General features: G+C 41.0%; 2 protein-coding genes across 14 annotated transcripts; one reads left to right on the top strand and one right to left on the bottom strand.

Annotated features, from left to right (window-relative positions):
• The first annotated feature begins 136,441 nt into the window (after window positions 1–136,441).
• Window positions 136,442–260,786, top strand: NR5A2 (nuclear receptor subfamily 5 group A member 2). Of its 8 annotated transcripts, none has more exons than XM_087424325.1 (7): window positions 136,442–136,705; window positions 151,425–151,543; window positions 153,079–153,220; window positions 155,577–156,223; window positions 202,209–202,328; window positions 211,612–211,759; window positions 257,162–260,786. In XM_087424325.1, exons 1-7 carry the CDS (start codon window positions 136,642–136,644, stop codon window positions 257,407–257,409), a joined length of 1,488 nt encoding a protein of 495 aa, XP_087280451.1. In that variant the 5' UTR covers window positions 136,442–136,641; the 3' UTR covers window positions 257,410–260,786. The 8 variants fall into 8 exon arrangements, with proteins under 8 accessions (XP_087280451.1, XP_087280456.1, XP_087280455.1 ...); XM_087424330.1 differs by lacking the exon at window positions 136,442–136,705 and adding an exon at window positions 143,264–143,375; XM_087424329.1 differs by lacking the exon at window positions 136,442–136,705 and adding an exon at window positions 144,064–144,169.
• LOC147912334 (uncharacterized) lies at window positions 140,730–147,650 on the bottom strand. Of its 6 annotated transcripts, none has more exons than XM_087424333.1 (4): window positions 146,851–147,650; window positions 145,875–146,407; window positions 143,466–144,999; window positions 141,905–142,385 (listed from the first exon to the last, which is right to left on the bottom strand). In XM_087424333.1, the coding sequence occupies exons 1-2, from the start codon at window positions 147,530–147,532 to the stop codon at window positions 146,064–146,066; spliced, it is 1,026 nt and encodes a 341-aa protein (XP_087280459.1). In that variant the 5' UTR covers window positions 147,533–147,650; the 3' UTR covers window positions 141,905–142,385; window positions 143,466–144,999; window positions 145,875–146,063. The 6 variants fall into 6 exon arrangements, 5 of the variants coding, with proteins under 5 accessions (XP_087280460.1, XP_087280462.1, XP_087280459.1 ...); XM_087424335.1 differs by having other exon boundaries at window positions 141,905–144,999; window positions 145,875–146,120; window positions 146,253–146,407; XR_015550011.1 differs by lacking the exon at window positions 146,851–147,650 and adding an exon at window positions 140,730–141,633 and having other exon boundaries at window positions 141,905–144,999; window positions 145,875–146,223.
• Window positions 260,787–288,358: the final 27,572 nt, after the last annotated feature.

Below are 288,358 nucleotides of genomic sequence, written 5' to 3'. Positions count from 1 at the left end.
AAGGAACAAAAAGGATCCATGCCAGGTGGGGACCTGAGTCAGGTCCAGTGCTTGTAGGCTGGACTGCGGTGGAGCTCCTCACGGCAGCCTTGTACCAGGAATCGGCTTAGTGCGTAGACCCAGATCGGCCCCGGATCTCCCAGGGGCAGGACTCCGGATTACCAGAACAAAACGTGGTTTTGCACTGGTCCTGCAGGGGTGGGTGGAGGCAGCTGCAGCGTCCCTTGCCAGACGGAGGTGAGCAAAAAGAGGGAAAGTATGAAGGATCACAAACGCCAATAGTCATCTCAGACTGAAAAACCAGATGCAGACACCATTTGGGCAAATTAAAGAAGGTTTTCTAATCAGGAAGATTTAGAAGGAAGTCGCTGCAGTGGAAACTCAACATTTTAGACAGAGGCGTAAGTTTCTAAGTCCTCCAAAGAGACCTTATCAGAAGACCACAGATACAAATAAATCTAAAGGATCCCATCAGACATTCTGGAAGCTTGGCTGTCCCTCCTCTGAGCTCAGCCTTCCATATGAGGTTACAGTGCATGGAGTTGCTGACATCTGACCATGTTTTACTAGCGCTGTCATGAAACAATGTATCAGGCAAGAGCAGATCAGCGTGTGGGCAAATCTGGATGAATGCTAGAGACCACGCACCTGAGTCAGAGGGCCCTCTGATCAGTGTCATTCAATGCACGCCATCACTAGTGTGTTACATATACTACAATACTGCTAGGCACGGACACAAACCTCATTCATCACATTCAGTCCTTCTCAGCCAGAAGAGTCTGACCCATGTGTTTTCCTGCACAATTAGAACAAGATTCCAATACACAGATATCTCTGAATGTATTCAATAATATCTATGCTTTGAGAATTTTTGACAAAAGTGAAAAAGGAATTATATATATTATATATAATATATATTATATATAATATTACGTACATATTTCCAATTTAGTGTAAGAATATGGAATATTTGTATAGAAAAAGGAACGAAAAGAAATGTACTATGTTGTAGCAAGATAACAAATTATATTTTCCTCTTTATTGTTTTTGGTATTTCCAAATTGTTAAAATGATTGCACATTAATCTGATAATCGTGAAAAAGTAACACCTTTAAAAAAACTGTTCTTGTAGTAATGCAGAGGGGAATTCGGAGTGTCAAGGAGACCAATTAGGAGACCTTGCAGCTGTCAAGACAAGTGTGATAAGGGCCTAGACAGAATAGAAGGATTTAGGAGTTACTAAAAGGGCTTATTTCATGTAGAAAGTGGATTTAAGTCTTCTGGCTTGGGCAGCTGGGTAGATGGCAAGAGCATTTTAAAAGAGGATACATGTAGTTGAGAAGAAATGTCCTAGGAAAATGATAAATTTTATTTTCGATATGTGTTCGAGGTGTCTTGAGTCATGCAGGTAGAGATGCTGAGTAAACATGATTGGAAAGAGAGAGAAAGAAACAAAAAAGGAAGGGAGGGAGGAAGGAAGAGAGAGAGGGAGTGGAAAGAAGGTATAGGTCAGGAGTTTGGGACGCAGATTTGGGCTGGAGATATGGTTTGGCAGTAGCAGTATGTAAACAGTCATTGACACTCTGAGATTGATGTGGTCTCAGCGGTAAGTATGATTGTATAGGCTTCTTTTCTTGTAGAACAGGGTTTTTCAATCTTGGCACTATTGATATTTTGGGCAGGATATTTCTTTGTTGTGGGCAGCTGTCCTGTGCATTGTAGGATGTTTAGCAACATCCCTGGCCTCCACCCACTAGAAGCCAACAGCACCACCTCTCCCCCTGTGTCGTGACCACTGAAAATGTCTGTAGCCATAGCCAAATATCCCCTGGGGGACAAAATCCTTTCCAGTTGAGAACCACACCATTCTAGGGTAGTATAGCAATGAGACCTGATGTCACTCAACAGAAATCTACAAATTCAGATAAAGATGTCTTCAGACAAAGGTTTTTATTGCATAAATATGTGCCAGGTACTGTGCTAAGTTCTGGAGATACAAAGGTAAACATGATTTGCACCAGGTCCTCAAGGAGTTCATAATCCAGTGAGGGATGGAGACCCAGAGAGAACTAGTTGCAATGTATTGTGCAAAATGCCACAGTCTTAGCAAGCACAAAATCCTCTGGTAGGAAAATGAGAAAGCTATTCTGAGAGGAGAGACAAGAGCCACAGAGAAAGTGACGTTTGAGCTGGATCTTGAAAGATAAGGATGAAGTCAGTAAGGGAAAATGAGGGGGAAGGCATCCTAAGAGGAATAGATGCAAAGAGAATAGCAGGTTTAGGAGAAAAAAACAAGAGCTACAACACAGCTCCATTTACAACACTTGAAAATTGACATCGCTTCCCTGTTCCATTCAGGAGGATGTTGACATAGTCTCCAAAGCACTCATAATGGCCCAGGATCTACGTTGAGACATCGTTTGTTTTGCTCATTGATGATTCCCGTCTTTTTGGGCAACAACATCCCACTTATGGAAAACCAGCACCCAAAGTGAAACGCAGAGTTTACCAAAATTAAACAACATGGTACTAACTGTGCTGGTTGTCCTTATAGCCACTTCAGGTCCCCTGTATTGCCCAGAGCACTCCAACTGACCTCATGGGGGCCATTAGAAAGGGCTCCATCCCAGTCAATACCTCAGGAGCAGTGGGGCTTTTCCCCTGTGCTGCAAGGTGACCCCTCAGTGAGACTCATTAGAATTTTTTCCCAAAAGCATCCAGGCTATTGATTTGAGAAATGAAAATATTATTCTTGTTAGACTTGAGTAAGAATTAACTACAGAATTTTTTAAACTAAAAAAGATATGAAATGTCTACAATTTTTACTGCTCTAATATTTCAATTTAAAAAAATTCATTTGTTGTAAATCCTCTTACAAAATCTGGCTTCCTAAGTCAAAGAAATCACGTAATAATTTTGCCAAATGCCTTAAAATGTAACTTGAGTGTCTTGTTATCTTGAAATCTTTTCTGTTTGTCCCTGAGACTACACTATTCTTCCCATAACATTTGTTTATGAGAAGGCTTATCATTATAATCTCCTAATGGCATTGAGATTTGCTCTGCCTTTACTACGTATATACTTACTCATTTGACAAACATTTACTAACTACCGATGATGCACAAGGCCATTTGCAAATACATAGATGCTTGTCAAAGATGTGGAAATGAAAAGAACTAAGAACAGATGAGCCCTGCCCATGTGACCGTCACAGCGCTTATGTTTTACTGCCTTATCTCATTTAATTCCCACAATCCTAGGTCAAAGTTATTATAATTATCTCCATTTTACAAAAAAGCAACTAGGGAATTTAAGTAACTTGCCCAAGAACCCACAGCTAAAATGGAAGACTTAGAAATAGGCCTACCCATCCCCTTTCCCTCTCCTTCTAGATCCTAAAAAGTAGAGATACCGATTCAACACTTCAGCCCATTTCCTTTTTGCTTCCACAACCCCAAACCACTCTCTCTGGTCCCCAGAGCTAAACCCACATCCTACGTTCCTCCAAGTTCTCAGCCTTCATTCTTCCTCCCGAAGGTACTGACTGCCCCGGAGGGTTGTCAGGGCTCAGAGGAGGCAGCTAATATTCTCCCTGACATGATGGTGGGTGTTAGTCCACATCCAATCCTACTTCTGTCTCCTATGGATTTACTCTTTTACAGCACTTGGCCATAAATGTCGGTCATCACTTGATCCTAGACCTTGTCTACCTAAGAGTTTCTCCCTGTCTCATACTTTTAAATATTATCTATGCCATGTTTCTAGAATTTAGATCTCCAGTGCAGACCTCCCCAAGCTCTAGACTCATACTCCAACTGCCGACTTCAAGTCTCCAATTGGACGTGGTGACTTCCAGTGCTCGTCAAATCTGTATTGGCCTTTTCGTGTGTGGGCATAAGACTAGACCACATTTCCCGGGAAGGTGTGGCCATACGGCTGTGTTGTATTGAATGGAATGCAGGCAGAAGCGATGTGGGTATAATTTCTAGTCCTGGCCCATAAAAACCTCCGTGCCCATTGCTTCATGCTGTTTGTTCTCTCCCTCCTGGTGGAATGCAGAGGATCCCAAGGTGACAGTTAAAGCCACATGTAGAAAGTGGCAGAGTTTCTGTTAGCCTGCATCTCTGAACAACTGCATAGAACAGAGTTGCCTTGCTAATCTAGTCACCTTTATGTTACAGAAGTAAAAAATTAGTCTTTAAACTAATATATATTTTTTGATCTATTTGCTAGTTAGAAAGGCAGTTATCCTTCCAAACTAGCATAGTTTTCTCAGAGGCATCTCAAGCTTAACGTGATTTCCATCCAAACCTGTCCTCCTGAACTTTCCTTAATTTAGAAAATGAAACTGCCTTCCGTTCCGTCTCGAAGATCAGAAATCTGGGAGTTATTCTTGATTCCTTCTTTTTCTTCGTTCTTCACATGCAATCCATCAGCAAACCATGTAAATTCTATCTCAAATACGCATCGCAAATCTATCCGTTCTTTCTATCTCCTCTACCAACTCCCTAATCCAAACCACCGTCTTTTTTGCTGAAATGTGACAATAGTTTCTAATTTTTTCCCTATCTTCTTCTATTTGGGATTGTAAGAGAAATATTTTAAGGACTGAAAAGAGACATAGTACACATTGCCACCAGTTGAGAGGTCCAAGAAAACCTCATGAAGGAGATTTGAATGATGGATGGGATAGGACTATAACAGTGGCATTTCGGGAGAAGGTGAGCAGAATAAGACAATACATATTGTCTTATATGTACAAGAACAGCAGGAAATAGAATGAAGCAGGTCTGTTGGCTGCCGCTGAAGACCACAACACTGTATCCCTCCTCCCTACGTAAAGAGTTTGGCTGATATAATTGGCTGTTATTAGAAAAGATTTCTTTGAGTTAACATGTTTATACATGAGTTACCCTGTCTTAAAAGTAGCAACATTCAGGGGCTGGCCAGTGGTGTAGTGGTTAAACTTTCACCCTCCACTTCAGCAGCCCAGAGTTCATGGGTTCAGATCCCAGACATGGACCTACACACTGCTCATCAAGCCTTGCTGTGGCAGTATCCCACATACAAAATAGAGGACGATGGGCACAGATGTTAGTTCAGGGCCAATCTTCCTCACCCAAAAAAATAAATAAATAAATAAGTAGCAATGTTTAACTCCAAACCAATCAATCCACAAGAATAATTTTGTTTAGCTCAATTATTGCGTAGGTAAGTTCCTGTTTATACCAAGTAGCACTTAGTAATTGTTACTCTTGCTATTAGTGAGATATTTGCTGGTGAGAAAGAAGTAACCTTATTAGTTTAATGCCTGATGTGAGACAACAGTGGACTCATCAATGAAGGATACTTTAGCAAAAAAAAAAAAGTGTGCTTTCTTTGTAACATGGTTTTTCAAGTAAATTGTATTGCATGTGATAAATTTATAACTGGCTATTCTGGCTTATTTTTTAAAATTGAAAAATAAATTTTGCAAAATAAAGTAGATTCAGTTATGGTTCAAATTTTAAAACTGATCATTATAAAATAAGATAGAAATAATGTTCTGTCTTCCTTCTCATCACCAAAGACAGTTCCCTATTGTCCTAATTTTCTGGAAGTGAAACATGCTATCTAAGGAAAATCACCATTTTCATCACTTTAGGCTCTCCCTTCCTGTAAGATCTGTGAATGAAAAACAAGAGGGAGAAACTCTCGTGACTTTGATGCTCAGACTCAAGCAAGTGTTGATTTTTCTCTGCCGAGTATTCGATGCCCCTCTTCACTGAGGCACTTTAAGTGTGTGTGGGGGAGGGGGGAGTGTGTTGAGAGGCATATAATTGTCAATATAGTAACCATGGAAGGGTGGCAGTGGGGGGATTTGTGCATAAGTTATAGAGGTTCAGAGTAATTAAATATATGTTATACCTCCACACGCCTATTGTTTACAGATATGAAGACATCTAGAAAACCAAGTATTTTCTAGGATATGGCTAACTCCACAAAGCCAGGTAGGAAATATGTTTATATAACCAAAAAGCAAGCAGCAAAGGACATGGTTTCCATCCGAGTTGAGGTAGGACTCCTCCGAGTTCTTCTCATGAAGAAATCCATGCACCAGGTAACTGCATGACCCCTGGGCTCCAGACGATGTAGTGGAGATTAGAAAAATAGAATGTGGGATGTATTTTAAGCTCCTGAAAAAAAAGATATGTAAATATATTGTCATAGAATTGATTATATTAGTCAAGCAAAATTGAGACCACCTTTAGCGAGACCACCTTTTTTTTTTTGTGAGGGAGATGAGCCCTGAGCTAACATCCATGCTAATCCTCCTCTTTTTGCTGAGGAAGATCGGCTCTGAGCTAACATCTATTGCCAATCCTCCTCCTTTTTTCTCCCTAAAACCCCAGTAGATAGTTGTATGTCATAGTTGCACATCCTTCTAGTTGCTGTATGTGGGACGCGGCCTCAGCATGGCCGGAGAAGCGGTGCGTTGGTGCGCGCCCGGGATCCGAACCCGGGCCGCCAGCAGCGGAGCGCGCGCACTTAACTGCTAAGCCACGGGGCCGGCCCCTTTAGCGAGTTTTAAAGGAAAACTCCCAACTGAGTATTTCAGGACAAAGTATGTTTCTCCTGAATTATATAGATGTTATTTCAACCCTCCTTGCTGGCTTTTGAGTGCTCTGTGAGATTGTTAACAATAAGCGTCCCACTTCCTAATTCACTGACTGGAGACCTAAGCGATCCGTTGCGAATCTGTGACAGCAGCTTTTTTGTGGGTGTATAGAGAAGCAACAGATTTCTGTTCCTCTGGTGTTAGCACAGCCAGTGGTAAAGTTGATGCACGTGGCTTTCGAGGATATACCGTGTAAAGCCAGGAGAGATGAACCTATACCTCAACAACAACACCAACTTCATTGCTGAAAATAGCAGTACTGCGAAAGTCTACCTTCAGTGTTCAACACACTCATGGCCACTAATAATTCAATCACAAATAAATTTGCCAACATTCTTAGACCAGAAAAATGACTTGGTAATTTTCATAAATTTACTGACATGTCCAGTTCCAGGTGGACTGTCTTCTTAGGGAATTCTAAGCAGCTGCAGAATATTTGGCCTTAATCTAGAATTCCAAGAGCTAAAGCTGAATTTAGTAAAATTTCAAAAATCTTGCTTACTTTGTATTATAAAACTGATATTTGAGAGACTATGGAAGTACTCGTATGATTTGATCATACTTCAGCTGAGATTTTATTAAAATTCTGTTATGGTGAAGAGAACACAGGAGAATCAGATAACTTGGTTCTAGAACTGCCCAAGTGCTAACTAGCCATATGTCCTGGTTAGTTAACCCCTCTATAAAATAAGGGGAATGGAGTAGTGAAAGCTTCATGCTGTAGTGGAAAGAGAACAGATTTTGAAGCAAATAAAACTGAGTTTGAATTCTGACACCATTACCTACGGTGAAACCCTGAGCAATTTACCTGCTGATGGGACTTATGCTCCTCATCCGTAAAATGTTTCCAGCTTCCTAACTATTTACATACTACATCAGCTCTTTGATGGCCTCTCTTTTCCTTGGTTTGATGGCCAATCCAGCCTGGACGCATTCAGCTAGTTCAATGGGACCTTCACTCTCACCCTTGGCCCCCTCCTCTGTTCCTTCCCTTGATAAGTTTATCACTGACATGCCTTCACCTCACCTCTCATCTTCCTTCTCTCTCCAGTTCCGGGCCTATATGCTCACAGTTTTGTATAGATGTCTCCAACTATAAGTCCAACTTAAAACATCCCAAACCAAACTCACCACCCTCCTTCCTGGATTCTCTTTCTCTGTTGAGGCATCAACATTCTCTACATCTAGCAAACGACAGCCTTGCTGTTAACTGGTCCTCTTCTCTTTGCATCTACCTGTGCTCTCTTGGTTTGCACTTGTCCAATCCAATGGCTATAAAATATCACCTTAATAGTGATAGAACTTCTATAGAAATTTTTCTTTTTAATCCTTTCTTTATCAAATTCCACAGCACTTCTCTGACATAATCTTTAATTTTGAAATGGAAGGCTGAGAACAGTTGCAGGTCTGACACAGAACATTGGTTACCTTAGGCAAGCAGCTTAACTCTTTGAGCCTGCTTCCTCATCTGTAAAATGGAGATGATAATAATAATATCTACTTCACTTCCTGTATAGCTTAGATTTTTGCTTCTAATCCAAGTAAATGTGATTCTTCTCCTTTTGAATCCCAAACCTGTCTTGCACACCACCCTTTCATGCCTAGTCCCGTTTCAGGTGAAGACAGGGTGTAAGGGCTTTTCTTAAAGCTTCATTCTGGTGTCGATTTCCTCTATGGATATCCTTCTCCTAAAATCCAGGGAAACTTTATCTGGTATTGAGGGAGGAGAAAAATTGGCTCTGAATTATCTTATCCTTCCAAATTTTCTTTTTCCTGATATACTTCAGATTTGGAATCTCGAATGTGAAGAACTAGACTCTTGTGTTCTACCGTAGCCTCTCTCCACTGAGGTCCCAAGTGCCGTTGACTGAATGCGGGGAGGGTTAAGTAGCAAAAGGGGTGCCAGGAGAAATGAATAATGGAAACGAAGATATAGATGTGTTGTCTGATTCCAAAGGTACATTCTGAAACTGAGTCCTCGGTTCTTGATCCTCTGCCACTACTGCAGAGATATTTTTCTAGCTATTTAGCAATACCATAGTAGACTTACCTTGGTTTCTTTGCTGATGAGAAGAGTCTTAACCTTTTCTCCCCACTAAATCAGGAATGTGTCCTTGGTTCACCTACACTGATTCCCCCCAATCTGACTATGAGTTTTGCTGACTGGTGGAAGACACATTCTTGATAGAAGACAGGGAGGTGAGTAGACAGAACTCAGATACGCTATTAAAATAATGGGTTTGAGAGTTAAATATTGCTTAAATTACTCGAGTCTGAACCACTTCCCGTGTTCCCAGCCTTCTTGTTAGAATGCCTACATAACCACACCTCACACAAATACACAAGAAAAAGAGAGAGAGCAATATTTCCCTCAAGTGAAGCCCAAATGTCTACAGTCAATGTTTGGTCTTCAACAGCTAAAAATAATAGATGCAAAAGTTTTCAGGAGACTTAGGAAGTTTACATTTGTTTTAGATAGCCTGTGTCCTTTAGTTTTCATGAACTGATTGAGGCCCACTTTTCCCACATCATGCCTAAGACCTCCATCAGAGCTGACCAATGCAACACATACAAAATCTAACGTATTCCGGAGTCAATACTTGAATCAGATTTGAATATGTCATAAGCAATCGCATTTAGAAGAAAGCTATCACAGAAGACCAGTTCTTCCACCAAAACAAGATAAAACAAAACCTAAGCTAAAAGCTCTTAAGAGAATCTATCCACCCCTCCATGTTCTATGAGGAAAAGGAAGCCGATCAATTGAGCAATTTGTGCACATCATTCCCCAATTCGGTACTGGAGACAAGACCCCAGATTTCTGCTTGCTTGGCCTCTCTCATTCCACAGAACTTTTCCAAAGTAGGCAACCTCAACATGGCCGGGCCTACAGAAGATCATGTGGACAAAAATTAACTAGAACCATTCAGCTTCATTCATCTGTTTTTGTTTTTGTTTCTGTTTGTACATATAGAGTAAGAAAAATCTCTAAAAGTAATGTAGAAAATTAGATTTAGATGAATAGTCCACAGGCTGTATTATATATATATAATTTGCCTGGCCTAAATTTAACTCTTTTCTTGGAAACAGTTACTTTTCAAAATAGCCAATGGTTTTACTGAATTAAATATCTTTTCACAAACATCCTAGAGAATAAGAACTTAATAAAAATGATGACTGGGTTTCCATTCCATTCTCACACAGCCCAGTTCTACATCCAATTCATCCCAATGTAGCTTCAGGTCTCCGAGGAAAGATACTCTACAAACGGCCTCAGTTCATTTTGTCCGTGCTTATTATTAAATCATTTTTTCCTTGGCCTAGCTTATGTTTGTCCAGCTTTCATATTTACTTCTTGGAACCTTCAAGACCCAAAACCTAACATAGTCAATTTGTGCCCTTTCAATCTGTACTTAAAATTGGGGGTTAATAAATAAATTGCTAAAAATATTTAATTATAGCAGTATATATGTGCATATGTGTGTGTTTGCATACACATCTACACATATACGTATGTGTGTGTGTGCGTAACATAGATACATTTCTTATTTATAAATATTTATGACCTTGTTATTTGGGGAAGAGCTCCATATTTATTTCAGAAATAAACTTTAGTGCCGTCTTGATTCTTTATATGCAAACCAAGAGAAGTAGACTCATGTTCTCTACAGATTTCAGCTCTTCTTTTATTTCTGAGAATTCTACATTCCATTTTCCGGTTACAGTTGTAAAGACTTGCACTTTTTCTAAGGACATAGAATAGTCTCACTTGAAAAGAGATTGAAACAAAAATAACCAATTTTTTAATCATTAACTAGTTTCATCATTTACATCTAGGGTTCCTAGTTCCTTTGATTTTATACCATACTTCCCCAAAGGTTCTCCATTAATATTAACAGCTTTATGAATCTCATTACTCCAATTTATGCCTTTTCAATTTATTTAAGGTTGTGTCAATATTAAGTTATCTGTCCCTTGTGAGCAACTTCAATAATGTTTAGATGCAAAATAGTCTTAAACATTACCTAGCAGGCAAAAATCCATGTTATTACTTATAATGCCATCCTCCTTGACAGAATTAACTAATAATTAATAAGTATTATATTGAAGAATTCAGAGCCAATCTAAAATACTACAATAAAAATACCATAAGCTGCACTGCAACTTTTGCCTTTAGTTAACCTCAGATGTACTTGTTCTTAAAAAAAGGTGGGGTGTCAAAAGACGAGTTGCAGTTTTTGAAACTATTGCCTAGACATCTAGAGGAAGCTCTAAACAAAATTAAGTGAATATTTGTACTAAAATTTCTATTTCAGGAGACTTCCACTTCTAGGAAGATAGACTAGACCTATTTTTCCCTATTCCTCCTCCTAAATTCAACTACAAGTCCTGGACATTATATACAAAACAAACATAAGACTGAAAAATGGAGAGCAGAGTCAGGCAAACCGGCGAGGGGTCTTAGGACCCAGGGAACAACACGGTGGTGAATTTCCTGGATTGTGTTTTTGCCTCAAATATCCCAGACTTGCCGAAGAGGCCAGCAACCAGGAAATGCCAATGCAGACCTCCTCATCCCCTAAAAGAAAGACAATCCTGTTCCCTCTAGCCAAAGGACCAAGAGAGGGTCAGTCTAGCAAGATGAAAAATTTTTAGACAATAACCACTCTACTCCAATCAACCACCAAAAAAACTGTGGTCCTGACCCTAGCCACACCAGCAAAGGCCAAGTAAGGAGCCCAGAGCCCACCCTCACAAGACTGTACTGTGGTGCCCCAACATGCCCTCAAGAATGGTATCAGAGAAGACCAAGTAGGGAGCTGAGACATTCAGCCTCACCTGTCAAAAAAGAGCCCCCTCCCACTGCGTCAGTGGAGACAACATAGGAGCCTAGACTTCCACCTCTACCTGGCCGTAATGAAGCATCCTCCCCCTTTCCACTGGGGTGGTGCTAGAGGAGACCTAGTGAGAGTCAGGACTCCTATCATCACCCAGAGGTAAGGAGGTCAAGCCTCTCCCACGCTGTCAATGGAGGCAGAGTGCGGAATGGAGCAGTAATGAGGCCTCCTACTCCTCTCAGCCAAGGATGTATCAGTGAAGGTCTAGTGGGGAGCCAGAATTTCCACCCCAATCAGCAATAATGAGGAGTCCCCCCCGCCCCGCCACCTCTATTGTCAACAAAGGCCAAGTGGGGAAGCTGGACTTCCACTTTACCCTAGCAGCAATGAGGCAGTGCCCCCTTTCCCATGCGTGAGTGTTACCAGAGAAAGCCAATCAAAAGAGAAAGTTTAAATAAGATCCAGAATCCCAGGACTTAAAATCCAAAATGTCTAGGTGTTAATAAAAAAGAACCAAGAATGAAGAAGCCTAAAACTGAATGAAACAAAGGACAAACATACACTAGAAAAGAGAAAAAGTCTCAAATCAGTCCTCTAAGCTTCCATCTCAAGAACCTAGAAAAAGAAGAGCAAAATAAGCCCAAAACAAACAGATGGAAGAAAATAATAAAGGTAAGAGCAGAAATCAATGAAATGGAAAACAGAAAAGCAATGGAGAAAATCAATGGAACAAAGAGCTGGTTCTTTGAAAAGATCAATAAAATTGACAAACCTCTAGCAAAACTGGAAAAACAAAAGAGACAATGATACTAGGAATGAAACAGGAGAGGGGATATCACTGTAGATCCTGTAGACATCCAAATAATAAGTGAATACCATGAGCAATGTTACACACATTAATTTAACAACTCAGATGAAATAGACCCATTCTTCAAAAAACACAAACTATGACAACTCATCCAATATGAAGTAAATCATTTGAATAGTTCTACAACTATTAGGGAAATTGAATTTGTAACTTAAAAACTCCCCCAAAAGAAATCTGTAGGCCCAGAGGGTTTCACTGGAGAATTCTACCAAACATTTAAAGAAAGATTAACACCAATCTTACACAATCTTTTGAGAAAATAGAAGAGGAGAGAACACGTCTCAAATCATTTTATAAAGCTGGTATTACCCTGATACTGAAACTAGACAAAGAGAGTACAATATAGATGTAAAATTCCTTAAGAAAATATTAACAAACAGAATTCAGCAATATACAAAAAGAATTATATATTATGACCAAGTGGGATTTATCCCAGGGATGCAAGGCTGGTTTGATATCCAAAAATCAATTAATATGATCCACCATATTAACTGGCTAAATAAGAAAAATCACATGGTCATATCAATTGATAATGAAAAAGAATCTGACACAATTCCATATTTACTCATGATAAAAATTCTCAGAAAAACAAGACAGTGGAACTTACTCAACTTAATAAAGAATATCTGTAAAAAAAAAAAACCTACAGTCAGTGTTATACTTAATGGTAAAGATTAAATGCTTTCCCCCTAAGATTGGGAACCAGACAAGAATGTACACCCTCACTACTCTTATTCAACATAGTGCTGGGAGTTCTGGCCACTGTAATATGACAAGAAAGGGAAATAAAAGGCAAACAGATCAGAAAGGAAGAAATGGAACCATCTGTACTGGAAGAAAATGATTGTTTATGTAGAAAATCTCAAGGATTCTACAATAAAACTCCTAGAACTAATCAGTGAGTTTGACAAAGTTTCAGAATACAAGATAAACATACAAAATCAAAGGTGTTTCTGTATACTGGCAATGAACACATGGGCATCAACATTAAAAATTCAATACCATTTCCATCACTCAAAAAAAAAAAATACTTGTATGTAAACCTGACAAAATACATACAGGACTTATATTCTTTTTTTTAACTTTATTGAAGAATAATTGACAAATATAATCATATATATTTAAGTATACAGTGTAATGATTTGACTTACATATATATTGTAGAATGATTACCAAGATCATTCTGAATGATGTATTTTGAAAACTACAAAACACTAATGAAAGAAATTTAAAAAGACCTAAATAAATGGAGAGACACACCGTGTTAACTGATTGGAAGACTAAATGTAGTAAAGATGTCAATTCTCTCAAAATTGATTTACAGGTTTAATGCAATCTCCATCAAAATCCTTGAAAAATTTTTATTGATATAGATAATTTATTCTAAAATTTATATGGAAAAGCAAAGGAACTAGAATAGTCAAAACAATTTTGAAAAAGAAGAATAAAGTGGGAAGAATCAGTCTACCTGATTTCAAGACTTATTGTATAGCTACAGTGATCATATAGCTACATCACGTGCTTAGGGGAGATGCAAATTAAAGCCACAGGAGATATCACTACACTTCTACCAGAATGGCTAAAAGAAAAAAATAGTGACATCACCAAATGCTAGATGTAGCCCCTCTACAAAACACTTTGGCAGTTTCTTAAAAAACTAAACATGAGTGGGCCGGCCCGGTGGCGCAAGTGGTTAAGTGCACGTGCTCCGCTGTGGTGGCCTGGGGTTCGCTGGTTCGGATCCCGGGTGCGCACCGACGCACTGCTTATCAAGCCGTGCTGTGGCAGTGTCCCATATAAAGTGGAGGAAGATGGGCACAGATGTTAGCCCAGGGCCAGTCTTCCTCAGCAAAAAGAGAGGAGGATTGGTGGATATTAACACAGGGCTGATCTCCTCAAAAAAAAAAAACTAAACATGAAACTACAATATGACCTAGGAATTACACTCTTGGTCATTTATCACACAGAAATGAAAATTTATGTTCACACAAAAACACTACTGTTTATAGCAATTTTATGCATGATACCAAAAAGTAGGGGAAAAAAATCCAGATGTCCTACAATGGATGAATGGTTTAACAACTGTGGTACAGTCATCGGAACACTACTTAACAATCAAAGGGAATGAACTATTGACACACTCAATAACCTGGATGAATCTCTAGAGAATTATGGTGGGTGAAAAAAGCTAATCCCAAAAGGTTACATACTGTATGATTCCATTTATATAATATTCTTGGAATTACAAAATTGTAGAAATGGAGAAGAGATCAGTGGTTTGCCAGGGGTTAAGCAGGAGTGGGAATGGAAGGGAAATGAGTGGCTATAAAAGGACAACATGAGAGACTCTTGTGGTGATGAAAATGTTGTACATCTTGACTCTATCAATGTCAATATCCTGGTTGGATATTGTACTAGAGTTGTGCAAGATGCTGTAATTTATGGAAACTGAGTAAAGGGTACATGGGCTCTATCTGTATTCTCTCTTACAATCGCATGTGAATCTCCAATTATCTCAAAATAGAAATTAAAAGTTTAATTTTTAAAAAATCCATTTTAGATACATATGATAAGTCCATGCCTGGATCATACTAATTGCACTGTAGTTTTTAAACAGAACTGGACAATAATTCGATATGAAACAGTATTTTATTTGTAGAATGTTACCAAATTTCTAGAATGTTAACCATATATTACCAAGCCTAATTTTTATTACTAATAGAAAAACATGAAACAAAACCAAAATTGAAATGCCAAGCGTGTTAATAATGAAAAGCTCTCTCCTTTTAATTCTTCTTCTCTCTCTCTTTTCCTCCCTCTGTGCCTTCCTTCCACCAATCATTCCACAAAACGAGTCACTACTATTCATTTTGACCAAGACAAACCCGTGGTCATAAATTTAAATTGAGAAAAAGAATATCCTTCAAGAATAATGGATTTAAGACTTAGAAGTAGGGAAGAATGAAAAAAGGAAATAAAAAAATAAGCAAAGAAACAAGAGAGGAAGGAAGGAGGAAAAAACTTTGACTTGGAAACTGCTCTATTCCGAGCACTGCCACAAGTTATCTCATTCTGTGCTCACAATGTCCCTGGAGGGAGATACTGGGCTATCTGTCATACAGATGAGCAAACTGATGCCCACAGAGAATGAGTCAACTCCCTCCAAGAAGAAATTCAAGATAACAAATATGAAATAAAAATAAGGTGCAGAAAAATTCCACTGTATTGGTATTTCAGAATATTATAAAAAACATTTTTAAATTAAATATTAAAAGGCAACTATTTTAACAAACCCAAAAGACATGAAAAGATGTCAGAAAATATGTTATTACTTGAGATCTTTCCATGTAAACAGGGAGTGAATGACCAAAGAAGCGGACATGGCATATGTAACTGGCTCTGTCAATCTTCTGTCTTAAAATTCTTGGCATTAGTAGCATCATTACTAGTAGCAAGCATTTACTGAGCACAACTTTTGTTTTTAAACATTCTTCCTATCTCAGACATTTTTGACTTCATATTTTCTTGAACTCTGAATATTTGGGGCAAAGAGGACATTCCAGGAAAAGTCTTCTGTTCTCTTCCTTCTAAACAGCCAAATAAGTACAAGAATAATCGCGCAGCAAGTGTACAGGGGAAATAAATCTGAATCAGCTCTTGACCCGCTGCCTTGCCCCTTCGTGAATGCTATCTCAGTAACATATGTTCTGCTCTTCTATTTTATGTAGTAATAAACACCAGAAGTGCACGTCAGTCAACAACGCACTTGAGGTGAGGAGACAGTGCGTCTCAAATCCTTTTATCCACACAGAAATTGTAAAATAATCTGCATTAATCATTTGTTCTACTCCAAATGAAGTGTGTGTCCAAAGAGACTATTGGAAGCACTTATTGTCACTGAACATATGGCTTGTTTTCAGTATCTCCCTGATTGTTTTCAACACAAACATAAATGAGAAAGTAAGGGAAGTTTATTCTACCAGATTTTAAAACAGATGTCAATTATGTTGAAGTGTTCCATAAGGGGCACTAACTTTGTTATTGACATTGTAATGGAGACAGCCAACTACTGTAATTAGTGATTGATCTTAGTGGTATGTAGATTTGCAGTCAAATGAAGAGAACTCTCCATTCATGCGGCACATAACATCAGTACTAATCTGTACCTGTTCAAAGTGCCATGTGCTATAAAAAATTAAATGTGAACTATCATCATAACAATCCTGGTAATGAATTAAGAAAGCTATCACTCAAAAAGGGTAGAGAGCTAGGTTGGATGGTCAAAGGAAGAAGAATTTAAAAAAATATGTTTGCTATCACCCTAGTATCTCAGGGGATAAAAAAAAATCTTTGTTTCCATGAGACACATCATCATTTCTGAATCTTGTCTTTAAAAATAAGTAAATTTAATGAGAATGAGATTTTTAAGTATACAAATCCAGAGAAAATGGTATTGTGGAACCATATACTCATTTATACAATTGGGGTGAGATGAGCGTATATTTGGTACACGTCCTACATTGATGAATGCCATCAACCTTTATCCAGTGAACCAAGCTAGAAACTCACATTGTCCCCACCTCACAGCCACACACATACAAAGCCCTCTAAACTCCGCCTCTGCCATGTTTCCTCTCTCTGTGCCTCTTTTCATTTCTGACTGCCCTTCCCCGGAAGAGACCCCATCATCTCTTACCTAAGCTGCTGTGAGATACTTCTATGTCTGCTTCAACTCACTCACCCGTCTCTCTAATCACAGATCTCACTGTGTTAACCTGCATAGCTGGGTTCTAGTTACGCTCTTCAGAGCAACAGATGGCAAATGCAGTTTTATGGATAAGAGCCCTCCAAACTGTTGAAGATTTCTACCAGGTGTCCTTATAGTCTCTCCCTCTGAGGCAAAGTATGCCCTTTTCCTCATTCATTCCTTGTAATAGCTATCAACTAACAAGCAACAGGGAGGCATGGCATCTAATAGGATGCTGCCATTTTCTGTATGGACTCAGGTATATCGTGAACTATTTTGGAATCACTTGCCTCATTTATTGATAATAATAATTCCTTTCTGAGTTTTTTTTTTTCAGTTTTGTTAAAAGGACTGAATAGGATAACATAGAAGTAACTTTTATTTTTAATTAGAGGAGCAATACAATTATTTCTTCAAATACTTAAACTTAAGAGTTTTACCTTCAGGAGAAACCCCACAGAAGCAAGACCTTAACTACACCTAATCATCAGAGGAGAGAGAGAGGGAGAATGGGAAAGAGAGCGAGAGAGAGCGAGGAGGAGACAAAGAGAGAGGGAGAGAGATTTTATTTCCCGTGGGAGTAAAGACAGGCCCTGGTGGTCCAACTATAACCCCACCCTTTTGAACCACCTCTCCCCCTCATTTCCATCCTCCACTCATACTTCTTCTTGTACTTCCTCAAAGATGCTATGCCCCTTCCCATCATGACTTGACCCTGCCCCAGTCTTCTATTCTCCATAAAAGGCAATATCACCTCCTAGTTGTCAAGCCAAAGACCCAGGAGGCCTCTTTAAGTCTACTCCTTCTCTTGCTCCCTACATCCACTCAACCCAACAGTGAATCCTGCCAGCTCCAGCTCCAAAATAGATCCTGAATCCATTCACTCTCCTCTCTCTGTAGTATCACTCTTTTTGGTTCAAACCACCATCGTGGATCCTCCTAATTGTCTTCCTGTTTTCACTCCTTCTGCCCAACTCTATCTAAGCAGTCAAGTTAACTTTTGAAAGTATTATGTCTATAGTGAAGGGGCCAATGTATGCTCACTATAACTTAGGTGTGAGGAAGGGGAACTTTCTTCATCTTCAATAACTGAACTCAGCTCAGCTCTCAAGCCCCAATCTACCTATAGAGCAGACAGCTTGCTGCATCTCCCCCTGATATAAAGAATGATGAAATGACTTTTCAGTCAAATCCAAGTATCATTATCTCCATCACTTTCCATGTTGAAGCTTTCTTTGGGGCTTTCTTTGCCCTGCCCTTCTCTTTCCCCTTCCCTTAGGAGTGTTATGGGGTCCCTAGCAACTTAGGTGGCATATATGAATATGTGACCATGGTTTCCCAGCAAAATACCTGGCACATGCTCTATAAATAATTTTGAGTGAATGGAAGAAGAATTGAATGCAAATAACTAACATTCATTTGAAATTCCTCATAAGTTTGGGGAGCCCTCAACTTCAAGTCTAGCAGCCTCCCCAGGTTCATTCAACACAAGCCCATGAATGCCAGTTATTTGAGGGTATTGTACTGAGGGCTGGGAAATCTAGGAAGAGTCAGATGCTGCTGCTGTCAGGGAGGATATTGACTCAAGAAGGCACTCTGCCTTAAAAAAAACCTCTACGCAACAATTTCATTTATGTATGTGCATTTTACAACTTGAATAAAAGAAAAGATAGAGTGAAAGAGGTAACAGATTGAACTGTTGACTTTAAGCTGTAAATAAGCTATCATAAATCCTTGGCAGAGAGGAGATCGAAAAAAGAACCACTTTCCAGAGTACACCGGAAGGAGAGGGAGCAGGCAGGAGTCTGTGGCTCCTCCATCTGCAATTCTGCCTAAAGACAACTTTGACCAATCATTGGGAAAACGAATGCTCACTACACAGAAAGGAGACTCTGTTTAGAATAACCTTGGTTTGAGAAAGTGTTTTGTTCATGTTAATTAATTAGTATTGCTGTTATGCAATTGTAATGAAAATATATTCTTATTAAGTTATGGAATGGTTTGCCCTATTAGGATGTGAAGCCAGTTCCAGGTGGGGAAAAGGTCAAGATTCTGTTCTCTTAGAAGGATTGTGGGCTAAAATGGCTATATGACCTCAACCTTTTTTCCTTCCCAACACAGTAAAGGGGTTTACCAGATTTCTGTGACTAGTGGTGGCTCCATATGACAACATGTGATTCTCAGGGTAACCACCTAGGAGGAGGAGGAGCTAGGCATGAATCTCCTTGGTGAGCAGGGCATCCCCGGCCTGCTACGCTCTTTATAAGGACTCCCCTTCTCCACCTTCTTCTCCTCTCTCCAGCCTAAGAGAGAAGCACTTCTTAGAGGCAAGAGCAAGTGTATTTATTCATATTTTTTCATTTTCCTACTTACAGAACAATAGACCTATTCCTGGCACTCACTGAATGATGATTTTAAAAAATGAGATGCTTAAATCTTTAGCCAAGAAGAAATAGCAGAAAGCTTTTGTTAGTTATAAATAGATCCCATACAGAAAATACTCCATACTTCTTGGACAGACTTTTAATATTGGAAATTGTTAGGCACTATTTGTGTTTCCTTTAGCAGTTATGCACACAGCCGATTAGTTTGTAGAACAAACAGACTCCTCTCCAGTTCCGTCATGCAGCTGCACCATCTAGCTATGCTCTGAAAGGAACTTCCTGTAAGCATTTGAAAACTTTTGCAGATTGATTGGACAGAATGTGGAGAGAAGCCAATGGCCAAGCCCCAGAGGGAGGGGGAGACCCTTGGTGGGAATAAACCCATAACCTCACAAAACTGTTAGCTCTACTGATGTTTCCATTGCAGCTCCATTTTCTCTCCTTTGACATGAGTGATGCATTCACTGCACAGGCCACTAAGTATCAATAGGGAAGCCATCAGAGACCCAACCTCTTGGGTTCCTAGGTTCCTGAAATATAACATGAAAGAAAATTTCCTTACAGAAAGAAAAATCCTATTGCCTTGCTCCAACCCAATTTGTTTTATATGGGTTGTTCCTGTTTGCAGAATTTTTGAATTAAGTTGTTCCCTGCCACTGCGAACTCTTTCTAAGAAGCTGGAAACAGCACACCTGCTATTTCTTAATGCGACTCTTCTTCCTCAGCTGGGACAGTGGATCCTATATCTTTCAGCCTGACAAGGCATGTTGCAGCATTATAAATTTTCCCCAAGTGTGTCATGAGTGCCCTATAGGGCATTTTGTACAGATTTTTTTTTAGTGACCCTCAAAAAATCAAAGTTCTGTGCAGGACGATTAAAAATCCCTCAGGGAATTTCCTTCCTTTAACAGATTTTCCAGAAGGAATGTGCTGCGGGCTCTTGATTTGATTTCCTGCCCCAGTTAAAAGCACAGTGATGCAAGACAGGTCGTATCCCCATTTTTCTCCTTATAAATGATGTTTACCTAAAATAAATGCCTGTATTGGCTCAAAAGCAAAATAACTAGTGGTATTAGCCAGATATCAGCTATTGTCACATCCATACACATGTCCACACAGAAAGAAATTCTCCTGTGGTGCAAACCAAATTGCTGAATTTGAATCACAGAAATGCTGTGTCTTTTGACGTTGTTTTTCACAGGCTGTGTGAAGTGGGTCAAAGGTATTGTAGCGGAGATAACTGGGGAGAATCCTAACAATATAGATGGTTTCCTTCCTTTCCAGAGATGGGACGTTGACTATTGTTTCTCTTACTACTCCCCCAAACCAGCAAGTGGCCACCAATACTTTCCATGTGGACAGAGAGACATATTTTCTAAGATAAGGCCACAGCCAATAGATCCTTATTGCCTCAAGGTTGGCACAAGAGTTTTTTTTTTTTTTACTATTTTCCTAAAGAAAACAGTGACAGCCACTGTGAGTTGAATTGTGTCCCTCAAAAAGATATATTCAAGTCCCAAACCCCAGTACCTCTGAATGTGACCTTACTTAGAAATGGGGTCTTTGCAGACGTAATTGAGTCAAGACGAGGTCATATTAGATTAGGATGGGCCCTAATCCAATGACTGGTGTCTTTATAAGAGAAAAGACACAGAGAGAGGGATGCCGAAGATTGCCAGCAAGAAACCAGAAGCTAGAATAGACACATGGGACAGTTTCTCCCGCAGAGCCTTCAGAGGGAGCACGGCCCTGCCATCATGTTGAATTTAAACTTCTAGCCTTGAGAACTGTGAGAGAATAAATTTTTGTTGTTTTAAGCCACCAGTTTGTGGTCTCTTGTTGCAACAGTCCTAGGAAACGAATACAAGCTATTAGGAAATTTTTGTAAATAGACAGGTGCCATTTTGCAAGATGTGCATATCCTTCTGGGTCTCCATAATGCCTTCGTAAGCTAATTAATAAGCTCATTCCTCTGTCTTCAGTCCATCATCTCTAAATTAGAAACAATGTTCTTTGACATTCTCATGCTCCTCTGATTGCACCAGTTTATTCTGATTTCAACAGTTTTATATGCACTCATTTATGTGTGTACATGTGTGTGTAGTTACATGCAATTTTATGACATGTATAAACTCATGTAATCACTACCAGAATCAAGATGCAGAGCTTCCATCAGCACAAGTTTCCTGATCCTACCTCTTTATAACCACAGCAATCCCTCGCCTCCCTCCCCATCCCTAACTGCTGGCAACCACTAATCTGTTCTCCATCTCTACGATTTTGTTGTTTCAATACTGTTGAATAAAACAGAATCATACAGTATGTAATCTTTTTTTATTCAGGAAAATTCCCTTGAGATCCTTCAAGTTATTGCGTGGATCAGCAGTTTATTCCTTTTCATCACTGAGTAGTATTCCATGGTATGGATGTACCATAGTTGGTTTAACCACTCATCCATTAAAGGACATTTTGGTTAGTTTCAATTTGGGGCTATTATAAGTAAAGGCTGCTATGAATATTCACATGCAGATTTTGCTTAAACATAATTTTTCATTTCTCTGGGATAAAGCCCAAGAGTGAAATCTCTGGGTTGTATGATAGGTGCACATTTAGTTTTTTTAAAAACTGCTAAGCTATTTTCCAGAGTGGAAGTACCATTTGACATTCCAACCAGCAATGGATGAGTGATCCAGCTGCTCCTCATCCTCGTCAGCATTTGGTGTAGTCATTATATTTTATTTTAGCTATTTTGATAGTTAGGTAATGGTGTTTCATTGTGATTTTAATTTGTATTTCCCTAATGACTAATGATGTTAAACACCTTTTTATGTGCTTATATGCCATCTGTACATATTCTTCAGTGAAGTGTCTGTTTTCATCTTTTGTCAATTTTTAATTGGATTGTTTGAGTTTTTTACTGCTGAGTTTTGAGAGTTCTTTACATATCTAGATAAAAGACCTTGTCAGATATGTGATTTGCAAATATTTTCTCCCAATCTGTAGCTTATCTTTTCATCCTTTTTATGAGGTCTTTTACAGAGCAAAAGTTTTTCATTTTGATGAGGTCCAATTTCTCCATTTTTCCTTTTATTGATCATTCTTTTGGTGTCAAGTCTATAAACTCTTTGCCTAGCCTTGGATTCCAAAGATTTTCTCCTATGTTTTTTCTGAAAGTTTAATAGATTCGCATTTTCTATTTTGCTTGATACATTTTGAGTTAATTTGGGGCCTTAGTTTGAGGTTCCTTTCTTTGCCTACGGATGTTCATTTACTCCAAAGCCATTTGTTGAAAACTCTAGTCTTCTTCCACTGAATTGTTTTTACACTTCTATCAAAAATCATTGGATATATTTGTGGAATAAGAGTTCTTTAATGGGATTTTTAATGAGAAATACTGAAGTTTCTATTTCTATGATTTTTATTCTACAATAAAAAATTCCTTCACTTTAATTCTAGTGACCTAGAGCTTTTCCATCCTTGAGAGTGCTATCAGATCCTATAATACATTCATAAGTTCAGAATAATAGTTACAGCTACAAAAAGAATGTTAAGCCAAAAATAGATGACTCAGCTACAAAGCAAATTGTTAACTCAGGCAGCTTAGTATGTTGGTGGGTTCACATATATCAAATCAGGCTGCAATTGTTATCCCGTAATCTTCATTTTTCTTCTAAAAGAAAATTGTTTCTTTTGTACACCAGTGTAAACTCTCAGCACATCTAAGCTATCCTGCCAGTTCTCAGACCTCGATAGTGCAGACAAGTTCACCAAACATTCAACAAATATTTATTTACAAGCTACCCTAAACCACACACGTGCTGGGTGCTGGTGATAGGGCAATGAATAAAACAAAGTCCATGTCCTTGAGGAGTTGATAGTCTAGGAGAGGATACCAACAAGAAATACATAAGTAAAGAAACTCGTATTATGATGTCAAGTAGTGTTACATGTTCTGAACAAATATAAATCAGGATAGAGTGATGGAGTTGAAAAGTTTGCTGTTTTAAATAGGGTGGTCTTTGAGGATGTGAGACATAACGAAGTGCTGGATTGAGCTACGCAAATAGCTAGAGGAAAATTATTCCAGACAGAGGAAAACAAAGAGAAAAGGGCTCTGTGATAGGAATGTGCTCCAATAGGTTAATGTTCTAGAAATTTGGTAACATTCTACAAATAAAATACGTTTCATATCGAATTATTGTCCAGTTCTGTTTAAAAACTACAGTGCAATTAGTATGATCCAGGCATGGACTTTTCATATGTATCTAATATGGATTTTTTTTTAATTAAACTTTTTATTTCTATTTTGAGATAATTGGAGATTCACATGCGATTGTAAGAGATAATACAGATAGAGCCCATGTACCCTTTACGCAGTTTCCATAAATTACAGCATCTTGCACAACTCTAGTACAATATCCAACCAGGATATTGACATTGATAGGAATAGGACACTGGCCCTTACGGTTTGAGGGGGGTGAACTAACGCAAAAATGGATGACAAGAAAAACAGGGCCTTGTAAATTTCATTGTGTTTGTGGATTTTGATCAAGATAGCCAAAGAAAGACAGCATAATACAACTCATCATTATAATTGGTTTTATTGGCTTTGTCAGTGACTTGCAACAAAATTTTGGAACACCATTCATTCACTTGATAAAATTTGTTGTGTATCTATTATGAGCAATGGATTGTGATAAGTCCCTGAAATGCAAAGCAAAATGGAATATGGTCCCTATGCTTGAGGAGTTCCCGGGGTAGTGGGGGTGGGGGACATTCAATGACAGTATAAAGCCTGTATGCAATAATTAAACATTTGTGAACATAAAATAAGCACGCTGTGAAAGCACTGAGGAGAAAATCTTAGGGTGTGCAGAGTTAGGCTAGGAGCGTCAGTAAGTGTTTTAAAGAATATTTGAAATGAATCTTGAAGGATGAGTAAGGGTTTGTTAGGAGAAGGAGACAAAGAATGCTTTAGAGAGAGGAACAGTAATGGCAAAAGCATGTGATCTCAGGGATTGTTCCTGTCTCCACCACTTAAAAAAGAGTATTATTCATCTTCCACTCATGGAAGTGCCTCTGATGACCAGGATTATCTGTTTGGCTGGATATGGTTCAAGAGAAAAGAATTCCATGCAATTAAAAATACTGACAACATTATGACTCTGAGGTACATTATCTCAAAATTTACTAAATGTACTCAAAATGTTCTAACGCCTGACATAAGCCTAACTCTTTGCTGCACATCACCCAAACTCTCTTTCATCAGGCAAATTTGCTTGATGTCTCTCCTCTAGCCAACCCTCTGTGTGACTTCTGCGCTGCTAGTAGTATGAGAAACATCTCTTCATTGCTGAGACTGACGCCATTCCATGATCTCATGCTTAGTGTCCTATCTGATCACGTCAATTAAGTAAACTGCTTTTTAAATTATTACTATTATTATTATTTGCTTGCAACATGCCAAGAATTGCACTAAGCTTTGAGCAGGAACAAGCGAAGTTTTCCTCCCTGAAACTCGATGAAAGGTACTGACAAGATCACTGGGGAGACAGGTACCAAAATTATGAAATAATTGGGAAGCAATTACAGTCCTCAGCAGAACTGGCCACAGAGTTGTGTATGTTGACAGAGTAGTGAATCTCCTGCAGAGGATGCCACACATGCTGAGGATGCACTAAATAAAAATCTGTGAGAAATCTGCTTCTCTACATTTTCAGTATCCTCTTTGAAATGCAAATGTCTAGGAAAGAGTTGAGTTTCTGAGGATACCCGTAAAATAAAAGCCTCAATGAGTTCAAGAGAAAGGCTTGATTTTCAAGTGTCAGATTGTTCTGTTAGAAGTGAGTCTGAACAGACCACCACCAGGAAGGTAATGGATGTGCTGTATGCCAGGACAAGATGAGGCATCAGAATGAAGGGGGGGTGTAAATACCAGACACAAAGTGTGCCCTTCTCACAATTTTGCATTATTTCATAATAAAGTTTGTAGCTGTTTTTAAAAGTAGAATGAATTTACCCTTTGCACAAATAACCAAAGTTATTTGCACATGGAATATATATGCAGCTATTATCAATCAGAATTTAAAATATTTAATAACATGGAAAACCATTCATAAGTAGGGAAAAAACAGCTAGAAAACCATGTACAGAACAATCATAACCTAAAGGAAGGAAAATGAGAGGGAAAAGGAAATACCCCACAACATTACCGCTGGTGATCTACAGGGTGTGTTTCTCCCCTCTTGCTTTTTAAAAATTTCTGCAATGATCATGCTTCAGTATTAAGAGAAATAACAAAATTTATTGTTTAAATGGGGAACAAAGATTCTCTGTAATATTAATTCTCGTGCCAGCTTCCATGGATTTTAGAGATAAGACATCGCCCCCAGTGACCACTGCTGTGCTGAACGGCCAGCGTGGTTTAGGCTGGTTTACCCAAGTCAATGAGTTACTGCTCCTGGCTGCTCCCCTCACGTGCTGGTGCCACTCTGGCCGCGGGAAATGGGGGCTTGCGCTCTGTGGCCTCACTATCTTGCCTGGAATGCGCACCATGGTCAAGACGGAAAGGGACTTTTAAGACTTGTGGTTTACAATGATGTGATGAAATATTCCAAGAGGAATGAGGAAAGATGAACTGAATGTTCCTGATCCCTCAAAACAAAATGTAGTTCGAAAAATAAGTTCCTTTTTTTTTTTTTTTTTATTTTATTTTTTTTTAATTTTTTGTTTATTGCAGTAACATTGGTTTGTAACATTGGTTTATAACATTGTAAAAATTTCAGGTGTACATCATTGTACTTCTATTTCTGCATAGATTACATCATGTTCACCACCAAAATACTAATAAGTTCCTTTTTACTTGAAACTATTATCTATTTTTCCTGAGTATGATGTGACTCAGAGGACAAAGACTCTTTCAAGCACAAGATTGAAAAAGAAGATCTGGGGAGCTGATGAAATGTATAGTATTATAACTCTTTAAACACATTTTTAAATATTTTCAATATCTAGTTGAAAAGAGTTGTTTTATCTAATTTTTTTTTAAAACCACAGGTAGAATAAAGATGAACTGTAAGGTAGTATTTGATGCACAGGTTGAAGGAGTGAGCTAAAATTGTTTTAAGTGGTTTTATAACCTTTAATATCTACTTCCTCCCACATATATATATGTGTATATACATACACATATACACATACATAGATGCATATATGCACACACACACATATACACACGCATATACACATATATGCATATATACATATATATATATGAACTTAACATATCCACATTACCAATCTTTCATATGCTCTTCTTTTCTATATGACCAAAGAACATCAGCACTTGTCTAGCAAATAATTTCAGAATCCTCCTAGGAACACAGATAGTCACGAACAATCCACACTGAAGTCACAAACACGGCCTTGTCTCATTGCTCTCCACTGGCTCATCCTGACATTACCGCTGCCTAAGTCTGTGATTCACTTGGTTCTGGCTCACACATATAACACAGCCAGAGCATTCAACGGGGACGTATGGTGTTGTAGCAATACCGACAGGGTTCTGCGAGTAACAAGAGACCACAGTAACCTCAAATGAGTAGTGCGATGAACCTCCAGTCCCTCCACGGGATTACTTAGCTTCCCTTGTGGTCAAGATCCAAATGATAATTCCCAGTGTTCTGAGTATCTAGATAGAGAGTGTGGTAGGGGACCTGGCCACAATTATCATCTGTCCTGATAACCATCAGAGTATGCTGTTAGGACCTCCCTCAGGCAAGAGGCCAACACAAATGCAGCAAAGTCAGGCATGGGAAACAATGACGATGGGAGTAAAGTGCATCCCCCCAGCCAGTGCAGAGGGAAACTTACAACGGCTCCACAGAGAATATTTGACTGAGAAACCAGTGTCCCAGAAAATAAGACCAACCTACCCACCTTTAAAGAGAACATTTCGCAGAATTTCAAAAAAATTTAAGGTATCTGAAACTTTTTGTTGAATTTACTGTAACCGTAGAGCATCATAATTCTGTGTATTTTAGATTTTGTTTCAAATCGTGCAATGCTGCAGCACTTTCATTTTTTAAATTAAGAAAAATAACACTAATGTGAATCACATGTGTTCCCTGAATTTTCAAATACATGCATGCTTTTCCACTTGACATTAGATTTTCCTTTAGAAGTTGGAATTTGAAATCAGTAAAGAGCAAGGAGTGATGAATATGTTTTCCCAACCCCTCCAAGTTCGATGTTACCACCTCCCCCATTCCACTTCCACTGCTTTCTTAGTTGGGTCAACTTTAGTCTAATTATTTGAGATTCACGACTGCTAGGAAGAAGAAAAATGGTATAAATTAAGGAGGCATGAAATGAGTTTTGAAAGAATCCATAAGTGAGTCTAATTTCCTAGTGCTTAAACAAAAGAGAGAGAACCCGAACATGACGCACGGTCTTTAAAAAGATGTTCTTTTGTTTCTGTTTTTTGAGAGTTTTTTCTCTTTAAATTCTGAACTTCCTCTTTTCCAAATGCAATTTTCATGTCCTCTGCTTGCCTCTTATTTTGTAAGAATGTCAAATTTATTATCCTCTTTCTCAAGCCCAGAAATGAGAAAAAAGTTGCTTTGAGGTTTTTTGGTTGGTTGGTTTTAATTTTTATTTTTTTACATTCTAGTATCTGTTGGGAAACAGCACCATGATAAAAAGGACAAACAGGAACCCCACACCTGCCCACAATACAAAAATCTTGGTTTCCAACATCACACAATTGGCTGACCCATTTTTTCCCCCAGGGGCCAACAGCTGCATGACTCACTGCTGTCTGTTTTGCCTGCCTTCGCACTGAATGGGCTGATGTAAATAGGAAGTGATGAGGAAAATCAATTTGGGGCAAACACATTTTTTCAAGGCTGTAACAGGAAGAGATAGGAAGCCCAGGAAGATACTTGATAGATATTCAACTCTGTCGAAAGGAGGAAGTAGCATGTTGAAGCACTCGGCTAGTTATTTTGAGTTGTTGATCGGAAACGGGACACAACAGAGAGAGAAGGCAGATAGGATGCATTCTGTTGCATAGCAACACAGAGGGTAGAAGCCACTGTACACAACGGAGACCATCTGTCTGTATGAAAGACAGAGGAGAAACCGTAGTTGAAAACAAAGAAAAAGAACAAGGTGAAAAAATAAGTTAACAAAGAATATATGAGGTTCCACCTTCCTTTCGAAAAGCACATCTTGTGTTAATAGAAAAATACTTCTACGATTATTTGAATGTTATTTAGAAGAGTTGATTTCAATACATGAAATGTGATGCCTTGAACTACTCCCCGACTCTGTGCTACACTCTTTGTTTTGGATCAAGCACTTGCCTCAAAACTTTCCAGAAGGGCTTGGAAGGGGTTGGGTTGGTGCAGTGGGTAGGGTTTACGAACTTTGGGAGAGCAATTCAGCCCTAAAAGTCAGTGTCCAATAAATATTAGTGGTCAGTGGAATCTCCCAGTGAGTTATACCCTAATGGAGCAAGACCGTACTTAGGACGGGGGCTTTGCTGCATTTCAGATGGGGAAAGGGGGTCTGAGCAGAAGGGACCAGAGCACAGAGTCAAGGAGGCAGAAAATGTAAGATCTGGTTCCCGAGGAACAGGCACTCGTAGTATCTGCCTGCGAGTTCACCCAGCCTTAACCATGCGGGGGTCCCAGTCACTGGTAATCCCTTTACAATGTCCCTCAAGGGTCCCTCGGCCAGGAGGGATAAGCTGAGGCTGAGTGGACTGGCTAGGACTGGCCAGAGCTTTCTGTTATAGCACCCCAGGCCACATAGGGACCTTCTGAATTCCATATGGCTAAAACTTAGGGAATTTCAGTAAATCACAGTTTAAAAAAAAAAAAATTAGTGGTCAATTAGACAAATCAGTGGGGTGGGGGTGAGAAATGAGGAGGAGAGTGAGTATGTTCAGTACCATTGAAGGTAAACCCCTCTCTCCTGTCCTGTGAGCTCCCCCAGAGAACTTCCTGGGGAGTAGCCTCTATCATCGCAGACCCCTGGCTGAGCAGAGAGATGTGGAGCCACACGCACCAGTATATCTTTCTTAGGAAGCCCCTAGTACAAGTAGGGAAATGTGCAATGTGGACAAGTTCTTCCTTTTGGGAGAGGAAGTGCTCTCCAGAAATAATGTCCAATTTCCTGCTGCCAAAGACTATCAGCCCTCGGCTGATTCTGCTTCTATAGAAATATAATGGCCTGCTTCCTTCCCTCTACCCCTGATCTGCCCCAAACTCACCCCTGTCTCCATCCCACAGAACTCGCACACCACTTGTCCACAGACTGGGCCTCTGTTGCCCTCCTCTTACACTGGTTGGCAGCCTCGTCCTTGCTTCTCTCCCACAGAGGGGCACAGCTGAAGGAACAAAACATCCGTGTTCGCCTGCCAGCAGCACCACAGGCATTATTTAAGGAGAAATCATGATCCCTTCCAAAAAAGAGAGTAGCTACTTCATAGGAAACTTGACTTTGGTGGTACCCAAAGCAGAACCTCATCTCCAGCAATATCCTACTTTGGAGGAGGTTGTTCTATGATATCCAGTGGGGAAGAAAACCTCAGGGAAAATACCAAAGAATTAAAAAGAGGATGAGCCAAGCCAGCATTGACCTAAACAAGGATGAGAAGCAGGAGTAAATGTTCGTCTGTTTCCCATTTTTATCTTTACTTGGGTAATGTTTTTGTTGTGTAATATTTTTTGAGTACTAACTTTTTTCTCAATGACATTATAGATAAACAGTGTGGTTAAGAGCATGGACCCTGGATTGAGAATTCTGGGTTCAATTCCAGATCCCCTCTCTACCAGGCTGACGGCCTCTGGTTTTCTTATCTGTAAAATGGGAGTAATTACACCAAGTACCTCATGGGGTGGTGAGGATTCAGAAAGACAATTCACATGAAACATGCACATGGTAATCATATACATACATAGTAAGCACTCATTAAATATTAGCGATGAGCATTTTGGCAAACCAATATTGGCAGATAAAGTTAAGAACCTTAAAAGATGAGGGGCTGACCCAGTGGGGTAGTGGTTAAGTTCGCTGCTCTGCTTCAGTCCCCAGGGTTCGTGGGTTCAAATCCCAGACGTGGACCTGCACACCACTCATCAAGCCATGCTGTGGCGGCACCCCGTGTATAAAGTAGAGGAAGGTTGGCACAAATGTTAGCTCAGGGCCACTCTTCCTCAAGCAAAAAAGGAGCAGGATGGGCAACAGATGTTAGCTCAGGGCCAATCTTCCTCTCCAAAAAAAAAAAAAAAAGATTTTAGTCCATATAACTGAATCTAAGGTAGTGCATAATATATGTAGACCTCTGGGGGGAAAAAAAGTGGAAAATAATTTTCCTCATTGAAATATCTGGAAATCGAGACTACAGGACTTGTGAATTTTTTTAAGTGTATATATATTTATATTGATTAGTAACTGGGTATACATATTGAAAACTGAACATCAATTTTTGCAATATTTATTCTTAATCAAAAGTTGATTTATTATAATGCAAGCATTTCTCTTGATGTGGATGCTTACCCAGAAGAACTTGGATCAAGATTTCTTATACTGTATTAAATTTTTAAGCAATGGAATAATTTTAAAGTTTTAGTCATATGTTTCCTAATCTAAGTATATCATCAATTTCTTAAACTCCTGTGTGTAGCCTCTTATTTTTGCCCTATATTGTTCACATTTATATATTAAAAACTCTCATGAAACAGGAAAGGCAACTGAGATACATTTCCTTCAGGGGTAATCAAGAAAGTGTGTCCAGGCCCCAGCACCTAGACTTGCTGTGAAACAGGCCATGGTGTGGTTTATCAGCACAAGCACTTCTGTCTCCTCTGGGTGTGATGCTATAAAGAGCCTGGTACTGGAGGTGCAAAGATCAAGTTCAAATACCAGCTTGACCAACTGTGGCTGAGAAACACTGAACCCTCTGCTCAACCTCTCAAAGCCCTGTTTCCCAATTTTTAAAATGGTGTAAGAATACAACTTCAATGTGTTATATATATACAATGGAATACTACTCAGTAAAAAACAATGAAATCCAGCCATTACTGACAACATGGATGGACCTTGAGGGTATTATGCTAAGCAAAATAAGTCAGAGGGAAAAAGTCAAATACTGTATGATCTCCCTCATAAGTAGAAGATAAAAACAACAAACAATCACATAGAGACAGAGATTGGATTGGTGGTTACCAGATGGGGAGGGAGGAGTGCGAAAGGGGTGATTAGGCGTGTGTGTGGTGATGGATTGTAATTAGTATTTGGGTGGTGAACATGATGTAATCTACACAGAAATTGAAATATAATGATGTACACCTGAAATTTATATAACGCTATAAACCAATTTTACCGCAATTAAAAAAAAAGAATACAGCTTCATAAACTTATTAAGACTTGTTTTGTGTCCAAACATATCATCTATCCTGGAGAACGTTCCATGTGTGCTTGAAAAGAATGTATTCTGCTACTATTGGATGGAAAGTTCTGTAAAAGTCTATTAAGTCCAATGTTTTCTTACTGATTTTCTGTCTGGATGATCTATCCATTGTTGAAAGTAGGGTATTGAAGTCCCCTAGTATTATTGTATTATTGTCTATTTCTCCCTTCATATCTGTTAATATTTGCTTTATATATTTATGTACATCTATGTTGGGTGCATAAATATTTACAAATGTTAAACCTCCTTTCGTATCATTATATAATGACCTTTTTTGTCTCTTGTTACAATCTTTGGCTTAAAGTCTATTTTTTCTGATACAAGTATAGCTATTCTTGCTTTCTTTTAGTTTCCATTTGCATGGAATATCATTTTTGATCATATCAAGCATCTTTTCCAATCACAATAGTATGAAACTAGAAATTAATTTTTTTTAAAACTGGAAAGTTTACAAATATGTAAAGGTTAAAGAAAAGACTCCTGAACAACCAATAGATCAAAAAAGAAATCAAAAGAGAAATAAAAAATTATCTTTAAGTGAAAATAGAAACACAACATACCAAAACTTATGGGATATAGCAAAAGCAGTTCTAAGAGGGAAGTTTATAACAATAAATGCCTACATTAAGAAAAAAAGAAAGATCTCAAATAAACATCCTAACTTTACATCTCAAGAAACTAGTAAAAGAAGAACAAACTAAGCCCAAAGTTTGTAGAAGGAAGGAAATAATAAAGATAAGAATGAAAATAAATGAAATAGAGATTAAAAAGACAATAGAAAAAATCAATAAAATTAAGAGCTGGTTTTTTGAATAGATTAAAAAAATACACAAATCTTTAGCTAGAGAAATCCAGAAAAAAAGAAAAACACTCAAAGAAATAAAATTATAAATGAAAGAGGAGACATTACAACTGATACCATACAAATACAAATTATCATAAGAGACTAGTATGAACAATTGTATGCCAATAAATTGGACAACCTAGAAGACATGAATAAATTCCTACAAACATACAACCTACCAAGACTCAATCATGAGAAAGAGAAAATCTGAACAGACCAATCACTAATAGGAGATTGAGTCCGTAATCTAAAACCTCCCAACAAAGAAAAGTCCAGGACCAGAAGGTTTCACTGGTGAACTCTGCCAAACATTTAAGGAAGAATTAATACCTGTCCTTCCCAAACTCATCCAAAAAATAGAAGAGAAGGTAACATTTCCAAACTCATTTTACAAGGCCTGCATTACGATACCAAAACCAGACAAGTACATTACAAGAGAAGAAAATTACAGGCCAATATCCCTGATGAACATAGATGCAAAAATCCTCAACAAAATATTAGCAAACCAAATTCAACATTACATTAAAATGATCACACACCATGATCAAGTGGGATTTATTCCAGAGATGTAAGAATGGTAAAACATCCACAAATCAACCAATGTGATACATCACATTAACAAAATGAAGGAAAAAATCACATGACCATCTCAATAAATGCAGAAAAGCATTTGATAAAATTCAACATCGTTACATGATAAAAACTCTCAACAAACTGGATATCGAGGGACTGTATCTCAATATAATAAAAGCCACATATGACAAGGCCACAGCTAACATCATACCCAACAGTGAAAAGCTGAAAGCTATTCCTCTAAGATCAGGAACAAGACAAGAATGCTCACTCTTGCCAGTTTTATTCCACGTAGTACTAAAAGTCCTAGCCAGAGCAATTAGGCAAGAAAAAGAAATAAAAGGCATCCAAATCAGAAAGGAAGATGTAAAACTGTCTCTACTTGGAGATGATATGATATTATACATAGAAAACTCTTCTTCAAGATTTCACCAAAAAGCTGTTAGAACTAGTAAACAAATTCAGTAAAGTCGCAGGATACAAAAATCAATATACAAAAATCTGTTGCATTTCTATATACTAATAATGTATTTTTAGAAAGAAAAATGAAGAAAGCAATCCCATTTACAAGTGCATCAAGAAGAATAAAATACCTAGAAACAAATTTAACCAAGGAAGTGAAAGACCTGTACACTGAAAACTATAAGACATTGATGACAGAAATTGAAAAAGACACAAATAAATGTAAAGATATTTTATGTTGGATTTATATTTGATGTTGGAAGAATTATTATTGTTAAAATAGCTATACTACCCAAAGCAATCTACAGATTCAATGCAATCCCTGCCAAAATTCCAATGGTATTTTTCACAGAAATAGAACAAGAAATTCTAAAATTTGTATGGGACCACAAAAGACCCCAAATAGCCAAAACAATCTTGAGAAAGAGGAAGCACCACACCCCTTGATTTCTTTTTTTTTTTTTCTCTAAGGAAGACGGGCTCCGAGCTAACATCTATTGCCAATCCTCCTCCTTTTTTTCCCCAAAGCCCCAGTAGATAGTTGTATGTCATAGTTGCACATCCTTCTAGTTGCTATATCTGGGACGTGGCCTCAGCATGGCCGGAGAAGCAGTGTGTTGGTGTGTGCCCGGGATCCGAACCCGGGCCGCTGGCTGCGGAGCGTACGCACTTAACCGCTAAGCCACCCCTTGATTTCAAACTACAGTCGTGCCCCACATAATGACGTTTCAGTCAGTGATGGACCGCAGATGGCAGTCCCATAAAATTGGTACTATAGAGCCTAGGCTATACCATCTAGGTTTGTGTAAGTACACTCTACAATGTTCACACAATGACAAAATCTCCTAACGATGCATTTCTCAGAACGTATCCCAGTCACTCAGCAAATCGCAGCTGTATATATTTTTATTCATGAGAAAGTCCAAAGAATGATTTGAAAAGATTTCTTTTTTATGCGTATTTGAAACTTGTTCATGACAAGCTGTCCACCACATATGTGATAGTTCTAGGTACATAATTTGCAGCCCAATTTATGTCAACGTAAACGAGTTCCTCATAGGGAAATCTAGAAGATTCATATTTGGCATTTGCTAAAAATTCTCGCCTTTACCATGTGCCTTATTCCCCACGCCAAGTTATAAAATAATCTAGGAAAGCTGAAGCTGTTACACCATATTGGATAAGTATAAAGCTGCGATTGAATTTACCAGCTAACAGAGAATATCTGTGTTAAAACACAGTCATCATGCTGGTCAAAAGAGAGCTATACCCTACTGCTCTGAGTAACACTCTCAGTAAGAAGCGTATCAAATGTAACTTGTGTCCAAGAAGATGTTTTAGTTACAACTGAACAGTTTTTTTCTATGACAGGACTTTGACTGCATGAATAACCCAATATTTCAGAGATTTAATATAGCATTGAAAGAAATAGGCTTAATCTGCTCAGCCAGTCATCTTTTTAAAGTGTAGATTTGATGTCAGATCCAACAACCTGTGCTCTAAGAGATTTTATTTGAAAAGTTGATCATCTATAGCACCCTGTTTTAAAATACTAAAACATGAAAATTGAAAACATGAAAACGTTAAAATTAAAACATGAAAGCAGTAAAATTTGATTCCTATAAATAAACAGGAATGTTAATCCCGCCTGGCTAATAATGATAAACTCCATGCTTCATTTTAAACATGGGATAGGCACATCTGTGTGTCTGTGCGCGTGCGCGCACACACGTAGAGGAAGGAGGAATGGAAGGGGATGGAGAAGGGAAGGGAAGCTGCAGAGAAGAGGGTGGAGAGAAAAAGGAGACAGAGGGAATGGATACCATGGGCGTAGCTCAGAGCTTTGGCTTCAAGAGCCAGCCAGACGGTCATGGGTTTGAATCCTGGCTCTGACCTTGACAAGCTGCATGACCTGGTGCGAGTTACTGTAAACTCCATCTGAAATTCCCCCTTTGTCATGAGAACAGTTGTTTCTACTCAGTAGGGCTGTCGTGGGGATCCCTCGTCTGAGTGCCTGGCTCAGAGAAGATGCTTAACAAACAGCTGACAGCTGCCAACGTCCTTCTATATTCACGCGTTCATTTGATCATTTACATCTTCTTGCATGATCCACTGGTCCCATTTTTCTTCCCCCAAAAGCCCAAGACAGTCTTCTAGGCACAGTGCACCTTCACAACATGATTTTGTGCCTCACTCACAAATATTTTTCAAATCTTACATAATAAAAGCTCATGTTTGTTTTGAACTTTATAAAACACTTTCCTGTATGCTATGTGATGTGAGCCCCTACCCTAGGCACTGAGGCCCGACCCCACCTGTGAAGGTAGTAGAACAAGGATCACTATCCGCATTTTATGGCTAGAAAACTGAGGGCCCCAAAGGCCCGACATTCGCCTTAGCTGGTGCAGCCAGCAAGTTGCCTGGCCTTCTGCCCTTGAGTTCTTGCTCCTCCTGGCTCAGCCTGGGCTCATCTTGGAGGCTGAGTTCTACAGAGGCAGATGCTGCCTGGGACCCAATTCAATCTCCTTTATTTCTGTGGATAGTGAGCATGCGAGTACCAATTATTACCATGTACAGTGTAATGGAGCATTTAAAAAAGAAGATAGCATCTTCCTCTAACGAGCACCTTTCTGCCTGTGGTCAGATTAAAATCCCCAGGAAAAAATAGAGTATTTCGGAAGATGAAGCACAAATAGCTTCCCTCGTTCTCCACATTTGATTCCATTTTATTTTCTTTCCCTAATACTGTCTGAAATGAGTATACAGCTAAGCAGTCATTTTCTGAGGCCCCCAGTATGTAATTGTTGAGGAAATAACTGTATTGAGTCTGTCTTAGCTAATTTATTGTTGTGTACTGTGCTGGGCAGAATGGCTACAAATAGTGACATTGCTGGGTCCGTGGAGAGCACAGGGCACCCCCACTTCTGGCATACATAGACTGAGTTGCTACAGGAGGTTTGTTTGAATCAAAGATTTTGTAGTTTTAAAAAAGATGGAAGGAGGGAAAACTATTTTTTTTTTTTTTTTGAGGAAGATCACCCCTGAGCTAACATCCATGCTAACCCTCCTCTTTTTGCTAAGGAAGACCGGCTCTGAGCTAACATCTATTGCCACTCCTCCTCCTTTTTTTTTCCCCCAAACCCCCAGTAGATAGTTGTATGTCATAGTTGCACATCCTTCTAGTTGCTGTATGTGGGACGTGGCCTCAGCATGGCCGGAGAAGCGGTGTATCGGTGTGCGTCCAGGATCCGAACCTAGGCCGCCAGTAGCGGAGCGCGCGCACTTAACTGCTAAGCCACGGGGCCGGCCCTAGGAGTGAAAACTATTGTTCTAGATGATTATAAGTTTGACTAAAAGAGAAACTTGAAGGGGGGGGGGAAGAGAAAAGACCACTGGCTAACACCAAGAATAAAATTTTGCATGTCTAAGTTATTTACTTTCTAGAGTAGCTCATTAAACCTTGCAGATATTAGTTTGGTTCTTAAGCTTCTTTTAGATAGCACAGAAGTTTTATCCCTATATTGGAGCTGTGGAAACTGAGGCCAGTGAAGTGCAATCAACCTGCAGGAGTGTTATGGAGCAGGTGCCTGATTCCGGCCCCACAGGTGAGTGCTCTAAGGAAGCAGAGAGGAAAAGCCCAGAGACGGCTAGTGAGTGCCAGGGTGGCCTGGAGCAGGCAGGAGGCGAGCTCCCATGACTCATTCGGGATGGAGTCCTAGACAGAGGTTTGACAAGTGAGTGCAGTAGGAAGCTGGATAAACAGACCCACCACTCACTGTGTGCCTTCTCCTAATGAGATGGAGAGCAGAGTGAAGGGACAGCTGATTCCTACCCATCCAGACACCCATCTCTGCATCCACCTCCTGATGCGTCCACTCCCTCATGATACCTTCCTGTTGTTCTCCATCTTTTTCCTTTCATGTCAATTATTTTGCACTCATTTTTAATGCTGCTGTAGAAGAAAAGTTAATAAAGTATAAATAGAAATTATTTGCAAGTTAAATTCATTTATTTGCTCACTTAAGAAATATTCCCTGAGCCCCTCTTACATACCAGCGGTGTGTGCCAGGGTACAGCAACGAGAGAGCAAAGGCCGTCCTGCTCTCATGGAGGAGCGATGTTTGTGCTAGGAAGGTAATAGGCTGCAAATACTTCACCTTGCTTTAATTTTTTTTCTTTTTTTTTTTTTTTGGTGAGGAAGATTGGCCCTGAGCTAACATCTATGCCCATTCCTTTATTTTTTTTTTTCATATGCGGGTCACTGCCACAGCATGGCTTGATGAGTGGTGTAGGTCCACACCTGGAATCCAAAATGGTGAACCCAGGCCACCAAAGCAGAGCATGCTGAACTTAACCACCATGCCACCAGGTTGGCCTCAACCTTCTTTTGATTTTTAAGGAATATCCTTTTCTTAAAGCAAATTGATACATATCTTACATATACTAGCAGGAAAAATGTAGTGTTTGAAAGTTATTGACAAAAGAGTGTACATTTCTACTCTGTACTCAAGGAATCAGGTTCCCTGAGGTTCCTGCTTCCTCCTGGAAGAAATCCACCACCATTATAAGGTATCATTATAAGGCCCTGACAACCTCCATTATCTTACCTTGAGCGCCTTTGATCCGACAAGACAGGGGTATTCAAAGTGTGGTCCCCAGACCTGCACCATCGGCATGACTTGGGTGCTCATTGGGGCGTGCTATCCGGCCCCGGCCTAGACCTACCATAGCAGAAGCAGAAGCCCAGAAATCTGTTCTAATAATCCTTCCGGGTGACTCTGATGCATACTAAAGTGTGAATGCCACCCTATAAAATAATGTCAATCAAAGCCACCCCCTTGTCAAGTCTCTCTGCCTCAACAGAGTCCCTATTCCCTATTCCCCACACCGGGAGCCACTTAAACATCATTCACAGGCCGAGTTCACCACCATCCTTAGACAAGAAAAATATGGGGACATAAGGATGATAGCTCAGCACAAAACGAGCTTTACCGGGATTGTCCTCTCAGCTTTGATTTCTGCTTTGAGCAACCTGCTTCTTTTTGTGTTCTCGTGACCAAGCCCTGCCCTGTTCCTCAGTTTCCTAACCCTGCCATGTTACCTTTTGTGGAGCCTCTGCCATCGGCCCCACCTCGATACCTTACCATCTTCATTTTCTAAATACTCTATGTGACTGGTCTCCTGGCCCTGAAAACCGGGCTCAGGGTCTACAATTCCACACCTGGCTGCCAAACTTTTGTCTCACTCACCCTTGCTGCAGGACCCTTGCCTCCTGCCTGCCATGAAATCTGTGGGATGAGTGTTGCATCACCTGGTATGCCTTCCACTTGCCAACACTGGCCACCGCTCCCAGCCCGCTCCGGCTTCTGCCTGCGCCCTGAGTGTGACCCTCCTGAGCTTACAGTCAGCTGAGACATCTGCCTGCACCTTGACAAGAGACCTGAAGTATGCTCTGTCTCTAGATCTTAGGGACTAGTGGACAAACACCTTCCTATAATTTTAGTTGACAAAATTATATTCTAGGTGATGAAATGAGACAAAACTGTGCTGCACAGGAAATCCCATATCAAATGGCTAACCATCTGTAATACATGAAATCTTATGGGTAAAACATGTGTTCAGAATCCAATAATCTATGTTTTCTTTATGGAACAGAAATTACCTTCCAAGTACCCCCCCGATTCAATTACTTGAAGTCCCCACAGTCACTGGCAAGACTCATGTCTGTGTCATCCTCTGCCGTGTCTCAGTGTCTAGCACAATACGTGGCAACATGGTGGACACTCAATAAATAGGTGTTGAATAAATGAAGGCATGGTCTATTCCCCTTCTCATGCTTTCCAGCTAATTTATAAATTAGCTTACTCATCTCGATCACCTGCTTATTAAATATCATCACGAAAAACATTAGGACTGAGAATGACAAGTAATTGCACAAGGAGAACAAAGAGAAGGAAGTGGGTTCAATTAAAACTCGTGCATGATGTCCTGGGAGTCAGACAACTGGATCCATCTCCCGGCTCAGCCAGTAGTCAACTAAGTTACCTGAGCAGGTAACGTGAGCCCTGGGTGTCCCAATTCCCTCATCTGCCAAAGGATAAAAGTTGGATTAAATAGTCTCAAAATATCCTTCTGGCTCTATGAAGACAGACCAAAATCTCCTGATTTTTCATTATAGTGCATAAATAAGGGTGACTATTATAAACTACACTGCCAGTGTTATATTCAGTTCAGAAAACCTTCAATGAAGGTTTTTTTAATGTTGAGCATCTTGATACATATAAGCAAAGCTGAAAACACCTATTCTTTCTAGCTGCTATCAAATATTTATGCATTCTAACTGTTTTAAAATGAGAAACTGGCCTGATACGCCTAATCCAAGTAAAGATGCAAGGAATCCAGGCAAAGGGAAAACAGACATCAAAGATAAGAATTAACATTACTTGGTTTTGAGTGCAGATTTTAAATCAGGTCAGGACCGCCTATCATACAATCAAAGCTCCTTAATATGGTCTACCAAACTCCTACAGTTCAGCTCTCCTACTTGCCTAGCCTGATCTCCTACCCAGTTCCCTCACACACTCTATTCTAGACACACTGACCTTCTGTTATTCCTCAGAGACACCAAGCTTGCTCCCACCCCAGGGCATTTGCACTGGCTCTTCCTTTTCCCCAACGCTTGGCATGGCTCACTCCTTCACATCATTCAGGTCTCCATTCAAACGTTGCCTCTATTCAATTGTGCCTGCCTATGCCCTGTCCTCTCTATACCCTTTCCCTGATTTTTCTTCCTAACACTTATCTGAAATTATAGTATTTATTTATTTTTAGCTTTTTTCAATTATCCATCTCTCAAATCCCAGTGTAGCTTCTTTAATATGAGGGTATATGTTCATCTCTGTATCCACAGCACCCAGAACAGTATCTGGCACAAAGAAGGTACTCAATAAATACTTGTTAAGTGAATGAATGAATATACAATTTTTCATATATAATTTAGAAAAAAAATTGTTGAAGGGTTTAAACAAGAGGAACCGAAGCAATTTAGCTAAATTATACAAAACAGTCCATAAAGATAGATTAGAAACCTGGAAATTATTTACACTAAGAAAAGATGAAGACAAACTCTATTTTATTAATAATCTTCAAGGCTGTGTTTCAAGTTACCACCCTTGTTCCAACTCCCTAGATTTAAAATCTCAATTCTATTCATTCATTAGATAATTACAGAGCATTTGTTATGCATCAGACACTGTGGACACAGTGGTAAATAAACATAAATTTCTTGCCATCAAAAAGCTTACATTCTAGTGAGGGATGTAGATCATAAGCTTAAAATATAGTAAACAAATAAATAACTTCAGATAAGTGCTATGGAGAAAAATGGCAAGCAGCACATATTCCTATGCAATATGCAGTTATTGAAGGCATTGACGGATGGATGGATGGATCTGCACTGAGGGTCTTTGAAAACATCGGGAAGTCACCACCATGAGGGAAGAATCATCCCCCAACTCTTGTCAGACTTGTCAGTATCAGCCCAGGACAGTCCAGGAGGCTCTGCTCCGCCCCTCACCTCTCTTTTGTTCTGTCCGACTCTAGTGGAGACACAGGCGGCCAAGCAAGTTGGGGGGTGAGGGACTGACGGGAAGAGAGAAGAAGCTGAGAAAACCCCCCTTCTCACTGCATGTGGCGAGCCTGAAGTTCTCCCAACCTGAGGAGAGGGGAATTTCAACATTTTGCCCAAGTTCAGGATGTTTCATTTTTACAATAGATTCAACATATAAAAAGTTGCTGACATGCTACATCATTTACTTATTAAGTTTTTTATTACCTGTCTTACACTACTAGAATATAGACTCCCTGAGGGCAGGAAGCACTAATTTATCCCTGGTGCTAGAAGAGTTCATATTCCATATTAAGTGCTCATTAATATTTATTGAAATAAAAAAAAGTTCTGTTTATTAATAAGATGCTGTGAAGAAAGTTAAAAACAAAAGCCACAAATGAGAAAATATATTTGTAACACATATAGTAAAGGATTAGCAGACAGAAGATATGAAAAATTCCTGCAAATTAATGAGACAAAGACAATAGAAAATGGATCAAAAATACTTGAATGGACACTCGATAAAAGAGACAATGCAAACATATTCATTTCATTACGTGCTACATTCATTAGTAGTAAAAGAAATGCAAAATAAACCACAATGAGATTCCATAACGCACCCACCAGAGTGGCATATACCTAAATTCCTAACAATACCAAGTGTTGGCCAGCATGGGAGGCAATGGGAACTCCCGTACGCAGCTGGTGGAGGTGCAATTTAGTGTAACCACTTTGGAAAACATTTGGCATTACCTGGCCAAGCTGAAAATGTGCGTGCCCCTTGACGTTGCAATTTCAGTAGTAGGTATATACCCTAGAGAAACTCGTACACTGTGATCCATACCGTATGTGCAAGAATGTTCATAGGAGCATTGTCAGCAATAGCCCAAAAGTGAAAATCCAAACGTTCATAAACTATAGACTAAATAAATGTAGTTTCTTTATACAGTGCAATACAATAAAAATAAATGAACTACAGCTGCACACATCAGTACAGACCAATCTCAGAAACGTGTTAAAGGTATAAGCTAGAAAGAATATGTACAGTAAGATTCACCTTACATAAAGACAAAATGAAACTACTAGATACTCTTTAGGGATATTTAGTGATTGTTCAGGGGTCACTAAACGAGGATGTGACTGGAGAGGGTCATGCAGGAAACTTCTAAGATATTGCCATTGTGCTTTCTCTTCGTCTGGGTAGAGATTACAGAGGTGTTCCTTAATTTTTTTAACTGTGCATATGTTTTACACATGTTTTCATCAGCTATCGCTGCTCTAATGCTCTGTTACAACTCCCAAATCTCAGGGGCATATAAGAACAAACATTTGTTTTTCTTGCTCGAGGGTGTAGGGGTTTGCTGCTCCCGGCTGCAGACTGAGGACTGGGTTCAGGTCTGCTTCACGTGTCTCTCCGTTCTCTCCGTTCTCTCCGGATCAGCAGCTCTCTGGGGCGTGCTCTTGTGGTAGTTGGCAGAAGCGCAAGAAGCCGAGTCAAATCACACAGGAAGATTTAAAACTTCTGCTCACATTACAGCCATTAAGATCCCACTGACCAGCACACGAGAAGATGTTCCACACCATTAGCCATTAAGGAAACAAAAATCAAAACCGCAGTTAAGACACAATTCACACCCATGAGGATGGCTATGATCAAAATGACAGACAATAACAATGTTGGCGAGGAGGTGGAGGAATTGGAGCCTCCTACATCACCGATGGGAACGTAAAATGGCGCTTCTACTGTGGAAAACAGGTTGGCAGTTCTTCAAAATGTCAAACACAGAGGTGCCTTACGACTCAATTCTATTCCTACGTATATACTCAAGAGAATTGAAACCATATGTTCATATAAAAACTTGTACATGAACGTTCCCAACAGCATTATTTATAATAACCAAATAGTGGAAACAACCCAAGTGTTCATTAACTAATAAATGGATAAACAAAATGTGGTATATCTATATAATGGAATATTATTTGGCCATAAAAAGAAATAAAATACTGGTACGTGCTACAACCTAGACAAGCCTTGAACACATTGTACTGAGTGAAAGAAGCCAGACACAAAAGACTACATAATGTATGATTCCATTTATAGGACATGTCCAGAATAAGCAAATCCATAAACACAGAAAGTAGATTAGTGGTTGCTTGGAGTACAGGGACGGGGGATAGGGAGTGACTGCTAATGGGTATGTGGTTCCTTTTTGGGGTGATGAAAATGTTCTGGAATTAGATAATGGTAATGGTTGCACAACTTTGTGAATATGCTAAAACCCACTGGACTATACACTCTCAAATGGTGAAATTTATGGCATGTGAATTATGTCTCAATAAAAATAAGATTCCATTTGCCAAAGTAAATCAATGAGATAAGAAAATATGTGTGTTCTGCCTACTCTAGAAGGAGGGCCTGCAAAGGCACACAGCAAAGGCTTGGAGGTATAATCCATAACTGAAGGGAGCAAAGAAGTGGAAAAAATAATCCAGTCTAAAAATAATTTTTGTACATTCTAAACATGTTTTCAAAGCTTAAAAAGCAGGGAGGGAGGGGCCGGCCCGGTAGCTTAGCTGTTAAGTGCATGCGCTCCGCTACTGGCGGCCTGGGTTCGGATCCCGGGCGCGCACCGATGCACTGCTTCTCCGGCCATGCTGAGGCCGCGTCCCACATACAGCAACTAGAAGGATGTGCAACTATGACATACAACTATCTACTGGGGCTTTCGGGGGTGGGGGGGGAAGGAGGAGGATTGGCAATAGATGTTAGTTCAGAGCCGATCTTCCTCAGCAAAACGAGGAGGATTAGCACGGATGTTAGCTCAGGGCTGATCTCCCTCACAAAAAAAAAAAAAAGCAGGGAAGGATTCTTAGCAGAGAGAAACTTCGAAATGCCCAAACTTAATTAAATATATATACACACACACACACACATATATATTATATATATGTATATGTATATTTTTTTCACACCTGAAAACAAATTGTATATATATATGCCTCCTGTAGAAATCCTTCTTTTAGGAGCTTCTGGAAACAAGGTGCAAACGAACCATAAAACATCAGTAATTAGGGATGAGGAACAATTGGACTTGGTGAAGTGCCTGGATTATAAACCTTCTTGAAATAGAGTTTCATTCCTTTCAAGTACACACAACATAAACTAATCCAGAGAAAAAATCAGCTAGTAGAGATCTTGAGAAAATCAGTTTAGTGAGAAGATTTCAAGTTGTAATTAGCACATCAATTATCCACATATGAATTGTGTTTCTGACATGCTAAGCGGAGTTTTTTAAGTGCCTCAAACATTTATTCTATTGAACAACTTAAAAATCTCCTCCCACCCTCAGGTCTTGTTTACATACTTAATGTGTGTTCTCCATAAATTAAGCGTGCGCTGAGCAAAATAAACCTCAGGTCTGCTCCTGACTCTACCATCACCAGTTGGAAATCACTCAAGTTCCAACTCCATTTGGTTTCTGTCAGAGGAGGTGGTGGTACAGCGGTGAATGGGAGGAAAAAGGGATTCTAAATTCAGGTCTCAGAATTAGGGTGCCTGAACGTTCTGATTCTGTCTGGTGCTCTTCTCTATGCACCAACTTACGCTGACCCAGGTTAATGCGCACCTGAAAACAAAGGCCCTCCTACACAGAAATTCCTCCGTGATGTACAACTCATCAAATCCTCTTGGCTTTCTCTAAAACTGGTCTGATCTGTAACTCTCTCATCTGGCCATAACCAAAACATCGTAGGTAACCAGAAGCAAATGTGCCAACCATCACCACGTCCCAGAAAAATCATTCTTTGGTTCAAGATCCAAGAGAACCTGAGTACAACCACCCCATACTCGCAGCCCTGCTAAATTGCAGCAACTCCCTTCACATTTACTGCTTAAGACTCAGCCCTTCAGAAGGGATGCACCTCAGGCTAGAGAAACTAGGTTTCTGGGGTTACCAGGAAAGAAGGAGAGACAGAGAGGGAGAAAAGAGCCCTGAAGACAAGACAGAGAAACCAGGGAAGGAAGGAGAGAGCAGTGAACTCTTGGTCTAATAGAGAGCAGGTTAAAACCAAAAAGAGAGAAGGAACCCAAGAAAAAAATCTTAAGAAAAACCTGTTCCTCCAACAGTCAAGCAAAACAAAAGGTAGCTAAAAGAAAGAAAAATGGGGGCAGAAACTGAAAAGTGCATAACAAGAAAGACATATAATATTTTACATTATAAAGAAAATTCGAGCCAAGTACCTGATTTCACATGGTAAAAACTCAATAGTATTTGTTGAACAAATAAATAAGAGACTAACATTGAAGTAACTGAAATAAGACCAAACTCGCCATTTTCTCTCCAAAACTCATTCTTTGCTGACTACTTTTCTTCTGTTAATAACATAATTGTTTTCTCAGTTGCCCAGGCTCAAAACCCTAATCTTGACTATTCACTTTGCCTCTCCCATGGCAGCTTCAGCCATTCAAGTATAATTCATTCTTTCCTCATCAGGTCTCTCATATCCATCCTTTTCTGTACACTCTGATCATCTCATCTATATCTCAATTACGGGTTCAACAGGTAGTTAGTGCGTACACAGGACAGAACCTACGCCAGGCTAGTAGATACATATCTAATCCAGGCTGGTAACTGAAGATGGTTCTTGCTTTCCACGCACTCAAATCAGACATGTAAACGAATAATACAATGTGACAAAAATAACCATGAGCTATTTACAAAGAAAACTGCCTGACCGACTCACAACTGGATTATTCTAACAGTCCCCTCTGCCTCATTCTCTAGCCTCTTCACTTTTAGATAATATTTTTAGCTAACCTCTCCTGAAGGATTATCATACACCAGGCGTTTATGGGAGTACCAAGTGTTTTACATATTTCCTCTTTTACTCTTCACATAACCCTACAGGTAGGTGGTGTTATTATTTAATACTTCCATTTTAAAAATGAGGATACAGTGTTTTTTGTTTTGTTTTGTTTTGTTTTGTTTTGGTGAGAAGAAGATTGGCCCTGAGCTAACATCTGTGCCAATCCTCCCCTATTTTGTATGTGGGTCGCTGCCACATCATGGCTGAGGATGAGTGGTGTAGATCTGCATCCAGGGTCTGAACCTGCGAACCCGGGCTGCCAAAGTGGAATGCACTGGGCTAACCACTACAACACAGGGCTGGCCCCAGGGTACAGTGTTTTTTACTGCAAATAAAATTTAAAAATTTTTAATGAGGGAACTAAGGTCCAGAATGCATAAACTACTTGCCAAAGTTTACACAACAAATGAATAGCTAGGGCTGTGGTTCTGATTCTGTACTCATGCTCTTTCCCACTGTGCTACACTGTACATTGTCACCAGATTCGTTTTCTTAAAATGCTCTGTCTGTCTCTTTTCCAAAACCCATTTCCCACAGGATCAGATTCTTAGGAATCTTCAAGGCCCTCTCAGTTGAACCGCAATCTGCTTGACTCTCTTTACTATTCCCCAAGGCAAACTCCCTTTTCTTCAGGACAAACTCCACATCACTCCCGCACACACCAGCTCATTTTAATCCATTCCCTGCCCCAAACCCAACATGGCCTTCTCCTCTCCAATGATTCAAATCTTACCTGTGCCTCAAGACCCAGTGTAAGTCACACTTCCTCCCCAAAAACTCTCTCAACCAGCAGAAGCCCACCCTCATGGCCCTCTTCTCTGAAATCTCAGACCTTACTATCTGTACCATTAACCTGAAACATAATTACAGGCTGCGTTATATTGCTATTTAATTTACCAGTGTCTAAACCTTAGCTGTGAACTCCAAGAACCAAGGATCTTAATCTTAACATTTCTTTATACCCTCTACCTATGCCTTTTCCAAAGAAAGTGCTTAACAAATGATCAAATGAATGAGTACTAGGACATCCGTACATGACTATTAACTCAGCTAATGTTGTATGGAAGTTATAGGAATTGGAAACATAGGGATTATTGCTTGTTGAAAAGATAAAATGCATATCAGAAAGGAAAATGTCACAAATAAACATAGCACTTCAGCGTATACACTAACTTATAATTAATTTTACAGTAGACATAAGTGTGTTTTTTGATATGCTATTAGCATACCTCACTAATGGAAAAGTTCTAAAAAAAAAATCCAGCCTGAAATAGTATTTAGCCACAGTTATACATTTTTAATAATATTAAAATGTGCTAGGCAATGGGTTAATTAACCCAACTCAGATTTGTTGTCAGAATGTAGATAAAAGAAGAAAAGGAAAACTGGGGAACAATAACTGTCTGCCACAAGATTCTTGTAATTCTTACTCAACCAAGGACAGAAGAAAAGGAGAGAGACTGAAGTGAAATATAAGGAAGACCTCCCTTACCCAACAGTGTGCTTCTGAGAAAAGTTATAGAACCATTTGGTATGGAAGTCTCCAAAAATACGAACATAGAACTAATCCTTTCAAATGTCCAGAGCATGAATTACTTGATTTCTCAAAGACTTTTCCAAATTATTCTTTCCTTTTTCCTGAGACATCAGGAGTTAGAGACTTTTAAGGTGATGCCCAACTCCTCAACCATTGGTCCTCTCTTTCTTTCCTGCTGCGGGCTCTCCCCACTGAGCACTGGGAGAACTTGATTTCCTAAAGATACACTCAATACTCTTTACCCCAAAAGTAGTGTTAGATGAGTTATGGGCCTCTTAAAATTTCTCTGTTGTATGAGGGTAAATCCTGGTTCTGATGTCAAATATATAGCAACGCACCCAGCACGGCAACATGTTGAAGCTTTAGTCAGAAGGATGAAATTTCTGCAGTGCAAATAGAGCCCACTTCCTGTGGAATATCAGTGTATTCTATTTACACTGATAATACCTTATTTGATCTGCACAATATATTTCTAAGCCTCCCTTGGATGCAGTTTGCTTTCTACTTCATTAACTGATTAAAGATAGCTCTTTCATGACAAGGAGGATTTATTTGTGCCCCTCAACTATGCTCTGAGAGCCATGAGCATTAAAATTAGGACATCAGAGCCAAGCTAAATGGCGCATTTAATGTAGTGATTGTCAGTACTCTCGACCTGAGGAAGCATTGTTCCTAACACATAGGGTAGGGGCAGCGTGGTGTGATGAAAAAGCATGCGGTATTGGAGCCAGAACATCCTGGGCCCAGTCTCCAGATCCAGTCCTCATTTCCTACGTGGCTTTGGACAGCTACTTAGTCCCACTAAGACTCAGTATTCCCATCAGGAAAACGGGGAAGGTAATTACACCTACCTTGCATTGTGAGAGGGCTGGAGATCAAACATGTGCAGTGCTTGACACCTATTAGAAGTTACAAACATGGAGGATGGTGTTATTATTACTATTATTACTGCCGTGAGAGTTAGGAAAGGCAGGAAGTGAGCACAAACTTACCCAAAGTGAAGTGAGCAAAAGGAGTCCTAAATACACTGTCCCAAGAGTGTCTGGTTCAGAAGCGCACAGTGAACTGAGCTGATTGACATTTTCCCTCAAACTAGAAACGGTTCCTGGGCAACTTGGGTCTTCTGCTTTGTGTGGTTCCTCTTTCCGCAATGCACCCTCTTCCTGTCAACTCCTGCTCTCAAAAGGATGCAACATCATCTCAAGACACCAATGTGGTATGTACTTTTTAAGCCCTCCAGGCACTTTAAAGGAATTTTAGGCATCAGTAGGCAAGTGGAGGACTTCCAGAAGCAGATGATGGATTTGTTCATTTCATACTAAAACTATAGTTTCAAAAGGCACAACTTTTATAAAAGTCATAGCCCACATTAGCAAACAGATAGGACAGGAAAGAACAGCTCTACAATATTGGAACCTAAAAATCAGGAGGTTGAGTGACAATTGGCAGCAGAACCCCCACGCTGGCAGTAGGAAAACCTAAAAAGCAGCCCAATGTGAACCAAAAGTATCAGGATTTGGTAGCAACTGTTACCTCAGTAAATGGGGGTGAAAATGAAGTAAAAACAGAAGAATGTCTTGAAAGTTTGTTTTAGAAGCAATTAGACCCCATGCCCCCTTCCCCACTCAGCACAGTCAGGTGATCGCCACCACTTACTCAAGCAGAAGGTGCAGGTTTACTCTGGTCTCTGAGCTGGGTGACACCCAGCGCAGTTGAGGAATGATTGCTCACTGACAAGAAATACAAGTAAAATACTATAAAATGAAGATTGCAACCACCACTTTCCACTTGGCTTCCAAAACAATGGCAACCAAGGAACCAATTAAACAGCCCAGCCTAGAAGAAAGTGCACAGGCAGCAAGAGCCACCAGTGGACACAGAGCTTCCAATCAGTGTTGTTGTGCCCCATTCTTAACGTGAACAGTAGCCAAAAATCACTGGACAAAAAATGTCCAACATGAGAAGAGAGAGCAGAATAAATAAATGGAAAAGAAAAAAAGAAAAGCAACTTGAAGAGAACAGATCATGCCAAGATAAAAATTTCAAAGAAACTATCATTAATTTCCTCAGAGACATGAGAGAGTATACTGCTACGAGAAATAAGAAAGGATGCTATCAAAAGGCAATGGTCAGAGAAAAAGATATCCTAATAATTTTAAAAAGGACAAAAATAAACAACTCAATAGAAGAGTTGGAAAGATAATTAAAGAAATATTCCTGGGGCCGGCCCCGTGGCTTAGCGGTTAAGTGCACGAGCTCCGCTACTGGCAGCCCAGTTTCGGATCCCGGGCGCGCACCAACGCACCGTTTGTCTGGCCATGCTGAGGCGGCGTCTCACATACAGCAACTAGAAGGATGTGCAACTATGACACACAACTATCTACTGGGGCTTTGGGGAGAAAAAGGGAAAAAAAGGAGGGGGATTGGCAATAGATATTAGCTCAGGGCTGGTCTTCCTCAGCAAAAAGAAGAGGATTGGCATGGATGTTAGCTCAAGGTTGATCTTCCTCACAAAAAAGAAAAAGAAATATTCCTGTAGGTAGAGGAGGAAAAAAAGTGGAAAACATAAAGAAGAGCTGAGATCCAAAATATTAGCCATGTGAATAACGGAAGTCGTAGAAATGGAGAAAAAGAAAATGGAATAAAGAATTTATCATGGATAACGTACAAGAAAATTCTTCAGACTTGAAGGATTTGGGTACCTAGATTGAAAGGAGCCATCAACTACCCAGGACAATGGATGAAAATAGACTGTGTTATGGCACACAATGGGGCAACTTCAGAACACTGGGGACAATTAAAAGATCTACAAGAGAAAGAGGGAAGAAGGGAGATCCACATGACGGATTTTGAACTTCTCAACACTACTAGAAGCTAGATGGCAATGGCCTTCATACACAGATGTTCAATCAAGTGCCATTTTAAACACATCAAAATTTATTGGATGGAGGTAAAGCAGTGCTTAGAGGGAAATTTTTAGCTGCAAAACCTAAATTAGAATAGAAATATCTCAATAATCTAAGCTTGCACCTTAAGAAACTAGAAGCAGAAGAGCAAACTAAACTCAAAGCAAGTAGAAGAAAGGAAATAACAGAGATTAGAATAGAAGTGAATGAAATAGAAAACAGAAAAACAATAGAGAAAAGTCAAAGAAAACAAAAGTTGATTCTTTGATCAATAAAATTGACAAACCATCAGCTAGACTAACCAAAACTCACTTAAGTTCCTCCACTGCGGGCCGGCCCGGTGGCGCAAGCAGTTAAGTGCACGTGTTCTACTGCGGCGGCCTGGGGTTCGCTGGTTGGGATCCCAGGTGTGCACTGACACACTGCTTGTCAAGCCATGCTGTGGCATGTGTCGAGCCATGCTATGTGTCCCATATAAAGTAGAGGAAGATGGGCACAGATGTTAGCTGAGGGCCAGTCTTCCTCAGAAAAATAAATAAATAAATAAAATAAAATTATTAAAAAAAAAAAAAGTTCCTCCACTGGTATATAACTGTGTAAAACAGACATACACTCTGTCTCTGAGAGTTTCATATTCTAAGAGACAATAAAATCACTTATAAGGATGTTGAAGAGACCGAAAGATACCCTGAAGTTCAAGGTTAATGATGGCCCTTGACAATAGAAATGATCTTGCCCCAAACTTTTTAAGGTGTGAGTGGGATAAAGTCACTTCCAAACTTGTAAGACTGGTTTTATGACCCCATGTTTAACTTCTGTTCTTACACATCTGTGTTCAGCTCTCCTGGGGAAGGAGTTAGACCCTACTAAAAGATGGTATGCAACAGAGGATTATACATCTACAGATATTATATAAATTTATGATGTATATTTGGATGTCTTCGGATCATCTTTTTCATTATTTTACCTTTGTATTTCTCAGTCCATAAATACTGTGTTGTACTTAGAAGATATAATCAATTTTTCTTTTCCTGCTTAAATCAGTATCCATGGCTACAAGTGATCTTATAGGACTCTAGGAGTACCAATGGTTGTTGCCTTAAACCCTATGACTTTGGTCAGAGTCTTGCTTCTTGCACCTTTTGGCTCAAATTCTGGGTTAACTGACTAATCATCTATCATCTAGCCTCCATGTATTTGCCTTATGTTTCCACATTTTACATTGGATGGGGTTCTCTTGTGGATGAGAAAGGAATGGGAGCAACAACTGAAAAGATGGAGGGTAAGCAGTTGAAAATAGTGATATATACACACACACATACATATATACACACACATATACATATTTACACATACACATACATACTGTACATATACACACATATACATATATACGCACATATACATGTTTACTAATACAGACTATACATATATACACATACACACATATACATAAATACATATATACATACACACTATACATACACACATATACATATTTACATATATACACGTACACATGCACATATATACACATACACATATGCATATATACACACATACACACATATGCACACACACACGGTACAAAAAACAGAAATCACAGGAATGGTTACAGAATGGAGAAGAGAAAGTATGTGATCAGAGAGGGTTACAGTGAGGCTTCTATGGTACTGGCAATGGTCTATTTCTGAACAGAAATAACTGTACAGTTGTCCATTTTATTATATTATTATTATATTATTTATTATATTATCTAAAAGATACATGTTTTAGATACTCTTCTACATATGTGATAGAGTTCACAATTAAAACATAAATAAATAATAAAAACAAAAAAAGTATCCCAAAATGCAGAAAAATAAAAATTACAAGTACTTTCTAATTTTAAAATATAATAAAACAAAATTTAAAATAAGTGACAAAAAAATATTAGCTCTCCACCCAACAAAGAGCTTTCACAAATCATTAAACAAAATATAAATATCCCAAAGGAAAAAGGACATGCGCAGGCAAGTCTCAAAAGAGAGGGGAAAAAAGTAAACAGCCAATGTCTTAACCAATGTTCTCGAGAAAACAGAGCTTGAAGCAAGACTTAGGCATGAAGGCTTTATGGGGAGATACAATCCCAGGGCAGGGAAAGTGAGGGAAAAGGAAAGGGAGGAGTGAAGGATCAGAAGTACATCCAGCTGGCCCTGATTCACTAAAAATGGCAGCCCATTTCTCCACATCCCCGGCAACATTTGCTATTTTTTCTCTTGTTAATTATAGCAGGTGGGAATGCAAACTGGTGCACCCACTATAGAAAACAGCATGGAGATTCCTCAAAAAATTAAAAATAGTAATACCATATGATCCAGCTATTCCACTACTGGGTATTTATCCAAAGAACTTGAAATCAGCAATTCAAAGAGATTTAGGCACCCCTATGTTCATTGCAGCATTATTCACAATAGCCAAGACATGGAAGCAACCCAAGTACCCATGAACAGATGAATGGATAAAAAGATGTGGTATATGTATACAATGGAATACTACTCATCCATAAAAAAGACAAAATTGCCCCATTTGCAACATGGATGGACCTTGAGGGTATGATATTAAGCAGAATAAACCAGAGAGAGAAAGACAAATAACACATGATTTCACTCATATGTGGAAGATAAACAAACACATGGATAAAAAGAACAGATTAGTGGGTACCAGAGGGGAAGAAGGTGGAGGGGTGGGTGAAAGGGGTAAAGGGACACATATATGTATGGTGACGGATAAAAATTAGACTACTGGTGGTGAGCACAAAGCAATCTATACAGAAACTGATAAATAATAATGTACATCTGAAGTTATACGATGTTATAAACAACTATGACCTTAATAACATAATTGGGGGGAAAAAATGGCAGCCCAGTGCAGGGCCAATGGGTCAGATTACACAGAGCGCAGAGCGTTAGATTGGCCCAGGGGGTGGGACAGGAAGAGAGAGTGAATTTAATTGCTCCACCTGGGTTCATTCACTTCGTCCTTCCAGCAGCCTCCGAGTGAGCACCATCTCAACCTCTGCTGTGCTTCGGCTGGGAGGAAGCAGACATCCTGGAGAGCCTCAGGCTGCAGAACCAGAGCACGCAGCCCACGCTGAGTCTGCTGTAGGTGGCCAAGGGCCCCAAAGACAGGTGAAGCCAAGAGAATCCAACGCGACACACCAAAAGTGTGCAGTGCCACCAACAAGTGTACCAAAAGCAATTAATTATCAACCAAAGAATTGGAAAGTAAAAGAATAGATATGGATTTTCACTTTCTGTATTGTTTTAGTTCTCATGAGTATATTAATTTTTAAACAAAAGTTACAGATATTTTAAGAGTAAAAGAATTGGAAACAGTGAATATAGAGCACTCTTTTTAAGAAATTTTACTGCAAAGGAGACCAAAGGTATGGGGGTGTGACAAAGCGGTGTTGGGAAGCACTTTTTAAAGATGGGATAGGAACAGAGTGTTCGTCTGCTGATGAAATGATCCAGAAGAGAGTGGGAAAACGATTCTATAAAATATGGAAGAATTGCTGCAAGGCAGTATCCTTCATACACAAGAGGGACAAGCTTCTAGGACCATATAGACAGACTGGCTTAGCTGCACATGGAGAGTTCACCCACTGCGGGGCAGCAGGGAGGTGGAGTAAGTGGAGCAGATGCTAGTGGGTAGGTAGCTGTGAGCATGGGTGTCTAGGGAAGTTTTCTTCTTCTCTCTTTTTTTTTTTGTGAGGAAGATTGGCCCTGTGCTAATATCTGTTGCCTATCTTCCTCTCTTTCTGTTTTGTTTTTCTCCCCAAAGCCCCTGTACATAGTTGCATACCATAGTTGTAGTGCCGTAGCTCTTCTATGTGGGACGCCGCCACAGCATGGTTTGGTGGGTGGTGAGTATGTCCGCCCCCAGGATCTGACCAGCAAACCCTGGGCTGCCAAAGCCAAACACGCAACTTAACAGCTACGCCACCAGGCTGGCCCCTGGAAGTTTACTTCTGACTGAGTTTTTTCAGTGAAACAGGAGAAGCATCAGCAAAGAGTGAAGGTAAGAAGATATTGGAAATGTGGGAAGAATGCTGAAGGTGTAAAGAGTCTTATAAGAAAACAAGAGATTAAATAGAGCAGGAAAGTGGAGTCTGACTTCCAGGTACCATCAAGGTCCAATTCACTGTTCCTAGTTGCCAATTTAAAGTGAAGCCAGCCAGCAGAGTTATGGGTTAATATCAGAATATTTATTTTTAAGTACTTAAGCATGCTAGATGATTAGTATGAAAAAAATAAGAAAGAGAAGAAGAGCTAGAGAAAAAAAGTGAGGATCCCAAACATGTTTTATGAGTAAATTTTTATACAACAGACTTGACAAATAACTCCTTATAGTTTAGAATCTACGGAAGCTACAGTTTTAAACAAAAAGCTTGTTGAAATGTTTGCCATATATTTTTGAGATTTGCCCAGGGTATGAATTCTAAAACTCATGTTACTGAAAAATATTCTCCTGAATTTTATTCTACTTTGTACAAAATGGTTAATAATATTATTAAATATATTCAATATTTTATATATTAGACATATGAACTTTTAGAAACAGCCAGAAGTCTTTTGTCTACATGTCTGCACCATGTATTAATGATAAATTCAACTGTGTTTGGTTTTACTTTCATGTCAAGAAATTTCTCTATCTTGAACACCAATCTTACACAGCAATGTAATTAAAAGGATCTTTATAGGATGGGAAATCACGATGTTGTCATTGACAATGGAACAAACAAGGCTCTGAATGGTTTGGGCACCACAGCCATATGTTCTGTTCACATCCTTCAGTTGTGTGTGCTCAGGAAGTAATTACAGCAGAGTGTAAAGTAACAGAAACTCCAGGTGTGGGCAGGCAGATTGTGGCCACATTCATAATTCTTCTGCAGCCGTAGACAACAACATCGTGTGTAAGAGACTTTGGAACTGCCTGATCATGTACTCATATAAGATGGTCAGACAAAAAGGAACAGTAGCTGCTGAAAGTCTTCAAAAACAAAATTTTAAACTGCTTTCCAAAAGAAAGTCTTAACATTGTACTTTGTGGAGATGAATATGTACAGCACAGAATTCACTAACAACCAGTGGCTCCTTGCAGAGAAAGTGGTGAGTACGCCGGAGCCTGCCACGAGAGGATGATACCAGCTGCTCCACCAAGGACACGGTGAAAGCTGAGACGCAGGTGGAAATTCAAAGAAGATTCTACCAAACTGAAAGCCAATTACGTGGCTCCACTGCCACATTTCTAGATCCAAGATTTAAGGACAAATTTTGCCCGAATGCACAAATATCACTAAAATGCAGACTTTGACAGTACTGCTTTTACATTTTATTACAAAAGTATTGGTTGAAATATTTCTGACTTTATGATACAGCTGCAGAAATTCTAACTCGGAGTTCACTTTGGCATTCTATAAGGATTTTAAATAGGCCTAACTTGGCTTGTACATCATTATGTTTGCAGTGGGGATCTGTGAGCTGAGATCAAGTATTCGGATAATTAACAATCTAACAACCATAAACAGGGGAGCTGGAAATTTATATCTTATTCCAAAAATAGTCTTAGGACATTTGGCAATTATAGCCTGAGACAAAAGAATCAAAACTGAAATGCTGAGTGTGAAATTGAGGTCAATTAGAACATCCCTCAACCTAAATTTCTCCCACGTAACCAATTCCAACCAAAAAATTTTTTGTGAAAAAAAATTGTTACTGTTAAAAATACACAATTCTAAAATATACAGAAAATAGCAATGCTACCTATATCACGGAATATGTGAAAAATAAAATCCAAATGAATTAAACATTTAAAGGTATAAAAGAAAATAGAGAAAGAATACATTTTTAGTCTTGGAGTAGAAAATATTATTTTAAGCAGGACAGAAAACACCAAACTTATGAAGAAAATATAGAAACTGTAAAATTTTTGTTGCACAATGTATAAGGATATCTATTGCAGAAACATTCATAATAGTAGAAAAGTAGGATACAAACTGTCCATCAATAAACAAATTATGATAGCCATAGAATGGAATACTATGCATCCATTAAAAAGAATGAGGTATATCTGAATACCCTAACATGGAAAATGCTACAAAATATATTATTAGGTTAAAAAAGTTTCAGAAAAATACATATAGTACAATTTTGTTTTAATAAAAATGTATAGAGGTATGCATGTATGAATGAGTTATGTGTAATAAGAATACTATTTTGCAAATAGTAAATATAGGTCTTTATTTCCTCTATAAGTCATATTCCCCTATAGTCCTATCATCCTATGGTCCCTGGGGAGGAGGTCAAATTCTCCCTCTATATGGAGGAAGATATAACCTGGTCATACAGAAAGAGGAAAAAAGAGAAAGCTCTTCAACTTCCAGAGGTGGAGCAAAGAGGTCAGAATGCAAAGGGATGCATAGAAAATCCGGATAAATATGACTGGCTCTGAGAACACTAGGGCTAATGGTAGATTTAGAAATGACATTGGCAGGGAGAGGTGTTCAGAAAGACAGACTTAGTCAACACTTGGCATAGTGTGCAGAAGATCCAGAAGTTCCCACCTGCCAAGGAGGCAAAGGCATGCCAAGAAGACCTGCGAAATGGCAGGGACCTGGGGTCAGAATGCAGAAGCCACAAAGAGCAGGTACCTCAGGGCCAGGGGTCATAGTGGGGTCCAAGGGCAGTAATGGTGGAGGCTGGCACTACCAAAGACCAGGGGAGACTGGTTCCGTCACTGACAGCTTAGTGAAGACAGAGGCTAATGCCCAGGGAGAAGCAGAAGGACCTCTCGGCTGGAGACCAGCAAGAAATGAGATGATAGCATGTGGATCTCGCCTCCCTTACTCCCCATCCTGGCCCCTACACCACCCCGACACACACACACTTCTCCCATTGCATGAGATGAGTCGCTTTCCTCCACCCCGATGCCCTATTGAGGGGAAGTCAGGAGAGGAGATATCTTGAAAGCCTGAGTTAACCTGAAACAGGCTTAACTGGAAGAAACCGAGCCAAAGTGCATTGTCAAATAGATGATCCAACACCACCACCACTTGTTACCCAAGTATAGAAGCTATACATTTTTAGCACAGTGTGAATTGTAGAATGCTACATTTTCACCGAACTACAAAAGAAATTTGAAAACTATTTTGAAGATTAAATGAGCATGACTTAGCGACAGGCTGGATATTAAGATGTGAGGAAAAGGGAGAGTCAAATACGACCCCCAGACACCTCCCTTGCTTGCTGGCTGGGAGGTAATACCATTAACTAAGATCTAAATGCAAGGGGAAGAACGCCTGGGATGGACTTATAGGAAAAAAGAATGAATCTGATTTTGAATCTGTTGAATCTGAAGGGCCTCTGGGACATCCTAGAAAAGATGCCCAGGAGGCAGTTGGAAATTCTGATTCAGAAAAATGCTTTGGAAGTCTTCAAGGTGGACAGCAAATTTGATGTTAAGGAGACTGGATGAGATCATTCGGGAAAACAAGGTAGAATTCCGGTGCTCGTACAGCCAACTCTACATAATGAAGCTCCAATTGGGCTGTATCTTCACCTTGATCGTGAGCTCCAAGAGGGTAAAGAACTTGTCTTAAAGATCTCTGTGATATTGTGATTATTTATATATATAGTAAGAAATATATATTTGGTCTGCATCCTGGTTTCTGGCACAGAGCTTCTAAAACCCTTGGAATTTCCTAAGTGACGAAAGCAGCAAAGGTGTCTTTTGTTACGTTAATGAGGTGACTTTTGGAAAGCCCCTAGGTAACCTAAGGATGGGGGCTGGTCACCAGTGGAGCCATCCTTGTGATGAGAGGGTTGGAATTCAGTCCCACCCCCCAACCTCCAGAGAAGGGAGAGGAGCTGAAGACTGAGTTCCATCACCAGTGGCCAATGATTTAATCAATCATGTCTACCTAATGAAGCCTCCATAAAAACCAGAAAAGTCTGGGTTCGGAGAGCTTCCGGGTTGGTGAACATGTGGAGGGGCTGGGAGAGGCCACTGAAGCTCTGCACCCTTTCCCCATACCTTGTCCTGTGCATCTCTTCCATCTGAATGTCCCTGAGTTACAGCCCTTTATAATAAACCAGTAATCTAGTATGTAAAATGTTTCTCTGAGTTCTATGAGCTGTTCTAACAAATTAATGAAACCCAAGGAGTGGGTCGTTGGAACCTCTGATCTAGAGCTGGTCAGTCAGAAGCCCAGTTGACAATCTGGACTTAACATTTGGCATCTGAAGTGGTGGGGGACAGTCTTATAGGACTCAAGTCTTAACCTGCAGAATCTGACGCTACCTCCAGGTAGATAGTGTCAGAATTGAGTTGAATTGTAGGACACCCAGCTGGTATCAGAGAATTGCATGGTGGAGGGAAAAAACCCACACATTGGAATTGAGTGCACAACCCTTAATCTCTAATTCCCCTTAGACTTTGCTGACTCCCGGATAAAGCTTAGTGGATACCCAAGACAGAACTATTAAGTACTTCCTTTCTTGGTGGGTGATAAACAATGAGTACAAGTGGTCACTCTTTTCAGAGTAAAGAGGATCTCAGTTTGACAGAGATAGTTGCTCTTTATGTGCCTTCCCTTATGAGGGGCAGGAACCTGGCTACCGTGGAAAACCACATCTGGAGATCTCAGGTGGTATGCAGACGTGAACCAAGGTCTTCCCCAAAAGTCAGGGGTCCTGAGTTATATTCTAACCCCCTCCTGAATGAGTCATTCAGTCAAACATAACATTCAGTTATGTTTCAGTTCCCTCCCCACTCCCACTACACATAAAGAGAAGCAGAATGCTTCTGGTTTGTCTTAGTCAATATGCTGCGAATGCTTTAAAGGTATCATCTGTAAATATCCTAGAGATTCATCTTAACCCACTCCATGATAGTAGGGAAGGCTAGTAGCTGCAGAGTCTGTCTTGGATCACTGTTTGTTTAACTCTTCAGAAAGCGTTAGAAGCAAGGAGATACCACAGTGTATCTTCAGAAATAAAATACAAATGGGACTCAAGCCAAAACAGTCCTACACTCCTTTTAATTATGTTATACAGAACAATTTGCATTTCTCCCAAACCTCTTACTCCCAAAAGCCTTTGCACATGCTGTTCCCTCTGGCTAAAAGACCTTCAGGGGGCCGGCCCAGTGGCGTAGTGGCTAAGTGCGCGCACTCTGCTTGGGCAGCCCGGGATTCGCAGGTTCAGATCCCAGGCGTGCACCAACGCACCGCTTGTCAAGCCAGGCTGTGGCAGCATCCCATATAAAGTAGAGGAAGATGGGCATGGACGTTACCTCAGGGCTAATCTTCCTCACCAAAAAAAAAAAAAAAAAATAGACCCTCAGGTTTCTTCTTGCTCTGGCAAACTCCAATTCATTCTTCAAGGCCCAGCTCAAAGTTCCTCCCTTCTGGGAAGGCTTCCTCAGGCAGAGTTGGGGGTCTGCGACACAGTGCTTCAATTCTAGGATTTCTTACATTACATTATCACCTATTCATATTTTCCCCCATCTGGACTTTGAACACTTCAAGGCTGGGACCATGTCATTCATTTTTTTAAAGCCAGAACCCGAGTATAAAAAATGAATACACATTGTTCACAGAAGGCACTCAATAGTTTTATTTACACCTCTGATCCTTTGCACCTGGGCTGTAGTCTGATGCTTGGGAATAAACTCACACAAGAAAGAAAGAACGAACCTTGGCATGAGCTATACAACTCACTGGCTGGAACCTCTCCTTTTAACAGGAGAAAATATTAGATACTATGCTATAAAGACTGCAATGCAAATATTTGGCAGGTCCAAGCTCGACCCTAACTTTCCAGAGAAGCATCTCTGATATTCTTTCACATGTTAAATCTTCTGAGTATTTGAAGACAATAGAAGGATGTTTCTGGCCTTATCTGATAGTAAAGTTGTCATAATGCATTCTGACATTTTTTTAATGTACTCAAAGCTGATGAAATGGAGATTTTAGATTTTGGCATTGGAAAAAGGCCTTGAATTTCAGCCAGAGGATTCCCAAGAGAAATAAAAGTGGTTTATATTGAAAACTAGGTAGGAAAATGTATTGGACATTCAAGAACTGTTTCAAGGTCCATAATCATTGACTTCACTGTCAGAGGGCTAAAACGTCTTTACAGCGCCTCTACAGGTTATAGCTCATTACAGTGTTATGTCAGAGCAGCTATTCTCAACCACGGTGTCGTGATGGACTGACTGCACTGGAAACAATCGACAGGTGGATGCAAATAACTTATTGCAAATAATAGAGTATGAACATTTGTGAATGATAGTTTATTTATAAAATCACTGTAGATTCAAGATATTCCCTATCAGTACATCATTACTATTTCCTGGCATCTGTTGTTTTTTTCTGAGTTAGAGATGAAAAGTCACAGGTACAGATAATTCTGCAGGAAATAACTGTAAACTGCCATCTGCCTTGTCTGTATTGTGGTCCATAGTGAATAAGTACCACTGGCTTTACTGGGAATTATGAATTACTTCAGGGCTTCATTTCTCCACAAATTGGGGGTAAGGAGGAGATTTTTCAAGATGTAAGTATGCTCATGAGAGTATGGTACATCTAAGAATGCTAATTAACATGTGTTAAGATGGAAAAAAACAAGTACTTCTCAGTTCTAGAAAGCCTACCAAATTAATGAAAATAATGGCATGAAGACACCTCCTTTGGCCAGTGGTCTTCACCTGAGTCCAGGTTTCTAATGTTTTAGGATTGGAAGGAGAATCATCTTGAGGGAGGGAGGCTAAACTCTGTTAAGGTGAAGATAAGAACTGCTAACTCTAAAACTTTCCCTTTCTCTCCCAAGAGGAAGAGGATTTGTGGTTGTGCTTCAGGAATTATACATGAGAGTGAGTAGAAACTTCATAGTTACTTAGAGAGAAGCTTGATGGGTTTGTGTCTCTCTAAACGTTTCCCATTCTCCTGAAAAAGATAACAAAGGCAAAAAAAATCTGATACGCTGGGAAGATGATGTTGGAGGGGAACTTTTTTATTTTTCATTAATGATATTTTGAAGTTATTTGTGTGATTAAAAGATCACAGTTGTTATTTTAGAAGTTTCCCTTCTCACCCTCTGTGGGTCCTGCCCTTCGGCCTCTTCCGTCGTTGTCGTCTCTGCTGCCTTTGCATTGCTGTTCTTGTCCTTGCTCATCCCTTTCCTTTTGCTCCATCTCGTGCTCCTCGTCTGAAATTAACATCAGTCCAGGTCATACCTCTCCACTCTTACTTTTCAATCACCTCGCCTTCCTGTGCTCCTTTTTGCCCTCTAAATCCTGTATCGTCTGGAAAATCCTTGAGGTCAATACTAAGCTTGAAGAGGCAAGAGATAATGAGTTTTAAATGTCAAATATTCTGAGAAAAAGAGAACTTTAAAGATGTATTTTGACTCAAACTCTTCTTTCCTTCATATATTTCTACTGTCATAAGAAGTTACAATTCCAGAGAGTTAGAAATCTATTTTAATCCATGAGAGGCGTCTAACTCTACACAGAGGTCACCAAGCTTTAGGAAACACCAGAAGATGTAAACATATGCTTTTGAGAACACAATAAATATATTCAATTGAAAACAAATGTTTCTACACTTTTCCCTCATCTTCAATTGCTTATGATTACTACTTAATAAGAATTTGTGTTTTAATTGAAATTTTACCATGGAAGAATCATCTTCCTTTCATATTGAAAAAGTAGGCATTTATCAACCACCTGCTATATATATGACTTTGTGCAAAGCACTAGGAGACACAAAAACAAAAAATATATAATCTCAGAGCTCTCAGTCTAATAAGAAAGGCAGACCCATAAACATATAAGCAGTACAATGTGACACATGCATAACCCGATATCTGCCAAAACAATGAGTGAGCCACGGCAGGGAGTTGGGGAACAGAGAGTTCAATCAGATTTGGACCCCCGTCCTTAAGGAATTTACAGTCTTTCAAAGAAGAAAAGATACGTACAGGAAAAATAGAACAGAAGAGAAAATGAAAATCTTGTTGAAAATTTAAAGAAAAGAGGCTATGGAATTTTGGAAGAGAAAACTTTTCTTTTCATCTGGGAGAAATCACAGAGATAATGGTCTATGTGAGCTGGACCTTGAAAACATAGCAATGGGAACTCTCCATACTTTCCGCTCAATTTTGCTGTGAACCTAAAACTGCTCTAAAGAATAAAGTTTATTAATTTAAAACAAAACAGCATTATAAATGGGCATGTATAAATGGATAATAAGAACATTTGGGTGGAACGGAGCGCCAAGGAACACCAACATCTCAGGGGAGAGTCTAGGAAGAGAGAGCCCACAAAGGAGAGGGAGAAGGGGTGGTCAGAGCATACGAGAGGAGGCAGGAGTACAGCAGGAGTCAATGAATTAGAGAGTTTCCAGTAGGAAGGTGGTTTTCTGGTTATCTATTGCTATGTAACACACTTAGTAGCTTAAAACAATAGCTATTTTATTACATGTCTTGATTTTGTGGAGTGGGAACTAAGGCAGGTTCTGGTTGGGCAATTCTTCTCTCCCACGTAGTATTGATCGAAAGCACTCAATGGCATTCTGCTGGTGGTTGGACTGGTCTGGACAGACCAAGACAGCTTCACTCACGTGTCTGATGCCCTGGTGGGGCCAGCTGGAAGATCGGGCTCAGCTAAGCCCCTCTCCATCTCCATGTATTCTCAGGGCTTCTCCATATGGCTTTTACACATTTCTCACGTGGTGGCTCAAGGCTCCAAGACTAAGTGTTCCAAGTGACAGGCTAGCACAGCATCACTTCCATCATATTCTGTTTGTCAAAGCAGTCACAGAGCCCGCCCAGATTCACAGGGAGGGGCCAGAGAGACTCTGATCTCTTGCTGGGAGAAGTGTCAAAGAATTCTTGAGCCTCTTCAATCTCCCAAAGAAGGCATGATTCACAGTGGCACATGTAGCACAGTGATCACTAAGATAAGAGCTCGGAAAAGGACGTTGGATTTGACAATATCAAGGTCAACACAAACCATGATGAGATCAGTTCAGGGCAGCAGTTAAGGCACAAGGCAAACTCAAGTGTCTGAGAAGTGAACTGAAGTTTATCATTCTTCAGAGATGTGAATAGAAGGGAAAGGAAACACTGAACTGCAGCTAGAGGGAGATGCCAGAGGAAGAGAGAATTGTTTTAGGAAGGAAAAATGAAACACTGATAGACAAGGGAAGGATCAACTGAAAACACAGGATGGAGAAGAGATAAATGAGGTCCTATAAGAAGTAAAAAGGAAAGGGATGAAAAGCATGGATGGAAAGTTTATCCCTGAGTGAGAGAAGAAATCTTTCAACTACTGAGTGAGGAAAGGAAAGAGGATCAATATTACTACAGGTGATTTTGTGCATCAAGAGTCAGGAAGTGTAGACCTATGTCCTCAGAGCAGATTCTTTACTCTCTCCCTTCTCCTTCCACCCGCAGGAGCAGCATCTATTGGCTGATACCACCTGAAGAAGTTTGCCTGGGTTCCACCCTGGAGAACTACAGCCTTCCACAGCTCAGTTGCTCATGGTTGGGCGCCATATTGGACATTCCTCAGCCAACCATGGCTTTGTGTAGGGTAGCTGGGGAAGATCTCTTTTGCAGAACTTTCCTGTAGTACAGAATTTCAGGTTTTCCTGATCACAGTTAGGCTTAACCAGTGTTTAGAGCATCCCAGTCAGGCATCTACGTGGCATAGGGAAAGGGGTACAGAAACCTCCTTTTAAAACATTGTTCACACTAGAGCTTGCTAAGCAAAGTGCCAGAGCATACTCATGTACAGCAAATGGATGATAGATGTGCTGAGCAATACTGATCTCCTCAGCACTCAGGGCAGCTAGACTGGCTGGTCCCCAAGCCAGTCACCTCCATCCACAAGCAGCCTCCTCTGAGGATCCTCAGAGGGTTGAAGGAGCCTGAGCAGAATCCGACACATCTTAGATGTGCCTGCAGGAGACAAGCAAAATGACAGCTATTTGGCACTTGCTGTGCCACCACTCACTAAGCATGGCCAAAAAAGTGTTCCACTGCCTGGGTATTGACTTTAGGAGCCAGCTCTCTATATTATTTCAAGATAATACTAAGACTACTTTGCAGAATGTGCTTGCCTTCTTTGAGCAGTCGCTTAGAACACATCAATATCAACGGACAGATGTGTCCAATGCACATGACGACAATTCAAGCTGCTGCCTGCCCAGCGCCTGCCGGAAGCCCCACCCGCCTCCCCGCCATCCTCCTCCCTAACGCCGCTGGCTGGAGCGCGCCTTAGGACTCCTCCAGCAGCAACACGAGCCCGTTGTTTCAGGAGCTTGGACAGGGACTCTTGGCAGGCGCTAGGCTCGCCCGTTTAAATCTTTGTCATCACATGTGTCAGATGCATCTGCCCATTTGCTACCGATTGGGCACTGACTGCTCTGCCCATGCGTGCGCATCCTGCAAAATGTAGCTTTATTATTATATTGAAATATCTGATAGGAAAAAGTTTTACAGAAATCTCAACATTACATTTATAAGTGGAAGATAAGGAAAAATTATTTCCAATATAATTCAAATATTATAAATATTTTTAATAATTATAAAGAGTAGGGCCGGCCCCGTGGCTTAGCGGTTAAGTGCACGCGCTCCACTGCTGGCGGCCCGGGTTTGGATCCCGGGCGTGCACCGACGCACCGCTTGTCCAGCCATGCTGAGGCCACGTCCCACATACAGCAACTAGAAGGATGTGCAACTATGACATACAACTATCTACTGGGGCCTTGCGGGGGGGGAAATAAATAAATAAAATCTTTAAAAAAAAATAATTATAAAGAGTAGTTCAAAGTTTTGATTGTATATTTGAGGGAAGAGAGTCTATTGCCAAAGTTGACCACAAATATATTGAAGAGACTACTATTAAAAAATCTAATCAGAAATTACACATAGCCTTTTCAACTATAACACCTGATAAAAATTTACAGTCATGAAGGTCAAGTTTAAGGTTCTCATTAAAAATTTTGAAAACATTTTATTTGTTGGTTTTATATTTAATATCTTTCCTAATACTTTGTGACATTTTTCCTTCTCATAATCACTTAATACAAAAAATAATGAATTTCCTCCTTTCGTATAAACACCCTCAAATCCCTTCAGTTCACTCTCGTGTGCCATACAAATACCATTTTTCTGCGTGTGCCATGACAATGGGAGGAACTGATTCACACTGACACAAACTGAACATATGATTTGCAGAAAATACACAAATGAGAACCATTTGATAGGATACGGATGTCTTCATCAGAGCATTCCAGGGAAAGACACACCCTCCTCTGGAAGCGATTTGGGAATTCAGAGTTACCTAATCCTGAGATTCTTCCTCCTCCTAATTCCTAAATAATGCATTCTCATCTAATTCTGTTTGGCCTTTTAGGTACTTCCAGCAGACTAAATTAATGTGTTACCTGCTTATCCAGTACTGGAGTATGTATCCTGGGAATAATGAGGAAGAAACTACGCTATAGACACTTACACGTTGAACCACGCGCAAGCGTTAAGACGTCTCAGAGGGGGTTCAAAATGGTCCAAAATGGACACGGAGCCACAGAAAGAGGTTTGACCATGTTGCAAGCAGCTTTACACAGAGGGTGAGGGCAGTGCAAGCCCAAATAAACTGCGACCCGCTGCAGGAGAGCAACTTAAAATGCGGCTCACGGCCGACGAAGCATCTCCAACGGAACTCAAAGGACGAGAGCCCAGGCCAGAGCCAACGGAGAAGCCTCACGTCTTGGCCCATATAATTTTTTGTGACTCCAAGATCAAGTAAATAAATAATAGGCAGTAATTGACTTCGTTTGGAGCCATTTAAAATGCGTGCCTCCTTCAGCGGTCGTGTGGAACGCCCAAAACGCAGATAGGACCTGACAAGGCGGCAGTTCGGAGATGGCGCTGGGAGCCAAGCTGTTGGTAGGCATTTGGGAAAGAGAGAAAAATGCGTGGCAGCGGTTGCCTGAAATCCCCAAAGCTCTCTCCATTAATGCCTGTTTGAAAATGCCGAGAGCATTTCTGTGAACTGTTAAGGGTAGGCAGAGTTACCTAATGAGGCTGTTAAATTCATTAGCTGTGTGCTGCATCTATCTCTCTGTTCCAAGCATGCATCTGAACAAGGGCTAGGATGTTGCAAGTCTGTCAGAGGTCATAATCAATAGCAATGATTTCACTCCGTCCTGAGCCATAGTGAAAGGCTCAAGCCTCTTCCTAAACCATTTCTTTGAAAATACGAATGGATTAATTACTGTCATTTGCATCTATAGCTATGCAAGCTATGATAATAATACGCTGTAATGAAACCTCTGCCTCAGGCTATAAGCTGATGACCTGAGGGGCTGAGGGAGGAGGCTCTCCACCTGTGTACAGGGATTTCACAAGTCCGAAAGTGTGTTAGAAAAGATGGGGAATTGTTCATAATTTACGGCAAATTCCTAACCGTAGACAAGCTATGCTGGATCTTATATTCATAACTCTCAGAAACTTTGATATGCCAGAGTTTGTTAATCTACATGTTGCCAAACACTCACAGCATTTATTTGGGTGAAACACTGTTTAATCATGATTGGATCTCAACTCATTTATAATATATACATCTATGGGACCTTGATTTAAGTCTATTTTTTCCTATTGCGAGAACAAAAGCACCTCTGCTCTCTATACAAAGACAACAATATTCTTAATATTCTTTAAGCAGGATTTTTATAATTTTCTCAAATCTTGGGCTCTCAAGTTGCGTGTTTATTAATCATTTTGTAGGAATGGTGCTTGCTTTGTACTGATGCTATCTTCAATATCAATTGTATGTTGTACAAAGTGGTCTGAAAGATAGTAGACTGCCTCTGTGCTGCAAAATTAAAAAATGAAAGAAAGTCCATCAATCATTTAGAAAATTGGCCAAAGCAATGTTACTCATCTAGAGCTTTCAAAATATTAATGTTCACTTATCACCTGGAAATGCGGAGTCGGACAGCCTTCTCTTAGTGGTCTTGACTCTTTCCTTTCATTAGGCAAATTGGGACCACTGTCTAAACAGTTCTAACTTTGTTGCATTAGTCACAGCAGAGTTTAGGGAGAAGAGTTTGAAGGTGAAACAACCCACTGGGATTTTTGTTTTATTGGGAGGTGGGGATGGTTGTTTGCTTTTCATTTTAATCTTTAAGAGGTTTTTCAAAAGACTCCTAAATTTTATCCTCTTCTCTCTTTTCTGCTTCCTTTCCTTCACCTTCCTTGTTTTCCCATCTTTGCTGCTCTCTTGTATCTTTACTAATAATTATAATAGCTTTCATAGATCGAACGCCTGCTACGATACAGTCACTTTACACAGGAAAGCCATTTATCTCAAGTGTTAACATAAATGATGACAACTAGAAGTAACATGAGCAGTGCCACGAGCTTCCAAGCTGTACATGTAGGATTTGAAGGCAGGTCACTTTTATTGCAGTGCCCGGGCCCTCTCTCTCTGCTTCTCCTCTTCTTCTTTTTATTGCTCTCAGCTCAGATCCACTGCAACTCGCTTCATGTATATGTTCCTCTAAAAGAGTTTGCGTAAGAGTCATTGGAGGTTGGGAAACTCGAAACAATGCTGAAGAAAAGAGAAAAAAATAACTCACCTTCCTCCACACCGGCCTTTGTCATCAGGCCCTCTTAGACTCTTGAGTGTTATATGCTTAAATCACGCTGGGTTCCGAATGTGGATAAACAGAACTTTTGTATCATATTTTCAGTTCCCAAAAAACTTTCTCATATATCAACTAACACAGATCACCTTTGATGCAAAAAAGAGAAATGTTACTCAAAGAACAGTTGTTTACAAATTGAAATTTTTTAATAAAATGTTTAGTAAATACTTCAAGATTTTCTTCCACCCTGGTGAGCTTGCCAGATTTAGCAAATAAAAATACAAGACAACCACTTAAATGTGAATTTCAGACAAATAATCAATACTTTGTTTAGTATAAGTATGTCCACGCAATTTTGGAGATACATTATACTAAAAAATTATTTGTTGGGCCGGCCCCATGTCTTAGCGGTTAAGTGCGCGCGCTCCAATGCTGGCGGCCCGAGTTCGGATCCCAGGCACACACACAGACGCACCGCTTCTCCGGCCATACTGAGGCCACGTCCCACGTACAGCGGCTAGAGGGATGTGCATCTATGACATACAACTATCTACTGGGGCTTTGGGGGAAAAGAATGAAGAAAATAAATAAAATTTAAAAAAAATTATTTGTTGTTTATCTGAAATTTATATTTAACTAAGTATTCTGTATTTTACCTGGTAACCCTATTGGTAAAAAGTATAACCTAAAAATTCTCTTCTTCTCAGGCTTTCTAGCAAGTAATTTTTTGAGTAGAGAACACCAGGAGGCCTCTCCTTTTAAAGAAAATCTGGGTAAGTAATTTAGTACAGCAGAGATTCCCTGTGTAAAACAATCGTGCCCTAAAAAAGCGTCATTTTTGCACATTTTTATTTTTGTGCAATAAATTTCTCAAAGTATTCTGCACATTTAAAAGCATAATTTTAAAATAGGAAGAAAGAATCATTCTTGTTTAAGTCTATCGCAGACTCAAACAACACAAAAACATTCATAAAAAGATTTAGCGAGGCAAGTGATGAACTTCAGCACCATAAAGACAAAGACATTAAAACAAATGAGGAAGAAAAACTGCCTTTCCCAGACATCATTTTAATCAACCAGAATATGATTGACTCCACGGTATTCTGTTCTTTAAATATGATATATTAAGGTCTTACTCTGTTCTTGGCAGAAGGTATAATATTTATATGAGATAAGCTTAAAGATCGTAGAAGCTCGGTGATTCAGAAATTGCAACGCTGTATTTCAGGGCAGAGGACCTAGACAGCATAGATCTTAAGAAGAAATCCAGAGCTGCACGGAGGTTGAAATACTCAACACAAAAGAGTTGAGGGACCACTAACAGAGGCCGTTTTACCCACCCTTCCAAGTATCCCTGACATCTGTCTCCACCAATACCTCCCCATTGTTATTGTCAGAAAAACAGCCTTCTGTGTGACGTAATGCTGAGTAAGCCCCATTCAAAACACCAGTGTTCGTCAGGGTTTTATATTCAGATTAAAAGTTACTTTTGCTGAAATTATTATTCTAGAATCCTATAAGCAGAAGTGACTTGGAGAGGGGAAAACTGAGGTCACATTCACCTCAGACCTGCACAGTGTTTAGAAAAAGATATGAGCAATGATGTTCTCCCAACCCATCCTTGGGAAACTGGAACTGCCTCTCGTGTATCAACATGGGCCATTCCCTCCCCCTGTGACTTACAGAGTGAGTGTGCTCATAAATAATACACGCAAGAGGCTGCAACTGTATTGTTGGGAAGCTGAAGGTCATCAGTACTCTTTTTAAACTATCACAGTGGCGATTTCACTTCCCTAGAACTTGATTGTTTAGAGAGGTTATTCCATAATTGTTTGCATCTGTTTAGGACGTGAGGCTCACGTCTGACCAACACAAACAACCAAAGGGCAGGTCACTTATTACGGATAAGACCAGACTAGGCAAAAACTCACAATATTTAGGATTCGCCTATCTTCTCTATGTAACAATATGAAACATAAGGGGCTCTTGTTGGGCCATGGGAGCTCTCGGGCAGCTAAAGGCTGCGGCTACTTCTGATTGACTTAATTATTTAAATAACTGAGTGTGAAAAATAAAACTTCATTTTTCCTTCTTTAATTGTCTCTCTTTTTTTAATTCTTTGAAGTTCCAATATGCCTGTTTGTGACTCACTAGGAATAGATAATGATATCAAACCAACAAAAAAGTACTCAGCACTTACCATGAACATGGCCACATGTTAGATCCTATGAGGGATAAAGAGATAAACCAGGTATCGTCGTTGTCCTTGTGAGCTTAAGCCTACCATCTAGTAGAGAGATAGACTACAGAAGAGAAATAACTATGCTATAGGTTAGAATGTGTTAAGTGCCCGAGGAGACAAGTTAGGTGTTATGAGAATATATAGAAGGAGAAGTTTAATTTAGATTTTCCAGAGAGATAGCTTCAGAGTCTTAGGAAGTGGGTAAGATTTCATTTGGCAGGTTTGAGAGAAAACCAAAAATGCCAAATGTGCATTGGTTCAAAAGCATAAAGGTAATGAATGGCAGAGTGAGGTCACAAAACAGTTGGATGCAGGATGGCTGAGAAAGAACAGGAAGGATAAGTTTGAGGGTAGACTGTAAATAATAGACAGATTGCCCATCATGATGGGATTTTAGTTTGCTTTTTGATTTGTTTTGTTGTTTATTTTTTGCTTACTCAGTGTCTGTTTCCCGGATCCATTTTCTTTATTCTGGCAACAGCATCTGATTTTTCCTTTAGGAAACCTCTCCTCCCCAACAATCAGTCACGGTAGGGCTAAAGAGAGCATACAGGAGGAAGGAGAGAGGCCTAGGAGAGGGCCTCAAAATACTCCAGCACTTAGTAACTGCATGGAAGAAGGCAACCCACAAAGGAGACAGAGAAGAGATGGCAAAAGAAGTGGGAGCAAGATCAGGAGGGTTTGTAGCACGGAGGCCAAAGCTAGGAAATGTTTCCAGAAGGAGTGCATGGTCAACTGTGTCACAGGTGCTGAGAGACTGAGAGCAATGGTGACTGAAAAATAGTCACTGGATTTACTGACAAGAAGGTCATTGACAATGTAAGGGAGAAAGAGGTGTTTCTACCAAGCACTGAGGCTGGGAGCAGGACTGAAGTGGTTTGGCAAGTAGAAGGTGAGGAAATGGAGACTGCCAGGCTAGACAATTTTTTCTGAACTTTTGAGGTAACTTAGCTGTGAAGGAAAGATGACTGGTATGGCAGGGACTCGGAGGGATATGAGGGATCAAGTGAGGGTTTGTTTGTTTTCAACTGGATGTACTTAAGCATGATTAAAAATTGATGGGAAAGGGGCCGGCTTGGAGGCGTAGTGGTTAAGTTCTCGCACTCCACTTTGGCAGCCTGGGCTTCGAGGGTTAGGATCCCAGGCCTGGACCTACGCACCACTAATCAAGCCATGCTGTGGCAGGTGTCCCACATACAAAGTAGAGGAAGATGGGCACGGATGTTAGCCCAGGGCCAATCTTCCTCAGCAAAAAGAGGAGGATTGGCAACAGACGTTAGCTCAGGGCTAATCTTCCTCACACACACACACACAAAAAAAAAATTGATGGGAAGAATCTAATTGAGAGAAAAGGTAAAGATGCTTGAGAAAATAGAAATAATCTACACTGTGTGGTTCCTGGAAGGTGGGAGGTGACATGATCCAGAGGACAGGTTGGCAAGTCCTTCAACAGCATGGGGACAATGAACAGGTGCAGATGAAGACAGAGTAGTATGTTTGGTGTCAAGAAGAAGAAGGCATCCTCAGACAATGGCTTCTATTTGTTCTCTACAGCAGGAGATGCAAGAGTGATGTGGGATCAGGGACCAAGATGGACCAGAGGTAAAAGGGGGAAATAAAGTTGGAGGAGAGGAATAAGCTGCTACAAGGACCTCCATAAGTTATATTTAAAATATAAGTATTTATTTGCACGTTGACACGGCATACCCATCAAAGCAGCTAAACAGAAGAAGCATATTGGAGATACTTAAAAATGTTTCTCTCACTCTTTAAAATAGGCTAAGTAAATTGCAAGTAAAATAAAACTCCTAACCCTCCAGCTTGAGATGTTCAGAGGTCTGGGTAAGCTCAAGTTTTAAATGACAAAACTGAAAATGAGTTTTGAAACCAACAACTAAATTCTGTATTGCCAACTGGTTAATGTACTCATTGCATGAGAAGCATTCATTTTTATAAATTATATAAACTGCAGATACTGACAACCACACCAAACATTCAAATTTAATCAGTATAGGGATAAATGGATTGTTTAAATAAATAAATAAATAAATAAAATGGCTTTGTCTTTGGTGTTTGGTTATGGAAGCCTTACTCCATCACGAATATTTTAAAGGCATCATAAACAACAATCCACTAACATAAATCAGAGCATCTACCTTGCAAAGCAATATCACTGATGTCTATTATCTGGCTGTGATTGATTGTCTGCTTACCCACACTCATCTGAGTGCCAATCCAGACTGTACACTGAAAGCAGGCTTGGTTCTAAAAATAGGGGAAAAAATTTTTAAAGCCAACGCATTAGTGGTTTAGAATTTTTAATTACTCATCTTAAACATATTCACAATCCAGAATGAAAGTATTTGTTCGGTAGTAGTGTCATCGTAGCCAAAGTAACATGGGAGATGAGCAAGACGTCTGCGTGATTCTTGAGAAGGAAGTTCCTAGTACCTTTTTTAAAGGCAGCTGTGTTCAATTGACAGTCAGTGAAGGACAAAAAAGGAATCTATTGAGAGTTCCAACCTCATATTTATCTTGCTGCATATCAATTTTTCACCAAATCAATCATTTTATCACTATTTTTCAAAAATCTGTCAATAATTCTCTGCTATTTTTAAATGTTCTGACTTTTATTCTTCTCTCTTGTATAGATTCTTTATCTTCTCATTCATGGTATCTTTTCCTGTGGATGACATCTCTTCATCACCTGTCAGAACCTGGGTTAAAATGGCACTTCCTCAGGGAAGCCTTCCCTAACTCCAATTAGTAAGTTAATCCCCCCTCGTCCTCACATGCCATTATCTAGTTGTATACCTCTCTCTGCCTCTAGACCTTTCTGTATGCCTAGCCCCAAGCACAGTTCCTGAAACAGTAATCTCAATAAATGTAAGATTTTAAAAGTCACTAGCATACAGGTAGGCACTAAAATAACTGTCACATGACGTCTCAAGCAGTTCCTTAACGCTGTGAAAATGAACACAGGAAACCTAAATCAAAATGGAGTCGGGACGCCATGAAGGGAGGGCTCTCGTGACCGTACCACTCCCTACAGCACACAGATCCCAGCAGGCTCCCACGCCATACATCTGGCAGCTCTCCTTTACCTCTCCACTCCCTTATCCCCTGTCAATACTACAATTCTATTCACTAATGTCCCCCAAATAAGTCCCCTCCTCCCCGTTCCCACTGCCTTAATTTGCACCTCCCTTCACAGTCTCCCCAATGTTATTCTCAGCAATTAACAATCCACTTTTCTCACTTTTACCAGAAAATGACAAACCTGATGTCACTCTTCTCTTTGAAATCCAACATAATTCCCCCACTGCATATATGAGGAGGTCCACACTCCCTAATTTAGTGTCACATGACTTTATGACCCAGCTGCTTCTCATTGTTTCAGTCTCAACTCCTTTAGTTCCCTCACGAGCTCTAGTCTTATTGAACTTCTTACTTTCCTAAGTGCAGTGTGCTCCTCGACACATGAGATTCAAGCTGCCTAGAATACCATCCACACCAGGCACCCTCTGGGCCTAGAGATGTCCTGGCATCCATTAAATATCCACTCAAGAGGCATTTCCCGGGCCGGCCCCGTGGCTTAGCGGTTAAGTGCGCGCGCTCCGCTGTTGGCGGCCCGGGTTCGGATCCCGGGCGCGCACCGACGCACCGCTTCCCTGGCCATGCTGAGGCCGCGTCCCACGTACAGCAACTAGAAGAATGTGCACCTATGACATACAACTATCTACTGGGGCTTTGGGGGAGAAAAAAAATAAATAAGATTTAAAAAAAAAAAAAAAAGAGGCATTTCCCCTCTGACACCTCTCCTAACCTTTCAGAACGCTGCCCCAGGCAGATGAGTGCCCCTGCGTACTTCCAGGGTACATGATGCCAAATGCCACCGCTCATATTGTTTTGAAAACTACTTAGATTTCTGTCTCCTCCACAATGCTGTGAACTCCTTGAGGGAAAGGCGTACTGTGTATTACTTATCTTATCACTCCAATGCCTAGCATAGTCCCTGGCCCATAGTAAATATTCTGCTGACTCATCAATAAAAAGTGTCATACTTGCAATTTAAGAAAGACTACCTGATCTTTTGGGTCTCTTCCACATATAAGATCTATGATCTTATAACATCAGTAAAGGGTCAAAATAATTTTGCCTAGAACTATCCAGGCAAAATATGCTTATTCCTTTCCTATTTGTAAGCCCTATATAATGGGCATTCTGTAATGTAGGCGTCACTATAAGCTGCCCCATAGGCTGCCACTTCCAGCTGCAGTCTATGTTTTAGACTTCATAGGGATAAGTGTACATTATCCTCTCTTAGAGCAAATGGCACTTCAGCTTGACCAAGTTTAATGTCCATATAAAAATCAGAAATGCTACACATTGAGGCATATAGAAACATTTCTCATCTCTCCTTCAGGCTCTGTCTGCCATCTGCATCCTACATCCCCACTGCTCACCTGCATCTGACCACTTTCCATCTAGAAACCTCATTCTCTGTGGAACACTTGAATCAGAACTAATTACAGCAATAACTAAAATGGTCCTACGAATGCGTGCGCTCACAACAAGAATACTTTTACTGGCTTACTTAGCCGTGGCATGCTAGGTCTGTTAATGCGCTCTGCCTGGCTTCACCGCAGGCACACTTCAGAAAATGGAAGCCTGTTGTTAAAGTAACAGAAGGCCAAAGAAACCTGGAGAAATAAAGACTCAAATTCACCTCCTTGGGAATATGTTTTAAAACAATTCACTAATGGGAAGAAGGGATTTAAGAGGTTCATTTCAGAGCAGACGTCAAGCCGGAGCTGGGGTAGTTTTGTAGGTTCTGTTCACCAGTCGGCTTTTGGCTGCCTCAGTTTTCCTTCAGTTTGGAAAGGCAGCCTGAGACAGAACTCAGAGCAGCAAGCTGTGCTGAGCCTGGTGATGCTCGAGCTCCCTTCTCCTGCAGCATCCCTTTGGAAGGAAGGGCTGGACCAGGCCACTGCCTGGTCGCTCCCGCTCAGTTATAAACTCATGGCACTTGCTCTCTGAAGAGAAAATGGAATAAAAAAGCCCAATTCAGTATAGTCTTGCCAAAGCATAAAAGGAATCAGCTTGATCTTAAGCTAATGTCATCAAAATAGAAGAAACTCTGGGCATACACAGGCAACACCAGAACAACATCTCCAGACAGAAGGCACATAGTGTCGTAGTTAATACTTTGGACTATGAATCAAAACAGAGCTGGTTTAAAACTTAGCTCTTCCGTGTATAGCTGTATGATCTTACACTCTCAGAGCCTTAGGTCTCTGCCTATAAGAAAAGAATGGCGCTTTTAACTAAGCTCCAAAGATTCATAGTCTTCAATAAACAAATTATTTTAGCACTCACTCCTCAGTAGTAAAAAGTAGCAAGTAGTATATGAATGAGAGGATGGATCTATTATTTCCTTCTTTAATGAATACTACAGAAACAAACTTTATATAAATGTTGGCAACTTGGCTCAATGACCAATGCAACAAACATCTAAAGAGGTTGCCCAGACGCTATCCACCTCTTCCTCTGACTCATCATTTCACCTTCAGTGAACCCTCAGTGAACCTAGTCTATGGCAGGATTTTCCAATTTATACTATAAAGATAATATATTTGAAATGATGTTGCTAAACTTTGGCAACATTTCCATGATCTTCAAACACAAGATTCTAGCATATATCAAATTATCACCACTACTAAGCATGTAAAGTGTTACAAAAAGCATTTCAACTATAAAAGTTGAAGGCAGGAGCTCAAACCAAATTTAATTTAGGTTTGATTTGGAAACATTTTGCTATTTTGGTTCTGTGGTTTTAGAAAAAATACTCACGACTGGTCTGGTTTGAATAGGTTGAGTAGGTTAAAACTGAAACATTTCTCCACTGGTTTGTGGTTAATCGATTTATTTATTGTTTCAGAAACTGAAGCTGGTTAGCCAGCCCCAGGTTTGGGGTTCCTGGTTCAATTCAGTTCAAGTTCCTGGCAAATGTATACTTAGAAAAATGTAAGAGTCCTAAATTACCATGTGCTAACCATCCCAACTTCCTCAAAAACCACAAGTTTTCCACAAACCTCTCTAACTCTAGTAGGATAACAGAGAAGTGTCCTAGCAAGAGGCTGCCCAATATACCAACCCAAAGGAAAGCAGAAGGCAGGTAATACCTAGTCTGAGAGCAAAGAGGACCCAATGGTTCTGCTTTCAACAGAGGATGAAAACTGAACTAAAATGTGTACCTTTCCTGGGCATCAGAAATCTCTACATTGGTAACTCTCAACCATGATGTCTAGATAAAAAAGCATCTCTCTTTTGTTAGGAGACATGTGTCAAGTAATCACTTACAAATAATTGTTTAATATTTTTCAAGTGGCTATATCGATACCCACACATACACATTCATACACATAGTGATTGCATGTATGTATGCATTAATGGATTATTCTCAGTCACTCGCATTCCGATAGGCTTTCTTGTCTAGGAGTAAAATGCATGGGGTACACATTTGGGAATGTGTCCCACATGTGGCTATAAATTGTTGTATGTGACAGCAGATATTTTGACACTCCCTTATTCCTGTTCATACCACAGGATAAACTTGGGATGGAAGACATGAGAATCCGGACAAGGGGCTGAGGACTGAGGCGCACCCGCAGGCATCCGGGGTCTTGGATTCCCTGAAGCACTGGAGGGGCTGTGAGAGAGCAATTGAACTCTGGATGGCGCGGCTGGGCAGGAATTTAGAAATCTCCTAATATGTTGGTTTCTAAGCTTAGCTGGCCAACAGAATCAGCCACAGAGTTTTATTAAAAAGATCTATTAAATAAGAATTTCCAGTGGCTGGAACCTGAAAATCTAGGATCTTAGGCAGCGCCTCCTGGAATTCTGATGACCAGGCAGCTTTGGACACCACTGATCAAGTCCATCCCCCTCCTTCATTCAAATAATGCAAGTGCAGACGACTTCTCAGTTGTCACAATCAGAGCTAGTATGTGTAACGTGCCTACTGTGGATCACTTTCACAGACACTCTCTCTAATCCTTACAACTATTCTGAAGTTCCTGCTATGAGGAGACAACTTCTTACAGTCTCCTCTCTCTAGGAGCTCAGCGCTATCCTCACGCAGTTTAGCCTTTCATATGCTCTTGATGGACATTATGAAGTTTCCAAGTGTTGCTTTGGAGAGTCTTGCCGTCTAAGCAAAGAAGATAAGTGATTGAGTCGTATTTTTCATCAACAGCATGTTCTCAGGGATGTTTTCTAGGACCTTTAAGGTACACACTATACTGTTCTAGGGTCGTGGCATGACAAATCCCACAATGATCAGGGAGATTAATGAACTCTTGGGAAATTAATATGTCCATGATTCACAAGTGGATATAAATTACCCAATGCAAACCCATGGTGCTTGATCACCAGGCTGTTCCAGGGCCAGTGCTCCTGGATTTCAACCTCCCCTTCCCACCTCCAACCATTTCCGTGTTGAGCCAACTTATGAGTTAGATTGATGGGACTGCCCAAAGCATTAAGACACCTGGCTATCTGACTAGGTTTTCATACACGAAACAGTTTGGCTCTTATGAAGAATATCCACAACAAAACAGGTTTAACTTCAGGCAATTTTGTTGCTGATGTTTCTACCACTGCTTTCTTCTAGAATTTCTAGGAACAAACACTTTGACTTTAATCAAAATACACATAAATGTTTCACTTTTCAAATGATTGTTTGGCATCCTACAGAAAATTTACCTGTTAGAGCATAGTTTGCCAGAAGGATAAAAAGTGAAATAAGACAGCATCCGACAATATCCCTGGCAACACTGTCACCAATTCATACCACTGCGCCTCAGCTCCTTTACATCTTTTCTGAACCCCAATCAAAGCCTCCCAAGGGAAAGTTTTGGTAGCCTGAAGACATAGCTAATCCCCTTATAAATAGTTGTTCTTCTAAATTGCCAGAAAATTGAATGGATTATAACACAATAGAGCTATAAAAGCGAGTGCTTCCATAATAAATGTCAACTCTACTTCTCTTGTGATTATTTAATCTCCTTCAGTCACTCTTGTAAATGATGTTACTGAACGAAACAAATGGATGAAACAGGAAGGCCATATAAGAGATTCTTCTACAAATTAAAAACATCGTGAGTTCTATTTACAGAAACAGGGATATTTAGGGGACTTCAGATCACTGGGTTTTGGCTCATCTCACAGTTTTCCAGGCCTGTTCGTGGACATTATCATGCTCGATCCTCATAGCAATCACCAAAGGAAGCAGCCGTGGAGCACTGGGAGGAGGGTGCTCCAAGCAGGAAACTTGAATGTGAGTCCAGGGTCTCATGACTAGCTGTCTGATAAACTGTTATCCAATCTATCTGAACCTCAATGTCATTACCCGCCCAATGTGGGTGATGATAGCTACTTTCATCTGCTGAAAAGATTAAATGAAATGAATACACAAAAATATCTAGCTCAGCATCCAACTTACCCTTCCTCTCCATGCAAATCCCAATGGGTGTTTTTTATCTTGACAAAATGATTCTAAAATATAACGAGTTTGCAGGGAGAGCCAGAAAAAAGTTTTAAGGAAGAGTCATAATGGAAGCCTATCATGGCGGTACATGAATTACATTCATGGTCTCATGATTTCTCTATCCCTTCCTGCATCCACCTTTTTTGCAATGTGACTCGGCAGTGGTTCTATGAAAGGTGGAGTATATGTCCCTGCACCTCAGTTCTGAGTTCAGTCACGTGACTTGTTTCAGCCAATGAGATGTTAGCGAACTTGCTGCAGGAAGAGGTTTGAAAAAGGGCTTTTGTGTTTGTTTCCTGTCCTGCTCTCTGCACCTCACCATGTGAACATGTCCGGGCTGGCCTGCTGGAGGATAACAGATGTGTGGCCCAGCTGCATGCAACTCCCTAGCCAAGCCAGCAGATCACCGAACTTAAGAATGAGCCCAGCTCAAACCAGAAAGACTGCCCAGCTTAGCCCAGTTTAAATCACAGATTGCAGATTCAGGAGCTAAATAAATGTTTGTTGTTTTAAGCCCTATTTTCTCAATGGGATTTCCATGAGAAAATTAAGCCCTATAGAAAAAATATTTGAGTGACTATTTTCTCAATTCTCCTAAATGGTGCATAGTTAATTCATTACATATAATGACTGCCTTAGGGCATTAAGGCTTAACCATCTCCTGGAACCCTCTTCAGAAGGGGTGGTTCAAGTCATTGCATTTCCAGTGATTGTTACACAGCATCGCTGTAGCAATAGACAGCTGAGGCCATCACATATTACAGTGCTTTATGTAGCCACCATTATTAAAATAGCGTGTCACCAAAATGACAGATTAATGGACCAGAATTAAATCTCCAAAAACTCTGAAATATACATAAGTATAAGATAAAAGTGGCATTTTAAGTCTTTGGGAAAGAAATGCAGCCTTCAATAAAGTCTATGGGGACAAATGGCTCCTGTGTGGAGAATAAAAACTTCACTACCTGACATCGTGCCCTCAAATACACTCCAGATGGTTAAAAGTTTAATATTTTTAAAGAAAGAGCTATATCATAAAAAATAGATAATAATTTATATCGTCTTCTCATAAGAGAGGCCTTTTTAAGCATGACTGACAATAAAAGAAGCCATAACAGAATGATTGATAGATCTACCTATGGAAAATTTTTAAACATCAGTACATGCTCAAAAGGCAAAAATATTAACTTTGGCACAACATTTTTATATTTTGATACACAGTTAAAAGGCAAACAAAAAACGGAATTTGATAATGGGTATTACCTATATCTATGTTTTCATAGCAAATATTTTTTGAGCTGTTTCTGTATGCCAGAACTGTGTATCTGAAGAGAAAAATGGAAAGCAGAAACAGGCACAGCTTGTTCTCATGGTACATAATGTCTAGTGAAGGAGCCAGAGTTTAAGCAGGTAAATAAGTACAGGAGAGCATTCCAGTAAGAGGAAACCACATATGCAAAGGGCCTGTGGTGGGAGGGAGTCTGGTATATTTGAGAGCCTGGAATAAGGCCAAAGTGGCAAGAACAGAGAAAACAAGTGAGAGGCTGATTCAAAATGAACTGCAGGGAAACCAGGGGCCAACGTTGTAAGACCTTCTAAGCCACGAGAAAGATCTTTCATCTTTATCCTAAGAATAAAGACAGTCACTTGAAGGGTTTTAATTAGGTGGGTGACATGATCAGATTTGTGTTTCGTAAAAACTTGCTGACTGTACACCTGAAATTTTTACAATGTTATAAACCAATGTTACTGCAATAAACAAGAAATTAAAAAAAAAATGGTGAAGCTATGATTAATAAAACTTAATACGGACAAAAAAAAAAACTTTCTGACTGTAGACGAGATAACTGATTCAAGCATTTGAAGTTAGTGAGTTATTACATTAACGCAGGCAAGAAGCACTAGGAATTTGGTCTAGATGGTGGTAAAGAAGATATTGACAAGTGAATGGATTCAAAGATACTTTAATGTTAAAAAAACAAAACAAAACAAAGAACCCTGGAGCTTGATAATGGGTGGAGTTAAGGGAGTGTAGGAAAGATGATCGCCAGTGGTACCGGAACGTGGTGGTGGCATTCACCGGGACAGGATAAGCAGAGAGAAGCAGGTCGGGGAGAGAGGGAGTATGAGCTTCAGCTTAAACACACAAAGCCTGAATTGTCTTTGAAACATTCCTGTGCAGAAGTGAAGTAAGCAGTTCAATATGGAGTAGAGATATGAGCTGGGAAATAAACTTGGGTCTCACCAGCATACGACAGACAGCCGAAGCTATGGACACGGGGACTTGAAGCTGTGGGAAGGGCCCTCTGAACAGAGAGGTGAGATAAGTCCCTGAGATGGAGCCTTTGGGAACTCCAAGGATGTGACGGCCAGTGAGAGGAGACTAAAGGTTTGAGAAAGAATGCGGCTGGGGGGAAAGCAGAAAGGTCAGGGGAGGAGAAAGTCGCCGAAGCCAACAGAGGAGAGAGTTTCAGGAAGTAGTGGTTAACAGTGTCCAGCTCTGGGGAGAGGTTGAGTAAAATGAGGACCTTGAGTTACTGACGAGGTGGGATTCTGAGCGGGAACTTCTAAAGGAGTTGAGAGGGAGGAAATGAAGACAGCAGGTGTAGACAATTCTTGTAAGAAACTTAGCTGTGAAGAGGAGAGACATTATCAAGAGATGTGAATGACTTTCCCTACCAGCCTGCCATCACTTTTCTTCCCTGTTGAGTTTGCTGTATGTTTTATTGTTATTAACAAAAAGTTAAGGGTTATTAATACTGGCAAATTCAGTACTCCAAAATTTTTGTCAATAACTATAACACATATTATTTTAAAATACATGGGAGATTTGTGTAACACACGGTATATGTTAGTTCTCAACATTAGAGTTTGTAAGAAATAAAAATAAAAAGTAAGTGTAATTTAAATATCAACATGACTTAATGTACATAAAGTTCTTCAGTGTCTGACACAAATGTCCATTTTCTTTTTTTTTTTTTTGTGAGCAAGATCAGCCCTGAGCTAACATCCATGCCAATCCTCCTCTTTTTGCTGAGGAAGACCAGCTCTGAGCTAACATCATTTGCCAGTCCTCCTCCTTTTTTTCCCCAAAGCCCCAGCAGATAGTCGTATGTCATAGCTGCACATCCTTGTAGTTGCTATATGTGGGACGTGGCCTCAGCATGGCTGGAGAAGGGGTGCATCCACGCGTGCCTGGGATCCGAACCTGGGCCGCCAGTAGCGGAGCGCGAGCACTTAACTGCTAAGCCACGGGGCCGGCCCCTCAATTTTCTTTTCTTTTCCCTTTTATATGGATGATACTAAAGTCTAAGACAACGAAAGATTTTGTGCAATTGATGTTGGGCGTTCTGCTTTATCAATATTAATCTTCACTGGATAGATTCTACTTATACTCATTCACCTCTTTCATATTCCTCTAGTACTTATACACTTCTACTATAATTTATTATAATTAAATTAATAGAGATTGAATAAGCAACCAAATATTTTACAGAATACTGTTCAATAGTTTTGGTCGTGGTGTTTTTTAAAAAAGACATTCCGGGCACAACGTATGCATATGGAGATATTATAAGTGGAGAAATTTTTAACTTTTATTACTATTTATTATTAAATATTATTTCTGATATTTATTAAATATTAGAAATATTTAACTAATACTTATTATGCACAAACATATTTAACTTGTTTAAGGTCAAGAATATAATAAAAAGAAGTAGCAGGGCCCAGCCCCAGGGCAGAGTAGTTCTGCACCCTGTGCTTCAGCGGCCCAGAGACATGGTTTCGGATCCAGGGCACAGACATACTCCACTCACCAGCCATGTTTGGAGGTGTCCCACATACAAAACAATAGAGGAGGCTTGGCACGGATGTTAGCTCAGAGCAAATCTTCCTCAGCAAAAAATAAAAAAATGGTACTAAAAAGAAGTAGCAAATAAGTTCTTTTCTTACTGAAAATTTGCCTTAGCCTGGAAAGCTGCAGGAATCAGCCCTTGGCATTATGAATGTGTGTCATCAGGTGCCATAGGCTCATGAAAATTAGATATTCCTGCTTTACTCATCTATTGAACATAAATCAACACCACTCTGCAGCAGGTTCCTCTACAGAAAGAAATCTGTCTAATCGCTTCCAAAATGTCCTAAATAAGAAACTAAGTAGCATTAAAGCAGGACTACACTAGGGCACGTTTATATTTCTGACAACTATAGTTTATTCAGCAATACCTCTCGGTGCAACAGTGAGCAGGGAGCACAGAGAGCTTATAAAAGTAATGAAGTCTTTGTAGAACATGAACTCAGTGCCATTAAATCTCTTCTGAGAAATGGGATGAGCCTGCCAAGTTTGTTGGGAGGACAGCTGAATTTGTAAGCTGGTGACGTGAAAATAAGCAGTGCCACGTGGCATTGGTGGCTGAGAGATAATGGGTGTTAATGCTCAGAAACCGAACGCTTTATCTAGCCTTCAACTTACTTGAGAAGTGATGATGACTTCATCAAGCTGGATGTATCACATTTGTACTTGTCAGCAAAATCTAGAGATAAAATCATAGTTTTATAATATCCAAATCTTGGGTGTATCATGTGCTACCAATATTGAGCCACATAATGTCAACTTCACATTCTTCATCCAATGACTGGTATCATTCGCCATCCCTGTTGAAGGCCTGTGGAAGTGCCTTAGTTATCCAGAGCCCCTGACAAGCCGTGGCGATGTTACAGTCTAGGGAAGGCACTACTCGAGTGGTGCACCAGTCAAGGACCAAGCAGGAAACAGCACTCTCCAGTGGAAGAGAGCTTAATTTACAAAGGTGTGGGCAGTGTGGGGGGAAACCAGAGGACAGTGCAGTACCCTGGGGTAGTAGTGTGTGCGTTTATCACCCCTGGGACTGAGGTGTCAGGGGAAGGGAGGGGTTACTGGAATCTAGAGATAGAAAAGGTCACCCTACAGCAGCTGTGACCTTCAAAAGAGGGACACAGCCCACCTGAAGCCACCCTGCAAGGAGGGGATGGAGGAATAATACCCCAACCTCTCTTCCCTCTACTCTCCAGCAGGTGCCGCCCATTGACTGAACCCAACCACCAGCCGGGGGCATGGGCGTCCTCTGCAGCTGTCTCGGGGGGCCTGGAGCAGGGCGGAGGCGCAGGTAGAGTGGGCCTGAAGGGGCAAATGGAAGATACCCAACATGAGTGGAAAGACAGGATTATTGTTGTAAATAACCTCTAGTTTTGCCTAATTCTTTATTTTATCAGTAATTCCCTGGATGATATTTTTGGCTTGGTTTCCTCTCCAGCTGGAACCTAAGAGTGGGTGAAGGACATTAATCCCCAATAGTCAGTTTCCTTAGGCATTCCCGGGTAACACTATCTCCTGCTTCCCACAAAAATCAAGAGTTCTCGTTTATATCCCCAGGAGAATATTTATTTTCATCCTACAAAGAATGCCTGTTGTTGAGTGGTGACTTTTTTTAAAGAGAATAATTAAAGCTCTCAGTTTTTCCTTTTACAAATCAGGTGAGCAAGATACTTACTCTGAATGATGACAGTTTTTTGGCTGCTTGTGACCTCTGGAAATATTGATGAGTTAAAAATATTGGGATGCTTGCATCTCCTGAATGTGCTTACCGCAGCCCTTCTTCCCGGTCGGTCAGGAGAGCACCGGCGATTTTGTATCATGATAAATTATCCTCCCTGGTAGGTCACTCTTTTTTACCTAAAGTCACAATTTGCTCCTTCCTCTAGGTCACCACCTGACTTTTCAGGGTGACAGATTTATTGCTTGCTTTGTGCTCCAAAAAACCAATTGGCCAACATCCCTCAAAATACAATCCTGTGAGAACAACTTTGGACATTTCGCAATGGGAATGAGACCCAGCATTCGTGCTCCTGTTTGAGTCTGGGAGAGGGAGAGAGCGTCACCACATTTCTCTGGATCTGAGCGGGGAGGGTGGCAACCACGTGGAAGCCAAGCTGCCCGCTCAAGCGGCTGGTAAGCAAGTACTCGTCGGCACAGTGTGAGGGGGTCTTGTCTCCTTCTGAGGAAGATCAAAAAGCAGAGCAGAGAGCTGCTGCTGACCCCAAACAAGCCTCCACTGGTGGCACATTTCCCTCAGCCCTCAGAAAAGCCCAGGTCCCCCGTCAAATGTCCCTGAGACCTGAGCATGAAGCTGCGACGTTTCCACGGTTAGGTGAGGTCATGTCACAGAGCTCTCACAGTGGAATGTGGACAAAAGTGATGAACAGCACTTCCAGGCCTGTTCATAAAGAACCGGCACTCAGGCGTCCGCGCTTCCTTCCCCAGCCTGCCAGCGGGGTGTGCTGCCGTCTCCAGCCCTGCACCCAGCCCAGCTGCCGCACGGAACTCTTCTAAATGCCGCTCTTCCGCAGAAAGTCTCAGCTCTCCGCACACTGGGGTCTCTAACCTCAGCTGATCTTTAACATAGTCCAGCATCCTCTGCTCTGTCCCTAGTCAGCTGACCGCTCCATTCACTAACCGAAGGTCTTCCTGTTCCTCTAGACAACTAATCCTTATCCTACTGTCCTGATCTCAGCCAATGGCGTCACAACCAACCAGAAGAATCCGCTAGATCCTTCTTTCTTCCTTCACTCATCCATCTGAAAAGTTATCAAACTTCCTGTATATGCCTCAGATCCCTAAGTGTATCACGTCATTGTACAATGGAAAACTATACAATGGTAAATATATATACATATTAATAATAATAAATGAGTGAAAAATAGCTGCATGTTTCATTGTGCATGAACTTCAAAAACATAATATTGAGGGCCGGCCCCGTGGCTTAGCAGTTAAGTGCGCGCGCTCTGCTACTGGCGGCCTGGGTTCGGATCCCGGGCGCGCACCCATGCACCGCTTCTCCGACCATGCTGAGGCTGCACCCCACATACAGCAACTAGAGGGATGTGCAACTATGACATACAACTATCTACTGGGGCTCTGGGGAAAAAAACAAAGGAGGAGGATTGGCAATAGATGTTAGCTCAGAGCCGGTCTTCCTGAGCAAAAAGAGGAGGATTAGCACGGATGTTAGCTCAGGGCTGATCTTCCTCACACAAAAAAAAACATAATATTGAAAGGGAAAAGTTACAAATAAATATATATTGTAGGATTCTGTTTATGTATCATGTGAAAACAGGCAAGCTGCATCAATATTTCACTCTATCATGAGTAGTGTTTATAGAAGGTTGTGTGACAAAGCCAAATATAGATGGCCATTATCCATATCTTTTCTTCCCTCCATTATTACTGGATTCTTAAGAAGACAACATACCTAGATGATTGACACCAATACCTACACAAGTAGGAAATTTCAATGAGCAGAACTGAAAATCTATGCTGATCCAATAAAAAACCAGAAACATCTCCAACAAAAATTTAAATTATTACTTTATGTTTGAAATGAAATGATATGATATGGATAGACATAATCCAAATGATTTGCACTCCCAACCTTATTCTAAAACATGTTTTCTGCATCATTTTACTAAGCATTTGTTAAACTCCAACTGTGTGTCAGGCGTGGTGCTAGCTCGGATAATACAAATACTACTGAGAAAAATGTGCAGTTCTCAGGGGATTTACTGCCTCCCGGGGGTGGTGAGGAAGGGGCAACAAATATTAGAATTACAAGACCAGGTAGAAAGTGCTATAATCGGAGTGTCTAAGTGCCAAGGGGAAAGAAGAAACAATACCTCGTTCTTCCTGGAAGCAGATCTGGGAAGGCTTCACAGGTGAGGATTTGTTTTGTTTTGTTGTTTGGAGTTTCTTTCTAGTTTTTTGGCAGACACAAGGAGTTCATCTGTAGGAAAAAGTGGAGGGGTACTTTCTAGGAAGAAGAAGAGCTTGTGCAGAAGTATGAAAGGAAAACCAGCACAGGGCAATTGGGAAAGGAAAATATGGGAGAATGAGATCAGAAGATGAGGGTTTTATATGACATGACTTTTTACATTGCAGACCACAGGTCAGCTAACTACAGGCTCTTTATAAATAAAGCTTTATTGGAACCCAGCCTTGCCCATTTGCTTAGGTGTTGTCTACGGCTGCTTTTGCGCCACAATGGCAGAACTGAGTAGTTACAACCGAGATCCTATGTCCACAAAGCCTCGAATGTTTATCATCTAGCCTTTACAGAAAAAGTTTGCCTACCTTTGCAACAATGAAGAACAACATAGTGGTTGTAAGAAGGAGTCTGACGGTGTAGCTTTCACAGCCTATACCCTACATGAGACCCTTGTGCGTAGCGGTCAGGGGGTGGGTGTCGGGCATGGGAAGCAGTAAGACTGAAGGCTGAGTCACAACATGATGGAGTTATACCACTTCCCATAAGCGATGATGAGAGGTGGTAGCTGTAATTGAGTCCATTTTGTAAATGCTGTATAGTATTCCATAGTGTGAATATACTATGACTTATACACCCTTTCTACTGTTACTGGACATTTGGCTTATTTCCAGGCTTTTTTCCTCTTTTATGGCCATTACTACTTTGAATCTTAGTCCACATGTGGAGGATTAGTTACTCTAGGATGAAGCCCATAGGGAATCACCAGGTCATGTGGTACACACATCTTCATTTCGCTAGGTCATACCAAACCGCATCCAAAACCAGGTAGGCATGATGCACTTCCCCAGCCTCCACACTGTAGGGGGGATGGGTAGAGCAGAGGCTCCTGGCTCTGTCACTTCTCTGCCGTCTGACCTTGCAAAAGTTATTTAACCACTCTTTGCCTCAGTTTCTTCATCTGTTAAATGGAAATAATTATAGAACATACATCATAGGATTGTTAAGAGAATTAAATAAGCTACTGCCTACCTATACAAGTATTAGATAACTGTTATACATTTAGTCTGGTGGGAGTGAAGCAGTATCTTCTTGTGGTCTTCATCTGCATTTCCCAAAATGATGACTCGCGTCTTTTGCCATTTTTGTATTGATGCATTGACATTCTCTATATACACTGGACTAATCATTTGTCATTTATATGTGTTGCAAATATCTTTTCCCAGCTTGTTCACTCTCTTTATGATATATACAGTACAGATTTTAATCCAAGGAAAGTATGAATTTTCAAAAATATCCCCCAAATACTTGAAACTCAATGCTCTACTAATTGGAGTGAATTATTCTAAACAGACTGACTGCCAGCCTTCATAAGACAATTGCCAAATCCTTCCCTTCGTCCTTTACTAAATCAAACTGGCCTAAATGTCACATCAAATTCTAAAATCAAAGTAAATTTAGAATTAATAATCATCGATAATACCCTACTCAGGGATACACTGAAAAATAAAGCACAATTCCTGCCTTCATCAGGCTTCACATCTAGCTATGATGAAAGAGTAGACACGTTAAAAGATACCTAAAATTACAAAGTAATATCATTTCCAGGTGGGACACACCACTGCAAATATTGTCATAAATCATTCCTATATTCAGGAAGCTCATTTCAGAAGCTACACCAACAAAGAGCAAAATGGTGACAACTCACTTCCTGCCCTGTTGATGGGGATCCTTGAAAAGTCACAGTTTATAAACAGTGTCCAAACCACAAAAGAAAAGATTTTTGTTGTTGGAATTAGTAGTTCATGGATGAGAAAGTTGTCATGGGTTCAGTGTCCAAGAGGATGGTCAGGTTGCAGCTAATTCCCTGCTCTTCTCTCTTCTTTCCCATATGCCATTTATGTTATGGTTTCAAACACATCAGGCATATTGGGCAACTTCTAGCCTTTAAAAAAATCTCGTTTACTCATTTCTGTGAAAAGTACGGTTTCTTCATGAGAGTTACTTGAGTTTTTCAAAGATCTTTCTATATAGATATTGAGTGATAAATGCAAGTTGGTTTTAAAAATTATTTTTACTCAATCATTTTGTGATCCAAATACATCCTCTGTGGACTCTAAATATTTAAAGTCTAAGGTGTTTGTTTCAAATCAATCCACCTTTGGTCCTTAGTTCAATATCAGTTAGAGAACAAGAAATATTTAAAAATACAGTTTTCTCTGGATGTTAAAAATATAATATATTTTAATAATACAAACTTATTCCAGAGCTCTTATAATAGTTAGAAGCCAAAAAACCAGTTGGTAGAACAAGTACTTAAATTCTTATTTATTGTTTCAATTCAATAACTATTTGTATGAATAATAATAATAGCTAACATTAAATGAGTATCTATATGCCAGGCGCTGAGCAAAGCATTTCATGTCGATTATTTTATTTTATCTTAACAGTAGGTATTATTAGTGGTCCCATTTTCCAGAGTCTATCTGAATTAGGACTTATTATTCAAGTCAATAAACATTTCTGGTGCACCTGTTATGTGCAAAGCACTGTCCTAGGCATTTTGGAGCTATAAGATTGCAACACAAGTGATGATATTATAAGATAGTATAGAGCTATGCGGTATCATAGGAGAAACACAATTGCTTTGGTAGCTCAAAGACAGGAGTGACCATATCTCTAAAGGAATCCAGAAAGTGTTCATTGAAGAGATGTCAGCACATTATGGCTTTAAAACCAAGGAAGCCCCTCCCCTTTCTTCCCTCCCCACACAAACTGCAGGGCTCTGCCGTGGCCCTTTAGCAGAGTCACCACTGCAGCGGATCGCTGCCCACACAACTCCATCCGGACTCCTGGCACAGGATTTCTAATCTCCATCGCCCACCCATATGCAGTTTTTGATTCTGATTTTGTGTTTCAATCCTGCTTGGTGTTGGTGTCACCTGCTCATGAATTGGTTGCTGGTCACGGCCCAGTCTGACCTTGGCCTGTCCCACAACCCCTGGAAAGATCTGTGAGGACCCAACAGATCGTGTCCATATCAGTCTTGGAGCTCTTCAAAGCATCATCCTATATAAGGAAGTAGGTGGGGATTTAAAGGTATATCATTATATCACCGGAACTAAGCAGTAAAAAATATAGATAGCAAAAAATATTGGATTGTATGTGGCAGTAGTTATGAACACACAAGGCATCTAGGGGAAGCAGCTTGGGCACATAATGACACCCCGGACTCCAACCCACTCGGATTTTTTCAATTTACATTTGGTAGATGATCTGTAATAACATGCCATCAAAAAATAAATACTTCCACAGGAATCAGCAGAATTTTCCAAGGTCTCATCCAAACCACTCTGTGCACATTCAAAATCTGAATAACAGAATTCCTTTTCTTCATCAATCACTGTGTTTTTTTCTTTTTGTGGCCATCAGAAGCTACCAGTGAGATAACCCAGAAAATATCACGCACAGAGAGCTAATTGGAATGGACTTTGCTACTCCTTGGCTTGTTTGAAGAAGCCTACCTCAGGCAAGAAAGTTCAGGGGATGGGGCAGGACTCAACAAGCTATGTGACTAATTCCTTCCAACTCTGGTTACAACTCCTCCTCCTTGGGGCATGATCCACTCCCAGGGAAATAAAACCACGGGTCATCCTTCGTGGTGGGCACTGTGGGTCTGTAATGAAATGGCTCTTTCCTCATCACAACGTAGGGAGACCGTGGGATCTAATGGAGAGACTGCTGAACTCAGAGCAGGAAGATCTGAGATCTAGTCTGCCATTAAATTATCGTCAGTCCTCACCGCAGTCAATCCTTTGGTTTCTTCTGCTGTAAAAAAGTAGGGAGTGAGTGAACTAAATAATCTCTGACATTCTCCATAGTTTTAACATCTGCCGAGTAGATTACTTTGCATCCTAGAAATGCCCATTCTGTTACAGTGCCCATCAGGTTGGTTTCCCTACAAACAGAGGAAGGAATTCTTACAGGTGGCAGAAGTCAGATTTCAGGTCAAAACCCTTATTAAAGATCAGAGTTTCTCTCCGTCAGCCAAGATAAAGCAAGCATCACCTCTCAATTTGAAGGGACAAGGTGACTCCCTCCACGATAAACTCAAATCAAACTCATAAAAATGCTTAAGTTATATTTAAAAGCTTTTTGGCCAACCCTGTTACTGTATCATTAAATCATTTAAATACTTCCGAGTAAAATGTGCTTATAAGGTACCAGATAAAGATGCCTACCGCCTATGACTCTCCTTCCTATTTACTCTCTGGGTTCTTTGCCAAGTGGCCACCCTATCTACCCCCCCACCCACCCCAGAGGTCCTAGCCTCACCCCTGCTTTATTTTTCTCTTTAGCACTTATCATCATCTAACATATGACATATTTTATTTATTAAACTTATTCTCTGTCTCCTCTCTATGAAAGCAGAGAGTTTTGTCTGTGTTACTCACTGCTGTATTCGTAGCATCTAGAACAGTACCTACCACATGGTAGGCACTCAGCATTTATTTGTGGAATGCATAAATGATATTACTTACTATTATGATATAACAATTGCCATTTTTAAAAGAGTAGCATATATTAGGCATACACCCAAAATAAAGGCAGCCCCTGCCTTCAGGGTGTTTTCCAACTCCAGATTATGAGAAAGCATACTTAGACCCTTCCCAAAATAACTGAATGAATGAGCATTATGTATGTGGGGGCAATTATGACACAGTGTGAAGTCTCTGGCATAAGTCAGGGGATACAGCTTCAAGATGATAAGAGAATCAGATAAACACACTATTCTGGAGTGTTTTCAGTCTGGGTTTGGTGACCCACAGAGTAAGCAAAGGTATCTTAAACGCTTTTTTGCTGGAGTAGCGTCAGTCTGAATGCAGCCACAGTTTTTGCTTTTTAAGCACAAAGTATAATGAATAGCTCCACAATAAAATACTACTTGGTTCTAACTTACATTCCAGAGTAGAAGAAAATCACCATCTCTCTCTTGGGGCTTCTCCTAAATTATTCCCAAACTCCAGCAGCTTATGCAATCTGAAGGGGGGTGGGCAGTCAGGGAGACGCCCATCCCAGAGTGGGAAGGGCTATCCTGATGTCTTGTCCACCTGTCCACTCTCAGGCCTCTGTTCCCTGTGTCTCACACTCAGCCCACCAAGCGAAGCTCCAGCCAGCTCGAGAGCACAGTGGTGAGATATGTTCTACAGTCCAGCCTTCCTGGATCAAATCACTGGCCTATTTTTCCTGCCAAAGGTCAGAACTATCTTTGCAACTACCGATACACAGGCATTTTGTTTCCCCTCCTTCCTTGACTGAAACAATGCTGGGTGATCATTTCTGAGAAGCTCAGCCCTGGAAAATCAGAGAAACCACTTACTATTCTACTACGCACTTCCTCTGCCCCTCCCCCAGCCCCCTCCCCCCAACACACACTCATTCACTTAACAAGTCTCCTTTTTTTCTTTTTTAAAGACTTTATTTATTTATTTTTTCCCTCCAAAGCCCCAGCAGATAGTTGTATGTCATAGCTGCACATCCTTCTAGTTGCTGTATGTGGGACGCGGCCTCAGCATGGCCGGAGAAGCGGTGCGTCGGTGCGTCGGTGCGCGCCCGGGATCCGAACCTGGGCGGCCAGCAGCGGAGCGCACGCACTTAACCGCTAAGCCACGGGGCTGGCCCATTAACAAGTCTCCTTTATTTCTATATCACCAAAAATCTACGTACTTCTCGCTTCCTTGGCAATAGCACTAAGATGGCTCTCAAGTGGCTCCACTTTCCTGTTTATTCCCTTGTGTCGTTGTCAATTTACCACCTCCAACGTCACCCCAACTTCTAGGCTCACGCTTTTTGTTGGCAGAATTCAGGGCCTGGCAGTTTTGGGACTGAGGACCTCATTTCCTTGTTAGCTATCAGCCAGGGGCCACTCTCAGCAGCTAAAGGCTTCCCATGTTCTTACCATGTGGCCCTCTCCGTCTTCAAGCCAGCGAGAGAGCATCAAACCTTCTTGGGGCTCCTATGATTGGTAGATGGCAATCAGCCACAGTTGCCCAAGCCAAAAATGTGGCCATCTTTCTTAACTCCTCCCTCTCCCTCACTCCCCAAGTCTGTTCACTTCTGTCTCCACAATGTGTATCAAGTGTATCCACTTAGCTCATCCCAACTGCCACTATTCTAGTCCAAGCTGCCATCATCTGTCACCTGGTATTTTGCAACAGCTTCTTAACTCCCCTCCTTGCCTCCCCACCTGCCCACAATCCGTTCTCCTCATTGCATCCAGAGTGTTCTTTCTAGATCATAGATCTGATCTGATTCTTTTTTAATTGCCTTCCTAATTCCCTGTTGTCCTCAGGATAAAGATCAAATTCCGTAACATAGTTTACAAATAGCATTCCTCGCCTAGGCCCTATTTATCTCTCTGATTTCATCTTTTGCTCCTCCTCCCCCTCCCCCACCCTCAACACAGAGTAGTAGAAAATCCAGAATCTCTCTCTTGGGGCTTCTTCTAAATTATCCAAAAACTTTCTCCTTGTCTTTTTGCTCCAGCCTTTCAGAACTACCTTTTGTTCATCCAACAGGCCACACACTCTCCCACCCACGGCGAAGCTTCTGGACACACAGTTTCCTTTTCCTAGGATATTCTGTCCTCCCCATCAGCTTTCTTAGATATCACCTTAGAAATCACCTCTTTAAGCAATCTTCTCTGACTTCCCAAACCTTCAGTGCTCCCATGATGCTGTACTTACCTCACCACACTACTCACCATGTTCCATCATCATGGTGTGTCTCTTTGTACCCCCATCAAACTACCATAAGCTTTGTAAGGTAGGGACCATGTCTTCTAGTCCTTTAATGTATCTTAAGCAATTAGAAGGTGACTAGCAAATACAAAGCACTACATTTTTTTTAAAGTTAATGCATGAATTTGTTACCAATTGTCACAGGTTGGTTTCTCTAGAAGGTAAATAGTAAGAGGTTTGGAGTGCAAGAGATGTACTGGGGAGGAACACCTATGAAGAAAAGGGGAAAAAGCCAAATGGGCAGAGGGAGATGTCAGGCAGAGATGCACACCTGACAATGTCTCTGCCAGCTCAGCAAGGCCTATGGAGCAAAGAGTGCCCATTAAGGGACCTGATGTTGGGCAAAATGGCTGGACTTTGTATGCCTGGCTTAGTCATTGTTGGGGACCACTCCAAGAAGAGTATGACCTCAGCTCAAAGCTGAGGCTGACTCTGAACAAGCCAACAAGTGAAGTGGAGCTGTCAGCTAACCGCACCCCTGGCAGCTGAGTAACAAACAAGTCCTTTCTTGAAGAAGATCTGAGCACCACATCTCCCTGGCTCCAACGCCAGTGAAGGTATCCAAAAGGTTGTGCCTTGGGCTTTTAAAACAATATTGAAAGGTGGGATCTAAAGATAGCTTGAGCATGAATAACATCATTGTATTAAGTATATTTCTCCCAACATAACTATTTTTGAGGAAAGGGTATTCATTATTTGAATACATCAGTTCTGGCATATTTGGTTTTCAAAAACATAGTCATCTTACTTTAGAATCCTTACTCCCACATGTAAAGGATGTTGATTTTTTTTCTCATTTGATTAACATAAATTGTTAGAATTTCTTGAACGGGCCATTTTTGACCCAATATTTGTTTTTTAACAACTTGTACAGGAATAGTAAAAGGTAAATTATTGTCATAATATGCTAATATAATCTAATTTGAACTCATGCACCCCAGACTCTGCAAAACATTGATCATTTGATGGTAGTTTGATAAAGTGAGTAGAATGAACAAATTCCACTAAATATAATGAGAAGAAAATGCTTGAATTTTTGCTTTCATGTGTATATTCAGCTTGCTAACTATAAATTTAAAAATGAGATTTAACAGAATCTAAAAACAAGTTTTGCTTAATTTTCAGAAACTATAAGTAATAGAAAGAAACACAAATATTTCAGGAAAATATTCTGTGTGAGGCAAGTTGTTTCATGAGGACTTGATTAGAAGATTCCATTTTAGGGCCGGCCCCATGGCTTAGCAGTTAAGTGCGTGCGCTCCGCTGCTGGCAGCCTGGGTTCGGATCCCAGGTGCGTACTGACACACCGCTTCTCTGGCCATGCTGAGGCCACATCCCACATACAGCAACTAGAAGGATGTGCAGCTATGACATACAACTATCTACTGGGGTTTTGGGGGAAAAAAATAAATAAAATTAAAAAAAAAAAAGAAAATTCCATTTTAGGGGCCAGCCCTGTGACGTAGTGGTTAAGTGCACACGCTCTGCTGCAGTGGCCCGGGGTTCACCAGTTCGGATCCCAGGCACACACCGACGCACCACTTGTCAGGCCATGCTATGGTGACATCCCACATAAAGTAGAGGAAGATGGGCAGGGATGTTAGCCCAGGGCCAGTCTTCCTCAGCAAAAAGAGGAGGATTGGCAGATGTTAGCTCAGGGCTGATCTTCCTCACAGAAAAAAAAAAAGAAAGAAAATTCCATTTTAAACATCTCGTACAGAAACACTGTGACCATACATATACAGTTTCACTAGACTTAATAATATATGGAGCAAAATAGTTCAAACATTCACAGAACCTTTTTCCTAATCATTAAACATTTTGTGCTCCCCTTCCTAAATCATCTTTGTAATTTGTTCAGTCATTTTTTGAAATTTTAAATTCTTGGGTTGTCTATACCCTGTACACATACTCAAACCTTGCTTCCAAAAGGATAGAGTCCACATCTTCCTTCACAAGGAAAGGGTCCTGTGGTTCTCCTATAATACTTGGAGGACAAAAATGAGTGGTGGGAGCACAGGCAAAATTGATTCAGTCTCACCAGCATGGACTGAACAAAGACTGTGGACAGAACTCTGTGCAAGGCGTTTAGGATACCAGACACACAAACTAGAATCTGGCCTTTAGTGTCTGCAATTCGGTGAAGAAGAAAAAGACACTCAGCTGATGAAGAAGCACAGTGAAGAATGAATATGCTGTGAACGGGAGCCTATCAGAAAGAAGAGGAGATTTTTAACAAAATGGGTCTCTTTTGTGTATATGTGGTAAGAACACTTAACATGAGATCTACCCTCTTAACAAGTTTTTAAGTGTACAATCCAGCGTTGTTATCTGTAGGCACTGTGTTGTACTGGCCTTAAAGCACAAAGGATATAAAACAGCTGCCTTTTGAAGGTGTGGTTGAAAAATAGATCTTATTATCATCATCATCAAGAAATGATCACTGTGTTACTCTCAGTCCATGAGTATCATGCTCGATTCCCCTGGTTGTTCACACCTTTAGAAGTCATACAGCCTCAGAAGTCATATCACCTCTTTCAGATCCCTAAACGCCCACTCCAGAGTAACACTCTTCAAATAGTTCTCCACTTAATGGGTTACTTCCTCTGAGAGCAGTGGTTCACAGATCAAGAGAGTGTTATTCATTCAATCACCATTTATTGAGAGCCGACTAGGGATCAAGCTCTCAAGAAAATAATCATATCCAACTCTATCCATAACCACCATGAATGTCAGTGGTCTACATGCACCAATTAAAAGACAGAGATTGTCAGAGTGGATCAAAAAACATGACCCAACTGTATGCTGTCTACAAGAAACCCGCTTTAAATATAAAGACACATACAGATTAAAATAAAGCCAGAGACTGAGATTTCTAATGAAATCTAATATACAAGAGGGAAATAAACTTTATCTGCTCCTGATCTGCTGAATTTTCACCCATAGTTTGAATATGAAGAACAAGTGTATTCTTTACCATCCAGCTCATTTGTCTTTGTATAGTAAAAGTAGAAGCAGATCCATATGGGCCCTCCACTAGGTGAGTCATCAGAACTCAGGATTGTCTGAAGGGGAAAATCCTATGGAGGAATTGGGAAAAAGCACGTCTTTTAGATTCTTCTACTTTTAATTTATTCAGCCGATATTTATTTTATTGAGGGCCTTTTATGCGTTAGGCATTATTGGAGGTGCTGATACAAATGCAGACAAGAAAACAAAACAAAACAAACCTCTGCCCTCATGGGACATGTTTAACATTCCCCAAGCCCACGATTCTGCAGAAGGACCCCTCCCAAGGCAGAGCTAAAAATCTGAGCATTCCCAAGGGTTAGTCCTTGAGTTAAAAATAAGCGAGCTGTTAAAAAGGCTTTTCTGCTTTTGTGTTTGTTTGTTAGGTCTTTTTTTAAATCATTCCGTGGAGAATGTGAACCAGGTGGTCGATTTGACTGCTTTCTAGACATCAACATATGAGAAATCAAGGTGCAACATGGTTCTCAAAAAACTTCCCTCTCTGGGGAGCTCCCTGGAAGAAATTGCCAGAACGTGAGTTTTTCTAGTTAAAAGGAAAAAATGTTGCAACTACTCGAATCAATAAATGACTGCTCCCATCATCCCTGTGGCCACATGTGTGGAAATACCCTGGCAGCACAGCCAGTCTTTGTGCTAACATTAGAAAACTCAAAATGTGCTGTGTAAGGCTGCCAGGCCCTCTTACAAGCTTTCCGCCTCCCGCCAGCTCTTCAATGCGATTGGCGCACATGCAGGTAATGGAAGGGAAGGCAAAGCCTTTTTTTATCTACAAGGACTGTGGCTAAAATTGTCTATAGAATCTCCTCCCCGGATAATTGCATATCATATCTGCCGATTAACAAACAGGAGATTGAGTAATGAGAGGAAACCCAGTAGATTCCGCAGCCAACTTTTCCGGATCTCAGGCCCTAGGCACTTGGTGTTCCCTCAGCTGAAACCCCATTCCCCCAGGTATTTACTTAGCTGGCTGCTTCTCACCGAAGCTTCCGAAGCTCTGACTTCGCCTCAGAAAGGCCTTCCTTCCCTGACAACCCTGGTAACGCGGATCCACCGCCCCCAGCCTCCCCGCCCTCCACAGCGATGTAACCGCCCTGCGGATGCAACTGCACTGTCACTCTGATATGATCTTGATTGTGCATTTTTTTCTATGGCACTTGAATATAGGCTCGATGAGGACAAGTGCCTAGTCTTTCTGGTTCTCCACAGCAGGGCCGTTATTGGATATTTAGCATCCAGTGGGCCAATGCTAGACCTGAATCACGGAGTGGTGGTCTGCAGAGCCTGAGGTCTCAAGATCGCTTTTTCAATTGCTCCATTTCAATGAGTTAAATCCTTCATAAGCAAGTCAAAAGCAAGGCTTGCGGCAATTATCCAGAGAATTCAGGTGCAAAAACCCCACTTTGACCTCAAATATCCATTTCAAGAGAAAGTGAATCTTTCCAGTTCCCTCAGTTCTCGCCTTGACTTTGTGTGTGTAAATCTGGCCATAAGCAACTTCTTCACTGCAAGTGAGCAATAGCTTTTTCTCCTCCCTCCACAACTGGGGAGTTTCAAATTAGTGAAGCTCTAATGGATTGTGGATATGTGTGCTTACCATTTTGGGGTTTTTTTAATTCTTTACTTAAAAAGAATTGGAGGGAGAATGAGCAGCCCTGAGTCTAGTCCCTGCTGTGGAACCTGTCCACTCTCTGCCTCAGTTTTTTGAATGCCAAGATTTAGCTAATAATAGGTAAAGTTTCTTCCACTTCTAAAAGTTACACATTTTTCTGTAATTCTAGGATGATTTGTGAGCAAGAGTCTATCTTTTTATTTTAACATTAGGGAAGAAAGCGTAGTTCTTTTTTTTAACCATTTCTTAAATATGTTTCCTCATCTGTTGAATTTTGTTCATCACAAAATATTGAAGATTTTTGTAAGCAAAGACTTTTCTGAAAGGATATTATAATCATCATTTACACACCAAAATGCTTCAACTGGATTAAAGAGTTCAATGGACAATAACAATAGTTAATACGTATTTGCATAGCACTTCCTATGTGCTTTAAAGTATCCTGCATATACTGTTGCTTAATCCCCACATCAACTCTGTGGAGTAGGTAATAATATAGTCATTTCTGTTTTACAGGTGAAGAAACTGAGGCACACAGGGGTTAATGATCTTGCTTCAAGTCACACAGCTTGTAAATGCCAAGACTTGAACTATGCACAGGGCTCCAGAGCTCACATGACTAATCCCCATGTTATATTGCCTGGGAGTACAGGATTTTCCCAAACCTGGAATGAGGAAAAATGATGTAAGCCTTAGCAAAAAAAAAAAAAGGAAAGTTTTTATGTGTGGATTTATCTACTCAGAAATGAAAACTGCTCTGTCAGAAAACAGCATACTTATAATTTAAAAGGCAAATAAAATCGGGAAAATACTTACAACATTCATGACAGACAAGCTAATATCCTTTCTATATAGATATCTTTAAATAAGAAAAGATCAACACCAGAAAAGTGGGCAAAGAATAGGAATGTACAATGAATAAAGAATAAACACAAATTGCCAACAAAATTTGAAAGTATCTTCAAACTTTTGGCTGTAAAATAAATATAAATCAAAAGAACAAAATTTTTTTGCCTATAAAAACTTGTTTTTTGGCACTAACATTTTACTAAAGCAGCTCATGGGAATATAATAAACTGGCACAGTCTTTCTTGGAATTTTTTTTTCAGTGAATACCTGGAACAGTAAAAGTAATCATCCATAAATGTGGGAAAATACTGATAATTGTGAAAATCTTGATAATTGTTGAGACTGGGTGACAGGTGTATAGAGGTTCATTGTATTAGACTTTTGTGTTTGTTTGAATTTTTTCATATTAAAAATATTTTCAAGAAAATTTTTTTAATTTAAAAACATTCAATTCTTTTTATGCAACAGCTCAAAAAACTTATATACAAGACCATTCATCTTAGCCTTATTTGTAAGAGTCCAGAAAATCACCAAAAATACATTTCTAACAATAGAAATTTGTTTTAAAAATAGTGCCAGATTGATACAATGGAATATTAAGCAACCATCAAAAAAAAACGTATTTAAAAAGAATGTTCCATAACACAAGAAAATATTCCGGGTAAGACATCAAGTAGAAACCAAAGGAAGCTACAAGACTTTATGTTTTTCAAAAATATATTTATGTCCCCAAAAAGGCTGAAAGAAAAAAAATCCTCAAACTATACAGAGATTTTCTTTGATAGTGAGATTATAATTTTTTTTACACTTTTAAAAATATTTTCTACATTTCTCTACAATGTTCACGTAGTAATGGTACAATGAGGGGAAAATGTAATCTAAACATTGAAGACAGAAAAAAAAGAGCAAGAAAGAGAGAGTCACAAAATTAATCGTAAAAATTAACTAATCCTATCTCAATCCATTGAGTTGAGTTTCCCTAAAATCATCCTCAAGAGAGGCATACACTGAACTGAGAACACCATGAGGTCCACCACTCATAGCCCACAGCTCCTGAAAGGACTCTTCTCTTTATCAAGACCCAGAATTTTAGAAGTAGTGGCGTCTGAACAAACAAAAAGCATTTCAGACTCCAAGTTCAAATGACTGGGGGCTGCCCTCTGAAAACAACGTGAGAATCCCGGGCGGGAGCAGAGAGTCGAGGGGGCCACAGGTGATGTAATCGAGCCTCAGCAGCCCTCCCAGCTCTGAGGCCCATGTGCGTGTGAGCCCTGCCGGCTTTTCCACTTGAGCACATCGCGTGATTACAGAACGCTCTCTGGAGGACGGAGACTTTATAAACAACAAAAATAATTTTGACAGCTGATGATAGAAATAATCATTCCTCCTTGTATCTCATTAGTATCAATTCCCACTCTTTTTTTTTTTTTTTTAACATTCTTTCAAAATGGAAAATCGGCATGACTCAACTCAGCAAGTAGATGTTATCCTTTTTTCTATGGCCAGCAGTTGAATGGTCAGGATTTGAAGGTAGACAAGATGGCTGTGGTTGTCTGACAAATACCCTGCTTTTCCAGATGGAAGAAATTTGAGAAAATTCAACAGAATGTCAGAATGTTTATAAGAAATACGAGATGAGAGAATTTTGTGATACAGAACAGATAGACAAAATAAACGAATTTAGTCCTTTGCCACCTCTTAGGTCTCATTACAAATCCCTTAACTCCCTGAACTGGGTGTCTGACTTTCCTCAGTCGGGGGAGAGTTGAGATGAACCAAAAGCATACACAAAAAGTAAGGAAAACCTTGTCCTGAATGATGGAGAACCTGCTGCCTTCCTTTGGCCTGCACATCCAGGTGTTGGTACCCACAGATCGACTCCTGCATCATCCTGCCAAGGGTAGCACTGTCACTGCCCAGACGGCAGGGACTCTAAGCCATAACCTGCTTTGCAGAGTCCAACATTGACTGGCTGACAGAGGACTTGGTGACGGGGGATCCATCATGACCGAGGTGATGTACTTTAAGGCATATTTGAAAGGGGACAGCCCAGTTGACAAATAATAGAAATATAATTTTTAGGATTGGACTAGTCAAATTATTTCTGAGTGTGGTTTTAAAGAAGCAGAGATGAGAGTTTAAATCACAGATGAAAAATCAAATACTTCACATCTTTCTCCCTATGAAGTATGCATTTTAAAATTTTTACCTTGATTTTCTCAATTTAAGTTTTCAAAAGAAAGAAATCTATGTAGGTCTACTACTCACTTCTGTTCTTTTTTTTATCTTTTTTTTTTAAATAGACTTCATTTTTTTGAGCAGTTGTAGGTTCACAGCAAAATTGAGCAGAAGGAACAGAGATTTCCCATATACCCTCTACCTTCATACATGCACAGCCTCCCCCATTATCAACATCCCCCACCAGATGGTACACTTGTTACAATTGATGAAATTACACTGACACATCATTATCAGCCAGAGTCCATAGTTTACATTAGGGTTCACTTGTGATGTTATACATTCTATGGGTTTAGGCAAATATATATCTACATGAATCCACCATGATAGTATCATACAGAGTAGTTTCACTGCCCTAAAAATCCTCTGTGCTTTGCCTCTCTTGTGTTCTTTTTTTTAACTCTCTTGTGTTCTTAAAAATCCAAGTGAACCCTTCCCTGTTATTCTACTTACGACAAATATAAGGGAAAATTCCAAATGTATCTACAATGGTATCTGGGATTTGAATTCAAAGAGCTGTTAAATAAGATTAGTAAGGGAATAAACTTAGTTTTCCTTTCATTATTTAGGGAAACAAGTCTGGCATTCGAAGCTCTGCATAATCAGACTCAAAGTTCCCCCCTCTAACCTCCTCCACACCAGCCTGTCTTGTATAACCACTGTTCCTCTAGCATTTCATTCCTTCAAGACCCTTCATCCTTCTTTAGGCTTCTCCTCACCTGAACGCTCACCATTCTTCACCTCATTGCCCATCCGTCCTTCAAGACTCAGTGTGTCCTACTTCACCTGGGGAGCTTCTACTGATCCCCCACCCAACATTGATTTCCCCGCTCTGAATTCACTCAGTCACTGTTCTGTCATTTGGCTTCGATTTATATATGGGTTTTTACTGCTAGTTAAATTCTCGTATGTGTAGGTCTTGTCTCCCCAAGTGAATTGTAAACAGTTAAAACACAAGGGCTCTGTTGTCTCCTTAAAAGAAAGCATAGTTTCAGGCATAGAGCTGCAGCTCACTAAATTCTTTGCATTTTTGACTAAATGGCATCAACCCAAGTCCATGGTGTGTCCACCATAAGAAAAGTAGGTATAGTCAGAAGACCATAAAGACCATCTCCTTATGCCTCAATTGAACTAGAACGGCACCATGCACCTGGATCGGTTTGATTCACTGTGGCTAATCCAGATTTATCTCCAAGCAAAGCTTCCCAATTGAGAACCGAGCACACTGATTCCACCCTCACTAGATGATTAAATGGCCCACAGCTAACCAGGCCAGCCTTTCCCCAAACTCCACATCCAGTCAGTTCACCATATTTCTCCACAGATAATTGAAATTGTATAGAACAAATTAGCACTACGTTATATTTCCTCTGAAACCAACCTGCCCTGGCATGCCTGGTCCTTCTGGAAAATAAAGTACTTTTAAAATATATTTGTACAAACATTTTCTGCATAATCTCTCAGAGAGTTCTATAGACGTGAAAACAATTATAACATAAAAGGGCTGAACTGAGAAAGGTGTGTTTGTGTAATGAGGATAGCCTGTCTTGGTTGACATAAGGCTATTTTCTGCTTAAAAGCTCCTTTAGTGCTGTCGTAAGAACCACCCCGCCCCCGCTTTTCTTTTTCAAGCCCATCCCTTAGAAGAAAAGAAAATATGGTCGGTGATCATTAGCCAGTTTTATTTTATTTACTAAGATAAGATTTACAGCTTTCAAGTAAGACTAAGCTCTTGTGCACTACCCACAATTACCTCGTGACACAGAAGATGGTGACCAAGTTTCTTTGTAAATGCTGGACTCTCCCAAGACAGTGAAAATTCCTGGACACCACTTGCTCCAATAACCTCAAAGAAATGGTCAAATCACAGCTCATTACTGATTAGAACAGTCACATAACAGAAGGTAATGTTTGGAAAATAAGTTATCACAAGACTATGGAAAAGGGAAGATTATTTTTAAATGGTATTGGGCTAACTAGATAACTCTGTGGACAGGAAAAGGGAGGCAAAACAATGATTTCTATTAATGCATAAGGGCAAACACCACAATAGAGGTAATTAACTCTTAAATCATTAAAAATTAACAAATAGATCTTTGGAAGAGTGATAATATGTTCCTCAGATTTGACACAATAGAAGAAAATGTGAAAGAAAAGATAACTAGATCAAATAAGATAAAATATTTAAATTTCTATATAATAAAAAATTCAAGATTGGAGGAAAATCAGTATAAACGTCAAACAAAGAGTGTTATAAATATCTCATCTTAAGGGTTAATGATAACAAAACCCCAAAAACAAAAAGACGAAAGATGGAAAGAGCCAAGCCACACAAAAGAAAATGAAAAGTATAAAACAGCACATGAAAAAAACATTCAACTTGTTAGTAGTTAAGGAAATAAAAATGAATACTAATAACAACAGTAATAATGATTAACAGTTATTCTGTGCTAGACACTGGGCTCAACACTTTACAGGTGTTATCTTATTTAATCTTCACAACAAACCTAAGAGGATACATTCTCCTTTCCATTTTATAGACAAGGAAACTGAGGCTTAGAGATGTTAGTAACTTATCCAAAGTCACATAACTAGGGTTTGGTACACAGAAATGTGAACCCAAGCAGTTTGGTTACAGATCTCCACATACTCAGGAGACCTGTTTACAACTGATTATTTGTTATGTGGGCAGACGGTGGTGAGACAGGTCAGCTGATAGGCTGACCAGGACAAACTGATATGGCTCCTAGGAAAGAAACGGCCACATGTATCCAGCCACAATGATGCTCTTACCATCTGTACCGATTATCTCGTTTCTTAGCAATTCATCCTAAAAAATAATTCAAAAGAAGAAAAAAAGTTAATTTCACAAAGATGTCTGTTGCATATTTACTCAAAATAGTAAATAGTTGGAAACCACCATTTTCAGGAAGATGGAAATGATTAAGTAAATGCTAAAATATAAGGTAATACTTAAAGATAGACAAGTGTTCTTTGTACAATATGCGCTATAATTATAAAGATCTAAACTGTAAATGAAAATTGAAAGGGAATACAGAAAAAATGGAAACATCTATATTTAGATGTTTCACAAGCATCTCAAAGCGAATGTGTCCAAGCTGAAGTTATAATCTTTATCCCAATTTTGAAAAAAAAAAAAAAAAAAAAGTAATAGTTTCCATAGGAACACAGATAAGTATGCTCTTACATTCTAGTCATCCTTGTTCCATTTGAGCCAATGCATTTAGAAAGTAATTGGAACAGAGTTAAAAGGTCCCATAAAATGCCCCAAATTTAAGCAAAGCTCCTAGTAACGGCTACTCAATGCTGCTGGAAGTGCAAGTTGCTATACGATGTTGCAGGCCACTCTCCCAAGCCCAAGATATTTGCAGAGAATTGACATATTATTCTGTCACTGCCCATTACGGGGAAATCTTGGTTTTTCATTTGCTGCAAGAGATGACATGCTGTATCCAACATCACTTAATAGATAGTTGACCTCTGGAGTCCACTGGAAGTAAAAATGCAGCAACAGTCTAAGCACCAATGTTTTCAAACAGCCTCCAAAATTACTCTGATGAATTTCTAGAACAACAGCACTCAAGAATCCAATAAAGGCCATCATATGTTAGATCTCCTTAGACTGGAAGAACAGCTCTCATCCAATTTGAGTCCAGTTTTGGATACTTTATGTGAGCATAATAGATACGTGTCTGTCCAATATATTGATCCCTATGCTCTCTTGTTCACAGTCTGGTATCTTGATTCATTTTCATCGTCAGAATTTATCCTTCCTTTAAAATAATATTTGGCAATAATATGAGGTGTGAAAGGGAATGTAATACATTATCTGACTTCTTCAGCTTGGTTCTCCCGCAAGAGTAAAAGCAGCACATTCCAACTAAACTTTCTGCAGTGATGGAAACGTTCTATATTTGCATCTTCCATTACAGCAGCAACTAGCCAGGGAGGTCCATGAAGCATCTGCAACATGGCTAGTGCAACTGAGGAAATAAATCTAATTTTAACTAATTTAAATTTAAATAGCTAGTGGCTACTGTATAGGACACTACAAGTTTAGAGAATCCTTATCCATTGCTAGATTGATTACTTGTTATCTTTGTATACTTGAGTTTCTCATCTCTGGAACCAGAAAAGTCATCTTTAACATCAAACACACCATGTTAAAACAACCTCAGTTCCCGTTTCAAAGACAAGCAGCAATTGCTTGAACCAGGGTCCCAGATGGAATTGATGATATTCCACAGCCATACCCACTTCAGTTTCATCACAATTCAGTTGATCTGTTCATTCCAATAGAAGCCTGCTCATTTAGAGGGTAGCATCAAAATGAAAACTTAGACAAAATGCTTTGGAATGATCACTGGCAATATACAGAAGTAACTTTAGTGTTAAATTAATACTGGTGACCTACCCATCGCTACCTCACCATCAAAAGCTACCATCTGCATTTCACTACTGGCCACACACCATACTTACATTGAGACAGTGGTTTACACAAGATTGGCATAGATTTGAATGTTCTCTAGAGAAACTCAATGCTCTGTAACAACTATAATTTAGTCTTGCCAGTACAATTACATCCTGCCTTAATGGTAGCAAGAGTCTTCACATTGGCCCCCTATGTCAGAATTGCTGTCTCCAAATATCCCTTCCATCCTTTCATTGTAAATAAAATCTTCACTTTTAACTAGATATGTGATCATTACAATACAGAATATATTTCCCAGCCTCCTTTACCACCACTGGGCTGTGTATCTAAGATCTGACCGGTGGGATATGTGCAAACTCCAGGATAAAACCATGCTCTGATTCACCCTGAACTTTCTTTCTGTTGGGTGGAATGCGGCTATGATGGTTAGAGCTAAAGCAGGTATCTTAGACTGTACAGTGAAAGCACATACTGAGAGAAACAAGAACACTGGGTACCCGATGTTCATGGAGCTGCCATACCAGACCTGGATTACCTACATGTGTGAGAGAGAAAAATAAACCGCTGTCTGGTTTGGCACAGTTGAGCCAAATCCTAACTAGTACACTCATTATACTGACTCAAAAACACTGTTGCACTTCTCAGGAGTTTCTTTAGGATTATGTTCAACATAGAAGGCATCTTTCTTATCATCAGAAGAAACTATAGTAATGTTTTGTTCTAGGAGATGTGTAGGAATACAACCCGCCTTAATAAACTTGGAAAGGCTGCTTCTGACTTCCTGAAGTTCCTCTGGAAGGCAGGACAATGGGAATGTAAGAGATAGAATATAAAGCAAAGCTATTTTCTGGCTTACAGGATAGCAATTCTGGAAATTCCAAGTCTTGCTGAATACAACATTAGGACTTTGCCCTGGGAGCAGCTTTTGATTTGTAAATATTCCTAAGGAGCTAAGATCAACCCAGGCAAACCCCAAAGAGGGAGAAACAGGTGGCCCAGTGGCTGGAAGTCTGCATCTCAGGTTGGTACTTTCCACACAGACTCCATTGAGCTTCCCTCCTATCTACTTCCATCCCTCCCTCCTGACCAGAGGAACCAACGGCTCCTGGAGTTTGAGGCCAATCATGGGCCAGTGGGAGAAAAGAGGAGACTCAACATAACTGCAATTTCAATATGCGTCTGTTTACTGCCTCCTCCCCTGGGCTCTAGGCTCCATCACAGAAAGGACTACAACTGGGTTCTTTACTGAAGCATCCCCATGCTTCAACCAGTGTCTGCTCCTGGTAGGAACTCATAAACACTTTTTGAAATATCACTCATTTACTCATGAATTTTAACTCATGAATGAATGAGTTATGGTGGTGGGATTTTGTGTTATAACCTTTTTTCTTTTGTGATATTATAATATCCTTATAAGATTAAAATTGGAAGCTGGGATTCACTTGTGTAATATTTTTCTAAACAAAATAAATATTGCAAAAGAAAGATGACATTTTCATCCCATAGGCATTTACTGAGTGGCTATTACTTACTGGGAACTGAATTGAGTGTAATGGAGGACACAGGTATAAACAAGATAAAGAGTCCTTGCCCTCAAAGAGCTGGTCTATAGTACATAAAAAAGGACACATCCACACAGAACTCCCCCAGGGCAGCAGATGACAAGCTCTATGAAAGAGGCAGAGGGCTGACTTCTCGCTAGAGGAACTCATTGTCTCCTGTGGGCTTCCCGTCTCCAGCAACTTCTCGTTTCTGATTAACTGCCAGCTCACTTGCCCAAATTTCATACTGAACTGGAAAAATTCCTAGAAAATCAGGGTTTATGTTTTATCAACCATAGTATCTCCAAAACCAGCAACCTGCCTTGGAATAAGCACTCACTAAATATTTGTTAAATAAATAATGAATGAACCGCAAGGCAACAGAAACACTTTATCGTGAATCTTTGCCCTCCCCTTTTCGTGTATAGTCCTGGTTACTCCCCAGGATGAAGACCCAACAGGGCTATTAAAACCAGTGTCAATATGGAAATTCTACAATGAACACGAACTCCAGTCTGGCGAGAACAAACGAAGCCATACTACAAGGACCGTTTATGAAAGGTTATCTCAGAAAGAGTTAAATAGCAAGAAAATATACCTCTGAGTGTCTCTCGGTGAGAGTTAACTAACTCAGAAGTTCACCTTGGCGCAAGCTTACTCTGCCTGCAGGGGTAAACGTCCCCTAGCCTTCTCGTTAAAATGTAAGCATCTCCAAGACCACCGAGGAGTCGTGGTGTTCCTCCCACAGGTGGCAATCGGCAGTCTGGATGGAAGACTGAGATTACACCACTGGATTTCACTTAACATATATTTTTTGGCTAAATTTAGACTAAAGTAAGAAGAAGAAAGAGGTGAAAACAGTAACTTCACTGGTTCATTTTTATGCGTGTCAAAGGAGAGGATGAGCAACGGGAAGACAGCCATCTTAAGGAACCAATTCTATATGATCTTTTAACTAATTAAAATTAAGATCAGTACAATTACGATATTCATTTTCCGCATGGGTTGCTATTCTGTACTTATTACAAACTTCTAGATATTATTCCTTTTCTTAAAAATCACAAGACCAAGGGAGAGGGAATGATTTAGTGAAGGGGTTAGAAGAGGATTTCCATGTAACATTCTTGGTCCTTCCCTAGTGGCTCTCTGTGATGTAAAAATTCACAAATCACAGTCTTGGCGAGAGCTGCTTGCTGGAATCTTGAAGATCCATTATTAATAACAGCAAGAGCTACCACTGGCAATAGTTCTGACAAGAATCACTGTTCTGGTGATTTAGATTCAGCTTTAAATAGATCCTTCTTAATCCATTTTAAATTCTGAAAGGTGGGGATTATCATCCCCATTTTACAGATGAAGAAACTGAAGTTCAAGAGGGTTTAGAAATCTGCCCAAGATCAGACACTGAGTGCCTGAGTGAGGACTTGAATCCAGATCAGTGTGACTCAAAAATCCATGCTCTTTCCCCAGCTCAACTTCACAAAGTGAAAGTTACATAAACACGAGTAGCAACTGGCATCCATGCAGCTGCTGGAGTAGATTGTAAAACAGAAAGAGTAATGTCAACCATGCTTACCATTGGCATCTGTCTCATAAAACCTGTGCTCTGTTTCATAACCTGGGCCTGGGGGGTACCACAGGCATCCCGTGCTCTGCGCTTTCTCCTCTCCTCTCTCTCCCGTCATTCACGTGTGATTCCCCCGAGCCACTCTCCCTGAATACGTCCAAGCTCTTCAATTCAAGAGTGATCGTGTCCAGTTCATCTTTGTACCGCCATCACACTCAGCGCTGAGATGAACTCCCCGCATTCACGAGAGGCTGCTTTGTCTTCCACGTGTCTCCAAGAAAGAATCCGACATAAATGGAACCCTTCAAGCTCTTGGGTATTATGACACATATCATGACTTCACATGCTGGTTTTCATGCCAATCACTTCCTCCTATTGTTTCCAGGGCCTGGAGACAGCTAACATTGATTAAGTACCACTGTGTGCCATCACTTTGCTAAGTACTTCATGTTCATTGTCCCATATAGTTCTCACCATGACTCCGTAATGTGAGCACTATTACTGACCCCATTCGTGAATAAAGGAACAGGGCTGAGAGAAGTGTATGTGGTAGGGCTGCCATTCAAATCCAGGTAGTCCACGCCCACGCTCTTCACCACCATGCCGGACAGCATAGACAGGTCTCCCGCATGGTTTCCATCCACATCCTAGGTAACCTTCAAGCTCCAGTTGGATGTTTAGAGGCTGTTCATCTCCTATGCCCATTATTGTTTCATGTCCTTTACTCCCCTCAACTGGACTCTGAATTCCTTAAGGATGGGACTCATCTCTCATACTGCACTACCCGAAGCACTTGGCACAGTGACAAACACGCGGTAGGCATCCACAGAATGCTTATGGGATCAACTGCTACTTTTAAACACTCAGAGAGAGTAACACCATCCTAAGGCAGGCAGAGCAGTGCAGCAAAAAAAAAACAGAAGCCTTAGAGCCAGAGATGACTGTGAGGGACTCTGGTCATTACTAGTTGAGTAAATTGAGGAATTTATTTACCTTCTCTTAGACTCCATATCTTCACTTGCACATGATGTAGATATATGTCTCCTTTGGATTATTGTAATGATTAAATCATTAAATGAGAAAATCATCTTAAATACTTATCATAGAGCCTACCACCTCCCAGGTGCTCACCAATACAGCTAATATAGACCCCTAGAGCCCATTTGTGATCATCAGGACAGGCTGGGTTATGCTGCAGTAACAGACAAGGCTACAGTCTTGGTGAGTTAACACAAAGGTGATGTATTACTCACTCATTCAAGTCTAAGGATCTGAGTGACTCTGCAGGGACATATCTTCTATGCAGCAACTCAGCCACCCATGCTGAAGTGAGCTCCACCACCTGGTACCATCAGGAAGACATGGCCTCTTTGGTGAATGTGGAAAGGGAAAAGAGCTCTGCAGAGTCTCGCACTGACAACGAATTGTTTTGTCCCAGAAGTATCACATAATGGTCACTTCTTGCTCACATTTTATTGGCCAAAGAAATGCACATACACGGCCACGACGAGCTTCAAGGAGGCAGGGAAATGCCATCTCCTTGTGTGCACGGAAACACTGGTGAGCCCCCACCATACCATATTAGACAGGAAGCTAAATCACATAAAAGAAGGACTAAAATGGAACATCCTGTCAAAACAGAGGTGGAGCAAACATGCTGAACTCGACACTCTTTACTACCTTTAGGGGACCACGAGGCCCTGAAACGTGAGGTGGGGGGTTTGGTTTTAGTCCCAGCTCCGTCCTAACTGGGGCTGCATTTGCTGTGGATCACTTGAGAATTCTATGCTTTGTTTCTTCATACATAAAAACAGAGGACTGGGTAGAGCCCATCTCTGATGTTTCGTTCAGATCAAGCAGGTTTGAAAATTTTCATTGAAATTGAATTTTAAGTGCAAATTTAGAGCAGATGAGTCAATTCATCTAACCGTCTTAAACACTTTAGGGTGGATTTTATTTATAAAAGTAGAAAATAAAACTGAAATAAAGAGAAGAGGAAAAAATCCAGATAACCTGATGCAGTTGGCAAGTTCTCTGGTTGTCATTGCACGAGGATGAACAGGAACGTAGTGAAAGGCGTGTGCTCTGAGCTGCTTCCTTCAGCTCCGCACAGTCCGGATTCCCTTCCCGGGACAGTCATGCCCAACTGAGATGCTCTTATGTTTGCTACTCGATCATTGAGTTCTTCTGGTCTTCCCTGCTGCCCTTGCGGGGGACTGTGGGGTCAGAAATGGAACCAGAGTCTCCTCTTGTGGGTCATTTACTGCTACTTCCAAGCAGCAAGAACTTTGCTGTTAATACAAAACATATTCTGGAAAGACCTGATTTCCTCTCACCACGTGGCTTCATGTGTCTTAAGGCTGACACTGAGGGGACATGTCATAGGTAAAGATCCTGCCCTAGACAAAATTCCGAGGAAGTCAACAGCAGGACAAGTCTTATCTCCACTTTCAGCCTCCTCCACCCCCCACCCTCTCCCACAAATTGTTCTTCCTAGCAAGTGAAGCTCAGGTCCTGGAAGCAGATCACCTGATCACTAGCTTTGTCATTTCCTAGCTGTGTGACCTTAGGCAAGTTGCTTAGCATCTCTGGGCCTCAGTTTCCACATACATAAAATAGGGTAATAACAGTACTTACTTCACAGGGATATTGTCATATTGTAACAATTAATTGACTTAACACTTTTGAACCAAGTCTGGCATATAGTAACGATCAAGAAATGTCTACTCTCACAATTATCAAGAATAACAATAATAATAATGTTACAAAGAGTACTTTAACTGGGTCTGCTATCCCAGCACTTTGTAGCCATCAAAAATCTGCCTTCCCAGCATTGCCTACAGACCAAAATTATAATAGGTTGGTATGTTGTGCCCTTGACTTCTAAGTAGGTCCAATTATTTGTTAACTCCTAAAACAGGCAGGGAACTTCAGGCACTACAGCAGCTTGGTGAAGGAAGATCTAGGGACAAACAGCTTTTTCTGCCTCTCTTGACTAAAAAGTCATTTTTCAGTTACTTTGACACTAACCAGGTAAGCAAAGAACTCTGCTTCAGTGATGTATCAACTAATACCATCGGAGAACTATACCAAAACCTAAAATTTATGTTTTCTCAAATTACAAATGAGATCAATTCAAATTCCAGTACTATTGAATGTGAGGCCCTGTACATCAGAGAGGCTGCAAAGAATTATAGGTCATGGTCCTTCTCTTTGAGAGATTCACAGATGGCACAGGCTTCCTTAAGGAATTCAATTTTAAATATACAAGAATAAATAACAACTCAATAAAGTTGGAAAAAAAGAATAAATAACAATACAAAATACCAGCAAAAAAAACATGGCACATTATATAATTAATGGCTAGATGAGAGGCACATACAATAAATGTATCAAAATACTGATGAAGCTGATTAAATAATTTAATCAAAAGCAGCCCATATATTTGTGAATCAGAGAACTGACTCTAAAAGTAATTACTCAGGAACTGCCTGATGACTCAGATAGAGAGTCAGGATTGCAACCAAGACACTGTGGCTTTTGCTGACTCCTGGGGCTGCATCATGCTGAACCATCACTTAGTCTCGCTGTGGTTCTATTTCTTGATCTGAAAATTGGGGCCAGTAGGTTAAACCAGCCTAGAGATAGATTCTGAAAAATAATTAATCTATCAGAAGGATAGGAAAAGGCTTTTCTAATGTTACAGGGAAGAAAAATTTACACTATGGCATGACTTCAAGTGGTTCAAAGCCATGTCTGGAAATTAAGCCACATGAAAAAAGCAAAATTAGAAAGTATGGAAGACCCAGATGGGGTCCTAGGTTGCTAACAGTATTTCATGAGCAATCTAAGTTTCACCACTCCAATGGGATGGTCCCTTTATTTTGCATGAAATATTATTAACATTAATTAAGCACTCAGGCATTACGGATTGTATAGTTTTCTGAAAAGTTACCCTTTTTGGGGTTTTTTGCTCAATTAAAAATAGAATAGAAAATTCATAGAAATAATTATAAATCTAAGGGGGCAGGATTTTGGTCACTCCCTTCGGTTGTTTATATTCACTTGAGAAAACAATGTATCCTTTGTAGCTTGTAACTTTCCCAAGGCCTACCAGGAAGAGCCCTGAAAATAGATACCTGACATCAAATTGTGCCTTAATGGACACTAAGTATCGGCATAGACTGGCTTTACCCAACAAATACAAAATATTGCCACAATTTAATTTTACTCTCAGCCAAACCAACTTTAGAAAGCCTTATGTTTTTCAGGGACACTGGAATATCAGCTAAACAGTGTTATCTGACATGCTCAGGTCAAGGCAAAGTATCTGCCCGGTCTAGGGGCATCCTAACCATCAACTCTCAGTTCGTTAATAACCTAGTTCAACCTGAATCCTTTTCTTTTTTCCTCTAAGCAACCAGCGGAAACCTATATAATTCTCATCTTATAAAAGAATTCATTTAAAGGTGGTTTGAAAGTTAATGGTTAAACCCATTGTTTGTGGTTCCATGAATATAGGTCACAATAGTAACAAGCCTTTAGACAGAAGGTACATAAAGAGGTAGTGAGCAGTTCAGGACCTTATTACAACATGTCTATCAAACCCAGAGGAACAAACAATGTGTCTGATTGATTTTAAAAAAGAAAAAAAAAAAAGGTTTGGCAGACTGCTCTCATTGTGCCATTAGCCCCAAACTTTGTCCAAATTACAAGTTGAAGCAAACTGGAAATTGAAGTAAAAGCTTTCCTGACTCAACTCCCCAAGACCAGCTCCCTTCAGGGCAAAACTCTCCGTTACGTTCAAGATTCTCATCTTTCCTCCCACAGGTTCAGCTGCTAGTGACCCAGACTTGTCAATGTATAAACAATTGTCCCAAGGATGGACAGACCTATGGAGAAAAAACAAGACCCACTCACCCTACCCCCAACAATACAACATAAACTCCCCCTTTCGCTTTAAACACTCCTGTTTCAGTGATTCTCTCGTCTTGTTATGGGAAGGGCCTGATACTAACACTGCATATCAACAGTATGGATGACCCTTTGAGAATAGTTCAGGGAGAGGAATATAATTTCTGAGCAGTAATTTTTATTTCTCAAACTAATATCACATCTAATGTCTCTCAATACCAATTATCTGGACTCTTGGAAGCACATAGGGAATGTGATCATGGCTCTGATCACAATGTATTGTCTCCCATGTGGCCGTGAACTGTTCTTCTCATCACCAGCACCACATCCAGTGTGTCGTTCAAGAGGTGCTCGTACATGTGTGTGCCATGAACAGCTCTGCAGGAGACACTGGTGTAGACACGGCTGGTCACAGATGTCAGATTAATGATACAAAGCATGTATCAGACCATAAAAGAATATTTTAGATTCAAACAGATAAAGGGAATGCAATTGGAAACTGTGGAAGATTAATTAAAGGACTGTATGGGGCAATTCTAACAATCACATTGAAGATTTATAAAGCCCGTGCTACTGAATAATAAAAACTGGATGTGGAAGTCGCATAAGCTTTTATAAATATTTGCATATGTCTAGATGGTATGAAAGAGGTCTGCATTCACGCTTATTTATATGAAGAATTATCTTACTATAAGTTCAGAGCCAAAGGAATTATAAAGCAGAGATCTAAAAGTAAGTAAATGGTATATTGGGATATCCTTAAATTTTATTTTTCATACAGACTGAGTCCTGACTAAATGGAAAAGGAGTTAACTAGCTTAGCAAAATACCAAACCAACCCCCCATCCCCTAAAAAAGACTCTCTTCAAATGTTCTAATTTCCTTGAGGGCAAGGATGATGTCTTAGGCTTCTATTGTATTTTCCATAGAACCTACTAATATGCTATAGATGCTTAACACCACTTGGAAAACATAAGCTGAGTGATCAGGCTACTGTATTTGAAAATAGAAGTCATATCTCCATCTATAACCACTATCTAAATGTTTGGAGTTCCTTAAATATGAATAAAATGAGTAAGTTGAAGAGGATGTAATCTCCTTTGAAATACAGACTTTTATTGTGATGCTCTCTGAGGTGATAAACGATGAGAACTGCTGGCCAGGGGACCGCTGGCACAGATGCTTCCATGGCCTTGGTGCACCTTGGCTTCGGTTTTGTTCACAGCCCCTCCGACAAGGCCAGGCGCAAGGGAGGAACTCAGTAAATATGACTTAATATCAAAGAGTAAATATCTGGGGGCCGGCCCCGTGGCGCAAGTAGTTGAGTGCGCGTGCTCTGCTGTGGCAGCCCAGGGTTCGCTGGTTCGGATCCCGGGCATGCACAGACGCACTGCTTGGCAAGCCTTGCTGTGGTGGCGTCCCATATAAAGTGGAGGAAGATGGGCACGGATGTTAGTCCAGGGCCAGTCTTCCTCGGCAAGAAGAGGAGGATTGGCAGATGTTAGCACAGGGCTGATCTCCTCACAAAAAAAAAAAAAAAAGAATAAATATCTGAATATCAGTAGCATGACCACTAGTTCTTCTACATCAAAACTTTTTTTTTAGGATTTCAACCTCTCTCATTTGCTTACTTTTGGTACTAAAATATCCCGAGGCTACCAAATTCTGTCATTAAAAAAAAATCCTCCATGACTTGAGAAAACTGAGATAGAATCGACTAGTGGTATGAAAGCCTAGGAGAAAAGAACCCAGAAACATCTGAAGGAGGAGGATGCAGGAAGCTTCTTGTATTTTGTCAAAACTATGAAAGATAGTGGTAGAGAGAGAGAAGAAACGGAGGGGTTTTTGTCCTGGATTATTCTTTCAAGCTTTTCATTTTACAATAAATCAGAAATGATCATTTTAGGAGCAAATTTAAATATGCCTAATACATTTGTCTGTTTCTAAAGTAACAAAAAGTCTTTGATCTTAAGATTCTAAATATATATACTGTAATGCCCATTTATCTAAAGTGTTGGCTTTTTTCTTTTATAACTCCAAAGCGCTTATTCTCCAATAGCTTAAAAATTCTGGATACTTTATCCCTTTCTGTCTTTTGACTTATCATGTCAAAATCAAGACACTGTAAAGACTGACACACAGGCAGCTGGAGATGCTCTTGTGCTGGGCGCTCTCTTCTGGATGGCAAAAAACCGAGAACTGGCCATCTGCAGCTTGCCTTAACTCAGCGAGAAGACAGGCCTAGCTGTTACCAGCCCCAGAGGCCAAAAGACTCACTTGCATCCTGAAGAAAAAGGGTGGACATAGCGGTCTTCTCTTGTTTATGGTTTCTTTTCGTAATAGAAAATGGAAAAGGAGGAATCGTAAACCTGGTGTAACCAAATAGGACACTCTGCTCATCCCCTGATAAAATGATTTGGGGATTTAGGGACTATGACAGTATCTTTAACAAATCAGACAGGTCTTTCCTGATACTCAGCAGTATCTTGAACCAGATTCAAGTCAGAGGTACAATCATGATGTTTCTACTAAGAGAGACATTGAACTGTTTAAATGCATTGTTGGCACAGAGGGATTTTGTTTTAATGTGGCAGTTCTGGCATCACAGATTTGATGGGAGTTGTCTGCTTTTTGAAAGATGTTTGGAGAGGACCTACATTCCCTGGTTTTCAAATGTGAAATGAGGGAAGAGAATGACCAGGTTCTTAACATTAAGCCAGTGTAAAAATGTAACCATATCAATTTCAGGCTACGGGCTTTCCATGTGGCAAGGTGGGCTTCTGTGGGAGGCCATCAACCTGTGGGTAGGCTTACCCAAGATCAGAGAGGTGGCTGAGTGTGGCCATCCCCCTGGGGTCATCACTTACACAATCTCAGCCCTGCTGTTGATCTGTCACTCTGACTTTCACAACACAACCACTCATACCTGAGTTTTTCCATCTCATTAAGTGGAGGTAATAATATTTGTCCTTTCCTCATGGTACAATAGGAGTGTAAGTGAATGGAAGGGAAATCTCGGCAATCTAAGAAGGATATTCTTCAGGCTTCACACTACATCTCAGAAGAAAGTACATAAGCACATACAAGCCAAATCAACAAGTCATCCTGAGTGACATTAGGTGAGGTTTTCATTTCAAAATTTAAAAAAAAGGAAAGCAATGATAAAAATTAAACAGTAGCTAGGTTTCAAAGTGACAAAATTTTAAAATTCCAAGATAGTACTTTAAGTGTTTTTAATACATACACATTCACACACAGGCACACACGTATGTCTCTAGCTATAGAGTTAGATTTTAAGCTAAACCAAGAAGAATAAAATATTTAATGTAGACTACAAGAGCTGTAAAGAAAAATTCCTTAAAGCTATAAAATATAAACTTTTATATTGAATGTAGAAGAATAATTACACATTCCATGAAGGCCTCTGGAATCATTTTTCTCTATCATCACTTTCAGCAATCTGATAAGGCAGGTTTATAATTACAACCAGTTTTTACAGATGAGGTAACTGAAGTTCAATAAAAGAAAAAACATCATCAAAAAAAAAATTCAAATTCAAGCTCTTGAAATCCTATTCCCTAGTGTTTGGGTATAACAATAGAATTTGTTTTCAAATTCACAAGTTTATTACAAATTCAATTACAGGTCTTTAGATGTTTATAGCATGGTTCAGAAATGTTTTTGAAAACTGTATTTCTTTAAGAAGCTGCATTGAAGCACACTTTAAATTATCTAATAAAACATTTAGAAAGTGTTAACACAATAGCAATTCCCATAAAACTTCAAAAGTTGTCAACACAATAGGTCTTTTGTACCTCTTAGTGACTTTAGGACTAAGGCAGATCCTCACAGTAATTCAAAATTGTGCAGCCACCTTCTAGAACAATGACAGTCATCCAACTGAGGCTTAAGAGGAGGTACAAAGTATTGTGGATCCCTAAATTGGGCCAACTTTTGATAATGTTTTTACAGATATCAAATAAGATAAAACCAGGAATACCTAATTTGTTATCAAACTGCTTTGAAACCTATTCTTCAAGAAAATATTTTTAATCCCCTAAATCATTTCACATATGCAAGCATTTCTCAATTTTTTGCCTTTTGCCTTCCACTTTTCAACTTGGGCAAATTCCACACATCTTCATTGATCAAATAATTAATGGACAGATACTTTCTATAGGAAATATAACATCAGCATTTGTAGGTGGGAAATCGATGTATGTAGTCCAGGGCACACGAGGCTGCCTTCTGTGCTCTGCTGATCTCACCTCGTTCTCACAAATTGAGGCCAGGTCAGCAACATCAATGCTCCCCAAAAATCTTAGTATACACTGCCCCACTTCACTAGACCACTCTCCAATATTTCATTTTATTCCATATCAACTTTAATATCAAAAGAAGGATGCAAAGCAACTTTTACCAAAATGCCAATTCTCAGTATTCTTTCCAAGCAGATATTAGAGCTTTTTTCTATTGATATATATGTAGGTTTAAGATGAATAAATGATTGTTAGAATCAATTCCAATCAATATTTAATAATTTTCCAGCTCTAGTCACAAACTTTCACTGTGGAAGACCTGAGTGGTGTGCAAACTATGGGGAAAAGTAATAACTAACGTTGTTACTCTGTGCCAGGCTTTTGTTGTAATTAACTCATTTAATCCTCACAGCCACCTTAGGACATAGGTACACTCCTTATTTTTATAGATGAAGAAACTGAGGCCCAGAGGGGTTAAGTGCCCAAGGTCACCCAGCACTCTAGACACACACATATACACACACACACACACTTCTTTCACTCCAGATTAGCATCCTCTTTTGTACTTGGTACTAGGAAAGCACCTTCTTAGTGGACAACATCATCTAATATCCACCAAACACAAGGAAGAAGCTAAACTGTGATGTAGTTCAGGTCCAAGGTCCATGGCTCTATTATTCTGACTCTCTGTTTCCCTCACAAAGCCTAGGACAGTTCTGGGAGGACATAATAAATTCTTGGCATCTGCCCATTAATTTGATTTTAATAATACTGAAGGATGGAGGATGGAACTTTAAAAAAGTCAGCCCAACTTCTCAAATGTTCTGTAGCTGCTGGGGTCCAGCCAGATCGTCCAGACATTAGCCACAGTGTGAGAGGATAACCTGGGTGTGAGGAAGTAGGCTGTGACTCAGGGTTGCTTTCATCATAGTTGAAAACTTTTCAAAATATGGCCCAGTGGCTTCCAATTTATGGCTAGATTCTTAAGCAACTGATTTAGATAGCTTCTTTGTGTGTGTGAGTGAGTGAGCATAGACAAAAGTTGCAGAGGCATGGAAAGTGAGAGAAGAGAAAGAGGAGAAGGGATCTACACCACAGACTTGATATCCAAAATTTCAGACTTAAAATAGGACCAATTGGAGGGTGGATATCCAGACCGCAGAAAAATTTTCCATTTTACAAAAGGAATACAAGTTAGCATTGAACAGCAAATATGTCTTTATTTTGCTAAATTTGATTTACATCTAGATTTTTTAAAATAAATCTATGAAATAAAGCAAGGTATGTCTATACCCAATTACATCTGCAAAAGTTTGATCTGCATTATTTCCAAAGTTTTTGGAATAGCCACCCCAAGGCCCATGCTGGAGCTCGGTTTTATTGTAGGTCATTTAGATATTAAGCTTGACCTTTTCTAATTGAATATCTTTAGGACACAAGAATAAAAGCCTAGTTGTGTGTCTAAGGGTATTTTAGGAAAACAGTGACTTAAGCACTCCAATATAATCATCATTTTCTCTAGGGTTATTTATTATCAGAGGGTAGACACACACACACACACACAAACACAGTGTGTGATTTCCAGCTCTATGTTTGTCAGAGTTATTAATCAAAGTCTCTCTTGGATTTCCAATTTAAACTTAGGGGACATTGTGAGATGCAAAAGAATCATCAAAAAGGGGGGGGGGGGTGGCCTGGTGGCATAGTGGCTAAGTTTGCGCACTCTGCTTTGGTGGCCTGGGGTTCGTGGGTTTGGATCTCGGGTGTGGACTTACACACTGCTCACCAAGCCATGCTGTGGAGGCATCCCACATATAAAGTAGGGGAAGATGGGCAGAGATGTTAGATCAGGGCCAATCTTCCTCACCAAAAAAAAAAAAAACCCCACTAGTGAGAAAACCAATGGTCAAAGAATTTTTTAACCTTCTCCTGCACCAAGGTTAAATGAACTCATTAAATGAACTCATAAGGCAAAAACTTATCCAAGTGGCATCATGGCAGGTTCGAGCCTCCTCAAAGAGTCCGGAGGTGTAGCAGCTGAGTGCAAACACAATAGAATCGGCGTCTTCCCTTTACAGTCTCTTCACCCTTTTGCAAGTTACACACCTCCCTGGGCCTCAGTTCTTGATCTTTAAAATAATACTACTTCCCTCATAGAGTTGTTGAACAAATAAGTTAATTCATATAAAGTGCATATAACATGTATGGACACAGTAACTAGTACTTAAATGTTTGCTGTTATTTGTGAGACAGAAGACAGGACAGGAACGTTCAAATGAGATCATTTATAGAAAAGCACCACACACATTTTGGTTCTGCTCTCTGCCAGCCTCCCTGTAGATGTTCCGATGAGCCCAGTATTATTTCCTTCCACACGGTCTCTCTGTGCATCCTGAGAACGACTGCCCAGTCAGTGACCTGCTGGCAGTCCGCACAGCTCTGTACGGCCGATATACCATCCCTGGGGAAACAGGAAGGCCCCACAAGTCTGTATGGCTTCAGGCTCGTTTTTGACTCTCAGGGTTCCTCCCTCTCGCGCATCTTATCTTCATAGAGTTGGGTAGGGAATGGTGGGTTGTTGAGAGGAGCGACCTCTAGCAAACCTGCTTCTCTGATCCGTGTACACTTCTCCTGCCTCCTTGCCCATGAGTCTCCTTCTTGTCCCCAAATCGCCCCACACAGATCGTTTGTTCTAACTTTGCAAACTCTGTCTCGCCAACTTACGTGAAATTAACGGTTGCTAAAATGACATAGGTATCAAGATGGAGGAGGAGGACAAAATGTAAGGGACGTGGCAGAGAGTATTGATTGCTTACCCCGATCCATTCTCTCTTTCTTCCTTGCCAACAGAACCCTAGCTTTTTCCCACTGGAAAAGTGACCCTGTTGTGAATTCAGCTTGAGGCTAAATCATGAATATTCTAATCATGGCCATTCCATTCCTCTTCCCAATGACTGGCCTAGGGATGGGCATGTGACCAGGACCTCATAGGTGACATGAAAAGGAATCTGTGGGGTGTTATTGGGAGGACTTCTTTTCTGATGAAAAGAAAGAAAACAGGACACCCTCATTTCTTACACCTTGCATCATTTTGGTGTCAGATGTGATTCTTGGAAGTGCTGCAGCCACCTGGTAACAATGAAGGCCACCAGAGGACACATCAACCCGTAGGCAATGGCAGGCACAGGAAGAACTAGGTCCTGATGATGCCATCAAACCATGAGCTGTCCCACCTCATGTGAGAGAGATTATATTTTCCATATTGTTGAAGCCATTTCAGTCTGGGCTTTCTGTTACTCGCAGCTTAACTAAACCAAGAGGAAAGCAATGTCTTCAAAAGGAAAATAATCTAAAGATGTGCCTGGAGAAAGAGAGAGAGAGAGAGAGGAAGAACATGAATTGCTTAATGATGGATTCAGGATGTATTTTAATCCATTATTTTAATTATAAGAATGGCCTACTCTTTTACTTACATGAAAACTGATTTTTAACATTTCTTCAATAAACTTTGTACGGAAAATATTCAGTGCTGTACAGACGACAGAACTGTGGCCTTTACCCACAGTGAAGACCAAAATCACCTTAAATTTTTTGTCAAATGCCTCAAGTTTATCAGCGAGTCAAATTGACAGTCAAATTTGGCATCCGTTCCCGCATTGCGAAGTACAGTGCCTACTTTAGGCATTATTATGAAAAGAAAATCAATGTTAATTGTTCAAGTCATTAGATCCATTAACTGACTCTCCAGATCTCTTGGATGCAGCAATGATTAGCTGCAGATAACCCTAACCAACACTGGGAACTCCGTACAGAGACTGAATTTGGGAGAGAATGTAAGAATGCTTTTACTTTTGATGAACTAAATAAAGGGGAAAACATTCCCCAAATCTTTCTCCAGTTGGGTAGCCTCTTTGCAAGAATCTAAAGTCCAATCATATCAGAAATGGGAGCAAAGCTATGAAAAGCCCCTAAAAATCCTATGTCCAACCCAGAATTCAGAACTCAGAGATGCAGAATCAGGGCCAGCAGGAACTTGTGGTTCTGCTGCAATGACGCTATCTAAATGGACTGCCCCTGGACGTTCTCTACAACTGTGATTAGAAAGCTTGGTGCCCTCAATCTAAACACTCAAATCTTTATGTTAAAGAAGTCCTTTCCTTCCTTGCACTCTGGACTGTGGTCTTCTTGAAGCTTACACGTTTGGGATTTTAAAAAATATATTCTCACATGCTTTAACCTTTAGCTCCTCAACTGTTGAAGGTATACGGATTCCTGTCTCTGTTTAAAAACAAAATAGGGGCCTGCCCGGTGGCGCAGCAGTTAAGTTCACATGCTCCGCTTCAGCAGCCTGGGGTTCGCCAGTTCGGATCCTGGGCATGGACCTACTCACAGCTCATCATGCCATGCTGAGTCAGTGTCCCACATACAGCAACTAGAAGGATGTCCAACTATGACATACAACTATCTACTAGGGCTTGGGGGAGAAAAAAGGAAAAAATGAGGAAGATTGGCAACAGATGTTAGCTCAGGACCAATCTTCTTCTTCAAAAAAAAAAAAACAATAGGTTTTAGTTTTGCTATTTGCCTTGTTAATGTCTCCCTGCCTATTTCTTCAGCACCATGCTACCCTTCCACCATTGAGTAGAGGAAAAGGCCACCTCTCCTCCCAGGTCTACTTGTCCCCAATTTTCTTTTCTTTCCACTGATGACTCATAAGCAATGAGATGACAGATGTGACTCTGCAGACAATCCCAGCCTCACGACCATGGATGACAAAGGACATGACCGCTGTGTACCTTCAGCTTGGTCCCCTGAAACCAGGCTCTTTCTGTCATCCCTCAGGGGACATCATGACCTTCTTGACTTGGTTTCCTACAGGACTTTGTCTCTTTACAGATCACCAGATAGCCACATAAGAATGTCAACAACCATATGCCAAACTATTAAAGGAGAAGAATTCTGAGAGCCAGGCTGGCTGTGCAATTGACCACAGTGACTGACAGGACACACTTGACCTTATTTGACAAACACTGAAGGCAGACCTGGTCCCAGCTCCATAAAGGAGTGGAGAAAGCAAAGTGATGAGTGCCCCAACCCTAGAACCAGACAGACCCATGAGTCTTGGCTCCATTCCTCACCAGCTGATTGACCTGGGGCAAATAATTTAACTTCACAAATCCCGATTTTTCTCATCCGTTAAATAGTTCTAGGGGATATTTCCCCCATAGAGGAATTAATATCATTTACCTAATACAGGGTGCTTGAAATGATGAAATGAGACAATCTATATCAGAACTTAGCCCAGTGCCTGCCACACAGCGGGGACTCAAAAGTCAGCTGTTAAATGCCATGAAGAATAGTCCAACCCCACCCCCTACTAGCCAGGGATAGAGGCTCCTTGTTCTGTGCCCCTCCCCACCAGTGATAGTCCCCCTGGTTCACACCATAGACATCCCTACCAATTTCACCACTCCCATTATCTTCGCATTTTCCCTAACAGTTTAATCCATTTCTCATAATCTTTTTCTTCCCTGTTCTCTCAAACAACCCCTTCCTCCTAGATCTTGCTTCTTGCTACTACGCCTTCACTAGACATTTGCTGAGTGCACACGATGTGTGAGCCATTGTGCTGGGCGCCTGGGACAGACAAATAAAGCCACCCAGGAAGGCTCTACTTAGCTTTTGTTTTTTGCTTTTTTATTGATGTCTTAATAGTTTATAACATTGTGAAATTTTGGTTGTACATTTTTGTTTGTCCATCACCATATACACGTCTCCCTTCACCCGTTGTGCTCACCCTCCACCCCCATTGCCCCTGGTAACCACAATATAGTTTTCTCTGTCCATGTGTTGGTTTATATTCCACATATGAGTGAGATCATGTGGTGTTTGTCTTTCTCTTTCTGGCTTATTTCACTTACATAATACCCTCCACGTCCATCCATGTTGTGCAAATGGGACAATTTTGTCTTTTTTTATGGCTGAGTAGTATTCCATTATACATATATATACCACATCTTCTTGATCCAATCATCAGTTGAGGGACACTTGTGTTGCTTCCATTTCTTGGCTATGGTGAATAATGCTGCAATGAACATAGGGGTGCATAGGCCTCTTTGGATTGTTGATTTCAGGTTCGTTGGATAGACTCCCAGTAGTGGGATAGCTGGAGCATAGGGTATTTCTATTTTTAATTTTTTGAGGAATCTCCATACCGTTTTCCATAGAGGCTGCACCACTTTGCATTCCCACCAGCTGTGTATGAGGGTTCCCCTTTCTCCACATCCTCTCCAACATTTGTTGTTTTTTGTCTTGGTGATTATAGCCATTCTAACAGGTGTGAGGTGATATCTTAGTATTGTTTTGATTTGCATTTCCCTGATGATTAATGATGTTGAACATCTTTTCATGTGCCTATTGGCCATCTGTATATCTTCTTTGGAGAAGTGTCTGTTCATTTCTTCTGCCCATTTTTTGATGGGGTTGTTTGTTTTTTTGTTGTTCAGTTGTGTGAGTTCTTTATATATTATGGAGATTAACCCCATCAGATATATGTTTTGCAAATATTTTCTCCCAGCTGGTGGGTTGTCTATTCATTTTGATCCTAGTTTCATTTGTCTTGTAGAAGCTCTTTAATCTGATGAAGTCCCACTTGCTTATTTTTTCTTTAGTTTCTCTAGTCTGGGTAGGCATGGCATCTGAAAAGATTCCTTTATGACCAATGTCAAATAGTGTGCTGCCTATATTTTCTTCTATGAGTTTTATAGTTTCAGGTCTCACCTTCAGGTCTTTGATCCATTTTGAGTTAATTTTTGTGAATGGCGATAGCAGATTGTTTACTTTCATTCTTTTGCATGTGGCTGTCCAGTTTTCCCAGCACCATTTATTGAAGAGACTTTCCTTTCTCCATTGTATGGTTCTTAGCTCCTTTGTCGAAAATTAGCTGTCCGTATATGTGTGGTTTTATTTCTGGGCTTTCAATTCTGTTCCATTGATCTGTGTGTCTGTTTTTGTACCAATACCATGCTGTTTTGATTATTATTGCTTTGTAGCATGTTTTGAAGTCAGGGATTGTGATGCCTCCAGCTTTGTTCTTTTTTCTTAGGATTGCTTTAGCTATTCAGGGTCTTTTGTTGCCCCATTTGAATTTTAGTATTCTTTTTTCTATTTCCATGAAGAATGTCATTGGGATTCTGATTGGGATTGCATTGAATCTGTAGATTGCTTTAGGTAATATAGACATTTTAACTATGTTTATTCTTCCAATCCATGGGATATCTTTCCATTTCTTTATGTCATTATCTATTTCTTTCAATAATGCCTTGTAGTTTTCATTGTATAGGTCTTTCACTTTCCTGGTAAGATTTATTCCTAGACATTTTATTCTTTTTGATGCAATTGTAAATGGCATTATCATTTTGAGCTCTCTTTCTGTTAGTTCGTTATTAGCATACAGAAATGCAACTGATTTTTGTAGGTTGATTTTGTACCTTGCGACTTTGCTGTAGTTGTTAATTATTTCTAATAGTTTTCCAATGGATTCTTTAGGGTTTTCTACATATAAAATCATGTAGTCTGCAAATAGTGAGAGTTTCATTTCTTCATTGTCTATTTGGATCTACTTAGCTTCTTTTAAAGGCTGCATTGTAGCCAATGAAGTGGAGATACTATAATTGACTCAGCCCTTCCCCAGTTCTTGGCCATCCCCTCTGTTTGTATTCGTTTCTATTTGTTTGCCACTATTAAAGAAACGTCCCAGGATATAGCCTTAAACACAGGGTGGGCTCAGCTCCGGTGGAATATGTTTAGGTCACTGAGCACACCACAGCCCCTCATGCTTCTGTGGCTTTGGATGTGCTGCTACCTTTCAGGAATACCCTCTATACTTGGCTAATGCTAATTTGCCCTTAAGAATGCTCAAGCACCATTTCCTCTGGGATGCTTGCTCGAATCTTTCCCAAGATGGATTAGCAACCCCTGGGTGCTGCCAGTATCCTCTGGTAAACAACTCTCATCATTTGTCTCTTTCACCAACTTGAACCTCATGAAGTTGAGTTGATTCAGTATCCCCTGCACCATCTATAGGCTCCCGCACATTTTAGTTGATGGAACAAATGGATGGATGGATGAATGAACAAATGAAGAGGTGGATGAACAGAGGTATGAAACATTCTGATGTTTTGAGGAACTACAAGTAGTTCTTTGTAGCTAGAGCATAGAATGAATGTGAAGGTATGGGAGAAGACAGATTAAAGAGGTCTAAAAAAAAGGTCCGATCCTAAAGGGTCTTATGTACCAAACTTAAAGAATGTGAACTTTACCCTAGAGTATGGCAAGGGGCCGGCCTGGAGGCTTAGCGGTTAAGTGCAAGCGCTCCGCTTTGGCGGCCCGGAGTTCACAGGTTCGGATCCCAGGCGTGCGCCGACTCACTGCTTGTCAAGCGATGCTGTGGCGGCGTCCCATATAAAGTAGAGGAAGATGCGCATGGATGTTAGCCCAGGGCCAGTCTTCCTTGGCAAAAAAAGGAGGATTGGCATCAGATGTTAGCTCAGGGCTGATCTTCTGCATAAAAAAAAAAAAAGAGTACGGCAAACCATTGAAGAATTTTAAGCAGCAGAATATCATTATTAAATTTTTTAAAAAAGTTCTTTAGGCAGGATGGTCTTGAGGAAGACAGAGTAAAGGCAAGGGACCATTAGGAGCAAACAGAAGTGATCAAAATGAGAAATGATGAGGGTTATCTATGCACCAATCATTGGGCTAGACACGCCACATGTATCTCATTTCATCTTCCCACCATCCCATGAGTCACGGTTCACGCTGCACCCACACTGAGGAAACAATGCTAAAAGGAACAAAGAACTCACCAAGGGTCAGGCTGTTAATCAATGATGTACCCTGACTGGACCTCAAGTCCCTCTGGCTCAGCGCCAGTGAGCTCTCCAATGTGGATATTGCAAAGCCAAGCCAATGGCAGGACTAGAGGAGGGGATGCCCAGGAGAGATACTGAGGAAACAGAATGGACTCAGCTTGTCAAGGGAATAGACAAAGCAAGTAAATCTGAGGGAGATTTTTAGAATGATACCCAAATTTCTGATGTAGCAATTTGGTGATGTCATTCATCAAAAAAAGTGGCATGTGAAATGAAAGATAATGAGTTCCATTTGGGACATGATGAAATCAGACCTGCATTTATAATTTGTTGATATTTTATATACGTTTACATCATTTAAGGACATAATGCATTACCAACTCTATGTTTAAAGCTCTTTGCCTTTCCCCAGTGCAAACTTTCCCAGCCATCAATATTAATATTGATAATTGATATTTATTGGATGACTGCCATGTGCCAGGCATACATATCATTTAATCCATAAAATAATTTTCCAAGGCAGAATCTTGTAATAATTAAGACCTTGAGCACTGAATTGAGACATGGATTTGAATCCAGCTCTTTCATACACTAGTTGTGTGGCAGTGGGCAAATTACTTAAAATTTCCCTTTTTTTATATGTAAAATAGAGGTATATAAAATAATTATTTTGAGGATTAAATGATAGACTGTATGTAAAGCACTTAGCAGGTGCCTGACATACAGTAAGTGCTCAATAAATGGAGAAATGATACAGGAGGGTGGAGAGGTAAAGAGAGGTTGAAAAACTAGTCAAAAATAACATATCTAGGTGCCAGCCCAGTGGCGTAGTGGTTAAGTTCACGTGCTCCACTTCAGTGGCCCAGGGTTCACAGATTCGGATCCCAGGTGTGGACCTACATGCCACTCATCAAGATGTGCTGCGGTGGCATCCCATATAAAGTAGAGGAAGATGGGCACAGATGTTAGATCAGGGCTAATCTTCCTCATCAAAAGAAAAAAAATGACATATCTAGTAACAACTCTTATAAATCTCAGATATATTCTAATATTAACATAATAAATTGGAATAAAGCTTTAAGATAATAATAAAGTCAAAAAGGCACTAAATTTAAACACAGCACAATTAAGTTTCTGTGGTAATTAAAGTTAATGAAAGAGACAATGGATAATTGAAATCTTACAACAATTCCAAATTTTTTATTAACCCCTAATCTCAACTACCTTTCCTCTTAATTATTAGGTAAACATAGAAAAACTGGATGGTTTGTGGTTTTCTGGGAAATATAAAAGGACTTGAAAAATCTAAAATATATTAGTGTCTAAATAAATAATGCTTGAGGGTATAACTTGGGAGATTCATGGAAATAAAAATAACAGGTAGAAAGTAAAGCTACCTTTTAGAAACTTTTGTTTTTTCAGTTTTCTATAGTATAAGATGACCTTTCTAAGCATCTGCAATTGTTTTCAACTAACCCTGCCTTTTCTAGTTTTATCCTTTCATTCCCAAAATATAATGGAAGCTATAACATATGTTATGCCATTATTTTATTACAGTCAGTAGCTTGATGTTTTGACAACTCACAGATTGCTGTGTGTTGAGAAACTATTTAAAGAATAGATATTTCTAAATTCTACTTTATTCATCATTTTTGATTAAAAATTTTCTTTTTTCACAAAGGATTGAGAGGGCAAAAAACAATGTCTATTAGAATAACTGAAACACAATCAAGATTGCATTATATAGCCCCTGTAAGATTTAGCCATATAAAATATTTCATTCTAGAGGAACACCTATTATTTGAAAGATTTTTTTATTCAGGTGGCCTACCAGATAATGTTAGGTAATGTACAACATTCAGTTTCACAAATTAAGGATGCCTGGGATCTACTTTATGGCTCTAAAAATAATTACTATGTCATTCCTAGGGATATCACTCTGGATGCCCTACGGATCCCTCTTTTAAAAATAGTATGGATAATTTAGTTATTTGCCTAAATGTTTTAAAAGGCCTCAAATGGAAACAAAAGGGTACTGAGTTTATTTCATTTACTCTAAATAAAGATACGAACCATAAGTCATCAGACATAGATCACAGATTGATAAACGTGGGGAACTCAACACAAGCCTACACAAGAGGAAAGTCTTAAATATTTCAATTGCCAAAAGACTGACCCAGGCTCTGTTTAATTATTAGTGCTATAAAAAGTGAGTAATATTTACCCGGCCATAATAGTACTGTGTAAAAGTCACTTATCTTTCCTGCCAGGTGCCACATTTCTCACAGTTACTATAAAGAATGAGAAGAAACCTTTACTTAGTCACTTCTTTCCCAAATCTGCCATCCCACCATCTCATATAATTTGGGGTTAAGGGGGTTGTTAAGGAAGTCGATAAAAAAAAAGTACCAACCCTAGCCCAGGTCCTAAATCAATTCAGTGACAAATGCCTTTGTTAGTGAAGGGTACAAGCAAAGATGCACAGTAAGCAATGGTTTGGCCAGAACTAACTGGTTCAGCATTTATAGGTCTTCTGTAAACTCCCCCATATCTGATGCAATCAATCCAGTTGAATGGCGAATAACTTAGGGTGCTTGTTCTTAATAAACCCAGATTATAAACATACTTAAAGGCCCTTTCTGGGATACGCTCGTGCACGGTGCTCACCAGAAATCCAATTTTACAAGAATATTGGTTCCTACGAGATATGTCATAATGTCTTGGAAGAGTGTATTCAGGAAGTTTACAGTGACTGTAACTCATTAACTGAACTTTAACATCATCATGCAATATGGGTTCAGATGACATTATTGAGTGCCTTTTGGATTTTGGCAAAGATGCCTTGGAGCCATTAGTTATCTGTCAATCATTTACAAATTCTTTCTGAAATCAGTTAGCAAATAATGTTTTATCATTATAAACACGTATCCTTGTAAATGTGAGTCATGATAAGTATGCTCTGTGGTGGTATCTGATGAGTTCAGGGGGATAGTGAAGGTGTTTAAAACAGAATGCCATGATGGAAAACGCCCACATTTGCCAAAAGAAAATGGTTGGACTGTGCCTCAACTAAGAAAAATAATTACTAAACTTCGAGGTTGTGATTGGTTTTGTGTTTTTCCCCAGCATGGTGGGAAGTAAACTGCTTACTGACTGTCGTTGGGGCCGAGTTCCAAGCACCTGTTATTTGTATCACATGTGAACGTCGCTCCAGGCCTTCTTTCACAAAAATATGTTCATTTCTCACACAGTACTATCTATTTCTATTAAATTAGCCTGATAGATAAGCTTCAAAAGACCAAAGCAACTCATTAATGTGATGTTTCCACAGCATGCCAGTAAGTTCTATAGGAAAGTGCGTAAGACAGGGTCAAATGGCAAATAATATTTTTAAAAGGTTCTGGTAAGAGTTATTAGGACCTAGTAATGCTATTACCCCTCAACTTTTGCTGTATATTTTGTAAAATAATTCTGTCTGGTAAGAGGAATGTAACAAAGCATGAAATGCAATCTTTTTTGTTGTTACTTGTTTTATTAGCCATAGACAAAAAGAAAGAATCAAAGCAAATCACTATATAATACTATTCAATTATAAGAATCATATGAGGTCTTCCATAGGGTGTCAAATAGCATCTATGACTAAAATAGAACTGGTAACAAAAACAAAACACAAAAAAAAGAAACTTGTATGTCTTCCAAAATTCCATTAAGGAAAATGTGTCTCTCACCTAAGACCCCAAGTTCCATGGTCCATACTGGTTATTGACAGCAAAATACATATCGAGCACTTTCTCCCTCTGTCGCGACTTTCTATCATTATCTCTCAGCACTTTCTATGTATTATCTTATTTACTTCTCACAACAAACACTACCTGATCCCATAATTTTTGTCATTTTTACTTATGAAGAATTCAAGGCTTAAAAGGGGTCAAGAGTTATTTTGCCCCTGAGTAGGGACAAGAGTTGTAAACTTTCTGATTCTAAATCCCAGGCTCTGAACCACTACCATCATTCCTACCACGAGCTCATAATGCATTCTCACGCTTGGATAGCTTATTCCCCAACCAAAACTGCATGGTTTCTCAGAGAAAACAATTAGGTCTACAGCCAGTGTGTGGAGAGGATTTGATGACAATGCTATTTTATGGATTGAATAATATGTAAAGCCTTAACCAAGGTGTATCCAACACTTAGGCACGAATAAAAGAAGACTCACATATTCCCAAGTAGTCACAGGTGTAAAATATGTCTACAAAAATATATATCCCTTCTGAGTTCCCATCTAGAATTAGAGAAGAAATAATTGGTTTCAATAAAAATCATATTTTGAAATCCACTATATATTTAAAGGAAAAAATTAATCTAAGTAAATAATACCTAATATGGTGTTAATGCAAAGTAGGCTGGGTTGGTTACGTGTACACAAGAACTTAAAGCTCAAAAGTAAAACGGCCTGTTAACAAACGCCCTCTCCACGGACGGCCGGGATTACCAGCTCTCTCACATCGCGTGAACCAGCGCCAGTTTCAAACCACCTACCTTCCATGAGCTGCTCTCCTCAACAAAATCTCACCTCGATGAGGCCATGTGGACATCTCACTGGGGACACTTCTAACACCCATGTGGACCACAGTCATGGCCAGGGCCACTTCTCACCCTGACTTCCAGGGGTCACCCAGAACCCAAGCCACCCAGAAGGATGCAGAGGTGAGTCTGCACTGGGCAGGGTCCACAGCCGGCAGCACGGCTGAAAGGCAGCAGTGAGGGAGAGGGGAGGGCCTTTCTTCATTCTCTTCTCCCTTCTGTCTGGTCTCTCTCCATATAGCACTTTATTCATTCTGACGCTGTATTCCAACATTTCAACTGAAGTAAAGTGAGGCAAGGTGGGAAATGAAGACATAACAGTAATCAGAGTAAACAACAAAAGGGGATTGTAAATTCTGTAATGTGAATCCTCAGACAATGACCGCTGAATCTAGTGTATGACATGTGAAATGGCTGCAACAAATGTCCGTACATTGAGTTACAAAGTATCTGCACACAGACACACACACCCCAGTTACTTAGCTTAAAAGAAGCACCAATGTTAATATTGGTTAAAACCACATAAAGGCTTGAAAATGTATATACATGAGCTTTAGTCACTGATAGAGGCAGATTCTCTTCCAGAAACCTAAAAGAATACAATAAAATTTAAATGTTAACATTGAAACCAGCTAGTGGCATAAATTTATATTCTAACTTACCCAGTATCCTCATCCAATCAAAATTCCAGAAAAGGTCCCTTCCCTCTTTATTAACTACACAATAAACATATCGGACTGATCCCGTCCTAATTAATGCACAACTTGGTGAGTGTTGGCTAGAGAAAGAAGGTGGCCGTGTGATCTGGCAACTAGTTTTCCCTTTTATAAAACTTTTTCTTTCAGAGAAATTAAACCTTGGAATTTAGCCTCATTCACATTCTGATTTAAACAACTGATGTAATTAGATTATAACGTGTTCATTAAGGGAATATACATATATATTTCTATTCATCTCTCTTGTCTTCATAGGTCCTGGGCCAGAGGTACATTAGTTTGGGGACTGCCCCTCACAGACACCAGGTCCTTCTATCTAAAGAGTGTCCAAGGCCCAAGGAAACATCTTGGAGTTTTCAACTTTACTGTCCTATAGAAAATGAATAAAACTGTTTATCCAGAAATCAGCCTTATAACCAACTGTCACCGTATCACTGAGGTGTAGCGGGTACATTTTCAAATAACCTTGACAGTTGTTTCAAAGAGATGAAAAGCCGTAAGAACAGCCGAAATCATAGGTTCCTGTGGTTACGTACCCAGTTTCCGGAAGTCTCTTCACAACACGCTGGGAACGGGCAGCTCCTGGTCAGGACACAGAGGCTGGTGAGACCAGGAAGTCCCTATTCACAGAAGGGATCTCCACATGCCTCCTTTTCAACATCCTAGGGGGAAAGTGGCTCATAATATTTAACAAAAGAAGATATAATCTATTTTAATTCAATTCAGATTTCTTCCATATCCCCAATTTCACAAAAATATAAATATGAAAGAATATTTTTAAAACAGGTCAAATGAACAGACCATTTTGTTTTATAAAAAATTCCAAACACTGTATTCTCTGACTAGAACAACTAGTATATTCAATATATGACATGGGTTGTAAAAATTAACATGTTACTCTTCAAGAACACAGCAACTTTATACAGCAAAACACAACTCTAATCAAGCCGAGCCACAGGCTGAAATTTCCCCCTTAATGGTTCTGCCCATAGTTCCTCAAATTCTTCAGGTATCATTTAACGCTAAGTCAAAGCGTGACGGCTGACTCTAGGAAAAGCCCTGACGTGACTGTCCCAGCCGAGAGCTGATGCAGCTGCTTCCTTCACAGAACAGTATTTTTACATTTTAAGAATGACTGACAGGGCCGGCCCTGTGGCTTAGCGGTTAAGTGTGCGCGCTCCACTACTGACGGCCTGGGGTTCGGATCCCGGGTGCGCACCGACGCACCACTTCTCTGGCCATGCTGAGGCCGCGTCCACATACAGCAACTAGAAGGATGTGCAACTGTGACATACAACTATCTACTGGGGCTTTGGGGAGAAAAAAACGAGGATTGGCAACAGATGTTAGCTCAGACCCAGTCTTCCTCAGCAAAAAAAAAGAGGAGGATTAGCATGGATGTTAGCTCAGGGCTGATCTTCCTCACAAAAAAAAAAAAAAAAAAGAATGACTTACAGACAAACTATGGTTATTTAGACACAGGTATTTTGGAGACATTTCCCAAATATGAAATGAACCTGTTACTAAAAACTGATGGTACTCTTTTCCACTGAAAAAATTTTTGATATTGTACAATGAAATGTGTCAACACTTGGAAAATTTGCCAGATTTGATGAACCTCTATTTTCCAAATTACCCATGTGAGATGTAACAAAATTATGCATAGGTAAAAGGCGCATTTGAAGTTTAAACAGAACAATGAATTTTAGTGTAATAGAGTACACAAAGTTCACAAATATGGCTTCAGATTCCACATTTCAACTAATCTTTAAGAAGATAATATGTGTGGAGTTTTGGTGTGGTGTCAAAGAAAAATATCCATAATTATCTGAAAAAGCCATTATAATATCCCTGTTTCTAACTTCATTTCTTAAAGACCACGTTTTCTTATGTACTTCAACCAAAACAATATATCGTTACAGACTGAATGTAGAAGCAGATGAGAATCCAGCTTTCTATTAAGCTAGACATTAAAAAGACTTCTGAAAATGCTGCTTTTTACAAATTATTTTGTTTTGGAAAGGAGCTATTTTGAGTTTAAAATGTGTTATTTATACTAATATATTTTAACAACAATAAATCAATATAGTCATAAGTAATTAATAATTTTTTACTCTCTTAATTTTAATTTCTAATACAAAAAATACTAATAGATATAATTCACAGAAGCAAAACCTTTTTGGTATCCTAAACATTTTTAAGAGAACAGCTGCTTTGCAGTCACAGGTCCCTTAACATATACATAGGTACATTTCTATTGTGCCATGTTATTATCTGAATATTTAAAGAAATAAGAGCAACAAACTGACATGGATGATTTTAACCACCCAATCCTTTCTAATTTAAGATACATATTTACTTGCCCAGGTAAAATACTTCACTTCCCAGCCTCCCTTGCAGCTAAGTGTGACTATGTGTTTAACTTCTGCCTAGTGAGACGTAAGCAAAATGTTTATGTGACACTTTTAGGAAAGGTCCTTAAAAAAGGAGTATGCATTCTCTCTCCTTCCTCCATACTGCTTTCTGGTAGTGATGGCTGGAACTCTAGTAGCCATTTTGGAACATGAGGACAAGAGCCAGGGGATAGTGAAATGGAAGGAACCAGGTCCTGCAGACCTTGTAGAACCATTGTACCATCCCTGGATTGCTTACCTCCGAACTTCTTTTAAGAGAGAAATAAAAGTCTTATTTAAACCACTGTTATTCTGGTTTTTCTATTACATGCAGTCAAATCTAATCCAAAAAAAAATACATTTTTGACAGGGAATATGCTGTACTTAAACATTTTGGGGAGCCAGCCCAGTGGTGTAGTGGTTAAGTTCACACACTCCACTTCAGCAACCCAGGGTTCCAGGGTTCGGATCCTGGGTGCAGACATACTCACCACTCATCAAGCCATGCTGTGGCAGTGTCCCACAAACAAAACAGAAGAAGACTGGCAACAGATGTTAGCTCAAGGCCAATCTTCCTCACCAAAAAAACAAAAACCAAAAAAATAACATTTTGGGTTCTCCGAATAGAATCTTTGGCCAAAAAAAAAAAGTTTGCTATATTAGCAAAATCAAAACAAACAAGAAAACAGCTAACTGTTCCACAACATGGGAAAAGACACGCATTGGTCTAAGAATCCAGATTTTATAGGGATATTCAAAAAGAATCTAAAACTATCCTTGGTCATTTGAGTAAGAGTTCTTTAATGGCAAAGAGTGATCCAGGTTTTTTCCATAGGTTCAAGCAAAGAATAATAACTTTAAAATTATGGAAAATGTATTACACATTCATCATTTTTCCAGTTTTAACTTTAAAAAAGTTTTATTTTATCGGAACTAAAGAGATAGCTGCTCTTTTAATCAACTGACTAAGGTACAAACAAGCTAAGGTTAACTCTTCGGCTAATGAAGAGGCATGATAAAAAAATCGGTTGACAAAACATGAATAAATAAACGACCACAAGCTTGGAAATGCTACCTGTAGTGTTTCAAAGTGTCAATCATATCTCTGGTCACGGCTTAAAGAATTAATGTCTGCCAATGTTATCATCTAAAATATATTTACAGAGGTCAGAAGAGCTACATCTGTCCTCCTCTATGCAAAGAGGTGATGACATCAAGGGGGTATGTCACAAGCCTATTTAGTTAGTGGATTTAAGCTGGTTTGGAGTTTTATCCACTAAGTATGATCTTCTGACCCCTCTGTTTTACAACTTTCCACTCTCTGTGCTGCATAGCACCTCTCCACTTCTGAGTTAATCATTTCTTTGCCATTATCTGCCAAGAGTTCTTATCTCTTTTGCTGTCACTTTATAACAGGGTCCTCTTATCAACCTGCATAGGGTCATGTGATCAGACCAAGCCTATCACAAGTTTCCATTCTTCTGATTAGAAACCATCATGAAACTGGATACATGGTTTACAGCAGGTCACTAATGCTAGAAAAAGTACAGAGTCCAGAGAAAGACTTGCTTGTAACTTTCTGAATTCTTGGATTTTTTTTTCCTTTTTTTTTTCCTTTTTCTTAACTTTCACTAAGGGTTACTGTCGTCTGATGTGTCCTACCCAAGGCTACAAAATTTGACAAGCTGCACTTTTTCTTATGCTCAATGATTTCTGCTTTAAGCCAAAGGACCGCCTATAGTTTCACTAAGAATGTCTTCTAATTCAGATACTGGGGATTTACAAGACTCTGTAAAGCATGGACTTACACCTATTGGTAAGTAGGAGTTGCTCTATTTATCATCTATTTATTATTCTGCTACCACATTAATATATGTAATTTAATTTCATTGATGTATTTAGCATTTAAAGTCACTGTTTTTCCTATTGCGTTTATTCAAAGCACACAAGCCCAATTGTCTATCACACATTTATCTTTCTTGAAGTTCAAAAAAGCAAATGGATATTTCAGATATCATTCATTATAGCCACTGTTTCTGGATGTCATTCTGTTAGCCTACAACAGCCAGAAAATAAAATGCATAATTTATCAATTTCATCCATAATGTTTTCTGACAGTTTTTAATCAGAAATAATAAGCTAAAATTTGGGCAGCTTGAAACAAATTAACCATATGGAGTCATTAATGACCAAACCTGAACAAACAGCTTGCAAACATTTCTGAAGTTTCAAGTCACACCATAGTACAGTGTCTCATTCATTGCAGATATTGTGGAAAATCTTTTGTTTTTCAGGCAAATGAAAGTCATGTAAAAAAAAAAAAGAAAAGAAAATCACACCAACATTAGTTAAAGATTAAGGGTTACTATCTGTTTTTCAAAATGATGAGCATGTCCTGTTTTTATAAACAGAAGTAAATAAAGCTAATTTTCATTCTAAAAAAGAACAAACAATGGAAAGTCACAAACTTGTGGATGTTACAGCAAGAATACTTCAATTAATCCTGAAAGTAAAGGACTGAAGGGAAGTGATTCCCGGTGGTCTGTTGGAAATCATGCCTTTCCTTCTTTCTCCTAGTTTTGAGGGACCTGTACCTTTTCCTGGAGCACTTTCTCAGGCTTTAGGACTGGAATTTCCCTGCAAATTGCAGGGGCCGGTCATGGGCTCCGAGTCCCAGCTCTGCTGTTACACGAAGGCAAATCAGGGCTCTGGCTTTTCCTCTCGGTCCCTTGATAACCAGCTGACTCCACTGAACGCAGTGATTGCTTTTTTACGGGCCAACTACACCCTCAAGTATATCAATTGAGGAAATGGTTACCAAAAAATGTTCTGTAGTTACGAACAAGAGAACACGGGGCAGGCAAGCAGAGTGCAACAGAGACTCAATTGCTCTGCAGATAAAAAGAAAGTGTGGCCGCAGGAAAGGAGCTGAAAGAGATGCAGCACAAAACGATTTCCAGTCTCGTTCGCCTGGCAAGGCCGCTGCGCTGCGCTAGCCCGGGGGCCTTCCAGGCGGCAGCCGCGGGGGCGCTCCTCCGCCCGGCGGCGGGGGCTCGCGGCGAGGGCGCGCGCCAGCGGGGATGCGCGCGCACGGGGCGAGCCGGGGGCCCGCCGCAGCTCAGGCCGCGCAGGCCGGAATGGGGGCTGCGAATTAAGAGGGGAGGGGGGTCCCCAGAACACACACACCGATCCCTCAAGGCGTCCCTCGGCCCCCAGGGGAGAATTAAAGAGGGGGAGGAAGGGGGAGGAGACGCTGTCGCGTCACTCGCGGCCACTTTCGCCACCCGCACCGGTCCCCTCACCTCACGGGCTGCGCCGTGGGACACAGGCGGGCCCACCCTGAGCGTAAATGAAGAACCCCCGCAAGTCTGGGATGAGCGGAAGGTCTGTCTAGCCCCGGAGGGACTGCTAGGACTGAGCCTCAAAAACAAGTACCGACGGAGGCGCTCAGACAGCGCCGGCGACCCAGCCCAACACCCTAAACCTGTCCAGGCACTTCCGGGCGCCAGATCCTAGGATGACAAAATTCCGGTCAGTTTTCCGGTAAAAGAGACCACTTTCCAGATTTCGTCCAAAGCACCCACCCCTTCCCGGCCCAGGGACACTCCCTCCCTCGTTCTCTGGGATTGCAGCCCCACAGGTGGTGGTGAGATGTTCCTATTTGCAGCATCTGAGTCACCTGGGGGCGACTGCTGGCACTGAGTCCCTCTGTCCATGGTGTAGCCTTCAAGGGGTGCTGAGGGTCATTCCCGCGGTTCTGGGCTGGACAGTCACTCAGAGAGCTGAAGGAGAGGAATAGGGGACAGTGCGGAGCCATCAGACTGAACGGTTGGATGGAAGGGGCTGACCCCATCCCTGAAGGCCAGTTTCCTCTTAGAGTCTGACTTCCCCAGGCAGGCCCACTGAGAAGAAACCACCGTGCAGCTCTAGAGAGTGTCTGAGTTCCCCAGGTAGCTTCGAGATGGCAAACTGCAAGTTGGGAAGGGGATGGGGAGTGGTCCACAGAACTGAGCCCAACTATGTAGAGAGCAGTCAAGGTTTCCAATTCTACATTTTTTTAGTTGTGTTGTACTAGGAAATGGTTCCTCTGCTTATTGAAGAAGCTGTGTCTATGGGTCCTAGCTGGGCATGACACAGGTCTTCTATGCACTTTGGTGGTTACAGGAAAATTGTGTATAGATGTCTGTGCTCATAGAGAAAAGTGGAAATAAGATAAAGCTGTTCCTTCTGCCTGTCTCGAGGTACTCATTCAGTGTGGTGCCAAGAGCAGCAGGCTCAGGTTATAACCAGATTGTCCCCTTAAAGTTAACTGGCTCTCGGACGCCAGCTCTAGTCCACATTCTTGGTTTCTGGCTTGGGTTTTTTTCTTTCTCCCAAATGGAGTGATTTTTCTGAATGATATGCAGTACTAATTTAAGAGAGACAGAGAATCAAGTACTTGTCTATATCAACAAAAGAGCTGACTCTGTGTGGTAGGAATCATGTCATACAACAAGTATTTATTGACTCTCCTGCAGTGTGCCCAACATTGCGCTTTGATTTGCATTAAATTTATGCAATCCTTCAAATTAAGTGCATTTACGGAATATACTATCCACATTCAATATAATACTGTATATTATCCACAGGAAGTGATGTCTGCGTAGTTCAGGGTGCATGATACACAATGCAAACACCATATTGAGGCTGTGATGTAAATTTTGGTCTCTGGTCCTCTCGGCACTCTTGGAGTCTGACTTTATTCCAGTGATAACCTCTAGTAAGCTCGGTGCCCATAAGGATCTCTGAAAGGAAATGCAATGCAGTGGAAGATGAGACAGCCCGTTACGTCACCCTAACCTCCAGGCAGCTCTACTTGCTGTGCAGTTTAGAATGCCAGTCACCCACGCCCATGTTCTGATCTTGCTGCTGGGCTTGGGCAGCCAGTTCCCCACAGGAAGCTGAGCTCAGGCGCCTCCTCTCCTTCCCTGCTCCAGCCTGCCTCCAGAACAGAGCTTCCCAGATTCTCTTTACTGGCCTGGATCCACAAGTTGTGAGCAGAGTTAAAGGATTTCTTCAACGCCTCTTGCAATAGCCAAGAAAGATTTATGGAGGAAGAGAGAACAGAGGCTTAGTAATGCTCCTTTCCTTTACTTGACCCCTCCACCCAAACACAATGTCCAGGGTTATCTTGGATTCAGCCTTGAACATGAGCTGAGCTAGAGAAAGGCTCTGGGACAGACTCCCACCTGGAAGCCCAGCCTCTCCCAAACACCTCTAGGGATGCTCTACGCAGGCAAGAGTCAGACATCTTGCTCCCCGAGGCCGGAACCTGCCTCAGGATACAGCTACTTATTCGGGCTGCACTTCCTTGCTTTTCATCTTATTGGAACAAAAACTTCTCTGAGAAATCCAGTGGGCTTCAAAGAGCTTCAGGAGTTTGGGGGGCATTGTGGTCTGGGGAGGCCCTGGGGAAGAGCTGAAATATGACGCAGTGTGAGCTTGAGAGTAAGCCTGGGAGAACCATGTGGACTGAAATTGGCCAAATGAACAAGGCTGCCTCTTTCTTAGTTTTTCTTGGAAGCTCTGTTATGTGTATTTCTGTGATTGATAAGAATAGACATACTTAACTTCTAAATTCCAAATGACCTGAATGCAGATATGCATAAGCAGTTTGATCTGGGGGGAATGTAATAGTCCCTGAAGACTGTGTCAAACACTGCAAGATAGTCAAGTTAGCAAGTACTTCCCACTGGAAGGATCTATTTTTAATGGTCCTATAATGGTTAGTGATGCCCTTTGTAGTTATTTTCCTTACAGAAAAATGAGTTCGAATGAAGTTAGAGGGAAAGAGAGAAATACAAAGGAGAACTGATATTTATTAACAGCATGATATGCTGAATTACTGGCACTTTCTCATGCAACTATACAGTTTGCTTTGTTAGCCCTACTTTATTGATAAAAATGGAATCAGAAAGGTCCAGGATTTACCCAAGATCAGTCAGCTTGTCAGGAGAGTAAACTGTAAATAGAACCCATGGATAGGATTTGAAAGCCACTGCCCTTTCCTCAAGGTAGTAACTCTCTGCCCTTGTTGATATAAAGGCATTATTAAAAACAATGTTGGTCTACACAGACTTCCGAAAGGCATTCCGGGATGAAGCTAGAATGGCTCTTTATCTTCCTTTCCATTCCACAGTAGAAATCAGATTTAGATCCCAGTGAGTTCTGAAGGGTGGGATGGGGAATTGGGGGGGTGGGGGTGGAGACAGCACGTGGGAGCCCTGAGGGCAGGGCAGGGTGGGAAGGTGCTTCTGGTCTTCTACTCTAGAGTCTCCTGGAAAGGACCTCTGGATTGTGGCTGAGGATTAGCTTGCAGTTACGTGGTGCATGGTGGCAACTCACATGGCTACTGAGAGGATGACCAGGGAACGGAGAGAAAGTTCAGAGCATCTACTTGGTACAGAGTCAGTGGGTATGAGGAGGGCAGGGAAATCACTCAAAATGAGTGACTGACTTTAGAAAGAAGACTTTTTTCCCCTAAGAGACAAATATATTTGGTCTTATCGGGGGGGAGCGGATAGGGAAAGAGAGAATTTAAGCACGCCCTCCTCTTTTTTTGACGCAAAGCCGAGCGTGTCCCCTTCAGTGAGCTCCGGTCCACGCCCGGCGCTAACATTTTCCACAGTGAATGCAGATTCCTTGCTCAGGATCTGGACGTCCGCAGCCTCAGCTCCCCCAAGTTCCACCGCCTCCAGAGGTTTTCTATAGGATTGGAAAGAAAATCGGTCGGAACCCGCCGCCAGGTCCCCGAAGCAACGTCCCACAGTTTCCAAACAAAAGCCCTGGGGGAAAGCGAAAGAATTTGCCCCAAGCCCTGGCGCACGCCAGCCACCATCTTTTAACTACAAAAGTTGTCTTCAAGTTGGAGGCGGGTTGGAGGAGGAGCCGCCCCCACCCGGCACCCGGCATTCGCGTAACCCCCCAGACCTTCCGCGCCGCAAGGCCGAGGGTGACGAGACCCTGCAAGTCTCACCTTTCTCCAAGCCCCCACTTTATTTGCTGCCCTAGAGGGACCCAAATTGCTCGACGCCCACAGCTCTGCGCGCCCCGGCTCTCTTTGATCTTAAGAGCCGGAAACCCTGGCGCGAGGGCTGTCCTAAAACAAGAGTTTCCGAGGGTCGGTCCCAGTGCTGCAGGAGCGCAGGAATTTGGAAGCCACGAGACACGTTGCGCCGTCCTTCCCGAAACTTCCAGTCTGGCCGGATTCAGTGGAATGGTAGCCTAGAATAGGCTAGTGCTGAGGATTTAGTTGCTAGTCCAGGTTGAGGAGGGGGCACGGGGAACGGAATGGCAATGCAAATATTCAGCTGGTTTCACTAAGCGCTTGGTGGCCTGCTGGCGCCACGATCGTCCTTGAGAACGTCACTCGATGTTCTGATTTGTCCCGAGGATGGACAGGGGTGGTTCCGAAAGTGGAGCCCCACAGTTTTGAGCTGTAGCTGACTCACATCTCCCTTATAATTACAGAGAGGAAGAGCTAGATTAGATTGGACCACCTACCCAAGATTATTTCCCCAGTCAGCTCCTTTCCCAAGACCGGATCTCCTCGTTCACTTCCAAGGGCACCGACCATACCAAGGCGGGCGCGCCTGGCCCCGTGGGTTGGGGCAACACGCCCCCAAGAAAATGAAGTCAGAAAGTTCTACAGTGAAACGTTTTTTACAGAGAGCAGCAGATTTCGATAATCCAGGCCAAACTCTCCAAAAACCTCACCTTACCTTCAGGGCAGGGATGGGAGGTTGTCTGGGGGATGGGGTGGAGGAACCTAGATTACCCAGATAATTGCTCCACCTTGCACTTTCATCCCCAGTAAAGACGGGGCGGTGTGTATTAAGATACTCCCATAGTGATGGTGAAGCAATCGCCATTTGCAGGCTATACCTAACCAGCACTCTTTCAGGGGTAGAAGGTCTAAATTGGCAGTTTTCCTTCCGCACTAGCGGCTGTTGTTAATGATGTCTTAAATAGTTACACACCCAGCAGAAAGGGATTTTTTTTTTTTTAACGCACAACTTCTCACCTATTGAAGTTTATTTTTTCAAAGTTTCGGCCAATACAATGCTTCTTGGTAATTTAGATATCTGTGCTGAAATTTAAGCCCTCTCTTTTTAAAACAAAGTGCTCCGGACGCCGGCGTGGGGAGCCCAGAGGCGGGGCGGATGGCCCAACCCCCCTGACTCAGGAGCGGAACTCCGGAGTTCTGGCTAAACTTAATTTTCAGAGAAAGGCAAACGTGGCTTCTGATGGGCTTTCGAGTGGGAGGGGCGGAAAAATTAGGCAGAGCCCGAGCTTCGGTGGGCTGATAAACTTGCTTCTCTTTCCCCTCGGGCTATCCCGGCCTCATTGTGGAGACTGAAAAAAAAACCTAGGTTTCTTCTGGGGCTGAAATGTAGACACGTGCTACGAAAAAAGTAATTATTCTGGTTTCTTAAAAACACCAAAAGGTAGGAATGGAGGAGGCTTAAGAAATTGTTTCCAAGGATGTAGGTTTGCAAGTTTGCGAGGTTGCGTGGGTCATGAGAGGCTTCTCTCACCCATGCGCGCGGTAGAGGTGGGTCTTCTACTCTGTTCTTCCGGGGACCTGTGTTTGCCGAGCCCGGAAAACTTGAACCAGGAAACTGAAAGTCTTGGCATTTTCTCTCTCTGCAGCCTGCACGCGTTAAACGCGCGGGCCGACCGACGCTTCTCAGGTCGGGTCAAGGGCAGGCTGTTCCCGGCGCGCGCTCTGAAACGCGGCGCGCAACCGCGGGAAGGTGGAGGCGGGGAGGAGAGCAAGGCAGTTACATCCTCGCGGGTGGGAGTGCGAGACCTCCTCAGCTGCAGCCTGCCAGGTGAATGGGGCGCACAGCCCTGTAACGCTGAGCCTGAATAAAATATGCCAGGACTGCGCTTCTCGGGCTCATCAAGGCTGCGGGAGCCTCCCCGAGCCATCATCCTTTGTAATTGCAACCGTCAATCAAGGCTTTAAGACAAAGTCGGAATCGGGAAGGACGAGCCCTGGAGACTAGTCTCGTCGGAAAGAAGGAGGCGTGTGGGAAGTGGGGGAAAGGGGAGAGAAGTTTGCCAGAAGTTGGCAGAGGGAGTGCAGGAAGAAATTGAGAAGGCGCACGGTAGCTAAGCCGGAGCCGTCTACCCCGGCCTCCCGGGTTCCGGTCTCTGGTCTCCAACACCAGTTAAAATTCCCGCAGCTGGGGTGGATTCCCAAGCGTGCTTCCACTAAGAGGCAGAGTGGCTCCAGGTAAGACGCCCCGGGCGGAGGATGGGGTGCGTCTGCCCGCCCATGGGGGCTCTATCAGCCCCAGCCGGTGGTGTAGCTGTCTCCCAGTCCGCACCATCAACGTTAGACCGCACAGGCCCTGTCCCCTCCTTGCATCTCAACGGCTTCCCCTTCCGCGTCCTCTGGGCTCTTCCGCCTCACAGCGCGGCCTCTGCAACCTAGAACCATCCCCAGGTAACCGACCCGAGGCGCCGCGGGCTGGCTCCGGCTCCTCCTGCCCAGAGGACGTTGTAGGAGACGCCCAGGCCGATCCCAGGTCACAGGGCAAGCGGGTCCCCGGCTTCCGTGGGAGCCCCTGCCCACCGGAATTGCAGGGTCAAGGGACCAGAGTGAGTGTTCGGAACGAAGAGGGAGTTCAGAGGGGTGGAAAGTGCACTTGGAGGGCGGTAATGAGCGCGGCGTCGGAGGCTTGGTACCGCCGACCTCTCTCTGCGTCGGCCCCGGAGTTGGGAATTCCGCCGCTCCCCTAAGCCCCTTGCGGAGCGACCGAGGAAAAGGTGAGTGTGCCCTCGGGTCTCCGACAAGAACAACTGCAGGGGAAGCTTCGACGTCCCCCGGGAGGATCTGGAGAGGGCTGGCCCTAGGGAGCCCTTCCCTTCCTCGAGCTGGAGGCCTCGAGCGCCAAGGGCTGGGAATTGCTCTGGTTCTCAGAAAAGGAAGTCTTCTCTCGGCTGGAGACCTCCTGCTCTTTCGGTGCCCCTTGGGTTGGCTGCTAACTGAGCCGAGCCGTCAGCCTGGACCAGAGCTTCAACGCAGGGTGAAAAGCCTTGTTCCTTTCCTCTGTGGGACAACTGTGGATTGTTTTAAGTGCAAATTTTAAAATCTTGTCCCCAGCCCTATCCCCCTACACACATCGCCCCTCCTGTTTTGTGAGGAGATGAATGAATGCTAGCTGGCCCTTTGTCACCATCTCTCCCACTCTTCAGGGGGTGTAGTGGGAGGGCAGACTGGCCTGGACTGAAGAGAGCTTCTTGTGGCCTTAAGTCGCTTCTGGGGCTGAAGCTGGGTTATGAACGTGATCACAAAGTTTGCCTGGCTGTCAGGCTCAGCCTCAAGCGTACGCAAAGATTTTTGCCACACTACAATTACATGGTCGTGTGGGACCCTCTTCCTACTTTCAACTCTCCTGAGTGCTGATTTGAGCTCTGAAACTTACCTCCCTTTCTGAACTATGTAGGTACATATATTCTTCAATCACAACGATACTTAAAACAACTGGTAATACTAGAAATGGATTGACAGTGTGACTTGATACTCTCAGGAAAACCTGAGCATCTTAAGTGTCACTAATTTTGGCAGCTCAAGCCCACTCCCCCTTATGAACTGATGGACAGCCCCCTCCCAAGTTTAAATGGTTTCATGAAACCTGAAGAGGCTACTAAAACTGAAATTTAAATAACTCAGATTCTGAATATCTCCTGAAGAGCAAAATGACAAATCCCTTTAGAGAGCCCAAATTATCTGAATGGCCAGGGGTGGGTGGGTATGAACCACCCACTTCATATAAAAGTGTAGATTTTGCATGGCAATGATTGGAGTATTTTTCAATTCATCAAATACTGTACTGGGCAGTGTGAATGTGTGATCTCTATGCCATTCGAATAGAATAAATTCAGATCTTTTGAGATTCAAATTCACCCCCTTGTGGGTGGACTCTGATAATTACCCGGTCTCACAGCGGACACTGAATATGAGGCATTTCTCGTCTGGTCAGGAGGCTGGAAAAAGTAGTTTTCATCTTGGGATGAGATCTGAAAACTTTGAAGATGTGGCTGGGCTGGTGGCGGAAGAACTTGCATAACAGATGGTTCTTTAAAAGTTTTTTAAAGTGCTGGGCCTCTGGGCTTCATGTGGATCATCCCACCAGAGACACCAGGATGAAAAAGAAAGCCAACTGAGCTTTGCATGTTACCTGGAAGCACAGTTCGCTAAAATTTAGGAAGTCGGCCGCTAAAATAATCTTAGGCGGGCGGGGGGGGGGGGGCGTTATAAGTGAGTTAAGAAACCGGGGAAGAGTGCGAAAACAGGGACTGCTGGTCCTCACATTTCCGGCAAGTGAGTGAACTCTCAGCGGCATGGCTGTCCCCTCGTGAGCTGGGACGCTCGGGCACTCCAGGGCGCCCGGGGCCCATGGGGGGCCTCTCCGCAGACCCAGTGCCCCGGGGGAATGAAGCCGGAGACCTGGAGAGCTGGCCAGCTCTGCTTTGGAGAAGAGCACTCAACTGAATTCAACATCTCTTTTCTCCTTTAGGTAGTTAAACACTCCCCCTCCAGCTCCTCACCCGACACACACGCGAGGGCACACACCCACACCCACTCACATCCCCATCCCTGCTCCTGGCTTCCCCTCAGCTCGAGGAAATAGCCGCCCTAGCCTTTCATCCCTCGCCACTGCGCTCAGACAGAGGTCGCTTCTCACCAGCTGTAAGACCCGGCAGCTTTTACATCCCCCGCCTCAGGCCAGGGTGGGGTGGGAGGGGGTGAAGGCGGGGTGGAGGGGCTGGGGCAGGCGAGGGGACTGGAGCATGCGCCTCCTCCTCATTGGCTGGCGGCTGGTGTCCGACCCGAGTCCGGAACCCGCGTCCCCATTCACTGTCATCACCCCTCATCCCAGCCTTGCCCCTGCCCCCGGCCCTGCTTACCTTCCTTCTCCTTGTCTTCCCCCCTTCCTGCACGGCTGCCCTCGGGGCTGGAAAGGGCTGCTCTCGGACCCGAGAGAGGAGTAAGGGAGGCTGGAACTTCACAACTGCACACTTGTGACAGTGAGCGAGCGGGAAGCGGAGACAGGGGAAGGGGCGGAGAGGAGAGAGGAGAAGTGAGGCGACAGAGAGAGAGAGAGAGACCCCTGCAGATCCTGAGCCAGAGGGCGGGTGGACGGAGGGGTGGGAGTCGCCCAAGCGGTCCCTCCGGGAGCGGCGGCAGGTCCGGGGCCGCCCCCGCTGCCGCCCGGAGCCAGCCGTACACGATCCGCCCGGCAGCTGCGCCCTCGCCGCTGCCGCCAGAGCCGAGCAGACCCAGGGCGCCCGGACGCCGTCTCCGCTCGTCTCCTCCCCGCGGCTGGGAGCGGCTCCGGAGCTGCGAGACTGGACGGGGCTCGGGGGTCGGGACGCGCAGCCCCGGAGGAGGCGGACGCACGCTCCCGCGAGCCGGAGGGTGAGCAGGCACCCCGGCCGCCCCTGCCTTCTTTCCGCCGGAGTTGAATCTGTGCTGCCCGTGTCCAGGTGCTGGGCTTCCGGACGGACGCGGACCCCTCTCCCCGCCCGCGGCCGCCTTGTCATGCTGCCTAAAGTGGAGACGGAAGCCCTGGGACTGGCTCGGTCGCATGGGGAACAGGGGCAGATGCCGGAAAACATGCAAGGTGAGCAGGCGCTGCGCGGGCTCGGGCTCCCCGGCCACCCCACCCCCGGGCGCGCCCCGTGGGCGCAGGGGTGGCCAGGCTGGGCGCTCGCGGGCGCTGGGCCCCCTCCCCAGGTGCACGCATAAAAGTTTATGGCTCTTGAACAATGCAGGGCGGAGGTTTTCCAGGCAATGCCTAATTGGCCGCTTCTAATTAAGCAGAGAGGCTTCGAGCTCTGTGGCAACCCGAGCGGGGCAGCTTCAGGCTAAAGATACTTTAGAATAATAAGATCATTCTAAGAAATGGAATGTCTCGCTGGAAGCCCGTGCAGGTTCTCAGTCATTGGAATCTGTGGGAACTTTAACCAGTGCTCTTGTGTGGAGCAACACCACCCTGCCTAGGAAAGTCAACCACAGAAAGAAGAGGAGACTCCGGAAAAGCTGGTCTTAGCGGTGTTAGAATGCATGTGGGCAACCCCAAAAGCTCGGGCGGACACCGGGAGCCGGATCGAATTTGGACGACTTCAGAACTGCGGGCAGAACTGAAAAGAACCTAAGTTACCCCAACGGCCGTCCTCTGCGCGGGTACTGCCGAGTGAGTGGAGGGCGGGGGCAGCGGTTTAGCTTCTTGCCTCTTCTTCAGTCCGAGAGCTGGGAATATGGAAGTCATATTTGTTTTCCCAGCTCTTGATTGCTAACAAAAAAAAAAGCAGAACCCGCTGGCTATATTTTCTCCGCATTCCAAAATAGCGATTCTAGATCTGGCTGTATTGAGCCCTTCAGAAGTTGATCGCAGTTGCTCTGGGCCGGGGAGGGAACAATGCTAGGAAAAGTCACCGGCGCCCTTCCATCCTCGCCCTTTCCACGGCGCAGGATGTGCGGGCAGGCGGGCCTGTGATCCCGGGACGCTTCCTGCCATCCCCGTGAGCGAACTTGAAAGGACTGGGAGGTGTTGAGAGCAGAGTTCAGGGCTGGTGCACACGCGGTGCGGGATAGGCGGCGCGCCCGGCCGCCTTGGGAAAAGGGGTGGCGGGAAGGCGTGCGTCCTGCCTGTGGGGTCGGTGACCCTGGGGTCTCTCCAAGCTTCCAGGAAGGGCTGTGGAAGTCCCCTGGGGCTGAGGCCCCTGAGAGTAACTTGTAGGTTGGCTGCTGGGGGAACCCGGTTGGCCCAAAGAGGCATTCCCGCGGGCACCTGGATTCCCGCGAAGTGGGGGCGCGGGGGAAGCCGGATCGGGAGACCCTCCGCCGCCAGCTGCGGAGAGGGACTGTCCTTTGGGCGCCGTGAGGCCGGCGGATTGTTGGGTCCAAAAGGAAAGTTTCTGCCCCTGGTTCCGACGCACGCCTTTCTGAGGGACTCGGGGGAAAGAGGCTCAGGGAGACGCTGCAGCAAGAAGTAGGGGAGGCAAGAATAAGGGAGTTTGGGGGGAAATGAGAGAGAAATGCTACTGTAATATTTTCTTTGTAAAGTTCAAGAGGGGCGTTCTTGGATGACCTACTGTCCCAAAGCGGAAAGTTAGCTTTCCCTCGGGCGCAGGGCCCAGGAGAAGCCGCAGGCCGCTCGCTGGGCGGTTGGAAAGCCTTGTGGGAAGCGCCGGGCTACGGCTCCCTCTAGGCCACGCGGCCTGCCCCTCGAGAAGCCCCTGGGGACGGAGACCCCATGCCCTTGCTTGCTCTGGTCTCAGCCGGGGACGCGCCGTAATCTGGCCCGTGGGGGAGCCCAGAAAGGGGACCCGCTGCTGGGTCCCAGGGCAGCGCAGCGCGTCCAACTTGGGGAAACTTCCCGTGCCTGTCTGCGGCCTTAGCTTTCCAAGGCCCCATCGACCCCTCTACTTTCTCCAGGCAGGGACTTCTTGGCCCCGCCGGCTTCGGTTCTCCAAAAGCCTGCTTGGGATACAGCACCTGGGGACTCTGAAAGATGCCCGGTCTTGCTTAGCGGCCTCTGTCTTTGAACTTTCCACGAGGGTCCCCACCCCCAGCCCCTGTCCCTTCGGTGTTGGATGTCCGAGGTAGGCGCCGAGGCCGCCTATGAATGGTTGCTTCTCTGTGCGCCTTGGGTGCGAAGGTAGAGTTTACTTTTCTGGGGAAAGAGGAGGTAAAGTACACTTCTTTTCCGTCCCTAAAACACGCCTCAAGGCAATAGTCACGAGTTTTAGGAGAGATGGGACTATAAATAAACTTATCCAACCCTCAGCCTCCCCCAAGCCCCCAGGTTCCCAAAACCTGAGCGCAGACTTCTTAGGGTTGGGACTCGGGCTGGCTCCGCTGGGAGGACTGCGCTCAGCATCTCGTTATTTCCGTCTCCAGAGCCCAGGCGCCTGCCTCTGCTGGAACATCTTTTCCTGAGATCCTCCCAAACTCTGGCTAACTCACTCCAGTTCAAGCCCCAGGCCAGGGCTCTGTGTCTCGGGAAGAGAGGCTTCAACTCAGCCAGTCGGTGCTCGGCCCTCAGCCGACAAGTGCTGCAAGTGACCTCCCCCTCCACGGCCCTTTCCTGGGGCCCGCGGAATCCTTAGAGAAAAACTTTACTTAGAGAAAAACTTTATTTTAAAAAGAAAAAAAAAAAACAAGTCATTGGCAAGGAGGCCACTACGGTGATAGAGTGGCCGGTACTTCGGGGATGCGGTGGGGGCTTTTTCTCTCTTTCCTTTTTGGTAAACAAATCAGAGGAAACTTCTGCCCGGCCATCAGCTCCCCATCCCCCCCGCCCCGCCCCCTGCAAATGCCACTGATTAACTTAAAACAAACTCACTCGGTGTTTGTGCGCCTGTGTGTAGCCGAAGGTTGAGCAAGGGACCAGGGGCGAGTGCGCCTCGGGGTTTCACAGGAAGGCGCCCCGAGGGGTGCGGTCGGTGGCCGGGCTGCTCCAACCTGCCCCTGGCCGTCGGGACCCGCGGCGCCTGCCCTCCGAGTCGAGAGTCTCAGGGAGGGACTGATCAGGTAGTATCTGGGGTCTCCCGGCCACTGCCCCTCCTGTCCGGAGTTTATCCATCTTTTAGCAGCGAAGACGCCTTCGCGGGGCTGCCTCCCGAGGAAGGCGGTTACCCAATCCCCGCAGTGAGGCGCGGCTACACGGCCTGATTTCTGTTTAACTTGAACAGGGCGATCTCGAGGTGTTTATATTTTGCAGTGATGATCGGAAACATGTGAAGTTCAAGACAGGGCTTGCAACGAAACCAAACCCTCGTGTGTGTCTTTTCCTCTTCTTTACTTTTTCTTTTGTTCGGGCGTCCTCCCTTTTTTCTTTTTCTTTTTACAGGAGATTCTCAAATGTGGGGAGATGAAAGTACCCAGCACAGGAGCCCTGCCAACACGGAACTGAATGTTTCGATTAATGTAACACATCTGAACCGTGGGAGCCGCAGGCTGTTGTAAAAGTGGGGCTGAGGCTGAGAAGCAGGCCTGTGGGGCTTCAGGGTCTCGGTCAAGTGTTTGCAAATTGGTGTTGCCATCCTTCTAAGCAGGGTGTACTTGCAGCAAACTTACTTCAGGAGTGGGAGAGTGATGTGCGTGCTGGTTCCTCTCCCTGAGGCAAAGGTGACATTGTGGAACTTAGTTGTTAACTTTATGCAATTCGTGTTTCTCTTTGGATTGGCTTTTTGCAGTTATGTGTTCAACAGCGGTCACTTTAAAAATTTTTATGAAAAGAAATTGGAATTCTTTTTAAATTAAAAAAAAATGTGAAGTGCATGCTCATTGATGCCAAAAGATATTTCACTTTCGCTGTATAAAAATAGTTCTCTTCAGTATACCTGGGTAAAAATTATTTTTATTTTTCCGGGTGATATTTGCCCACCAATCACCAAAATGCTTTTCATTGCAGGACTAAAACCTACATGGTAAATTAATTGGAGATGTGTATACATTTCTCTTCTTGTTTCAGTGTCTCAGTTTAAAATGGTGAATTACTCCTATGATGAAGACCTTGAAGAGCTCTGTCCGGTGTGTGGAGACAAAGTGTCTGGGTACCATTACGGGCTCCTCACCTGTGAAAGCTGCAAGGTTTGCTTACACATTGCTACCTGAGAAATATAATGTTCAAAACCAAAATAAACATTGGATTACCTTTTAAAGCTAAATTTAGGCTGGTTTTTTTTTAACACTCAATTAAAAAGGAGATCGAGAAAGAGTCTTAGGCAGATGATTCTTAGAAATATGTGTCTGATTTAATTCAAAAGGCAAAGAAATTTATGTTGTTTAGAGAATGTTGCCAGTCCCATGGCTTTAAAATATTTTATTGTAGTAAAGTGATGTTGCTGTAGAAAGACTTCTATTGCTAACAGTCCTAAATATTGATTTTGCTTGACTTATATATATTTAAAGCATCGTTGTTCTTGAGAGGAAACATGACAAAGTATTTCCCAAATACATTTTAACTGCAGAGTATTCTGTGCTACAAGTCTAAACATTTTTTATCCACAGACATAAAAGTCGAAATTCTCAACCGCCTGACTGCATCCTGACTTATTCCAAAAATAATTTTTAAGATTTTTTAAAATTTATATCATAAAGAATAAGAGACCAGATCTTAGTTTATAATAGAGTAGTTTTTATAAATATAGTATATAACCTATGTAAATGCAAGAAATTTTAATATGTAAAATGTACTATATATTTACTAGTAATATCAACTATAAGGATTTATCTCAGACCTTTTTTATATATCCCAGTAAATTTGATGCTCGCTATTTTTCAATATTTTTTAAAGTAGAAAAACTCAGTACAATTACTTCAACCACTGCCAGGAAAATCCCTTCATTCTCTATAACAAAGTAAGATTGTTTCGCTTTACGGCCAGGAGGATGAACATAAAGAATATACCACCCGGTAAAGCTGTTACATTATAAAGCCACAAATTTTCTTTTTGATTAATTCTTTTGGGTGAAATATAAGGAAAGCATACTCTCTGTGCTAAAATTCGGCTCTCTGCTATACATGCTTTTCTTTTCCATTAGTTTCACCTTTTTATTTTTTTTACAGAGTTCCCCAACTTGAATGTATCCCAGTGGAATTATAAACATTTTCCCATTTTACTCTGTAAATTCTTTTGCTTTTAACTATCTAGTGTTGACATTTGTAAAAGATCTGAGGCGTTTTGCCATTCAGTTTTTCCACTGGTATTTTACAACAGTTTGCCACTGAAATTGTATCAGACTACTTAAACACAGTGCAGGTCTCCATGAGTGCCTATCTGGAACATGAAGGTTAACAGGAAAACAGATTTTTTTTTTTTAAATTACTGGTCAATAGAGAATGTGTTTTTCTCTGACTGTTGAGATGAAATGGTGTGTAGCCAAATCTCCCCAAGATTTGATGTAATTCTTCAGGAATATAACTCTGGTGCCAGAAAAATCTCCACTATGGCTTGGGGCTGTTTTGGAAGGTTGATCTTGTTAAAATGTAAAACAAACCACAGAACCACATAAGGGCTCAAGTGATGCAATGAAAAGACTTACTGGGGATTTCCTTAAAATGAAACAATGGAAGAGACGGGTGTTAGATTTATAATATGTCTCACTAATTTCTCTGTCTTATAGGGGTTTTTTAAGCGAACAGTCCAAAATAATAAAAGGTACACATGTATAGAAAACCAGAACTGCCAAATTGACAAAACACAGAGAAAGCGTTGTCCCTACTGTCGATTTCAAAAATGTCTAAGTGTTGGAATGAAGCTAGAAGGTAAGATTCTTCTAAAGACTACTGCCTGTTAAAAGTCTCCAAGGACATAGGATTTAAAACAACATTGTACTTAGAACATGGTAACGTTTTCCTAGTCTGTTAATGCTGTTCACAATAATATAAGATCTTTTCATGTTTTGTCAGCACGATAGTCAGACTCATTTAAACACTGGTGAAATCCACTAGGAAAAAAATTTAAATATCAGAGTTTCCCTCTACTCCTTTTCCTTTGACACTAAAAAAGGCCAGATTAGATGAAAACAAGAGTAAAGTGATTCAACTGAGAACAAATAAAAATAATTTGCAAAAATGTTTTTAAAAATCCTTTATGTTTTCAAATCAGGATGCCCTAGTAAAAGATTTTAATCTTTTTAAATAGATGTGCTTGTCATAACTGTTATTATTAATTTCATGATTCCTGAGCAAGAGTTAAAGCCTTTAATTGTAAAAAGGAGTTTCTCGTGTAGACTTATCGTTTTTGATAGTGTGGGAAAGCACATTTCTTTTTTTTTTAAGATAATGACTGAGTCTGCAAAATGAAAAAAGTTGAGTAGCAGGAAACATGAAAATCATGAACTATTAAATCAGGAGCAATGGTTTGACAAGAACAAGAAAGTGGTTCCTCAAAAACCACATTAAACTTCATGTTGAAAGACCTGAACCTGTGCTTACAATGCGCAGATTGGCGTGCAGTAAAGTTAATATGTGACTGCTGTAAATAATTTGTAGTCCATGGACTATTATGGTGTGTTGCTGTTTTTCAGCCTCTGACCTACTGACTTTTCACAGATTAAATATACTGCAAATAGAGTAATAATAGGGGATACATATCATTGATATGTGCCAGATACAAGAGTGCATTTTATTTGATCCATGAGGCACAGGCTACTTTTGCTCAGAGCTTTTCTGTTATGTGACACTCAGACTTGATAGAAATACTCAAAAATTTTCAAATAAATCTACTAAATTGCTAATAGATTCCTTCCTAATAGAAGTAGCCACTTTGGTTATCATGAGGACTGTTAAGCCAGTATTGCTTTTATGAAAAGATGGAGAAAGGAAGTAATTGATGCTTATTAATTTCTTTATTTCTACCTTATTTTTCAAACAGCAAAATATTGTGGGAGATGCTTACTATGGTATGAGACTCAAAAGATAAAAATGTTAAAAATTAGATGTTGTGATTTTGTAAGATGTCATTTGATTTCTTTTTTTTTTTTGACAAAAGGAAAAAGTTGAATTTCTTTACCTTAAAGAGTATTCCTTCTTAACTGTAAGTCACTTGTGGTGTATACTCAGCCTTCCTTAACTGTGATATGAAACAATTGAATATTCAATATGTTACCACCAGGATGAAAAACTCTTTATTATTGTGTGCAGTCTTCTGGATACCTAGCATCCACTATAAATTTTTAATGCTATACTAATCCTAAGATAAAAAGCTCAAAAACTTAACCTCCAGCAATTTCACCATGTCACAAGCTGTCAGAGGTCTCTGCTTTCTAATTGCCACTGGCCACTGTGGGCTTAGAGAAAACTGCTAACCAACTTATTAGACGTGGCCCCAGACTCCACACGGCACTGTGGCAGTAGACTGTCTTGACAGCTTCTGAAATGAATTTGCTTTAATTATGTCCAGTTCTGCTTAGGCTAAAAACAATAACTGGTGGTCATCTGATGGGTGCTCATCAAGTCCAGGTGAAAAAGATTTTCCAAGAGGATCATGCATTTGACACTAAAAAGGCCAGGTTAGATGAAAACAAGACTGAAGTGATTCAACTGAGAACAAGTAAAAATAATTTGCAAAAGTATAAAAACAAATTCTTTACATTTTCAAAGCAGGATGCCCTAGTAAAAGTTTGATTTTACTCTTTAAATAGATGTGCAGCAAATTGGCCAAAATGGCTTTGAAGGAGGAAGATATTGTGAGGGAAATTATTTATGATTTAATCCAGAAATGGATTATTTGATTTTTTTTTTTCCTCTCAGCAGTTCAAGTTTCTCTGAAGAGAATCACAACATAACTAGCATAATACAAACTGATACTTTCTCAGCAACACGAAATATCCCGTGTGTACCAAAAATTATGAAATCTCTCAGTCCAGCAAAGAGTTAATGTGTCCATACGTGTCCAGAATATTTTTTTGATGACAAACACACTTGGAGGAAAGAGTTCATAAATAAGGAGGACAGGGGGGTTTTTTTTGGAATGTTTTAGGGCTATTGTAATGAAAACAGCCACACATACCATTTCTGGTCAATTTTTAACATTTCTAAATATCTGGAGATTTGGAGAATGCTAATAATTTGCATTTTATTTATGCCCTTACTTCCTTTTTTTTGTTTCCCCCAACAGCGGTAAGAGCCGACCGAATGCGTGGAGGAAGGAATAAGTTTGGGCCAATGTACAAGAGGGACAGGGCCCTGAAGCAACAGAAGAAAGCCCTCATCCGAGCCAATGGACTGAAGCTAGAAGCCATGTCTCAGGTGATCCAAGCGATGCCCTCTGAGCTGACCATCTCCTCTGCCATTCAGAACATCCACTCTGCCTCCAAAGGCCTACCTCTGAACCACGCTGCCTTGCCTCCTACGGACTATGACAGAAGTCCCTTTGTAACGTCCCCCATTAGCATGACAATGCCACCTCATGGCAGCCTGCAAGGTTACCAAACCTACGGCCACTTTCCTAGCCGAGCCATCAAGTCCGAGTACCCAGACCCCTACACCAGCTCGCCAGAGTCCATAATGGGCTATTCCTACATGGATAGTTACCAGACCAGCTCACCGGCAAGCATCCCACATCTGATACTGGAACTTTTGAAGTGTGAGCCAGATGAGCCTCAAGTCCAGGCCAAAATCATGGCCTATTTGCAGCAAGAGCAGGCTAACCGCAGCAAGCACGAAAAGCTGAGCACGTTTGGGCTGATGTGCAAAATGGCCGATCAGACCCTCTTCTCCATCGTCGAGTGGGCCAGGAGTAGTATCTTCTTCCGAGAGCTCAAGGTATGTCGTTCCAACTTCTACTGCCCCTTTAAGAGAGCCCTAACTGCTCCTAATTCATGTATGCTTGGTGCTGAAAATGTGTTTTCCTTACTTTTCTTCTTTGTATGATTTACAGAGTAGAAAATGTTATGACCTTGACTTCAGACTATTGCAGCTTAACTTGATGGGGCTTTTATTCTACGTAGCTCTTAATCTGGGGGGATGGCATTCAATGTAAAATATAGGAAACTTAGTTTTTTTCTTCAGAGTAAAATGTCATTATTTAGTCCCTTTAATTCAGGTGGTTTATGGCTAGAAAATTTAAGTCAGTGAGAAACAGCACCTAGTCAACTTTTTGAAAATTATCAAGTAAAGAGCTGTATTATAATGGTGCCATTTCAAAAGAAAAAATGCCAACACTTAGTTGTGTTTAGACCCTAAAGAATGCAAATGATACCTCTGGTTAGTAGTATCGAGTAGGTATTTACTACCTGTTTACCTTGACGTTAGGCTGGTAAAGCCTTTGTTTTCAGAGCAGATTCCAATAGGATGTTTACCATCATTGCGCGGGGAGTGGGCTGATATGAGTGCTGACCACTGGGCTCGGGTTTAGTTCTCATATGCCGTGTCTGTCATTGGTTTTAAGGGGTTGGGATGTTGTAAACACAGTTTTTGTTTGTATAAGGATCTCTGTTTAACTACATAATTATTTTATTTCCTGAAACTTAGGGCTGAATTAATATGGGAAAGTTATAGAGAAGTTTGGAGTTGAAGCGTGGCTACCAAAACACATTTAGTCGTCAGTGCTTTCCTTCTCTGTTGTAAAAACAAAAGTGAATCCTGGATTTGATCTCGAAGCATATCTGTTACAAAATCAATTTCTTCCTGTTGCTGTCATGTGGGGGTTGTGGCTGCTGATCACCTAGGACAGTGGGAGGAGATTTTAAAATCTCTGCGAGAATGACAGTACAAAGTAGACTTTTAAAGGGTTTCTGTTAAAAATTGTCTGTGTAGATGGACTAGGGAATATGGAAGCCACGTGCAAATGGAAAACAGTGCTTTTTGTAACAGTCTTCACTAAGCACCATGATTTGTACATGGAAACCAAAAAGTTATCTGAACGGATCCAAGTAAGTGACTGGAATACCACCAGCATGCTGTTCAGACTGCTGACGGTCCAGCTCTTTCTCTCAGGTTGTTGATAGCTCCGTGTAAAGATGGCTGAAGGTGGACATCTAGGCTGTGGAGAGCAAGCAGGATGCATTGAGTTAGCAGGGTCAGGCCAGACATTTTCTGAGTATGTGACCCCTCTGTGATCATCAGGGCATTTTTTATGGAAAAAAACAAACAAGGCTTTCCTGGTGTTCTTACATTCACAAGTTTGTCCTTCAGAGAACAGGTAAGGTATTTGAAAATGAAAATGAAAACGATAATTTTAGATGCAACTGAGAAGTTAGGAAATGTAAACGTGAGGAGAGCACGGCCTTTGCTATCAGATGGACGTGATTTGCATTGTATCTTCGCCCATGTGTCTTCGTGGGCAGGTTGTCAGTCTCTGAGCCTGTTTTCTCATCTGTAAAATTGTACATGTGGTGTTTATGGGAGGGGGTATGGAGGGAATAACAATACTTCTGTTGAGGAGGTTTTGCAAGGAATAAATGAGACTACGTGGGCAACATATCTAGTACTGGGAACCAAGCATATATTAAAAACTCAATAAGTTGGTGCTATTTTAAAATTGTTATTATTGTTTTATGACAAATGTGTGGTGGCTTTACATAATACCATCTTACATTCAGAAAAAAACACACACTTGTATTCTCATTAGTTAGACACAGGGAAACCATATTTCCACATGTGTTATAGAGCAGTATAATTGTGTGACAAACAGTCACTAACCACCACTGCTGGAGGACCTACAATTCACCAGGCAGTGAGTTAGGTGTAAGATGAATACAAGGTGCAGTACAACAAAATATTTCCTCACAAAGGTTTTATGGTAAGGCAGTTTCATAAATATCTATTAAAAAAATAAAGACAGCTGAAGTTGTAGTTCACAAATCCACGGGGAGAGAAATCATGCATATTATTTACATGTAAAAATGGAAACAGTGATGAAGTGAATACAGAACCACAGGTGGGACTGTAATAATAGTGCTCGGAGAATATTCTTTCACTCCAAATTTCTCTTTTCCTCCCCCTGTAGCTACATTCTACAAGATTCTTTTATAGGGCATGAGGGTTTAATACTTGGGTAAAATATGAATATCTTTGGGGACAAGTATATTAAAGCATTATCAGTCATTTATACTATTTTTTAATGCATTTGTCTTTTGTGGGAATATGCTTTGAAAAAGGGAAAGGAAAGTAGGTACAAGCCTGGGGGGCACCTTCAGGGGGTGGGACGTGCCCCCAGAAAGACAAGCTTGACCCACTTTGCGGTGTGCCTGGGGCTGACATTGAAAGGAGTGATGCGATTTAAGTACTTTTCAGAGAACGAAAAGTAGAATTCAGAATAACTTCCAGATTGTTTAAATGCAGAGTTGTGAGGTGATTATTCACATTTGGAAGAACTCCTTTTCAGTTTATAAATTTACTTTGTGAAAAAACAAGTCATTTGAAGGCAGCATCGAGACACATGCACTATGGTGTACTTCCCTGGGGCTTTCATATTTTTTAACTATGACCTTTGCTAAGAAATATATTTTACACTGGAACTTAGTGTTCCAAACACATCTCTCTCTCTCTCTCTCTCACACACACACACACACACACACACACACACGCAACTGAACCAAAGTTTCACTAGACAGTACATGACCTTCTCCATGCCACACACTCTGATGTTTTCTATTCTATTCTGCTTTAGTCTAATTTATTTTGTGTTTTTTGAAATTTCTGGTCATGACCCACTAAATTGATTTCATGACCCACTAATGAGGCATGACCAGTAGTCCGAGAAAATCGCTCTAGGGGAGGTTTTGCGGCCATCCGCTGGGCGTTGCTGACCTGCCACCCCTAAGAACAACTCCCAAAGAAGGCCTCCTCCTGGTATGGCCCCTAAGACATCCCTGGAACCTGCAACCCAGTCCTCGCCCTGCCCTCCTGCAAAAGTTGTGATTTCTAAATATCATTTGGGAAGACAAATGCTCCCCTTCAAACATTTGTCTTTTTCTTGTTAACGTCACAGCAAATCGCCCATCGAGTGATACGCTTATAAAAAAGGGCAGATTGCTATGCCTCTACCACCCCCAGATGAAAAGGCACAGATCTGCTCCTGGAGAGTAATAGGATAACAAGGCAATTTTGCAAATGACCCCTTGCTCACTCTCCCAGGACACGTTACATTCTCTATCGTGTATAAAAGAGACTACGGATTTCATTTGTTTACTATTTAAGGGAATAGAAGGGCCCAAGGAAATTTGGTGGTTTGTTTTGTTTTCCCACGTATCTACAAGGTGCTAAAAAGATATTCTGGTTCCCATTCAAAATATTGGAATGAGAAAGGAAATTATAACTCCCAAACTTGCAGCTTGTAAAATAGCACATAAAAAAAAAAAAAGGACAGTATACTCATAGACACCATGTAATTTCAGAGCTGGAAGATGATCAGGGAAAAAGGGATAGAGGACATATGTAAGTGAGCTGTTTTGTTTTTCTATACACCTGTAAGGGATAATTCTGATCTCCATCCAAAACAATGGCGTGAGAAAGAGGAAATTAATACTCGGAAGCTAGTATCTTTTGAAACAGCACATATGCATCAAAAGATACTCTTGGCCTCAAAACCACAGATTTTCCAGAGCTGGAAGAGGGTGGAGTTCATTTGACTCCACCTCCTCCTTTTTCACATGAAGAAACGGAGGCAGGAGAGGGAATGTGACTTGCCCAAGATTATACAGCTATCGACAGGCAGAACCGGGACTGGTGATGGAGGCTCAGAGAAGCAGTACTTTCGTGCAGCCTCCCTCCCCACCCCCGGCACACACACACAGATAGACGATGTAACCTTTGACTCCAAAAATACATGCCTTTGCCAGCGAAGCTAAAGCAAATCTGTAGGTTATCAGAAGTCCATCCCTACCATCCAATTACTAACTCACTAATAATCACTGAGACAGATTTTCTCTGAGCCCAGACGACCCCGTGGGAGAGAATGAGTCACTTAAGAAAGCTACGGTAATTCTTTCAGTCCCCTGGGGTATCGCTCAGCACAGTGCATCTACCAGCCAGCACTTCCCAGCCTCGAAAGAGCGTCCAGAGCGTGCTCCCGGGCCTCACCCTCTGCACACAGAGAAGCTGCTTCGGGGACAACATACGGGTTGTGCTCAGCAGTTAAAATGGCGAAACACAGTTACATCCCGTGTGCACCCTGATGTTCTCATCTTCAGCAGCGGTTACACTTTATGCGCGTTTGTGAAAATAGGCAGGAGGAGAGTGCAGGATTGTAACCAGTGATAGATGAGCCACTAATTATAAAAGTCTTAGAAACGTTTTCTGAGGTCATGGCTTACATTCTAACGTTTAAACCAAATCTGTCTTACAATGGCCTATGCTCTTGACTTTTTCGTTGTGTTTTTGGAAATGAAGAGCGAATTCAAGACCCCTCCACACTGCTGAGAGAGCTGCCTTGGGAGTCAAGAAGATTGTACTTCTTTCCATAATTTTTCTCTCACCTGTGTCTTAAATATCTCACCAACACAAGAGCAGTGAGGAAATAATTCCCACTTTGTTGAACAACTAATGAATCTGGAGGATCCATTTGATCTTCTAATGAGACCAGATGTCTTAAGAGGATTCTGGGAATGGATGTGTAGAACTTCCCCTCGATGAATGATTCTGATACATGTAGGAATAAAAAAAAATCCACGTTAATCCTGACTGAAACGCATAACTAGCGTTTCCGAGGAAAACAGATCTCAGAGACTCAGGGAGTTTGTGCCAAAGGAATTCAGCCACGCCGACGCCAGTTTCTAAGCGCGGTTTTCTCTAAAGCGAGGAGGCTGGGGGTGGGATGAGCCTTCCTTTTTCTCTGGTCCATTACAGAAGCTTTCTGAGCAGAGTTTTATTTATTTATCTTTAACATTCTAGATCCCTTTCCCCATGGCTTCGTTCACCTCTCCCACTAATGCAGGTCAACAGTCTGAGACTTAATTGGATCTTCCCCAATTATAAACTTTGGTAAACTTACCTAGCCCTTCTTTCTGTCGGGGTCAGGGAGGAGGAAGCCCTGCAGTGTCTTCCCACCTTCACCTGCCATCCTGCTCTTCCTGGCCTTCACTGAGGATCGGGGTTCAGGATCAGAAGGCCAGTCCCCGCATCCATGCTTGCTCGTGTGCCCCCACAGGTACAGCCAGCACTTTTCTCACCTGCATTTCATGTCTCTGGATGTGAAGTGGCTCCTCCTTGTTGTGGCAGAAACAAACTTGAAAGTGATTTCTACTCCAGAGCGGGGAACTGTTTCTATTTGAAGGCAACTTAAAATATCTAGTACCTTGTAGCTTACTCATCAAAAAAATATCCGAATAAAAGAAATCTACCCTATATACGTTTACAAGGAAATGAGAACACAGGCTTTTCTCCCACCAGAGGTGGACATGGAAGTCTTCTCCCGTCTTTGTGAATTTGGAATGAACACTGGAATTGGCAGGTTTGACTTGAAGGTCTCTCAGGTTTCTTCAGGTGTCAAACATCTGCTTCTATGATTTCTTCCAGGCAGACCTGAAACAGAAGTCTCTGGTCTGGTTGATCATGTTGCGAATTTATATTATCCTAGTCTTACTTGCTTATACATGTGTTACCGCATACCTGTCTACTATCGATTGAGGACTCCATTATCTGAGCCACCTTCTTGTTCACCATCCCACCGGGTGAATCGGCTCTTCGCAATCAACACCTGTCTGTGCTATGGCTAGCTCTTTGGTGGGCAGTGAAAATGCCACCTGGCTGCAAAGACGGTTGTTCTTCACCATCTGTGTTCTCTGCAGAGCTGTTATGCAAGTACACCAGGCCTCCTGAAACTGCTAGGCACTAGTTATTCTTTTATTAAGGTATTAAATTTGCTTTATTCAGTGAGTGTACATTTGCAAACTGTAGGCTCGGTTTAGACTAACTTCCTGAAGCTTGGTTCCAGCGTAGCCAAATGCTCGTAGTTTCCATGCAACACATCCTCCATGGAAGCCAGGATATTTGCTAGGAGTGTCAGTGGCGATGATCATAGCTTCACACTGGGTTTGCTTGTTCACACACCTGATAAGCTTCCTATTCCTATTAATCTATTTGTTATCTATTAGAACCATGGGGAGCGCATGGGAATAGCCAGCCACACCCAAGAAACCCATGTTTAACTGGCTGGGCCGTTGTCAGGTGTCTGAATAGGAACAATGAGAGGAGGAAGACAATCAGCCTTTTCCTTGCTGTGCTCAAGGCCAGATGGTGGAGGGGAAGAGAAGGAACCCTCATTGGATGTGCACCGTTTGCCTGCTGGAGTACTGGGCACTTTCAGGCCATTTTCTGGTTTGATCCATAGGGCAGCCCTGTGAAGTGAGCACAGTGTAAGTTCTCCTTTTGGTTACAGAGTGAGAGTAAAAGACTTGGACCATTGTTGTCCATAACATGCTCTTTCTAGAGGACATGTCCATCTCTCCCTTCTCATGCTTAGGGTTGGTTGCAGTGGCCCATAGAGACACCGAGTTAATAGATTAGTAAAAGTTTGCTAACCAGTCTTTTAACCAACCAAACCTCTTAGTCAAATAATCTGTTGGTCCCAGCAAAATTAACCAAGGCACTTGAGTCAGTTTGTGGTTGGGGAAAGGGAATGAGAAAGATGGAGGAAAAACCAAAGCCTCGGAGAAAACCTCAGGAGGTAATCTACCCCTAAGGCATGGAGTTATATAATAGGTGAGGGTTTAGGGAAGACTCAAGGTCAACAGAAAATACTTCATTTTTCCTTGGCTACAGAGTTTGGACAATAGATGATAATAATAGCTGCCATTGATACAGTTTTTACTATGAGTCAGACAGTTGTTAAGATCTTTACATTAATCTCATTTAATATGGTATGTGGTCACGCTGTCATTAAAACAAAAACTGTACATGGAAGTCTTTTGTAAACTGTAAAGTACTTTATAACTGTTAGCATGTTCACTATGGCCATTCCAGTACCACTTTATAATAGGTCTTGAAGGACCTCTGTTACCCTTAAACTCAGAGGGCAGTTCATCTTAAATTGGCCCAGGGATATGTAAAGTCTTTCTTTCTTTGTTTAATTAGAGAAGGACACTGTAGGAACCGAAAGGACAGAACAATTCAGTACCCTCCCATCGGAAGGGGATCCGGGTTTGTCACTGGTTGCAGAGGCCTATACTCCAGAGCCTCTAAGCCTTAATGTGTAGAACCAGGCTGTACCTGGAGGGGTCCTCGACTCAGGCAGTCAGGTGTGCAGTTCAGCGTGGTCCCCCAACTTGGGAATACCTGGGTGGGCTTTCCCCACCCACCCCACCCTCCTTGCCTCCAGTGCCTAGCACCGGTCCCTAATGCATCATCATTGCAAGCAGTTTTGTCAATTTGTCTTCTTAGAAGCTGTTACATACCTGTTTGCTGAGAATAATCAGGGTCCCTGCTTACTCCAATACCTGTACTTGCCCAGTGGGGCACACCGATTACCCACAGACCTTATGGAAAGCCTGCTGATGTCAGTTCCTCAGTGTTGGGGGATTGGAGCTCCCTGAGTCCCTGAGCCCCCTGTGTCCCTGTCTGCACATGGTATCCACTGTCATACAAAGTCAGGTAATGGGTAAACAAACCCGAAAACATGACTCATGTGTGACACCCCTCAACACACTTTTGAAGGACTTTGCCCTCTGAACCTATGAGGTAAAATAGGCCTTGTTATTTTCCAGGGTAAGTGAAGAATGGCTTTGCTCTGACTTATTCTTCCACAGCTTGGGAAGCACATCATACAAATCTTCGAGGGCTCAACATCCATTTGCAGAATGGCTGCATAGAAATTGGGCATTTAAGCTATTCTTCACGTTAAAGTCATTAATCTCTAACCCAAGAACACCGTCTACACTCAGAAACGACGACACATCCCGCCTCACCTGTTCCACCAGCTGGGGCTGTCTTGAACGTCTGATACTTCAAATTTGATTCCCTCTGCACTTCTGGATTCTCCATACACCAGGCTAAGCTCTGGCAGCCAGCGGCCTGGGGCCCCAGCCGGCGTCTCAGGAGACACTCGAAGCTTCTGCAGCCTTGCCTTTATCTTCTCCACTCTGCTTCACCTCTAGCTCTCCTTTTCTATCTCTCCAGACTCCTTTTGTCTTTCTTACTCACCTGGCTTTTCTTCCTTCCCTTCTTATGCCCCAGGCTTCCCACAGGTACCTGCAGGCATTTCTTTGTACAGCACTGTGGGTCGGGGACCACATGGTTGCTACCCCCTGTCCTCAGCTGTATCTGCACTTGCCCTTCAGGTGAAACATGGTAGAGCAGGGAGGGCAGCCCTAACTCCGCAGGTCTGAGAATGGCTGGAGAAGGCAGGAGAAACAGTTGGGTAGATCAGCCCTAGAAGTGGGCTGTATTCAATGACAGCAGATAGAACTTCTATCTGGTGCTTCCACTGTGCAAGGTGACTTCTACACAGCAGCATTTTCTATTGGGGTAGCAGGTCAGCTTCCCTGAGCAAGGGCAAAAGAGACTCCAATGGCTGCCGGCTGAGCAAGGGAAATATGTAGCATTCCCTGTAACTCTCATACGAAGACAACTCTAAAATTTTCCTCGTTTTCAAATAGTCGTGAGGGTTTCTGTGCATGGCAAGGCAATTCCACTGCAGGCACTTAGCCACGTCTCCACTCAGTCCCACAAATGGTTACCAATGCTTCCCTCACTTTCAGCTTCCTCCTGGCAATCATTTTCCAATGCCATGTTTTTGACTTCCCGGGACCAATTCTGTGCATTCTTCACGTATGGTGTACTCTGAAGGAATAGCCACAAACTTTGAGGAGAAGGATTACAAATCTAAAGTTCACAGGACTGGGTGCTGCTGCTGTTCATTTCTCTCAGAAAACTAAAAGAAAACCACGTTATCTCCAATACTGAAATATCACTAGGATTACACAACACTCAGGATTAACTTTACAACCAAACTTGATCCGACCTCTAATTCTGTAAGAATGCTTTTTCTTTACATGACAGATAGAATAATTGGTCAATAGGTCTAAAGTCTATCCTTCATTGTGCAATAAGAGCGTTGCAAAGGCAGAATGTAACCCGCACCAGTGCCTGTGAAGGCACTGGTCTCTGTCTTTCATTTGGGGAGCATGGATGTATCTGGCCTTTCATCAATGGTTTGTAGTGTTGGTTTTATTGTCTACAGGAAGACCACCTCCTGTGAATTGACTATCACATTTCTAAATACCCTGTTCATAGAATATTTTACCTAGGAGAGCAGTATAATTATTTCATTTAAATTCAAAACATATTTTTATGGGAATGAAACACATTAGACAATGGATACATGTTGAATTAATGCACTCAAGACTTAAAGGAGGGAGACACACTCCTCAATGGTAAAGGCGACGTATACATCTTATCTTTACTTTAAGCCACATTCAATATACGTTCTTGGTCATCTCAAAATTCTTAGAGTGATGCTTTAAATGACTTCTTAAGTAGCGTTCCTGATTTTATGCAGACACACTCACATTCATTCGCTAGAAAATAACTACACACATGCATGCCTAGGTTTGGGGTCCCAAATAGTTCTCCCTGGCAGATCTTGGGTGTATATATCACAGAGTTTTGAGTGCAAATCCTGTTTTCAGACTGTTCTCTGAAACGTTGGCTCATTCTAAGGCCCATTGTTTTATTTTGACCACTGTATCCTGCCTACCTTAAAATCACTGCCCACACTTCTTTACCACACACATTTATCCTCACGGTTGTGCTTTTTGATCTAAAGTTGCAATGAATAAGAGGCTTTGCTTATTGCCTAATTAAAAAAAACTTACTAAATGTTACATTTCCCCTTGTAAAATAATGATATAGATTAGTGTTTGTGTAGAAGTGTTGGCAACAGGATTCTTCAAAAGTTTTCCTTTAGGTGATGAAAAGCTGTTACATTATTTTGACTGACTAATCAACTGTAATTGGGTAGCTTGAAGTGCCTCAGATTTTCCTTGTACAGTTATCAAAGTGGGAAATGGACCTCACGGAGCTGATGAAAGGCGTCTCTCATGGTATTCTTTCAATTATAGATCTTACAGCGGGAATGAAAGAACAGCTCTGCCACTAAAAACTCAGAGCCTTGAAATGCCCCTGAATGTTAACTGCTGTATTAGCTAGTTAACACATTATTAGATATTTTAATTGAGTCTTGCTCCAGCTTTGGAGAAAAAAAGAAATTCTGGGTCTGTTTGGCAAGTAAATTAAGGAGAGAAGATGCTTGGGCAATAATATTGCTATTTACATTGGGTTCAAATCATGTCAGATATTTGCAGTGAAGGCACTTTTGTGGGGAACAACTGGCTTTAAAAGCATTCGTATTTTGCACTCATATATTGGAATTTGTGGTTATGAATGTTTTCAAAGGACTTTTATTTGACCATTGAGAATTACTTATATGGTTTTATCAATGAAATGTTGCAATCTTGAAAACGTAACTTCATTCTGTGGTATATTTCGATGGGTCCAACTGAGGTTTTGGCTTTTGAAAAGGGTCAAGACACATCAGGCCTGGATTTCACCAAGATGTAGCATTTTTGTTTAGAGTTGAATCCCGCTCTCTAGCTGCCCCGAAAGCCCTTCTAGCTTAAATGATCAGTTGTGAGCTAGGATTGGGCCAGATTCCGTATGTATTCATGTATGAAATCACTTGTTCACTGGCTCACTCAGCAAACATGTGTTGAGCTCCTACTGTGTGTCAATCCCTGTGCTGACTGGCTGCAGACAAAAGCAGTGGAGTCCTCCAGGGCACTCTTCTCAGTTAAAGTAGAACTCCCTGGCACTGATGCAGCAACACGCACCACGGCGAACCCTGATTCTGGAATCCTGTGCAAGTACCTGTGACAGGTGCACAAATGTCCTAACTGTGCTTACACTAATGCTTAAGATAATATTTGAACTGAAAAACACAATTTAATTCTCATAGACAACAACCCAACCCCTGAGAAACATGGCATTAGTCCTGTAATGACTGCAACAGAGAGAGAGGCTTGCCCAGAGGGTAAAGCAAGCTCTTTGGAGGGTGCCTGCCCCACCTGGGGCAGGGGCGAGTGTAGTCAGGGGAGGGGGAAGGAACACCTAAGGGGAGTCGTGAGGATGCACAGGGGCTGTGAACCAGATGGACAGGTGGGTATGAGGGGTCGGGAGGCATGACTAGCAGAGAACAGCTTCTGCAAAAATATAGAGGTATTGGCATTGCACTTTTGGGGAACTGTGAATAATTCCTATGGCTGGAAGGTGGAGTGTGTAGGGAAGTAGCAAGAGTTAAGGTGGACAGATGAGCAGGGTCACTTATGTAAGGTTCTTATATACAGATTTTATTCAAGGCAAAGGGAAGCCACCAAAGGAAGTTAAGAACAGAAGACCCAGAGGGACTGGAAATGTACCATAGTGACCTAGGACACACGCCTACCATATGATTTTGTGGTTTTGGTTTTGGTAGAGGTGTTCCCTTGTTTCCCAGCATTTAGCTGAAAGTGCATTCCAATGTTTTCTTTTTATGTACTGCTTAAACTTTGTGTTGGTTGTTGCAAAGAAGGATATAGTTGGTATCTTTTTTTTTTTTTTTTATGAGGAAGATCAGCCCTGAGCTAACATCCATGCCAATCCTCCTCTTTTTTTGGCTGAGGATGACTGGCCCTGGGCTAACATCCGTGCCCATCTTCCTCCACTTTATATGGGACGCCGCCACAGCATGGCCTGACGAGCGGTGCATCAGTGCGCACCCGGGATCCGAACCCAGATCGCCAGCAGCAGAGCACATGCACTTAGCCGCTACGCCACAAGGCCGGCCCCAGTTGGTATCTTTTATATACGTATTTTATATACTTTTATTTTTGTCATTCTTTCCAATAGTCCTTTTCCTTCTAGGTAAATTCCAGTTATTGGCGACATGCATATATTTGAGGTCTTAGTCCTTGTCTCATGTTTAATTTAAACGTGATATTTCAAAATTTCTTCAGTATAACATACTTTATGACCAGAAAAAATTTTTCCTTTTTAACTTCAAACTAATCTATTGCTGTTTATTTCATTGTCGTGGATTTAATGGCACCAAATCAGCCATCTGGTTTATACACGTATTGAGGGGGGCTGTCGAGCCCAGGGTACCTAAAGTGATCACATACTAGCTTTTAACATTATTTGTTCCCAAGTCCCACCTCCGAATGATGAATTATTCATTCAACATACGTTAACTGAACACCTGCTATGTGTCAAGTCCTGTTCTAGACAAGATCACCAAGTGTCACTTTTATTGGTGCTCACATTCTAGTGGGAGGGAAGCAGATGGTAAACAAGCCAATAAAGATGATGTGAACTGATAGAATTAAGATTGAGTAGGTCAAGGTGAGGGAGGGAGGCATTAGAGTGCTCAGAGAAGACTGATATGAAGAGGTGACACTTGAGCTGAAATCTAAATAGCAGGAAAGAACCAGCCTTGCTAACTCAGGAGACACAGCCATCCAGGCACAGGAACAGCAAGTGCAAAAGCCGTGAGGTGGAAACTAGCTTGGTATTTTTAAGACACATGAGGAAAACCAATGTGCATAGAAATCAGTGATTGAGGGAGAAAGTAGCTCTTGATAATTTGACAAGGTCCAGCTCATGTAGGTCTTGGATTTTATTCTGTTTGGAATAGGAAATCATAGGCGGATTTTAAGCAATGGAGTGACCTCCTCAAATTCTCCGTATAAAAAATGTTGCTCTGGCTGAAGATGAGAAAAGTGTTGAAAGGAAGTAAGAGATCCAGCACCCAGGAAAGAGATGTGGTTTAGATCAGGGCATGACAGTGGAGATGGGGAGAAGTGGATGGACTCAAGACATACGTTGAGGTAAAGCCAACAGAATTTTCTAAAAAGGGCTTTGAGAGAAAAAGATGAGACAAGCAAGACTCGGGTTTTTGGCTTGAGCCATTGAGAGCCGTTTGTTGAGAAGGAGACCCAGAATTTCCAGGGGCAAAGCCTGCAAATTTTCTAAAAATCTCCCTGCACGGATAGAACCAGACGCCAGAGCTGGTCCTTCAATGCCCCCTTTGGCAACCACTGATTTATTGTGATTCCTGTTTTTATTCAAGAGAACACAGCTAAACCACCCCATGTGGATAAGAACTCAAGATCTTCTCAAAGGCCGGGATTCTCTACAATCTATTTCAGAGTTTAACAGCAGTCAAGATGTTCTTTTATGTGCAACTTAAATCCTGCTTGTGCAGTCCATCATCCATTCTGGTTCTGTCAATATAGTCAAAACGTGAGGTTACTCTTCACTTGATCCTACCCTTTTATATGATTGCTTGTTGAGTTGCGGCTACAAGAAAACCTAAAAATACTCTGTCATTGGGGATCCAAACTTATTTCGGTAATTAAGACGGAGGAGTCTTGTTACGGCTGGACCCCTATGCTGACGCAAACTGAGCAGGTTGTAAATTCAGTGGGAGTGACACACAGGGAAATTAATGGTTGAGAACATTGAGTGCTTGCCCCCGTGACTGCCCCGTTCTAGGACTGGCTCTGAGCGGAAAGAAAAGGGGAACCTTGGACCGCTTGTTTTAAAAGTATAGAATGTTAACTTTAAAAGTATTTTTCTTGCTTCAATATGGGTTCTGTAGAAGAATTTGACCCAAAGTTTGAGTCAGCACCTTGACATAGACCCAGTTAGTTTTCCTCCATAGTCCTTTTTATGAGGATAAATTGCTAGTTGTTTTAAGTATTCTTTCTAAGCTTTATCTCCAATCCTTTCATTATCTTTCTCGCTCTTAAGAACTTTTTCAGCTTTCTTTTCCGTAGTAACATAAGATATCCAAGCTATAGACTTTCTAACACTTTTCCCCCACAATGTAGAGCAGTGGGTGGTGTTTGGATTAGAAAACAAATCCAAGGATTTGTCTACAAAAATATAGATGAGTATGAATATGTCAGACATACCAAAATCAATTGTCTATTATAATTCTTAAATCTCCCAATATTCCCAAAGGACTTGGGTCCCCACTACTTAGGACCTTACTTAATTTACTTGTAGACATTGAATACAGAACGGATATTGTTTTGTCTAATATCATTGCCATTGAAAAAACTTCTTGGCAGTTCACTTATTGGCCCAAGTCAGTCACTTGCAGCAGAGGTTGGTCCCACCTTTGTGGACCCTGGAGCTTACACAATTTAGGATGCTCTCAGTGACAAAGAGTGCAAAATATCTTCTCTTTTGCTCATTTTACAAAAACATTAGGCCTGTGCATACAATTGCTGGATCGCCCAAGAGCTTAGAAAGTGCCCAAACATGGGAAGGTTCCTGAAGCTTAAGCTCATTAGTTTCAGGTAAAAGTGTTTCTGATTTGCGGTTCTGCTAAAGTATTTCTTGTGTAGGGTAGTATCATTTGGGCTAGGAGGGGAGTAGGAATAAAGCTAAGAATCTACATAGATGATAATATTTTTAAATTTTACCTAATTGGATTTAAGTCTAGACTACCTACATTGAATAAAATAGACATTAAGCCCAGGTACCTTTACTGAGTTTTTTCCTTTCTAAAAACAATTTCTCACTGGCCATGGGACAATCAAGACAGTCATGCCTATAGACTAAAGACATGATTTTTCCATGAGCTAAGCTCAACATTTGCAGCATGGTTTATAAATGCTCTCTGGCAATTCAGCCTTAACCATCCCACCTTCTCACCTTGTCTAGACTGGCCGATGCCACACACCATCCCATCAGTTCTCCTCCACTCCTTACCCTAAGAAATTTCTAAAGGGTATATCAAACAGATTTAAATAGAAAGTGCTGTAAGTACTATTTCAGTTCAGATGAAGGATTCCTACAGAATCTATACTCTACAATAAGAGCCGTACTTTCTGTAGATGCAGGTTTCATGGTGATCTCATCAGAAAGATGATGGGTTTCCTATGGTGAGATTATGAAGCATGTTCTAAAAGTTTGGGGGTCCTCATACTGCAGAAATTCCATTTTTCTATTCTTAAGAGGAATCACATAATAAATTATTAAGTAATCTCACACTTCCTGCTTGACTTTATTTATCCAGTCTTGTCTTTCACATCTAAGTAAGAAGGTTAGAATTCTTTAAGTCACTAACTAAGAGGAACATTGGCAAATACAGTCTCTAATTATGTCTCAGTACTATACATGAGTGGTTACCTCTAAGCTGGATTGTAGTCGGCTTGAAAATGGGATGCTCGAGTACATTTTGATGAAGAGCTTATTCTCAAGAGCTCAAAATTCAAAATAAATTTAAAAGGCTTTGAGCAAGTTAAAAAAAAATAGTGAGTTTTACTCACTTCCAATATTGCTAGAAAAATGAAGTAAATTTCTCAAGTGCTTTTTCATTTGTGAGGTAGTATGACTGACATAAATTGTGCAGGAGAAGAACTTAAATGTTCTATACCAAAAAAATAAACAAACATGTGAGGTGACGGATGTGTTAATTAACTAGATGGGGGAATCCTCTCACAATGTGTATGTATATCACATCATCACAATGTATACTTTAAATATCTTACAATTTTGTATGTCACTTATACCTCAATAAAGCTGAAAAAAGCATATAAAAATAAATAAACAAATGGTACGGGGGATCAAAGGAGTGTACGTTAGTTAAGTGGATGGATGGCAGAGCAACTTAGTGCATTTGCTGTGGACTTGGGGTCTGAGGAATAATTAAGGTAGAGAGAGAAGGCAGCCTAGCAAATTCTGTGCACCATGTCATATTTTGGAGGGTCTTATGGGTTTTATTTCTAAACTGTCTACAAGTCATGAATATCTTTTAAATATGATGATCAATCAGGAGATTTCATGGACTCTTCCTGCATAATAACACTTACTAGAAAATCTGTTCCAAAAATTGAACGTATAAATAACGCTGAATTGGAGCTGGTGTAAGTTGCTGGCTTTTGCTGGTGAGAATGTACCACACCTAATGATGTATGAACACGAGCAGCAAAGATGTTCAGCAGAGTGTCAGTCTGTGTGTGTAGGCTCTAAAGGAAATGGGAGAATTCTGGAAGAACTTGTAGGGAAGAGTAGAAACGAATCAGCATATTTTGTAAGAGAGAGTGAAAATGAATTTATCATTTTGTGAGAACAAAACCACCTACTTTTCCAGATACATACCCTTTTATGAGATGGTCTTTTTGAGCCATTTTCTTCTTGGGTTAGGACTTATTTACCCAGTTGGCTACCTGGTGAGAATTTAGATCAGTGGCCTCATTTGTAGAACCATTTTGATTACTGTTCTTTGATTTCAAACTCAAATGTACCACACAGAGCACTTTCAGAGAGAGGAACTTCACAGCCACAAAATAGTATTTCACGTGCTTTTGCAGTAGACTTTTCCACAGCTTTTAGTCCTTTCCCACTTCACTTCAGGAGGTAGAAAAAAACCCTACTAAATCAATAATTAGCTTAGATCTGAAAGCACTTTGCTGCACAGATGTAATATTTTACAAAGGTTCCTAAGGTAAGGAGTATTTATTTAGCTTTAAGTTATCAAAACAAAACATTAGGTAAAAACACATTGAAATGGCACTTAAAACAACAACAGTGCCCAAAATCTATTGTTCCATTACATTTGAGTGTAGGGCAAAGGCAGTTGTTAAATTATCTCATATTGAGAACTGGCAAATAAATGTTGCATAATTGCTCCCACTTCTCCTGACTCCCTTAGTTCGTCGATGAGTTTTAGAGCAGAGGAGTAAAAAATATTTTTATTAAGAGAGAGCTTTTGAGATTGAATGCTCTAATTAACTGCTGATTGTTTCTCTAAATAGACTATTTTAGATAAAAAACCTAATTGTCTCCATTCTAGTGGATCTGAAGGTTGTGATGAAAAGCAGAGCAGATTCAGTGAGACCACAGGAGCCAAGACCACCTGTGTTAGAGCTTCTCACTCCTCTGAGACAGAGCCAATCATGATAGTTAGCAGATATAGCAGATATTTTTTTCTAAAGGTCTTAAAATTTGGTCAATTTAAAAAAAGAGGTACACAAACTGTCCTGAGTTTGACTTTGGTTAAAAGAGTCTATGCTGTGTGAGAAAGGGTACCATGATGTGGGATGCCAGTTCAGGCTGACTGAGTATGCGTTCTTGTTGTCTTCAGTGTGGGGAAGAAATTGGTTCATATTTGATATGACTGTCTACACAAGGGACACTTAAAAAGGGATCGAGTCTAACTCACTTATCAAAAATCAAGGTAAAGGAATAGCAGAATAAGTCTGGCAAAATTCGTCTTTCTGATTTTGGATGCCTCATACACCAGAAAAACCCATTGGCTTCAAATGGATGGGACCGTTTATAGAGACACTGTTTCCCAGCAAGCAACTTGGGGTGGGGGGGAGGTGGATGGGAGAAGAAGAGGCATTTCTTTAATACTATGTTTTCTAACCATATTATATGGCAATCGGATATGTTTTCAAATTGTCTGTTGATTAATAAATTCCCTGTGGGTTAACTATGATAGCAATTTTGCTTGAATGTCAAAAGACAAAATTTAAGTAATTTGAGAATGCATGATCTACCACATAGAGTGAGATTCTTTTAATCAAAACACCTAAAGGTCAAATAATAATATTTCACATAAAATTTGGAAAGAAAACACAGTCATATACTCCCCCCGCCATAGAAATCTGTTTTTAGTTAATCGGAAATGGGAGGAAAATATTTTATTAAGTCTAAATATAGACTTTCATATATTAAAAGAAAAGCTATTTACAGGTGATTTGTTACTAAATAAAATCTTGGAGGAACACTTTTAATTACCAAAAAGGTAAGGTAACAATAAACACAGGAAATATAAATGAATAAAGTGTTCACCGAGTCATGCTGCTTTCTGGACTATAAATAACCCCCCAGTTCTGCCACTATTATTAGCAAGTATGAACAAAAGAAGATTCCAGAAATAGAAAGGCGAAGATCATCTCGGTGAGCCTTGTGTCCCATGGCATAGGAAATGTTTCTAGCAAGCTCATGAATTTAGGGGGTTAATTGATTTTTAAAAAGGACATTTCCATGCTGTCTGTTGGCCAAGGAAATTCTTTCACTGGCGTGTTTGTAGAACTGGCAGGCTGATGTTTCCTCTGGGTCACTCAAGGTGTGATGAAGAATTTTGTCTTGACTTCCTTGCTAAAATCAGCACCGACAGCTTGCCTTTCTGTTAACTTATTTGGTTATTATCAGATGACATATATAGAGGATCAGTTAATGCAGTTGAAGCTGGAAAGGGGAGTGGTGCGTAGTGGACAGCCCTGGACCAGGAGTCAGGGCTCAGTGTCACCTGAGCTACCAGTGTTGAGCTCTAAGGCTTGGGTCAAAACATTTATATATCTCCCTGAGCCACAGTTTCCTGATCAATTCATGTAGCAAATGTATATCGAGCCCTCAACATTCCAGGCACAATGCTAAGCAGTAGGGATAGAAGGTACATAAAAATACCTGGTCCCTGCTCCCAAGCCACGCATGGCTGGGGGGACAGACTTGTGAACATGCAGTTAGAATTTACAAAGAATGTGTCATGGAGATGATACATGTGCAGGAGCACAGGGCAGAGCTACTCTGTGTATGGAGGGGGTACCGGGGAAAACTTTAGAGATGGTGCCATTTGAATCAGCGCAATCATGAAGGGTGCATCATCTGTAAAAAGGAATGAAAACGCCTGTACTTACTCATCTTACAAGGGCCTGTGAAAAGCCAGTGACATGATAAAAGTGAGTTGAAAAGCATAAAAGACAATATAAACATAAGCTACTGTTGTCCTGTGCAACACATTTCCATTTTATCTTATTTTTTGTAACGAAGGATTCACATGCGTGAATATTACAGATCTACTGATTTCCAAATGTTTATTAAAATTTTTTTCTTTTTTGATAACTAATTATGAGTGTAATTATTTGAGAACTGATTATAAAGTTAAAAGTGAGAGAAACACAAATCTCAAGTACTTTTGTTTTTAATCAGTATAGACCAGAATCAAATGAAGAAAAAATAACTTCCCCAAATTCAGATATATTTTCCCATAAGTAGTAACGATAGTAATTATTTCAAAAATCATCATGTTTTTGGTGATTTTCAGGATATGAAATTATGAAGATGTGGTATCTAGTAATAAGTGGATTATTTTTTAAAATATAAATTACTTATTCACAAATACATGTACTCTGGTGAAAGAAATCATCTTCTAAGCAAACTAAGTGTTAGAATTATCTCTATCTAGTAGAAATTTGTTATTTTCTTATCTTCAGTCCGGCAGCTCTGTGATTATTTCATTTAGCTATTTATTATTTTTTGAGTGTTTAGTATGTGCAGTGTCAGAGGTAAACAATATCTTACAGAACATGTTCCAATGCCTTTTTAGAATGAAATATTTAAAAAATACATGCATGTCAGATGTTGACTGCATATCCCACCCAGCACTTCCATTAATGTCATCCCATTTTTAACCACAAAAGAGAGGGAAGGCTCTTTGTTTCAGCAATATGCAAATTAATTTGGAGTATGCAAATAATTTGAGCAGACATTAATTTAGAATTACCACTGTGAATAACTTTCCACTCCCATTGTTGCTTTTGTTAGAAGTAAATGCTACACAGAAAAAAAAGTGTAAAACAGCAGAAATCGGTCCTGTGCACTTGAATGGTTCTTGATAGGCTGGCGTGAACCGTGACCCTCACAGCCCAGGTTCAGCTGCACAGGCAAAAGTGCCATGTCGGTGTCCTGTGTGCACCTTTCCGTTGGTCCCATTCCTCCTGGCTCTTCTCTGGGCTGCTCTTTGCCTTCCCCCTTTTAACATTTTGGACTGAGGTGAGGACCTTCTAGTCGGGAGTCTTGATGAGCCCTCTGCTGTCAGGCTTTCAGAAAATGTAGGCATGGTTGCTTGAATGTAGAAAAAATCAAAGGGTATATAAAAGCTCTTCTGATTTCAGTTGATTTTTTTGTTAAGAAACAATAGTGTTTATTTGTCATGTTTGGATTAGAATTTTTTTGGTATTTGGTTCTCTCAATTTGAACAAGAAACTAAACTCAATAACATCTTTAAAAAACAAAACAGTTTTCAGTTGAGGGTGGGTGAGGAAGTTATATGAAGATTGAGTGGGAACCTCGCTCCAAGGACATAATAGACAAGAAACAATTTTTTTTCTCCCTTTTCTTTAGAAGTAGTCTTCCGCATGGTTTAATGTGCTAACATAACCCCGGTTCCAATATTTCAAAAGATACAGAACTTCCCAGCATGATGATAAAGTTTTCCTGTGTTCCAATAATAAAACCTCAACGTACCAGTGATTTCCAGTTCCTTTGTGGCTCAGCAACTTGTGAAGACCAACTAACTCCTAAGTACTCGGCCTGCAGTATCAGTGTGGGAGTCGGAAACAGATGTTCACGGGACAATGCCATTTGTTGTCACTGTCGATACTATGTGGCAACTTTCCCAAACGAAATTGTTTGTGGATGGAAAAGAATGTAAGCAGTGATTCATGCCCAGGAATTTTTTTTTTTTTTTTGGATGCAGGCTAGCCATATTTTATTTGTTTTAAATCATAGAACATTAGCAGATTAAAAATTTTAGGATAATTTACTATTAGCGTATATTTTCCTTTTGTTTTTTTGTCCTTCATTTCTTTCTAAAAGTAGTGACTATTTTAAGTGGTTTACTGGAAATATTAAATGCCTCACTTTTGTCTGCGAATTCAGATAAATGAATGATATGCCTTGCTTAGTATTTTTGTTAATAATTTGGAAGTATAGAGAATTGAAAATAAACATCAAATAGAAACATAGTTATTGGTAGTAGGCAGCATTGCATAATCTTGGTTTGAGATTTTCATGAATATTACAAAGGAGCATCCACTAACTCATACTCACAGTAAATGACAATGGATTTATATGTGCAAATTAAATATTAATTTATAGAGAAGCTTAAAATGAGCCTACCATGAAATGGGGACAACAAAACTACTTAAAAATTAGGCCCACCATGTCATATGACACATCTTTTTCAGGAAGAAAACCTAAGAATTCAAGGCATAATATCTGTCATTCTAGTGCCGTTTTTATAAAAGCAAATTTTAATCCACAAATAAAAGTCTTTTAATGTTTATTCATAACAACAGATGCCTAAGACCATAATTATAAAATATTTTATGTTCTTTTAAATACATAGGCCTCTCTTATAATTAGGTTTCTACATCACAGAAAAAATTATTTTAAGAGATGTGAAACAAAATCTGACTTGTAAACAGCAGCCAAAGGACAGATTGGTATCATATGCAGTGCAGGGAGTCCTAGATTAGGAAGCAAGAATCTGGAGTTCTAGTTCCTCTATCATTTTAATAGATTGTGGTTGTGTGGCTTCCTCTCCCTCAGCCTTCTTTGTCTCATCTGCAAGATGACGGGTCAGGCTGGATGACCTCTACCATGACCTTTTGGGCTGTTAACAGTTTTTGATTCTAGTTTGGTAATAAAAACTTTAGAACCTCAAATTCTACTCTCTAGCAGTCACTGTTAGTGATTTATTTGGATCACAAATGCCTTTGAGTATCTGATGAAAGCTCTTAGTAATCTTCCCAGAAAAACACATACACAGAGAATTTTGCCTGCAATCCTATGACTTCACACACCCATTGAACCCCAAGGGTGGTCCCAGGTTAGGAACTCTGTGGCTCTCTAAAGAAGTTTGGTGTCCGCACATTTCTGTGAAGATTTAAGCAGGCATTTTAAAACTTGAGCATCAGAACTTTCTAATTATTTTTTAAAGTTGATTATTTTTATTTTCTAAAATTTCCATGTTAGAAATCTGACGTTGGTGTCAGCATGCTTGAAGAATGAAAACACATGTGAGTTGGCCAACTGAAGACCAGTATAGCAGTTGAAAGAGATACTGTGTGTGCACGACTAGGGAACAGAGTGACAAAGGATGCCACTATATCCCAGCTGGAGTCCTTGCTTTAGAACAGGAAATGAACGAGCTCAGGTATGCTGGCATCTCTCAGTGAACCAAGACTGGTTGTTGTTTTTAATTTATGAAAAATTCAAAATTAAATGCACCTACAAAGAGATCATAGGCCTAGGGAATACTGAAATGCAGAAAATGACTGGAGAAAGTCATAATTTAAGTAAGAAATACACACTAGAAATTAATTCTAATTCAGATTTAAGGATATTTAAACTGCTAATTTCCTTCCAGTATATATCTCTGTTTTTTTAAGCCATTTGTGGGTAATTCTACATTTTCCTAAATTCTGTTATCATTGAGAGAAAGCTTTGGACTTTTAAAGTACTTTGATGGACACAATCTCATTTGATCCTTTAGTTACTATTGTTTTTTTTTTACATGTAATACATAAACATGTAGGACTCATTTTAATGAATAGTGTAAGTCTCCAAAAATTTACTAAGCTACTTATTTCACCCAGAAAATTTATAAGCTGTAGTGAAACTTTCTTTTTACGTTCATAACTATAGCTTTTAAGTTCTCAAACTGAAATTCTTCATAAGCTCACTTTTACTTTTTTCGAATGCTATTAATATCTCTGTATTAAGGTCAAATTAGATAGATTTTTGCTGCCTATTTCTGGCATTCGCAGCAACTGTAAGGCTTTATCAAGAAAACAGAAATTCTAATCCTGCTGTTACAGGAAAGCCCTCGCTTCTACTTGACAGAAATGATTTCAATTAGGGAGTCCCAGCCCTACCTTTTCCATTTCTCTAGAACAAATGTTATTGGTGTGAGGGGAAATCCTTGGACACCAGATAACCCGCTTGCCCTGTGGAGCAGAGTTACTTAGGACGCTCTGAATCCCATCTTTGATCTCCGGCGATATTTTTCTGTTATGTCACAGAGGTCACCTGGCTCATGTGACAAACTGCCGGCATAAGTCACAGTGCCAGTGGCAGAGATTTGTAACCGTGCCCCTGGTCCATTGCCTTTGAATTATTTCACAGGCCCGCCGCTTTACATTTACACTCTGTCGGAAGATGAACAGGGGAAGGGCGTAAAATCAAGGGCAGGGTCTCATCCTGAAGGACAAGGGGAAACAGGTGGAAGGTTAATGGCCCTGGAGCGATTCCACCAGCCTCTCAGCCTTGATATATGGGCCTCGGGCCTAAAACGGGCATTGGCTTTCAAAGATATATTATTTCATTTGAGGAGAGACATTCTGGAGTTCCTGCATTTGTCTGCTGATAGATGATCCTCTGTCCACAATTGGTTATGGCGGGTGAGTTTTCCTTGGGCCTGCTCCCGTACATAAAAATTTTGCTGAGCTCTCTAACCTTTCACGTGCCTTTAAGAACGGGACGTGTGCAAGCCTGTTGGCAGGCTGTTGGATTTCTGTTGCTGCTATTTTAGTAGTTCCTTTTGAACCATGAGGCAAGTGGGGGATGAAAGACACTTCTGTTCATTCATACAGAACTTGATAAGGGCAGCCTTGCCCAAAAAAAAAGGGGGTGAAAGGGATGTTGGGAATGAAACGTGTGTCAGTGTGGTAAGACAGGCTCAGGGCAATATTCACTCGTCTGGGTCTCACACGTTGCTCACATAAAAGACAGATACCACCAAATAGCTTTGATTTTATAACTGTTTTGCACTCCCCCGAGGCTTTTAATAAAGGGCTTACTCTGTTTTATTATTGTGTTCAGAAAGTGTGAGGTGATTTGGGAGAAGGGGGTGAAAAAGATGCTTTATACAGAGACCAGTGAGTGATTTGCCTAACAAGAACCACTGGACAACGCTACCAAAAATATGTCTAATGGCTCAGATGTTGCAAATGAATTGAGCTGGCCGCTAGATGAATGGAGCCAGTCTCTTGAATTAACCTTGTATGGCCTCTTAAAAGTTGTGCTGCAGAGTCTAAGACTGCAAAAGTCACTTAGCCCCTGCCTCCTAATGTTCCTAGATTTAGTATTCACTGAAATATTAGGAATTCTAGTATGCCTTAATTTATAAGTATTCTGAAATTAATGATTAACTCTGGTTTGGGGTGTGTATATGTGAAATCTTTGACTTTATATTTCCCAATAACTGTTATACTAGCCTTGTCAGAGAGATAATGCTCATTTTTATGGTAAGCATTAAGAAAAAATGAACCCTATATAGTCATTACCTAAACAAAAGGTGGGTTTTCTTGCCAGTTCTCTTGTGTTCTACTGCCCTGGTGTTGGGTGAATACTCAGCACTACTGTAGGAAATGTCAAAATTCTATTCGTGGACATTTTTATCCTGAATAGCTTTGTTAAAAGCACATTCTTCACATGGAGAAACTTTCCATTACATGCTAGATATACTGGTATTTATAAGAAGTTAATATTGGGCAAGCAATATGATCATATATGAGGACTAAGAGGAATTTAGTTTTTGCATGAGAGACACTGCTGTGCAACAAATTACAAATGCTTTCACATATATTTTCCAAGGCACCCTTATCACAGTCCTTGTTCAGAGAAAATCAAGGCCAGCCGTCGGTAGAAAGATGCAGTGAAACTGCATGTATTAACTGGCCATTGGCACTGTTAATAATGGGATTATAAAGATGTTCTTTTCATGTCCTCTGAAATATCGCAAAACGCAGGTTACACCAGAAATGGGAAGACTGGAGAGAGATGTTTAGTACCTGCAGGAAGAAAATGTAATACGTTTTTTAAAGGAAAGCTTCAGAATCACTAATTATGGAGAGAGTTGAATGATGAGTGTCAGCAGTAAAGAGAATTTGCTTTTCTACTTGTTGCTTGATAAATGGATAGAAGGCAGCCAAGGACTTGAAGCCCCCAGCTGGGGGTCCCATAGATAAAACAGTCCAGCAGGACAGGTCCTCAATCCCACAGGCATGCTTTTCAGTCACAGAATATAATGTGGTTGTTTTAGTCTTTTTTCCTTGTGACCTAAATGCCTTGTTTTCGTGTTTGAAAAGTTACCAACTTTATTTCAGTCGTATTTACCCTTCCTCTGTGGTATTTCCCAGTCAGTAGACCGCAATCCTGTGGGTTATGTCGGTGCCTAAAGCAAAGATCAAATCAAAGGGTCTCACATAATAGAAGCTCATTCTGAATTGGTCGATATAACTCCGGCCTTCTACATCTGTCCAGGTCTGCCAGCTCAGATGGACCCCTCTATAAGCTGATCCATAGGAAGCCAAATACTTGCAAACAGTCTCTTAATTGCTCATTTGCAGTTGGACAAAATGCTAAATGCAGCAAGACTTCAAAGCCAATGGAGTCTGCATTGAAAACAGGATCTCAATACACGGAGTCGCGTATTGTTACAAAATTAGAATAACAAATGTTCCCAGCGTGGAGCCAACATAAACTTGCCTGAGTATTATTCAACCTGAGACACATTCAGCTTTTTTTCTTAACAGCCATAGAAAAGGCATACGTAGCACTCTGTTTGTTATTCTATACTGTTCATTTTAATGATATATTTAGGTCTCCATCACACTTTGTATTTTTACGTGTAATTACCCATATTAAAAAAAACCACTCATTAGTGTTCTGTTCCGCTGACTTAATTATGCCGTTAATTAAATCTTGACTAACTGGGGGTCACTGTCGTGTCAGTGGGATCTGTCACTGGTCGTCAGCAGGTGTCTGGTTGCATCTATTTCTGGTTTTCCTATGGTTAGAATCTATTTAAGCACTTGCTTTTTTCCTGAATGCCAGAGAGAGAGAGTTCTCATTGGAGGGAACGAACAACATAGATTTGACACACAACTGCTCCCCGAAAGCTTGCTTGAAAGAGGAAATTTTTGTTATCCTTAGTTTAGGAAAAATCTCTGGATTAAGGGAAAGATGGTGAAAACAGCCTGGGGTATGACAGATGCACTTTTTAAAAGATCAATGTGTTTACATTCTAGAAATTATGATCATATTTATGTATACAATTCTAAAAGTTCCTTAAAGAACAAAAAACGATTTTTGGTTGTTATGAGAACGTCATGATGTTTTGCACCAGAGTACTTTGTATTAGTTAATTATCTGGTTCACATTTGTTATTGTAAACATATAAAGCAAATTATAAAAATAGGAATCAAACTGAAAAAAATGTCTTTTATGTGTCAAATGCACATAAGAGTCAATTCATTATTTGGAAGGAGTTTTAATGGATTCAGACCGCTATACCTTCACATTTCACGTGAGAATGTTTTAGACTCGTGATTTTAGTACATTACTTAAGGGAGATATAATTCCCATGTTTATGTATAACAGGCACCGAGTGTTGATCTGAGTAATTGATCAATCCAGTCAGGCTTTATAATTAGTTGTGAACTTTTCAACATAAGCCCCCTAACACTTGCTGTGAATCTACAAAGCTTTTACATTTATTAATCAGTTTTTAATCTAAAAATGTATTTAAGCTACCTGAAAAGCATTTATATTTTTTTCTGGAATTAGGATGGCCCTTCCAACATAAGCCCTAAGAAACTAAACTCAGGCTATATATGTCTCTGAATTTTTTAGTCTAGAAAGTTTTGTACTGTGAAATCCTGGTTTTTAAAATAATAACACTTATTTTTATTTGAAAGTAAAATGTCACAATGTTTCTACCAGTTAAGATTTTTTTCAGAACTCAGATTTCTAGTGGTAACTTAAAAGGAGACAATAGGTTACAGATATCACACTATCAACAACATAAAACAGGATTGTGACCTTATTGTCATTATATTTTGTCTTTACATAATTTAATTTTTATTGGTTTACGTACAAATATGATAGGGCAGAGTAAGAAGGAATTTTAAAAGAAATATATACAATAGTTCAACTTGCTATATTTGTGAAATTCAAATCCATTCATTTCATCTGAAAGCATTAATTCCAGCTGCCTATTCTTAAGTAACAAATACTCTCATTTGTTATTCCAAGTGATTCTCAATGCAATTTTCATTTGATGTTTCTTGTAAGTTTTCTTATCGCATTTAAATAATTTAGAATTTAAATATGTGAGCACACATGGTTTTTAAACCAATTCAAATGGTGAGATGATAAGATTTTTATGGGGGCCGGCCCTGTGGCACAGTGGTTAAGTTCACACACTCTGCTTTGGCATCCTGGGGTTCCCAGGTTCGGATCCTGGGCACGGACCTACACACCGCTCATCAAGCCATCCTGTGGCAGCGTCCCACATACAAAGTAGAAGATCGGCACAGATGTTAGCTCAGCGACAATCTTCCTCACCAAAAAAAAAAGGATTTTTATGCGTTCTGTGGATTCCTGTATAACCTCTTTGTGGTCCCTGGATAATGAAAGACTGGGCCTTGTGTGTAACCACAAGTACCTAGGAAGGAATGCGAATTCCAGGTTTCCTTCCACTTACACAATTGAAGTAATCAATGTACCGTGTAATTACCATAGGGTTGGTGAGATACTTTTAAAATTCCTTCTTTTATTCAGTCAATACTTATCAAGTATCTGATACTTGTGTGCCAGTTAACAGTTTAGGACTTGGAGATTTAACACAAGGAGTATAGACAAAATCTCTTCTCTCAAGGAACATATTTTATTTTATATATATTTTAGTGATTATGAATCTTTTAGAATAATTTAAATAATTAATAATTTTAATAATTTAAAATAATAAAAAGTAATTTTTATAACTAACTTATAAAAAGCATTTATAATTTAGCAAACTAGCCTAACCTAGGATTAAACTGTGCAGGTAACGGAATGTTTCTGCTCTCCCTCTAGGTAAGTCTTTAAGAGACCTCACAGTTCTGCCACCTGCCATATATTGTGAGTTCAAGTATGTTCCCCGGATATGTTCAAGGATTATTTTTTTATTTTTTTAAAGCAAAGTTTAGAATTTAATTAAAATCAGAACAAGGATACATTAAATAAACAAACAAAAAATACTTTTCTGATCATCAAATTTTGAGACTGAAAGCATCCCCAAAGCACTGGAGATCCAATTTATTCCTGAGAGATATCAACCATCACAAAAGGTTTCACTCTTTGAACTAATCACATTTTGTAGCAAAAAACAGAACGAAGTTCCTCAGACAAGGATTGTTTTAATATTTAGTATCTGGGGTAGGCCCGGTGGCATAGTGGTTAAGTTTGGCGCGCTCCGCTTCATCAGCCTGGGTTCACGGGTTCAGATCCCAGGCACAGGCCTACACCACTCATCAGCCATGCTGTGGCAGTGACCCACAAACAATATAGAGGAAGAGTGGCAAGATGTTAGCTCAGGGCGAATCTTCCTCAGCAAAAAAAATAGTATTCCTTTCTGAAGCTCAGAGTCAAGGAAAAAAGAAAATAATAATTAAGGAGAATAAATTTTCATAAATTTTTAGGTAGTAACTTTATGTAGGTGAACTAATCACAGAGGAGGGTGGAAATCATATGACTAAATAATGATTTTAAAGCTTGATGGACTCTCTAGGAATATTTTTCCATATTACAGCTAAATGATACCCATTTGTAGACTTTCAGATAAACTCACAAAGCTCTTATTTGTGTAAACTTCATAGATTTGCCATTATTCGTGGAGAATAATGAGTTACATCATGCAGTTTCATTAAAAACACATTAATCCTTTTGTAGTAACTTCTCTAATTCATTGATTTGATGATCCAGGAACAATAAACATTTTTGACATAACAAAATGCAGTATCAAAGTGTGCTATACCCATAAATACAGAATGTAACAGGAAAACAAATATACTTACCAAAAGAGGATCAGGTTTTCTAGCCACAAAATAATGTTGTGGTTGAACTCTGCTAAAATCTAATATATTAAGAATTCTGTCATAGGCCCACATTGTGAGCAGCTTTGTACCAGGTCAAATGACTTGAAGATGATGGGCAGGCAGAAGTATCCAGGCTCTGCCTCAAGGAGGCTCCAGTGTGAATTGCTGCTGATCGCGAGTAACACTCCTGCCTCTTGGGGATGGGAGGAGGGTAGGAGACAGACATGTTCCCTTTCCCAGTCATAGGGTATTTACTTAGCTTATTTAAGGCTCAGTCTCCTCGCCTGTAAAACACAGTGTTACTTCTTTCAGGGGTTTTATGGGGGATTAAGGGCAACACAAATCAAGTTCCTGGTAGTATATATTCAGGATATGTCAATTTCATCTTTCCTTAATCGATGCTTGCAAGTCTCTGGTAATGTATTTGATTCATGCGATAAATACTTCAGTGTGGTGCAAGGCGCTGGATAAATAGTTACTTCCCTCTCTTCACAACAGAGGCCTCCTGATGTGGAAATTAGACAGGCTTTGGAGCCAAACAAACTTGGCCTCAGATCCCAGCTCTGCACTTGCTGGCCATGTGCTCTTAGGAAAGTAACAGCTCGACTTTAGTGTCCTTGTTTATGAAATAGGGACAGTGTACCACTTACGGGGTATTGTAAAATTAAATAAAATAATATTTGCAGAGTCCACTGTGCTAGAACCTGGATACTCAGAGATGAACTAGAAATGGTCTCTACGCACAAAGAGGAAGATACCCACGTGTAAAAAGAGAAGTACAAAAGCTAATTTGGGGGGGCAAGATGCTAGATGCTGTTCCTGAAGTTGTGTTGCAACATTCCCAAAGCAAGAATTACATTTCAGAAATTCTGCTATAAAGAAACATCTGCTAAAGACCAACGCAATTTATTGTTCAAACCAAGTATGTTTAGTCATGGGCCTTTGATATCTGCTTTATATAGTTAAATAGGATTTTATAAGACAATTTCTTTGTCTGTGTAACTCTCTCCCATTTCTCTTGGATCTGATGGAAGGCTGCTTAGTCCCTGGTCACCCTGAAGGATTGAGGAAGGAGAGAGGAGTTAGCAGATTATCAGCCTGCTCCATGGTGAGGATCCTGAAATGCTGGTGGGGGTCAGGGTGCAGGGAAGGAAAAGAACTATAAGAGCCAAATATGATTCATTCACTGTTGTAAGTGACTTTCTGTCTTCCTTTTATTAGAATGTGAAACAAGGCTTATTTATGCCAAATAATTATGTCTCTTATTAATGGAAAGGTATGAGGGTGGGGAGAGAATGAGTTCCGGAAACTTTTTTAGAAATTAAAAAAAAAACTCAGATAATTACATTACAGTGTGGTGAGTGCAGTGATAGAGGCCCTCCGAGGAGAGGACAGTCTCAGGAATGTGAGCCCCTTTTCTCTTCGTAACCCTGACCTGGGTTAAAACTGGGGACAAAAGAAACAAAGGAGAATTCCTCTGTCCTGAATCACTATAGTATTTTGCTTGTTCTGTTTTAGCTAATATATATATTTTTTCCACCACCACCAAGCTCAAAGCCATTGGTTTGACAAGTCTGAATGTAGTCATGGAACTATTTGAAATTGGGACCATCTGACAAAATCTGGGACAACGGTGATCATATAGCCCCCAGTGTTACTTACGCATCTGTTTCCCTAACTCGTCCTAGCCCCTAACTTGTCACTGTTTCCTCTTGCAAACCCTACCCCCAAGTTTTGAATCCAGTAGTTACTCCACAAAATTCTTAACTTTTCAGAAATCCATTTATGTTAAAATGCAAATGATTGATATTGATTTAGAGCAGTGGTTCTCAAACTTTTTGATCTCAGGACCCTTTGCATTCTTTTTTTTTTGTGAGGAAGATCAGCCCTTAGCTAACATCCATGCCAATCCTCCTCTTTTTGGCTGAGGAAGACCGGCCCTGAGCTAACATCTATTGCCAATCCTCCTCCTTTTTTTTTTCCCTTTTTCTCCCCAAAGCCCTGGTAGATAGTTGTATGTCATAGTTGCACATCCTTCTAGTTGCCATATGTGGGACACCACTTCAGCATGGCTAGACAAGCGGTGCATGGGTGTGCACCCGGGATCCGAAGCCAGGCCGCCAGTAGCGGAGCACGCGCACTTACCGCTAAGCCACGGGGCCGGCCCCATGCATTCTTAAAAATGATTGAGGACTCCAAAGTCCTCAATCCTTTAGTTTATATGAGTTTAAATGTCAATGTGAATGTATTAGGAGTTAAAACTGAGAAATGGTTAAAACACAGGAATTCACAAGGACACATTCCCTTTGCCACGAGAGTGATGTCATTACATCCTGTAGCCTCGTGTAGTCGTGAGAGGTAGAGGGTCAAAAGGGCAAATGACATCTTAGTATAATTGAGAAAATAGTTTTAACCTCCCGGACCCTCTGACCACACTGGGAAAACCACTGATTTAAATATTATCAATTTTGTGGGTATTTACTCTTTTGCAGGAAATTAAAGCTTGATGCCAAGTGAATGCAATTCCCAAATTGGAATTTTCATATCAGCAAGTAAGTGGAGTGTTAAGAGAGACACCCAGGGGAACAGAAACCCTTCTCTGACTCTCCTGGGCAGGGATGATGGAATCAGCAAGGCCAGGGCAGCCGTGGGCAGCACAGATGTGTGTGTGTGTAGGCCACTGACAGACAGGCACGGGCTTTCCCTATAAGTCAGCCCTATAAGTCCCCTCCCCGACACACTCACTCTTACACTGCTGCAACCTGGACCTTGACCGCTCTGAGTTGCTATTCTGGGCCTTTCTAACAGCTACAGTTTCTGTCTGGTCAGCCGCAAAGATAGGTGAGAAAATTAGTGGGGAGACCACGTCTAAACAAAAGCCTGGCGTTGTTGCTTGGATTTTCCATTTTGCGTTAACTCTCTGCTTTGTGAGAGTTGATTGAGCTAAGGATTTGGGACTAGCTCTGACTTTTATAGAACAGTGATGAACTCTAACAATAGCTGTTATTGAGCCCAAGCCTTGTCCCAAGTTCTATGCACGCATTAGCTCAAATGACCCTCACAACAAGGGGGTGGGGTGTCAATATTAATTAGAATTTGACTGAAGCTGGAATAAAATAAGGCTCAAGGAGTTAAGTCATTTGTCCAAGGTCACACTCATCTATTGGCCAGTGGTGGAGCCTGGGTTTGCATCAGGCCTGTCCAATCCCAAACTCTTACTCTTTTGCCATCGTACTGTATTGTTCTTGTACCATATTCCTGTGCCCAAATGGTTGGGGTGTAAGTGTGAGACTATGTGTGTGCACACACATGGACGTGTGGAGGCGGAATATCTATTTACTGGACTTTTCTAGTGCTTTCATTCAAAGGATGGTATATTCAATTATCATTGGCCTCTCTGGTCAGCTGATTAGACATGCGGAATCCCAGTCCCAGACCTGCTGAATCAGAGCCTGCATTTTAACAAGATTCCCAGGTGAATCATAGGTTGCGGTCAAGTTTGAGAAGCGTGGATCTTGGGCACAGCTGTATCTCCCTGAACTCTTAGGAGAGAAGGAAGTGAAACTATTAGTAGGGCTTCCTGCTTAGAAACATATCCAGCACCTTTAGTATAAAAAAGAAACGTGCTTTTTAAAAGAATATGCTTTGTTTTAAAAGCATGCATTTATTGCCGTCTTGTCCATAATTTCAAATGTAATACACTAATTCTGTAAGACCTCCTAGTCTGTACAAAAGATGCGCTGTATTTTTTGATAGTCATTTTTGAGGTCTGCCTACAGCGTGCTTTATTAAAAGCAAACAAAAACTGAAGATCCCCGTTCAAGAATGTGGTTTGTGGTGGAGTCTGATTTGTACCATGGGGCAAAGGTCATACAGAGGAGCTCGTTAATGCACTCACTCTGGGATGAGATCAATCTCCATCCTTCATCATATTGATCTGATAGCTCATTGGCGCTTCCCTCCTTGAACTGATGAGCCCGCCTGTGAATGGAAATGGATAGCTCTCTGAGCCCGAGGATTCCAGCAGGGGCGCCACCCATGGCAAGGTAGATGTCCTCACATCATCTTTTAGGAGGTCCTTTTGGTTCCTAGTGTTACAATCTTCTACTTGTTTGTCTGTTGCTCAGAAAAAAAAGGTTTTAAAACAAATAAGTTGCTTTTCTACGATGGGGAGTGTGGTTTTTCTTCTGTAGTGTTTATAAATCGTGTGCTCGAAATAGGGATTCAGTTTGTTGGAATACAGGTGGATGGCTTTTGGTAGCATTGACATTACCCAAGTTCATTTCTTAATTGAAAGACACCCGCCCAATGTGATCTTTAAGACCCAGGAGTCACCCTGTGTTCCTTTTTGTCTAAACTCACTGCCCTCCCTGCCTGTACGTGATCGTTTAACTGCAGAAACACCAAGGAAGTGGTGGCTCGGTGGATCCAGCTCGTAAAACATTTATGTGACCTTTGTGTACTTCCTTGAAGGAATGGGCCATGTGAATTCTAGAAATAAGGTAGAAACAAGCCAACAAGCCTATATTTCCCATTTTCTATAAAAACATAGAGATTCCAGATTGAAACCAGACACAAGCAGACGCAGAGCCCTTCTATCTCCTGGACGTGGTTTCCAAGAGAAACTGTGGATGTTGGGAAAACAGCAGCCTCCACAGCCCCCAACTCTCCTTATTTTCATTGCACTTGGTTACAAGCTTGGTGAGAAGTGTACTTTTCATCCTTGAATCCTTTCCAGCCCAAGCACAGCGCCGTGCGTGGCAGCGAGCAGTTGGCTTTGCACTCTCAGACTTCTCCTAGGCTTCATTTTCCTAGTTTTCAAACCAGATTTTGCCTTGAGAAAGAGTGAAGCTTGAGTCTAAGGCAAATACACTTAGGCCAAATTTTTGCAAAATGGAATTTTATCACATTCTTTGGACAGGCATTTCTAAAATTTAAGTCTACGAAACACCACTTTGAATGTCAAAATATAACTATTTTTCATGTGAAAAATAGCCTCTTTAGATCTTTGTGAGATTCCACGTCTTAGGCTGTAGCTCTTACGCCCCCCACCTTTGTAAAGGCAGGTGGTCACGTTCAGGAAGGGGACACAGTCTACCCCTCGGCCAGGCTCTGTCGGAGCTCCTTTTGAGCAATTGAAATAGCAATGAGACGTCTGGGCGCCTCGATCTGATCCACTGTGTTTGAGCCTCTAGTGGGAGATGAGCAGGCAGTTCAAAGTTGAGTGGCCTCGGGGAGCTAGAATAGGGCAGTGCTGTGCAAGTTCTACCAACCATGAGTGCTGGCTCAGTCCCGCATTGGTGGGCTACTTTAGGCACTCTATCCTGTGAGTGCATTGTGATTATTATTTGATGTCGTCTCACTTCTGAATCAAAGTCAAGAAAGATTTTAAAAATATTTTTTGGCAGGAAAAAGTCCTAATTGGTCATAAAGAAATAATAAGAAAGGTACTCCATGTTGGACCTGGAAATCTTTTGCTTTCTAACCTGTGTGTAATGGCCAACATCATTAAGATGAGGACATGTGACAGACTAATTTAAAAAACATATGCTCGTGTTGCTGCATCTTTGTTATTCCAATTAGCGGGACCCCACCCACACCATAATGCTGCTTTCTTAACACTCGAATACAATAGGGCACTACTTGTGTGAGCAGCTGTGCACAAACAGAACTGTTGTATGAGTGATGTGTTCTAATAACCCATCTGCAGGCCTGTATCTATCTACATAATCTGGAAACCATTGGTCAGTTCAATTAAAAAGTTAATCGATTTGATGAGTTGGCTGAATTACTTTCTTGTTGGACATGAATCCACCAGCCCACTCCAACAAACCAGCCAAGGAGCTCACTCTGTAGACACAGCATGTCACTGAACAGTCAAGAATGTAGTATATGTGAGCAAATATGTGTGGGAAAGCCCTGAGGATGCCCCTGGAAACACAGAACCACACCACACAGCACTTCCTCTTTCTCTGAAGAATACTTTCCCTCAAAGAACAGCGGAACTACATGTGGAACATGTTAATTTTTTCATATAAATATTTTGCCTATTTTCTGTGTGATCCATACTTAGAATAAAACACAAAGAAAATTAATTACTTAAATTAAGTATTACTTCTATTATGTGACACCCAGAGGCAACGGAGATGAATACAATTCTTTCTTTTTTTTTTTTTTTTTGCAGAGGATTCACTCTGAGCTAACATCTGTTGCCAATCCTCTTCTTTTCCTTTTTTTTTCTCCCCAAAGCCCCAGTACATGGTTGTATATCCTAGCTGTTAAGTCCTTCTAGTTCGCTATGTGAGCCGCCACCACAGCATGGCAACTAACAGATGGGTGGTGTGGTTCCACGACCAGGAACTGAACCTGGGCTGCTGAAGTGGAGCGGGCCGAACTTTAAGCGCTAGACCATCAGGGCTGGCTCTCTCTTTTTTGAGGATGCGTTACCCTGCGCCCTTGCCCGCCTCCATTAGAGAAGCATGCCTTCAATCCAAAGGGTGTTTCTCCCACTTTATGATGGGAGTAATTAGGAAAATGGAATTCAATACCTTGCATTTCAGTTCTCAGCCATCTCTGCAGGGACTTGTATTCTGTGTACAGGATAGCTGTGCTCTGCATAACTCCTCGCAGATCTTGATTTAATATCTTTCGTCATTATATTCAGCTATAAACCCCACAGTCGTATAGTTTACTAAGAGTGAATAAGGGAAATACTCCCTTGGAATGTGGAGGACATAAAGGGATTGGCTTGGGGCTGCCACACAGAGTCGTGGCCTCGTGGAGACAGACTCAATAGGGCAATGCCTCTGTCTTAGAAAGAGAGTGTGCAGGTGATGTGTGTGTTGAGTGGCGGCAGGGGGTGGGCACTGCAACATCATAGCCCACATGTTTTCCTCCCTGACTCTGAAATAGAAAGAATAGGAAAGTAGAAGTCACAGGAAATACCTTGTGCGGCGCACCCTCCTCACACACAGGTGCAGTAGAGCCGGGCACGGTATTGCTACAAATCTAGCTCATGTGGTTTTGATTCCAAAATCATGACCTGACATCTTGTGTGGGATATTTCCCTCTCCTAACTGGCCAAATTGGGGAACTAAAAAATTGGTCAAAACCTGTACCGAACAATATAAGCGAATAGTGTTTCCATGATAATCATGTCCCACCCTCATTTTTAGGTTTGGGCTTTTTAGTGGGTTGGGCAGGTCTATACCCTGCCAAGCTGCAGGCAGTTGTAGGAAGGGGCACAGGCATCCAGGACTTAGTTCACCTGTGGGTCTTCTGGAACTGAGCCAGGAAGGGGCTCCCTTGCCCTTTCAGTGATGACACACTAGCACCAAGAAGCCAGGTGTATCACTGTGCAGAGATGCAGGACTGAAGGTCTGAGGGAAAGTGATCCTGAATGCTGCTCCAGTGTGCACAGCTGTGGAAAGGGGATTCCCACAGGCTGCTGGCCGAGTGCCACTCGTTCTGTTGTAACCAAAGGGACACATCTTGGTAAAGTTGTGTGTGGGATACTAGGAAAAAGGCCCCAGGATCAAATTATTATTTGCCTAAATATCTTGAGAGAAAAATCTAGTCAATCATATCATATCATATACAATAATTTGTGGATTTTCAAAAATATGGAAAGGGTGTCATCTTTTTTCTCTAGATTCGTTCTCCATCATGATTCTAGTTTTCCCAGAAGAATCTCATTCTTACCTCAGTTGGGGCACAAAACGGACCCCCTTGGGATTAAATAAATGCTGGGTCTTAGTTCATCCATCATCAAAGTCACCTTCAGAGTCTTTCCCCCAAAATAGGAAAGAGCATCTATCTAGATTTTATGTCCAGGTAACTCCAAGGTTCTATCACTTGGTATCTATGCTTTTGTATTTCCAAAGGAGTTTATTTCTCAAATCACAAACTTCTTCACATTTCAAATAGAGAAATTAAATTACCATTAACGTATTTCCTTGCAGGAAAGAAATTGAGACAACATGATATTAAAAACATAAACTTCTAGAGAAAGAACAAGAAAATTGTGCTTTATTCCTGTATGAAAAAGGCATAGTGACAGAGCACTGGGCTAGGATTCAGAACACCTGGGCTCCACCCTGCTTCTGGCACCTGAGTGACCTGGTATAAATCGCAGCTCACCTGGCTTGAGTTTCCTCCTCTGTAAAGTGGAGTCATTGAACTAAAGGTGGTTACTAGGTCCTTTCAGCACCGATCAAGGAAATATTAATTAGGCACCTACTGTCAGCCCAGGATCAGGGTTGATTCAGAATATAACAGTTTGGGGGTGCCCTCAAGTCAGGCAGTGAGAGGGACTGCCATTCACAGTGCCCAAGACAGGAAATTAGATGGGAGCTATTAGAGTGGTTATCACGCTGTCTTTAGAGCACTGGAATGAATATTTCCCAATATACACTATCGAGAGATTTTTCACAAAGCAAAAATTGTTCGGTTTACCTAGAAGTAACCATCCTGCACTTGGGGGCTGAACTTTGGCCCCCTGGAGCTCTGTCCTCGATTGACACTACTTTCTATGAATCCATTTCTGGGATCTCTGAAGGGGTAGACTGACCGCGCACGTAACACTCTGACCTTAAGGGAGAATGTGAATTGTGTGAAGGAAGTAGGTCCTCCGTGTGTCCCTTTGTATCCGGCCAGTTCCCATCCCTGAATGGTCCTTAGGGACCTCTCCTTTACCTCTGCCCTAATTTCAGTTGTATTTTTGGTGAGTGATATTTAGGCCACTGGGGTTCTTTCCTCCTTTCTTTGGCCAACTGCCTGATTGAAGCAGCCAGCCGAAAAGGACCCAAGGATATTTTGGCCTCAAAAAACTTTTTTTTCTGGCTTCGAAATGCAGTCTACAAAGGAAGAAGTTGCATTAAGACCTTAAGGGAGTCACTGAGCTCACTCAGTAGAATATTCCTAGCTTCTCCCTTTCTTCTCCACCCTGGTATCCCAAGATCTTCAATTGTGTGTCCATTTCTCAAGGTGTAAGACAGCCAAAACCTTCCTTAATTTATGCCTTAATCACTGATGCCCAGATGAGGCGCCCGCTGCATACCTGGAATTCTGCAGCTCTGGCGTTGCCGCCTTTAAGGCAGTGTCTGGAAAATGAAGATTACAAACAGAATCCCATTACCCTATTCCGAAAAATGACAATCATATTCACAAATGCCTTCTGGACATTCAACCAAGCCAAAAGAAAATATGTCATGCTTAAAGGGGTTTGTCCTCATTGCTTGCATCATATCTGCCTGGTCAGACACGTGAGGAACATTGCTTTAATTATACACAGGAGGTTTCTAAACTAGAGAAGAGGAAACAGGTAGTGGTCATGAATGAAATGACACACAGCAAGAGAAAGCACTGGAAGATATTTCACATTGATCTACCTTAAAATATTTCTTTTCTTGTTCGTCAGCCTTTTCCATCACCTGAACTATTTTCCTTTGTACTTCATTTAGCACCTCTTATATTTTGCGTTCTTTCAGTTATTTAGGTGTAGTTTTAACTACCACCAATGGGGTGTCTGCCATGTGCCCGTCTTCGAGCTGGGCACATTGACATTGACCTCCTTTAACAGAAACAGAGACTATGATTGCAGCTGAGGTTGAAGGAGTTTGAATTCTTGGCCCAAAGTTACACGGTGAGAGGGCCAGATAGCAGCCCAGGTTTCTAAGCCACAAGCCCATATATGTCCCTTACAGTGTTTAATGGTCATGAAATATGCTGTTAATGAAGGGACCTAAAATATATTCTCTTCATTTCTAGATTGTCTCAATTTGTCTTTGGAAAACAGACCATCACAAAGTGTATTCTAGGACCAAATTATCTTGGCCCCTCTTAACATAGCCATCAGCTTTAAAAGGAACACTCCATGTGAAGCTAAGTATTGTGTCTACTGTGAGGATGTTGTCAGAGCCTGGTTTACTGCAGCCTCTAGAATCCTCCTTTGAAACTTACAGGGAAATTCCTCTCAGGAGTCCAGTACTAGGAGAAGCTGTTTTGCAAGTGACTGCTTAATTTTATCTCATGTGTACTAAAAATCACGTTAATAATGGTGCTGCAGCTACAAGGCACCAAATTGAGGCCCACTTCTGACAACTGCAACCACCCTACTGGAGCTTATTTTGGGGACTGATCCTGTTCTTGGCTTCAACTTATTTTCCTACCTTTATTTTCATTTCATCTCCATTTTCTCATTTATTTCATTATTTGACTTTTATTCATCTTTGTATATACACACACACACACACACACACTCACACACATATACATACATATTCATTTTCTAATTATTGGTTCCACAGAGTTTAACACTTTCTATGCTACCTTGTACCCTAATTATTTTGTATGGGTATATCTTGTTAGTTCAATTGATTTGTAAGTTCCTTGAAGATAAGAACTAGGTCTTATAGTCATTCAAGTCTCAATGGCACCCAGCACCAATATATGTAGTTTGATTTATTGTTGATTGGCCTATGTCCATAATCTGACGAAATAAATGACTCCTAGGTTAACCATGCCTCTTCTACAAACCATCCTTTTTATACCAGTCTCACAAAAACCTGGGGCTGGGTTGGCCATGAAGTTCATCGATGTGCTAATTCCTATCTTCTTTGCTTTGCAAAAGACTGCAACCTTGTGGAATAGTCACTGCTGTCATGCTGTCATGTCAAAGCAACTCTTAGGGGAAGGACGGACATAGCTAACCTTCCATGAGTGGCAGACCGCCTTCTCTTCCCATCTCTACATATGTACGTGCTTTGACTTTGAAGCCATGGAATGTGATTGATTCCATGAGTCACAAGGAAAATAATCTCACTGCCTGTTAGTGCCCACCTTGATCAGGTTGCATGAATTATATGTGGCTGTACACAGAAACCTAGACAGAAGAGACTACCAGGACTACTGGGTGCAAATTCCTATTTGACCCCCCAAATGTGGTGAACGTACTGTCAGCGTATAATTAATTGATATTTCAACAGGAAGCTTTTTGGAATGTGGATAAGAGGCGTAAAAGCTGGGCAAAATTTGTCCTTTGGTTTGACAAATTCTGAGAACGTAGCTACAATACTATTTGAAAGAAATTAGCTAGATTATATTACGTAGTCTGGTGAAGATATATGTCTCAATAAGGATGTTTAACATTCCCATACTCTATGCAATCTTACCTCCAAACCTCAAAGATGTCTCTCACTGATGTAATCATCTCACATTTATATAAATGAAAAAAAATTGACATTGAGTATCTAGCATTAGCACTCTTTATGTAAAGTAATATTTAATTCAGCATGCCTGGGAAATAAGGTATACCAGGCATATGAATGTTCTGGATAAATGAAACTTACCTTTGGAAGCGTTAGACTTTGAAAGAAATTTAATTATTTTTGATGGAAGGCCTCTAACACAAATCACACTGTCCCTGACTTCTTAAGCAGGACTCGTGGAACCTGTTCCTGATTACCCGTCATGGTTGTGGGTGCCTGCTACTGGCCCCGGGGAACTGAGTGGTTCCCTTAGGGGATCCTGAAGTCCAGGGTCTCTGGCCGCCTCTACTGACTGTGGCTTGAGGTGTTCAAGAAGTAGAGGGCCGGTCTGTTTTCCCTTCTGTCTCCTCCTTCTGCTGACAGCTCTCTTGCTCACTTTTCAACCTCTGCTCCACTCTTTCACTTACACCCAGTCGTGGGAAGGTGGGGCAGAAGTGAGGTGGCCCGCTTTCCCCGGAGATTAAGGGTATCAACTGTATGACAGCCACATCCCTCCCTTCCCTTCCTCAGATTCCGGCCGCCCCAGGCCACCCTAGGCTGCAGGATCAGGAGGCACACTGGTCAGTGCCTGTTCCCAGCATACACTGCTTAGGGAGGTCTGGTTTGGTAGAAACCTAGGGAATTTGGGAGAGGTTTGTGTCCAAATTAATAGCATGACTGAAAGAGATAATTCTAGTGACTGTGTACATGATGAATTAGAACAAGAGGGAGAAACATGTAAACTTATCTCGGTCCTGGATTCTGTGGAGTGTTGGTCACGAGCTAGATGGGAGGTGGAATGAGTGTAGATCGGAAGGTTGGTGGGGATGGACTCAAGGGGCAGATATCAGGCATTTAAGCCCCTCTGCCTCCCGCTTCCCTCACCTGAAAGAGAGTTTAGATCCCTGGGGGAGAAAAAAAATTCTTTCTTGCTCCACTGGAGAAACATAGAAAGAGGCCAGAATAGCTCAGTTTCCTGGCTGAGCGTTGACAGATAGGTCTTGGTGTTGTGAAACAGCCCAATGGAAAGGACAGTGGAATGCCATCAGTTATCTCGGAGCAGGGAAGAACTCCTGGTCGTAAATCTACTGGGTGTTGCAACAATTGACAGGGGAGTTTTACTGGCTGTTATTCCTCTTGTACAGTATTGTTTTGAATGCTTGTTTAATCATTGTTAATGTGAAATCATTTTTTCTTGGACTTTGTAGCAGTTTATTATAGACGTTGCAGATAATCATCAGTGTTCTTTATAAAAACAGGCAAGGATTAAAAAGCCATAGGTGAGTCTGCCTTGCCCAGAGCAGGTTCGTAGTGAGATTTGGTAAGCTGATTTTGAGCTGTTTTTCTTTTGATCTTCCCCTCCCTGCTTCTGAGTATACCTTTATAAATGTCATCATTGTCACAAAAGGAAGTACAAAGAAATGGAGGTCCACCTCCAGAGATTTTTTTTTCTTTTGGCCAGAAAGAAAATAATAGTAATAATAGCTGGACTTTATTTCCAAGGATTCCAAAGACTCTTCATATCATTTTTTAAATGCTTTGTTCCAAGAGTTGTTCTAACAGGAGCTACTGAGAATAAAAAGAGTTTATTAAGTGATTCTACAGCATTCAGTTCTGCCTAAACGCACCCTTCTCAGAAGCTTCCATGACCCCCGGGAGTCTCTCCAAGAAATGAAGCAGGAGAAGGTGCTCCCAGCTCCTTGTGCACGTGGGATCCTAATAATGGATTTACACTTCTGTCTCCTCTCCTTGGAGAGTGAGTTTCTGGAAGGCAGGGATTATCTCTTAGTCATCTCTGTTTTCTCGCAAGTTTCTAACACAAGGCCTGGCACATCAGACTTAATGATCAGGAATAAGAAATGGATTTACATCCACTTGAAACCACCCATGTCAGTGGAATGTTCTCCTAAAAATACCTTGCTTAAAGCTTAACCACAAGGCTTCACCATGTCAATTTTAAAATGCCCTGGCAAGAGGGAAAGCTGAAGTCTCAGTTCCATTGCTGGGCTGTTAAAAGGGAAAGAGGAGGGGGCAACAGACAGATTTTGACAAGTTAAATGTGGGCCTGAGAAAGATCTACACATTTTTCTTCTTCTAATTGTTTGCCAAATTCACTGTTCTTTCGAGAAAGCACGCGTTTCTAATGATTAACATTCTGGGTTGTGGGAATTTGTACTTCATAACAATATGATGCTTGTGTTCCTTTACGTGCTCATCTAGAATATTAGTATAAATAGTTTCTCTGATGAGTTACTAGGTTTCTGAGATAAGTCCTTCCTTTTACTATAGCTGACAACTCAGGATTCCATGAAGTGATATTGCTAACTACTAGTGAGAGGTTTGGATAGCTAATGGAAATTATGTTCCATTGGCCCCCCTTCTGGGCTCCCCAAATGTCTCTCTAAATTGTTTGTTGACAGCATTAATACCTGGAGAATTTACTCAAAACTAGTAGATTATTTTTCTCCTCTTCTCGCCCAACCCCATGTCACCCATAACTCTTGTTTTCTAAAGAAAAATTATCTTCAAAATTGCCAACATTTCTTATCTAGAGATAAGGAACAAGTCAGTCATCAAATTCACCCTTTCCTTTCATTCATAGAGCTACATAAAAACTCTCACCCAAAGCACTGTGAAGCTGCATGCTTGCCAACTTCAAGATAACATAAAATATTACATAATCAATTATGGAAAATAATGAAATGGAATGCTGGCATGGAAAACCTCCTCAGAGAGTGTTAAAACAAGGAATCAATTGCTCAGGAGGAGTGTTAAAATTGCAATCAGTCAAGAAGTCTTTACTGAGGGCCAGCTGTGGGGCCAGACCTGCCAGCAAGTGTGGGAATGGTCAGATGCAAGTTGCTGGTGTGTTCATTGCTGGGTAAAGATTATCGTTGGCGCTCTCTCTCCCTCCCTCTCCCTCCCTCCCTCCCCCTCCCTCCCTCTCCCTCTCCCTCCCTCTCCCTCCCCCTCCCTCCCTCTCCCTCCCCCTCCCTCCCTCTCCTCCCCCCATACACACACACACAGACACACACACACACACACACACACACACACACACAGAGTCAGGAATAAGGTCTGAAAATGATATACCCCACTCTTTTACTGAACATGAGACAATAAGATAACCTTATTTGCAAGTGTATCCTCAACATCCCCAAAGAAAAGAAGGCAGGAAAAGTCAGATTCTTATCTCACAATTTGAACATGCTTGATGCTGGCAAGCTCTGCTCCCATAGTATTTCTGTCATGTTATGTATGAAGGATAGGGGACCATCAAATGCAAATGAAGAGGAAGAACTCCTTAATGAGATTTCTCCAGAAAATAGGCTTCTTTTAATTTTCATTCACCCTTCCTCCTTTTCTATGTGGCCAGCAGACGATCTCTCAGCCCTTTGATTTTTCCACCTGCAAAATGGGAGTAATAAATTTTCTTGCTGTATAAGTAGGTTCTTAAGCTGGAATCCCCTCCAGAAGTCCATAAATGCACCTTGAAGAGTCAATATTCCCACATCCATCTTGAAATTATTTGGAACATTAACGTGTATGGTAATTGTTTCTGGGGAGACAATCTCAAAGTATGGTATTTTAGGCTTTCCCGAAAAGAATGTTAGATAAATAACTAAAGCGTCACATCACAGAAAAAATGTACAGTGGAACCAAATTCTCATCACAGACTAAAAACTTTGAAATAAGACACTGATAGTGTGTTCGCTGGAATGAGAACATCAAAAACCCCGCAGAGCAAAGTGCGCTTCGTTCTGAAATCACCCCAGGCATCTGAGAGAGACAGTTCTGGAATCTGCTCTGAGCGCTACGACATGTACGTTGCTAGAACCTTTGGCCACAGCTCCTTGTGTCAACTGTTTGTGAAGAACATTTAGGTGGGTCTCCGTCAGCTGCTGCCCATAGCCTGACTGTAACACCACACAACACTCTGGAGATTTCCGCTTAAGAAGAGCGTGACCTCCTACTGTCGCTAGACCGCTGACCAGTGTTTGGAGGGCATTCTCCCCCGTGAGAGTAATTTTCACAAGGTGGGGACTACGTTTACCCGGTTCACCTTTATGTCCCAGTCCTGGCGCTTATACTCAACAGAGAATTGGCTCTTAAAAATATCTGTTTGCTTAATGAATGAAATTCTTGTGGTCAGACAGACATACTGGTTCAAAATGTTTCTGATGGAGATGCTTGGGGATAGCTTTTCCTGATCACAGAGTCTGATTGTAGCTTTGATCTCTACAATGCTTTTTTTGCTTCTAAACAAAAGGGTCTTCCAATTGGGAGCCTTCTGTTTGTTGTTGTTCCTTCATTTATGTATTGTTTTGCATTCGACAAAGGGGATTTCCCATCCACTATCTCATTTTATCCTCATGACAAGAACTATCTTATATATTTTCAGTTGAGACAATAAGGCTTGGAGAATTAAGTGACTTGGCCAAGCTCTCATAGCTGGGAAGTGTAGAACTCTGCCTCAACTCCTTGTTTTTACTCTAAGTTCTGTGTTCTCTTGACCACGTTTGCTGTGTTCTGGACTCACAGAAATAAACTCAGCCACAAGCTCAGATCATTACCAATGTATGAGTGGAAACTTCCTAAGAATCTTCCAACTATCCAGAGTCTCCTTGAGTAGCCACTTAGAAATGAATTTGTTAAAAGTGAGTTAAATTAATTTGGTTTAGAAAATTTTAGCACCTCTTGATGTAATTTGGAGACAGCCTAGATCTTGAGAGAAAGAAAGAGAATCTTAGGCATACCACTTGACCTCTCTGAGACCCTATTTTCTCATCTGTAAATTGAAGATAGTGATACCAGTTCTGGTAACTTCAAAGGCATGTTCTGTGAATCAAATCTAAAACAATACACAAAAACTCTAGAAACTGTTACACAGCCTACCAATGTCAGGTGTTATTTTTGTAAATACATAGTGTATGTCTAAACATGGTCACGGCAGTTGGGTACACTGAGGTCTTTGGTTGGTACACGTTAAACAATGAAGAGTGAACTGTTAAAAATAGCCATAGAAATGGATCAGGATGCTCTCTATGTTTAGACCGTATCTATTTCACGTGGATATGCGGACTGTACATGAAATAGATACGGCTTTGTCATTGAAGAATGTAGTCCCCTGGAGGGCAAGATGGCATATGGATAAAATGCCCACTATGACACAGCACTTTTCATTTGAATTCTCACAGCAGTCCTGGGAGGGAGGAATTGTTTTGACTCATTTTTCCAATAAGGAAACTGAAGTTTAGAGAGTTTGTGAGAAAACTGATCAAATCATAAAGCAAGTGCAAGTTAGCTTCAAGAACACGGTTGGCAATTATTCAAAGTCCAGCACAGTTTGGACTGTCACTGGACACTTATGACAAATAATGGCAGTTTGCCCCTGTCTCCAAAAGTCATTTGGGCTGTCAGGCTAATTTTGTTTTATATGAATCCTGTTGGTTTGGCAGCTTGCTAGTATCTGTATACTATTTCAGCCTCGGTTAGATACACAAGCCCAGGTTCTGTGGGGTCGTTCTAATGGGTCTACTGAGGACAGGCTGAGGCGCCTGCACGTCCCACGAGCAGCCTGTGATAGCTCTATTAATGTTAGATAGACCAAGCTAATGGAGTACCTTTTCCTAGCAGCTCATTGATTATAAATACTTAGCTTAAGTATTTATGTGTGGCCTAAAAAGTATTTGTCCAAATGAGAATAATGATTTTTAGGAGGAGTGATGTAAATTCTGAGCATCTGTGTTTTGGTGACCATCAGTGGAGACGTCGTTGCTTAGAGTGAGTTCTCTTATGTAGAAAATTATGCAAATACAAAAAAGTCCTGAATAACAGGGTCATTTTTTTCTATTTCTTTTACAGGTTGATGACCAAATGAAGCTGCTTCAGAACTGCTGGAGTGAGCTCTTAATTCTCGACCACATTTACCGACAAGTGGTACATGGAAAGGAAGGATCCATCTTCCTGGTTACTGGGCAACAAGTGAGTGTAGAGACTAAAAAAAAAATTGTCTTTTTATTACGCATGTTCAGAATGGCAGAAATTTAACTAGGACAGAAGCACTCTTCTTGTGCTTTGAAAGGGAAAGCTTGGCTGCAAATAATGTAGGAAAGCTGACTTGGGGCACTCTGTTCTTCTCTGGTGATTACAGTTAAACTTGCAAAAGCAGACCAGATCACAGCCATTCTGTGCTCGCTGTCTGCTGGGAGTGAAAGTTGTGCTCTGAAGCGTCACCAATTGCTAAATCAAAATGAATGATCAGTTCCCCGGGTTTTTTCCTCGAGCTTCTGCGTTACTCTATCACACTTGTTTGTCAGCTATTAAAAACCCCCTTTTTTTTTTTTTGCTTGTGATAACATGGGTTTATAACATCATATAAATTTCAGGTGTACATCATTATACAAAAACCCTTTCAATTGTGGAATCCTTACTATTTTGGAATCATATTGGTGGAAGAGACTGATTCAGGTATCACGTATAATCTAAATATTTGGCACAAAGGCAAGCGAAGGAAAAGGGACAGGAGTTTTAGTTTTCAAGAGCCAGTCAGCATTCAAAAGGAAGATATAAAAAATTACTGTCAGGTCCTACTCCTGTTTGCATTGATATTTGTTCAGTCAACAAATATTGCTGAACATCCTACAGTGTGCCAGTCACTACTCTGGGGCTTGGGCACATATTAGGGAACAAAACAGGAAAAGATTCCTGCACTCATAGAACTTAACATTGTAGCAGGGAGAAGCTGACAATTAATAACCCTAATAAACAAACCTATAATATGTTAGGGGTCCAAGTGCTATTAAATAAAAGAAAAAAAAGGAACGGCTGTGTAAAGGAGAATCAACACACATCCATGGGTGTGTGTGGCAGTGGGACCCATGGGTTACAGTGGTGGATAGGAATGGTTGGTTTGGCCTTATGGAGAAGGTGACATTTGCGCAAAGACTTGGAGGAGGAGAGACAGTTGGCCTTGTGGACATCTGGGGGAAGAGAGAGTCTACTTAATGGACCTAATTCCAACTTACAGGATTTTGGCTTGTCCCTCCTTTTTCTGACCCTCCATTTAGTAACTGATGTGTTATGAAAATAAATGTATGGAACATCATGATTCCGTTGGTCCACTGGGTCATTCCTATTCAGGCATCACTGAGTGTCAAGCGATGCTTCACTACTTCAGTTCTCAGGCACCGAGATCTTTTACATCCAGCCATAAATGTGTATGTGCTGTGGAACCACAGCAGTGCATATCTGAAAATGAAAGGCTGTCTCTATGCCATTTGCTGTATTATTAATAAATCACATTTTCCCAATCAAATTAAAGGCAAGTACTATTTCAAAGTTTTTGCAAATTGGATCAATTCGACCATCTCCATCACTATTTGGTCCCTGCTTTCTGTACCTCTCGTGAGAAAGGCTTTCTAGATGAGAAAAGAGAGTCTCAATGTGTTTGACTTCTGTGCTTTCAAATTTTTGGTAGCATTTTCATCCTGTGACCCAAGTCTTGAGAGGAAATGTACCCATTTTCAGAGTCTTATCACTGGGTATGCCTCCCACCCCTGCCCAACCAGAGCTGCATTAGAGCAATAAGACTCAGCCCACGAGTTACTTTCATTTCATTTCCCTCTGAGTTTCAGAAATGAAATGGGTTTGTGCCGTTCTTTCTCCAAGCACTTCCATTCCTGCTCTGTAGAAATACTCCTCATTTCACATTTCATTTTGCCGTAAGTGCTGTCCCTGGGTAAAGGTAATTACCACTTAAAAAGTAGAGAAAGTGCATTTCTTGTCTCTCTGATTTTCAAAACCAGGAACAGTCAAGGAAGAGATGGTATTTATAGTCTTTAGTATCAATTATTGCTACTTCATGTTTTTCCATCACAACTGGCTGAGAGACTCCCTGTGGAGAACTGGGCTTGTTCTTACACCTGTTCTGCAGCTGGATTCTTCTCGCCCCCCACCCCCTTTTAAAGTGAGCCACATTTCTGTCAACCTCTCCCTACCCTCTTCTATCCAATCCCAGTAGATAGCCTAACAGTGATTCATTATGACTGGACATTCTCATTTACAGAAATTATGGAACAAATCTTTTATTTGCTCTTGGGGAACAGGCTAGACAAAACATTTGAATGCACCTCTGAGCTTCCTGTAATTTCTTAAGATGAAAGCAAAAAAATGCTACAGAGGAAGACCTTTCCAAAGTACATGACCTACCTAACAGAATGAGAAAGACATTTTTTTTTTTTTTTAAAGATTTTATTTTTATTTAATTTTTTCCCCCCAAAGCCCCAGTAGATAGTTGTATGTCATAGCTGCACATCCTTCTAGTTGCTGTATGTGGGACTCGGCCTCAGGATGGACGGAGAAGTGGTGCCTCGATGCGCACCCGGGATCCGAACCCGGGCCACCAGCATTGCAGCGCGCGCACTTAACCACCAAGCCACAGGGCCGGCCCTAGAAAGACATTTTAATGGTGGGTCATAGACATACTTTTATATCTCCCCAACACCTATTTAATGCGAATATGTTAGGCACATGATACATATGAGCTGCTTGTACTAAATTAGAACCATCATCTCTCTAACCTAAGTGCTTAATTAAACCAGTTAACTTGGATTCAAGACCCCAAGTATTCACCCCCACCATGTTCCCACATCTCGTCCACACCCTCTTATAACTTCCAACTCTGTCATGGGCTGAGATGCCAACAATAGTTCTATAATAATAAATCATTTTTTACTGCAGTAGACATGGGCTACTCCCTACCTCGTAGTCCAGGGACATATGTGAAAATGTTAAAAATACAGTGTTCTTAGAATGGTAAGTACTTCCCTGATTGCTAGGGTTGGGAAACCTAGATTTTTATTAAAACAACTAACAAATTATTTCGTGTACACCAATTTTGAGAAGATAGTTAAGACAATGATGAGAGGAAAGAAAGGATTATATTAAGTGTAAGAGTAGGGCAATATTCTGGAAGAAAAAAATGATTTAAAAAAGGAAAAGATATGGAAGTAGTAGAAGAAAGCAAAGAGAACTTCCTCTGTTATGTTTACAGTCTAATACCAAATGGACTGTGGGAAGAGTAACATTTTCATCACTAGTGCAGCCTGCTGCCTCCCTGGTATGAAAATGGTGTGTGTGTGTGTGTGGTGCACAAATGCAGTCTAGTTTAGAGTCGGATGGACCTGTGTTCGAGTTCCCATTCCAAGTCCCTGTACCATTCTGGCTTCAGTGTGCTCGCCTGTCTGGGGGGATTATAATGAAATCAGCCTCAGAGAATTGCAGTAAGAATTTCAGCAGATGGAATCCAGCCCATCCTGGACAGCCGGGGAGACAGCCCTGCCCGTGGGTCAAGAAGCACACTGGTGGCGAGCTGTAGCTCGTGAATATAGTGATTGGGAAAACAGATTTAATTTTTCACTCAGTTGATTTGCTGTCGTAATTTGTTCATTTGGTCATTAAAAGTGATATTAGTGAAACCTGCAAATGCTTAGTATAATTTTAAAAGCCAGGTACCAAAAAGTCTGTGCACAGATATTATGTTCGTGATAAAGTAATCATGGCTATGGACAGGGACTAAAAGAGAAAAAAAAAAGAAATAAAAACTACAGGAAATAGTTCTGTAAAGTGCTGACATGAAAATTAGAAGTCATCAAAACTGAGCTGACATGAAGCTGACTCTTACAGAGTCAACAACCCTAGGAAGAAAGTACTATTATGATGATGATCCTCATTTTGCAGATCAGGAGCTGAGGCAGAGGTGAAGTAGTTGATTCAAGGTCGAAACACAATGAGTAAGTGATAGGATGTTCGGATCTAGGTAGCCTGGTGCCCAAGTCTGTGTTCTTGGTCCCTGTGCAGTCCTGCTCTTCTGTAGAACTGGCGGGGGCTACGAAGCTCACTTTCCCCACAGGCGCTTAATTTGGTCTCCGTGTGTAATTTCAGTGCATGACGGCCTCTTTAGAACTTCCAAGCAAAACAAATACATTTCTCTTTTATTGAGCCTATATACGTAAACGGTTTTGTTTTATTTTTTGCTGTGGCATTGGAAATACATTGTAAAAATAAATTTAAATTATCCAGAAGCAGTTTTTTTTTTTTTTGGTGAGGAGATCAGCCCTGAGCTAACATCTGCCATTCCTCCTCTTTTTTTGCTGAGGAAGACTGGCCCTGGGCTAACATCCCTGCCCATCTTCCTCTACTTTATATGGGACGCCGCCACAGCATGGCTTGCCAAGCAGTGCGTCGGTGCGCGCCCGGGATCCGAACCAGTGAACCCTGGGCCGCCACAGCGGAGCGCATGCACTTAACCGCTTGCGCCACCAGGCCGGCCCCAGAAGCAATTTCAATGTGATGATTAAGCTATAAAATTATTTCAGTGGTAAGAAAAAAGCTAGAAAAAAGAAAAAAAAATCACTCATAGTGCCACCACCTTAAATCAACTCAACTTTGTTGAGTTCTCTTCCAGTCTTTGGAGAAAACGTATCTTAAATCAGAATTTTTCTTACTTCTCTAAATAAAAGAATTCATCTGCCATAGAGACATACTGACCTACTACCATGGATTTGTGTGGATTGTGGACTTTGAAACAGAGATAGGAGTCTGTTTCTGTGATGCATTGTATCAAGTCATGATGGTGTTATCACCGGAAAAAAATTAAATGGCATTATTTTTAAAAGGCATGCGAGATTCCCTTACAGGCAACGTAGTACTTGCCTACAGGAGAGGAATAACTTGATTCATTTAGTTTGAAAATATTTCTGAAGACCTGATAAGTGCAGGGAAATCAAAGATATGAGGGAAAAAATTAGACACCGTCTTGCCCTCAATAGCGATCAGAGGTGGCATTCATCCACCTGATTAATGACCGTAATGACTGCCCTTTGCATAGTGCTCTGCACAGGGCACTTTCACAGGTAAGCCCGTGACACAGGTTCAGATAAGGTGTGAGGAAGGTTCGGAGGAGGAAGTGCAGGGGAATCACATGGGCATTCGAAGCTGCCCAGGTGATTCAGCTTCTAGAAGGAAGTGCCTTGTCCCCAGAGAGAGGGTGTTCACCCGACCTCTCCTTTGCAGGTTGAAGCAGGCACTGGTGCTTCAGTCCTCCGAGGGTTAGAGGAGCAGGGATGAGGAATTGCTGGATGAAACCTCACCTAAACCCCACTACCTTTTCCAGCCTCAACCGGAAGAAATACAGTACTCCCAAATCATTCATTATAAATTTCCAGGTTTGCTTATAGAATTCGCTCAGCTGCCCCATGATGATTCCTTCTAGAACAAATGAAAATGTTTATTCTGAGTACATTAAGAGTAGTACATCGTAATATGCCTCAGTCTATAATATCAGGGCCTGACACAAAGGGGACCCAGACAATGCTTTATAGCAGCTCTGCTGGGCCAACCATGAAACGCAAGGCCCCCGGTGCTCTTTGGCCCAGTGTTCTGGCTTTTTCCTACTGGACACAGCTCAAGATAAATAATGTGAATTTATTATAGCAAAAGTAGAAGAAAAAGACTAGACTGAATTTTTTAAAATGAAAGGATTCCCAGGGAACTGGGAGCTTGAAGAGAGAAAAAAGTTTGATAAGATAGCACTTTTCCCTTAAGCCCACTGGCTAGCTCAGTGCTTGCACTCGGATTGGCTCAAGAAATATGTGCAGAATTGAGTCCCCTCATAGTTCGTTCAGAACTAGAGTAATTGAGAGAGTCCCACTGCAAAGAGCAGCCCGGGGCACCAATACCCTGCACTGAAACGAGGATTTGGTGTTTCACACCCAATTTCTTACTTAACCCTAAAGTTAGCCATTATGTTTTAATTATGTCTTTTAATCAGGCATCTGTGTAAGTATATATTAAATAACCTTGTTAAGCAAAAAGGAAATAATGATTATCAGTAATATTAAGTATTGTCAAATCAATTCTATATATTTAGCATCTTAGAATTATGACAAGAATTCATTTCTATCCAGTATTTTAAAAATACGTACACATGAAACATATATCTGTGTGTGTATATATAAAAAATAACAATAGAGTACTTTGAAGTGGAATCCCTTTTAGTATTTGCATATTGTAGCTAATTAACCACCCCTGTAACATCATCCTGAGGGAAAAGATCTACTGGCAACTTATTCATTATCTTCTATTATTGTGTATCACATTAAAATGACAGGCTTCTTACAATGTACAAGTCATCAAAAATTTCAGCTGTTAGAACTAAAAGCAATTTAGCTAAAACTGTTTCTACCTTCGTGATGGGTGAAATTTATCCAAAGGGGACATCAGCTTATAGGATTTCTTCAATATCTGCCTTGAATTTAATGGCACAAAGATTACGTGTAAGAGAGCAATAAATTAATTTTACTAAGTACATAAAAGACAAGGCCAGCTGCTCCTGAAATGAGCACAAACTCTGCATTCGACAATGAAAATATAATTATGTTTGTAATAAAATGTAAGGAAGTTGCAGATCTGTGTGCTGTTTCAGGAGTAAATCACCCATCCTCCTTCAGAGCTGTGCGATTTGATAAATTATCCTTGAAGGAAATGTTGTTGGAGCCCCCATTTAATAAACATGTTTGAGCTTTCAAATTAGCATGTAAATAAATGTACAGCCATAAAGTTGGTGGTATGCCAAATGATTTCCTGAGATCCATCTCACTGAATATAGAATCCTATGAAACAACTTCAGCTCCTTTCAGTTATAGTGGACTACGTTTTCAAGTATGAAGTTCTAGTAGTTGAATTTATTATTACACACCTGTTAGAACTACACACATCAAATTTTAATTAACCCATCTTTAAAAAAATTATTTAGATTCTTTTCAGTTATGATGTGCTACATTTTCAACTATGAAGTTCTAGTATTTGAATTGACTGCATACCTGTTAGAACTGCACAGATACCAAAATTGAATTGACTGTATCTTAATAATAAAAAAATTAATTAATACCCACATGTTTGTGGTGGATTTTAGTATCCCTTCCTGGTTTAGGGCTTACGCAGTGATTGTTATTAAAATGTGCTGTGGACATACTAAGCTACAGCTGCAGTACATTCAACAATTGATTCCAAGCTTGACTTGGTAGTATTGTCCCAACCACTCTCATTTCCTGATGACCACAGAAGGGGGAGGCACCTTATTATCATGTAGCTTAACTGCCTTATTTACAGATCAGGACACCAAGGGGTGGAGGCTTCACATGAGTTGCCAAGGCACTTGGTCAATGGTGGCATTGGCCCACATCTTCTGTCTTCTCCAAGGTTTCTTCCACCTCCGTGGCCCTTGTATTCACTCACCTATCCCATTTGTCTCTGTAGGATTTACATTATTATTATCTGGAGCAGTTAGACTATGTACAGCTTTTTAAGGAATTTAGAGCTCGGGCACCACTTTCAGTCAGAAGAGCTTCCTTGGATAGAAAGTTCACCAGTAAGAGAACTGGTGCAATGATGGTTGTGACATCGCTGTGTGTGCCAGGCACAGTCGTGTGTGCTCTGCGGGGGCCATCTGCTTGTCCTCTCTGCCTCCAGCTCAGGGCTGAGGCTGCCTGTGTGCTGGCTCTTTCCTTCACAACTTCTGAAACAGAAACCAAAGGAGCTCTTAGGACACTTGATGTTTGAATTTAGAGGACAGATGCCCGCACCTGGACGAAGCACGTAGGACAGTGCTGTGCTTCATGCAAGAGCTTTCCTAGATCACACATTAACTGTGGCTTTTTCATGCATAGTTGACTTTATATAAACTGATTGACACCTTTGGGGGTCGTCTTTCCACTGACTCATAATTTTTCTCACTCTGGAAAAAGGTTTCTGTACACCCAGTATTCTCTAGTTAAAGCAGAAAATTCAACTCATCATATTTACACAATAAAAAAAAAATCCATTCTGCCTTGTTTTTAATTGCAAATTCTGCTCAAGGGACTAGTTCTCCTGCTTAGGAGGCAGCCCAATACCTTCTCCTAGAGAAGCAAGTGCAGTCAATTATGGTAATGAAATGTCAATAAATATAAAAATTTAATACAGTCTGCTCCGGGTGAGTGGCAGATGAGGACTTGCCTCCCAGACAAATTTGCTGCTGCTGCAAATATTAAATGCACCTAAAAGAGTATCTGGTTGCCTGAGAGCTCTCCAGCAGAAAAAGGACGGGAGCGTCAGGTACCAACTGGGCTTTCCCATTATGCTGTAATTGCAGTAGCGAAGCCAAGCCAGTGCTGGCTCTGACAGCCATCCCAGCGTCGTAACTTATTGTTATAAATGTAACTTTTTATGCCGCCATGAATAATATAAGATTGGTGCATTGAACACCTTTTTTTTTTTTAATGAGGAAGGAAATCAGCCTTTTTTGTTTTCCAAATCAAAAAGTTATTCTTATAAATAAGATCATTGCTGTCTTTAGAGAGAAATGTATTAACAATCGTATGGAAACTGTTAGTAGTCGTCTGTCATAGCTTTTGAGGCAGCAGCAAACTAAAGTATAATCTGCATGTGATTCTTTCCTCCTCCACAAGCGTGCAATCTTGAACAATGATTACTCTAAAATGTGGCCTCTTAAAAATAGAAACATGTCTCTGCCTTCATTTTTCTCATATACTAGTTAATATCACTGTGTACACATAGAATGCTCTCCTGGATTCACTTTTATGGACAGTATATTTTTCTTTAAACTTATTCATGAGAGTTAAAAATTTTAATCTTCTGTGCTAATGTAATCTTACAGTAGGAAAAATGTGTGTATATATATATATATATATGTATATATGTATGTGTGTATTTATACCTGTAAAATTTTAGGTGGTCAAAACCTGTTCCCGGGGCCGGCCCGGTGGCGCAAGTGGTTAAGTGCGTGCGCTCCGCTGCGGCGACCTGGGGTTCGGGGGTTCGGATCCCGGCCGTGTACCAATGCACCGATTATGAAGCCATGCTATGGCTGCATCCCATATAAAATGGAGGAAGATGGGCATGGATGTTAGCCCAGGGCAAGTCTTCTTCAGAAAAAAAGAGGAGGATTGGCAGATGTTAGCTCAGGGCCGATCTTCCTCACCAAAAAAAACCTGTTCCCTACAAAACTTATCAAAATGATTAGATTTCTCAAAATAATTATACATTTTATAATAATAGAACATTTCTCAGACTATTTTCACGGGAAAAGTTCCCTCTGTTATAAATCCCTATTGCAATCTGTTTTTACCCACAATTCTTAAGAGTCTCAAGTGAAATGTATATTTCTGATTCTGGGAGTCACTAAAATTGTGATTCTGTGTTGCAGGTGGACTATTCCATAATAGCCTCACAGGCTGGGGCCACCCTCAACAATCTCATGAGTCATGCACAGGAGTTAGTGGCAAAGCTTCGTTCTCTACAGTTTGATCAACGAGAGTTTGTGTGTCTGAAATTCTTGGTGCTCTTTAGTTTAGGTAAGGAACCCTTTTCTCATACTACATACAACCAAAAGTTACTAAATGATGCCCCGCTCTGAGTGTCGTGAAGTCAACATGTGTTTTTGTTCTACCAAGATGATACCCTTCTTTTCAAATCATGAAATCTTCCAACATGAATATATTTGTCTGTCTATATTTCTGCAGACTCGTAGCCCTTTAGTGGATATGTTGGGGTGTGGAAAAGGAGTTATTAGACTGGAGTCCTGAATTTTCTTCCATAATGGACCTCATGAGTAGGCAGCACTGATAGAAAGCTGTGACAGAAGGTTTAATGGAGCTAGCTTAGGAAAGACGGATGGTATCAAATTTTAGCCATCTTTCTGCTGTTGGTCGTTTCTGTGTGCCTTTTATTTCAGCTTGCTAGCTACTGCTGTTTTTATTCTTGTAAAATGTGATTAGTAATTAAAAACCTGTTTCTTAAATCTATCAGGATTAACTAGAGAATGTTTATAACCAGATGCACCCCATGCAAGTATAAAAGATGATGGTTGTCAAGGGGAAAGGATGCTTCTTTAGGAAAGCTTTGGAGAAGAAAGATAACTAAGCAAGACAGATTAGCCGAATCAAGGTTCTCAGTGAGTCAGTTGAGAAAAATCACCATTGCTTGGAATAAAATAAGGATTAAGGAGATGGATTTTTATTGACTTCAAAGGAACAGATTTTTCTGCCTGTCCCATACTTGATTTCTGTATTTTGTTGGCTTAATAAAGCCAACTTAAATAAACTTTTTGCCAAGTCAATTTATTACTTATTGGCAGACAGCTGAGGGAGGCAACTTCCCTTGGATGAAAAAAATGCAGAAATCAGATTTACCAACATATGTTTTTTCTTTAGCCTTCAGTTGTAAGATGGTTGTGAATTCATAGCCTAAGAAATAAAACAATAAAACAAACTCCAAAGTAAAACAGATGTGTCTACTCTCCAAATTTGGTACTTTTGTTCTAAAATTCTTCTTGACAGTGCTGCACAACTGTTGCTAATAAAGGGATAGTTTGAAGTAATAGAACCAGAGTTAATTTTTCACATGTAGTCAACATTTAAAAGAAAAAGAACATTTTCATATTTTGGAAAATGTGATAAATATAGCAAAAAGAAATGTTACTGAAAATTTAAAAGGACAACAGAATTTCATAGATGTGGTGTTCAAAGGTTTCCAATGCCAAGACTGGATCCTGTGTGGTTTCTGCATTAACCACAATAAATAAGAAAGTTCTCTTCAAGTAAGTCTCCATTTTTACCCAAGAATAGTTTTCAGGAAATCCAGAGGAAGATAGCAGAGGCCGGCTTGCTGTAATCTCACCAATTATTCTGGTTTGTGGCAAGATCTTAGACTTTTCAACTAGAACATTTGATCAGTAATTAAATGAAAAATGTGGTAATATATGTGTAAGAAATCTTAGAGCATCTTAGTGATAAAATATTTAAGGAGAGTCATCTCACTTCAATGGTATTTTAAATTAGTTGAATAACTGTATTACATTTGAAGATGCAGAAATTAACCGTGAGCCATGTTTAATTTTCATCACTTTTATCTTTCCTTCATCATTTTTCAAAATTATTATGTTCTCTGCCAATACTATGGAAGAGTATATTGCGGGGGGAAGGGTGGATTCTGAAGTGCTTTCAACCTTTGAACCTCACAAATTATCTTCCTGAACAATTGGGCCAAGTATTTTCCAGAACCTCAGCCACACACTCACTTGTTTAATGAGTGCATTAACTATTTCAGGAGCCTGGGCACCAGTCAATGACTAGCTGAATATCTCTTAAAACTATGCCTGTTTGTTGTTTCAGATCAGAGGTAAATAGAGTTTTGGCCAAGAGTTTATTTTTAAAGAAGCAGGAAAAATGTAACTGACGGTAAAGTTCAGGTAGTTTCCAATTTATGAATGGAAACCTTCCCCCCCCCACCCCCATAGAAACAATGAATAATCAATCATTTGGGAGCAACTTATTGAAGTATATGGATAATTAACCTTTAGGTACCCAGGCTAGCCCCCAAACACCTGTTTTACCTGAAATGGGCATGAAATCATACCAGGGCCACCCTTGAAGGCCAGCTCAAGTCCAGAGCAGTACCTGCTGTCTCAAACCCTCATGAGCCTTGAGCCGCTTGAGTCTGAAACCCAGTATGTTCTGAACCCAGTGCAACCTTGCGCCTCTCTGATTCTGGAGAGAAATGAGGATTTGGTGGACTGATCAGAGGCCAGGGGCTGTGTGGAGAGAGGGCTGCAGCAGTATTCTCTTGGTGGGAGATGAAACAGTGTTTCCTAGATAGAGCTGGTGAGAGAAAGTAGGGTATGAATGCAAGCAGGTGCAGCATTCTAAGTCGAAAGAATGGCTGGAGCCAAAGCATGAAGGCAAGAAAGAGCAAGACGAATTCAGGGAATTATTAGTGGATCAGTATGGCTTCAGGGAGCAGCAGAGATAGTTGAGAGGTAGGCAAGAGCCTGCTCATAGAAGACCTCAGATTCATCCAGCAAAGACCTACTGAGCACTCTTGTGTGTCAGGCACTGAGATGGGCTCTGGGGATACGGTGGTAAGGAGGTGTGGGCACCATGGTCTTCATTCTGTAGGAAGATCCTGCTTAGGAAGGATAGCAGGATTCTGTGAAACAGGGTGAGGTGGGTAACTTCAGTCAATTTGCTTTTCCGATAGTGATGTGGAAAGCAGCCTGGAGGTGGGCAGGGCTAGAAACTGTGTCCAGGGGTGGTTTTCGTGCCCCATGGGGATAAACGAGATGAGGGAGACAAACAAGTTACAGGATGCACATCAAAGATGTGACAGAGTGGAGGAGGGCAAGTCTAGGAGGAGTCCCAGGTTTCTGGGTGCTTCAGCCAGAACAGAGAAATCAACAGGAGCAGCAGCTCATCAGTTGAGTCGAAGCAAGTTTCAGTAGCAACCGTTCTCCTAAATGTCATTCTTAACTAACGCTGACGCCTTATTCCATGAAAAGCTAATGACAGGACTGAAAGAAAAAGTAGAGTTGACTAAAATTCTTCCAATCTGCTGCCTGATTTTTTTTTCCTCCTCAAATTGTATCCATGAGCAGACATTAATTGGTTAAGCTGGTCGAAAAAAGAAATAAACGTAAAAAGTGCCCTCTCTCTCGAGGTATTTCTCTGCGTGATATAACAGATGCTGGAGACGCGGATTCTGCTAGTCGTAATGGTTTCTTAAAATCCTGTTAAATTACCTTTTTAAAAAAATTTTTTTGCCTGACTATGAGATAACATAATTTGAGCCCATTTGTCAGAAAAGGAGATATTCAAAATATTTTTTTTATTGGTGTCATAATAGTTTATAACATTGTGAGATTCCAGTTGTATATTATTATTTGTCAGTCACCATATAAATGCGCCCCCTCACCCCTTGTGCCCACCCCCCTCAAAATAATATTTTTAATGTTTATTTATTGGTTTATACTCCCACCTTCTTCTAAAAAGGAATCAGTGACAGATGAAAGGAAATTTGCTGTCTGTCACCACCAACCAATGCAAAAATAAGTCTCGCAGAGGAAGAAGTGTGTAGGATCATGATGCTCCAATACCACCATTACGGCATGCGTTCCAAAGACAAGTAGACTCCCCACAAGCTGTATCTCCTGAAGACAAAGGCAGAACTAGGGGCAATCTCCTGGTTTTCAAGTGCAGCATCCTGAATAATGTTATTACGTGGTCAAGTTCATCAGGAATATTAATGTGGCTTAAGTGCTCAGAGCAACAAGTAACCAGAGTGTGCTAACTAAGAGGTTCCTCTGGCCTTTGGGTTTTCTTAGCCTGGACACTCAATGGCTGGATGCTGCTGGACTCTTGTATATCCCAGGTGGCAGGAGAAAGTACTAGGGGCATATTGCATCCTATTTCCCCTAATGAATGCCCTTGACTTGTAAATTATTCTCTTCTCTGGCCAGCCAATATTTCTGAAAGCACTTTTTTATATTCAGCTGAGTTAAAGAGATTGTTATTCTGTTTGAGTGGATTTCTCCAACCTAAAAAGTAGCTAGTGTTTGCCCCAAGTCTTTTTAAGTTTAGGCTCTGTAAGTCCACTGAAATGGGTAGAAGATTCTGTTCTGCTCTGCGAGCACTTCTGTGCGGTGGGATTCCGTGCTCTAGACTGAGTCTCAGGTGGGTTAGAAACTGTCCTTCATTTTCCTCTGTGTCTCAGGTTTCTAGCACATTGCTCGGTACACAGTAGGGACTTACTGTTACTGATAAAATAGACACATAAATGGACTGACTTAGTCGTAAACTCAAAGTGAAGCTTTTACCAAAGTAGTTTGTGATATGTAATGGGAGATAGTTTAGCCAAAAAGTCACATCTCAAGTGCAGGTTAGTTTTCTGAGACTAGTTTTTCCAAAGACCTTTCTAACAGATATCTCTTCAAAATTAAATCATTTCCATTATCAGTTTGCATTCTCCCAATTGATGAGAGGAGATGTTCATTTATAAGCTCTTTGCAGAAAGATTAGAGTATTAATGGCTAAAACCAGGTGATAAATGGGTGTCTGTTCCAAGGAAATGCAAGATCAAAGGCTTTCAGCCCGTGTGAACTAACAGTAGTTGACGGGTGTTGTATACCTCCTTCTTGGCATTGACAGACTCCTGTATAAAGTAAAATGGATGGAGAAAATCCTATCTTTATTCATAATGATATCTCTTTGCTTCACCCCAAATTTCCTGACTTTAAATGTGGCGTTTGATTACACACTAGGACCTCCCAGGTCCTAGTGGGAGATTCATCCACATGGAGGCAAACGCCCCAGGGAAGAGGGGTTGTGGTTGCCTTGGAGAATGACCCAACTAAGAAAGCTACTGCCCATTAGATGCCCCATCAAACTGCCGCCTAGGCCTCCTCTGTGGAGAAGCACTGAATGTGCGAAGGGCACAATTCAAGAACAAAGCTGGCTGAAGAGCTCTTACTTCATCCCTACGTTCAGTTCATGTATTCTGTAGTGTCAGGCCACAACTCCTGATCTTCACGAGTGTTAAGCACATTATCTTAAATATAAATTACCATCCAAGCAATTTCTGAAATGTCCCAGAATAAAACAGTGTTTGTGTGACTTGATCCACAATTGGAAAGGGTTTTGAAAATGGATGTCTTAAAAGACCTTTAAAATCATAATTTCGAAGGAGAAAATGAAGTACACCTAAGGCAGAGCAGAGCATTTTTCTCCTTGTCTGTTGTGACTACTTTATCCAGGACTTACAGAAAACAAAGGGGGGCTCTGTGGTTGTTCTGGTGTCTCAGTGGAGCAGAGGCCTTTTGCTACCACGTTAGTAAACTGCAGGGCACATGAGCACAGGAAGTACATCTGGTTTGCTCCTAGCATACTACCCGACACATAGAAGGTTTTAAACAAATATTTATTGCATTCAGGAGTGAAAGAATGCTTTTCTTTCTAATTTTTTAGGTTAAAAAAAAGTAATGGAAACTGGAAAAATTAGTAAAAAAATATAAACACAAAATATGAAGAGAGGGAGGCTAGAAAATAGATCCTATGGATTTGACATCATCTATTTGAGCTCTTTGTGATGTTACAGGGAGAAAATTAACAAAAGCAATTTGATGGTCATCCTCTTCCCCTTTGGTGGCCATTGGCATTAAAAACTCTAAAGTAGAAAAAGAGGTACTAAAGGTGCCTATAAGGTTCAGGGGATGAAGCTCCTTGATGGGGAGGGGGCGAATTAGTACATTCTGTCTTCAGGTAGAACCTTTCACTTTGCTAAAGGGTTCTACCATAACTCTGCTCGTGCAATATGATGTTAACGTTGTTAATAGTAAATAAAATGGCACCATGTTTACTAGCTGGAAAATGTGGATGAGTTTAGTCTCTTAGGTAAGGAATTTATTTATTTATTTATTTATTTTGTGAGGAAGATCAGCCCTGAGCTAACATCCCTTGCCAGTCCTCCTCTTTTGTGCTGAGGAAGATTGGCCCTAGGCTAACATCCTTGGCGGTCTTCCTCTGTTTTATGTGGGACACCTGCCACAGCATGGCTTGATGAGCGGTGCATGTGTGGGTGCCCAGGATCCCCAATCCCGAGAACGCCAGGCCGCTGAAGCGGAGCGCGTGAACTTAACCACTATGCCACCGGGCAGCCCCCAGGAAATTTATTTTCAGTGATTAGTTTCCCAATAGGCTTATTAGTTTTTGATGTGATGGGTATTTTTTCCTTATTTGAGTTTTGTCCAGGACTTCTGCTTTGGCATTTAAGTAAAGATCTCCACCTTGTCTTCCCATTCCTACGGACACCGTTGCTCCCCCTGGCTTTTGATATCAGCACCTGGCCAAGACGCACTGTCAAAGCTCCCCAGGGCAGTTGGTGAAGCAAAATGCCGCTAGGGAGCCGGGCTTCACGTGACCCGAGCCCAGTCAGCGCCTATTATGAAGCTGCCACCAAGGTTGGCGCATGCTCTCCCATAATAAGAAAAGACTTCACCGTGCACACCCTCTTCATCCCATCTGCTCGGTTGTTTGCGACTCCTGAGGATATCCTATTATCTGTTAATCCGAGTCCAGGTGTTAGCATGGCGCTGCAGTGTAAATTATGAAGAGGGTTTTCAAAGTCCTGCTTCCTGGGGCTGAGCCGGTGGCGTAGCGGTTAATTTCACTGCTCCGCTTTGGCGGCCCAGAGTTCCCGAGTTCGGATCCTGGGCGTAGACCTACACCACTCATCAAGCCATACTGTGGCAGCATCCCCCATACAAAATAGAGGAAGACTGGCACAGATGTTAGCTCAGGGACAATCTTCCTCACAGAATTAAAAAAAAAATCCCACCTCTTGTGCGGAGGAAACCGTTTTGCAAGATCACCTGCTGAGTGGCCAGTTATGGGGCTCTGGTTGGAGCGTTGTTGCGGCCTGGGCTGTGCTCAGGACTCCGCACTCTGCCCTTCCTAAGCTGCAAACCCATCGAGGCCGGTGCGTGGGGGCATGGTTGGATCCCAGTGCTCCCCACTCTCAGCACTTCTAGAGTAGCCTGGAAATGTCGTAGGACACACCTTTGGAGAAGGGAATGCAAAGGGTTACAGAAAGAAAGGATAGGGTTTTTGGCCCAGTTCTCCCACAGAGGCCCAGCAGCCTGTTGGGTTGGAGATTTTTGCCATCAGACTAAGTGTCCCTGTTGTGTGGGGGGTTGAGTAAGAAAGCGTGATTCGACAAATCAACAGGAACAAAGGGGAAAATGAATTTCCTTTTTGCTTTTTTGCAACATTAAACCCGGTTAATGAAGAGGTTTCCACATCCAACAGAGAAATTTGATCCCGGTGATTAAACTCTGTTTGCAGTGCCCAACACAAAATGGACTCTTCACTTTTTAGACCAGAGTGTGAGGGCACGGAGTATCGTTTGCCATAAAGCAAATCTCCAGCTAATCAAGAGTGGAAAAGGGTGTCTGTTCCCATGCCTTAGTTGACTGCCTCCCTCCAGGAGTGCCATAAAAGCTTCAGAAGGGGGGAAAATGAGGAAAAAGTTAAATCTGTGCATCCCACTGTATGTCTGAATATGAATTCAATTCTGAAACAACCACAGCGGTCTGCGTGTCATCAACTTCTCCTCACAGAGAATCTACATAAAAGATGGTCTCAAAACAGCAAAAACCAACCTTCCCATTATGTTCTCATTGTCCTTCCTGGGGCTGGTCACAATATTTGCTTTATTAGATACTCCCAGTAAATATGAGGATGCGCACACATGCTCACACATGCCACACACTGCAAACACACACACACATCACACATGTAAACATTCATATTCTCACACACACACACACACACACTCACACTCACACACTCTCACTGCCCGGCCTACTAAGTCTAGCAGTGTGGTACATTCTCCTCACATCTGTACCCAAGTGCTTTGGTGAAATCGTTCCTCGTGAAGTCAGAGAAGCAGAAGAGCCATCCCAGGGCTCCCCTTACAATTAGCACGCAGCCTCAGTGTTCGCCTTTCCATATATAATATTCTAATTTAGAAAAACTCTCACCAGACACTTGTCAGATAGCTGGGCATATCTTCATATTCGTGCCTCGCTGATGGATAAGCAGCTGAGGGCAATGCTGGCAAATAAGCTTTTCCTAAAATTTATGTAATCATTTAAAATTCAGAAAGGATTGATTAGCATTCGAGAGATGCCCCCGTTCAATATTTACACCATAGAGATGTGGCAGAGGCAAATAATGGTACATAAAGTTGATGCTCGTCTTAATTAAATGCAGTATAATAGATGTTGTGTGGATTTTTTTTCCCTTTCAGTGAGCAAAGCAGTTTAGCCACGACCAGATATAATTCATTTTGGAGTCCTAAGTTTGAACTTAATCAATATGTATTTACAGCCATGGAAGAAGTGATTATCATTTGTTATCTGCTGGCACAAGAATATAATTGCCTAAATAGCATTTATTTAGGCATATTTCTGAATAGCTTATGCCTAAAAATATTTATCATTTTTTAGTTGTTAATACCGATATTGTCATTTTGCTAACTGCTGCTATTTAGCGAGATGATTTTTCAGGGCTGTGTTGGCCTGGAAACTGGGAATAACCAGCAAGGACATGAAGCGAGAAGGCTGCGCAGCCTGCTCGAAGTCAAACTGCTTCACTAGTGCCAACCGCGCTGCTTCACTCTCAGAATAAAGTGCTATCCTAGCCTTGACTCCGAAGAGCCTGGTTGGTTAACATGGTCAGCTCAGATCCTGCACACCAGTTCACTCTGGACACCCCAGGGCCTCGGGGTCTATTCTAGAATGGAGCCAATCCATGACTCGCAGCTGAGTCATTCGTTAAGCCTTCTTTCTAGTATACTGATAAATCCACTGAGTTCAATCTTGAGTTCTGCCTGTGTTTGGTTAAGAGGGTTAAATTCCAAACAGACTAATTCTAACTGGGAACCAAGAACAAATAGGAAAGTTAAAAGCCTTTCATCATTTTGAAACATTAAATTCCACAAAATAGATCGAGTGTCTTCTATGCACAAAACCATTGTACTAGGCAGTGTGTGAACTGGCAACATATAGCCTTTCCAAAGAGAAGGCAACTCCTCTATATGGTACAGAACTTCACTTTGGACCTCAGAACACTGTTCCAAACAAGGCATCGTGCACCAAGCAGAGTCCCCAACGTGCCATGCCATCACAACACTGCGGAATGCATTGGCCATTGCTTCTCTTCTCGTCCTTTCTGCTCCTTACTTCCACTGAACCAACACATGGTCCAACATGCTAGTCTCATCAATCCTATTTTGTCAATGAAAAGGCCTTTCTCAAACCTCACATTACACAAATCTGACAGCAATTAAAGGCATGAGAAGATTGGGAAACTGTGCCTGGGGTCACCTCCAGGACCTCGGCAGGGGGTACTGTCTCTAACCCCCACACCCAGAACTACCCCAATTTTTGACAGAAACTTTGGCCTCAGCCCTGAAAAGACACCAAATCCTAGAACTTTACTTTAGGAGAGAACCTGCGACCTTGCCAAGTCCAACCACCTCTCATTCCTGGATAAAGAAACAGACTAACAGAGGTTAAGGGGCGTGTACTTAGGCAGAGTCAGGATTTGAACTGAAATTGTTGGACACCACACACAGGAAAAGAACACAGACATGGATTTCAGTAACTACTGAAATACTACTTTTGCGTGATTTTCAAAATGAGATCTAGATATTTCTCGGCCATCCTTTTTTAACTAAATCTAAAAACATCATCATTGTGATGTGCAAAAGTAATTTCCCAGAAAAGTAAAGCACACCACCTTTTATTACATTACGGCTCATCTGCACATGCTGTGTCCTGGGCACCCTGAACTTCGGAAGAAGGGGCCTCTTCCACCCACTCACTCTTGGATTCTCCCAGCTTCACTGGGGGTATGTGGAGCTCCGTGCCATTCACGAAGGTCAATGTGACTTGAGTGACAATGCTGGCCTCAAATTTGACAGTTCTGCCTAATCCCTTGTGGGAAATCACCACATTCTAGTTGTGTATCAGCTTGTGCTGTCTTGGTAATATGTAAGCATTGACAGCAAAGCTGACATAATCCTTTCTCTCTACGGTTGGTCCTAGGAGAAAATAACTATTATATTGGGATTACTATCATCTACGTAGGACTTTTTTATTTAAAGTACAGATTTTTTTCATTTTGAAGTTTTTTAAATTGAAAATTTTAAATATACATAACATGAAATTTACCATTTGAACCATTTTTAACTGTACAGTTCAGTGGCATTAAGTACATTCCCATTGTTTTGCAACTGTCACCACCATCCACCTCTAGAATTTCTTTCATCTTCCAAAATTGAAACTGGACTCATTAAACAATAACTCTTCATTCCTTACTCGACAGATCCTGCAACCACCGTTCTGCTTTATGCTTAGAACTTTTTTATTTAGAAAGTACTCTTTACATATAGCATAACATTACAAGTTACAGTAATTTTACAGATCGTGACTAGATTCGGAGATTATGGGTACATGCCCAAGGCCACACAGCTAGGGGTCTGAGAGATCCCAAGATCCCAGCCAGGTTTTCTGGTTCCAGACCTGTTGTCATCACTCTGTACCACACAGGAAAGGAAGTCTTATGATTTGGATCTGGAACAATAATGCATGGAGTAGGAAGGGAGGGAAAGGGGAGGCATTTGTAGCTCATTTCTTACTACTGAGGTGGTATGGCCTACTGGCCAAGACTGCAGGCTTGAATTCAGATTCTTATTTTACTTGCATCCTTACGTAAATGAAATCATCTCTGTGTCCCCATTGGTAAAATTGAAATAATGGTCTACATAAAGCATTGTTGTGTGAGGGTTAAATGCAATAATTATTATGAAGAACTTAGCACAATGTCTGGCAGATGGTACCAGTCAATTATTAGTATTCAAAACATCTGTATTGACATCAGCGAAAGTCATAGAAGTGAAGGCCCCTTATTGGGAAATGCCTCTAAGTATAATCTTTGGTGTACAGATTATATGAAAAAGATTCTCCCTCATGTCAGCAATATCTGCTATATTAACTCAGTACCAAGTTGAGTTTAAAATCTTTGGTCTACTAACCAAAGGTGCCAATTTTACCTGTGATATTTTGAAATATGTCAGAGGAAGCAAACTCAACCCACTTCCCTTTGTTTCATCCACCACCAATCCCAAAATGGAGCCAAAGTCAAATAATAAACAATGAGTCCTCTTCCGAGGTCGGTAAGGCCCGGAGTGATGGCCTTCCGACCTAGTGGAGTGGCTGGGTCCACACCTGCTCTCTGGAGAATGTTCATGCCAGGAAGTTCTTCAACTGTTTCCTCAAGTTTTCTAGAATTATAAATGCTGTATAGCTAACTTTATCTAATGAGGTTGTAAAGTCTTCTTTCAGACTTATTAATACTTAGTTTCTCAATATAATGGCTAAATAGAAATTATGGCTTCAAACATACAAAATAGAATATTTCACTTAGAGAAGCCTGTTTCCTTTCAAACTAAAATCCTGGATAACTTATTCCTTCCAAGGGAGTTGTTGGAATTGGATAACTGAAAACTTTTAGAGAAATTAACTTTGTTCTTTATTTAACAAATTTTAAACAATAATATGATGCCTTATTCATAATAATTATTAATAGTAATTGTATAATAATAACATGAGAGTCTCCCCTCCCTCATATTGCTAGCTTCAAACTCAAGGGACTGAGTGGAGTGGGACAATAAGGAGTGGAGATTAAATCATGAACTTGTGCATGTTTTAACATATTTTCATAGTTCAAAGATGTGGGACTTTGGAATCCCAAATCCTAGGTTCTCCCACCTAGAAGGGAATAACAGAGGCATGAGGAAGGCCTGGCTGGTGTCAGCAGTATCCCTATTTGATAACAAGGTGTTCGTCTACCATGAGCTTCAGCTCCCTGGACTATAAAATGTGGACACCTCTACCTGCCTTGACAGGTGTTTGTAAGGTCCATCCTTCGTGTCTCAGTTCGAGATTACCTTCTCTAACTTCACAGACAGACTCACGCTTCTTCTTCTGGATTCCCATTGCTTCGGACACAAATCGCCACTTATCATATTATTTTGTAGTTGTTTTGTATGTCCCTCAACTGGCATACTGCTCTGTTTTCATTCTATATTCCTAACACTTAGCACCATGCCTGGAATATAGTTCATATTAAAAACTGTATGAGCTTAATTAGCATGTTCAATGATAATAGCTACCTCTCATTGTCTTCCATGAGCAGGGCACCTTATACACGTTGTTTCTAATCCTCGTGGCAAACCTTGGGAGACAAGTATGGTTAGCCATTCCTGATTTACTACTCTTTCTGAGATCAGAGAAGTCAATAAACTACCCCAAATCACCCAGCTAGAAAGTAGAACAAAGATTTGCACACTTCAGACTCCGAAGTCCAGATATTCTCCACTACTCCCTGATGCTTTTGGATGAAGTGATTAAGTATGAGAGCCATAAGGCACTATACAAATGCTTGCCATTTATGGTGATGATAACGCATCTGAGTAGACCAGTCAGGAACCTGGAGGAAATCAGATCCTTCTAGATCTTTCTTGAAAGTTACCTTTTTAGTGATTAGCAATGCCCCTCACCAGCATCCCACTCAAGACTGCCAAGCGTGGCTTCATCGAGGCCACTTTCCATTTCCCAGTTTCAGGAATGGGTCTGCAGGTTTTATCCCTGCCAAGTCAGAAGTGCTCTTGAAATCACAGGGTACTTATCTCTCGTGCTGACCTGCTGACTGTGCAGATTTTCTTTTTAATGTGAAGCATCATCTGGTGTCCAAATTCCTATCTTCTTACCAATCCTCATTGTGAGCAGAATCTGGTAATTTATCAGAAAGTCTTAGCCTGGGTTATTAACAGAGTCTCCCTTTCCTAATATTGCTGACTTCACACTCGAAGGACTGGACTTTGTAGAGTGGGAGAATAGAGAATGGAGATGAAAAGATGAATTTGTGCATGTTTTTTAACATTTTAGGAATACCAAAATAGAAGTTTCATCATATAATCTTCAGTATGTTTCTGAAACTTATAGTCAGGATAGAGTTTTAGTAATTAGCAATTTCTTTTAAAATTAAAAAAAGTTATTGTTATTGCTTGCCACAAGAAATTGTAAGACAAATTGGATAACCACATGTGCTGGCATTTGTCCAGGACAGCCGTATGAAAAGGGATTGGGGTCCACGAGTACTGTAACAGTATCATTTCTAATTATAACTTCAAGGAACTTCCTCTCTCAAAGAGGTCACTGCAGAAACTTATTCTTATCTTACAGAAGAATAAAGCTCTTAGGATTAAAAAACATCTTCATTTACCCTTTTTGCTCCATGTAATGTTTTCCAGATTTCTATTTTTATTCGCATAGCTCTGGGATCCTTAAGAAATCCAGAGCCGGGCTCATCATTTTCAGACCCCTAGTGTTTCGTTCTACGAGGTGCTCCTCAGCTTGCTGATTCGTTCTCCAGGTGATGGATATTTATTACAGACAGTGCTGAGGGAATATTTTTCTACATGTCTTCCTGTACCTATATTGCTGGGCAATCCCTTTCAATTCTAGAAGTTGCCAGATTGTTCTCCAAAGTGGCTATAGCAAATTACATTTCTAGCTACAGTAACTGAGTGCTCCCAATATCATCAACATTATACTTGAATTTCTGTCATTATTCTGTTTTAATTTGCATTCTCATTACCAGTGAGTTTAAGAATTTTTCATTTGTTCTCTAAAGTACCTATTCATGTCCTTTGCTCATTGGAATGTATGCCTTTCCTTATTGATTTGAAGGCCCCTCTTCGATAGATAGTTGATAAATAGATAGATACATAGATACATAGATACATACATAGATAAGAAGGTTAGTTTGGCTTTCCATTTCACTTTGTGTATCTTTTCTTTCACAGAAGTAGCCACATTCATCAATATTTTCCCATGTGGTTTTTGCTTTTTGTAGCTTTTTTGTTGTTGTTGTTAGGAACATCAGTCCTGAGCTAACATCCATGCCAATCCTCTCCTTTTTGCTGAGGAAGACCGGCCCTGAGCTAACATCTATTGCCAATCCTCCTTTTTTTTCCCCTTTTTCTCCCCAAAGCCCCAGAAGATAGTTGTATGTCATAGTTGCACATCCTTCTAGTTGCTGTATGTGGGACACCACCTCAGCATGGCCGGAGAAGCGGTGCATCGGTGCGCGCCCGGGATCCGAACCCTGGGCCGCCAGTAGCGAGCACGCGCACTTAACCGCTAAGCCACGGGGCTGGCCCCTGTAGCTTTTTTTTAAATTGAGATATAGTTGACATATGATATTGTATTAGTTTCAGGTATACAACATAATGATTTGATATATATATGTTGTGAAATGATCACCACAATAAATCTAGTTAACATACATCACCACACATAGTTACAAATTTTTTTTTTCTTATGATGAGAATTTTTAAGATCTACTCTCTTAGCAGCTTTCAAATATACAATACAGCATTATTAGCTATAGTCACCATACTGTACATTACATCCCCAGGACTTATTTAATCTTTGTAGCTTCTTTAAGAAATCCTTCCTTATCATTGAGATCATAAAATACATTCTCCTTTAGCATCTTTCCAAATATGTTAAAACCTTGCTTTTCATATTTATGTTTAATGTACCCAGAATTTATTTTTGTGTATAATACGAGGTAGAGATCTAGTTTTTATTTTATTTTTCTCACAGGTAGTCACTTGTCCTGACTCTGTTTATGGAATAGCCTGTCTTTCCCACTATTTTTAATACCACCTCTCTTATCTACTCCAGATCCATATACATGTGGGGCCTCTTTCTGGACTTTCTGTTTTGTTCCATTGGTCGATTAGATTATTGCAGTGCTAATTCCACATGTTTTAAATATTCTTATTGTAAATCTTCATATCTGGTTGAGCAGTCCCTCCACTTTTTATTTCAAAATAGTCAATTATTCTTGCACTTTTGCTTTTCCATATAAATTTTAGGGTTGACTTGCCATAATTCCAGAAGGAATCTGGATGGGATTTTGAATAGAATTGCATTGTATTTAGAGATTAATTTGGGGAGAATTATTATCTTTATAGAATTGAGCCCTTTCCATCCATGAACTTAGTTTATCTTTCCTTTATTTGGGTGTAGTTTGGTGGAGGTCCTTCAATAACGCCCTGTCATTTTCTCCCCAGAGTTATCATTTGCTATTGATTTATTCTAGCTACTTTCTGTTATATTGAATGTTATATTGAATGCAAACTTTTTTCTATTACATTTTCTGTGATTAATATATATGTAACTGATTTTTTCAATGTTGAACTTGTGTTTAACAAAATTGCCGAATTCTCTCATTTGAAATGACTTTTCTATAGTTGACCTTGCACCTTCTATATAGGCAGTCACATTCTGCAAATAAATACAGATTTATCTTTTGTCTTTCTGATTTCCTCTTCTTGTCTTATTTTATCAACTAGACAATGTTGACTTGAAGAGAACAAGCCCTCTTGCCTTAATCCAACCTTTAATGGCAGTGCTTCTAAAGTCTCACAACTTACTATGAAAAGTTTTGTCTATTTTATTAGCTTTGCTTTTAAATAAAAAACTGTTGGTCTTGGTGGTCCTTTATTTTTTTCATTGCCTTCTGTTTCATTAAATCCTGCTCTTTATTGTTTTATTGTTCCCATTCTAGCTTCCTGAGTTGAACATTCTGTTAAACTGTTTCAGCCATACATTTTAGTTATTTTTCATGAAAGCCTTTAGTGTTAGCAAGTTGCTGCTTGGCATAGCCATGGTTGTATCTGCAGAAGTTTGGGTGTGGGAGACTTTCTGTGACATGCAGGCCTGCTGCAGGGTTGTGAGGATCACTCTACAGAACTCTAGGGGGCACAACTTACATCATAGTCTAAGTCAGTGCCTCCCTTAGAGTTGTGTGGTGCACAACTTGAACAGCCCTATCTGGTGGCCCTATATTGAGTTCTAAATATTTCGTGATTTGTATTGTGATCTGTTTTTTCACCCATGATTTATTTAATGGTGAGCTTTCAAATTTCCAAACAAATTGGTGTTTTGACTGTCTTTTCATTTTTGGATTCTAAGTTGATTGCATTATGAGGCTATACATATTACTGATTCTTTGAAATATGTTAGGACTTCTCTGTGAGGTGATATTTAGTTAATTTTTATAAGTGTGGCATGTGGACTTTTAAGTACAGTCTCTATTTTTTTAGACAACAAATTTTATTCATTTATATTTTTCTTGATAATTTTGTTATATCTTCTTGATGGATTATTTCTTTATTACTATAGTGTCTCTCTTTTCTTTTTAGTGATTTTATCTTAAAATCTGCTTTATCCGATATTAAGAGTTTTATCAGCTGTTTAAAATTAATATTGGCGCATTTTTCCCATTTCTTTATTGTCAACTGTTCAGTTGATTCAGTGGGGTTTCTTGTGTTTCTATGATTTAGGTGGGTTTCCTGTAAGCAGGAGATGAGTAGACTTTGTTATTTTTTTTTAATCCAGTCTATAATCTCTCTTTAACTTTTAACTTTGAGATCATTATAGATTTACAGGAAGTTGCAAAAAAAATTGTACAGGGAGGTCCCACCTACCCTTCATCCAGTTTCCCCAGTGGCAACATCTTGTATAACGTAGTCAATGTAAAAACCAGGAAAACAACGCTGGTAGACTCCATGGAGCTTGTCTAGTTGCTCAGCTTGCTTTTCACCAGTTTTACAGGCACTCGTTTGTGTTTGTGTTTGTGTGGTCATTGCAATTTTGTCACATGTGTAGCTTTGTATAACCACCAAGACAATCGTGATTCAGAACTTCTCCATCACTGCAAGACTCCTTGGTGCCACCCCTTTATAGCCACACTCACCCCTTCCCCCTATTCTTGACCCCTGGGAATCCCTAATCTGTTTTCCATCTCCGTGATTTTGACTTTTCAAGAGTGTTATATAAATACAGTTATACAGTGTGTAACCTTTGGGAACTGGCTTTTTTCACTCAGCAATATTCCCTTGAGATCCATCCATGGGTGTGTCACTAGTTTGCTACTTTTTATGGCTGTGTAGTATTCCATGGTGTAAGATGTACTACAGTTTCTTTAACTGTTCACCTGTTGAAGAACATTTGGGTTGTTTCCAGTTTGGGGCTATGACAAATAAAGCTGCTATGAAGATCAGGTACAGGTTTTTGTATGTACATACATTTTCATTTCTCTGGGATAAATGCCCAAGAATGCATTTGCTGGGCCATATGACAAGTGCATGTTTATAATCTATCTTTTAAGAGGTGAGTTTGATCTGTTTACTGGTAAACCATCCTGGTCTTTGTATGTGAACGTGTTTTAAATTTTGCCTCCTTTTGGATGATAGTTTCGTTGGATATAAAACTCCAGGTTGATAATATCTTCTCTCCACACTTGAGAAGTCTATTGGAAGTCTACTGCCTTTCCTCTCTGGTGACTTTTAAGGTTTTCTCCTTATTGCTCATGTTTTGCACTTTCACTACAAGTCTAAGTATAGATTTGTACCGGAAGTGCACATCCAATTAGAGGGTAGTGGAAAATTCTCAGTTATTCTCTTTTCATATATCACTTCTATGGAAACCCCTCTGCTAACTCCTATTAAACATGTTAGAGTCTCTCTGTCTATCTTCTCTGTCTCTCTCTTTCATAGCTTTTTTCCCCTCATCTTGCCATGCTGTTTTTTACGTTAATAGTCTTCTAATTCTCTCTTCAACTATATCTAGTCTAGCATGTATCCCAGCAATTAAATTTTTACTTGAATAATTATTTTTTGTTTTAAGGATATCTAATAGGCTATATTTAAATTTTTGCCTATTTTGTTTAATAATTTTTTTTAATGAATAGTATCCCTTTATTTATCTCTTGAATGCTCTAAACTAATTTTGAAGTTTTCATCCAACTTTGCATAGAAACAGTTTCTTCTGGAGTGAATTGATGCTTTAATTGTTTTTGTTGGCTCCCTTAGCAATATGTATCTTCATGGTTTTTCACGTTGTGATTTGCAGACTGGTTTGAGAGAGACTTTCGGTGGTGGTTATTGTTTCTGTCTCTTCTCTTTCCTTGCTTTTGCTCTCTGCCCACTTTGTGCATGGTGGTGGTTATTGTTTCTGTCTCTTCTATTCCTTGCTTTTACTCTCTGTCCGCTTTGTGCGCCCTGCTCTTTATTCAGCATTTCAGTATTTGCTTCCATCGAGCGCTACAAGGTCCCGAGGTCAGAGCCAGGTCTTCTAAGGCAGTTAGGCCCCTGCACTGTGGTGATATTGGATGTGGTCTAGGTCCAGTCACAGAGACAGTGGGTGACCTGCCTCAGGTCCAGTCCAGGAATATATTTTTTCCCTGTGCCGTTCCTAGTTCCAAAGCTTACCAAAATATGTAACTTGGGCAGTACGTCAGGAATAGTTTTTCTTCTTTTCTTTCTTTCTTTCTTTTTTTTTTTTTTTTTTTTTGTAGCCTCCTTTTTTAGGAGTAGTGGAGTAGAATCCCTGCCCTAGTCCTGCACCAAGCCCAGACACCATGCAAGCCCTGACTCTGGTTGCCTGATGCACAGCACGTTAGTCCCCATCACCCTTCAGGGGCTGGAATCCAGCTACTGTGCACCATTTCAGCTCCGGCCCCTCCTCTGCGCTTCTGTTCCATTTCTGACAGAAATGTTGATCTTAGATTTGAGCCTAGCTATGTCATTTTCTGTCACTTTATATTTTTCTGTCATTATATGTTTGAAACAGAAAAGGTGCACCAAACGTGAACTCGCTGAGACATTTGACTGAAGTCCAGCAGATCTCTTCTCTTTCCAAAGATCCTGACATGCTTCATTCCCCGTACTACCAACACCACCACCGCACACAGGCATGCATGTACATACACACAGGCATGCATGAACAAACATACACACCCCCATACAGGATAACCTAGAAGGCCGGGATCTCCTACTAAAGCCCTGTGCAGTGGAACTCCAGCCTGCCTTTCCCAGTTTATGTCCCACTGTCCTGTAGTCCCTCCTCAGCACGCTGCATTCCCCAGCAAAGTGGATGATTTGATGAACCTGGAACCTATGCTGCATCTTACTATCTTCCTCTCCCCTTGTATTGAGATGCCATTCAAAGCTCCCCCCAACCTTTCAAGCTCGGATGACCCCCTCTCTCCCTCCCTGAGGGACTTCCCCAACCCTTCTATTTGGAAAATACTTTCTCCCGCCTATTAACCCGTTGTGTTTTTCAATCTGTATTACAGCATTTGCCATGATCTGTAATACTATTATATAGCATCTTACCCAGCCTCAAAGACTTGAAGTAGTCTTATATTGAAGCTGTTAATAAAAGTAATATTGATGAAGAAACTACTATGTGCCAAATGATGCCCAAGACACTTTAGGTACATTGTTATTCGTTGTTTCACTAATTATGAGGTATATTTGTGAGGTAGGATTTGCTCCTTTTCCGGATGAGGAAATTGGGCTTGAGTAAGTTCCCTAGGGTCAGCTAGCATGTGGTGGAGGGAGGGTCTGTCCACGCTGGCTCAGTCCACAGCTCGTGTTCTAGCTGCCGTCCCACTTTGTCTCTCTTATTTCCCATCCCAGGACTTATGTAGTTGCTGTTTCTGCTACTAGAATGTGAGCCTCTTAGGCCACTGTCCACGGACCACCTGAATCAGCATCACCTGGGGTCTTTATGAAAAGAGCAGATTCCTGGGACCTCTCTCAGACCCACTAAATAGGAGAATCTAAAGACAGGGCCCGGGAATCTGCATTTTCACCACCTCCTAGGTGATTCTCAAGCACTTTAGGCCTTAACAGTAACTCCTACACCTTGTTTGGTCATTAGAATCATCTGGGAAGTGGGTTAAGAATGTCCAGAACCACCGAATCAGAATTTCCAGAGTAATGTTAATGTTTTAACAACTTCTCAGGTGAGTCTGAAGCAGGTGGTCCACCAACCCTTGTCTGGAAAACACTCGCCTGGATAAATGTCTTAAAATGGTGGCCCATTAATAACATTTGGACCTTGTTTTCTTTTTTAAGAAGGTGATCCAACTTTTAAAATTAAGAAAACCAACATAAAATGTGAATTTCAGGTTCCTTGTGAAAAACTAGAAGATCTAGCCACTGGGTCCTCAACCTGCAGGTTTCTGGGTGTCCTAATGCCCCAAATAATGGCAATGACTGCACAAAGGGCCTGAGCAGAAGGGGAAATTCACATACTGCAAGAATGCAGGTTACCACACCGATGGTGATGTGTGCCCTGCTTTCAGGAATTTCATCTTTCAAAAGAAATAAATTTATGGGATAAATATACCAGATAAATGATTAATAAGCTTTACTAAAGATTCATTACGAAATATAATTTTATTCTTCAAAAATTTATTGGATATGTATAACCCCACACATATTTAACCTCTCACTTTAATAAAAAGCAAAATAAAAATATAAATGAGATAAAATTATAAGATTACTAAATATTAAAGACTACTAAATCCAAGATATAAGATTGCTAAATATTAATAAGGTTGCTAAATATTAACAGTAAGTTTCTTGAGTTCCTAATTTACTTGCAGAAATACACCTGCGAGTTTTGCACTGGTAGAGAGAGAATTCTTCGGAGTCAATATGAGCTGTCTACAGCACTCCAAATGTAAATAAGAAACAAGAGTACTTTCCTTTTCTGTATCCCCCCTCAGTGGACCCTCTTGCTTAGCTGAGACTCCTGTAGAAGTTTCCTGAAGAGGCAGGCATAGGACAGGTATGTTGGCTTGTTTTGACATGAAACAGGCATGATTTTGACAGTCTACATAATAGCCATCAGTAGTTTCCATTGAGCCGGCCCTCGTGGTCTGGTGGTTAAGATTCTGCACTCTCACTGCCATGGCCCTAGTTCGTTTCCTGGTCAGGGAGCCACACCATCCATCTGTGGGTTGTCACACCGTGGCGACTGCGTGTGGCTGTGATGCTGAAAGCTCTGCCACTGGGATTCCAAACACCAGCAGGGTCACCCTGGTGGGCAGGTGTCAGCGGAGCTTCCAGACTAAGACAGACTAGGAAGAAGGACCTGGCCACCCACTTCCAACAAAATTGGCGATGAAAACCCTGTGAATAGCAGCAGAGCGTTGTCTGATAGAGCGTGAAAGGTGAGAGGATGGTGCAAAACGACCAGGCAGGGTTCTGCTCTGCTGGATGCAGGGTCGTTAGGAGTTGGAATCCACTCCATGGCACCAACAACAAAGGTACCACCAATAACGAAAGTACCACTGAAACCACCTGCCATCCTTTATCTCTGTCCTAGTGAGTACTGGAGCCTTTCTAAGGCGACTTTTGGTATATTTACCATCTAATCTTCTACTAATAAAAAAGATCTTCATGGCTTTTAAATGTTAAATAAAATGAAATCAGGAATATTTATTAAATCGCTACCCTGTGCAGATGGCTAGGATGGATGCAATGCCAACTCATCCTGTACATCCCTGGGAATCATGGTTCCCAAACTGGGCTGGAACTCTAAATTAACAATCAAACTACCCAGAATATTTTCCATACTTTCAAAAATTCGTTTAAAAATTGTGCATTTGTCCACAATAAGGTGGTAAATGCTAAATAACAGAAAATCTCTTTCATTCTTAGTTAACTGTAGGAAGTCAGTAAACCAGTAGTTATCTCATGCCGAGTAGGTGTATGATTTGCAGTTGTCTGTGCTTTTGATTGGTTATAAAAAATAGAAGCTTGGGGCCGGCCCTGTGGCATAGTGGTTAAGTTCAGTGCTCTCCGCGCAGAAGCCTCGGTTTGTGGGTTAGGATCCCAGGCGTGAACCTACACAACTTGTCACCCAGGCGGCGACCCATCTACAAAATAGAGGAAGATTGGCACAGGTTAGCTCAGGGCAAATCTTCCTCAGCAACAAAAAAAAAAAAGAAAAAGAAGCTTGGTTAATTGTCAGTTAATAGTCACATGTTAGTAAAAAAAAAGCTTTCAAAAATAGGGAGAGGAAACAGTACTATAGAGTAAAAAAAAAATGAGGAGGGACCGGCCCAGTGGCATAGCAGTTAAATCCGCGCGTTCTGCTTCTGCACACCAGGTTTCGTAAGTTCGGATCCCGGACGTGCACGGCTGCACCTCTTGGCAAGCCATGCTGTGGCGGCGTCCCATATAAAGTAGAGGAGGATGGGCACGGATGTTAGCCCAGGGCCAGTCTTCCTCAGCAAAAAGAGGAGGATTGGCAACAGATGTTAGCTTAGGGCTGATCTTCCTCACAAAAAAAGGAAAGAAAACAAAAACGAGGAAGCACTGATACCTACGGGAAGAGGTCTGAATCAGAAATAAAGGAGATACACGTGCTGTCAGTGTGAGCAAAAAATCGATTTTTAAAAATAAAAACCTCCCTGATAAATTTTATTAAAAATCACCATTTCTGCATGAGTGATTTTCTCTTTCCTGTTATACATTTCATTAGCTCAATAAATAATCTGCAAAATGAAATAAAAATTGATCTCCAGCACATGGGAAAGTGAAGGGATCGCTGTGCATTTTCCATCCTCATGAGGGTGGGGATGGTTTCTTCTTCGCCCTTTTGTCCCCAGCTCCTGGCCCGGCCTTAGTACACACAGTGCTGTAGACAGAGTCTGCTTGGTTCGCACTTCTCAGTGCCGTCTGTCCGCACTCCCGGATTCAGGAGAGCGGCCGTGGCTGATGAGAGGGGCTGGCGGTAACTGGTTTGTGGCCGAGGGTGCTTCCCACCCTGGCTGGCTGGGGGACTGTAGTTTCACTGCGTATCTTCAGCACTGGCTACAGTGAGGTTAGGCTCACCCTTCCTGCTCTTGGAATCATGTGACCCGTGCTGAGGCCAAGAGCCTCCTTGGTTCTGACTGTCACCCATCAAGTAGGTCTGTCAGCCACTGTCACGTATTTCCCAGCAAACACAGCTATGTTTTCACATCCAGGCATGTCCCCGTCAACACCCCACAGAGTGCAATAGAGGGGATGAGATGAGGGAGGAGGGACCTTTCTACTAGGGAGAGCTCGTGCGCAGAGGAGCCTGGCAGCTGTCAGGTGGCACCTGAGGCTGTTTGTAGCCGGGTAGTTGTGTGCGTGCATCACAATGCTAGAAGTGTGCCGATCATGAGCTCCTCCTCTGCAGGAAGCCCATTCTGCATTGCTTTTACATCCCAACTGTACTCAGCACGATACTAACCCTACAGTAGCTATCCCTGCCTATAGGATGCAACCTGTTTCCACATATGGACTCCTACTGATCATTCAGGGCCTGTCTAAATGTTGCCCCTTGAGGATGCCTGCTTGACTGCTCCATGGCATTTTCATGCTTACCTCCATGTAGTAATTGACTTATTGCAGTTATCTGTTTGTACCGGGTTTGCACCACTTGTCTGACATCCATAACCCCAAAGCTTGACACACGGTAGGTGTTTAAGCAGCACGGGCCAGCTGGCTGGCTGGATGAATGAATGAAACATTCATTGATTAGAAGCCACGTCAAGTGATTTAACGAAGCACTCTCACACACTTTCTTTTTTGCTATCCCAATTCATTCAGTCCCCAGAATGACACATAAAAGGGACTAAAATCAAATGGAACGCTAAGAGCTGACCCCATATTTTGCCATCCTTGGTAGATACTTAGTGGAAGAAATATGAAATTGTGCTATTCATACAGGAGTTAATAGTAAATTGTTTACCCATCACTCGCCTGTTTTGATCACATCAGTCTGGTGTAAGGACAAAATGATCCCGCACACTAGTAAAGTATCATTTATATTTAATGCCTCTATGTTTATAGCAGTAAAACTCTGGATGATTAGTAGCACCACTTAAAAATATGGCTCCTTGTTAAATAATTAATACATTTGATGGGTACAAGCTGCAAACAATGCTCAAAGCTCCAGTAATTAATGGACTGATTACAAGATGCCTGTAAAATGGCTTAAACACTAAATGCAGCATAGGTATAATTGTTTTAGAGTTAACCCTGTGTATATAAATGTGGGAAGATGTTCAAGGAAGATGGTGGAGGGTGGGAGAGAGACAGAGATCACAAGATACAATACCAATTTAGAGGTCTTAGTTATTTTTTTTTTATTTTTTGTTTATTGCAGTAACATTGGTTTATAACATTGTAAAAATTTCAGGTGTACATCATTATACTTCTATTTCTGCATAGATTACATCATGTTCACCACCAAAATACTAATTACAACCCATCACCACACACATGTACCGAATTATCCCTTTCACCCTCCTCCCTCCCCCCTTCCCCTCTGGTAACCACCAATCCAATCTCTGTCCTTATGTGTTTGTTTATTGTTGTTATTATCTACTACTTAATGAAGGAAATCATATGGTATTTGACTTTCTCCCTCTGACTTATTTCACTTTGCATTATACCCTCAATGTCCATCCATGTTGTCACAAATGGCTGGATTTCATCGTTTCTTATGGCTGAGTAGTATTCCATTGTGTATCTATACCACATCTTCTTTATCCATTCGTCCCTTGATGGGCACTTAGGTTGCTTCCAAGTCTTGGCTATTGTGAATAACGCTGCAATGAACACAGGGGTGCATGTACCTTTACAAATTGGTGTTTTCAAGTTCTTTGGATAAATACCCAACAGTGGAATAGCTGGATCATATGGTAGTTCTATCCTTGATTTTTTGAGAAATCTCCATACTGTTTTCCATAGTGGCTGCACCAGTTTGCACTCCCACCAGCAGTGGATGAGAGTTCCCTTCTAGAGGTCTTAGTTATTGATTCAAGATTTTTTAAAAGGCTCTGTAAAGACAGAATACAGGCATTCCTGATGCCCCAAACATTTTTCAAGCACATCTTTAATCCCATAAGGGCATCACCCATGAGTCACTGGACTCTGGGTGCCTTTCTCGAAGGCAGAAACTGAGAGAATGGAAATCCTTTCAGTCTAGTTACCTTTTCTGACCCAATAACTAACATTATCTTCCTACCATTGCCCAGGCCCCATGAGAGTTCTCTCATTCCAGGCCCTTGGGAGCTAAGAATTAATGGTAGCTTGCTTTTTCCCCTCTGAGCTTTCTTAGAGTCTATGACATTTCAACTCTAGAAAGAGGAGGGGAAGAAAGATGGTCTCCTTGACTGCGAGCCACCTGGCTGAAATGTCCCTCAGTCACCCCCCTGGAGGACAAAGAGCCTTCTTCCGAAGAAGAAACATTGTCTTCTGTCCTTCAGCACCACTCTGGGCAGTCAGTCTGTTAGGCCGTATCGGGCAATTCTAGGACAGTCTTTTTAAGGAAAAGCAGGGGTTTCAGGTGAGTGGGACTCATCTATCAGTTCCTAAGATTACGCCATGATTTACTGTCAGAGCATCACATAGTCTCTGATTTTCTGCCTCCCATGAAACATTGTGCTTTCCTTTTCTATTGATGTATCAACTATAATAGTTACAAGCAGCTACAGAAAAATCAATAGCGAGCTTTCGTTACTGTGTGCATCAGGGAAAGAGCCCCTCTCTGCGAGAGCCCACCTTGATAGATTCCCACCAGCGGAAGGTGCATGATACGGGACTGGTTTTTTCCAGACTACACAAAAAACTGTGGAATTTGACAAATCAACTATAGGAAATTTAAAAAATATTGCTATATTCGAAATGAAAGAATAGAGAGCCTGGGAAAGCCACTCAAGGGGTATGGACAGGGGGCACGGTTTTTCAAAACAAAAGCCGCATTGCCAAAATGGACATAAAGATGCAATCCCCAGGTGTTCTGTTTTGCAATTGTCTTCTTAAGGTCATCTGGGCAGTGGAAGTAAGTACCAGGTTAATATTTACTAGGCTGACTCTATAGGCAGAAGATTATCCCTGCCGAAGGGAGTGGCACCGTCGTCATGCTCTTGACAGCCAGCCAAACAATGAGGACTCTGAAAACCACGGGAGTCTAAAGTAATATTGCCAAAGTCTTCATCAGATTCAGGAGTCTGGGACATGCAGATGTGCAAAGTTTAATTCTCTTTCAAAGCACATGTTGAAAAAAGAAAAAGACTTAGGATTTTAAAGCAACAAGTACCTTTATTTGCCTTGGGGAGCACATTAGCTGCCAATTAGTGCATGTAGACAAGAATGCTGAGAAACAGGGTGTATGAGCCGAGAGTCTGGGGGAGGGTCGAGGCCTCAGAACTTCCTAGCATTTCAGCATCAATTTGGGCAACATAAAGAGATTTCCAAAGCAGATCCTGACCAGTCCTGAATACGAACCGTGTGGAATCCTAAATCCTGTTGCATTCCCAATCTCAAAACATAAGTACAGTGAAATGTATTCAGGTATATAGATTGATAGAGTCATTACTTTCTGACAATAATGATCTATATAAAGGTTTTCCATATTTCACTATTATGATCCACCTCCAGACCCCAGTTACAAAAATTATCTTTAGAGATAATATATTTAGCGAGATGATAGAAACTTGTGCCTTGATAACTTTTGCAGCCGTATGAGAGTCTTAAAGCATTACAAAAATAGTTTTGGAAATATCACAGCAATAGTAAACAAACAAACAAAAACCTTAAGCAGCAGGTGAACTTTCCCAAACCATCATTTAAAAATACTGATGAATCTGAACAAGTGGTTTGATTTTGGGGGGAGTTGTTTGTTTTGGGGGGAAAGGAAGAATATTTCAATGATGAACTTTTTATTTATTTATTTATTTATTTATTTATTTATTTTGTGAGGAAGATCAGCCCTGAGCTAACATCCATGCCAATCCTCCTCTTTTTGCTGAGGAAGACCGGCTCTCAGCTAACATCTATTGCCAATCCTCCTCCTTTTTTTTTTCCCCAAAGCCCCAGTAGATAGTTGTATGTCATAGTTGTATATCCTTCTAGTTGCTGTACGTGGGACGCGGCCTCAGCATGGCTGGAGAAGCGGTGCGTCGGTGCGTGCCCGGGATCCGAACCCGGGTCGCCGGTACCGGAGTGCGCGCACTTAACTGCTAAGCCATGGGGCCGGCCCCAATGTTGAATTTTTTAAATATTCCATTTTCTTTCATATTTTTCCCAACTTCTGGGGTTTTTTTTTCCTTCTATGTTTCTATGCACCCAGAAATTATGTGAGAATTTTAAATTTCCTTTTGACATTCTGACAACAGAATTAGCTGTCATTCAGCATTGGGCACTACATTAAGTTTTTCATGTTCCAAAAGGTTTGCTCCTCGAGCGTTGTGAAAAGATTAGTTAGCCCATGCTGGTTACATCAGAAGACAGGAGAAACTAGCTCTGCACCACTGCCTCGGAGGAAGATCCTCCTTTCCCTCGCTAATCAGGTAGCAGTGACAGCCACAAGGTTAGCCTTTTTATTTGCCAGTATCCCCAACAATTAAAACTGTAAAAATAATTCATGCAATGCCAGTCTCTAATTATCTTCTTGTTTTCATTTATTTCTTTTGCTCCTTTCCGGGTTGATAGTTTGCATGTTATTTACACGCAGTATTTCTTTTTTTTTTTTTAACCTACTTTAGATGTGTTTGTCCTGACTGTAATTGGAGGTCTAAGTATAATGGAATATCATTTGGATGGTTTTCAAGCAAGCATGATTACAGAATCTTTGTAAACTGAGCCAACACTTCCCTCTGTCCCACTCATGCACTTTTTAATAATTCTGTCATCTGGCAGCAAAAGTGCGTTCTTTCCGCATACTTTGTCTTGCGTAGCTGAAAAGAAATGCTTCCGTGGCATACCGAACTTTAATACCAAACACGCTGGTTCTTCCCCTGAGCTGCCTGGTAGAATGTTCCCTCTGGGAGTGTTACAAAGTCCCGGCGCTGCCCTGGTACCTCGCAGACAGAGGGTGCGGAGTCTGGCAGGAAAACCCAGGGCAGGATATTATGCACAGTGGGGGGCTTTCCAACCCAGCCATTCCGAGGCCTGTAGGGTCAAATTAATGGGGAAATCCAGAATGACAGCAAATTTACCATCACCTCATATTGGCTTCCTGCCAGACAGGTTGCTGGTCAGACATCCACACATGTAGTCAGGGTTTCTTAAAATATGAACAGAGAAAGAGTACATTTTAAGCAGGCATTGAGAATGCACTAAGAAGGAGGTAATAATGTATGAGTGAATAAACAGAAAAGAAGGAGAGAGAAAGGAAGGCGGGTTAGGAATAGAAAATCGAATATACACCAAAGCAGAGGCAACTGTGATTATAGTTATTTCCCTCTGTAATCATGGAAGATTTGAATTTTCTTCCTAATTAAGAAAAAACAAAGGAAGCTCCTGTGTCAAAAAACCTACTCTGGAATTGCACTGGCATAAATATTATTCTATATCCAGTTGGATTCTTGAATTGGTGCATTGTTTATGCTAATTATTTAAGAAAAAATAATTTTGGATATTTTGATATGTTTCACAAGTATACTTTTAACTTGAACCGCATTATTTCCGGACATATTTTTCCATGCACAGGGGTTCCCTCCCGCTCCTCACTGTGTGTCCCCTTCACACTTGTCCCAGCAGTCCCGAAGGCATATGTGTGTAAGCATGACGAAGAGTGCTCGTGTGGGAGCACTCTGTGACTAGCCTCTCAGGTGTGTAATTTCCTGTCTAGACTGCCCGCTCGCTGGTGGCTGGGCCCTCACTCGACATCTTTGGGACAGGTCTGTGCTCAGGCGGAGGCCATGCACCCTCTCTGAACTGCCTCTAGTCCAGCAACAAGCAAGCCTTGCAGTGTGAGCCGGAACCTGCTGGCCTTGCATTGGGTCCCCTGATAGCAATAATCACTCACTTCCTAAGTCACCACAGAACAATGTGACATTCAAGAGCCAGCAGGATCCCTCTCCTCTGGAGGCCCTACAACTGCCCACCACCCAGAAGTTGGTAAGCTGATCATTAAAGGCATTATAGGAATTCCAACGAAACGCTTAGGAAGGGTCTTATCAGAGACGATGAGGAAGCTTCTCTGTTCATACCCTGATGCTGGGCTTATATTGACTCAGATCATCCCCACACCTGCATGCTTTTGGCATCTGCCTGAGTAGCTGGAAGCTCTCTCAGACATTTAAAAAGGTGTTTCAACTTACTGACCCATCAATGCTTCTGCACATCCTAGCCTCTCAGGGAGACCTCCTTTGTAGACTGGGCTTTAGAAATACCTATGTTCACAGCTCGGGAACCAGGATGCACAGAGCTTCAGGAGGCTGGAAGGAAACGTAACTTGTGAACTATCTCCCTCACCTCCACTCCCACCAAGAACCTAGGCTCCCAATAACAAAATGCAGGAGATAGTTAAAGGCACCAAGGGCAGAACTTGAGAATCCAATGGACCTGGGTTCTACTCCAGTTCCCAGTTCTGCCACCAACCAGCACAGAAGTGGGAATAATAATAATAATATCATCAACCCCACTGGGTTGTCTTAAGCAATAAATGAGTGAGCACTAATACAGATCGACACTTAAAAAGTGTTCATTGCTGATATTATTATTAAATAGGCCATAAATAATACATATTTGTAAGCTCCATAGCTTACAAACTGAAAATGCTTAGACAGCTATTCCAAGATAATATATATTTCTGTACATCAAACTGACTTCTTTCTACCACGACTTCTGTTTTAATCAGAGAAATAGGAACTGTTCTTGATTAAGCATCAGTTAGATGCTGAGGGATTTGTTTATTTTGAAATACTGTTAGAAAAGATAAACAGTTGCTCTGTCCACCTCATCTAACCTAAGACTTATGCATTTTTTAAAGAAACATTTCTCTATACAAATGACATATTCGTAGAGTTTCTAATAAAGGTCAGAAGGTAGACTTTTCACTTATTAAAAAGGTGTTTATTTTAAAATTTGGGAAATGGAAGCCCCTTTGTTTCTTCTCACCTGGAGAGTGACCACACCACAGTTTGCTCTTGGAAGAACTGCACGTAGAACCGAGTGGTTCTAAGTCACCTCTGACTGGTCGCTGCTCAGTCAGCTTCCAATTTGCTGTTTGTGGTCTAATTTCCCTATGTTGGAACTTAACAGTTACCCCTGCTTTCTCCATCAATGGAGGCTTAAGGACCACACTGCATCCACGGGTAATCCAGAAGTCAACTTTTAAATAGTTGCTTAAATCCCCTGCTTCACAAGATGAGAGCTGTTACCAAATGCAGCTGTGCTTGGAGAACCAGGAGTGGTCTGGGCTATCCTTGAGCTGGACGTGGGAGTACCCGCTGAGCCACCCTGAGGCTCCTGGGAAGAGTATTTGGTTTTTGTCTCCTGTCCTGGATAATTACGTGTGAAAATCCCTCAGAGACCATAATGGCGGTACAGGGTGGTGGCGCCCTGCGCTGTGGGAACGTCCCTGGACCTGAGCACTCCCTCAGGGAAAGCTCAGGGAAGAGGCGGGCGGCTCAGAGTATTATTAGCACTGTTCCCAGGGCCTTACAAAACCTGCTCTCTGTGGAAGCTGGCTGACACTTTGGGCTCAGGAAGAGCCCTATCTGAGCTTTCCCTTAGGGTGGCACCGGGTGGCCTCGAGGGGGGAGACGTTTCGTGTTCAACAAAGTCATCACTGCAGGAAGATGAAAGAACTAACGGTGCTTCACAAGCCAGGCACTGTCCTACCTCACGATAAGTACTGTTAAAATGCATTTAAAAGAGGAGGAAACTGAGGCCTAGAGTAGTTTCCTAGTTCTGAGGTGAGTTGGCCAATGCAGTGTTCACAGGTTAAAAATCACATTTTTCCTTTTTTCCAGCTGTGGAAATGCAAGGACCCATAATTTCCCTAATAATCAAGAGTTGGCTGTAATACAACCACAAGAGCATAAACATTTTCTGACTCTCACATGAATGATATCTGGGTGTGTCAGGTATGGTGACCACACAGTCTTAGTTCCCTTCCTATACACAGCTTAGAATTGAGCATAGCATTTTATAAAACAAACATGATCCAGGTATAAGATGTGTTAGTATCGCTACCATCAATGTCTAGTAAAATTCACACTTAGACACACACACAAAAGGATAGCTTCCTTTACAAAATGTTTCAAACTCAAAAGTTCTTAGACTAATCTTTCCTGTTATTTGCTCTGCCACATGGTTAAACAAATACAAAACAAATGGGTAATATGGATTTTCTGTCTTTTATGTCCCTGAGCAATTGGATGAATTATTAATTTCTGTCCAAAAAATTGATAAGTTTTGGCTTTAATGATCTTGTTGGGTAATCAGTTTCCCTTCCCTCTTCCTTCTTCACCCCAAAGAACTCTCTTTTCTTTTACAGTCCAAATGATTCAGAAGACGTGTTGGTCAGCAGAATGATTTTTTTCCTTCATTTCAACCTCTGATCTTCCTGAGCAGAATTTTAATAAGCTAAGGGAAATGATGTAATAACAAGTAATAAGGACATCTAGCTCTTAAAGAGTAGTTTTAACTCGGTAAACGAAAAATCTTTGGCTATTTAGAACAGACTATGTAAATAACAGTTCTCATATGGGCATAAAGTTGCAGGAATTTTACCAATTGTATATTCTGTTTCCACTTGTACTAAAAAGTAACGTCACAAAGTACAATAGACCTCACTAATTCAGAACAATTAACCTTGGCACCAAAAAGCTGAATTTACATGTACTTAAAGAAATGCAGTTTTAGTGACCTCAACCCAATGCTTTCTCTGAAGTAATGTAGTTAACACAGTGGGAACCAATTAAAGAGGGGTGGGAGCATCAGATGCAACATTAAAATGCCTAGTTTTCCTCCCAGTTCTATCATTAATTTATTGTGTGTCTTGCTCAGAAAGGATAATACCAGAGCTGCCAGAAGTGTTGGGAGAAGTTAGATAAAGTAGATGAAAGGGCTTTGATAAAAGTTCAAAGAAGTAAGCAAATATTTTATTCTCGGAGATTGTAATGTAAGCCTACATTTCATAAAATACCTTATAAAAAGTTCTTTAACGCTTAAAAATTGGACTTTAATATAGATGACACGTTAATAGTACTCTTAATTCCCTGAATTTCTGCTTCTGCTGCTGGTTTTAGATAGAATTTATTTCTCATGAGTTAGATACTGAGAGTATGAAACAGAAAGACATTCTTTCAAATTCCTATCAAAAATAAAACCCAAATACAGTTTCTGAATTAGCATGGCGTTCAAGTTGCTGAGTCTTAATTAGTGAAATAACAGCAAATACTGTAGAACATTATGGTAGTGTTTTCCGTATGCCACGTTTCTTGCTGCTTGGGAGGCAGAATTTCCCACCCTGTCACACATCTTTGTGTTGACTTGACTGTAATGAGTTTCATTCTTTTAAAATGATCAATACTTATTCTTTCAAATGACAAGTACGTTATAGTCACATCTTGGTTTCAAACTTCTGCTGACGTGAGTGCGATGAGAACTGAGACCGGGGTGGGTGCAGTTCTCCGGCTGTTGGACTTCATTCACGTCCAGCCATACCCATCCATAGGAGGTATGGAGGCCCACTCGCTGTGAAGATGTCCCCCAGGGCCGCATCCCCCAGGGGAATTGGGGTTGGGAGCACAGAAGGACAGTGGAGACCACATCTATGTCTTTCTCGCACCAGATCGTCTTGCCATTTTATGGCCTTGGTGCCAGAGAGTTCAACAAAAGATTTTATGAGGTTTCTCGCCCAATCAACTTGGGCATCGAGTTATGAATAATACAAGTTATATGAAATAAACTGATTATTTTGTGGAGATTGTTGAATGCCTTTTTTCAACAATTCCATTTTGAAAGATTTTTGAAGAGTGTTCTGCTGCTCTTTAGTTTCATGTAAACTCCTTTTCCCCGTGGTACCCCCTCCCTCCTCATCCCTGTCCTTTTTCTGCATGAGCTGGTATCCCTTGCTGTCCTCCAAGACCTAGAGGATAGAACACAACAGGCTCTCACCAGCCTTCTGTGGGAACAAAGCCCGACAGGAGGCTGCTCCTGGCAATGCAGCTGCACCGTGGCCCATGGACCAACATGAGTAGTTTAAAGAAAAGGATTTCTTTCAAATGCTGAATTATGAAGGAGTATTGATTGTATGGGCAGAAATATCCAGAAGACCACATCTTTTGTCTTCTAGAATAACGCTATAATGTGGAGAAATGTTTCAAGTCCGCTATTTATTTCAGCTATAGCACCTTGTCTACTAAAAGTACATTTATATTCTCAAATGTTACCTTTTTTCTCTCTTAGAAATAATCTCTCAGCAATTCAGTAAGAAACTTGGAGAGCACTAGCAAAGCTGAGTAAGGCGAGCTGATGTGGGCTCTTAGCCCCACTCGCACAAAATAATATTTTAATTGGCTAAGCTAATATTTGATTCGAGTTCATAAAAGTTTGAAATCAAATAATTAAATGCAAATTCAGTCTTCATCGCAAAGACGATAAGAATGCCTTTAAGCTAATATTTTTAACAAGAACTGTTCGACAGCACTCTCTTGTAAATTTTATCATACCTGAGGGGGTTTTCCTATTCGATGAGCTGGAAAGCTGACTTTATCCTGAGGCAAACCAGACATCTAGGACGGCTAAATTCAACAACTGAGCTGAAATTTGGCTTAATTTATCCCCACTTGGGTCTACCTGTTTAATTCTCTTTCATATGATAACGCTGGTTTGTTCAGAGTCTTGACTCTCCACCTGAACAAACCGAACCTTGTATCTTGTTTGAAGAGAATAAGAAAACCGCGAAAACCACGAAATTTCCTGGATGGAAACCAAATCCAGACTTATGGTTCAAAACCTGTTTCAGGACATGACTAGAAGAAGGGAGCGAAGAGCCGTTCTCTGGGAAGGGCTGCTTTTTGTGAATGTGGATGTTTCATATTCCGAGGGGACAGATGGTCTTTAGAACAACATGAGGACTGGGTTCCCCAGGCCAGCGGCCGGGGCAGCTGCCATCCTGCGTCTCATGCCCACTTGAAATGTTACCTATTTTATCAAACATTGTGTGTATTTGCCCTTAGTATTAAGTCTGTTTGACACACAGCTTTATTTGAAATTTAGGGGGAAACCAGGAAATTGCCTCGTCCTATGCCCCTTTAAATTCTGTTTCCTGGCTCAAAATATTCAATCAAGGCCCAGCCAGAGACGTTACCTTTGCCTTTCATCCTCCATGCATCTTAATGTGATTTTCACCATCATCTGATACATAGAGGTTGATAGAACAGATGATCTTAAAACCCCTTTAGTAGAGCCTTCCTTCCTCATTTTTATCCCTAAGAATTCTGGAAAGCAAATTGCAAATTTGTACATAGAAGGGAAACGTGAATGTTCTATGTCAGCTGACACGGTCCCTAGCATGGCACACAGTCCCCAAATAGATTTTCCTCAACATATTCAAATGACCACTTCTTAACATCGACCAACTGAATGTTTTTCCTTCTCCTATTCGTGCAACTCAATTTCTTCAATTTTGAATCAAATTATACTTTCTCTAGAGATAAATTATAGGAACTGTGTTCTACTGTTGTATTTGAAATAGGTTATGAATTTAACAAGATGAGGAACTTTAAAACTGCTCATCGTCTAGTAGCTGGCACTGTGGGCAGATAGAGGCGCTCAGCATATTCTTAGGGAATTCGTTTGCATATGCCTTCTATTCATCGGAGCTTAATTCAAATTAGCAAGTTCAATAGGACGTGAATTGGATGTCTTTTCTGGGTGTGGTGCTATACTTGAGCTGTGTGGGAAATAAGACAGGACCTCTGCCTTCTGAGAGAATGCAGTCTAGTGGGGAAGGCAGACCAGGGACTGGAGGATCAAGAAAGCTTGATGAGGAAGGTGTGATTGGAAGTATTTGGAAGATCTTCCAGACACAGCAAGGGGAAGATAGATGGATAAATTAACGTGAAAATATCTTCTTTCATTCAACAAGTCTGAAATGGGTTCCCACTTTGTCCAGGCAGTGTGCTGGGCCTGGGGAAGGTAGGGTATCCGTTCACAAGGTAGATACATCCCTGTCCTCACAACTGACAGTCAGGTAACCATGTGATACCCAGTGCCCTGTGCGATGGGCAAATGGAATGTGCTATAGAATCTACAGAGATGGGGTCAGGGAAGGCTTCCTGGAGGCAGCGATGTCTGTGCTGAGGCCTGGTTCAATATCAGTATAGGAAAAACAGAAGGAGCAGGCTCAGAAAATTGGAGAGCTTGAGCTTGGTTTTAGACATAGTGAGTTTGAGATGCCCACTAGCCATTCAGGTAGAGATGTCTAGTAAGCAGTTGTGTTTCCAGAACCTGATAAAGTCATACTCTGTGGCCCTCAGCATGGGTCACTGAGTGAGCGGGGAAAGTGTAGAGTGTGGCAAAGTAAAACGTTCTACACGTAGAAAAGTCCAAAGTACTCTAGGAAAACAGGCAGGCTTGGCAGTATAGCCAAAGCACTCGGCCAAAATTCCTTTTTGAATCTGTTTCCCAAGAAAGCACAATACATAATGGAGTTTGTGCTTTTTACTTACTGTTATGAAACAGTTCTACGCGTAACAAAAATAAAGTCTGCGGTGAATTTGACGTGGAAGAATAGCAGCATGTCAAAGGCAAAAACAGAAGGAAGAAGAAAGGATTTTGGTCTAGGGCAAAGCAGCACTTAATCAAGAAGTGTATTCTCTTGTTCCTCGTGTATTTATTGAGGATCTTCTCTGTGCTGAGCACTGGCCTAGGGCCTAGGGATGCTGCTACAAATTAGACCAGCTCTCTGCCCTAACAGCTTTTGTTCTTATGAGGGTGACAGGCAATTTTAAAAATTAGACAATTAAAGGTACAATGTAAGGTCAGTCCAACAAGCAACAATAAGAATGTATAGTCTAGGGATATAAGGGAATAGGAGACACAGAATGGATAGAGGTCTCACTCAGGGGTATCAGCAATTGTCTGTGGAAGGAACACACAGGTGGCCTGAAGGGTATTGGTAATGTTCTGGTTCTTCCGAGTGCTGGATTCATAGGTGTCCATTATATTATGTTTAAAAACTTACATTTACATTTTTGAATTTTTAATTGTGATAAAACACACATAAAATTTATGCTCTTAACCATTTTTGTGTGTACAGTTCAGGAATGTTAAGTACATTCACATTGTTGTCCAACCAATCTCCAGAACTCTTTTCATCTTGCAAAACTGAAACTCTGTACCTATTAAACAAAAACTCCCATTTCTCTCTCTTCCCCCAGGCCCTGGCAACTACCATGCTACTTTCTGTGTCTATGAATTGGACTACTCTGGTAGCTCACATAAGTGGAACAATACAGTATTTGTCTTTTTATGACTGGCATATTTCACTTAGCACAATGTCCTCAAGGTTCATCCACGTGGTAGCATGTTTCAGAATTTCCCTCCTTCTTGGGGCCGGCCCAGTGGCTTAAGGATTAAGTGCGTGCACTCCACTTGGGTGGCCCAGGGTTCGCGGGTTTGGAGCCTGGGCACAGACCTACGCACCATTCATCAAGCCATGCTGAGGTGGCATCCCATGTAGAGCAACCAGAAGGATGTACAACTATGACATACAACTATCTACTGGGGAGAAAAAAAGAGGAAGATTGGCAACAGATGTTAGCTCAGGGCCAATCTTCCTCAAAAAAAAAGAATTTCCCTCCTTCTTAAGGCTGCTTAATATTCCACTGTATGTATACCACATTTTGCTTATCCATTCGTCCTTCAGTGGACACTTAGGTTGCTTCCACCTTTTGGCTATTGTGAATAATACTGCTATGAATGTGGTTGTACAAATATCTCTTCGATACAGTACATATATTTTTAAAGAAAAATAAGGCAGAGTGAGGGGACAGAGAGTGATTTGAGAAGAGGCAGAGGTTTTTGAGAAAGGGTGGCCAGCAAAGGCTTCCTTGAGTAGGTGATATTTGAGCAGAGACTGGAGTGAAGTGAGCACGTGAGCCCCAGACAATAGAGGAAGAACCATCCAGAATGAAGGAATAGCAAGGGCGAAGGTCTTAAAGCAGAAACAAGCTTAGTGCGTTGCAGAACAGCAAGATCAGTTTGTCTAGAAAGGAGTGAGGCAGAGGGATGTGGTCTCACGGTCAGACTATGATAAGGGGTTTCAGTTTTATTCTGAGAAGGAAATGTATGTGGACTCATGGAATGTTGTTTTGCTCACAGTATCTGAGTGATACCACTTGTGTTAAATCCTATATTCTGTGTACTCACAGGAAAGAAGCCTGATGTGTGTCAGCACACAGGAGCTTACTGTGAAACTTCTGCAAGCTGTGTATTTGTACATGCAAAAGCTACATTGTCCCATGTATAGGAGGGGGCTACTTAATGTAAATGAACTCCGTTGCTATTTCCTATGATACGTTGTATCAAATCATAGCTATGTCCTGAACAGTTTGAAATAATTTGTAATTCAGGCCAAAAAACATCTTGGAGAATTGAAGTAATAACCAGACAGTTGAGTAGAAAAGCAGGTGAGGAGCGAGTGCGGTGAATGCGGAGCAATGCTTGTACCTGTCTGTTGACAATAGGAATCCGGTGCCTTCCTTTCTAAACTTTGATTCCTAATCACACAATTGTGGACCATTAGGACTGCAGGTGACAATAGAGATCTTCAAATCCATCCCTTGCAGTTCACAGATGAGGAAACTTGAGGCCCCTAATACTGACCTGCTCAGGATTGCACAGTTAGAGACAGAAACAAGATGAGAAATCAGGACATTTAATTAGTGAGGAATGTTCTTTCCCACTGGGAAAAAACTCTGCTGCCCCCTGGGGATTACATGTCATGAACAGAAAGTTGACAAGAGGGGAACACCTCTGCAGGTGCCATTCTTTATACAACGACTTTTCCTGAGCTTGGACTTTTCTGTCCACTATGCTAAACGCCAGGTTAGTAGCATTTTGTGCGGAGTGCTGTGTATGTTTGGGAAAATTGGGCTTCGAAGTTAATAAAACAGAGTGGAAAGTCTTTAACTGAAACTTAAGAATTGGTCATGCTTCTTTGAATAATCTTTGTGATTAAGAATGGGATAAACTTGTAAGTATTCATTCTGCCTTCCATAAATTTTGGAAAACTCTGAGTTTCTGTTTTGTCCAGAAACTTCATGGCAGAGAAAAGGATCAGATTACTGTTTAGGAAGATCACCTCCCAGATGCGTACTGGAAGCAAACAAAATCTCTGAATTTTAGCAGTAAAATTATAAGAAAAATAATGCCTTGTGAGTATATAATAGTTGTACTTTTTTTAAAGTTTACTCATATTTAAGGCATCATTTTACTTTTAAGTGGGGTGGAATTGCCCAGAAAGGCCCCCTTGGAGGCACCCTGTGACACTACACTGCACTCAGTTTCAATTGTGACTACTATTTATAATAATGGTCTGTAGCATTTAAGATGTTGACGTGTCTTCGAAATCATCAAAGATTGAGGTATGTTATTTGCCAATATAAATGTCAATAGTATATTATTTCATTCAAATTCTCTGAAAACTGTTGCTTCACATAGTATGAGACCTTTTAGAAAATGAACTGTCTGATTAACCAGCACATCCCATTCTCCGACCCCAGCAGGTGGCAGAAACTTGCAGGCTGTGACATGGGGGAGAAAGCTCTAGAACTTGGAAGTCATGAGCCCTGGTGGGGTCCAGGTCCCAGCTCTGCCAGAGGAAGATCTTGTGGGGGCAGATTCAAGGGCTTCTGCGTGAGGTAGCTTCTTCTGGTTCAGGGTCCGCCTCTCACTAGTTGAGTACATAGTTACTCATCCCCTGTAACTGTCAGCTTCTTCATCTGGAAAATGAAAATAATAATACTTTCCCTGTAAGATTCTTAACAGTGTTAAATGGAAAAACATATGTAAAAAATCCTTTGCACATTGACTAGTATGTGGTAAATGTTAGCTCTTCCGTCATTCCCTGGGTCTGTCATACTCTGAGATCTTGGAAAAGCTATTTAATCTCTCTGAGTCTTAATTTTGTAATACCTATAATACCTTCTCAAGATGGAATCCTTCACAAGTTAGTCTTCTCCAGAATCCCACCACTGGGCCCCTTCTCTTCTGTCTATACACATTCTCCTCCATCATCTTTCCACTGATGAGTTCCACATCTAGACCACCAGCCCAGGCGTCTCTGCTGAGGTCTAGACCTTTATTTCTAGCCATTTCCTCTACATCTCTACTGACTGTCCCACATGCTCCTTAAACTCAACGTGGCCGCACCTAGACTCACTAAACATTGCCCCTCAAATCTGCTCTTCTGCCTCTTGCTAAAGCCATAGCCACCACCTTCCTCCCTTGACAGATGCCCAGAAGTCATCCAGGACCTTCGCTCTCTCCTACTCTTGTTAATCCAGAGCCAATGAGCCCTGTTGAGTCAGCCCTCTTGATGCCTTTCAAGTCCATCCGCATGGCCTGCTGTATTTCTCACCTGTATTCCTGCAACAGCCTCCTACTGGTCTCCCTTCATGAGTCTGCTCCCCTCACCCTCCCTCACACACCAACCCCTTCCCCACACTCTGGTGGAGTGCTCTTTCTAAATCAGACAACTTGCCATTTCCTTCGTGAAATCTTTCAAATGCTTCAGTATTGCTTTCAGAACAAAATCCAATCTCTATCTGGCATGCAGTACCCTTCACAGTCTTAAACCTTATGGTTTAACCTTATGATCTTGCCCCCGTATTCTCCTTCTCCTTGGAATTAAGCTGCTTTATAGTGTTCCAAGGACCCCCCTGTTCTCTCTGTTTCTCAGGCTTCAGATATGGAACACTGCAGGGACAGCTTTTCTCCCATGTGTTGCTTGGCTCACTGTGACTCATTTTTCAAAAATCCCTCAGATGCCACCTCCCCCGGGAACCCTTCTTGTCTCCCAGGGCCTGGTTTAGTTGCCCATCCTGTGTGTGCCCAAGGCAACCACTGCTTATCTCTATCACATTAAATAAACGACTTGACACAGAGACTCTTACTCCTGTATCTTCACACATGGCACAGGGCGTGGCACAGGGCTGTCAGACTGACAAGAATGAGTGAATGAATGAATGAATTCATATATTGTATAGACATGAAGGTATGAAATAATGAATAATGTGTGTTAGAGTGCTTTGTGAATTACAAAGCACCAATCAGTTGTAAGGGCTTGTTCTTTCTATGTACATCAATAATATGTGTGCTATATGTCCACATTTTTACACACAGCTCCTGAAGAGTTGCATTTTCTTGTTAGTAATTTGCATATGAAGGCACTGAATTGCATGTTCTAGTTGGTAAAAATAGCTCTTGGGTCAGTAAGCATACACACACACACATTTTTGTAAAGGACTTATCAGTGATGAATTTAAAATCTTGAGTTTCAAGTTTTGTTGGAAACAGGGTAGAATCCAATCATAGTGGGCACTAAAAATGCCCTGTCCTCCCGTCTCCAACCCCCGAACAGTGTCCCTCTTTATTAAGTGAACTTTGTTCATATGAAAAGAACTAGCATGTTGCTCTCCAAAACTTCTTACAAAATTATTTATACAACTTGTATAAAAAATTAATTTCCTGCAGAAAATTCATTTCCTTTCTCCTTTTCTGGCTTATCAAAAGAAAAAGTCTTCTGAGGACAAATTGTGTGCCAATTTACAGATTGTCATCCCTCCAAAGCCTCAAGGAAAAGAAGTGTTCTCTGGGTGCAAAATGGTACCTCTTTTCCCCACTTTTATATCTTTTAAAGGGCCAGATGAGATTTTTTTTCCCCACGTGTGGAAAATTAACACAGATAGCTATCTTCTCAGCAGAAGATGGCACACCCCATTTGTGCTTCCTAGTCTCCCAGCCCCCTGGCTCAGCAAAGGACCCATACTCAAAAGAGTGTGCTGAATGGGAAAATTTACCGGCTATGCCACGAGGCAGAAATCAGTATCTTCATCTTCAGAGAGAGACTGAATGCTGGGTATGACTGAAAAGCCAGTGCTATAATATATTCAAGAAGACCTAAGGGTTTACTTTCCAATAAGGATGGAAAAAAAATCTGAGCACCCCACTGTGAGCTTATCGTAATGCTGCTTCATATAAAAAGTTGGTAATTAGTCCCTGAGTGAATAAAGTAGAATAGATGATAAGAGATTGATACTTAGAGGAGAAGCACAAAATGCTTTGCCAGTCATCAAAATTTAAAGGCGGTAGAGAAAGGGTTGGGGATGCCTCTGTCTGTTTACGTACCATTTCTGGCTCAGAATTTGTAATGATAGGGTTCATTAACTTGTGTTTTTAAATTGTATTAAAATGAAGCTTACATAAATTTCAAAGGAGCACATCGAGTGCCAACTGCAGGGAGACTTGGAGATCCAGCATAAAACGCCACAGAAGAACTGCTGGGGATTTTGGTCTCCTATCAATCTCTACTCCTCCAGCTGGGTCTTTTTCTAAAATCCAAACGTGGTGCAATGCTATTTCATATGGGAACCGAACAGCACATCTCAAAAATGTGTATTTCTGAGGACTCCAGCACATGTACTAATTTGTCCAGATTTTGTTTTCTCATATAATTTAATATCAATTCACTCGTGAATTTTTGGTGTTACAGACTCCTGCTGGAGCTGAGTTAAGACACCCAGGTGTGCGAGGCCCCATTCATTACGTAGTGTGAAATAGGGCTGGATTTATAGGAGGGACATCCCATACAAAATGGTGAAGATTTTAAATGTATTTCGTGTTTAAATTTTCACGAAAGGGCATGAATTAGCGTAAAAATGAATTCCATGACAATTGTAGGAGCACACTTAAATTTCTGGACTCTTCCTAAAAGGTAAATACAAGTGAACTACATAAAAGAGAAAATTCCGAGTCATCCGAGAGGTGGTGTCGTGTGTATTTTGCACTCATCTTCGTCGTTGCTTGTAGGTCCTTGTGAACCATCTCAACCATAGTGGGAAAACCAGTCTGCCTGTCACACTGGAGATGCAAGAGACCCAAGGACCTGGGGACCCAGGGACCCGATTCCAAACTCACATGAGGACATGGGCAGATTCCCTTAAAGCAACACTGACCAGTGAAAATCCTCCTTGGCAAATACGTAAATTAAGACTTGATTATTCAGATGACAAAAGGCTTCACCACAAGATTCTTTGAATAGAAAACACTATTATTACATTAAAATATTTTATTTCAGAGCGAGTTCTATTGTATAAATCAATTTTTGAAAGCCAGTTTCAAATTAGAAAAAGAAAATTGGCTTATGAGATACTTAGTTAATGTAATAGGTTGTTTCACAATTATATCAATCTTGGACAAATATGCCAATAATATGTTATTTGGAATATTCTCTGAGGATCCCTTGACTAATTTATAGTCCTCACCCCAAGATGCTTACAATCTACATAGGGAAATGAACAGTTAAGAAAACAGTGCACAATGCAGTGAGAGGAATACATCACTGGAAATAGAGCCAGCCAGCAGACTCTGATCCAGAAACTACTTGTTCAGTAAATGAGAGTAATTCAATCAAAATCTTTTCCTTTCTTTTTTTAATTTTTTTAACCTTATAGCTTAAATATTAGCATCATTGCCGCCAAATTACAAATTGCCTGTATAGACATAGAAACCAAACAGACATTCAGTAAATAAGTATCTTTGGGACAATTAGCAGCATAACATTTTTTTTTTTTAATTTTTTTTTATTTATTTATGTTTTTCCCCCAAAGCCCCAGTAGATAGTTGTATGTCATAGCTGCACATCCTTCTAGTGGCTGTATGTGGGACATGGCCTCAGCATGGCCGGAGAAGCGGTGCGTCGGTGCGCGCCCGGGATCCGAACCTGGGCCGCCAGCAGCGAAGCGCGAGCACTTAACCGCCAAGCCACGGGGCCGGCCCAACTTTTCTTATATTTAATGATAAATTCATAGAAATAGCTTAATGGGATGATTAACTCAGTCATGTGACTTCAACTCTGATGAACTTGAGAGAAAAATTGTATATATGGCCAGTGTATGGCAAACCTGTATATTTTCCTTCAGAAGGAAAATTGCATATATTTTTAAACTTTTGGGAGAAAGGTGCCAGTTTGGACCAGTATTCGTAGAAATAATCCAGCAAATGCTGATCTGAAGACTTTGTGTTCATTCTGTAATAATAAGTGAATAAATCAGAACTTATGATCTGTTCTTTGTTTTATGTTTGTTAGTAGTTTGTTTGTTTGTTTTTTGCCTTAACAGAGCGGCATAACTTATCACGGAAGGTTGAACCTAGTTGAACCTAGTTCTCAAAAAATACATTTATCAAAAAAAAGAAGGTTTCAAAAACAACTTTCTAAAAAGACTATTATTCGTTTATCTTACATTTTATGCTGTGCAAATTCCTACATCCTCCCTATTAATATCTATGACGATTGTTAGCTTTTCTTGCTTGTGAGAATATCTTTCATTGTAGCATAACATAATACTCCATTTCAGGGTTTTTTTCTGTAATTGTGTTTAAATCACTATAAGACTGGAAGTTGCTTGTTTTCTTTTTCAACTTTCTAGTTGTATGTAAAAGAGAAAGCTAAATTCTGTCTTCTCTAAGTTGGGTGGAGGGGAAAGAGAAGCAGCACAGAGAAATTTGTCAGAATTCAGATGAACTATTTTAAATTATGTTGGCTCTCTGCCGTGATACTTGATGAGGGACCTATCTCCGGAACCAGAGTGTGAGCCCATGCAAGTATAACATGGGCGGCAGAGGACAAAACTAACGTGAGTGCAGATTTTTCTGTCTTGTACTCAGGCACAACATATTGAAGGTCTTTGCAATTGTTTACATTTTGTAATTTTGAGCCATATGTAGCTAATGTTTTTAAGTATTTTTAACTAATTTAAAAGAATTTTTAAAGTATTTTGAATAAGGTAGATGGGAAATGCTGTATTAACTGTCAGGTCCGTGTGTGTCAAGGGTCAGGTGGACGACTCGGCTGCCAGTTTAAATGCCAGAAGACACGGGGCTCCTAGTGGTGTAGCGTTTGTCTGTTGGTATATCTCACTAAAAAATAATCAAATATTTTTTGATTCTCCCATCTCACTTTGAAGTAGATATGGGATCCAATGCTCACACTATATATCTACTTCAGTACTAATTCCTTGCTGTTTTTAATTTGGAGCAGAGACTTGGGGATGGAAAGGGGGAAGCATGTTTTATGGCTCAGAATGTAAACACTGAAATCATCCTGGACACATTTCAACAGCAAATGTAAGGCAACATTATTGTAAGAGCATTTCAAAATACTGAAATGGACATGCACACATGTACAGGCTAAGTTTAAGAGCAAAGAGTGCCAAAAATATTGGATATGAGTTACTCTGATAACTATTAACTGAGTTTAGTACATTTAACCTTTTCATCCTAGTCTTATGTGGTTTTCTTCAGAATTGTTCTTATTTATTTTTGTCCAATTAGAAAATAAACCTGAGGTGGAAGGTGGCCGCATCTGTTTACTTTCTGAGCATGGGTGTATGTAAACACAGACACACATCTCTATATCTTTTCCAGAGATTTCTATATGCACATTGTATAAAAGTTGTACTGTTAACATAAATAAACTCCAGAAGAGAAATTCCAACGTAACCATTTCCCTCATTGTCTGTGTGTGTATATGTCAGGCTGTTTTTCTTTTTCTAACTCTGTGTTTCCCTCTCATTCAGTATTTATAAGGACCTCTAGGGCAGATGCCGTAGAACCACTGGATGGTCACCAGGAGTTATAGGCTGAAGGAATTGCCTGTTTCCATCTCGTCTATATGAGTGACCCAGTACTGGAAGAAAAAAGCAAAGTGTCAGACTTTAGACCCCATATTCAGGTTAAAGGGCACTGGCCATCCTGGCTTGTATTCTGCCTAAAGGACAAGGCTTTCATTTGATAAAGATCATTAGTCACCAAGATATATATTTTAGAGAGTTCCCAGTAGCGAATATTCCGTTGGCAGTCACTGGAGTGTACCAGATGGTTCATTAGCATAGGCTAGACTAGTCAAAGGCTTTCAGAATCATTTAGAAAATGTCAAACAGAAACAAGAACCCTGTCATTTTTTATTAGAATTAACTACATCATGCCCTGGACGCAGATTTCACCTTGGGTCAGAAAAATTAATACAGAATGATATGAATTGTGTAATATACTGGGTTAAGATAGGTCTTTCTCTGGGGACTCATTTGCTGGCAATATATTATGATCCCTCTACTTTAGGAATCCTCAAACCTTTCCTTTTGTAAGATATGAAAAGAGTTGACCTTGCTCAAAATCCATTGGTGTCTAATTGATTTGAGGTATATGCAGAATTTCAACAAGACATTCTTCTAAAGCTCTTTTGTGATCATTTTCCCAGGAAGCTTGGTGAGTGAGGCTTACTGAATATTCAGCAGCATATGAAGTATGCTTTATGTCAGGGGGAAAATACATCCATTAATTGAACACACGGCTGTAGTAAACAGGAACTAAAATGCCATTGAAATTTGTGCCTTTTTTTTTTTTTTTTTTTAATCCAGATGTCAAAAACCTTGAGAACTTCCAGCTGGTAGAAGGTGTCCAGGAGCAAGTCAATGCCGCCCTGCTGGACTACACCATGTGCAACTACCCTCAGCAGACAGAGAAGTTTGGGCAGCTGCTACTTCGACTACCGGAAATCCGAGCCATCAGCACGCAGGCTGAGGAGTACCTCTACTACAAGCACCTGAACGGGGATGTGCCCTATAACAACCTCCTCATTGAAATGCTGCATGCCAAAAGAGCTTAAGTAACAACGCCTAGGAGCTCTGCTTTCAAAGCAAAAAGAGATTGGCGGGGCTGGGTGGGAGAAGAACAGGAAGAAAGAAAAAAAAAATACTCTGAACTGCTCCAAGCAACGCTAATTAAAAACTTGGTTTAAAGATATTGAATTTAAAAAGGCATAATAATCAAATACTTAATAGCAAATAAATGATGTATCAGGGTATTTGTATTGCAAACTGTGAATCAAAGGCTTCACATCCCCAAAGGAGTCCATATAAAAGACACTAACGGAGTGGACTAAACTCACAGACGGATACCAACGCCATGTCAGAATAAAAATGGACAGAACAGTTCTTGTATATTTAAACTGATCTCCGCTGTGAACAACTTTAGGAACTGATCTGTGTTATTAATTAGGCTTTTACAGCGGGGGATTTGAGCTTACAAAATTCCTCCATGGTAAAGCTGAACTGATTCTCAAGATTCCATCAGCTGCACCTGTAATAGCCCGTCCCTCTTCCTTCCGAGGACCCAGCACCTTCTGTCCTGTGATCACGGAATCTGTGCTAAGGACTTGTGCTCAGCCACACCCACTAGTAGCTCCATCAAATCATGAAAAGCCTAATTTTGAATGTCTGTCTTAGACCTGCAAACAGCTAATAAGAACAGTCTATTAATATGTTAGCTTGCCATGTTAAATATGTTCTGGTTTGTTTTGTCGTGTGTTCATAATGTTAAAAAAGCAGGTAGTATCCCTCTTCTGATCTTCTAGAAGCATTAATTACTATTAAGGGAAATGACTACAAACTTTTAAAGCAAATGTGCCATAGCTAAAGCAAGCTAGACCTTATTTCTGCTACTGTTACTGAAATGTGGCTTTGGCATTGCTGGATTTCATAAAAATTTCTGGCCGAAAGACTTGTTAGAATCCATCAGTCTTTCAAACCATCGAAGTTTGTAGTTCATTTAAAAATAAAACATAAACCATATTTTGCTGGGATGTCAAATAGTCACGGTTCTAAGTAGTTTAAAACAAAACCGAAGCATGTTAAGCTATGCAAAAAGACAAGAAAGGATGAGCAGATAAATTGGTTGACTCGAGGTTTGTTCTTGTTACAATTGAACATCCCCTAAATGTAGAATGGAAACAGCGATTTTTACATGTGGCCTGGAAAGATATTAAAGTAATTCAAATCTTCCCCAAAAGGGAAAGGAAGAGAGTGATATTGACCTTTCTAAGTCATAGACCAAAGTCTGCTATAGAACAAATATTGGAGGACAGAGAATTGCAAACAAGCTCTCCAGACAACAGTATCAGTATTATTAACACGCAGTGCCACAGGTATGGAGGTCTTGCCTTATTTCACAATCATAAAAGGCAGCTGTGCAGATGTGGATCAACATTTGTTTAAAATAAAGTATTAATAAAGTCCAATAAAACATAGTGTTTACATTCTTTAGGTCCTGTGGGGGGAGGGAGGACTGTGATATTACAAAATAGCAAAAGCAGTAATTTCCTTAATGTTATTTTTCTGATCGGTAATTATTTTTAACAGTCCTTAATTATTGTATGTCGTGAGACTCTAAAATCAAAAACAGGAATCTCATTTAGACTTTAATTTTTTCAAGATTATTGGTGGCACAATCACTTTGTAGAAATTGTAAAGATAGAAGTATCTCCTGGTCCCTTAATTTTTTCACAAATGTTTCTGGCTTTTGAATAGTTTATTTATATTGTATATCATAGTTTCAACTGTAGACAATTATGATGCTAATTTATTGTTCCTTGGTTTCACCTTTGTATAAGATATCGCCAAGATGGAAGAAACCAAATATATGTGTTTATTGTAGCATGTCTTCAAGTTAGTGGAACATAGTTCAGGGGCAGAGAAGGGTCTTAATGAATTAAAATCATTCACTTGATTAAATGTCTGTAAATCTTCATAATTCTTACTGTAGTTTATTTAATATCTATTGTAAATTATGTGACTCTGTTTTCAAGTGAATTTAACAACAGTGGAGTCCTACCTGGTTTTCCTTTCCCAGCATTGTAAGTTGTATACCAAAGATATTAGTTATTACTTCTGTGTGTACAAAGAGGATTCTTTTATTATTTTTATTAATCGCCTCTCATACTCGTCCACATGAAGGGTACACATTAGCTAGGCTGAGCTCCCACAGCTCCTCATGCAGAGTCTCAGTCACCTGTGTCATCGTCATGGCTCAAAGGACAATGAAACATTTCTGCTCAGAGTCCATATCCAAAGCATGGAATCAACTGGCAGCCTCCTCGCTCTCCCCAGTTAGAAACCAAGTTGGCTAGAAGACACGTGGAGAGAAGTGGTGTCAACAGTTAAAGAAATGGTTCCGTCATATCTGTGGAACATGGGTGGAAGCGATTATGAGATCTGGGGGATCTCATAATTGAAGGGTCTTTAACATTGCAAAAACAAAAATCCCCAAATACATTGATTCTGAAAGTCCGTGTTTTTTTATTTTAATATACAGTACTCCCCACTAAATATTAAACCTAAAAAACGTCAGATATTGGTACGTTGTTAAGCTAGTAAATTACACCATGAGAACAGAAAGGTGGGCGACACGGAGAGTTACACCCACACTGCCGGGGACATCCGGGATGGAACCTCATGAGCAAGAACGCCCCACAGCCAGCGCCGGCGACCCACCCAACGCTGGCCGATGAAACTTCCCTCGTGTTCATTATTAACCAATTTGTAACCAGACATTTACTTAGCAACTGCCTTATCAATTACAGGATTTATTAGTAAAAGCAGACTCAACTGGAAAGGTTTTTGGCTTAGCCTGGTTTATTAGTGTTGGTCTGTGTAAACAGACAATTTGCAATGTGTGCATATTTGTATCACAGATCTTCTGCAGCTACCGTGGATCTGAATCCATGCAATGTTTAAAGTGTGAAGTTGGTTACTCGTTGACGTTTCCTTCCTGTGTCATTGAAATACATAATGTCATGTCGGTTCTTGCCAGGAATTTCTCAACAAAATGGAATTTTTTTTCAGTATTTCAATAAATATTGATATGCCCAGCCTGATAATTTTTAAAAGTTTTTATGCTGTCCTCATTCTATCAGATACTAGAGCTTCTAAGTAATTAAGATACTTGACTAGGAATGGAGTCAACAGAAATCCACAGGAGGGGCCGGCCTCTGTGTGGCGGTAGTGGCTTAAATGGCGTAGTGGTTAAAGTCCGGCGCACTCTGCTTCGGCGACCCGGGTTCACAGGTTTGAATCTCGGGCACGGACTTACACCACTCATCAAGCCATGCTGTGGTGGCATCACATACAAAATAGAGGAAGATTGGCACAGGTGTTAGCTCACAGCGAATCTTCCTCACAAAAAAAAAAAAAAAAAAACAAAGAAAAATCCACACAAATACACTTCTCTCTCTAGATATTTTGTAGAGTGGCCCATTGTCCTTAGTTGGATACTTGAAGCATTAAACTCAATCTGTGCATTATAGCCCTACACATGAAAGAAAACATTTTGTATCATTTGCTGTTATAACGATTGACAGAAAAGTCTTACAGTATCAAACTCTTTTGTGCAGCTCACTATGCCCTCATAACTTTCCCAAGTGCTTTATTATTCAATTGGTCCTCAACAGCTCCATGAGGGGTTACCATCCTCATCTTAAAGCTTCTTGCTCAGAGCCATACTCTAGTCAGTGGGGAAGCAGGATTTGAACCCAAGCAGTTTGGCTCCAGGATCCATGCTCTTAAACACTATGCCATACCTCTTCTAAACCAGGTGACACTTAGGATTTGCTTCAAAAGGAAAAGATATTAGAGGAAAAAAGGCATCAAGTCACCACTAAGTACACAAATATCAATAGCTTAGAAATGTACAAGCCTTTACACTTTTCTGGAGTTTAACCCTGAAAAGTAACATGTCTTTGTTCTAGAAATTAGCCTCCTTCAGTACCATTGAGTCTTTGGAGATGTTTAAAGCAAAAAACAAAACCCACTACCTAAAAATCCCTTTTGGAAATTAATAATTACCTCTATTATGAAATAGTGCAAGAGTCACACACTGCAACCGAAGCCACAAAATGCTTATGAAACTTGGTGACCCAGCCCTCCCCCTTTCATACCTGCTTTTCCCACCCCTGCCTCGCCCGTTCGAGGGAATCTATCCCTTTGCCAAGCAGACACTGATTTTTCTTAGGGCCCTAAAAAAAGATACCAAGGAATCAGATCCAAAAGACCGCACTTGCGGTCTAGAAGATTACGGAAGTAGGATTTTTAAGCAACTAAACAGTGGCCTACAAAACACATCTCCCTTGTCAACCTCTTCCGAGAAAGAACTTTAAAAAAAGCGATTCTTACATTCCATGGAATATAAATATATATATACATTCAGATTTAATTGAACTATAACTTACATACAGAAGAGCATACAGTTTGATAAATTTTTACATATATATACACTCAGGTAATCACACAGGTCAAGCAAGATATAGAACATAATTTTTTTAAGTATTTTTATAAGTAGTTATATACATTTTTACAAAATTGGTGGAAAGGGACTTTCTCCAAAGCCCAACTCAGCAGCCAGCAGAGGTCATTCTGATGAGAGCAGGGGCCTTGCCTCCATCACTTAGAATAACACTCAAAAAGTTGCTAAATCCATCAGCATGAGGCAGCCCCTGAGAAAAAAATGGCTCATGCTGATGTGCATTTGATTGTTATATTTGATATTCACAGTAACTTTGAAGAGGTTCGTGGCTTTAACTAAGTTTGACGTTCGGTTTGAAGCCATCTCTGATGTATATTTTTATGAGAAACATGTGGCGCGTTTGTTCAACAGAACACAGGTCAGAATGCTCCGAGCCTTAGTGATCTTGACATTTCCCTGGAATAATAAAGATCAATTTTCCTTAACACTGAACAGGAAGTGTATAGTTTAGTCACTCAAAATAAATATTCTTACAATACTTTAACAGTTTCACATAGGCATTTGTTTTACGTTAAGTTAGGGATTAATAATTTGGTGACTGATATCAGGCTGTGATTGTGGTTTTATTTGTAGCAAAGCTAAGAACCAATCTATGAGACGTTGCACGTTTAGTTGTTGCTGGAAAGGAGAAGAGGCAAAGGGTTTGTAATTGGACTAATTGCTGAGGATCCCTGAGGCGAGTTTGACACTAAATGGTCAAGAAACCAGCAGACTCGAGAGTACTGAGCTGGGTCTCCATGGTCCCCTCCTGAGCCAAGGCCAGCGTGGACCAGACCCAGGCCTGCCCCAGGCAGTACTGAGATCCCAGGCCAGACTCCTGGACACAAGATCTGAGACTGTCCTCAGGACAACGTCAGACAGAAAGAGCCAAGGGGAGACAGGAGGAGTCCTTCCAAGGGACAACATGTTGATACCTGGTCAGCATCTAACTCTTCAACTTCTTGTCTCGCCTGGCCCAACAGCAGCCCCTCCCTGGCAGGCTCCGTCGGCACCACTTCTCAGGATGAAGCTGAACCCAGCTAGTTCTGACTGGGCCAGCACCTTAGCGACAGGAACTGAAGCTCCGCCCGAGTCCCCACGACTTGGGCCCCTCCTGCCTAGGGCTCCTCACCAGCTTTCCTTCACGCCCCTCTCCCTCCTCCCTCTCTTGAGTCAGTCCCTCCTTTCCTTCCCTGCAGCTTGAGAGCAGTCCCTTGGCATTTCCTGCCTGAAATCATGCAATAGCCTCCGGGCAGTTCTCCTGCCATCAATGTCAACCCACTCGGAACCTCACTTCACACAACCGCCAGCGCCATCTCCCTACCCCAGAGCTGATCAGGTCACTCCTTCCTTACAGTCCTCTGGTGCCCAGTATCTTCAGGAAGACGTTCCACCCGCAACATGGCATCTCACTCCTTTCATGGAGCAGTCTCTGCCTGCCCTCCCGCCTCCACACCCAACGTGTACCAACCACTCTGAGCTACTTGCTGCCCCGAACAGAACCTGCTCTTTCCTGCCTCTGCACTTTCACCTATGTTCCCCTACAGCCTAGCAAACTCTGACCACAAACCTTCCTGGCAGCCCCTCTGCATCCAGTACGCGCTATCAGGGTCAGAAGACCCATTTTGGGTCCCCAGCCCTCTGTTGTGAATCACACTCTAGCTCACTGTGTTTGTTTCCTAGGGTGGCCTCTCTAAACTGTGAACATAATGACCAGGGCAGCGACCTAGCCATCACTAAGCCCCCGGCCCAGTGCCTGGCATAGACCAGGCACAGCACACGATTCCCACAAAAGAATTAAAGACGTTGCTCCCCATTTGTCTCCTTAACTTGGACCTTGGACATCTTAATGGGACCAAGACTGGATAATATAGCGCTCGTCCGATTTGCTCGTCCACCCCAAACTCAACACCACAAGTGAATTTCACATTTCCTTCCGGATGATTCTTGGGTGGGACTGCATGTCAGCTCCCGCCTGCAGCATGCAGTTATCTGAAGAACCGGGTAGTGAGAAGGGGGCTCCTCTACTGCGAGCAGGTGTTCAGCATCACAGCACACCTCTTTCTGAAGAAAGAGCTGCCAAGGGGTTAGAACTGTGCTTCGCGGCCCCAGGAAGAAGAAACCAATGGGAGTAAGATAGGTAGATATTACAGGGAGAAAGATTTGGGCACAATATGAAGGAAAAAATGTGTAACAATCAAGGCTGTCCAAAAATGAAACCAACTCTATTACAGGCTGGTGACTTCCCAGGAGCTGCTCCACCTCAGGCTGGAGTTGACAGCAGTGTCAGGATGTGACTCCCGCATCAGATGGCTGGGTCAACTTTAATGACCTTCAAGAATCAACAGTCAAGATTCTAACATGGCCGTGCAGCCTGGTCCAAAACTTTAGACAGGACCTCTTCTTTCGTATCCTCCCTCCAGGAAAAACGTGCCCACGCCTTTGGGTCTGCTAGCATGGTGAGATACTGACCGGCAGGATCCACCCAACTCCAGACCGAAACGTGTGAGAGATGAGTTTACAAAGCTCATTTCAGTGGTGTGTACGGCGCAGGAGAGAAGTCACAGCTGCCAAACTTGTTAGACCAACTCATCCTTACAAACTGGCAGTAGTCAACATTCTGAAAAAGGAAATGTCTACTTTTTGAAAAATTCTATTCATTCATTCAAGACTGCTTCTCCAGCATCTGCTATGTAGTGGGAGGCAGCCCACGGTGGTGGAGGTGCCGGTTCCCCTGCATACACCTCCTCCGTGGGGGGCAAATGCCCTGCGGTTAGATGAGGTCATCCAGGACAGGGGCTGGTATTCACTCTCCCAGCCCTCCTCATCGCTTGTCCTGCCATCTGACAAAAGAGAGCAAATCACAGGGGCTGCGCTGGAGAAACCCATGGCATCCCTAAAAATATCTTAACTGAAGGAAGAACAGTTTGTTTATGAATCCAATGTTTCTCATCTGGAAAATATTCATTGAGCATCCACTATGTTCTAACGCAATGATCTAGTGAAGGAAATGCACCCAAAGAACACATACTAGAAGCAATAGTGAAAATAACAGCGTCTATTTTTAAGCACTTATTGTGTGCTACATACTATGACAGACTTATGAGTTGCCTCCCAAAAGCCATCCTCCCTTTTTTCCTGGACACATGGCTACCCAGTTCACAACTACACTTTCCAGCCTTCTTTGCAGCTGGATGTGACCATGTGACTAAGATGGGTCAGTGGCAATGGAATGTGGGCAGCAATGATGAGCACAACTTCTTAGCCTTCTCCGACTTTAGAGACAAGCCACTTTCCCTGGGTTTGGCTCTTAGCTCCTGCGCTGGCTGGACCCCAGGTGTGGACAGCCATCTAGATCACCAGGGGATTGAGGGGCAACAAGATTGCAGTATCTGGGTCCCTCAGTGACCTGGTGAGGAGTGTCCATTGACCAGACGGGTGAGAGAGAAATAAACTGCTCTTCTTTAAGCCACTGTATTTTGGGGTCTCTTTGTTTCAAAAGCTTAGCATTTGCCCTAATATACAAAAATGATTTCATTTAATCCTCAAGACAACCCCATCTCACGACTAAGGAAACTGAGGGATGGAGCAAAGGTGTAAACTGGTCTGTCTGATCCCAAAGCCCTGTGCTTTTAACCACTCAGCTCCAGTGCCTTCCTGAAAGCCCAAACCAGAGCATGCTGCAGGATCAACATTCACCTCACTAACTGAGCATTGGTTTTAGGATTCAAACGGAGCAATGGTGACTGACACATTTTTTTAAACTATGGCACGGAAAAAAATTTTTTTTCTTTGCCTCAGCAAGAACCTGTATATGCTGTTATAACCACTGACACCTAAAACTTCCCAATGCCTTGGGAACGTCCAGAATACAACAATTCTCTGAGTCTCGCATAAATGAGAATTTGGGGTGGCAACCTTGATTTGTACACCATCTCAACAGGAAACATCGCTGCTACACCCCTGTCCTGACTATGCTGTAACCTTAAGAGCTACCCAAATTTCCTCATACCGCAGTTTGACTAGTTTCCTTATTTGTTTTATTGCAAAATCATTCAAGAAACATCCTATGCGCATTAATCATTGAGGACCATGTAAATCCAAAGCAATAATGTTTATAAAGAGAGAACATTTCATGCTTATCATTTCTGCTCACATTCCGTTGCCATTGGTCCTGTTACTAAAGTACTCACTATTGAAAAAAATCTTGTCCCAAGAATTTTCCCCAGAAGTAAATCAGGACTGTCAAAAGCTCTCTGCTGTGGAGGTGGAATGAGCTTCTATAAATAAGTGTGGAAACACGTGTTACGTTGCCCCAGAGTGTTGCTGTAACAGGCTTTGTTTCCCTCTGCTCCTGCCTGTGGTCTTGTGTTATCTGAGTGTCAAATGTTCCTGCGACCATTGTGTGGCCTGGATTCCAGCCAAGCTCCCTGGGCAATGCCCAGCCAGGGCTCACTCATCCTCCCACCTCCCTCAAGGGAGCCTGAAGGTGGCGCAGCCACCTGGGGAGAAAGAGGAGGCCTCACACCTCTCGACATGGGCTGCCAGACACGCACAACCTGGACGACCATTCCACCCACCCACGCACCCCCAGTGTCACTTATGAAAATAAGGATGAGGATGACCAACAATGACTGCAGCCTTAAAAGTGTATGTCATTTTGAACTAATACAGAATCTATGAAACAAAACATGGAAAAGATGGATCATTAAACTCTGCATCCACTTTTTCATTTCATCACCAAATGCCTGACTCTTTGGGAAGAATCTCCCTTTTCTCAGCTTCAGCTGAGATCTATATAAAGAAACGGCAGTGAAACACACCATTATCACATGATTATTTCACATCTTTAAAAACAATCACCTTGGCATAACTCAGCACAAAAGTAAAAATGGCATGGCTCAGCGGTGTGTGCTTTCGATGCCTGTTTTCTCTGTGTCGCTTTGGCTTTGCTGTTTTAATGCAGAGCAAGCTCAAATGAGGACCGGGTTTGTTGTCAACACTAAAATGCAGGCACCTTGTCCAGCCACACTGGTGCCTGAAACATCACTGGCCAAAGAGAACTGTATGGAAGGTGCAATATTTAAATGTGGATGCCGCTTACAAGGGCATGAAAGGCCGAAGAATAGATGGCTACTGAGAGATGAGACGCAGGAACCAGATTCAGACAGGGAAAATAAGAGACCAGAAGACAAGGGCCTAAAGGGACACATATAAGGGCTCAAAACACGGAGGGATTAAAAAATAAAAAGGAGGCACGGTGAGGCTGTTGCGTTGAAAAAGGAAAAAGCACGTAATCTAGGATCAACCAGGCAGCGATAAGAAGTGTAATTTTTTTCTAATATTAAAACTGTCACTGTGTTACCTCATTCTTGGGAAACTGTGGCCAAATAAGGTATCGACATGTTGGGAGTTGATATCAAGGGATTTTATATACACGTAATTTTTTCTGCTCTACGAAGCATCCTCAGAACTTCCTGCGTTTATTTTCGCGAGGTGCAATGAGAGCTCAGATGGCACTACAAGAGTCAAAGGAAGGGGGTTTCCATCCAGCTTTGATTTACGATCCACGAAGATGCCAATTTCCTGTTTTTCCAGCACTGTGGAAAACTTTCCCAAATATAATCTGATTCGCAACAAAGGCTCCTAACAGATGCGGAGACACGAGGTGGGATTCGCAGCCCAGCGACGGCGCAGGGCACACCGTTTTAATCTTAGGGAAGGGACTTCAGGGAAACTGGGGACTATAAATGTTTTATATGTTTGAACACAATTCATTATAATTACGAGGAATAAGGAAATGCAAAGCTTGCTTGTTTTGTAGTCAGATTTCTCAGGAGATCAGGACTGGAAAATAGCTCCTGTCACCCCATCAGTGCCTACATGGGGGGTCTACAACTTCAGCGGCACGGATGGTCAAGGCTTCCCTCAGCCCTTGGTTGGCAGTGTGGATGTAGAGGAAGGGACTGCTGGGGACTGCTGGTGGCTTCACAAACATGGGGCAGGTGTGCATCTGCCACTTGTATATCTGGGGACATCCCAGAGACACCATCATGTCCCAGAGATGGAGGGTGAGTGGAGAGAGAAGGCAGCAGGGAAGGCTCTCACCTTCCCCTTGCTGTTCCCATGTTCACAGTGTTGTCAACACCCTTAAACCAGATTACCGGGCTCCCTAAACCAGCAGTACTTCACCCCCAGGTCACTGAATCTTGCTCTCCATCTTTGTGTGGACAATTTCAGACATGCGCTTTTCTTGATCAGAGGAAAGTCAATAGGCTCGCTATTGACTCAGGACAGCAGCGGTCCTGGTCCAGACGCCCAAAGGCGGTCATCTTTCCTTCCCTTCCTCCCTCCCTATTTCCTCTAATGAACTGCTGGAGCTTTCAGAGAGAGAACAAGCTCACAAAACATCAGTCGCAGATCTCCAGCATAAACAAAACGCATGTCCCAGTGGTGTGATGGGCCATCACATGGGTCTAAAGAATTAAAAAGGAATTAAAACTCTATTGAACGCCCCCTGTTTCTTCCACTGTGAAGTTCTGGGTGGCCACGCTCTCCCCCAGGGACCCCCGCCTGCTCACAGCTTCAGCTTCTTTCAACTCAATACCTACTTATAATAGATGCTCAATAAACGGTTCTTAGCTTGAATCAAATATTTCATTGCTCTTCTCCTGAGTTAACATATATTTGAAAACGCAAATAATTTGAAAAACAGTATTAATGATCTTTCACCTTGAAAAAGCAATACACGTCCTGATTTGTATGAAAATCTTCCTCTTCACTTTTCTTATGATTACTTTCAAAGAGAACCTAATAATCTAAAATTGTACTTCCACTGATAATTTCTGGACCAATAAATTCTTATAATTTTATTTATTTACTTCTTTTCCCCCAAAGCCCCAGTAGATAGTTGTATGTCATAGTTGCACATCCTTCTAGTTGCTGTATGTGGGACGCGGCCTCAGCATGGCCGGAGAAGCGGTGCGTCGGTGCACGCCCGGGATCCGAACCCGGGCCGCCAGCAGCGGAGCGCACGCACTTAACCACTAAGCCACGGGGCCAGCCCCAAGGACCAATAAATTCTTGATTATCTAGGCTAAAGATAATACTTCTTAGAAAACAATTCTTAAAGCCATTATAGTCCAAAACATGAAAACATACTTGAGTTTATTGTCTATCAGTTCACCGTGAGTGGTCATATTGTTTGAAAGTTACAGTGAGCAATAGCATTTGCACATAAGATACAGGTACTACTACTTCCTTAGCCCTTGCTGTTATTACATCATAGACAATGTAGTTCTTACTTAGGTGGATATTTTGTTTGGTCACTCTTTGATCTGAAAATCCAAGTGAGAAGTACCTCATTTGTTCAAATCTAAGACCAATTCCTCTCCTATCAATTGTGAAACACCATTATTTTATGCACTAAAGCGGGTACACGCTACTGCTGTCATTGTCAGACACATCCTGACCTGAAGGAAGTTTAATTGTGAAGAATTAGGTCTCAGAAGTGATGAAGAGGGCCGGCCCGGTGGCTTAGCGGTTAAGTGCACGCCCTCCGCTGTTGGCGGCCCGGGTTCGGATCCCGGGCGCGCACCAACATACCGCTTCTCCGGCCATGCTGAGGCTGCATCCCGCATACAGCAACTAGAAGGATGTGCAACTATGACGTACAACTATCTACTGGGGCTTTGGGGGAAAAATAAATAAAATTATAAAAAAAAAAAAAAAAAAAAAAAAGAAGTGATGAAGAAAGCGTTACTTCCCTGCCTACAGGTTCCTCGAGTTCCAGAACCCCAAATCCTGGGCCATGGAAGGATCAGGCACCAAGCATTCCACCTGTGACTAGCATCGTCCAGTATAAAATTACTGACGGATTTGTCTTCGGGCTTCTGTATTTATTTCCTTATTCAACAGATATTCCTTTGTACCTAACACATGTGTTAGACACCATTCCTGCCCTCAGGGACTCACTGTCTAGAAATACACGACTTTGGTTTAGGCCAGGGGTCAGCTAACAATGGCCCGTGTGCCAAATCAGACAGACCTGCCTTTGTACACTTTTGTCGTGACACAACCACACACATTTAGGTACCATCTATGTCTGCTTTCAGGCCATAATGGCAGAGTAGTTGCAACCAAGACCACATGTTGCCTGCAAAGCCTGAAATATTTACTATCTGGCCTTTTACAGAAAGAAGGGCTGATCCTCTGTTCGGGCTGATGGTTTGGGACTCTACCTGGGTCACTTAAATAACCTTCCATTTGAAACAAATATCCCATCAGCTCAAAGTGGCACAGACCTAAAAGTCTAAAAGGGAAAATTGGGAGGGAAAGTGGATAAACAAGGAGGATACAATCATAATAGAGAATAAACAATAACGATTATTGAAGAACATTCTGTTCTCTCTCCTTCTTGCTTCTGACATGTGGTCTTCTGAGCATTACACCAGCGTTGATAAGGAAAAAAGATCTATCAATCTGACAACATTGCAGTTTATTAGCAACTCCAGTACTCAATTTTACAAAGAAAGAGTTGAACGCTTGTAGGTGAGATCAGGTGTAACAACAATGGACGTGAGTCGTTCCCCGATAATCTTCCTTATGATGTCCCTCAAGCCCTGCCCTCTATGCTGTCATTCATTCCCTCATTCAACCAGTATTTCTTAAGCAATTACTATATGCTGGCTGTTCCGGGCACTAGAGACATAGCAGTGACCAAAACAAGTCCTCTACTTTATGGGGTTTGAATTTTAGGGGGAAGAGACAAAAAGAGGTAAAATAATAAATAGATACTGTATCAGGTGATGGTGATTTAAGTGCCAGGATGAAACATGAAGCAGAAGGAGGAGATGGAAGGTGACAGTGGGTGGGGAAGGTGGGAGAGAGAGTGGTCAGGGAAGGACTCTGCCACTTCAGAGAAAGCTGAAGAAAGAGAGAACAAACCATCTGGAAAGTTTTCCGCAGCAGAAAGGACACGTGCAAAGGCTGTGAGGCAGGGGCGTTGCTGGCTGGGCTTGAGAAGCAGCTGGGAGGCCAGTGTGCAGGAGCACAAAAGTGAGAAGAAGGGAACAAGAGGGCGTGGGGTCCGAGAGGGTGGGGCGCTGGGCCACGGAGGGCCTTGTCAGCGTGGGGAGGACTTCAATGGCCCTCAGAGTGAGACAGGAAGCCATCAGAGGGGAGAGGAGGGCATGATCTGGCGACTGGGTGGAGACTACACTATTGGGTGGTAGGACGGAATTAGGGAAACAATAGGAGGCTGTTGTGATAATTCAGGCAAGAGATGCAGGTGGCTAGGATTGGAACAGTAGTGGGAAAAGTGATGAGAAGCGGTGGAGTCCTGGGTACATTCCAAAGGCAATGCCTGCAGGATTTGCTGATGGACGGGAGGTGGGGTTGACAGAAAAAGAGGCAAGGACGTTAGCTCATTCCTTGTCGTGGACAACTGATATTTCGTCGATCCGATATTAGATGGGGATAAACGCATCTTTGGAAAAATTATGTTAACTTGGTAACATGTTATCCAAGGAAAAGGATGTATTGTCATACAGATACAATTTCAAGACAAATTGTCTGGCCCCCTCCTCCAACCAGACGACCTTCCTTATGCCCCTCCTACGAGGACACTCGGTTCTTTATCATACTTCACTCATCCTGGTGGTCCCAGGTCCTTTTTGCAAACAGAAATTCCTATATCTGCAACAGTATCACGCATAAATGATAATTTATACTTTTCACTTAAAATTAGCATACTCGAGTTTCATGGAAAGCTTTTTTACCAATTAGCTAGAATAGTATAATATTATTTCAGAAAAAGGGTTAAAAATCAGAATTACAGAATTATTTTAAAAGAATGAAATGGCCTAACTGTCGGTTGTCTATAGGAGGGCTTTTCCGACCTGAAGGTGTGCACAGCCACCTGGAGCTCTTATGAAAATGCAGATTCTGATGAGCAGGTCTGGGACAGGCCGACATTCTGCATTCCTGACAAGCTCCCGGGGGACACTGAGGCTGCTGGCCCTCAGACCACACTTCAAGGAGCGGAGACCTGCAAGCTAGGAAACTAGGCTAAGAATCAATTGACTAGGAGATATCTTTTTTAGAACAAGTTTAGTAAATAGATAGGAACCATTTATTCAAGAAATATTGACGAGTGCCTGTTAAGGATCACAAAGAGTATTAGATGCCGGGCCTCAGAGATGGAAGACAGTCCCAGGTGTGAGGAATCTCCCGGTCTGATGAGGGAGAACTACATACATAAGCAATTACAGCAGCCGAGGGGGCAATGATGGATGGGCTCTTTGGGGGTGCAAAGGAAGGGTGGGGCAGGACTGTGGGTGAGGAGGCCTGTGAGTTGGCTCTGGAAATACATGTGAGAAAGAGGGCACAGCGAGGCGAGACGTTCCTGATGGAGGGACGTGCAGGGCACAGACACAGCCCTGATGGCTCATAAATCCCCCTGTAATTGCAAATTGTTCGGTGAGACCGGAATGCAAGTGCCTATGGGGGAGGGTGGAAGATGAGGCAGAGGATGAGCAGCAAGGAGCCTGAAGGTGACTGAAGAGTTTTCCAAGAGAATCAGGTTTGCATACTGGGGGGACCACTCTGGCCGCAAGCGTCGGAGGTGGGCTGAAGGACAGGGGCATAAGCTCTATGAACCACTGAAACTCAGGTGGCTTCTTTCTAATTCAGGATGTGAAATGGGCACATTTTTAAACCAACACTCAGTTTATACGAACTTGACAGCGTGCACGGTACACACAGTAAAGGCCATGGAATATCATTAACAGATCAATGTGTTGCAAAGTAGTCATCTACCTAGTGCTTGAAAAGTTGATTCTATAAGGAGGACAAACATTTTTATCCAAACACAATTAATTTTCCGTGTAAAAACATGACGGTACAAGTCAAAATAATTTTTGCCCTAAAAATCACAACTTCCAAATGGAGAAATAAAATTCAAGGTGATGTAAAGGATAACTTTTTTCCTGCCTTCTTCATACCGCCGTGTAGCCACACTGTGTGCAAGCAGGTGCCGGCAGGAAATACATGTAATACGCTTCGGGGCTGCCTGTCACCGCTGAGCTGACGAGCAACGCCAGCTCAAGATTGCCAGATTCAGGGAGCTGTGCTCCATGAAACCACGTCCACATCTCTGTTACTATTCGAATTCCTGTGAACTTTCAGTGTGATGCATGTGCCTGAGGGTAAATAATTCCGATTTCCGAGGCTGAAATCGGCCTCCCAGATTGGAAGTGCAAGAGAGACCGATTCTGTCTCCTATGCAGAGGAAAGAATGAAATGACCGCGCAGGCGGCGGCAGTACAGCTTGTCCACAGCACACAGACGGGAGCAGCCTTGGGACAGGAGGCCTGGAGGCTCCATCAGAAACCACTGTGTGGCCCTCGTGTCAAAAAGCCTGGCCCCCTGGGCTCTGACCCAATAGGGTGGGAATTAGGGTGAGGAGAACAAGTCTAAATAAACATTACACTGATTAAGAAATCAGACGTCAGCAAATCGATGATAAGCAATTTTTAACACGGAAAGACCCAAGCTCTGCCCCAAGTGAACTGTCCCCTCTGGGGGTGAGGCCACATTAAAATTCCAAATTGCATTAGAGTCTATGTAAATAAAGCAAAGAAGAATAAAAGTAGCACGGCTTATAACAATCACCACGGCTCTCATGTGCCTGGTATCTTAACCTGTCCTGGTGAACTGATTTTATTTGTTAATTTGATGTCTCCTCATGACACTATGGAATAATCCAGGCAGGAGTTATTCTCCACCCATTTTACAGAGAAGAAACCTGAGGTGCAAAGACAAGAACTGTGGACCGAATCTCACGGCGGTGGTGCTTCTTTATTCCCTGTTCACGGCTCTGGGTGACACTTAGTTCTTGAGAAATTACAGGGCAAATAGCCACTCCTTCTAAGCAAGTTTGTGCTTTCAGAGTGTAAACTTACACCGCCAAAAACCCTGGCAAATTGTCCTGCTGTTTTCCCACAGGTGGCAGTTCCTGCTTACACTGATTGGCTTCCACACTCCTGAAAGCCATTTCCTCACTGAATCATAGCAGAGTTGGCAATAGTTAATAAACAGTTTAAAACTGCTATAAAAACCTAGCCGTCTGTGCTAGGAAACAAGCACTGCAGAATCGTCAGAGCCTGATGGAAATGGCCAGGGCAGTGGGAGCTGGGGGTGGCACAGCCCAGGGGATTACGTCACCCTCCAGCTCCGCTGTGCTTTATTTCACTACAGCCAGCGGAGGGTCCCCTGAAGGCAGACGAGATCTCTAAGAAGCCAGGCTGGTCTCCGGCTCGCCTGCAGGGATGAGCATGAGGAGGGAGCCCAGGTCGCACTTGGTCCTCTACAGCCACGAGAGGTTCTGTCCCTTTTCATCCTGGCCTGACTTTTCACTGACTTCACAAAAGCCTTCCACTAGGCCTTCTGGAACAGCCAGTCCATACCCAGCACGCTCGCTGAATCTTCAAGCTTAGCAGGATGCTCCCTCCTCCCACTGGTCTTCATGGAAACCTCGAGGTCCCAAGATCCACCCCTCCTGTGGTCTCCAGTCCCTGTGATGGTGAGTTTTATGTGTCAACTTGCCCTGGCTATGGTTCCCAGTTATGTAAGCAAACACCGATCTAGGTGTTGCTGTGAAGGTATTTTGTAGATGTGGTTAACACTATAATCAGTTGATGTTAAGTAGAGAGATGATCCTCAATAATGCCGGTGGGCTTCATTCAATCAGTTGAAAGGCCCTAAAAGCAAACTGAGGTTTCCCAAAAAAAGAAAGACACCTGCCTCAAGACTGTAGTCTCAACTCTGCCTGAGTTTCCAGCCCGCCGGCTGCCCTACAGATGCCAGGTTTGCCACCCCACGATGCATGAGCGATGCCTCAAAATAAATTTGATATGTGTGCACGCACACACACGTGTTTGTGTGTATGTGTGCATGCATGCACGCACATGTTTGTAGTGTGTGCGCATGCATACATGTGTGTGTTGTGTGTACACATGCTTGTGTTTCCCACAATGACACATGTGTGTATGTGTGAGTGTGTACACGTGCTTGTGTTTGCTACACTCCATGTACTTCAGTGTTGTGAGAAAGGATTGGTACCTCCAGCCCCTCATTGCCACTTTCAGAGCTTTACTCATCCATGCTTCTTGTCAAACCATAAAAAGACCTCGAGGACAAAAACGTATGTTCCTCCAGGACTCATCCTCAGCTCTGCCACATGCCCCCTTGCAGAGGGGCTGCTGTCCTCCACTGACTTCTCAGTCACTCCCCATCCTTCACTGAAAAAGACTGACCGCTGGGTCACAAGCTTCTGCATCCACACCCACAGCTTCAATTCCCTCCGTATGCACCCATTTCCCTCACCTGTCCTGGTCCTAACTTCAAATGTCTACTTGCTCTCTTCCTGAATGTTACCTCTTGAGCATCTCACATTGTCTGTCTCAATCCAGCGGACACAGTCTCCCCTCTACACTCAGTTCTCTCCAAGAGCTCCCAAGTTCAATGTCTGGCACAACCACCCATCTACATGTACAAACACAAACTTGGAAGTCTTTATGCCTCTCTCTCCCTAATCTCCTTATTTCTGATTCATCACCACGTCCTCTGGATTTTATTTCCTAAATATTTCTCAAATATGCCTATATGTCTTCATCTCACCACCACCACCCTAGTTCAGACTCCCATTAACTCTCATTTACACTACTGTATTGGCCTCCTATATTGATCCCTTTGCTACAATGGTGCCAGAATAATCTTTTCAAAATGCAAACCCGATTGTCCTCTGATTAAAAACTTTTAACAAATTTTGTTGATAGGATAAAGTAAAAAACCCTTACATGTACAGTGTAGCCTCTGCCTCCCCTTCCAGGTTCATTTCACATCATGCTCTCCTTCTCCTCACTCTGCCCCAAACACACTGCATCTCCCAGTCCCTTGAGCTCACCATGCCATCCACTCTACCTGGACTTCCTCTTTCCCTAAGTAATTCCTATTCATCCTGTAGATCTGCCAGGTCAGATCCTCTGGGAAGCAGATGCCAAGAGGGATTAGAAGTGCAGGAGATTTGCCAACAGAAACTTCCGTGTAGCATGAAGGGAGAAAGAGCAGGAATAAATCAGGAGAGGCTTTTGAGCAAAATGAAGGTCTGACACTTGTGAAAGGACAGAAGGAAGGAAGAGCTGGATAAGAAGAACCTCACCCTGCAGTGTAGCCCTGAGAAAGTCTCAGCCAGGCGGATGACAACAAGCAATCCAGGAAGAAAATGTCCTTGGCACGAATGTTGTTTTGGACCCGGAAGGCGCAGCAGCTGGAGGCTGTCGGCCAACTGCACCTCTCTCGGCAGGTTTTCTCTCAGAGGGAGAGCCACGTGGTGCACCTCCATGATGGCCACGGGATCTCAGCTCAAACCTCATGCATTTGTCAGCAAAAATCTTTTCCTGTATTTAAAGTTGATTCCTTATACACTAGAGATACCAGAGCAAGATATGGCAACATTTTGAAGATTCCTGACACATATTATCAAAATTCCCAATCATTAAAAAAAGACTAAATTACTTTCACTATGCTGTGTTTAATAAGATATGAAAGTGTGCCAATGTATTTTATAACATTTTGAATAATAAAGTTAAAAGGAATGGTGAAGGGAGGAGGCTTTGAAATTAACAATAAGCTAAGAAAAAGAAAATTCTGAGATATTACCTTACACCCGTCAGAATGGCTATAATTAACAAGACAAAAAATAACAAATATTGGAGAGGACTTGGAGAAAAGGGAACGTTCATACACTGCTGGTGGGAACGCAAACTGATGCAGCCGCTATGGAAAACAGTATGGAGATTTCTCAAAAAATTAAAAATAGAAATACCATACGATCCAGCTATTCCACTACTGGGTATTTGTCCAGAGAACATGAAATCAACAATTCAGAGAGACTTATGCACCCCTATGTTCATTGCAGCATTATTCACAATAGTCAAGACGTGGAAGCAACCCAAGTGCCAATCAATGGATGAATGGATAAAGAAGATGTGATATATATTTATATTATATATATTATATTATATATATAATGGAATACTACTCAGCCATAAAAAAAAGACAAAATCATGTCATTTGCAACAACGTGGAAGGACCTTGAGGGTATTATGCTAAGTGAAATAAGCCAGACAGAGAAAGACAAACACCATATGATATCACTCATATGTGGAAGATAAACAAACATATGGATAAAGAGAACAGATTAGTGGTTAGCAGAGGGGAAAAGGATGAGAGGGAGGCTGAAAGGGGTAAAGGGGCACGTACGTATGGTGATGGATAAAAACTAGACTATTGATGGTGAGCACAATGCAGTCTATACAGAAACTGATATATAATAACGTACACCAGAAATTACACAATGTTATAAACCAATCTGACTTCAATAAAATATTTAAATAAAAAAAAGAAAAAAAGAAAATTCAATTACATTCCATGTTCTAAATATTCTACGAAATCTCAATTTTATTATAGAAAGAAGAGAGTTATATATATGTGTGCTTGCTGTTAAACAGTAGACCTCTTACTCTTTCCACTCAATTTGCCTTATAAATAACAAACCCCAAACCAGAGATTGAGATTGGCTCAAGATATGGTTCAGAATCCTCCTCTTTTTTTTTTAGCACTTATTTTATGCTTCTTGAAAAGGTGAAGAGGTAAATATAATACAGTCCTGCCCTTGGGGAGCTCATATCCTAGCCAGAGAAAAAGGCATATAAATAGTTAACTATACACCACAACATGATGTGCATTATAATGAAGTGAATAGAGAGCTAATGGAACACAGATGAGAGAGGAATTTATTCAGCCAACATGGAGAGAGAGAGAGACAAGAAACAGAAAGATTCACAGAAGCGGCATTCAAACTGGACTTTGAAGAATGAATATGAGTTCACCAAGCAGAAGGCATTACTGACACAGAAATCAACAGGCAAAGGCACGGAGGTATGACAGGTGTGAACAATGAAGGGAGTGATTGGAGATGAGGTTGCCAAGGTAACGAAGGACAGAGTGTATAAGGTTTGCTCTGGTAGGCTAAGGAGTTTGCATTCTCCTCTATAGACAATGCAAGTGTTGAAAGGTGCTTGAGTGGGGAAGAGTCATATTCACAGTGTTTTAGAAAGATCATGCTGGCAGGAGCATGAAGGATGGATTGAAGTGGGATGGGACTGGAGGCAGAGGGGCGGGTTAAGCTATTGCAATAATGCAGGTCAAGAAGAGTCAAGAGGATTGAATTGAATTAGAGAGCAGTGGCATTGGGAAAATGTAAAGATGGACAGACTCAAGAAACCTTTGGGATATAAGGTTGGGTCTTGAGAATCAGCAGAAGGTCTAAGTCCAGTCTCTAGATTCAGTGGCTCAATCCTGAAGTGGACTAGACACAGCCAATGTCCCTGAGAAAAAGGCCTTGAGAATCTTCTTTCAGAGATGCCTTGGAAGCATTTTACAGCTTGTCATCTGCTAATTCAGATCTGGAGCCTTAAAAGAGTTAATGTAATCTTCCTGGTTGACACCAATATATTCTAAAATCTCACAGTGGTTCATTGAGCATCAGGTTCATAGTATGAAATCTTTTTAATGACTTGGGATAAGATTCATGCCATCTTCATAAACAGTTAGCTGAGGTATGTTATAGCAGGGAGAGTAAGAGGTGGACATGATCATTCCCGAATGTGGACCATCTGGCTCTTAAACCAGGCAAAGTTATTCTTCATACTCCCTTTTTGTTCAAAATATGTCACTTCCTTTTCATTTAGATATACAATTGGGATATAGCCACTCCACTATTGTCAAGAAGAACAAAATGAATCAACTTATTCCAAGAAAGGGTCTCAGAATGCATTTCTGATCCAGGGCCATGTGTAAATGCAGAGCTCAGTTAAACATGACCAGTGGTCGCTGGGGTCAAGCAGATTGTTTGGACGGCACTGACAGTCTGCAAGAGACGGCCTCTTAGAAAACTCAACAAAAATGGAAGACTGAGACCAAAGGTTTTAATACATTGCCCACCTTTGACTTTGAGAAGCTTCTTATGGGTAACTTCTTATGCCCATTTTACCACACACTCACAGTTGTGAATGCCCGACAGATACCTCTACCTTGGATATCTCACTGACCTCCCAAAGTCAACTCTAACCATCTTACTCCTGGGGTCAACTCTTCCTCCAGCCTCCCCATGACTATTGATGGCCCACCACTTGTAGCCTTCATCCGTCTTTGACTTTTCCCTTCCCCACCGTAAACACAAGTCAGTTAGCAGTTACTCTATTAACTGTTCCTCTTCTGGGGCTCTTCTTTGTCTTCCTACTGTCACCACCCGATTTTTGTTCCTGATGCCTCTCCCCTGAGTATAGTCCTCCAACAAGTTCTTCAAGCCCTAATCTCCTCGTGTTCCTGTCCGTCCAGCATACGATCCCCAAATTAACCTTTCTAAAGTGAAGCTTTCGAAAATTAAAAAATAGTTGAATGGTTTCACCTTTTCCACCAAAAAAATTCCAGACTCTTTAGTCTGATACTCTAAGGCCCTATAAATCTGGCTCCAAACTTCCCCTCACCCTAAATGCCAGCCCAAATTGCATGACTACACTTGATTCAGACCCTATAATCCTTTCTGAATCCATGGTCCTGTTAAACCAATCCTCCACCTAAAATATCTCTCTGCCCTCTCCCCACCTCAAAATCTGTGATCTACTTCCATAACGTAACGTTGACTAAAAAAAAAAACAAACATCAAATGAAAAGAATCCATTAGTACACTGGCATAATCATGCTCATTTTCCTCTCTTTTTCCATCTATCTACCCATCTATCTATCTAGAAAAAGGAAATTAGATTTTATAAGATATACACCAAGTTGTTAAAAGGAGATCTCTCTTGGTGGCACAATTCTGGGTGGGTTTTTTTTGTTTTTATTATTGAATTCTCTAATTTTTCTGCAGAGACCATGTATTGTTTTTGTACAAAAAAATATTATTTTAAAACAATAATTACAGTTTAAATCGAAAAGAAAAATTCTATCCATCCTTCAAGGCTCTGCTCACATATAATCTTTTTACTAAAACTTTCTTGATGATTAAATGTATGTATAAAATCCCCTCCCGTCAACTTCCTGGGTGGCTTTACACACATACACACACACAGTCACATGGTTAAGAGCACAAGCTTTGAAATCAGAAAAACACAATGCAAAAGCACTTTGACTGTCATTTTTAATCCATCCCTGACTGTCCCCACCAGTCCACACCATGCTGACTGGGGCTGCCATGACACAACCACTGGTCACTCTCAGCTTGGTTCATCTCACTGTCACAACATGCCTCACACCACAGCACACTTGTTTTTATTCCACAATGGTATACTTTTTAAATGGATAATTATTGATCAAAAAATCATACAATGAACTTTTATGAATACTTCCAGTTAAATAATAATAGTCTTCTACTGTACCTCTATCTTCAAAAATGAAAAAAAGGCTTGTAAAGATGAGAAGTGCACACATTTTCCCTTATTTGGGTTCCCCGAACTCCTACCTCACAGCTCTTTGCCTTGACTTAGCTGACAAGCAATAATTCCCTCTGGCTCTACGCCTGTTCATTGTTTGGCGTTCAGAGCTACCAGTGTTTGAGATGTCCCCATTGTCTTCAATCAGCTATAGATTTCCATTGTCAGCATCCCCATAAATCTGGCCACTGGGTGGGTTATTTGGGGAGGGGGGCAACTAAGAGGCACATTTCTACAATCTTCTCAAATATTTTCTTAGGTGGAAATTTTCCTCCTTACCACAACTCCCTGGCCAGCTGTGTAGTCTCTGCTGCTCTCTCCAGAAGCAGAACCCTAAAACAGCGGGGCGGCACCCCCTCACTTCATCCACTCTTAGCCTCAGCTTCCTCATTAGAAATCAATTCTCTTGACTGTGTATTCAAAACATCCCATATTTGCCGTGATTTTCACAAAAAGCTAACTTCTGAAAGCAAGAGCGTTTTTATTAGTATTTAGTAAGCTAGTTCCAAATCGTATTTAGCTGAAACCAAAGGTACAATTCAATTTATTCAAACGCAATTTCCTATGAACACACTGGGAGAGAAGGTCAATAAACAGGCGGGGGTGCTTCTTGGGTTCATCGAGCTTCCCTTGGCCTACACAGAAGTCAAGAACTTTCGAGTATTGGGACAGGATGTTCAGCATTCCAGTAATTAACTGAACGTAACCTGGAAATGAAAAAGGGAGAAAATAAAATAAAACAACTCTCTCGGAAAACAGAAAGCGCACTGAGGCCGCTTAGGACAGACCTGCACACAGTTGAGCTGCACACATTTGGCTGAAAAAGAAACGATTCGACTCCCCATACTGAAGCATTTTCTATTAATTACAGGATTTAAAATACACACATACCCTATTTCTTTTTTCTGTATTTGAATCTTTTTTTTTTTTTTGGCTTCCTAATGTGAATGACTTGGTAACACGCAGCTTAAGCAGTAAATTGCCAGTTATTTTTGTTTCATTCAATTCTTTTCTTCAAAGTCTTATGTCTTTTTCATCAATTGGAAAATTATATCAATAATTTTATAGCTGATAGGTTATAAGTTCTTTAAATTCTTTTTTAAAAATATAGTTGAAGAAGAGAAGACCCAGCTGTATCTAAATTATAAAGATAATAAAGAGTCTTGTTCCTTTAGTAGGAAAACCAAGGTGACAGAGTGAGACAGTGAAGGCTGGGACCTCTGTACTTGGGGTGCCCCGGATTCAAGTCTGAGACAGACCAATGCTCATCTTTAAGTGCCCCCAATGATAAACTCAGATGGCAGTAATTATTTAAGGGTCCCATAGGGAATGTAAGGAAGATAAAATTCTAACTCTGAGATTGAAATTAAGTGGGTATAATTTCAGGAGGAATTTGGGTTAGCTCTACAAAGATGAGAATATGGAGTTTTAGAATTTGTTTTTCTGTAACTGTTTGATTATATTAAATAATCCATGAAAACTCTAAGTAATGGCAGAAGCGAGACTATCGATTTTTCTCACTTGATTTATCTTGAGTTGGTGCTGCCTAAGGGTAAGGAGCCCCATCTCCTGAGCTAGCCACTGACTCACAGGAAGTTTTACCGCTGTGCTTAAAGAGGAGTTGAATCGCTGCCCAGATAGATATCTAGTGCCCGGATCGCTGAACTGTGAGCAGATACATTATGAAGTGAAACAGTGGATGCAGAAGCTAGCTCCCTGGGTTCGTGGTTACTGTCAGAAGAAACTCTCTGGGACGTTAATAGATTAAAATGAGTGGTTTAAATTTCCAAGACAGACCTCTCATTTTCAGTAAACAGCAGAATGAAAGAGCTGGGTGACACCTCAGGCAGCACGTGTTCTGGTTTTGACCCAGTCTCTAGTCTTGGACAATTAATGTTGCTTCCCTAGACCTCAGTTTCTTCATTTGTGAATGAGAATGTATCATAGAATACTCTCAAGAGTTTCTCCAGCTCTGACACTCTGGGATTCAATGATTGGTAAATCCACATATCAGTACATGACCAGGATTAAATGAACTCTAAATGGGAAAATATAGTATGAAGGAATCCAACCACTAGTATTTTAATGTAGGTATAAAGAACAGATTTTAAGTTCACAGAAATTAAATAGAAATGGCTAATTATATTAAAAGATGCTCAACTTTACTCAACGGTGAAAAACTGAAAGCTATCCCTTCAAGAACAGGAACAAGGGAAGGATGCCCATTCTCACCACTTTTATTCAACATAATATTGGGAGTCCTAGTCAGAGCAATTAGGCAAGAAAAAGAAATAAAAATTATCCAAGTTGGAAAGGAAGAAGTAAAACTGTCACTATTTGTAGATGACAGGATTTTATATATAGAAAACCCTAAAGAATCCACCAAGAAACTGTTAGAAATAATAAACGAATACAGTAAAGTTGCAGGGTACAAAATCAACATCTTATAAGATGCTCAATGGGGGCCAGCCTGGTGGCATAGCAGTTAAATTCAAGGGTTCCGCTTCAGTGGCCCCAGGTTCGCCAGTTCACCATGCTGAGGCAGTGTCCCATACAGAAGAGCTACAACTCTACAATTATGACACACAACTATGTACGGGGGCTTTGGGGAGAAAAAAGAAAAAGAGGAAGATTGGCAACATATGTTAGCGCAGGGCCAATCTTCCTCAAAAAAAAAAAAAAAGATGTTCAACTTCCTTTCTAATTTTAAAATGCAAATTAAAACAATGATCTACCATTCTTACCGGTCAGATTAGCAAAGATGAACAGTTTAGACCTTCAGGGGTGATTGGATGTGGAGAAATTGACACTCTCAATACTACTGGTAAGAATGGAAATTGGCATAGCCTTCTCAGAGGTCAATTTGTAAAATGCATATACCCTTGAACAAACAATTTCACTTCTAGGAATTTAGCTCACAGCTATACATGCAAAAGTACACTAAGCTGTGTGTACAGGAATGTTTGTGACAGAATTGTTTGAAACACAACCATGAATGTAACATAAAAGTCCATTAACAGGGAAACGGCTAAATAAATTACAGGGCATCCATTTTATGGTACGTTATGCAGCTGCTAAAAAAAATTTTTGTGTGCTGATATGGAAAGATGCTAAGAATATTATTAAGTGAAAAAGCAAGTTGGAGAGAAATATGTATAATATGATACAACTTGTTAAAAAATAAATTAAAAAAGAAAAGAATAGGTAGAGAGATAGAGAGATGAAGATAGAGAGATAGAGAGATAGAGAGATAGATGATAGATATTTGTGTATGGAGAGAAATTTTCTAGAACTCTACCATTTTGGTCACCTTAGGGACTAGTGACTGGTGGTTAGGGAATGAGGAGGAGACTATTCCTTTCTTTTTATAATACTTTCTATTTGAAAGTAACAGAAAGTATTTTTTACCATGATCGTTTTAATTTATAATTTTTTTATTTTTATTTATTTATTTTTTAATTTTTTGTTTATTGCGGTAACATTGGTTTATAACATTGTATAAATTTCAGGTGTACATCATTATACTTCTATTTCTGCATAGATTACATCATGTTCACCACCAAAATACTAATTACAACCCATCACCACACACATGTGCCAAATTATCCCTTTCACCCTCCTCCCTCCCCCATTCCCAACTGGTAACCACCAATCCAATCTCTGTCTCTATGTTTTTGTTTATTGTTATTATCTACTACTTAATGAAGGAAATCATACAGTATTTGACCTTCTCCCTCTGACTTATTTCACTTTGCATAATACCCTCAATGTCCATCCATGTTGTCACAAATGGCTGGATTTCATCGTTTCTTATGGCTGAGTAGTATTCCATTGTGTATATATACCATATCGTCTTTATCCATTCGTCCCTTGATGGGCACTTAGGTTGCTTCCAAGTCTTGGCTATTGTGAATAACGCTGCAATGAACACAGCGGTGCATGTATCTTTATGCATTGGTGTTTTCAACTTCTTCGGATAAATACCCAGCAGTGGAATAGCTGGATCATATGGTAGTTCTATCCTTGATTTTTTGAGGAATCTCCATACTGTTTTCCATAGTGGCTGCACCAGTTTGCACTCCCACCAGCAGTGTATGAGAGTTCCCTTCTCTCCACATCCTCTCCAACACATGTTGTTTCCTGTCTTGTTAATTATAGCCATTCTGACGGGCGTGAGGTGGTATCTCATTGTAGTTTTGATTTACATTTCCCTGATAGTTAATGATTTTGAACATTTTTTCATGTGTCTGTTGGCCATCTGTATATCTTCTTTGGAGAAATGTCTGTTCAGGTCTTTTGCCCACTTTTTAATTGGGTTGGTAGTTTTTTTGTTGTTGAGATGCATGAGTTCTTTATATATTTTGGAGATTAAGCCCTTATCAGATGTATGGTTTGCATATATCTTCTCCCAATTGTTAGGTTGTCTTTTCGTTTTGTTGATGGTTTCCTTTGTTGTGCAGAAGCTTTTTAGTTTGATGTAGTCCCATTTGTTTATTTTTTCTATTGTTTCTCTTGACTGGTCAGACATGGTGCTTGAAAATATGTTGCTAAGCCCGATGGCGAAGAGCATACTGTCTATGTTTTCTTCTAGAAGTTTCATAGTTTCAGGTCTTACATTCAAGTCTTTAATCCATTTTGAGTTAATTTTTTGTGTATGGTGTAAGGTAAGGGGCTACTTTCATTTTTTTGCATGTGGCTATCCAGTTTTCCCAACACCATTTGTTGAAGAGACTTTCTTTTCTCCATTCTATGTTCTTGGCTCCTTTGTCAAAGATTAACTGTCCACAGATGTGTGGGTTTATTTCTGGGCTTTCATTTCTATTCCATTGATATGTGTGTCTGTTTTTGTGCCAGTACCATGCTGTTTTGGTTACTATAGCTTTGTAGTATATTTTGAAATCAGGGAGTGTTATACCTCCAGCTTTGTTCTTTTTTCTCAGGATTCCTTTACCTATTCAGGGTCTTTTGTTGTTCCATATAAATTTTAGGATTTTTTGTTCTATTTCTGTGAAAAATGTTATTGGAACTTTGATAGGGATTGCATTGAATCTATAGATTGCTTTAGGAAGTATGGACATCTTAACTATGTTAATTCTTCCAATCCAAGAGCACGGAATATCTTTCCATTTCTTTGTGTCTTCTTCAATTTCTTTCAGCAATGTTTTAAGTTTTCCGTGTACAGCTCTTTCACCTCTTTGGTTAAGTTTATTCCTAGGTATTTTATTCTTTTTGTTGCAATTGTAAATGGGATGGTGTTCTTAATTTCTCTTTCTGCTACTTCGTTGTTGGTGTATAGAAATGCAACTGATTTTTGTATGTTGATTTTGTATCCTGCAACTTTACCATATTCGTTTATTACTTCTAAAAGTTTTCTGGTGGATTCTTTAGGGTTTTCTATATATAAAATCATGTCATCTGCAAATAGTGACAGTTTCACTTCTTCCTTTCCAATTTGGATCCCTTTTATTTCTTTCTCTTGTCTGATTGCTCTGGCTAGGACTTCCAGTACTATGTTAAATAGGAGTGGTGACAGTAGGCACCCTTGTCTGGTTCCTGTTCTTAGAGGGATAGCTTTCAGTCTTTCACCATTGAGGATGATATTAGCTGTGGGTTTGTCATATATGGCCTTTATTATGTTGAGGTACTTTCCTTCTATACCCATTTTATTCAGAGTTTTTATCATAAATGGATGCTGTATCTTGTCAAATGCTTTCTCTGCATCTATTGAGATGATCATGTGATTTTTATTCTTCATTTTATTAATGTGGTGTATTAAGTTGATTGATTTGTGAATGTTAAACCATCCCTGCATACCTGGAATAAATCCCACTTGATCATGGTGTATAATCTTTTTAACGTATTGTTGTATGCGATTTTCTAGTATTTTGTTGAGGATTTTTGCATCGATGTTCATCAGTGATATTGGCCTGTAATTTTCTTTTTTTGTGTTTTCCTTGTGTGATTTTGGTATCAGGGTAATGTCAGCTTCATAGAATGAGTTAGGCAGCTTCCCCCCCTCCTCAGTTTTTTGGAAGAGTATGAGAAGGATAGGTATTAAGTTTTCTTTGAATGTTTGGTAGAATTCACCAGGGAAGCCGTCTGATCCTGGACTTTTATTCTTTGGGAGGTTTGTGATTACTGTTTCGATCTCCTTACTGGTGATTGGTCTATTCAAATTCTCTACTTCTTCTTGATCCAGTTTTGGAAGGTTGTATGATTCTAGGAATTTATCTATTTCTTCCAGATTGTCTAATTTGTTGGCATATAGCTTTTTATAGTATTCTCTTATAATCTTTTGTATTTCTGAGGTGTCTGTTGTAATTTCTCCTCTTTCATTTCTGATTTTACTTATTTGTGCCGTCTCTCTTTTTTTCTTTGTGAGTCTAGCTAAAGGTTTGTCAATTTTGTTTATCTTTTCAAAGAACCAGCTCTTGGTTTTATTAATTTTTTCTATTTTTTTTTTGGTCTCTATTTCATTTATTTCTGCTCTGATTTTTATTATTTCCCTTCTTCTACTGATTTTGGGCTTTGTTTGTTCTTCTTTTTCCAGTTCCTTTAGGTGCATTGTTAGATTGTTTATTTGAGATTTTTCTTGTTTGTTGAGATAGGCCTGTATTGCTATAAACTTCCCTCTTAGAACCGCTTTTGCTGTATCCCATAAATTCTGGCATGTCATATTTTCATTTTCATTTGTCTCCAAGTATTTTTTGATTTCTTCTTTGATTTCTTCATTGACCCAGTCATTGTTCAGTAGCATTTTGTTTAATCTCCACGCATTTGTGGCTTTTCTGATTTTCTTCCTATAGTTTCATACCGTTGTGGTCAGAAAAGTTGCTTGGTATTATTACAATCTTCTTAAATTTATGGAGACTTGTTTTGTGGCCTAATATGTGATCAATCCTGGAGAATGTTCCATGTACATTTGAAAAGAACGTGTATTCTTCGGTTTTTGGATGGAGTGCTCTGTATATATCTACTAGGTCCATCTGTCCTAGTGTGTCATTTAAGGCCAATGTTTCCTTATTGATCTTCTGTTTGGATGATCTATCCGTTGATGTAAGTGGAGTGTTAAAGTCCCCTACTATTATTGTGTTACTGTCTATTTCTGTTTTTATGTCTGTTAATAATTGCTTTATATATTTAGGTGCACCTACATTGGGTGTGTAGATATTTACAAGTGTTATATCCTCTTGTTGTATTGTTCCCTTGATCATTATGTAATGCCCTTCTTTGTCTCTTTTTACAGTTTTTGTTTTAAAGTCTATTTTGTCTGATATGAGTACTGCTACCCCAGCTTTGTTTTCATTGCCATTTGCGTGGAGTATCTTTTTCCATGCCTTCACTTTCAGTTTGTGAGTGTCTTTAGGTCTGAAGTGTGTCTCTTGTATGCAGCATATATATGGGTCTTGTTTTTTTATCCAATCAGCCACCCTATGCCTTTTAATTGGAGCATTTAGTCCATTGAAGTTTAAAGTAGCTATTGATAAGTATGTACTTACTGCCATTTTTTAACTTTTTTTTTCTCAGTGTTTTAGTAGTCCTTCTCTGTTCCTTTCTTCTTCTATACAGAATTGATTGTCTCTTTAGTTTGACCTCTGTCTGAAAGCTCTACTCTTTAACTCCCCTACTCCCTCTTTTTATGTTTTTTATATCATATCTAACCTCTTTTTTGTGCATTTATATCCATTACCCTCTTATCGTGGAAATAGATAATTTTTCCTATTTGTGCTCTTCTCTTTTCCCCTTAAATCAATCCCTTTAACATTTCTTGTAGCACTGGTTTCTTAGTGACAAACTCTTTTAATTTTTGCTTGTCTGGGAAATTTTTTATCTTTCCTTCCATTTTGAATGATAACCTTGCTGGGTAGAGTATTCTTGGCTGTAAGTTTTTTCCTTTTAGCACTTTAAATATATCATGCCACTCTCTTCTAGCCTGTAAGTTTT

Source organism: Ceratotherium simum, chromosome 36 (assembly GCF_057802395.1).
Source record: "Ceratotherium simum simum isolate JZ-2026a chromosome 36, ASM5780239v1, whole genome shotgun sequence".
NCBI classification, from domain to species: domain Eukaryota; kingdom Metazoa; phylum Chordata; class Mammalia; order Perissodactyla; family Rhinocerotidae; genus Ceratotherium; species Ceratotherium simum.
This window is presented reverse-complemented; position numbering and strand designations above follow the sequence as displayed.

Coding starts and splice junctions, on each gene's coding strand:
- NR5A2 (XM_087424324.1), top strand. CDS start 147,485: ATGCTGCCTAAAGTGGAGACGGAAGCCCTGGGACTGGCTCGGTCGCAT. Junction 147,567..151,424: donor GATGCCGGAAAACATGCAAG/GTGAGCAGGCGC, acceptor TTCTTGTTTCAG/TGTCTCAGTTTAAAATGGTG. Junction 153,221..155,576: donor TGTTGGAATGAAGCTAGAAG/GTAAGATTCTTC, acceptor TTCCCCCAACAG/CGGTAAGAGCCGACCGAATG.
- LOC147912334 (XM_087424334.1), bottom strand. CDS start 147,532: ATGCGACCGAGCCAGTCCCAGGGCTTCCGTCTCCACTTTAGGCAGCAT. Junction 146,408..146,850: donor GGAAGACAAGGAGAAGGAAG/GTAAGCAGGGCC, acceptor TCTCCAAAGCAG/AGCTGGCCAGCTCTCCAGGT.